The 288,358-nt window shown below is 34.7% G+C and overlaps 2 protein-coding genes and 1 pseudogene across 3 annotated transcripts; 2 read left to right on the forward strand and 1 right to left on the reverse strand.

The window, feature by feature from the left end:
* The first annotated feature begins 3,527 nt into the window (after positions 1 to 3,527).
* COL3A1 (collagen type III alpha 1 chain) lies at positions 3,528 to 43,470 on the forward strand. 2 transcript variants are annotated; one of them, XM_074339113.1, is made up of 51 exons: positions 3,528 to 3,745; positions 13,856 to 14,058; positions 14,315 to 14,365; positions 14,839 to 14,952; positions 16,196 to 16,273; positions 18,032 to 18,085; positions 18,405 to 18,458; positions 19,218 to 19,271; positions 19,914 to 19,967; positions 20,134 to 20,187; positions 20,854 to 20,907; positions 21,328 to 21,372; positions 21,509 to 21,562; positions 22,033 to 22,077; positions 22,669 to 22,722; positions 23,302 to 23,400; positions 23,964 to 24,008; positions 24,158 to 24,256; positions 24,460 to 24,513; positions 24,639 to 24,746; positions 24,948 to 25,001; positions 25,627 to 25,725; positions 26,038 to 26,091; positions 26,250 to 26,348; positions 26,717 to 26,770; positions 26,885 to 26,938; positions 27,265 to 27,318; positions 27,862 to 27,915; positions 28,256 to 28,300; positions 28,871 to 28,969; positions 29,057 to 29,164; positions 29,419 to 29,472; positions 30,997 to 31,050; positions 31,139 to 31,192; positions 31,883 to 31,936; positions 32,542 to 32,649; positions 33,227 to 33,280; positions 33,558 to 33,611; positions 33,811 to 33,972; positions 34,091 to 34,198; positions 35,118 to 35,225; positions 35,913 to 35,966; positions 36,055 to 36,162; positions 36,641 to 36,694; positions 37,122 to 37,229; positions 37,509 to 37,562; positions 37,724 to 37,831; positions 38,698 to 38,983; positions 40,030 to 40,217; positions 40,749 to 40,991; positions 42,363 to 43,470. In XM_074339113.1, exons 1-51 carry the CDS (start codon positions 3,661 to 3,663, stop codon positions 42,507 to 42,509), a joined length of 4,392 nt encoding a protein of 1,463 aa, XP_074195214.1. In that variant the 5' UTR covers positions 3,528 to 3,660; the 3' UTR covers positions 42,510 to 43,470. The 2 variants fall into 2 exon arrangements, with proteins under 2 accessions (XP_074195214.1, XP_074195216.1); XM_074339115.1 differs by lacking the exon at positions 16,196 to 16,273.
* Positions 43,471 to 63,028: 19,558 nt separating this feature from the next.
* On the reverse strand, positions 63,029 to 197,395 carry COL5A2 (collagen type V alpha 2 chain). Its single transcript, XM_019740756.2, has 54 exons — positions 197,098 to 197,395; positions 129,938 to 130,162; positions 127,202 to 127,215; positions 124,189 to 124,221; positions 122,850 to 122,882; positions 121,442 to 121,495; positions 116,234 to 116,344; positions 114,759 to 114,836; positions 113,104 to 113,148; positions 112,294 to 112,347; positions 111,830 to 111,883; positions 110,476 to 110,529; positions 107,491 to 107,544; positions 107,056 to 107,109; positions 106,113 to 106,157; positions 105,579 to 105,632; positions 102,591 to 102,635; positions 101,156 to 101,209; positions 98,822 to 98,920; positions 98,062 to 98,106; positions 97,849 to 97,947; positions 96,532 to 96,585; positions 96,173 to 96,280; positions 95,106 to 95,159; positions 94,461 to 94,559; positions 93,209 to 93,262; positions 92,490 to 92,588; positions 92,328 to 92,381; positions 92,176 to 92,229; positions 91,146 to 91,199; positions 90,354 to 90,407; positions 89,196 to 89,240; positions 88,771 to 88,869; positions 87,644 to 87,751; positions 87,162 to 87,215; positions 84,906 to 84,959; positions 84,485 to 84,538; positions 84,013 to 84,066; positions 83,479 to 83,586; positions 83,305 to 83,358; positions 82,712 to 82,765; positions 81,843 to 82,004; positions 81,076 to 81,183; positions 79,842 to 79,949; positions 77,986 to 78,039; positions 75,919 to 76,026; positions 75,337 to 75,390; positions 73,149 to 73,256; positions 72,202 to 72,255; positions 71,097 to 71,204; positions 68,733 to 69,024; positions 67,114 to 67,301; positions 65,081 to 65,320; positions 63,029 to 64,402 (listed from the first exon to the last, which is right to left on the reverse strand). Exons 1-54 carry the CDS (start codon positions 197,192 to 197,194, stop codon positions 64,256 to 64,258), a joined length of 4,500 nt encoding a protein of 1,499 aa, XP_019596315.1. The 5' UTR covers positions 197,195 to 197,395; the 3' UTR covers positions 63,029 to 64,255.
* Positions 197,396 to 201,640: 4,245 nt separating this feature from the next.
* LOC141567852 (large ribosomal subunit protein uL11 pseudogene) lies at positions 201,641 to 202,150 on the forward strand (annotated as a pseudogene).
* Positions 202,151 to 288,358: the final 86,208 nt, after the last annotated feature.

Below are 288,358 nucleotides of genomic sequence, written 5' to 3' on the forward strand. Positions count from 1 at the left end.
AGTGTGCTATTTAGTTCCAATTCCAATGAGTAATTTTGAAAGTCATGTAACCTCTTTCAACTTTCTGTTCAATCTTAGGGTAATTTTCAGTTGAAAAATACAAGGCTTAATAGCAAAAGGTATAGATAGATAGATATATCTATCTATCTATCTATCATCAGTCTATCTATCTATCTATCTATCTATCTATCTATCTATCTATCTATATTGAGAAAGAGAGATGAATAGAGATATTCATGTTTCCAAAATAATGTTGTTATGTTGTACCACACTTCATTTTACTAAATTTCAAGGAAATGTGAGTCTTGTCCAAAAGTAAAATTTGTAGGCTAAAGAGAAGTGGTTATCAACATACTTCTATAGGAACAAAATTAAGGGGACATTTAATTCTACCTTGGTAATTAAAAGGAAATTAAAGAAAAGGTCTTGAAGAATTGGTCAATGTAATCACTCAAATATTACCCCATCACGTCCCACTACCAATATCATTGCCTCAAATAAATATCTATGGTTAGATATGCCCAAGTCCTTCTTTATCACAGATACATTTTAGAGGAGCTTACAGTGATTTGAAACCATATAAAAAATATCCATAAAAATAGTGCATCTCCTTGGCTTTAAAAAAACAACAACAACCATGAAGCAGTAGGACGAGAGAGAGAGAGAGAGAGAGAGAGAGAGAGAGAGAGAGAGAGAGAGAGAGAAAGGAAGAGAGGAAGAGAGGAAGAGAGGAAGAGAGGAAGAGAGGAAGAGAGGAAGAGAGGAAGAGAGGAAGAGAGGAAGAGAAGAGAAGAGAAGAGAAGAGAAGAGAAGAGAAGAGAAGAGAAGAGAAGAGAAGAGAAGAGAAGAGAAGAGAAGAGGACTTCTCTTCCATGTGTTTTTCATGATGGAGATAATTGATTTTCTTATTGCTATTGTAGAGAGCACTGCTGACATTCACTGGCCTACTGAGTTCATCACAGCTGTGCTTATGCATCTCTTCCCAAGCTCCGTTTTCCACTGAACTGGAAAGGATTTGAATTTTTGGTTGATAATTTGCCACACCCTTGCTTTGCCTCATCTTTCCAGTCACTCTCTTTGTTAAAGGAGAGCCAGATTAATCAGTGCTTTAGCTGGTGTAGATGTTTAGATTTGTTAAAACTCTAAATGCAATCCAGAGAGCAACATGGAATGTCTGTGTGAGCTGGTTAATATCAGTGAAGTCAGGGATATATAGAAGGAAATAAGAAATGTGTGCATAGATTTCTATGAGGACCTCAGCTCTTGGATTGCATAATAGGATTCATCCGCATGTGTATTTCACCCAGTCATGACACCAGCTGAAATCCACCACCATCTGGACACTGGATTAGAAAACACATTGACATGTGGAGGAGGGATAGGATCTGGGACACAGAATGCAAAGGATCCATGTGCAGGACTTCCAGATATGCTCGAGGAGGTGAAGAATGCTAAATCAGAAAATCTGGAGGATGAGATTTCTTATCTCTGAATTCCTCGCAGATACCTTAAGATACAACAATACTTTAATGCACAATTATCAACCAACTTTTCTTAAATGAATGCATGAATCATGAATTTTTCTCCTAAGCATAAAATTTTTATTTGAATAGCTAATCAGATAAGAATTTTAGGGCAAACCAGAAATGCAATAGAAATTGTACATGTAATGCCTAAAATAAAGCATAAAAATCATTATTTTAGAAAAACAATATATCTAATTTTTCACAGTGGAAAATAATTCTAATGAAGAAATTCAATAAATATTGACTTCATCGACCATCTAAAACAATAAGATAATGGATATCGATATATGAATTTTATGCAAGTGTCAAAGACACAGGAGAAAAATCATGTGTCTGAATTGGTTTGAACACAAGGGAATTTTTTTAAACTATAAGATGAAGATGATTGGAAGATAGAACAATATATAACAGTCTTCCCCTCCAATATCTCAACTATCATCCAGAAAAAAAAAGCTTGTTTTCATGACCACTCAATAGTTACTTTTTTTTTCCTTTCAAGTAGTGACTCCTCAATCTAAAATCAGAAGATGCACGAGAGGTTGGGCCAACTAGTTCTCTTTTCCTGTCATCAGATGATGTCATCTACATTGGGACATCTTTGTGTGTGTGTGTGTTTTTTTTAAACTATGCCTGAAGAAAAGTAAGTGTTCCACTGTCCAAGCTTATAGAATATATGTACACCTAGGAATATACATATAACATATGAATTGAGTAAAAGTTAAATAACATGAATGGGGTAAAAGAGAAAGATGAAAACAAGTGTAAAGAAAAAAGTTTTGAACTGGATCTTAAAGAGGTGACTTCCATGAGTTGGTGTGAGGTGGGGAGATTTTTATGTGCACATATATGAATGGATGTGGGCATGGTTAAGTTAGCATGGATAAATTGCAGGAGATCTTGATTAGAATTGAAAAACCAGTATAAAATATAAAGATGAATGAAGAATTATGGACTGATGATTAGGGCATAAAGAAATATTTTGATTACTAGAAATATCTTGACAATGTGGATAAGCATATTTTTCTTGAAAAGATTTATTAAAGACCTATAAATGGTATATGCCCCCTTTGCAAACACGTCCCAGAACTTAATCCTTAGATCCAGAAATACATTGAAAAGCTGTGTTAATGTGGCCTGAAGTTTATACACATGGAAGTCTAAATTTGGAAATATTTATACTAATCTTTATACCAATTCAAATAGAATGAGAACTTTTTCTGGTACTTTTTTGATATTCCGTGTGATAAGCTCTTTCTCTTCCTGTTTCTTAAAAAAATGAAGACACGAAAAAGCTAAATCTTTCTCTAGAAAAATCTGTTCTGGCTTTCATAAGCAGAATAAAAATTTGAAATCTCACAAGAAATCACTTTGGCTGGCTAAAGAAATTTATGAGAAATAGAAACAACTATAGATAAGTATCTAACTTTTAAGATGCCATTCAAACATAGCTCAGATACTTAATCTTTTGACATTTGTCTGAAATTAAACTCCCAGGACCTACAGTGGGTGGATGAGTAGAAGGGACAAACAGGCTTTTCTTTCAGCTAATCTTTTACAGTTCCCTCTTTAAATTGAGTTAGAGTAGAATCTGGCAAAATCCCAATATAAAACACTTCTAGGAAGATAAGGTTTGCAAATTAGCCATGCCCAGGGAAAAGACATCAAGCACTTTCTCAAAATTATGCAGTTGTTAATGTTATAAGGAGAAATAAAAAATACATACATTTAATTCTTTTGTTATAACATAAGGCAGAGCATTTTGATACATATTCTTAAGTTATACAAACATATGTGTGACCAAATATGTAACAAACTGATACATAAACAGATGCTCACAAGCTCCAGATGTGCTATTTTTCTTACTTTGTGGGTTGTGTCTTCTATAAGGGAAAAAGACATATTAATCATTTCTTTTACTGCTAAGGGGATGGGTGCTGCTCTCATATTTCAGAAAGGGGCTGGAAAGTGAGGGAAGCCAAACTTTTTCCTATTTAAGGCCAAAGCAAAAGAATCTCAGTGGCTGAGTTTTATGACGGGCCCGGTGCTGAAGGGCAGGGAACAACTGATGGTGCTACTTTGAATTGCTTTTCTTTTCTCCTTTTTGCACAAAGAGTCTCATGTCTGATATTTAGACATGATGAGCTTTGTGCAAAAGGGGACCTGGTTACTTCTTGCTCTGCTTCATCCCACTGTTATTTTGGCACAACAGCTCCCAGAAGGTGAGTAGGCACTGATTTCAAGAAACTTTATGGGGTTTTTGTCTTTATTTCTCCTTGCAAATAGGTATAAAGGGGAAATCAGTCTCCTAAAAGATCATTTTCTCTGTAAACTCCCAATTGTGAAGTTAGAACTGACCATGATGGTGCTTTTTCGAATTTGCTTAGAAAGAATATTGTCATTTTTGTGTTTAAAAGTTCTCTGGTTGTTTAAGATAAAGATGTTCTTGTACTAACTTGTTTTCATGTTAACGGCACTGGAAACCTTTAAAATGGCTTTAAAAAGTTCCCCTCCTGGATTGTTAACATCTTGGAATGCTTCCCTAGGCAGTCTGGAAGTTATTGGTCTCTTGTAATACCTTTATTCTTTCCTTTGTATGCTGAATTCTTTGTAAGAATAGAATATTGCACATTGTTTTCCCAACAAGATAATTCATTTGAAAAATAGCATGCATTATGAATATGCTAAAGGAAAATACTACACATTATTAGAATTACTGAATAGATTTCTATAAAATGGCAACAAAAATAATATCTTCAACCCTTTAAATGGATTCAAAAATTTCAAAATGTTTCATGGTTCCTGTTTTTATTTTGTTTCAAACACTTACATGGTTAATACATATTTTCTAATAGTTTGTTTTTAAGGGTCTAGTGTTTTACATATGTTCTATATTTTAACTACATTTGCATTAATAAAGAGAATATTTTTAAAAATATCTTCAACAGGAATGTTTGACTTTCTGCAAATAAGGTAAAGACATTAGTACTATTTGACTTCAAAAAAGTTAATTTGTTGGATTTTCTATTAAGTGAAAACAATGGTTTTTATGCTCTAATTCCCCCAAATCAACAATTACCTTATTATTTGATTATGTGAAATTATTTCTTTTAATTTAGATGTTTCCCTTAGTCACAAAAATACTGGACAAATTGGAAAACAAACTTTTATAGAAGTAAATATTTAAATGTTAAATCTGAAGGTGCTAGTAGAAATAATTACACATTAATTTCTATTTGTACATGATCAAAAATGTCTACATTTAAACCGATAGTTTTTGCAAACATGATGTCTGAAATGGATTTCTTTGCTTTTTTAGAAAAAATATCTTTGATGTCCTCATAGGTCATATATATGTAAGTAGGGAGGAAACACCCAAAGACGTTTCTTCAGTTATGTAGTGGCCACAAAAGAAAAGAAACACCCATGTTCCTTGTTTCCTTCATTTCCTCTCCCCCTTATTCCTCTTCTCCCTTCCTTTCCCTTCTTTATCTCTCCACCCCTTTTGGCCCTTTTTCATCTCCTCCCCCTTTTCATTCCTTCATCATTGCCCTACCCCCTCCTAAGCAAGCCCATCTCTCCTCATCTCTCCTCCTCCCTCTTCCCTTCCTCCATCACCCACCCCATCATTATTTGTCCTCCCTATGCCTCCATCTCTTCTCTCTTCTTATCTCCTCCCCCTTTTTCTCCTAATAATCCTCAATCCTCCTTACTCTCTCATTTTTCTCCATATTTCCTCCCCATTCTGTCCCTCCCAGAAGATGCTACAACTCCCAGTCCTTGGCTAGAATACCAAATCACTATTACCTCACTAAGACTTTTCCCTTTCCTCAACCTCTTAAATTCTGCTGATTTCTGAGGGGAAAAGAAAATCACAATTCCCATTTATTGAAATGACTACAAACCTTTGGTGTTTAGTTCAAAGATTGACAAAATATTTGTAATTGTCTGGTGGTTACAATCTTCTAGAAGCACTGTGGCTAATTTTCTTCTAAATCTAACTTTAGAGAAACAAAAATGTTTGATACCTACATTATCTTTACATCACGTGAATTATTTTTACTTTCCTTTTTCTCTTTAGCTATAGAAAATAATAAAGAGCTATGATACATTGTGTACTTTTAAGTTCACAAGAAGTTGAAAGGAATTGTGTTCAGCTTACTGTTTTTGTTTGTCATGATAAAAAAGTTCAGGTATTTTAAGATAGGACATAATATGTTCCCTATAGGATTTACAAGAAAATTCTGCTGGTGGAGTAGCTTAGGGGAGGTTACAGGAGGTGGCTGAATATACAGCACATTGAGAACTATCATATGTAGTTCTGGGGTAGAGGTTTCTTATACATGTCCTGAGAATCCCAGAGAAAAACAGCACAGCTCTTATGAACACCAACTTCCAGTGTACTCACATGAATTTTCTGGAACATAAAACATATCCTCACAAAGAATTTTGATCTTTTTACACATTTGTGAAAGTTCTCTTTAATTCATGTATTCTATTCCACCAATGGAGAAATGTGGTCTGTTTCATATTTCCTGTAGTTTATAAACATGCCAGATTTTAAGCACAAAGACTCACCGCCTAGTGGCTGACAGGCAGAGTTACATAACCAATGCCAACATAAAGGTTACACAGCTGGATTCCGTATTTCATAATGAGATTTTTAAATATTCATGTGTGAATTGTAAATATTAAACACTACTTCCCAAGAAACTAAGTATATTATTGATAAAATATTGCCAAATACACATAGGCCATTTTCAAAATTCCACATATAATAATACTACATACAACATATAACAACTTCTTGGAATATTTTTCAAGTTTCTGATGTAGTTCTTATTCGACATAAATATTTTTAGTATTGCTTATTAGATAGATAGATCAATGGGTAGATAGATATTACTAAATAATACTGCTTCGTTAGGGCAGGGAGATAAACTTTAATTAAAAGTATCTTAACATTTGAACTTATACTTTGCGAATTTGCTAATTGCATTGTGACAATGAACTGTGGGCCTTTAATTATTTTAGAATTACAAAGCTGTAAATGGACTCAGAGAATCAGTTCCTTCCTTATTACAAGTTATAAGAGTCTATTTTCCATTATGCTTTAAAAAAGAGAATTTGTAACAGATCAAGTAGCATTCTAGTTTTCTGGTTTGTGTTGCCCCTAAAATTAAACATACCTAATTAATGGGAAAAAAATCTAGCATAAAATCAGTAGGAACAGTTGTATTTTTAAGATGAGAAAATGCATAATTGCTCACATAGTTCAGTCTCAGACATCTAACACGGATTTATTGCTTTTGTTGAGATTACACAACTAGAAAATGGCCGAGTTAAGGCGAGAACCAAAATTCTATTAAATCCTAGATAAGTAGAGGAAATAAAATATGCATTAAATCAGAGTATATGGATTTTCTTATTTTTGTAACAGTTTGTCATTGAAAGGACATACTAAAAATATATATATTTTCCTAGGAAATAGATGAGCTAATGCATTTATAGAGGTGAAAAAAGGTAGATTATTTTTTTCCGTTAAGCACTCAACTTTGAATTTGTAAATCATTTTTTTTAAACGAGAGGCTCACTTATGACTTAACCAGAAATTATCTTGAGTTTTGTAGTAATACAAATTCAGTAAGTAAAATATTAATACAAAAATGTGTGCTTTTCACTTATGATACCTTGCATTTCCTTACCACCTCCAGAGTATTCAACATCAGATGACCTAAAGGCCTGTAGGTAAATATATACTGTGATTAAATTCTGGAATTAAACATCTTAGTATTGTAAGAGCCAGCAAAGCCATTGGAACATTTCTGGGGAAGAAGGAAAGAGTGCGATTATGTGCCTTTTAACTAATTAAGATTCCTGGATTGATGTCTTATCTATGGGCTTATTTTTAAACACCAAGAGTCATTGGCTGTAAGTTTTCTAGTAGAGGTGAGACTAAAAGATAGCTCCTCAGAAAAGGCCCTGTTCCCCACCCAGAGTCACTTGCCAGACCCTGAGTTGTCATTCAAAGAGAAGAGTGCCATCTACCGAAACTGCATGGTTTTCATTGTGGATGACTCCTTTGGTGCAGAGTTCCAAAGATTTTGTAGCCCAGTTCTTTTATTTTGTAACATCAAATGATATCACCGTCTTGAAGTGATTAAAGTGGATTGCTTGAGTTTAAGTTTTGAACATGCCTTTGCTGGACATGAAAAACATTTGTAAAGTTTCCAGGTCTACAATCACTTTCTGGAAACGTCTCAGTGGACTGTTTCTTTTAGAACAGTTTTCCCTGGAAAAGAAAAAAACCTCAGTCTCATTGTTTTCCATACTCAAAAAGAAAGCTGGGTGGGAGAGGGGAGGGTCATATGGTATGAAAAAAAAAAAAAAAATCCAGAGCTTTCAAAGGGGAAACTTTGCCTGTTTCATGTCAAGATGACAACGGAAAAAATGAGATAGATATTCTTACACAAATCATTTGTTAACTGCAGTTTGGGGAGTTACATTAACCACTGGAACTTCTGTCTGTGCCTAATGAAAACACAGCAGAAAGTGGATTCCTTTCAGATTAACTAACAAAACCCTTGTATTTTCCATAACTGGGGTCAAGAACTGCCATTTAAAATGTAAGCTTAATGAACAAAATGAAAAGTTCAAAGAAGAGGGTAAAATTTAAAACGCCTGAAAAATGTAAGGATCAAAGATAAAGGATTCAGAAACTATTAAAAATTAAATTTGCTTTGAAAATTCACAGTGAGAAATTAGTGTTTCAGTAAAATAGCATTTCTTTTTCTGTAGCTTTGTTTTCTATAGTATTTGGTGTGGATGAGGGCAAACAGGGATTGTGTTTATCCAGTTAATTAAAATCAGAGAAACACTCTATGGAGCTGCATAGTATGTTCATAATGTCCAAACTTAGAAGGGAACTTTCTAATGAAGTTAGAAGTTCGTTAACATGAATTATTTAGTAACTATATTATCTGAAAATCAATGTTTTAATGAGACATCCTAATAATGTTTTTTTGCATTGGATACAGAAGCCTCTTATCTGTTTGTTGCTGTTGCTGTTGGAATCCTACTTCTCTGTATATAGTAAAGGTATGCTAGGTTTTCCAGTCACATGTTAATCCTCTTGGTGGTCTGGATGTCATTAGGGTGGCCTTGGAGATATAATTCTTTTTCATAAGGTCAGGAGAAAATAACAACAGAATTCAACTCCAGATGTTAACTTCTTGGTTTGAGACCAGATAGAAAAGATATTCTGTAGAAAACTGGTATCCCTTTACAAAGTCTACCTTTTTAGAGTCTGGTTTTAAGTTTGTAGGGTTGAGAAACCATAGTGGAACAGAACTTTGAAGCTAGCTTCTTTAATCCTACACTGCCCTTGAAACTGCAGAAAGGGAATAGAATGCTGTAGGTGAGAGTATCAAATTTAGAGACAGCTTTCCTAGGTTCCGATCTTAGCTTTTCTTATCTTATAACCTTGGGGAAATTACTTGTGTCTCTGTGTCTCAGATTCCTCATCTGTAAATTGAGGATTAGGATAGCGTTTATATCCTAGGGCCTTTGGGAGGGTTAAGTAAACTACATATGCAAAGCACTCAGAACAATGCCGACAGCATGAGAGATTCCATACAAACCTAATCAAATTACTGCAAGAAAGAAATTAAAGTACTTAGTGACTTAGTAATAAGGAAGGTAAGATGTAAATTTTTGGTTATCAGATGTAAAATTTAAAGATGTGTGCCAACTAGAATAAAACAAGTAGAATATATATTCTTTACTATTTCTATAATTTGTTACTAATCAGATTATAATGCAATTGCTGATTGCTAGATACATGATACTTTTAATTCTAATTCTTTATTTTATTTTTCAGGACAAAACATTAATCACCTAAAGAAAAATTTTAATTGGAAACATAAAATCATATGTCTATAAAAAATAAAATAAGAAAATATCTAGAAACAATGATTCATATATATATATTTTTTTTTTTATTTTTTTTTTGGACAAGAGTAAGGAGAATCTACCTTGTCCATGCAAAACAACATTTTAAAATTGAAATTGTCCATCTGTATAGGTCTACAAATATTTCCTTCAAAGTCCTTTTTAACTGACATTTCAATATATTCTTATAAATATGTAAACAAGAGAAACATAGTTAATAAAAATGTATGTTATCCAAACATTACCATCATTTAAAAACCAAACATATTTCAGTTTGAAACTATATGAACTCCACATACACTTACAAAATATTCAATTTTCTAAACAGAAAAATGTCATGATAACTTACATATCATATGTATCAGTAAGAAGCGAAGATAAAAATATTAAACTTGTCACTCAAGCTAAATTAACACTTTGGATGTTTTAGGGCATATTATTTTTACTCCCAAAATGGAATTAAGACAAACATAGCTTGCATTAATTTTTTAGTGGTGGCAATAAAATCAACATAAATTAACATTTAAAGAGTGAAAACAAAAGGGAAAGTTTTAAGCACATCTAAAAATATTAGATTATGTTACTTGGTTTTCTTTTTCTCAGAAGTTCCAAAACAGAGAGCTCAGAAATAAAAGAAGCTAGGAGTGGATTATGTCATATACTAGCTTCATTTTATTTTGTAATTTAGATACCAGTAAGGAGATGACTTAGTCTAATGCATTGCTTATGTGACCACAAATAAATTTATTTCAGTACTGTACTTTATAAGAGGTGAAGTTTAAAATTAATTACAAATTGGAACAGGAAGACTCAGTTTAAGCAATAACAATAAAGGAAGTAATTGGAAAATCTATTACTTATCCAGTAGTAAAAATGAGATCATTTGCCCTTTATTTAACATTTTTGCAAAAGTATTTAACTTATTTTTTTTAATCAAGGTAGCTCTGAATTTAGATATCTAAGAAAGAAGGGAATAATATGAGAAGACTATTATTTATGAATCCCATTACTTATTCCATTTCTAAAGGCTGCAAGTGGATAACTGGAACATTTTATTCCTCTTGAAACAAAACATATTTTCCCTTGACTCTGCCATGATTTTCCCATGTGTAATTAGTCTATAGTGCTAAAACTGAGGGCCACGAGACATCTGTGTACATTTTAGCTTCCAGGAGAACATATTGCCAACCATATTTTGTCATGCACAGGACAAGTAATTAGAGGAAACTGCATAAAACTCCCCATTCTTTCAACAAAGCCATAGAGGAAAGTCTGACTTTCAGCCACAAGTTTCTATAGGAACTGACTTCTCAGGAGAGCCAAATTTCTTTCAAATGGATGTGAAATAAATTATGGCAATACACAAAACTGCATTAATTCTTATTTTTCAAGCAGTCCAACTTTGTGGGTTTTTTTTTCACTTAGACCAAGATCACTTTTTAAAAAGTAGAAGTACTCTAAAATGACTCAACCTTTCTATTGAGACCTTAAAAAGCATAATGTACATGGTGTCTAATAAAATTTGGAAATAGAAGGCTGAATAACAATTTTCATTTACATAACATTGGGTTTATCCCAATTCTAATGAATTTATTTACAAATTTAATAAGTAAGTAATGTGTTCATTTATTTAATAGATTGCAGAGCAAATGGAAAATACTTATTTCTACTGATGTGATGACACCTTCAATGGGACATAAACAGGAGGATGAATACACAAGGGGGGATTTTTGTCAATTTTAAGGCACATTTAGAACACAAGAAGTTATTTAAAATATGAGCTGCTTGACCCTAGCTTTAACTGTTATCCTCATTTGTCTGTAATGTGCCATTAATATTCAATACATAATGTTTTATAACATAAGCCCTGTGTTAAATGTAGACATTCCTGATCCAGAGACAGAGCTAAAAGAATCATTAGTTTAAACTAGTAGTATTTTTCCTCAGCTTTACTGAAGTAGCGTGGACAAATAAAATTGTATATAAAGTGTACAATGTGATGATTTGATATACATTGTAAAACGATTACCATAATCAAGTTAATGCATCCATCACCCCATAGTTATCGTGTGTGTGTGTGTGTGTGTGTGTGTGTGTGTGTGTGTGTGTTGAAAACACTTAAGATCTAGTTTTGGCAATTTTCAAGTATACAATATAGTGTTATCAATTATAATCAGTATTCTGTACACTAGTGGTATTTTCAAGGGGGCTGGGAAGCCTGAAATCCACATAATTAACGGGGAAATATTTAGCTAAAACTAATCTGTTAAGATATTTCATATAAAGTTAATTTAAGGAAAGTTTTAAAATGATTCCTTTTAAGAAGAGGAAGCCAATGCAAAGATCGAGAAAAGTATTTCATGCAATTTTATTAAACTGTTTTCCATCTTATTAAAACTTTCAGGCCTTTTGTGAAAAACAGTGAACTTGGTTCTTAAATGAAAATATCAGTTATGTTTACAGAACAATGATTTTATGCCGAGACCCTCCTAGATTATTAATGTTCATAATAATATGAAAACATTGTGCCTCTCTTAAGCATATCTTTCCTAACACTTAAATAGGCCTACTTCATTTGCATTAGTTAAGCATTTGACATTCAGCTTTTATACTCACTAAGTATAAAGGAATGTTCCTTTAAAAGCTTAGACAATCTTTCTTCTCAGTGTTCTCATATATCTGTTTCAAACATGGAGGAGGAACTAGAATAACTTTTTTAAATAAACAGATTCTTTCCTGCCTACTTAAAATTGCAATAAAACAATCATATTTTCTTTTATTAGCTATAGACCACATGAGGTAATTGTAACACAACGAATGAACTTTAAAACTTCTTGAATCAATCAAGGGTTTTGCACAAGATCATGCAAGTTGTATCTGCACACGTAAATGGAAACAAGGAATGGAGGCTATTTCAGTACAGTGTAGAGTGTATAGGTTCTGAAATTCTCCTTTTCTGTGAACTTTTACTAAACCAGTTGAACCTGTTAACCCAAAGTATTTAGCATGAACTTAAATCATTATTACTTGAGATATGGAGAAGATATAAGAAACAGGAACTTGAAAAGGTGATCTTCATGGCTGTATGTGGTTTACATCTGTATCCAAATGTAAAAATCTCAGGACCCACATAAAGGCCTCAAGGCGGCAAAAAGTGTAGTTGTGAACTATTCACTCCTCCAAGAAGGCCTCTTTCAGCAGACATTTAAAATATCTGGGCTCTGAGAAAATAAAAATTCACTTTTCAGAAAAATACAAATACTGAGCAGTACATCATTCGTTGTTTGCTAAAATTTTTGCAGATGATTAGAAACTTCTTATTTATTTACTCAGTTACTGGCAAGCCATCATAGTAATTCTCAAGAACTAAAGTTGTCTTTAACCACAATCCACAGCTAATGCTTTAAGAATTGAGACCAGGTTTTATTTTGGCAACCCCTAAGCTGACTCATTCATAATAGTTGGTGAAATTTCAATACCTTATATATAATTAGGAAAGAGTCTAAAATTTTGGTTGAAGCAAATTTTTGACCACTTTAAGCCACAAATACACATGGTCATGATTCATATTTTTCCTTATATTTTTCCTGATTTCTTGCCAATACTTATTAAATAAACAAATAAAATAAAAAACTTTCATTTATTTTATTTATTTATTTATTTATTTATTTATTTATTTATTTATTGTAAGTTGGAAGCCTCTTTACATCCATATGGAATATCCAATGTATTATGTCATATCATGTTGACCTACTAAAGCCAAACAGAGCTAACAATGATAGTCAATATATACAATAAGCTTTGTTAAAGTTTTCCCAGGACTCCGGAAGAGTGTTATGCTGCCAAGAGTAGCTGAGTTTTCCCCTGGATTTCTCAACTGGGTTAATAAAATCCAGAAAGTCTTCAAAAGTAATGACAAAATTATCTTTATAGTTTAATGCTCCCATCTACTGTTAAAGCAAAGAATAATTGGGTAGAGAGGCTTGTTTTCAACTGCACAGTCAATAAATAAATATTTACATGTTTGTGAGATTCCATTGGTGTTAAATTCTTACCCTAAATGAAATAAAATACTCACTGACCTTAAGGAAAATTTACTATGGTGCACCAATATGAGGTTAATAAACAGATTTGATATTTTAAGCAATCTCTTATTACTTAGCATATTATAAAGGGAAAATATGACATTCTTGGTACTTTGTGGATTTTTTTACCTAAGCATGCTCATAAGAACATAATCACAAATTAGTTTAATGAAAAACTGAAATTATTTGTTTCAGACTATCTCCACTTTGTCTGTTGGAAATAGTCATGACTGCATAACAAAAACCACATTTCAGCAAAACATAAGAAAATATCACACCATCTTACTTATCTTCCAGTTGTTGACGGAAGATGCTCCCATCTCGGTCAGTCCTATGCGGATAGAGACGTCTGGAAGCCAGAACCATGCCAAATATGTGTCTGTGACTCAGGTTCAGTTCTCTGCGATGACATAATATGTGACGACCAAGAATTAGACTGTCCCAACCCAGAAATCCCGTTTGGAGAATGTTGCGCAGTTTGCCCACAGCCTCCAACAGCTGTGAGTTTAAAGAATTTTTATATCTTCAAGATTTATATTTAAATTTATAAATAGTTCCTATATCATAGGAGCCTGAAAGGAAGTGAAAGTAATGTCTGTCAATCATGTTTGTATTACATGTAAAAAGTGAATATTCCAGTTTAGAACCAGGGATTATATATGATTTAGGATAAGAAATAATTATGAAAATTGGGACGTACTTCATGGGAAAGTTGTTCCTGTGTCTTGTTCAATCTGTACCTTTTCCATTTATTAGCCTACTCGCCCTCCTAATGGCCATGGACCTCAAGGCCCCAAGGGAGATCCAGTAAGTAAACATTCTTCAATGGAATGAAATTAGTTCCTTGGGTAGTTTGCTTTTTTTTTTTTCTCGAATAGCCTATCCATATTTGAACTTTCATCGTTCATACATTTCCTTTAGTAACGCATATTTAAATAATGACACAAAGTAACTCCAACTGAGAATCCATAATTATACATGTAAAGATTCAAGTTTCCCAGACTTCATATAATGTCTTCATGCCCATTATCAGTTTGAAAAATAAAGTATAGGTCAATATACAAAGGAATAAATGACATTGAAATTATTCATATGATTTGGTTAAAAATATATATATTCCCAAGAAAATCTATCACTTATACCGATTCCTCACATTATAAAGAAGAGAAGCTCCAATTTGATAATGATTCTTAATCAGTAGGACTTTTCACTGTTTTGTTAATTTTTTTCTATGATTTAAAAAATTTGTTTAATTAATCAATTAATTTATTTATTTTTAGGGCCCTCCTGGTATTCCTGGGAGAAATGGTGACCCTGGCATTCCAGGACAACCAGGTTCCCCTGGTTCTCCCGGCCCCCCTGGAATCTGTGAATCATGCCCTACTGGTAATCAGGTAATAAGTTCCAGGATAAAAAGATCCCTCCCACAACTTCATTTCCTTTTCTTCTCATGTTTGTGGGTTTCTTATATCTTTTCTCTGTTTTATATATTTTACAAATTCGTATTTAGTGCTTATAAGTGCTGGGCATTATTCTAAGTGCTTTATAAAGATTTACTTTTCCTCACAATGCTGATGCTACTGCTACTGTATCTTTGCAAAATTTCCCAAATTCTTAGCAGGCAGGTTGATGAATGAACCATCAACTCCCAAAAGAATTAACATAGAGCGCTTAGGACTTGCTGTAACTGTGCCTTATTCCCCTTATAACGCCAATGGTGAAGCCTTTGAAAGTTTGAACAAAATGTGATTGAAGAGTTGTAACACTATAGACTTCAAGTTGACAGGATGATTCAAGCCTATGCTACTGCTCTTGCCAAGTCTTCAGAGCACAAGCCTCCAGAACCTGCTCCTCTTGAAAAGCATGGCAACTAACTAACTCTGCATGTAAAAAAATAACCAAACACATAAACAAAACACAATTTCTGCTGTGTTGGAGTTAGGAAAAATTAAAAAACAAATATACAAATCACTATGAGTTTAAAATGATGATTTTCAAATGGCCAATCAACAGGAAGCAAAAGATATTATCTGACTTATTCTTATCCTGGTACCAAACAGAACCCATTGCTAAGCCTACAATTCAATACATAATAATCTCCAAAGAAATCCAATAAACACATGAGCCCTTCTGTTGTTCTTGTGCTTATTTTCTATGAGGGTATTTATTTTTTGATGACTCTGTTTGGCATACTAATCAGAAGCCAGGAGATAATACATTTTACTTGTATTATTAACTGTTGGGAAAATAATTTGACTTCATCTTTTTTTGCTCAAAATGAGAATGTCAGGTTATATGCTCTCAAGGCTCTTTCAGTGTCAAACAGTATGTTTCTAAAGCTGTGAACAGTACTTAGAAATAATATTTTGGGTAAGAGTATATAGGAACAGATTGTTTGTGATTAACATTGCATGCAGTTAGTTGAATGATTTGTGCATTGCATAAACAAATGTTTGTATCCAAAGCTACAGAAAGACAAGATAAGCAAGATAATTAAATAATACATACTACATCCTCTGGCATGCAGAAAGTTTCTATCAGTGAATAGTAGATATTGCATGCACTTCTAAATGCTTTTGAAAAGAACTATGATTTATATATCAACATGATCCTATCTACCTGGTCTCTTTGCTACAGAACTATTCTCCCCAGTTTGAGTCATTCGATGTGAAGGCTGGAGGAGGAGGAGGACTCCCAGGCTATCCCGGGCCAGCTGTATGTACAAGTGTTTCTCAGCATTTTAGAACATTACTTAGCCTTCCAGTTTGTTAAATTTTGAATGATCGTTCTTCTAGTATTATTACAGAGTTGTAAAGAATAGCTTATTCTCAATTAAGGCTGGGAAAGAAAAAGGTAGGATTATCAAGGTCCTTCTGTCTTAACTGATTTTTCCTTCACTGCCTCTCATTTCATGCTTATTTTGCCACCCATTTCTACCTTATACAACTACCTGTACCAGGGGCCCACCTGCCTTCATGCTTAGGTCTCACACTCGTATATTCCCTAATTTTAACCAAATGTTATTTTTCACTTCTACTTTTTCTCACTCTCATCTAAGTTATTCAGCATCTTCTTTTAATGTCTTTTCATTAATTAAATGCTACTTTTTAGATGATATTTTGAGAGATGAATGTCCTGTATCACAATGTGTCTCGCCTCAATTCCTGGGCTCAAATAGTTATTTCCAGAATTTATCAAATCTTCAAATTCATCTACTGTAAACAATAGCTTTACACATTGCACCCATAGGGTTTCTCTCTATGTAAATGACCTAGAGTTTGTATAGACACAAATGGCAAAAAGCATTGAAACCAGGGCACAGCATGTGCACATGATGGATGGTGTCCCATGTAATGACCCTTGTAGTCAGCCTCTGAGGAGGAGCAACACTAGAGAAGTTTATAATTTCAATGCCAGTAAAAGGTATATAATTGTAAATGAAACGACGCTGGATTCTTGGGGATTATGGAGGATTGCTACCCAGATCACTGGACCCCATATTTGTCACTTCTAAAACTAAAGAGGACAAAATGTTAACTAATAGAACCAAATAAGGAGTTAAAGAAAGACCCTTAAAATTGTTATAAAGTAAATTGTACAAGGAGAATTTTACAAATCTCTAAAGTTTTAGGGCCTGTGATTTTCTTTTTTTTTTTTTTTTTTTTTTTTGGTATCTTTCAAAGTTAGAAGAAGAACTAAGTAAGCATCTGGTCTTACTCTGCTATATTTACATTATGAATTCTATTTTTCAATCAGGTACACAGTTTTTACTAAAAAAAAACAAAGAAACAAATAAACAACAACAAAAAAACGAAGTTACAAGAGAAAATTTAATTACAAACTGTAGTTTTATAAATTTATTAAGTCTTTAGAACTAATGGTTTACAAAACTGAAAGTTTTCTAGTTTAATCTATAGTTCTGAAAAATGATAAATCAGTTGGTTATAATTGTAATTCATCACTGTTCCACATATTGATTATTCTTATATGCACATCTAAATCTCCATGTTAACATAACTCAGTGATGTAGTTAAGAACTTTTGGGTTGATTTGCACCATTAATTTTAGAAACTGGAAGGTATAGTATGCAGATAAATATTTTTCTACAAAGAGTTGGGCTGCCAGGCAAAACTGCTTCATCATCAATACCAGTATCTTAATATTGAAGGGATTCTCACATAGCATTTTGCATGGATTTTTCCAGAGTTTGAATTCCCTTTTGGGGGATTCAATCCAACATTTTATAAAATTTATCAATAATTTTTATTGATTCAGTGGGAATTTCATTTAGAATGACATTTTAATGATTAATAAAATCAATCATATCCATGAATAGTTATGTAATGAGGTAGGTTGCTCACATTTTTAAAGATGTCAGTATCATTCCTGAAGAGACACATCTCTTTAATGCCTGAATAAAGTGTATTTCAGATGTATTTATTTTTGAATTTGTCCTTAAAATTTACATTCCAGGGTCCCCCAGGCCCTCCCGGTCCCCCTGGTTCATCTGGTCATCCTGGCTCCCCTGTAAGTATGGCCATTAATGGTGCTTTCTTCTTCATGCATATTATATAAATCAAATTAATATAGATACTGCTGTAATTTAGCTATTCCAGGATGCATAATCCTAATTAAGTAGAGAAGTTACAACCAAGAAACTATCAAAGATGTTGGAATTTCATATTTAATTCCATTTTACTCTACCAACAACTATTAGCAATTAAAACTTTGGTAAAATTAAACCACATGTTAAATTTATCTTGATTTCATATTATCTTCAAAGTGTAAAGGAATCATATGAAAATTAAGTTACGTTTAAAAATTTGCATATTTTTCTACCTACTAGGGTTCTCCAGGATACCAAGGTCCCCCTGGTGAACCTGGGCAAGCTGGTCCTGTTGTAAGTAGCAATTATATCTATATTTAATAAATTGACAAATCTTTATAGAGACCACCTTCATTTTCTAAAACATAATCATAGGCCCCTATTAAATAAAGATTAAATTTATGCTCACATTTTAAAATAATAAATGATATTTTTATGATAGATTAACTTGTTTCAATGATCGTTTGGACACTTTTAATGGTTTAAATATCTAAGAGACACTTGCTTTTAATTTAGGAAGTCCCTGGCTAATTAGCCTACTTCACAAGCCTATTCCTACTGTGGATGCAAATCTTCTATCTCTTAAATATAAATTTAATGTTCCTGTAGCCACTCAGTTCACCTTCATATATACTATTCTAGTATATAATTTTTAAAACTTAATTTAGTAGAAATAAACATAATCCAATGGAATTCTCAAAGAAAACATGCTATGTAAATGAGCAAGTAAGGTGAAGTTCTTTTAATATTTCAAAATATTTGTAAATACCTATATACTTAAAACTTTAATATCTCAAAAACGTAGAAGTTTATTTGAGTTTATAAGTACACACATGTGATATAAAACATAGATGCATGATATTTTTAATTTTCATTAAAAATAAGTTTATCAATGAAAACTGGATATAATATAGATATAATATAACTTAATGTTTCATTTTCATGATGAGAAATATTGAGGTTACTTCCAGGAATGCACATAATATATAGTAATAAATTAACTATAACAGAAAGATCTACAGATTTATTTATTTTCTATTTCCTTGTTTTCAGGGCCCTCCAGGACCTCCTGGTGCTATGGGTCCAATTGGTCCTGCCGGAAAAGATGTAAGCTTTTAAGGATTGAATGGGGATATAGTAAAATTCAAGTTGGAATATTCTGAAGAGCACATGCCATATGCAGAATTTCAGAGAGAAAAACCTTACTCAAAATTGTTAATATCTTAATGACATTTTAGCTCCTATGAATCTTTGAATATCTATGTAGTATTTGCATAACTACATATACCATTTATTAAACTCCAAACTAGCAGAACCCCCAAATATTCTGCTTGACTGTCAAGAAGACATATCCAGTGACTATGTCACATAACTGGAAAAGAAATAAATTTCTTCTCTCTGCCTCTTGATACCTGTACTTTATGAATTTCAACACTTATAAATGCCTTTAATATTATGCTATTCTTCTTTTCCCATTTAATTTCCAATCACAAATTCATCTCACTGGATTGAGAGGTTATAATACTTCATTGATGAGAAATGCCTGTATTATTCATAACTTTACATTGATGTGGGAGAAGCTCTTCATTCCTTCTATTAAGAAAGCTGATCTCACAATTACATATTTAGCTCAACCATTTTCATGAGTCCCTGGTGAGAAAAATGGAAATTAACCAGTTCACTAACTGTCTGCATGTATTTTCCCCACCTATATATAAACACCTATGTATTGTTTATGTCTCCGCCTAGGGGGAATCAGGAAGACCCGGACGAACTGGAGAGCGAGGATTGCCTGGACCTCCAGTAAGTCTTCAGCACCCATGAATTAATTGCAGTAATCACAGTGATCTTAGCCTGAAAATTATTACGTAATTAAATTGAACTAAACTTAAAAAGAGAAGGCATTTTACTACTGGATTGTGATTCTATTTGAAGGTTCATTAAAATATTTTCTATTCATTATTGTTAGGGTATGAAAGGTCCTGCTGGCATGCCTGGATTCCCCGGTATGAAAGGACACAGAGTAAGTAGAGTTTCTAAATTGACTATAATCTGTCCCATTAGACAATGTTTACTTGCCTAACCAATATTATTGGACAATTGAGTATGTGGCCAAAATGGTTGATTCTGACAAGTAGTTTATTTGATTGTTTTGTCTGTCAACATTATTTGTTGGCCAAACAAACTAGTTATTTTATACAAAGTAATATATTGATTTTAAGTGTATAAAAAGGCTTGGGAAAGAATAATTTGATTTTCTTATCACCACAAGCAGAAGAAACATAAAAATATGTTATTGAGAACTATGTGTTATTCATAGATTTAGTTAATATGATTTAAAGAGCAAATTGAGCAACTTTATTCTATGCAAAGTATTAGGTGAATTCAACCAACTGAGACCAAAATCTTTCAACTAATAGAGACAGAATCTTTGAAACTGATATTTGCTATTCTAAGTTAAGGCCACTTCCTAATTGGACTAAATTATACTTTCTAATTAGTTCAGATTTTTTTATTATGAAATTAACGTCAAATGTCTCCAATCCATTTAAAGAAGTTTTAAATTAAGTTAATGTTGAAAATACTGCTATGTGGAACAGCTAGTTATAAAAAATTCAATGTAAAATTTTCAACCATTCTATATTATTAACAGATTTTACTATTATTATTATTTTTATGTATTTCATAGGGCTTTGATGGACGAAATGGAGAAAAGGGTGAAACAGGTGCTCCTGGCTTAAAGGTGAATCACAACAAAATCACATTTTCATAAATAAATTTATGTAATTGTTATAGCTATATTTAAGATTTATATTTTGACTTAACTTTCCTTGAAATTTACCTGTATTTTGCATTTCAGGAGCTGAATAATAGTGACTAATTGAGATGTTCCATTAAAGCTTCCATGAAAGCTGATAACTTTTAACTGTCTAGATTAGAAATGATTACGTATCCCTGAATAACTCATTGATTACTTTTGTTTAGTCCTCATGTTTTTAAAATACAGAAATTGAGATTTCTGGTAAATAAAAATATGCTAACAAAAATTTAATATTGTTCAAATTTTTCTTGGTTTCCATAATATTTTTCATAATATGCTGTGTTTAAAGCATAAAAATGTTCTTCCTATTATACAAAATGGTAACATATTTAATGTTTCTAGGGTGAAAATGGTCTTCCAGGTGAAAATGGAGCTCCTGGACCCATGGTAATTATGTTTCATACCATATAATTTTCAGTTTTTTTATTAACCTCCATCTAAGCCCAAACTTGCCTTGCTCTCTCGGCAACTATTCTTACACATGTCAAGTTTAAAGCATAACCATACTTTCAATTTAATTTAGGGTCCAAGAGGGTCTCCTGGTGAGAGAGGACGGCCAGGGCTTCCTGGAGCCGCAGTGAGTATTGTTACTACCATAGCACAATAACAACCCAGAGTGACAGATAAGTGTCTCAGCCAGGTTTTCAGGCTGTGGCAATCTGCAGGAAAACTTCTTTTCTATAAAATTGCAATTGAAGTCACCTCCATAAAATGTTAGCCATAATTACAGGGAAACACATAAGTGATTTATGTCATTATCCTCGCTGAAGATATTTTTTGTGTAAACGTTGCATATGTTATCCAAGCCATTATTCACCTTCAGTTTGTAAAATACAGAATACAGAATCCAATCCTTTTACATTAGATTGTTATTATATATATATATGAATTTTAGTAATTTAACTTTAAAATATATATAATTAGTATGAAGATTTTAATATGCCTAAGGATAAGTCAACTCAACTGAGTCAGAATTTTAGTCAAAATATTACTTGTCACCAGCCTTTCAGAATTAAGAAGATATTTAAGACAAACTTTTATTTTTAGGGGTCTCGAGGTAATGATGGTGCTCGAGGAAGTGATGGACAACCGGTAAGTAACTTCTGATCCAACCCTGATTTGCTTCAGGGTAGTGAGAAATTATGGATTATTGAATATTGGAATGATATGGATTATAGCCCCCAAACTCATTGTTCATAAACATTTGATTCAAATTGATATTGGACTCCTAAATAAAATCTAGAAACAGTTACTCTAGAAACATTAAACCCATAACAAAATTCTGATACTCTTCATTATACTTGGCCAATTGCTAACATCTGTATGGTGCTTACAAAGTTAGCTGATAGCCAGTACTGGATATGACAATTAAGAGACCTACAAAATACATAATAATGTTATTTCTATTTTATAAATGATGGCTCAGGCAAAGTAACCTGAACAAAGTCCACAGAATTTGTCGCAGAAGTTGAGGGCATGGCCAGAACCAAACTTTCTAAATAGGTTTTATTCTCTTTTTATTTTACAACATTGTTTCTCCACATAATATTCAGTCATGAATGATAAATACTATTTTATCTGTATAATTGTCTTCTGTATTGTGTATGTGCTCATATATTATTACTAGTAGTGTTTTTATTGACTTGACTAAGAGCTCTTGAAATGGTATTTAATTTTTTTCAGGGCCCACCTGGTCCTCCTGGAACTGCAGGATTCCCTGGTTCCCCTGGTGCTAAGGTAAACATGTATTTCTATAGAAGAATATAAACAATATTTTGTAGACAATAGAAAATCTTTGGATTGCTTCATGAAAATATTTTTTTAACCTGTCAAGTGAATATCTTATATCTGTAGAGATCTTTAAAGCCCTATTCTTTTTTTAAATTAAATTTATTGTGGTAGCATTGGTTAATAAGATTATATAAGTTTCAGGTGTCCAACTTCATAACACAACATCTGTATACTCTTTTGTGTGCTCACCACCCAAAGCTTAGTCTCATTCCATAACCTTGTATTTGGCCCCATTTACTCTCTTTCGTGATTCCAGAAGCGTGTTATATCTGGCATTCAACTATCCTGATATCTCTTCTTATGCCATTTCTCTTTTCCCAGTCACTTTCTGGGAAACAGATAACACAATCACACACATAGTTACCATTTTTGTCTAACATTATGATTAATGATTCTTTGCTTTAGACAGAGTATATAGTCATCCTACTCCAGCCTTTGAGAGCTGGGTTTACACAGGACTAAAGAGTGAACTGGATAAGAGATGAGATGTGGCAAGGGAAACTGACTACTTGGCTTATTCCTTAGGGTGAAGTTGGACCTGCAGGATCTCCTGGTTCAAATGGTTCCCCTGGACAAAGAGGAGAACCTGGACCTCAGGGACATGCTGGTGCTCAAGGTCCTCCTGTAAGTAGCCGATACGGCCATTGAGAGGGAGAGTGTTGCCACACTTACTTCATGAAAGCATACATATGTTTTAATATTGCTATTAATTAAAATCACTTTTTTGAAAAAAAATCTTGGCTTAGTGCTCTGCAGTGACTCTACTGCAACAAATACTGATTTAATTAGTACTGAAAATGGTAGTGTTTGAGATTTGCACTCTTCTAGAATTTAGGAATTTTATGTTTATATGACACAGAGTGAATTAGAAGATGAATAGTTTTCTGATACTTCAAAGAAGGTGCCCCAAACTAATCACCAATCAGAAAAATTCAAAAAAGAGACAAGGCGAAAACCTCTACCATATATTAATTAGTTAATAATTAGAACAAATGCATATTATCTCTAATTTATTCAAATAATGTTAATTTTTTGCCTACATTTTATGTTGTGCTATAGTTGGAGGAATCACTTAATCTCCATAAAGCACAACATCCACCAATAAATTTATTTTGTAAATATATAAACACCTTCTAACATATACACACTATTTGTATTATTATTAATATGCTCCTTTCCCCCTCTAGGGCCCTCCTGGGATTAATGGTAGTCCTGGTGGTAAAGGTGAAATGGTAAGCTGTCTCAACCCTTCACCCTAATCTCATCCACACACACAAGGACTTCCTTTGCATTTTGCATGACAATATATTGGGTGATGTTTAAATTAGCTATTCAGGAAAATAAGTTAGGCTGATACTAGTGTTCTTGGGTTGCTTTTTAGGGTCCCGCTGGCATTCCTGGTGCTCCTGGACTGTCAGGAGGCCGGGGTCCTCCAGGACCAGCTGGTACCAATGGTGCTCCTGGACAGCGAGGTGCTGCAGTAAGTTGCTTATTTTTCCTTTGTTGCCTGAAAAGTGTGGTTTGATGTTCACAACAAAAATATAAATAGCAAGCTTTTTATTCTTGTCCAGTTGGAATTATGTTGATTTCACTCTCATTTTATAATTTGATGTTACTGGTGATAATTTCAGTAGTCTATGCTCCTTAATCCTTGTTTTTCAACCAAGATTTTGTTTCATTTAGGGTGAACCCGGTAAGAATGGTGCCAAAGGAGAGCCAGGACCACGGGGTGAACGCGTAAGTACTACCCTATTGGATGATTTGGTTATCGTTTAGAAACATACAACATAATTAGGTAGTAAACAGGTAAAATTTTTGCAACTTAATTCAGTCATTATTTCTTTATTGGCATCCTTCTTTAGGGTGAAGCTGGTACTCCAGGTATTCCAGGCTCTAAAGGTGAAGATGGCAAACCTGGTTCACCTGGAGAACCTGGTTCAAATGGACTTCCAGGAGCTGCAGGAGAAAGGGTATGTTTTCCATAGGCATCTTAAAGGAAACGTCACAGTCACCCTCATAGAACTTCACATTCAGGGTGAGGCAAACAGTTTGCCCAGTCCCAAATATTGTTTTAAAGTATTTTACAACATGAGAATATCTCTATTGCCATTCAAGAATTATGAAAAGTTTAAATTTTTTGGACTGAAATATTTGCTTGTCACAATTCCCAGGGTCCACCTGGATTCCGAGGACCTGCTGGAGCTAACGGCCTTCCAGGAGAAAAGGTATAAAATTTTAGTTCCTATTTTCTAGTACTACAAATAAGTATATTCTCCTCTACATTTTTCTTATTAATTGAAATGTAAATATCTGAAAGAACTATATTGGAGTTAAAAACAACAACAACAACAAAACAAAACAAAAAAAACTCCCAGTATAAAACAATGATTCCAGCCCTCGCTCAGCCATTTTTTTAGCTTTGTAATGAAAGCAAGTCACTTAACCTCAATCAGAGTCCTATAACTTATCTATCAATTGAGAATTATTTGTCTTAGCCTCATTGCAATAAGATAAACTAAAATGCCTGAAAGTTCTTTGAAAACTTTAAAGTGCTATACAAATTTGATTTCATACCATCAAAGATATTTGACTTTATAGGCACAGAAATATAGTTAAGCCCAATAAATATTGCTTTTTAAAGCATGTGATGTTCATCAAATTTGCCTCAAACTATTTCCAATATGACAATCCAAGCTAATAGATAACAGTGATTTTATAACGAGTATGTCAGCAACACACCAACTCTCTTTAAGAGAACAAATGAAGTTCTGCAATTACAGCCTACATATTGTCCATATCTAGGTCAAAGAGAGCTCTTTCACAGATTTGTTGACTTATTTTACCTTGTAGGGTCCCGCTGGGGAGCGTGGTGGTCCAGGCCCCGCAGGGCCAAAGGGACCTAGTGGAGAACCTGGCAGAGATGGCAACCCTGGACCTCCAGGAATAAGGGTAAAGGAAAACACTGTCATTTACTAAGAAAAAAGGCAAATGAAGAAAGGTTCCAAGACACCTTAAACCAGACTACACCTTATATAAGCTCACAACAAAATAAAACAAAATTATTTTAAGAAAATTTAAGCTAGCATAGGTTGAATAAGAACAGAAAATAGAACACTTGACTAAGACACTTTAGAGGCAGAAAAAAATGTGCGCAGATCTGAGACCTCATATGTAAGTGGAAATCTCAAAATTTTATAGTAAATGTATGTTTTATTTTTTAATTATTATTTTCAAATCACCTTACTGACTTCTTCGATTTAGGGTGTGCCCGGAAGCCCTGGAGGACCAGGCAATGATGGAAAACCAGGGCCTCCCGTATGTACCTTCTTACCATCTGATTTTACAAGCCCAGTGAATAATGGCATGCATGGTTGGGCCTTGCCTTGATGTACATTTTATAGCCTTGATATGTATGTTGTATATTTTGATCAGATTTTTATCAAACCTCTTTTAATGTCATTTTTTCTCATTAGGGAAGTCAAGGAGAAAGTGGTCGCCCAGGTCCTCCAGGCCCATCTGGTCCCCGGGGTCAGCCTGGTGTCATGGGTTTCCCTGGCCCTAAAGGAAATGATGTGAGTTCCTTCCTTCATTTCTTCAATAAATATTTGACAGAAAGCCTTTGACTTTCCATATGGGAGAGCAGAGATGACCAAAACTTGATCTTGAAAGCCCGGAAAAATATATTACAATCAAAATACCATGTGAGAAGTGAGCTAATATATACTATAGATATTTGGTAGAGTTTTTCTGGGGAAACAGCGGCAACATTCATGGGGACCTAATTACAGAAAGTAGTTTCTGGTTGTGTATGATGTATGTATGTATGTATGTATGTATGTATGTATGTATGTGTATGTGGGGAGACATATCAAAACTCTGAGAGAACAATATGATAAATGATTTCTTTTTGAAAATTAGTAAATACTAGTCATTTCTTTAGGGTGCTCCTGGCAAAAATGGAGAACGAGGTGGTCCTGGAGGTCCTGGCCCTCAAGTATGTAGCTTTCATCAACTTATTTCCAGCCTTATAACACAGACATTTATGTCCACCCCTTTAACTTCTCTCTGCTTCCCTGTTTTTGTTGTTGTTGTTGTTTGGTTTTCTTAGGGTCCTGCTGGAAAGAATGGTGAATCTGGACCTCAAGGTCCCCCAGGATCTGCTGTAAGTTTACTCACGTATACTGGAGATGGAAGTGGGTGGGAGTGGAGTGGGGCAGAGGGAAGAGTTCGAGAATTACATAATCTCTGATGCTATATCATAATAGTTTACTGGAGCAATTACTAAGCTTGCTTATTTAGTTAGCTAAATCTGGATGTTAAGTAAAGTTTATATTGTACATGTCTCCCTTGCATCACTTCCACAGGCCAGACTGCCCTCCTTCACACTATTAATTTTTAAATTAAGCCGACAGCCTGCTGAAATGAAAACTGTGTGAACTAAATGTGATAATCTTATAATGATGGATCTCATTACATTTTTCTACCTAGGGGCCACCTGGTGACAAAGGAGACGGAGGACCCCCTGGTCCACCAGGAGTGCAAGTAAGAATTTATTATTTAAATTGTCATTGAACACCTGCTTTTACCAGACAATTAAGTACTTCCCTTTGATACCTGTATCTGTTAACTGACAGTTCAAATTTTTTGTGATAATAATAGATCACAATTCATCTTAAGCTTAAAATTTGTGGGTCTATCTTCTGCCTTGAAATAAAATGACAGACAGTGTGAATTGACAGGCATAACTTCTATATGTATTCCAGAATGAGTACAGTAATAATATTTTTACAAGTTCACATAATTCTATGTTTACACTTATTTTCATTAGAATTTAAATTTATAGCTAAATCCATCTCACTATGACCTTCAACTCATTTCTATAAACAGCAATGGAAAGAATAGAGGGATTCTCTATTATCACATATGATTATACAACTCTGTCTGGATTTTGAAACCCATAAATTTATTTACCTCTAAAAAGACCACTAAAACTGTTTTTTGAATACTTTGCAGAAACATACATATGAGAACTTTTTTTTTGCAATATTTGAAATGATTACACAATACAAATATGATTCTTTGTAGGGTGTACCTGGAACCGCTGGTCCTCCAGGAGAAAATGGAAAACCTGGTGAAGCAGTAAGTTGCATGTCATGTTTTCAAAACTCAGAAACCAACCAAAAGAATAAATTGTAATCATTTATTAATTATTAAATTTTGCATTCCCTCATGCCATGTTGTCTGAGTTTTAACATTTAGTTTTGAAATATTTATTAACATAACAAAGAAAATTTATTCAATCGTAACTGTTAGATAGAAAGTTTGAATTTTACCATAAAATAAAATGTATTAAAGAAAGAGTACATAGCTCAAGATTTGACGAATGTACAGTATGAAAACAAGTCAAATGTGTGTTTTGCTTGTACTTATATAACATGCATTCTGATATAGGTCTAATTATAGAATGTCAATCTCCTAGGGCCCAAAGGGTGAGGCTGGTGCACCTGGAACTCCAGGAGGCAAGGTGAATATTTCAATTTATTTTCTCATTTCTTCAGCATGTCATAGAGCAATTGATTAGTGACACACTTTTAGTATATTACACCAAGATACTCTTTATAAGAAACACACTATTGTAAATGTTTGGTGAATACACTTAGTGTAACTCAATGCATCTCAGATACATTAAATTTGCTTCATCTGAAAAATAAAGTTTGCAGACACTAATACAAACTACAGAATCAACTATGGGCCTGACATTTTAAAAGAAAAATCTTTCCAGTGCCTTGACACTATATGGGAAAACTATTTTGGAAGAAGAACTTTAAAAATTTGGTCTAAAATAATAACAATAGTTTCAAAGTTCGTTCATCAGGTCAGATGTCAAAGTTTCCTTGTTTAGACTAACTCTTTTTAAGTTTTCAGTTCCAATTCAGTTGATCAAATGTCTTTTATCACTATAAAAATTTCTGAATTGTTCAAAAATACAAGTTAAGTATCTAGTTACCTGCATCAAAGTAATACAATTTAGGGTGTTTTATGTTTACCTCAGCATTGAGTTTTCTAACAGGGACATTACATTTTTCTATTACAGGGTGATGCGGGTGCCCCTGGTGAAAGGGGACCTCCTGGAGGGGCAGGACCACCAGGAGCTAGGGGTGGACCTGGCCCCCCTGGTGCCGATGGAGGAAAGGTAATGCCGTATCATTCAATTCACTTAGACTTTTCAAAATGCTTCTTATTTCCTTCTTTGGACATCGTCTTTCTTCTGTAATTTCAGGGCCCTATTGGTCCCGCTGGCCCACCTGGTGCTGCTGGTACTCCTGGTCTGCAAGGGATGCCTGGAGAAAGGGGAGGTCCTGGAGTTGCCGGCCCAAAGGGTGACAAGGTACTGACTTATCTTTTGTTAATTATATAATAAAATAGGTTTTGTAGGTAAAAGAAAAACACTGCTGGAAAGCAATCTGTTTTCAAAATCAATGTTATCGTTTCACAGTAAGTAAGATTTTTATGTATTCCTTGAGCAACTATGAATCAGAATGTCTCATATACATCACAGCAAACCTTGAAGATTGTTCCTCTTCTTGGCAGATTTTCATTGAGGATACTTCTAACCTGATGACATTGGCTTTTATTTGACAGGGTGAACCAGGCGGTGCAGGTGCTGATGGTACTCCAGGGAAAGATGGTCCAAGGGTGAGTACTCGCTTTGAGAGAAACAGGTTTTATCTGTATGATATCCAGTAGTCCCTCACCTCCACTTCTGTTTGTTCCCAAAACTCCTTATGAAAAGTTAGACCATACTTTGCCACCTCCTAGGCATTAAGAAGACCCAAATGACCTGATAGTTAAAATTTCTGATTTATATCTCTCACTACCTGATAGTTAAACAGTGACCTGAGAATGGAAAGGTACCCACAGTATGATAAAAGTTACAAGCTAAAGTTATAATGAGTCACTAAAACTCACGATAATCAATACTGCTCATGAAGGAATTCTGATTTTAAAATACATTGTAATTCTGTGGTAAAGTCATACCATGGAATACTACTTAGCAATAAAAAGGAATAAACTATTGATACCCAGAACAATTTATACAAACTTCAAGTACATGATGCTGAGTGGTGAAAAGTCAAATCAGAAAGATGCTGCATGATTCCATTCATGTAACATTATAAAATAACATAACACAGAGATACAGAACAGCATTATGTTTGCCAGGAGTTAGGAAGGGGGAGAGGAAGATTGCTGAAGCCATAATGAGGTAACACAAGGGAGTCTTATTGTTAATATACATTTGAGTATCTTAATTTTGGTGGTGGTCATGAAAGTCTGCATGTTATAAAATTACATAGAGCTATGTACACACACAAATGAGTGCATATGTTCCTGATAAAACTTGAATAAACTCTATGGATTATACTAGTGTTAATTTCTTGGTTTTGATATTATACTCCAGTTGTGGAAGATGTACCGTTGAGTGTAGCTGAGAGAAAGATGCACAGGATCTCCCTGCATACTTCTTTGCAACTCTCTGTGAATCTATAACTATTTCAAAATAAATGTTAAAAAAAAACCACATTATAATCAATTCCATTCACATTAGCAAACATCTTCTAGCTGTAGTCATATCTACATAATAAACATGTTAAATAAACATGAAAATTATGCCATCACATAGATAACATATTTACTGTAGTTGCCCCAAAGAAATTCATAAATATTTCACATTTGACAAACTGGACGGGTAAGTCATTATCCAATTAAAAAAAAAAAACCCTAGTGTTTTATTTATGTAATACAAATAAAACTTAATATTTCAAAATCTCAATTTCAAACTTTAACATGTATAATGATACTTTGAGTAGTGAAATGAAACATTTTGAATTATTAAACACTTGAATAAGGCAATGTATTTTAATTTTTAAGTTATTTCTATAAGATACTACATCACATCTTATTTACCTCCTGTAATAGAAAGAAAAGGGAATCAATAAAATTCCACTGAATCTTATAATCTTTTAGAGTCATCCTATAGAATCTTACATTTACTAAGCTCTGGAGTATTTACACAATGGATAAAGAAAATATCATTCAAGCCATAAAATAAATCATATTATTTAGTTTATTAAAGAATAATATCTGTATATGTTCTCTGATTAATGGAAAAATTATGTTCTTTTATCTTCAAAATTAAAAATGTATTTCTATTTTCTTTAGGGTCCTACTGGTCCCATTGGTCCCCCTGGCCCAGCTGGTCAGCCTGGAGATAAGGTAACATTTAATACTGTTTAGAAACAAAAGGAAAATGTCTTTGGCTTTTTGGATGATGCAATATTATTTTTCTTTTCTCTTTTTAAAGGGTGAAGGTGGTGCCCCTGGACTTCCGGGAATAGCTGGTCCTCGTGGTGGCCCTGTAAGTGTTAAAGACATTTTCAATATGCTTTTTAACCCCACACAGGCAGCAGTTTCTTATACTTAGCAATGCTACCTAGTGACCCTCAGTCTCAGTGGTGGGATATTGTCTTCATGAGTCATATGACATGCAAGAAAAGTTTGCAGTTTTTACATCTAAAGCTCACAATAGATGATTTTAAATCATGCCTTATTTCCTAACTAATTTTGGGAAAAAAATATAAAAATGTCACAAGTAATATAGATTGGTAAGATGAGTATTTCCTAAACCTATAGAATCTTTGCCAGAGGCTTCTTCCGATCTAAAATTCTCCACATTTTCAGGGTTTGTGATTCAGGAGAGATACATAGTAAATGTTTTTAATTAATGATTGATTGATTTCTCAACCCTTTTACTGTATTTTAAAATTCTTACATTTTTAGAAGTTATACAATTAAATGCATTAAACACATAATTCTCAAATTAGTTTTCTTATAAAGAGTATCAGAGTCAGGCAGAAGAAATCGATGGTTCTGGTGGTGCTCACTCCTAACTTTGTTCAGAAATTGAAAAGTCTTCAGAGGGAAAACTATGTTAGTTACCTTTGCACACTTCCTTCTTAAAGGAAAAATAAGATGATACAGAGGATGATGTGTGGTCGCTGTAGGAAGATGTCTTCCCTGTGACTAATGAGGCTATTTTTCACTTCAGGGTGAGAGAGGTGAACATGGGCCTCCAGGACCTGCTGGCTTCCCTGGTGCCCCGGTAAGTACAAACATTAAAGCGCACATGTCACACAGCCCAGAATCACTCTCTTGCTGAAAAATGGCAGAAGTAAACATTAAGCCTGGATATATCCTGCCTCAGCCACTCATTCCCTATAGGGTTAATTTAGCCCTCCTCTCCCCCACTCTACTGCTTTTTTACTTTATTTTTCTTCTTACTCTTTAAAAGATGGAGATAAAAACACTTGCCTTTATGCCAGGTTAATGAGGCTAACATAATGCTATATATTTAAAAGCATTCTAAAATTTTTAAAGTTCTTCCATTATAAGGAGATACCATTTAAAATGAGCTCTAAGCCCCATATTTCTCAAATGGTATTACTGGTGTTTATCTTCGAGTGCATAATCCTCAAAGAGACTTTTTCCCTCAGGACAAATACTGTGCATCGTAATGCTTTCTTGATAATATTCTTTGATCAGGGAAATATTTTGCTTGACTTTGTTTTGCCGTGTCTTCTAAGAGCCTCCTTTTCCAATTATATTTCAACATCTCTCCACCTGAAGGACTCTATTTTCTGAATAAAAATGATAAGCCAAGTGTATTATGAAAGATGTTAGCTCACAAGCTGTTGTTTCTGAATATAGGGACAGAATGGTGAGCCTGGTGGTAAAGGAGAAAGAGGCGCTCCTGGTGAGAGAGGCGAAGGAGGCCCTCCGGGGGTCGCAGGACCCCCAGGAGGGGCTGGGCCTGCTGTAAGTATTGTCTTTTTCTCTGAGCCTTCTGATGGGAGGCACTTAGGTTAGTGATTATTTAATAAGTCATACTGAGAGAGATTGTTATGGTAACAAGTGCAGTCTTCACAGGAATAGAGTTCTGAATTTGAAGCTTGGCTCCAACAGTCTAGATATCACGTCAATCAAGTTATTTTAACTTCTTTTAATTTTATTTTTTTTATATTAGTTTCGGGTGTACAAAACAACATAATGATTACACATTTACGCCCCTCCCAAAGTGATAACCCCCCCAGTCTACCACCCCTCTGACATCGTATATAGCTGTTATAATAACATTGACTATATTCCCTATGCTGTACTTTACATCCTGTGACTATACACATATAAACATACAAATATACTTAATTTTAGTTAACATTCAATATTCATAATTGATACAACATTATATAATTTTAAGGTGTACAACAGGATGATTTATGTGCATATTGCAAAATTATCACAATAAGTAGAGTCGTTTCTCAAAGGCTTAGTGCTTCTCCAAAAATTTGATTTTGGCACTATTCTTATAAACCATCTTCACCTCCATTCCATATAGGGTCCCCCTGGTCCCCAAGGTGTCAAAGGTGAACGTGGCAGTCCTGGTGGTCCTGTAAGTATTGATCCTCTTAACTGTTATTGAAAAGCATTAATATTAATCTGTATAAAACCTTCTTTGAAAGCACTAGATCCCTAAAAGAGTATAAAAATTATAAGCACTTATTCATATATGACTTATATGTAAATTCCAAGAGGAAAAAACAAACCATAAGTTACCCAGAGTAGAAGGCAGATCCTAGCACATTTTTTATACTTTATATTTGTTTGTAGTGGTTAATTATTTGTTCTACTTAACTTTTGAAATTCAAAAATGCATTTTCATTTCACAGGGTGCTGCTGGCTTCCCTGGTGGCCGTGGTCTTCCTGGTCCTCCTGGTAGTAATGTAAGTACTTTTTAAAGGATTTTTTTTTCACCACATAGTCCATAAAGAGCATTCATATATGCATAGGAAGAGAAATTTACCCACTGCTACATTTCTTTATATTAAATCCTATATAAAGTTATTTGAACACAGGTAAAAGAGGGAAGAAATTTAAAATTTTTTAATTATAGATACTCAAATTTCAAATATTTCTTTGTAGGGTAACCCAGGCCCCCCAGGCTCCAGCGGTGCTCCAGGCAAGGATGGACCCCCAGGTCCACCTGGTAACAGTGGTGCTCCTGGCAGCCCTGGGGTGTCTGGACCAAAAGGTGATGCTGGCCCGCCAGGTGAGAAGGGATCACCTGGTTCCCCGGGCCCTGCGGTGAGTAGATTTGTTATTCCATTGATTGACAATGCTGTTTTATTTTTTATCACAAATTCAGTAGAGGAAAACATAGTCAGGTAAAGAAGAACTGAGGCTTCATTATCTGTCACAACAGGGATTTCCAGGCCCTCTTGGACTTACAGGGGTTACCGGAGCACGGGGTCTGGCAGGACCACCAGGCGGTCCAGGCCCTAGAGGAAGTCCTGGTCCTCAAGGCATTAAGGTGAGTGTGTCTGTGTTTGAAGCACTGTACTCCTGTTTTCTTTGATTGCCTGGGGGGATCACTTAACCACAGGAAGTACGTGAGGAACAAGTGTTCCTATAATAGATGTAAATTATTGATAGTTCCACATTTTCAGGAAGCATGCATGTTATTTAAAGGCTCTGGAGCACAAAAACAATGCACATCATAGACCAGCCTTGAACTTAAATCAAAATAAATTGATAACACAGACAAATATCTCATCTCAAATGTTTCTGTTAGGAAACTTATGAGCATTTTTCAATTTGACTATGAGTCTTGAAGGGAGAAATAATGTCACCTTAAAGACCTATGAAAGCTTTTAATTGATAACAATTATTTATCAACTCAATTTATTTTGCACGCTTGATTTTCTTTTACTAATATCATCCTAGTTGTTAGCATCTTAACTATCCATTAGCAAATGAGGCAATTCTGTTTTATTAAGGCTCATAGTTTTGACACTTCAAGCACCTCTTTAAACTAAATGTCATATAATATTGTAGTGAAAATAATACAACATTTAAGTGTGTTCAAGTTATATGAACAAATGTTCAATGTAACTTAGTTGTAACAGTTACCATATAGTTTCGTGATGGTTCGTCATTATTTTTTTTCTTACAATAACCACGTCCGTTTATATATCTCATATTAGAATGTATTCTGAAGATGATAATTAGTGTTATTCCTCAGACCTTTAGTATCCAGAGTCACTGGGCAAATTGGAAAACACAAGAAGCTTGCTTCTCCAAAGCTTTCCCCCTACGGCTGGACAGTTTTAGGAATACATTTAGTAGAAATTGAATTAAACAAGATTCTTTCCTGAGAAATAAACACAACTGGTAACATTATATTAATTAATTTCTTAAGTTAAATAAATGTCTTTTACTTTTTTACACAGGGTGAAAGTGGGAAACCAGGAGCTAATGGTCAAAATGGAGAACGTGGTCCTCCTGGACCCCAAGGTCTTCCTGGTCTGGCTGGTACAGCTGGTGAACCTGGAAGAGATGTAAGTACTAGTTCTTAGGAAATAGCCAATCAGCCAGGGAGTACCTGATTATTTGTTTAAGCAAAGGTCAAATTGGGCCTTAATGTCTAAGAATGCAAATATTGCACATGCCAAAGTTCTCCTTCCTTCTTGTAATAAGGTATTATTCCTTCTGTAAGATATTCTTTCTGTAACAACTTAGAATAGCCTTAAATGTTCATGTTCATTATTCACCCAGTGAATGATCATTAATGGAGAAGAATATAATCTCTAGCGAAATAAAGAAACAATTTGGAGAGAACCCCAATTTTCCACATTCCTTCTGGTTGAAAATGTACTGCATATTATCTGTGATTACTCTTTTCTTAAATTGTAGATTTCCATTATCAGCTTAAATTACTGTTTGTCAAGCTTTTATTTAGTATCTCTCCCCTAAGGATCCCTTTAGATATTTTTTTCTTAATCATTTCTCCTTTCTCATCTCATGCAATTTTATTACCACAGATATACCACATTTAAGTATTGTCCCCCTTTGAAGCACTACATACACACATTATAACATCTAAGATTTTGCTCTTCTAAGTACCACCTCTTATCCTCTTTAGAATAATATCGCTCCCATTGAGAAAGCTTGGCATAGATGGAATTTGAATGGTTCCAAAAGAGATTGATTACTTTTCTCTGTCTCTTTTTTCAAAATTTCATCAGGGAAACCCTGGATCGGATGGTCTGCCAGGCCGAGATGGAACTCCTGGTACCAAGGTATAACAAACCCATGTATGATGGACTTGTGTAATGAAAACAGTAACTGCCAATCATATGTATTTTGGATCTGTGAATTTGCCCACAGGGCGATCGTGGTGAAAATGGTTCTCCTGGTGCCCCTGGTTCTCCTGGTCATCCAGGCCCACCTGGTCCTGTTGGTCCAGCCGGAAAGAGTGGTGACAGAGGAGAAACTGTGAGTTCTAATAAACACCATCTTTATTTACTTGTCTGTTTTCCTCAGAAAGGAGATCAGAGATAGAAGGTAGAATGTGTTATCTTCCAACCAAAAGATCTACTATCATTCATTTTAGTTTTTATGCTAGTCATTCCATAGGCAGCTGTGATAATGAAGATATTTAAGAAGTTTCTGGCAGTTGTCCATGAAGAATTCATTGCTAAAATTCAAAACAGAATTAATCAGACCAAGTATATATATTCACTGGGTAAATGTAAGGGTGAATTAATGGGTCTTTCTCAGCTTTTCTGTTTAGACCCCCTGGCAAAGATGTAAACAGGGAAAGGACTATGAAGGAGAAAATGATACAAATTTTCAATAGTAGGCTTTCCATTGTTCCCTTACAATGAAATTATTAGCTTTTAAATCAAATAAAACTATGTCAATAAATGAAAAATTCTCTGTGTCTTTGTTCATTTCTTTATTGTTATCTTAGGGCCCTGCTGGCCCTTCTGGTGCTCCAGGTCCTGCTGGTGTCCGAGGTCCGGCGGTAAGTTTTTTTGTTGTTTTTTGTGTTTTTTGTTTTTTGTTGTTGTTGTTTTCGTTTTTTTTAACTCATTCTACAGTGTAGGAAATATTTTATTTTCTGCTATGTTCAGGAAAAGGAGATAACAAAATACATAACTCTGGAACAGAAATTAAACTTTCCTTCGATTATATAGAAAGCAATTCAGTATTCCAAAATTTTTGGGGACCAAGGATATACACATCAATTATTGGTGTGCCATGCAATTATCAGTCCAAAAACAAAACAACCACAACAACAACCTTTATTATTTCATTATTCAATGTCTGTTAATAGAATTTCTACATAATAGAATGCCAAAAAATTTACTTAATTGGTATAAATTCTATTTTGTTTTTCCAATGTATATGTATGTGTATATATGACCTTAATTTGAAATGTGTTTGTAAAGGGTCCCCAAGGTCCACGTGGTGACAAAGGTGAAACAGGCGAACGTGGTGCTAATGGCATCAAAGGACATCGAGGATTCCCTGGTAACCCAGGTCCCCCAGGTTCTCCAGTAAGTGAATCCATTTCATAAGAAAATCCCCTTCAATGCATTTTAACTGATGAAACAGGAAAATTTTGGAAACCAATTAGATGGTCATCTCTAAAATATATGCTAAAAGAGATGGGAAGTGTATTCAAGGGCTTATTTGATTTAAGAGCATCAGACAAGGAGAGATTAAAGAAAAAGAAATTACATTTTAACACAGTCCTGGTGTTTCTTGATCTGATCTGGAATGTACAGTTTCCTAACCTTTTTAAAGTCTTCACTCATATTCATCCTTCCTGTCAGGGTCCTTCTGGTCACCAAGGTGCAGTCGGTAGTCCAGGACCTGCAGGACCCAGAGTAAGTACCACAAAGATATTGGAAGGTATATATATATATATATATATATATATATATATATATATATATATATATATATATATATATATATATATATATATATTAACTATTTTCACTGAAGGATGGTATTCTAACACTGTAATATCATGATAATATTTTAGGGACCTGTTGGACCTAGCGGTTCCCCTGGCAAAGATGGAATAAGTGGACATCCAGGTCCCATTGGACCACCAGGGCCTCGAGGTAACAGAGGTGAAAGAGGATCTGAGGTAAGACATCATTTATAAATATGCATATTTAATTTGCTATGATATTCATATTTTCAGAAACACTCTGCAATATTCTAAAACTGAAATACTGAGTTAAACATAATATAACCACCCAGTGTGATTTAGAAAATGAACAATGACTTGAAGATATTCTCTACCTTATTAAGACTTTCTCGGTTACATTATAACAACACGGAAAAAAAAAACTTTTTAATGGTTTGATCAGATGAGTTATATCTGAATAAAGACATAAGCACATTTAACCAAATGGACTCTGCCAGTGTTGATCTCACACTAGTCTTCCAAAACTATGATAATCATAATGATTTGCAAGTATGTAGTACATTCTACCTCTCAAACAGCTTCCATGATTTCTCTTTTGCTACTGATACCTTGATTCCTAATACTTTCCTATTCTACATCTTTGCGGTCCATAAAAACTATTACTCCCACAAGTTACAAATGTGGCAATTGAAACACAAATAAGTTAAGTGATCCACCCAAAGACACAAAGTTAAAGACAAATTGGGATCAGAACATATGCTTCCTGATCTCATCACCTCTGTCATGTTAGCATTATAATTGCTTACAAGTGTTATATAAAAGGAAACATGATACAGTAAAATTTGTGCTCTACCACCACTGATTCTTACACAATGGAACAACAAATTTCATGATAATGAATTATAGTTATTATAAACTGGTTATCATTTTATCACAAAGCAATTCAAATAAACTTTTATGAAAATAATTATGATGTCACAAGGATTAATTGTCTTTAATATATTTTCTTGGGCTAGCAACATATTCTTTCTGTGGCCACCAAACAAGTACAGCTCAGTGATGCATATTCTTACATTTCCCAGGGCTCCCCAGGACATCCAGGACAGCCTGGCCCTCCTGGCCCACCTGGTGCTCCAGGTCCATGCTGTGATGGTGGGGCCGTCATCAATGGCAGAGAAAAAGCCGGTGGTTTTGCCCCATTTTATGGAGATGAACCAATGGATTTCAAAATCAACACTGAAGAGATTATGACTTCACTCAAATCAGTCAATGGACAAATAGAAAGTCTCATTAGTCCTGATGGTTCTCGTAAAAACCCTGCTCGGAACTGCCGAGACCTGAAATTCTGCCATCCTGAACTCAAGAGTGGTATGTTGGGGGATCTTTCACGTTCATAGCAACAAGAGTACAGAGAAAGCTGCTTATATCAGAATTTAGGGAAGAGGAAAGTTTTACGTAAATATAAAATATTTCAGAGCAGAAATAGTAATTAAAGAATATTAGTTAAATTGAAACTACGTGACATTCTAAGAAAGAAAACATGAATTTTGCAGGTGTACTTAAAATGTAACATGAATAACTACAAAATATCCAAAATGCAGGGCACTTTAAAGACAACTTTGTAGAACTTTTAATACAAATCATAGTGTGATATGGTTAGCATCACAAAGTATTCAAGTGATAAAGGAACGTATAATCACTGTGTTCTCAGAATTAAATATATGTAATTTGATGCAGACATAATTTCCAAGTTAATTATTGCAATATTTATTTATTGAAATTTAATTTTTGTAACATCAAATTATTAAAAATTTCAAATTAAAAGCAATTAAATGGAAAATATCAGAACATTGTATGGAATTAAATTGAATAATGTGATAGTGGAAGTTTTGAATTAGGTTAATTCTTTCTGAAAGGCAAAATTATTTCAAGCTCCTAAATATCTTAACATGAAACATTGCCTTGGAGTCATTTCTGGAAATACTTAAAATAGAGGACAATCATCAATCATGGAGACTTTAGATTTAGACTTACTGGTATAAATCTAGTTTAGACAAAGAGCTCACATTATTAAGCAAAACCACATTAAATAGGTAGTCATCTTTCAAAAGAGAGAGATTTCAGTAAATACAATACACTAATCAAAAGATCTTAATATATCTTCATTATTCAATATTAAGATGCTAATTTTTGTTTCAGTGTTTTCTGTTATAGCTAAATCTTTTACCTCAATAATTTCAATCTAAAAGTTTCTGTGTTATGCTATACTATAAAATATAAATATGTAAAATACAAATACATCAGCAGTCAATATTATGAATGCTTTACCAGGCAAACAAACAAAATCATTCTGGTCCAAATTCATTACTGGATTTTATAACCAATATTCATTGTCTTTTATTGTGATTATTCAGGAGAATATTGGGTTGATCCTAACCAAGGTTGCAAGATGGATGCTATTAAAGTATTCTGTAATATGGAAACTGGGGAAACATGCATAAATGCCAGTCCTTTGAATGTTCCACGTAAGAACTGGTGGATAGATTCTGGTGCTGAGAAGAAACATGTTTGGTTTGGAGAAACCATGGATGGTGGTTTTCAGGTAAGAAAGGATATACCATTTTTTAAAAACTAAGTCTTCCCTACTTACCTGACTTTCTTGGTTCCTCCCATTTGTTCATCACAAAGCAAAGTTAGTTAATAAAGAAGAATCCAAATGACTTTATACATTCAGGTGTCAACTTTCATAATTTTTATAACTTGTTTCTCAAGAGCTAAGCTAGATTGAATTATTCTTTGCATCTATGCAACCACCTTTGTTTCTATGCTTAAGACTCTAGCATTATATGTTATACATGCAATAAAAACATATTCGTATAGTGACAAATGGTAGTAGACTTAACCATAGTGATCACATCGTAAGGTCTATAAATGTAGAATCACTATGTTGTAAACCTGAAACTAATATAATATTGTATGTCAACTATATTTAATAAAAATATTCATATATAAGATATTCATACATAAAATATATGAACTACCTACATTACAGTGACCAAACTATACTGCATGAATATCTTACATACACTTGCAACTAAAATGTTTGATCAGTTTTTTTTATTCCTTCTTACAGTTTAGCTATGGCAATCCTGAACTTCCTGAAGATGTCCTCGATGTCCAGCTGGCATTCCTCCGACTTCTCTCCAGTCGAGCCTCCCAGAACATCACATATCACTGCAAGAATAGCATTGCATACATGGATCATGCCAGTGGGAATGTAAAGAAAGCCCTGAGGCTGATGGGGTCAAATGAAGGTGAATTCAAGGCTGAAGGAAATAGCAAATTCACATACACAGTCCTGGAGGATGGTTGCACTGTAAGTAACATTCTTATAAGCCTGGATCATAATGAGCTCAGCATTCTAGTTTAATTACACTATTTTAAAAAGAATAAATAAAAATAAGGAGGGTGTACAAAAGGCATTAGGTGTGACTTGTATAGGATCTACTGATTCATTGCAGGGCATGCTAAATATCACACAAAAAGAAATGAATATGTCTTCTCAGTTTCCAGGTAAAAAGCAGTTGAAATGAAAGCAATTGAAATTTAAATCCATAATATAAACTTTATCAGATAATCTGGATGGTTACTATATATTCTGTGTAATAGCCATCATATAGACACAATCTAAAATCTCTGCTTTCTTTTTTAATTGTAAAGGTTAACTTTAAATCAGTTCTTTGTTGTTCTCACTTATGAAGAAAGGCAGAATTCATTTCTAATATTAGCCAATTACACCATGAAATATATTCTTCCACTTCTTAGTAATAAGCTATATACCTGGTAGCAATGACTAGAATCGGGGCTTCTGAGAAGGGACTGGCCTATGGCAATCTCCCTGCTGGGTTTACCCTGAAGCGCTATAAAGCTTTTTGTTCACAAAATGCATTATCAACTGGGAAGATTATAGCGTTGAAGTGGAGCAGGTCTCATATGTATAGAAGATAACATGGTACGTTGGCAACTCTTTTCAAGCAATTTTTTTTTTTTTTTTTTAAATTTGGTCCATCACAGCAAGTGTCTAAGTACAGCCATATACCACATAATGACATTTGGGTTAATGATGGAAGGCATATAAGATGATGGTCCTATAAAATTATAATAGAACCAAAAAATTCCTATCACCTAGTGACATTGTTGGTTGTTCGTGAGTTCATAGCACAACTCATTACTCACATGGTTCTGGCAATGCTGGTGTAAACAAACCTGCACTGCCAGTCATATAAAAATTTAGCACGTACAATTATGTACACTCATTATATAATACTGATAATAAACAACTATGTTACTCGTTTATGTATTTACTATATCAAACTTTTTATTATTATTTTGGAGTGTACTCTTTCCACTTGTAAAAGTTTGCTGTAAAACAGTATGCCATATTACACCAGCAGTAGCCTCATACATCTCGTGTTTACTGCATCACTTGATTGCATCATTTTCTCTTGAGCTTGATTTAATCTTATGTCATTTTGTATAGTAAGATGCTGTACAGGTTTGTAGCCTAGGAACAATAGGTTATACCACACAGCCCAGGTGTGTAGTTGGCTATACCATCTAGGTTTGTGGAAGTGCATGTTATGATGTTTGCACGACAAAATTTCTCAAAGGTATCTCCTTTGTTAAGCAGCACATGAATGTAATTGTAATGTCAGGATCACTTATATATTTTTGCTCTTTTTTACAGAAACACACTGGGGAATGGGGTAAAACAGTCTTCGAATATCGAACGCGCAAGGCTATGAGACTACCTATCATAGATATTGCACCTTATGATGTTGGTGGTCCTGATCAAGAATTCGGTGTGGACATTGGCCCTGTTTGCTTTTTATAAACCAAACTCTATCTGAAACCCCGGCAAAAAATTTCACACTCCATATGTGTTCCTCTTGTTCTAATCTTGTCAGCCAGTACAAGTGACCAACTAAATTCCAGTTATTTATTTCCAAAATTTTTGGAAAAAGTATAATTTGACCAAAAAAAATGATACTTTTTTTTCTGTTACACCAAATACAGTTCAAATGCTTTTTGTTCTATTTTTTTACCAATTTCAATTTCAAAATGTCTCAATGGTGCTATAATAAATAAACTTCAACACTCTTACAATAACACTGTGTTACATTCTTTGAATCCTAGCCCATGTGCAGAGCAATGACTATGCTTACCACTAAAAGATCATCTTTCTTTCTGAAATAGCCAAACATGAAATTTGAAAAGACCTCCCTGTTTCAACTACCTCAACTGGTCAGAAACACAGATGAATTCTCTAAGTCCCAGAAGATGAAAAAAATTGTATAAATCTGTAAAACTTATAAATTTCATTAATTAATTTCCTAAAATATTTGTAAAAAAACTTCTAGTGTAGTGCAAGAATATAGAGAAATAATCCACAATTATTTTAATCTTGGATATCAACTGCTTTTAAAGGTGCTTTTCTCTTGTCATTGCTAAAATTATCAAGGTTACCAATATTTGGGAAGGTTTTAAAGACACATGTTATGGTGCTAATGTATTTTCACTTTTAAAACTCTAGGTCAGAATTGTTGCCTTTCATTCAAAACACAAATATACAGCATCTGTACATGTCTCTTGTCTAAAACATTTATTGTCATGTCACTTCAGAGGACTCCGTTCCTTTATCATGTAAAAGTCAACAACAACAAAGAACAAATTGTGGGGCTGATTTGTCACAATAACACAGAGAATGTGTTGAAATTCAACTTTGTAAGCTTGTATGTGGTTGTTGATCTTTTTTCCTTACAGACACCCATAATAAAATATCATACTGAAACATTCCTTGTTTTTGTCACTTTTCATAATTATAACAAATGCATATTTACACTCAGGAACTCTAGTGATTTTCTTGAAAACGAATATTGAATTATAACTCCCTAGCTTAACAATGCAATGACCTTCAGGAATATGAGATAATCTTACCTATATTCAGAACAGAGATAATGCCCTGGAGAATCTTGCAAATTTTTAGATCATATTTAATGGAACTCCTGAGGCATATTGAAAACTGAAGGCATTCTATTTGAGTCAATCCCAGGAAATAGTAACATAGTAAATCAGGTTATATCTCCAAAGAGGAAGTAATCAAGGAGGAAGATGCTGATAATTTATCAGGACATAAGCAGGGTCAGCAAACAGACATTAAGAATAACTGCAAATTTCAGCTTTTTCTACCACCTCGACACACTGCCTCATTGCCATTTTGGATCGGCCCCTTTTTCCACCATCAAGTTCTTATTCTTCTAGTTACTGTAAAGAAAAATAGTGTGGTCTTGCGCATTTGACTCCAAGTTTGAAATTTGCCCAATGTATATAGTTTACAAAAATAATAATACTTTCAAAAATAAAGATATCCTCAGTCAAATGTCAAAACTCCTAGTCTACTTATACTCCATGTTAGAGGCAACCAAAGTTAGTTTCTCCTGCATCTTTAGAAATATTTTATATATTACATATTAATATTACATAAATATACTATATATTATATATTTAAGAGAGAGACATATATATAGAGATGGAGACAGAGATAGAAAGCCAATTTGCATTATGTGTTAAAAATTAAATTACTTGGAGTTCTAAATTAGATATTTTCAAAGCCAGATATATTAGGTCAAGTCTTTGTCACATTGTATCACACTGACATTGGCTCTCCTGCTTCCCTCTTTCACTTATATGGACATTTATAATTACTTTGGGCTCAACGGGATAATTTAGGATAATCTCCCATCTCCAGGTTAGTTGATTAGCAACTTAATTCAATTGCCACTTTCATTCTTCCTTATCTTGCCATGTAACATAACATATTCATAGGTTCCAGTGGTTAGGATGAGGACATATTTGGGGGCTATCATTCTGCCTACCTCAATAGTGACACGATGCACTGAGAATAGAAAATCCATGTTGGTGGTGGTCAAGCTGCCAAAAATGGCATCCAGTGTGTCCAGTTTTATGATGGTTTCACCAGACTGCCTCTAGGGTATGATTTTGAGCATGGCTCTGAACTTCAGCATTCCCTTCATTTCTATTCATTTTATGAACCTGGGTTCTTTAGCTTTCTCTCAATTTCCCTGAACTTCAGATAAAATCTGCAACTTACATTTCTATTTAAATCTACTGTTTCAGCTTATTTGCAACTAAGAAGCCTGACTAGGCTGGCAATTGGTAACAACAGTGATGGCAGTGAGCAGAAATTCAGGAAAATAGAAAGATTCTGGGATCAAATATTTGTACTGGTTAGGGGTAAAGGTAGGAAAATCCAATTAATATCCAGGGATGAGAATTAGGCAGTCCACGGATATAGGATTCATCATTTGTGATACCTGGAATGGTTTGCACTTTAAAGTCAAGGCTTAAGAAGATGAATGGCTTCTGCTACACAACCAGATATTAAAATTTCATGAGAAATTGCAGGACTGTATGTGGGTGTGGGTGCTTTCCCTGGTAATGCACAGAAAGGGAATGTCAAGTTCAAATCCCTAACTCCTTGGCTCAAGGTGCAGAAGGAAAGCGATGGTCTTTCTCTGGTTGAGCTAAAATAAAAATATAAACATATTTAAATTTTTTCAAACTGATCTCTGTATACAGGTTTAAGATAACTGGAAAGCAAATATAAATTTAATTCTGCAGATCACCAAACTTTAACATAAATCAAAATGAATTTTTAAATTCTCTGCTTGATTGCTATATAATTGAGAAATAACAGGATCCCCAAAATTTGAATGGGTTTATGGAAAATTTCTCTTCAAACATTCCTGTTTCGTATTAAATTTCTCTAGCCATCTAAAATTGGACCCCTTATTTCCTCCCTGGTAATATTTCTGCCTTTCTTGAAATGCAAGATGCTTACAGGAAAAGACCAGTTGTCCTCATGCCTCACTCCCACCACTGTTTATTGTCTCCAGATTTATAACTAGAGTCAGATCCCAGAATGCTTCATGGGAGTAACAATTTACAGGTCAATCTGAGGAGGAGGCTTACTCATAATAAGAATGGAAGGATTTAACTAATTTACATTGTCTAAAATCTGGGCAATATGTGTGGGATTGTGTTCTGTGGTATTAGACAAGTGAGAATTGTGCAATTCAGATTAGAAACATTTATTAACATGTGCATGTAACAGAGTTTTAGGAAGACTATAATTATTATGGTTGCTTGGCTGAACCAGACCTCAGAGGCAACCCAAACTAAATGAAGTTGAGACCTCATGAACTCACTGGCAGGTGAAGAATGTAATTCAACATCTTAAAAAGTCAGAAATGTTATTACGGTTTATCATATGTGACACACCACTCACTTTCTAGCTATATTCTCAGGGCGGACCACTCAAGTCTTGAGAAACACATGATGAGTATGTGCCAGAACCTTTGCAAACTTTAACTGTGTCTTTAGCCTGGAGATGTAAGTAGATCCAGCTGAAATAAGCTTCTTTGTTTAAATGGAGATGATAAGATTTGAGTGAGCAGAGGCCAAAGTCTCCTGACTACCAGAAACAAAGTGAGAATAACTGTAAAAGACAGCAGACTGACAAGGTTAAAAAACAACAACAACAAAAAGAAACCTCACTGTCATGCAGAGGCTCGACTCCCGCTCCCTCCACAAGAACGCAGGACATGGTGAGGCCAAAAAGGAACACCAACGGAGCCATGGATAGGGGGTTCATACCACTATTTTCTCACTGGCAGCTGGGTTGGAGACACAGGAAGCAGGAGCCACAGGATCCGCAATCTGCCGTCCTCTTCTCTGCCAACCAACCCACCCCCTAGCGTAGCCACGGCAGTTATGTTAGTGGCTAATGGCTAACTGGTTACAGCTGGTGGCCAACTAGTCACAGCTGACGGCCATCTACTACCCAAGCCAGCACCTTTCCACATGAGGTTGAGAGCCAGGAAACTGCTCTCTGGGACTCTGTCCCCACACTCCCAAACAACAGTACTTGGAAATACCTTTGGTGGTGGCTAATTGATAATGGTTGTAATGCAGGGACTCTGGTCCTGATCCCCACACAAGAATGCAGGATATGGTGAGGCCAAAAAGGAACATCAACGGAGCCATGGATAGGGGGTTTATACCACTATATACTCGATGGCAGCTGGTCAAGACACAGGAAGCAGGATCCACACGATCTGCAATCTACCATCCATGCTTGCAAACCCCACTTGCTAGTGGCAATCCACCGTCTGCTTCTCTGCCAACCAACCAAACCCCCAACATAGCCACGGCAGTTATATCAGTGGCTAATGGCTAACCAGTAACAGCTGATGGCCAACTAGTTACAGCTGATGGCCATCCACTACCCGAGCCAGCACTTTTCCAAGTGAGGCCAAGAGCCTGGAAACTGCTCTCTGGGAGTCTGTGTACCCACAATGGTCCATCCTAATAAGATGGACTCTATTAGATGGGCTGCCTATGACAGTTGTACTGAGTTTATCTTTTTTATAAATAATGACCACAAATACCAGTACAGGTGAAAAGAGAGCTAGCTGAGCAACAACACTGGCAATAAGACTTTCACCCAATTCTCAAACTATGACATAGTTCGTAGAGCCAGGACCTTGAGGACATTCAGTGCTTTGGAGAAAGTCTCCTGAAATAACAACACAACTAATAATCAGCTAACATGTGCCAAGCATTGCTCTAGTCATTTTAAACATATTAATGTATTACTCACTTAAATCCTACGAGGTTCTATTATATTTATGTAACCAAAAAAAGAACATAATTTATCAGAGGTTAGGTAAATTGTCCAAGGTCACCTAGCTGGTAAGATGGAGGGCTAACGTTTTGGTCCAAACAATCTGACTTTAAAGCTAATACTCTAAGCCATGACAGTAAATAGCCTAAAACATTTCCTAAACTGTTTCTTCAAAAGAAACCTAAGTTACCATGTTAGTGGTGCATTGGGGAGAGGGAAAATGGATGTCTTGCTAGGAATTATTGAAGAATGATTATAAATAGTCACCAAGTCCTAGGAATTCAAAGTGTCACTCTAAACTTGAGTTGGGATTTTGATTACTCACTTCCAGGATGATCATAACTAATTCATGTGCTATAATTCATGTGCGTATGCATTTATTTAGTAAGCCACTTAATCATAAGATACTTAGTGAGCATCTAATATATACTAAGCACTGAGAAAATACCTTGTCCTACATGAATTTCTTCCCATTGGCAGGCCATTTCCTCTCTATGTCTGTTATCTTCTATCTAGTCATTGAAGTGCCATTAGTCACTATAATATCTCTCTTTGACATTCTCATCTATTTCCACAATGTCAGTCATCACTTTAACTAAAGACAACATAAAATTACATCTTCATTTCATGGAACTAAACACTCATATAGTCTATGGCTTAATTGACATCCCTACTAAAGTTTTCAAATACAGTCATGTCATATACCCCATAATAACATTTTGGTCAACAATGGACCACATATATGGTCCCATAATTATAATGGAGGTGAAAAATTCCTATTGCTTACTGTTGTCATAGCCATCATAAGGTCATAACTCAAAGAATCACTCATGTACTTGAGGTCATGCTGGTGTAAACAAACCTACTGCACTGCCAGTTGTATGCAAATATGTGAGGTCTGACAAGTTTGTGAACTTGTCCCTGTGTGCTTACATTGGCAGCACTGTACAAACAGCTCAATAAGGTTTCATAACTTTGCTATATCAGTGTCTCACAGCTGTGTTCCTGTCGACATGTAGTGGTGTCTTGCTGAGTGGCATTCATTATTGTTGTTGTGTGTTTTTGTGTGCCATTGAGAGAATGAGCTTCAATTAGAGCAATGAACAAACATTAAATTTCTTGTTAAACTTGGCAAGAATGTAAATGAAATCATGGACATGTTAGTCTCAGTTTATGGGGATAATGCCATGAAGAAAATGGCACTGTATGCATGGATTAAATGTTTTTCAGAGGGGAGAGAATGTGTCACTGATAAAGACAGGTCAGGGCGGCCAGTAACGAGCAGAACTAATGAAAACAATGCAAAAATTCATCTAATTGAGTGTCAGAATCATCGACTGACTGTGAGAAGCATAGCAGACCAAGTAAACATCAATAGGGAAACAGGAAAATCGTAACTGAAAATTTTGGCATGAGAAAGGTGTGTGCAAAAATGGTCCCAAAAGAGCTCACTGATGAACAAAAGCAAAGGAGAGTCCACGTTTGCCAAGACCTTTTGGAGAGGCAAGATGATGCTTTAGCTGTGTTATCACTGGTGATGAAACATGGGTGTACCAATACGACCCTGCAACAAAGCGTCAAAGTGCACAATGGAAGTCAGCCAATTCTCCACAACCAAAAACTTCCATCAGTTCAAACCAAGAGTCAAAACAATGTTGCTAACCTTTTTTGATATCAGAGGGATTATTCATTATGAATTTGTACCAACTGGGCAAAGAATTAACCAAGTTTACTATTTGGAAGTGCTGAAAAGGTTGCGTGAAAAAGTTAGATACCTGAACTTTTCACCAATTCATGGCTCTTGTATCACAACAATGAACCAGCTCACACAACACTGCCTATGAGGGAATTTTAGCCATTAAACAAATAACTGTATTGGAACACCCTCCCTACTCACCTGAACTGGCCACTGATGACTTCTTTCTTTATCCAAAAGGAAAAGAAATATTGAAAGGAAGATATTTTGATGACATTCAGGACATCAAGGGTAATACGACAACAGCTCTGATAGCCATTCCAAAAAAAGAGTTCCAAAATTGCCTTGAAGGGGGGACTAGGTGCTGGCATAGGCACACAGCTTCCAAAGGTGTATACTTCAAAGGTGGCCATAGTGATATTCAGCAATGAGGTAGGTAGCACTTTTTCTAGGAGGAGTTCACGAACTTAATTGTCAGACGTCATGTAGTACAATTATGTACAGTACATAATACATGATAATAAAATATTATGTAACAGGTATATGTATTTACTATACTATAATTTTTCTTTGCCCAATCCCCACCCCCAACTCTGAGTCAAGCCATTGTTCTCAGTCTAGTTGTGGAGGACGCAGATCCCTGGCCCATGTTGGTTTAATGAGCATTGCGCTCTACCTGGCTGAGACAGTGAATCGCTGGCTGCTGGCCGGCTGCTCATGATGGCTCACGGCAGCTCACGCCGGCTGCCAGATGCTCACACTGGCCACCAGCCGCTCACGGCAGCCCACAGCAGCTGGTGATGGCCCATGGCAGGCCAGCTCCAGGTTGAGCTGTTGTTCACAATCTCAGCTGTAGAGGGCGCAGTTCACTGGCCCATGTTCAGAGAAACCCAGTTGTTCAGAGCTAGCGCTCTAACCAACTGAGCTATCCGGCCTGCCCTATACTATACTTTTTATTGTTAATTTAGACTATGCTCTTTCTGCTTATTAAAAATAAAAGTTTGCTATAAAACAGTATGCCATGTTACACCAGCAGCAGCCTCATACATCTCCCATTTACTGTGTCTCTTGATTGCATCATTTTTCTCTTCTTGATTTAATCTCATGTTGTTTAATAATTTTATTGTAGCCTAAATGTACAGTGTTTATAGAGTCTACAGTAGAGTACAGTAATGTCCTAGGCCTTCATGTTCACTCACCACTCACTTACTGGCTCACCCAGAGCAACTTCCAGTCCTGCAAGCTCCATTCATGATAAGTGCCTTATACAGATACACAATTTTTTTTATTTTTATACCATATCTTTATTATACCTTTTCTATGTTTAGATACACAAATAACACAGGTACCATTGTATTACGATTGCTTACAGTATTCAGTATAGTAACTGCTGCACAGGTTTGTAGTCTGGGAGCATTGCTATACCATATAGCCTATGTGTATATAGTAGGCCATACCGTCTAGGTTGGTGTAAGTGCACTCTATAGGTTCATACAACAATGAAATCGCTTAACAGTGCATTTCTCAGAATGTATCCCCACTGTTAAGAGGCTCGTGACTGAATATTTCATGAAGCAGGCAATATAAAGATCTTGAAGATCATTCCAGGTAGAGGGAAGAGCAATTGCAAAGTTCTTAAGAGTAGGGTGTTCTTGGTGTGTTCAAGCAAGAACAAAGGGAGCATGGTTGAAGCACATGCAAGAGTAGTACAAGAAAAGGGCATAGAAACTGAGGGGAAGACCAATTGGACAGAGTCTTATAGGTAGGGTGACCATAGGTCCAGGTTTGTCTGTGGAAGTACCAGTTTATGAGTACCAACTCTCATAAGTATTCTGATTTAATGATATCATATGGCCACCCTACTTTTATTTGGCCACTATGAAGATTTTGACCTTTGTGCTAAGTGAGAAGCCACTGAGCAAATGAATGGCATTAACTGGCTTACAGTTTTAGAGTGTTGCTGTGGCTGCTCTTTTTAGATAATAGTGTGTTGGAGCAGAATCTATGAGAATGGTTGGTAGTCCATCACAGTAATCTAGGCCATGGATCGAGGTAGCTTCCACCAGGATGGTACCGTAATAGCGGAATTGATGAACAGTGGAAGTAGATATATTTGAATACAGAACCAAAAGGAATTGCTAACACATTGGATTTGAAGTCTAAGAGAAAGGGAGATGTCAGGCACGAATCCAAAGCTTCTGGCCCAAGTAACTGGAAGAAGAGAGTTGCCAATAGCTGAGATGGAGAAGACTATCAAAATAAAAGATTTTAGGTGCTTGAGATTTCAGGCTGGGCATGTTACATATCGAATGACTGTCAATCATCTAAGAGACTTGCTGAGCTAGTTAGTAGATATAAATCCAGAGGTCAGAGGAGAGGTCCAGGTTGGTGAAATACTCACACATTTAGGAGTTTCAGCATATGTATGGCTCTTCCATCCATGGAGATAGATGCAATCATCAAATAATTTAGTGTAGAAAGAAAGAAGAAAATGAATAAAGACTGAATTCTGGGGTATTTCAATATTTACAGGTTGGAAATATGAGGACAAAGAAACAAAGGAAATGGAGAAGGAATGAAAGGAAACCAGGAAAATGCAGTGACCTAGATGCCAAGTGGAAAAAAGTGTTTGTTTAAATTTCAGAATTATAGCATGTTAAGAGGATAAGTAAACTTAGAGTTGATGTATTTCAAGACCACTAATTACATATTTTAAAAAGTGAGGTCAAATGAAGTTGTATGAGTCTTTCTATGTCCCATAGATGCCAAATAGTGATGTAATTCACAGTCATATTATCACTTTATTTTCTCTCTTGATAGAAAATTGAGTACAACCCTTTTTACCTTCAAAATGGCATTTGAACAAAATTTATTTAAATTTTTTGTTTGAAATAAAATTTATCAGTCTTGAGGATGAAACTTATATAGTCATTATAGCATATTTGGAAAATGCAGATAAGAAGAAAATTTGTCCCATATTAGTGGGCATTTCCTTAAAGTTTTTTAAATGTATATTCAGACACAATTTTGACAATATACTACATATACAATTTTGTATGCCTTCATTTAGCACTATACCATTTTATCTATGAAAAAAAATTTCATATATTTTTTTTAATAATTAGGATAAGTATAAAGGAAACTATTTTTTAAAAAAAAATAATGGCTTCAAAGTTAGAAATCCCATCAAAGTTAACTTACTTTTATCTAGTTTATATTAAAAATTTACTTGTCTACATTCTATTGTAATGTGCTTATTTTTAAAAGTGAGTCATAGACTGTGAAAAATATTTTCCTTGCAGACATAACTCTCCACTGAGTCATAACTCACTAAGTGAGCTTGATACAATATTGGTGAAAACATTCTATATGAGAGATCATACATGAAATCTCTCCCCAAATCTCTATGTTCCCCAGTTTGCCTCACCAAAGGGTTTCAGAAATATTAAAAAGAATCACTTGTTGAGTCAATGTCAATGTTATTATATATATATATATATATATATATATATATATATATATACACATTATATACATTATATACATTATATACATTATATTTATATATTTATATATTTATATACATACATACACACAATCATCTATGGTCAATATTTTTAAACAAACTTTTATCTGATGATATTTTTTTGCTCCTCCTTTTTCTTCTCAACTCTTTAAAACTTGTTAAAAAACATATTTCACCTTTAAAACTTCTGAGAATTTTTACTTAAATGCACAGAATTATTTGGCATTTTTAAACCACATCTGACATGATTCCTATCAAAAGAATTCTGGCTCTGTGTTCCATAAAATTTATAAATGGGAATTATTATATTTCACACCAGTTTAGTGATGATGAGTAAACAATGCTATGCTTGTTTCAATCCTACAAATGAGACATTCCATAAATAAATAGGTGGGAATAAAAAAAAGGAAGATTTAAGATCTGTCTTAGATTAGATTCTGTGGAAACAGACTCTAAGATAAAGACTTACATGTAGATTTATTGAGGAGTCATCTCAGGAGATACAGGAAGGCAGATTCGGACAGAGAGAAGCTGACCCACAGGTAATTGACACTGAAGTTTTAGGTAATCCTACAAGAAACTCTGGCCCCTAAGAGTTACTATGTTTCCCGAAAATAAGACCAGGTCTTACATTAAGGTTTGCTCCAAAAGATGCATTAGGGCTTATATTCAGGGGATGCCATCCTGAAAAATCATGCTAGGGCTTATTTTCCAGTTAGGTCTTATTTTCGGGGAAACACAGTACTATAATTCACAGTGGGCCAGAACTGAGATCGCTCCTCACTGTTATTATAATCACCTGTGGGTCAGAACCTGAGAGGAATGAGGGTTACCTTCAGTACGACACTCTTGGTGACAGAGGACAATTCTCAATGAGGGACATGACTGTGAGTCCATAGTAACAGACATTCCCAGGGACTGACAAGTCAGTGGTTTGGCTTTGAAGAGAAAATAGATGTGGACAAACACATTTTCTACTACAAGCTCAACTCCTTGCTCAGCACTCTGCTAAACACTATAGGGAAATACAACACATGATTGCTACTCTTAAGGGATGTATTTTCTAGAATAGATAAGTTTAACCCATATGACATGGTACAAAAGAATTCAGGATGGTGAACAATTAAATGCTAAATTGTGCTGGGCCAACCGTGAGATATAGATAGTAGATGAGAAAAAGAATGGGCTAGTGATGATTATATTGTCTAGACAGTCTTCTTTAAGAAAATAAAACTTGAGTCGTGCAGTGAAGAAGGGGTAAGATTTGGGTAAACAATGGAAAAAAGGAAAGCCATCTCAGACTAAGAAACAAAAGAAGAGGAAAGATAGACGCAGGAATGATTATTTCATGTCCATGAGACAGTGAAGAATTCAGGCTACCTAAATTCATTCATTTCAACTCAGCAAATGATTGAGCGCTTTTTCAATGCAAGTCTCAAAAACAAGTGCTCAAGAAGATTCAAGAAGATTGAGATGCCATGAAATATAGAATATAGCATCACAAGACTAACATTAATAAGATGTAGTAGAGAGATATGAGGTACTAGAAAGGCAGAAGGAAGGAATAGTCATGTCCCTTTGGAGGCTCTCAAGAAAGGCTATATTAGTAGGGTGACATTTGAGGCAGACTTTAAGTAATAGAATGTTTTCAGGGAGAGAGAGAATAGAAAAATCCACCGAAAATACTGTAAGGAAGAAGGTACAGAGTTATGAGGTATATTGGGCAATTTAGATTAGCCCATTTTCAGATGGAGCAAGGGTTTCCTGTGGTGGTGTGAAAGATAAAGCTGGGAGTCTAATCTGGTACAGACAGCTTAGAATAGCAAGATGACAGGGTTTTTGTTTGTTTGTTTGTCAGTTTAAATCTGCTTCTCAGTATGGAGCCATATAAAGGTTTTAAATACTGGAATACTGTTGCTTGAGGAGAGCTCAAGTTCAAGAAAAGTGTGGGGAGACAGGATCAGATTTACAGGCAACAGACATACCTATTGTGGAAGAAAGAAGAATGGATCTACATTTTAGGGAAGAAGCAAATAAGACTAAAGAACCTTGGCAAAGAATCAGAGCACAGAGCATAGACATCCTTGCTAGGGAAAATTATGTTAAGAGGGGAAAATGGGGACAGCAAAAGGAGGACATTAAAAGTCATACATGAGATGTTTCTTTTTAGTAAGAAAGGACTCAGTGGAAAGTTACACAACTCCAGTCTTACTCACAGCTTTCTATGTGGCAGTTCAACATGACAGTGATTTATTTGGAAGGGTGGTTGAACATGATACAATGTGTGACTGATTGGAGAATACTAGGTCAAATCCACTAAAGTAGATTTGGAAATTATTCTTACACAGATGGTTGATGAAATCATCTAGCTCCAGATGAAATCATTAGGGAGCACAGTTTCCAAAGAAAAGGGGAAAAGGACAACATGATGTGTATGTGGTGGGAGGCAGACTGTGAAGGAAGCTTTACCGAGAGTCCGATTTGTCATCCTGTTGCTTTTAGCGGTTTAAGAAAAGGAGGATTTCGTTTTGAGGGCTAGGGTTGTGATTAATTCAAGGGCTATCAGCACAAGAGGAAACTGAACAGAAGGAAGGTATCATTGATAAAAATGATTTGGGTCTGATTTTCAGTTTGTCTTGAATTTAAGCCACCTGGAGATTGTCTTCAGTGGAGTCAGCAAGAGAACAGATTTGAAGGAATGAAGGCAGTCACTGCCCATAAGAACCCACAGAGCACAGTGTTCTGCACAAAAACATGTCAGATGACTCAGGGAGGAACTTGGATGGTGCTTCCTATCTGAATCCTAGGGCTTACATTTTGACTACAGATGTCTTCAATTGCTGTTTCATTTTTCTCATTAAAGTGGTTAATGATTGTGATCATCCCATATTTCCAGCTGCCTTTCATTATAAGATCTACTCCATAAGAGTGTCAACTGCTGGGAAAATTGTTCACATTAACGTTGCCGTTCTATTTTCCTCTATTTATTACCATTTGAATCACATTAAAAAAAAACATATGCACAGACCAATTACTTATAGTATTGTTGGCATTTAATCATAATTGCTTAGATGCATAAGCTTTTGTTATGCACACCTTAAATTTTGTTTAATTTTATAAACACAATTAAAAATAAATGCAATCTTTGGGGTTTTGTTTTGTTTTACTTGTGAAATAGTCTTATGGTAAAGCATGATTGTGAATTAAATTCATTGGAGGTGTTTGTTGATGGCCACAAAATAAAATCCAGCACAGAATTATAAATTATATAGGATTATGCTAAATTAGTACAATTTTACCGTTAGAGTTCTCTATTATAACAGTCTCCCTGGTGTCTTTGCCTAGATTGATTTTCAACTGGAATTTTCATCTTTCTTCTATTGGTCTTCTTCAGTTTAGTCATGAAAGTGTAAAAATTGTATTACAGCACCAGAGGTGGCTTCAAGCTCTCTTTTCCAAAGTTTATCTTTACCTTTAACAACCAAAATCCAAGATTCTATAACTAAGAAATACTATTCCTAGTTATAGGAATAGAATTTTCCTCTGTCTGTATTTCCCCTTAAATACCAGCATTCCCCAGTGATCAGTCCTAACTCACTGCTCCCCTTTTACACCTGTGTTGAGTGATCCCATCCCCCCCGCCCCCAAGCTCTAAATCCTTGATGTGATAGCTTGCATACCTTTAGGTATAGCCCCAACCTATTTTCCAGATGGATGCTCTACTGGTATGTCACATACTTCCTCACCTGTCCCTTTCTCAACTCTTCATCTTAATAAGCGCCATCATCTTCCATCCAGCTACCCAAGCCAGAAACTTTAGAATAATCCAAATTTCTTGCTGCCTCACCCCTCACTCTTATCAGATTCTACTGATTCTATTTCTGAAATATCTCCAAAATCCATCTCTCTTTCTCTGTCATCAGTGGCCTTAACTTATTCCCTGTTTCTTTTTTTCTGACATTGTTCTAAAAATCTCTCTGTGTTTGGTTTCATTCATGTTAAAAAGTCTCTGAGTATTGCTGCCAAACTGATCTTTCTAATATGCAAATCCAGCACATGGCTTACTTGCTTCAAACATAGAATTTTGCAGTAAAAGTTCTATTGATATTTTGGATGGCTCAGGTTTGGTTCAAAGGGATTGAGCTGCACGTAAGACACGAGTGTGACAAATAAGTTCACGAAGTTATCACCATGCGTTTACATTGGCAACACTGTACAAACAGCTTGGTAAGGTTTCATAAGCTTGGATATCAGTGTTTCACAGCTCTGTTCATGTCCATGTGTGGCAGTGTCTTGCTGAGTGGCGTTCATTATTGTTGTTGAGTGTTTTTGTGTGCGAGAATGTCTGCGCTTCAATTTGAACAACGAACAAACCTTCAATTTCTTGTTAAACTTGGCAAGAGTAGAAGTAAAATCATGGACATGTCAATCCCAGTTTACAGGGATAATGCCATGAAGAAAACGGCAGTGTACACATGGATTAAACGTTTTTCTGAGGGGAGAGAATGTGTCACTGATAAAGAGAGGCCAGGACGGCCAGTAACGAGCAGAACTGATGAAAACATTGCAAAAATTTGTTGAATTGTGCGTCAAAATTGTTGGCTGACTGTGAGAAGCATAGCAGACCAAGTAAACATCGATAGAGAAATAGTTAGGAAAATCTTAACTGAGAAACTTGGCATGAGAAAGGTATGTGCAAAAATGATCCCGAAGGAGCTCATCGATGAACAAAAGCAAAGGAGAGTCAAAGTTTGACAAGACCTTTTGGAGGGGCAAGACGATGTTTTGGGCCTTCTTATCACTGGTGATGAAACATGGGCGTACCAATACGACCCTGAAACAAAGCATCAAAGTGCACAATGGAAGTCAGCCAATTCTCCACAACCAAAAAAGTTCTGTCAGTCCAAATCAAGGGTCAAAATGATGTTGCTAACTTTGTTTTGATATCAAAGGAATTATTCATTATGAATTTGTACCAACTGGACAAACAGTTAACCAGGTTTACTGTTTGGAAGTGCTGAAAAGACTGCATGAAAAAGTTAAAGACGAAAACCATCTTAACTTTTTGCCAACATTTCATGGCTCTTGCATCACAGGACACTGAGAGGGAGTTTAGCCAGTAAACAAATAACTGTATTGGAACACCCTCCTTACTCAGTTTTCTGGCCCTAATGACTTCTTTCTTTACCCAAACATAAAGGAAATATTGAAAGGAAGACATTTTGATGACATTAAGGACATCAAGATGATGCAGCTCTGATGGCTATTCCACAAAAACAGTTCCAAAATTGCTTTGAAGGGTGGACTAGATGCTGGCATTGGTGCATAGCTTCCCAAGGGGAGTATTTCGAAGGTGACCATAGTGATAGTCAGCAATTAGGTACGTAGCTCTTTTTCTAGGATGAGTTCGCAAACATAATTGTCAGACCTTATATATTTAGCCTTTGATCCATTTTGAGTTAATTTTGGTGTATGCTAACAGATAGCAGTCTAGTTTCATTCTTTTGCACATGGCTTTCCAATTTTTCCAACCCCAATTTATTGAAAAAGCTTTTTTCCCCCCCCTCCAATGTATGTGTTTGCTCCTTTGTCAAAAATTATTTGCCCATATATATGTGGTTTTATTTCTGGGTTCTCAATTCTGTTCCATTGGTCTGTGTGTCTGTTTTTCTGCCAATGTTGTTTTGATTACTCTAGCTTTGTAGTATAATTTGAAGTCAGGGAGTGTGATACCTTTGGCCATTGTTTTCCTTAGGATTGCTTTGGCTACTCGTTGTCTTGTGATCCCATATGAATTGGATGATTTTTTTTTTTCTATTTCTTCAAAAAATGCCATTGGGATTTTGATGGGGATTGCTTTAAATCTATATATTGCTTTGGGTAACATGGCCATTTTAACTATATTGATTCTTCCAATCCATGAACATGGAATATCTTTCCATTTCTTTGTGTCTTTTAAAATTTCTTTTAATAATATCAATGTTTTCAGTGTATAGGTAATTTATATCCTTTGTTATATTTATTCTTAGGTATTTCACTCTTTTTGTTGCAACTGCAAAAGCAATTTTTTTCATTTATTTTTCTGAAATTTCATTGTTAGTATATAGGAACTCATTAGATGTTTGTACATTGATTTTGTATCCTGCAACTTTACCGTATTTGTTTATTGTTTCTTATAGCTTTTACAAACGATGTTTAAGTTACTTGTCAGACACTAAAATTGATGTTCGTGTGTATCCTGCTCTTTCCCCTATTCCCAGCTCACATCTGGCCACACTACCTTCTCACATTTACAGGAACTCTGAATAAACTAATTTGAGGAAATAACTTTAACTATACTTTTATAACCAGTATGAAAAACAGATGAAAAAGTACATGTGAGTGTGTTCCTGTATTTTATTTTCAACCTAATTCAATCAGACATTTTAATATTTGTCAAATTCTGGTAGAATTTAACATCTTATTGTTTCTGTTGCATTTTTTATTTCTAATGATATCAAATATCTTCCATGTGTTTATTGGTCTTTATATTATGGCTTTTGTGAGTTATAGTTATAGAATTTTGCATTTTTTTTTTTTCTTACTGGTTCCTGAAATATTTTTGCAAATAAAGCATATTAAACATTTTCTGTCATATTTATTACAAACTTGTTCCCAGTTTGAGCATGCTTATAAGCATGCTTATTATGAGTTTCATAATATAAATTTAAAATGCATTTTACAATCTGATCGTCCAACATTTTACTTTATTATTTATATGTTTGTTTTCATTCCAATTCCAAGATTATTAAACTACTCAAAATAATTTATGGTAGTATATTTAGAGTTTTTTAATTGAAATATTCACTCTAGTTGGGAAATTTTTTGGTATAAGGATGAAGAAAAATATGCTTTAAAATGATAAATGTCTATTGGTTTCTGTAACATAATTTACTGAATAAATGAAAATTTAATTATATATTCAATTCTAATATAGATACATGGATCCATTTCTAAATACTCTTCTTTCATCATGGCCAGTAGCTTTTTATTTTTTTATATCTAGTAGGGCTATATCTAGTGATCCATCTTCAAGACTCATCATTTTTTGTTTTGTGGGGGATTAGTTTATCACTTTTCTTGCATATTTTTATTCCAATGAGCTTTAGAGTCATTTTGTCTTGTTCCTTGTTTTTAAGATCCTATATGTATTTTGAGTGGAATTGTATTTGTGTTTTAATTTAGGATAAAGAATTATATTTTTTACATATTGAGCTTCCCTGTGTGAAAATAGGCATATTTATTCCCATTTTTAATCTTATTTTACATATCTCAGTTGTGTTGACAGTGTTTTTTCAGTCAAGTTCTACCAATTTCTTGTCATGTGTAGTCCTCAGTGTTGTATGTTGCTATTGTCATTGTGGATACAATCACCTGCTATGCTTTCTATCCATAATACAAATAGAAAAGTAATAATAATACAATAGTAATAATGATACATGCTTCATACTAGTACATAAATCAAGTATAAATACTCTCTAAACATACTGTTCTAGTTATATAGTATATAATCTCTCATCATTCACCTAATAAATGTATTTTGAACAAACACAAATACCAAGCAGTATGTTGTATCCATAAACAGCCTTTGCCTTTGTAACAAATATAATTGATAAAGAATACTGACACTAATCAAATAATCACACAACTATATAAAGCATCATAATTTATGAGAAATAAAAGTACAGGGTGCCAAAAAGATTGGTAAGAGGGGACATTAACCTCGGTGGTAGTGAAGGGTGAGGAGTCTAGGAAGGATTTTTTGAGATGTAGCATTGAGCAGAGCTTTAACCGATAAGTACAAGTAAACTGGGCAAAAAGAATACATCCACAAATGGCCTTTGACAGGATAGGCAATCTAGCTTTTAGGAAATGGACAGAAGTGTATTGCATGTGGAGCAGAGAATAAGAGTCATAGTGGGAAAATTAAGCATGAAAAGTAAGCAGGGATCAGGTCCTGCCAGAGCTTAAGGATTTTTGTCTATATCCCAGAATATACTACTGAAGCTTTCAAAGGTGTGTGTGAGTGTGTGTGTGTGTGTGTGTGTGTGTGTGTGTGTGTGTGTATGTGTGTGTGTGTCTTGTGTTGGGTAGGGAAGTGAGGTGACATATTCAGATTTATATTTCTAATTGACTGCTCTGGCTCTTGTGGGAAGAATGGATTAGAAGAGAGGAAGAATGGATGTCTGAAAGCCTGTCAGAAGGCTATTGAAGGAGCCCAGGTGAGAAATAATGATAATATGCACTCGGAGAGTGGCGGTGGAGATGGGAAGAAGAGTATGGCTTTAACGAACACTTAGGAGGCAAAACTGAAACTACTTAGCAATGCCAGGACTGGCATGATAAGGGAAAGAGAAGTGATGAGAATGACTCCCAGGTTTCTGGCCTGCCTAACTGGATAGATGATGAGGCTATTGCTTGAGCTAGAGAACACAGAACATGTAACAGCTTTGAGAGAGAAACATCAGAATTTTTTTTTTTTTAACACACTAAGCTACAAGTACCTCGGCAACCCAATGAAAATGTTGAGATAAACATTTATATATGCATTTCTTGAGCTCCAAGGAGAATCTGGGCTGCAGGTATGCTTGGAGCTATTGACATATAGATAGTAATTAAAGCCGTGGGCATGGGTAAGAGGCAAGGATGAGAAACTACTGAGTGTGAAAAGAGTGAGAAGGTAAAGAGAAAAAGACTGATTCCTGGGGAATGCTGACACTTAAATATTGAATAAATGATGCATTGATAAGGAGGCTGAGAAGAAAAGCTGCTCTTGGGTAAGCTAGTCATTTGGATTAAAAAAATAATAATAAAAATCAACTTACCAGCCTGCTCCATGCTCCATAGGCTTTCGGGTTTTATTGAAGCATCATTGTCTTCGTTTGCTGCCATTGGGCCTCAGCCCCAAAAGTTGCTGTTAAGAGATTCTTCTTACTCTCTCTCGAAATCTTCATAATTTCAAAGAAAAAAATAATCATGAGATGCTATTTATTCATGCTGGGATAGGGACTGTCAGTGCGGAGTTCCAATCATTTTTCCCCCGATATTTTTGCACTTGCTTTCTGCCACATAACACCATTCTCTGAGACAGGATATTATCTATAAATTCCTTGACTCTCTTTTCAATTTGGAATAAATTATATTGAATCTGGCTGAAATTTGCCATATTTTGTGTTATGAATTTGGGACTTTTACAGCATTGTTTGTGTTTTCTTTGCCAGTTTTCTTCTTTTCTGTTAATTTGAGGAATTTTCATTTGAATTTTTAAATAAATTAGTAATAAATGCATGTCACCATCCTCCCCAGATGTAGATTATTTCACTTTCGATCATGTGGAGTTTGAGGTGTCTGTTAGACATTGAGGTGACGAAGTCTACTAGTCTAAAGGGACCTATAGATCTAGAACTCAGGCAAGAAATTTAAGGGCTTTTGAAATTTTCCGAGGCAGGCTTTTATTTGTAACATTCTGGAGCTCTAATAAGAACTAATATTTCTACAGTTAGAGATTATTAGTGTTTTTTACTTAAGAGACTCACCACATATTTCTGGCTCACCTACCTGAATTTGTACAACCTATTTAGGTTGGACTTGAAGGAAGTTTTAAAACAAACAAAACTCATAAATGTCTTTAGGTATATAAATATTGAAATTCAAGATGTAGAGCTCAAATAATAACCAATTTGTGTAAAAATAAGGTTGTTAAATAAATACTGAAATAAAACTCTGAAAACATTTAAGCTAAATTCATATGTGATATATTACGAGACAGGTTTTATCATCGCAATTTATTCAACCATGGAAAATCAGTTGTTTATCTCTTTTAATCAGTAATACTACCCTGAGTTTTTTAAGAGCATAGACAGTGATAATTAGTGTCATGTTACCTTCATGAGTGATGTTGCAAGTTGATTTTTGTATATAAACCAGTATATAAACGATAGAAGATAATTGTTGTTTTATCTTTTAAACAAATGGAGAACAAAAAGATACCACAACACCTTGCTTTTCACTATTGGAAATAAAATAGATCTAATATGTTCAAAGGAATTCCACAAAACAAAAGCCATTGACATGACAAAAGCGTGCATTTAATTCGATGCTTTGCAGAGATACATGACTAAAGTTGTATGCATGGCTTGTCCTTTGGGAAGGTCCCAGCTATTTAGTTTTAAAGAAAAAATAAAAATGGAGCCAACAAATGCAATTAAGGCAAAAAACCCAAAAACCTTGACACACAAGGGGCCCTACATGTTCTGATCTAAGAAATGTGCAGCTATTACAAAATATTCCAGATACAGTATGACAGATGAACAGTGAAAAACCCACTGGAACAATGCTCCTTCTTTCAGAAACGGGCAAGTCTAACAGTTATGCTTTCACAAATGGTATTGATGAAATCATCTTTATTTTTAAAGAATTTTAAAGAAGGAATTTTAGCACCATCATTAAAGGAAAAATAATAATACATTTTAGCCCTGCCTATCTCCAGTCTTGGAATAATAACAAAAGCATAGCACCTTTTAGTATCTAAAATATAAACAAGTATAGTAAGTCCATCCCAGCTTCTCGAGATGAGGTAGCTCATGCTAAGAAATGTTGGGTCATGTTTCCTATGAGAGGCCAAATGTCCTATTTCTAATCATCACATTTGATTAGAGTCAGTTCCACAACTCTAAGTTCCTAAATCTTTTTCTTCATTATAGGCTTCAGGATGATGAGATTGTGCATGTGGAAGACTCTCAACTTTGGGTCCTGGACATATGTTTATAAAGTTGTATGTGTAAAATTTTTGCATTTAATGTCTTCTTAAACAAGAAAGTGCAAATGTACTCAATGGTATAATCATGTAACTTCTATCTATATTGATAAACTGAGTCAAGAGGGAAAGATATCTTTAAATTTCAATGAGAAAAATGTCTAAACTTACCACCCTTTATAAAATCTAACATCACTTTGTTTTCAAGAAATTCCATTGAATATATATTATTTAGAATTCCATTTAAGACAGTGAGAAATTATTTTTTTCAAGATTCTCTTTAAAGAGTATCTGTGATAGTTATACAATATCAAGACATGCATGAGGGTTTCAATCACAAAGATAAACATTTTGATTTCATTTTTAATTGATAATCTGGGAACGAGAAGTCACAAAAGGGCACTACTTTCTATATTTCAAATTGCAGCCAAGTGAAATAAACATGTGGTGTGGATTTATATACCCCACTCTTTAAGCTACCTGCCAGGAAGAAAAATTTTCTCATCAATACTCAGCAACTTTGTCATTACATTGAAATAAATTGAAGAAAACGAAAATTCATTTATTCAATCAGTTTACTTTTTTAAAGGTGGTCATTGTCATTGGTCATCATCTTAAACCTAAACTGCTGTACTGAAAAATATTTTAAATCAATTGAAACTTGAGGATTGTAAGTAAAATAAATATTATGAAGGATAAGGAGGCCAGGCACTTAAGACCATATATACAATGCTGATTCAGAATCAGCCATTACTTCAAGAGTCTCAGGATCAGCTTCAAACAGTCAAAGTTCTTGTGAATGGTGGTGGTCATTGATGGTGAGGGTGTTGCTCATTGTCGATGTATCTTGGCTTGCTTTACACAAAACAAACTGGACCAATCTCGATGCCAAATTCTTGGTCTGTGCTGCCAACATCCACAGGGGCAAGATCTATGATGGGCAAGCGTGCCACATTTTGTGTTCTATATTCAAAGATGGTCTTGCCTACATTTCCATTTCGTTTCTGGAATTAAATTGTGCAATGGGTTAATACTATATACAAATTATTCCAAAGATGTTAGACAGCAATGTCCAAGCCAATTTTTATGACGTGAAATCAGTAATTTTTAGAGCACCACATAAGAGCACGGCTAACAAAGTGAGGTCCTGGCAAGACTGGCAGGCATTTCTTTCCAGCTGTAAATTGAAGAAATGCCCTTTGCTCTTTTGCAACTTCCCAGGTGGGCACTCACAACATAAATTATGAAAGCCTTTTTGCTTTTCTCAAATGAAATTATAATTTATCATTAAATATTTTCTTTTTATATCTAGAGATTCACGTGGGAAACATACAAATCAATGAAAAATATAAGGTATCTCAGATTGACTATACATTTTAGAATCAAGGAACTTTAAGCATGAAACTGAGATTAAATAAATTAATTAACTTGCAGGAGAGCCAAAGTGAATTTTCAGAAGAGCTGGATTGTATCCCAAAGATCCAGTCCTTTCTTTATTGATTGTATTAAAACCTCTACCTTGCTTCATATATTAACACACATTCAAGTTTACCCTAAAGAACAACTATGGACAAACTGTAGTGGTTAAATAGGGTAAAATTGCCCCCACCTCTATTGCCATAACAGTATTTTTAACAATTTTTTATTTCTTTAGTCAAATCAATATGATCAAAAGTACTTACAGAGCAAGTGTCTTGAAGAACTATGTATCTGAATCTAACATTTCCCTCTGCTTTGATTTCTAAGTCATTTGATCCTTTGAGAACCACAGCTTTCTTGAGGTTCTTGGCTTGATCATCCATGTATCCTACACTGTTTTTACAGATGTAAGTAATGTTCTGGGAGGCTTCTTTTGATAAAAGGCGCAAGAAGGTCATTTGAGTAATGGCTGCGTTAGGTGACTGGTGGTCTCCATAAGCAAACTAGAAAAACAGAAAGAGTCTTTGTTATAAACAAAACTGAAGGGTTTCAAAGTAGTGTGTGTGTGTGTGTGTGTGTGTGTGTGTGTGTGTGTGTGTGTTGATTTTAGACAAATCAATTTTGGAGAGTATTACTTTTATTCTTTCCTATAACAAGATATTCTACCTATAGATACAAAAATATCTTAACATTTTTTTTTGAATATTCACAAATAAAAACCTCTGTCCTTATTACCCCAAACAAAGGTGAAGAAACCATTGATAATCACAACTCACCAGAGGAATTTTAAGTAATTTTAAATCTGCTTCTTCATTTCTTTAAAAAACTCTTGAATATTACTTTTTAGAAGTTATATACTTGAGCACTTTCTTGGATATTTAATCATATATCAAAAATAGCTCATTGTTTTTATTGCTAATTATAATAAGAATTATAACTTAACTATTTGTATAAAATATTTTTTTAACCCAACTGTTATATACTTGTAGGAAATATGAATTATATGTTTTTCATTAGCTAACAAAAACAATCAAAAATAATTTCCTAGAGGCTCTTTCCTACTCATCTTCTATTATGAGCTTTATTCTCAATTCTCATTTTTTAGCTTTACATAATATTACATTAACTGAATTACATTTCAATTGAGTATATTTAAATTTATAAATTCTCTGTTCATTAAATAATGGTAAATTCTAATATGTCTTGCACACACCAATAATATCCTTACATCATATTTATTATGTACATGAGTTCTGAGGAAAGATCTGGAGCACAGGTGAGAAGAAAATTTCAGTTAGGCTGCCAAAGAGATCCAGAATAAAATACTCAATATTGAAATAGGAAGTCGCAAGGCTGGTTGAGAACCTAAGTAATGGGCTATAAAAGAAACATAGGGCCGCCAGATGGCTCAATTGGTTAGAGCACAAGCTCTCAACAACAAAGTTGTGGTTTCAAGTCCCCATGGGATGGTGGGCGGCATCCCCTGCAACTAAAGATTGGAAAAACGGCAACTGGACTTGCAGCTGAGCTACGCCCTCCACAACTAGACTGAGGGACAATGACTTGGAGCTGATGGGCCCTGGAGAAACACACTGTTCTCAAATATTCCCCAATAAAAATTTTTAAAAAAGAAAAAAAAAAGGAAACATAGAAGAGACTGGATTCAGAAAAGTACTAATAGAATTCACGTAATTATAAAAATGCATTAAGTTTAAATAATACTACAAAGTTTACAAAGTGATTCAATTATACAAGTACTATTTTAGTAATTATCTAATATTTATTTATAACTTATCATGTACTAGATACAACAGTAAGCACTTTATATTCACACGGAGACTGTGAGATAAATATTATCATCTTCACTTTAAAATGAAAAAACAGGCTCCGAAAGGTGAAGTGACTTCCTAAGGTCCCAAAGTCAGTAAGAGATCCAGATACAAGTCACCTAGTTCTCCTGACTCTAAATACAATTTCTGTCTTTCAACTGTGGCGAGATCCCTTCAGGTATCATCCACAGTCAGTGTGACATGCATGAAAGGTACTAATGTTAAAAATAATTACTTTTCCAGATTCCATCAATGGAAAAATTATCATTCAAAATTTATGTTAATTTAATTCATAGTAAAACTTTGTTTACGCAATGACATTGCAACTAATGAGAACATATGACTTTAAAATAAACATGGTAAAATAAAACTGGTCAAAAAATAATAGCATAGTCCTAAATAAATACTAAAACATAATAAATAATGAAAAGCAAAAAATACAATATTAAGTGAGCATATTCAGTTACCTGAGAGCCTCTATTCATATCAAGACCATACCAAACAGGTTTATGGTCGGGAGATTTGCTGGCCCACCAGGTTTTACGTGGTATGCTGGATGGGTTTGCTGAAATACATGTTTCTCCTGTTTCCATGTTGCAGTAAACTTTGATTGCATCTTCAACAGATCCCTGGTTAGGATCAATCCAGTACTCACCTATTTCCCAAAATAAAAACATTTGCTAAATAAGGTGAATTTCAAACCTGATGATGAGTCTCTAAATTAATTAACAGAGGATTTGAAAACATGAACTCATGGTTTAAGGACTCTTTTAAGGGAGAGTATCACAGTTAAGGAATTATTCTGCAGAAAAGGAAAAGTAACTGTTATGAATTTGGGTCCTTTCTACATGCCAAGCACTGTAGTACATGCCACCATGTACTTAAGTCTCAAATCATGCATATTAAGGAAGTGTCATTATCTCCAGTTTACAGTTGAGAAAACTATAACAAAAAGAGATCATCCACAGTGATTAAGTGGTTTTGCCAACATGGATGTGTTCTTTTTAAATTTTTAAAGCCAATATTTTAAAGCAAATTATAATTGGAATGTAATAAATAATGTATTGTCAAAACTATGAATAAAGTAAGTATATGAGTGGAACTACAATTAGAAGGCTATGAATTATCTCACTGGCAAGTTTGTACATGGTGCTGGACATATAGTCAAATAAATATACAAACAAATATATATTTGCACATATATCTATGTATATGTATTTGTGCATATATGTATATTATACATACATGTATATTATACATACATGTGTTTTTCATACATTACATATATATATATATATATATATATATATATATATATATATATGAAACACTGCATTTTAAAAGAAATGAAGGCCCAGTGGTGGGATGCATAGAGTTGAGAATCAAGTTGCCTGGCCTTCAAAGATAATTTTAACTATTTCTGTCAATGTCATTTCAAAGTTAATTGAAGCTGTTAAGCATTTCATAGCTCATTCCTATGGCCTAGAAGCCCTCTTTTCCAGATGTTATTAATCAAAATGATAGAATAATGCAGACGTTAAGCATGATCTAGGACAAAAAGACAATTTAATTCCAAAATACTTTAGAACAGCACTATAACATAATCCTGCCAGCAGAGATTTCTAAAGTGATATTCGTAGAACATTAAATTACATGAAAGGTATTCTATATTCAAATAAATTTGGGAACTATAACAAACTTTATTCCACTTTTGATGATCCAATCATGTATGTTAGCATATTAAATCCAAATTAGTCATGTAGGTAAATAAATGTTAACCTTGCTTAAGCAAGTGTTTTCTACATTATATCACCACAAAATCACCAATATTTCAAGACTTCTGGATGGAAATGAAACTCCCACCATGAAACTGGATCATTATTAGGATATGTCTTCTCTTATAGTACTTATCATCTCACTGTGTAATTTTTCATGCCATTGACTGTCCCCTCCACCAAACCACAAATTCTGTGACACGTTTACCACTTTATCTCTTGTGTGTATCACTAAATATTTTTGGAATGCAGTTGAGAAAAACACAGTCAAAAACAATCGGCGCTGCTTAAATAGGCAGCTGTCTGCTCACCGCTTTCCTTTGAAGAATGGCAAAGCTTTAAGTCATCACAAGTCCGGGCTGGGTGCTTTTTAGAGCCATCAGGGCTGCGCATGGTTTCAATCTGACTACTGAGTGACTTCAGGGTAGCATGGACCCCAGGGTCAGTTTTGTTTTTGTCATCAGGGGCCGCCTGGTCTTCAGTAAACTCTGGAAGTGGATCTGACATGCTCTCATCATAGTGTCCCATGATATCTCCAAGAGCAGCTGTAAGGTGTCCGGGGGGACCCGGAGGGCCAGGGGGGCCAGGCTCACCAGGAGGACCCTAAGTTTTTAAAAATTGGAAACACAGTTAACACATTTTTTTGGTTTTGTTTATCTATTGGACAAAAGATACCAACGGGACTTGGTGTGTAGGGAGTTATAATGCAACACCCCACTTTGATGGCACTGAGAGATCTGTGACTCATGCCCTCTTTTAACTAGATGGTTCTGGCCTGCCAACCTGTAGCATTCCAAGGATGAGAATTGAAGCAGAACTGTTTTTCAGGCAACGTATCTGCAAGTTAGCATCTGAGATACATAAAGATCAAAGCACAAAATATTTGCTCTGATGTTTACCTTGAAGATGCAATATATTTTATGTTAAAAATATGTACATATGTATATTAATTTGCAAACGTTTTTGGGCAAGGCACAGTTAAAATGTTTTAAAAGGATTTATGGACAGAGGCTGAAGGGGGAAACACAGAGGAGTTGTGGGTACTAGTTCTGTAAGACTATACGTCAATACCAAGGAAATACTGTTTCCCCGAAAATAAGACCTAGCCGGACAATCAGCTCTAATGCATCTTTTGGAGCAAAAATTAATATAAGACCTGGTATTATATTATATTATATTATATTATATTATATTATATTATATTATCCTGGTCTTATAGTAAAATAAGACTGGGTCTTATATTAATTTTTGCTGCAAAAGATGCATTAGAGCTAATGGTCCGGCTAGGTCTTATTTTTGGGAAAACATGGTATACACACAAGAAACACCCATAAGACAATGTCCCCCTTTTTCCAAATAAGGAGGAAAGCACAGGAAGTCTTTTGATGTGTATGAATTAGTGTATAGATCAAAATTCTCTGTATTAAACAAAATTGAAGAACATCTCTGTAGTCTTCTAAGTAACAAAAATAAAGAGCTCTCTTACTTTTTTGCCAAACAAGAATTATTAAAGTAAAAGGGAGCTAGCACAGAAAGTGGCAGCAGCTAGCTAGTGGATCCTCATTATCAATTTCCTTCTACGTTTCCAAAGGAAGAGCTCAGCAACTTGAGAGAATCAGCCAACAATGTGAGGATATGTGTGGTCCACTTCGCAGGTGGGGAGTACAGCCCTAGCCATCAGAAGCTGCAGTTCTAACACTGGCTCTGCCACTTGGCTCTGGACAAGTTGCTTCAACGTTGAGAGCCAAAATGTCCTCACCCTCTAGAGACTGTTAAATCTGTTTTATTTTTTAAGGTTATATCATGATTACATGTACTACTTTATACCAATCTCAGGGGAAGAGGATATTTTTTCTATCATGGACCACTGAACCATAAAATAGTCAATCAAGAGCCACATACATCAGAAGAATTATAATTTTGTAGTTGTTGTCATTCACAGAGAAATAAATAAATAGGAAATATTCCTCTTGACCATAGGAAATGTGAAGTTATTTGATCCATATAATAAATATTTGGTGTAAGAGTATTGCCTGTAAGGGTCAGAGACAGAATAAAGAGGGAAAGGTAAATAAGATCAAAGAGGAAGAAACACCAGAGAGAGAAGCATAAATTCGTACACACATGCACACATGTACATGGCAGATATATGAGGATTTTTCCCAAAGACCTGAGAAGCCAGAGTCTAATACAATTTATAGCTTTACATAATCCTCAAATAGATACAATTGGAATTTTTCATGAAAATCTGTAATTGAAATCCTTTCTGAATGTCATTTTCAAAAGAGAAAAACTTTAATTTTATACTCTTTCCAGGATTTTCACGAATGACTACATTTATCACATCTCACCTTTAGTATATTGCCATTTAAAGCAAAGCAATATTTTCATAAGTTGCATTATAAATAAAATCATAAATTGCTATTTGCCCTCATTGGTATCCCATGAAATCAAGGTCAAGGTAGTTTGGACTCTGATTTTATATATTTTGAATAATCTGTATTACAATATAGGAAATAGTTATTTGTACAGACAAGCTCTTGCGTGACTTTCAGGTTTGTTTTCAGAGTTCCTTCAATTTCTTGTCTGTCATGCTACACAGATATTCCTTGGAAAGAATCCAAGTTATGAGAACCAACAGAGTTAATCTGCATGCAAATCCCTGTGATTTTTACCTCAGGTCCTGCTTCTCCAACACTGCCCCGCACACCAGGAGGCCCAATAGGCCCAAGGGGACCAGCGTTTCCTTCTTTACCTGAAGGACCAACTGGGCCTGGAGGACCCTACAAGAAACAAAAACTATATTTTAGATGCTATGAGAAAACTTTTACAATGACTTTCTCTAAGCAACGAACTATTCCTCATGGAACTATCAGTGGTTTCTCAGGTTCAGATTCTTGATGACTAATAAATGGGGTTCTGGCACTTTCTACTGTTTACTATTTCATCACACATAAATTCTCTATCGTTCATGCATGGTAAAAGACCAGTAACAGTTAAAAGCTTTTATGGACTAGTCATCTACTTTTTTCAGTAGGAGCTGTTTCATCAAATCTTATGCATTGCATACTTAATTAAAAATTCAATTAATTGAGATTAAGAAAATCACAGCTGAAGAGTTTTATATAAGTATAAATTAAATTTGTGTGTTTATACCCCGGAATCTATCATATCCAGCAATTTTAATACAACTGCTCTCAAATTTATGATTTGTTTATACTATATTTAGACATAGCAAAATTCTTTCTAATGACTTTCCTAAATAATTATGTCTGCCAATTGTCTTATTACATTAATAACCTATTAGAGGTAGAATTAATAATGCACAATTTCTAAGAGCTTCAAATATTGCTTTCATTTTACGATTTGCTTCCAAAGTAGCCTTAGGCAAACTACTTCTGAGGACGTAAAGGAAAAAATATAACCAGCTTCAGAATATTAGCTGCAGTCTCCACATCATAGTGGGTCCTATTATATCATCTCAAGGAGTGAGAGTTTAATGGAAATTTCAATGAACACAGAGTAAGAAAATGAAGCCACTGATGAGTATATTCACCCTAGGTAAGATATTTTAATGTGGGGCCACAAAGTAAAATGTCATATTTCAGGATATTTCTACTTAAGGTAATTGCTGAATGGTTTGTCTCATACATTTGCTGCCAGCTGTAAAGAACCTGGGCAATTTCAGCTTCAATCCATGAAAATGATACTCAAGCACAGCAGTATATCTCTCAAAACATTATGATTTACATCTGCAACTTGTTAAGTTTTATTACTTACTCTTGGGCCAAATGGTCCAGGGATTCCAGCACTGCCTTGTTCACCATTTGGACCCTAAGGAGAAAAAAAAAAATTTTTTAACATTACCAAAATATTTACATCTTATATTTTGCCAGTCTCAGCTTTTCAAAATGTGCTGTCATTGACATTAGCAACATAAACTACTGTCATAAAATCATCTATCTCTTCATGAGTTGACCAATACTAAAGACAACTGTAAGAATGATGATGCATCTATCCTTTTGTTTCTTTTCTACAACATTACAACTAATATTTGGGCAATTATATTGGGCAACTGGGTAATTAATTATTCATCGATATTCTTTAAAATGAAAATAAGATGCAAAAATCCATCAATTTTAGAGACAAATAAAGAACAAAATAAACAAACAAACAAAAGAGAAACAAACTCATCGATACAGAGAACATTTTGATGGTTGCCAGATGGGAGAGGGGGTTGGGAATGGGTGAAAAAGGGGAAGGGATTAAGAAGTATAAATTGGTTGTTACAAAGTCATGGAGATGTAGGGTATAACATAAGGACTATAGTCAATAATATTGTAATAACTATGTATTGTGTCATATTGGTACTAGATTTGTTGGGGTGATAGATAAAAGGGGGTCGGGGGCAGGGTGTAAAAGGTGAAGGGAGCAAGTAAGTACAAACTAATAGTTACAAAATAGTCATGGGGGTGTAAAGTAAAGCATAGGGAATATGGTAATAACTATATGTAGTGCCAGGTGAGTACTAGCCTAGCTGGGGGATCACTTCTTAAATTATATATATATATATATATATATATATATATATATACATATATATATATATATATATATATATATATATATATATATATATACATATATGTATATATATATATATATATATATATAATTTATTTTCACATGGAGGGCAAATAAAAATAATACTTAAAGAAATTACTTACAGGAGGTCCAGGAAGACCTTGAAGACCAGTGAAGCCTCTGTGACCCTTCTGACCTCGGTCACCTCGGTCTCCATGATCACCTTTGTCACCACGAGGTCCTTGGGGTCCCTAGAAATAGGATCATGGCATGGATATTGCCTGTTGAGACTACAATTTGCTACAATTTTACCTTTTGAATACTACAATTTTGAATACTGTGTTTTATACAAAGTAACATATTTACTTACCTAAATAGAATTAGACCTAGGAATTTTTGTTTATTTTTTCTCAAGGAATGAAGGTGATCACTACAAACATAGGCTATATATATAAAAGCTTTCCTAAAGATTTCATTTTTTAAATGTTTATCCTACATTCATACTAGAATGAGGTATTTTAAAGTTTGATCCAGCCTATCTGAAACATTTTCCAAAGACCATATTTCACATATTTGGCTGATATTGTTATACAAAAATATTGCCACTATATATAGATTTTTTTAAATTAAAATATCAGTTTTTATTTACTTAAGTTACCTTTAAAAATGAAATGATTATTAAATTTTCATACACAGATAAACTAACTGGACATTACAGCTGGGACTATATTAAATAATTGACCATTTTTGAAAGTTGCTAAGAGAGTAGACCTTAAAAGCTATCACAAGAAAATAAAATTTGCAGCTATGTGAGATGATGGATGTTAATTAAACTTATCATGGTAATAATTTCACAATACCTACATATATCTAATTATGCTGTACACCTTTAACTAGCACAGGTTATATGTCAATTATATCTAAATAAAACTAGGGGAAAATAATAATGGGCAAAAATTTGAGCAAATGAAAGAGGAATATCATCATTAAGCCACTCTCCTCTACAAAAATACAAAGGAACTGTTATCTTCACATTTGTAATATCTGTACCCAAACCTATCAATCCTGATTCTGAAAAAACTAAAGAAAAAACAGTAACTAAGAATATTTTTATGGGATAGAAGCTACATCAAGAAAAGAGATGAACATTATCTGATTATTTTGATCAGTCTCAGGCTTCTTTCTTTTTTTATAATTTTAAGTCTTGGGGAATAAAAGAAGTTCCGGGGGCCAGTGCTTTACAGTAAACTGGCAAGCGGCTGTGATCACTTCTACAATCTCTGCTATAACACATAGGCAACTTTTCTCTCCATCTGACTTCGGAGAATATTATCAAATAGATAGTCTGTCTGGTTAATTTTTCCCTTACAATTTTTTTTTCTTCTTGTTTTGTTTGGTTCTCTCTATCTCTCTTTTTTTTTAATTTGAATATCCTAATTGTCAAACAGTATGGGGATCTTTTTATAATTAAAACAAGACGGTATCTCAGTAACTTTTCATATTTTATATAAAAATGTAAATTTAAATACTAAAATCAGCCTGAATGTTTCTATAATGTTAGAGAGGTTCTTTTATTGACCCCAAACTTCATAACTGAAAATAACTGAACCAGAAAGCACCTATTTAAATTATTAAATAAAATTCATTTAATCATGGAAAACAAAGCCACATTGTTTTTGTAACTGGTTAAAAAACCATTCACTTGACATGCTGTGTAACTATGAAATCTTCTTCAGTCAAACTCAGACCAAAACTGAGAATTATTATTTAATAATAGGCCGTGATTTTAAGGCTGTAATTGTTCTTCATGAATCTACTAGATATTGATTTATATAATGGGTGTGAAAGGAACATGACCTATTAGACGGCCTATGAGAGATGATTCGTTCACAGTGAAATGTCTATATAATAACTGTGGAAAACAACAGAACATGAACAGGGTAGTCTAGTTGAAAATAAAACATAATACTGGAATAGCACTTTTCAAGTTTACAAGGAGCTTTTTTTTTCCTCTCACAAAAGCCCATTTTCCTATGTGATTTTTAGAAAATCTCTGAGAGAAGGCTACTATTATTCCCATGATTTGGGGAGAACAGTGTGATTCTAAAAGTCTTCATATTATTTGAAAGCATTCATATTTAAATTCAGAGTAGCAGTATAATAATTATAAAAACAAATATGAACTCCTGGGTATTATTTTAAATTAATATTTTTGTCCAAAGCTCAAGAAATTTGGTAATTTTCATTTATGAATCTTAAATTTTACTTTTTCTGTGGGAGTATATTTTATGTAAGAAGGCATATATTTTTAAAGAAAAACAAAGAACTTACAGGTAAGCCACGTTTCCCGGCTCGACCAGGTGGTCCTATAGGACCCCGTGAACCCTAGAAGAAATTTTCACAAAATTGATATGTAAAAAATATACATGTGCTATATAGATACAGAATTCAAAAAATATGTATTTGTACTTGGAGACTCATATGTATATATATGTGTATCTATATATATTCTTATGATTAATTGATTAATATCAGGCTAATGTCCCTAGGTATAAGAATGTGCTCACTATGACTCCAGTAACACTTCTATAACAAATTTTATTAATTGACTTCACTGAAGATCACCTTAATTGATTATGGTAAGATATCACTTGCTTAAATTTACTATGACTTCCTATAAATCACAACATTTTTAGCTGATGAAAGTCAAAGCATCAGAATTTTTGAATACCTTTTAGAAATCAAACATTTTCCTCTAAGACTAACACAAAATTAACTCATAATTGACTTTATCATTCTTTGTTGAGAGTCCTTATTCAAGTGCACATGGATGATTGCATGCATGCACATATGTAGCTCATAATACAGAATATTGATGCATATGACTGTCAGTGTGAAACTGACTCTCCTTACCGGATCTCCTCTCTGTCCTGCATCTCCTGGAGAACCAACAGGGCCGGGAGTTCCAGGGGCACCCTGAGAGCCAGGCAGACCAGCAGGCCCGGGGTCTCCACGATCACCCTGACAAGAATAACCATGATATTATTTTTTTAATATTTATCCTAAAACAGTGGTATTAAGTCTGCTCATGCTATTCATCATAAAAAGTACCTTTTTAAAAGCTTATTTTTATTTAAATATCACTTAAATATGTTTTCTTTATTTACTTATTAATAAATCAAAAAGAATAAGATTATTTCTGAAAAGAATAAGATTATTTCTCTCCAATTTGACTTTATCCCTCCCCTCACTCTGCTCTATGACTCCATTAGTTAAGATTGCCGGAGTGATCACATCCAGAATTCAGTATGTTTCTTAGACCAGCAGTCTTCACACTGGGGTATCAGTACACTTAGGATAAACAAATACTTGTCAAAGACTGTGAAAACAGAGAAAATTTTAAGAAAAACGTTTTCTAGATTTTCAATTCCTCATGTGTTCTTTTAGAAAACTGATCTGGAGCATCTTTCCCACCTTCTTCTTAAATTATTACCTGTTTCCCATTTTATGAAAGAAAAGCAGACATCATACCATCTGCCATCCATTTTATAATGGTGCAATGCCCCATGGAGTAAACACTTCTGGCACGAAACTAAGAGACTTTTCCAGAATGCAATTCCCTTGAGAATAAACCAAAGAGGCATTTGGAAAAAAAATAGGCTGCCTGTATTTTATCCAGATGATCCAATTATGCTAAGGCTCCAACTCTTGTCTCCTTAAGAAGTCAGAAGTGAGATGATTGTCATATGAACATGGATTAACATAATTAATGGAGTCACATCTTTGTTTCCTAACAGAAATTATCTTATTTGATGAATTAATTTGGTAACCAGGATAAATTTGGTCAATAAGGTTAGCGAATAGACACATAATACATTGAATAAACTAAACTGGCAACTCCAAAATTTTGAAAGAAAAATATTGAAAGCACATGAACATTTAGAAATTACAAAGAATTACTTCCTTTGCAACTATTTAAACATATGATTAAACTAAAATGTGATGACAACCTAAAATGCATATAGGGGTTCAGAGATATTCAAAATTATATCAAGGAGTACATCAGCAAAATCTTTGAAGACTTAAAACACTAAACAATATACTGACCAAGGGAAAAATCCATGGTAGATGGGGAGGAGTTACCCTAAGATTCCTCAAAACTCTTTCTTCCTGTTTCTTTGAATATCTACGAGATACCTTAAACATGCGATTTAAAACACAAATGCTAGATGGTGTAAGTATTAATCATATTTAGAGTATTTGAAAACTGAGTTTCAGAAAATGTGTTCAAGATCACATAGATGGTTACTTAAGGAATCAAGATTCCAATCCAGGTATGTCTGGCTTCAAAGTCTGTTTTGCTACATGATGGGCTCTTAGAGTGGAAAGAGCTGTTACATCATAGTAGACCTTGGAGCAGGGGTTATTTTTGCCTTTCCTAGACTGATATGTAGTCTGAGACAACTGTGTAACTGCTGATGGGGATTGAAGCTTCAGAGAAAGTTGAGGATATTTTCAGTTCTGTACGTGTCTAATTTAAAAATGCATCATGAAATATACAATATTCAGAAAGCCACATGGTTTATTTTCTCAAGGGGCATTCACTTTAGGTGGTGAGTAGAAAAATTTAGATGTCACACAGCTCTATTTCTGCTCCCATACATTTGTGAATGAGTTTGAAATTTATACTTCATATGTATCCTCATTTATAGCCTTCATGTAGCACCTAATATGAAACCAATTTGCTTTCCTGCTCTTAACAAAAAACGCCATCTTACTTTGCTGTGTATTTAAATGTCATTTCATTTACAAAATCTACCAAAATTATGACATTTTTTTTAAAAAGTTTCCTCTGTCACAAAAATCAGGGCTGTATGTATTCAAACCATGAGAAGCAAGGTAGATTTTTTACTCTTTAGTACTACAAAAATTTCAAATTGACATTACTCCCAATTTTTTAATCAATGAAATTGCCCTTACGCGTTCTCCAACAGCACCATCCCGTCCTGGAGTACCATCATTACCAGCCGGACCCTACAGAGAATCATATTTGAAAAACAAATTAACTGAGTAATAAAAAAATCTCATTCCAATTGCCAGAAAAATTATAATATGTTTACACCTCCCTTCTAAAAACTATAATTAGCATTTGTGGAAATATCAGTAAAAGAAAGGCTGATCTGCCATCTTTTCTATTACTTTGAATTGCTTATAAAAATTAATATATTGTTACTTAATATAAAGTTTTTCTATTTTTTATTCTTTTAAATGGAAAACACCCTCAAATCCTTTGAAATAAATATCAGCAATTACATTTGTGATATTTTATGTTTTGTTTGTATTACTTGTGAATGGTTTCTCTCACGTTTCTCTCTTAAGCTTATCCAAATAATATCCTTTAAGTTTTGAAATACAATGACTGTGTTTAGATGATATAAAATTACTTTTTAAAATATGTTGCCTTCCGTCCCTATTTTATTTTGATTTTTTTTTTCAGAACTATGTTTTTACCATTTAATGAAAAAATTGCTTTGAAAGGCGTTGATTGCTTCTTTCAAGAAAATGCGACATTAACTGTTTGGTGATTTATTCATTACAGCACTGAACACTGGAGATTCCAACCTACAATTTCTCAAATCACCTTTCAAATACTGATTTCCTCTCAAAAGAGCCTAAGTAAATGTGACATCTATAATATTACTTTATAGTGATATTTAGGTAAAATTATCTCCACTTTGCCCTTTTCACAAGTTGTAATAGTTCTATTAATCCTATCACCATAAAACTTGGCAATTTTGACAAATATGCCATTAACAGAATGAAATAATAACAAGAGAAAAGACGAATGGATTTGTCTTGTCATGTTCAAAACAATTTGGCAACAACCTAAATCAGCTAAAATACTTGGTTCCAGACTAGATGAAGGTCAGTGCAAAGACACCCATCTTATTACCATTTCTTTTATTTAAAGATTTAAAAAATGTATAGCTAACATACAGTATTATATTATTTTCAGGTGTACATCATAGTGATTCAACATTTATATACCTCAAGAAGAGCTCACCATAAGTCCAGTAACCATATGATAACATACCACGCTATCACTATATTATTGACTATATTCCCCATGCTGTACGTTACATCCCCCATGCTGTATATTACATCCCCATGAATTATTTGTTTTATATCTGGAAATTTGAACCTCTTATTCCCCTTCACCTTTTTTCCCTTTTTAAAATTTTTCAATTATAGTTCACCTTCAATTATATTTTATATTAATTTCAGATATACCAGCATAGTGATTAGACATTTATATAGTTTAAGAAGTGATCCCCTGACTAGCCTACTACCCACTGGGAACTTTACATAGTTATTACAATATTATTGACTATATTCCTTATGCCTTACTTTACATCCCCATGACTATTTTGTAACTACCAATTTGTACTTCTTAAAGCCTTCACCTTTTTCATCCTGCCCGCTGACTCCCCTCCCATCTATCACCCCGATAAATCTACTACCCATCAGACACCATAGATAGTTATTACAACATTATTGCCTATATTCCTTATGCTAGACACTACATTCCCATGACCACTTTGTAACAACAATTTGTTTTTCTTAATCCCTTCCCGTTTTTCCTTATATCATCATTTAGTCAATTCTCTAGGGAAGTAGAATACATCAAATAACATCACTAAGAAACTTCCTCAGGTAAAAGGTACCATCAACTTCTACACTTCTAAATTGATTTCTACATAAAAAAAAAAAAAAAAAAAAATGTCCCCATGACACACAGATAACAAGAGGAGAGTTACTTTCACTGCAGTACTCACTTCAGGTCCAGGTTCCCCTACAGGGCCATTTGAGCCGGGGGGTCCCACGGGTCCAGGTGGCCCTTTATCTCCTGGTGCACCAGTTGCTCCTACTTTTCCTGGCGTGCCCTGGAACAAAGTATAAACGTGTCGACCACTTCTGAAGAAATTTAAGAATGCCAGTTCGCATAAAGACTATGTTTACTCAAATGGCACCTCAGTCCCTCCTTCTATACTAGTAATCATCCATTATTCCACAACATCCAGTTACTGTAGTGCCTTCTGAGAGGCATGCCCATTTCTTATCATGCACATCCAGAGGTATCAAAGGAAATGAAAAGTATCCTTTTCTATCAGCTCAGGCATGCACTTTGGCTTCTAACCTGGCATGGTCAATTCTGGCTGTCTTTCTGGAATGAGCATCACTAGTAAGACATGCCCATCCTTATTTGCTTCTGCCTTGTCTGCTTAATTTATTTCTATATCCTCACACTATCATCTCAGTATTGGGAGATTTTATTTCCAGGTCCTTGGCTCACTTCTGATAAAAATAAAACATCCCCTAATTCCTGGTTTGCTGATTTCAGATCTCTACCTGCCTTTCCCCCAATTCTAAGGTCCCAGCAGTACATTTCTCTGTCATTACTCCATATAAAATCATCATGTACATTTTTTTCTCAAACATGTAAACTTCCAGCAGTAAAATGCAGTTTTTTCAAAGCTAATAGTGAGTCAAACTTTTATCTGTACTCCAGGGAATATAAAATTCTTAGTACCCTCCAGGGAACAGATTACTTTCAGAGTCCTTATTTACAGTTCACCCCACTTTCACCTCCAATATTACTTTAGCTTAACTACTTCTTTCCTTTGATGGTTTATGAAAACTTACTCTCTGAACTGTGAAATTTGGATTTTTTTTTTTTCATTAGGTATGTTTATTTAAAAAGAGGCTACCTACTTATCAGGAAATTATCTCCCTTCTCTAGTTCCTTTAATATTTTTAATCTTTGAAGAAAGATTTAGAATAACAAAACCCAAGGTTAAATAAATACATTTTCCAAAGACTTTGTAAGGTGCTTAACTTAAGAATATGACATTTAAAGTCAATAGGTTTTTAAGATATCCAGAATTTGTGCCTAAAAGAGACTTTAAATCTATTAAGCTAAAAAAAAAAAAAAAAAAAAAGGATACATTCCCCCTTCACGAATTATATTGCACACAATGAAATGAAATATTGACAAATGCAGCTACTCACTGCTGGTCCTGGCAGGCCAGGCATGCCTCGCTCTCCCCGCTGCCCAGGCATGCCAACAATTCCTCTCTGCCCAGTAGTTCCAGCTGGACCAGGGGGACCATCTGGACCCTAATTTTGAGGATAAACTAGAATTAGAAATTCTCCAGGGTAAAAGTGTATGCAAGAGCTTTACAATAGATCATAGCTTTACAGGATGCTTTTTTTTTTTCAGCATAAGAAAAAGTTATCTCTTGCATAAAACCATACTATATATGAGCAATCATAATTTATAATCCACACAGAACATTTCACATTATTTAAAAGTAAAAATACCTCATCAGTTGAAAAAGAACTTGAAGATTAATATGAATATTATGAAATAAAAGAAGTAACTATTCAAGCAAATATTTCTCCTTTTTAAAAAGGCAAATTTTAAAAAATAGAGAAATATGATTGCTCTAAGCACAATGATGTTTAGAGACACTGGGATATTAAATAAAATAATGCTCTTTTTAAAATGTTCTTCATACAGTGCAGATATATAAGAAAGACTGTATTCTCATTTAGATTTTGAACACCATATCCATTATTGTTATATTTTTATATTTATACAGATACTTTTGTTCTAGAGCAGAGAATGGCATATTAAAAGCCTATATAGGGCATTAGGATTTATGAAAGTTCCCAGGGTAATGTATAAACAGTTTCTTTGTGATACTGATTATTACAGGATTCTATTAGTAAATAGCTTAATTAGAGGTGGTCTAGAACAAAGATGCCAAACTTACAGGTTGACCATCTTCTCCTGGGTCCCCTTTGTCTCCTGGGCCACCAGGGGGGCCAGCTGGTCCTCGATCTCCCACTCGCCCATGAGATCCGGGGTCCCCACGAAGACCTGGAGGTCCCTCCTTCCCGGGTTCCCCTAAGGGTCCCGCAGGTCCTGGAGCTCCCTAATAAAACACAGAAAGAAACCCAGGAGGCAAAGTGGAAGCAACATTGGAGGAACTGCTGTAACAGTCTCTGCCTCAGAGGCACTTTTCCAAGTCTCACAGGTCCATTTTTTCTGTTAGATAATCAGTCATTTGGTAGATTTAAACAAAACACAGCTGCAGATTCATTTCCCAGAAGAAAACCTAAATTATTTGCAATTACCTGTGAGTCATTGTTAAAAGTGTGCTGAAATTAACTTGAATTTTCAAACTTCTTAAGGCTCTGCTCCAAAAATGAATACATAACATTTTATTCTGTCTGATCTGATCTTATAATGAAAGAATAAGATTTATTAAACAAAGTTTCAGAGATGTTTCCTAACTGAAGGAAATGATTATTAGCATACAATAGTGCTGGTATTTAGTAATGAAATAGAATAATAGTCAAATATTGGGGCTAACCATGACCTGTAAATCAGCTCCTCTAAAAAACATTGAATGACTAAAGATGAATTTGCTTTGACAACATACCAGTATGAATTATCAGGATTAGAGTTGTTAACATGTGAAAACAAATCATTAATGGATTAAATATAAGAATAAATAATAAGAATTAAACATATGTGTGTATCTATATAATATGTACATAGATGCGTATTTGTGTGCGGGAAGGGCGGGGGGTGGTAATTGCTTCACTACCAATGATCTGAATTACTGTACTGACTTACAATAGGGCCTGGAGGTCCAACTCTGCCAGCGGAACCAGGAAATCCTGTAGCACCCTAGAAATACAATATCATATAAGCAATTTTAAAATAACAACTATATATGCATTCTGGGATTTTTTTTTTTTTACAGGGATACTTAAGCCTTTAGATTCCCTTCATTGTTTGACTGATAATATATTTTTTTCTTGTATCCTATTTTTTTTTAAAATGGGTCTAGATTAATTGGTAGGAAGGATGATATTTTTCTCTTTCCACTTTCCATTTATCTTAAACATATACAAGTATGTTTAAGGCTTGGGCTAAAATCACATTAATATTTTATGCAACAGAATTATGCAAAGTGCTTCCCTATAATTCATTACCTCTTCCACAGGTAATATATTATTTATATTACATATGAGGCAACCGGGTCTCCATGATCATAAAACTAATTTTAACCCAGATCTCCATCTAAGTAGTAAAATGCCCTGTCCACTACAGAACAGTTATACAAATAAAAATTTGTTGCTATAACTTCAGATTAGCTTTAAAATGGCCATGAAACACTAGATATCTTGACTAACTGTAATTCTCAGAGCTTCAAACCAACTTACAGGTGGACCCTGAGTTCCCCGACCACCTTTTAGTCCAGGAACACCAGTAGGACCCTATATAGAAAGAAACAAACAAACAAAATACCACTGTAGTAAAGCAAAGTGGGCTAAACACAAGGTCCAAGCATTGGGCCCTGGGCCTAAACTGTCTTTTTTTTTTTTTTTTTAACTTACATGAGGGCCTGGGGATCCTGCTAGACCTTGGGGTCCAGGAGAGCCGGCATCTCCCTTCTGTCCTGGCTCTCCAGGTTCACCTTTTACTCCAGGCTGCCCATCAGGACCCTATGTCAATTGCATAAATAAGCAATTGATCATAACACTTATTGACAGATTATTTCACAATAATTATTATTAACATATCATTTAATCAACTATTGTAAAATGGTGCTTTATAATCAGTGTTAAAGCGTAGAAGAAAAAAAACGGCCTGATGAAAACTTTAAAGACAGGCTGTCAAAAATAAGTTATCCCACCGCATTTTTATTATAACAAATAAGTATAGAATTGGAAATTGTGCAAACTCATTCATTTTTGGGGCCAATCCATGAAAAAATGTATTGGAAATGAGAATATTGCCTAGAAAACTGAAAACTTTCCAGAATCTTTAATATACATTTAATAATTAACATATGACAATGATAATTAATTAAACACATGCTCTAACAAGAGGTGTGCTCATTGTAAAGAAGAGATATTTGAAAATTATACCTGGGGTCCAGCAAAACCAACAGCACCAGTCGGTCCATTTTCACCACGAGAACCCTAGAAGGCAAAGATTACTGTAGCTTTCACACATTATCTAAACAGAAATGATATTTAAAAATACAATGATATAAATTTATAGTATCTTGAAATTATACATACAGAAATTAGACATATTGCATGAGGAAGACCCTTAAGTGTGATACAGAGATAGGATCATAGAACAAAATTTTAAAGGTTTGAAGTCTCAAAGCAGTCTCTTCATTAATTAGTTAATGAGTTATTTACCTAGACTTGATAGATTGTATAAAAATAATACACTAACAATTTTTAAAATGTAATGAGAGAAGTAAAAGTTGAAACTCAGGCAGTTATAAATAATCCAATAGGCATGATTTTATATAAATATCAAGACAAAATGATGAATTGTTTTACTGCTCACTGTCACACGAAAGATCATCAAAATACTGGCACTTACAGGATTGCCACGGGAGCCAGGAGGGCCAACCAAACCTCGAGGACCAGGTTCACCCTAGAAAGTAGATTTTTAGATGGTTATTGTCCTACCATGTTTCCCCGAAAATAAGAACGGGTCTTATGTTAAGGTTTTCTACAAAAGACACATTAGGGCTTATGTTCAGGGGATGTCATCCTGAAAAAATCATGCTAGGGCTTATTTTCTGGTTAGGTCTTATTTTCGGGGAAACACGGTAAATAGTAGCAAAACATAATACAATTGTAAGGTGTTGGGCACTGTGTATGGGTTAGAAAATGGGGAGAACTCTGAGATGATCTAGCCCAACTACCCTATTTTATGAAAGAGAAAACATGAGAAAAAGCCTGCATCCAGACCTCATGATTCTGAGTCTGCAAAATAATAACTTACGACATGACATTACCTTTTCTCCAGTGGGTCCCGCAGGACCTGGAGGACCCAAAGGACCTGGAAGACCCTGTTAATTAACAGAACATAGACATATTGAGGGAAAGAATGCACAGAAGTTTCCACGTTTAAACAAAGAAAGGACTGTTTTATTATCGTGTGGCTGCTTGCGCAGAATATTACCTATAATAAATGATGTAATCTGTATATTCTCAAGATTTTTCTATATAGACTATAAAGACTAAAACAATTTCCACTGAATTTTCTCCAGAGAATGTTTTACTCTTTCATCCAATTCAGCTTATCCATATATAACACTGTCTTCAAACATTAGTTCTAAGTGAATGCTGTTCTTTACGAGTGTTTCCCTGGTTCTAACCTATTTCATGTTGCTAATATCTATTTTAAATTTGAGTACAGACTGAAAAGAGACTTTTCTTCTTTTGTATAGAATATTATACCCTTAAATTATAATATACTAGCAAAATATCACTTTTTTAAAAAAAATGAAATTGTGCTAAAGCATTCCGTTTTCTATATTCCTCTAAGATGGAAAGAAGTGTCACTACCCAGCTACACTGAGATGATGAGATGCTTCTGCTCAGAGCACAGGGGGTTACCCTATAGAAATACAAACTGGGTCTTCTCTGCATGTGGTCACAATATTTACACTCCTGAACTACACTGGAGTCCTTTCTAAAACACTTTTTCTCTGATATTTTGGTATTGCCTCTTCGTATGCAGCTCAAATATTCTTTCGTCATTTAATTTCTGCACGTATTACTGAAGAAACTTAAGGAACAGAAGTGACTTTTCAATTTTATATTTTTGAAAGAACATGGGAAACTACAGTATTAAATTCTCTGGATTTATAATGGGAACAATATTCTTCCCATAATTTACCTACTATACTTCCTTAAACGATTTGATAAAATATAAAGCTCATTCATTAAATTCACAGACATACTTTTCACATGTGTTATTCATTTCTTTCCTTTACTATAAGATTACTGCAAATGCTTTGTCTCTTCTTTAAAAAAGAAAAAATTCACATTGGCCTCACTAAAAATAAAGCAGTCACTGCTTAAGTTTTTATCTTATTACATTGCATTTTCAAAGTAGTTCATAAGAATAATAAATATGCCCTTCAGATTTCCCTTTAAAATAAACTGTCAGTGCATTTTGCCTTCAAACAGTACTGCACTACTTACTATGTGCTCCATACCATTAATGACATAAAATACAAACAATATACCCACTTTACTTAGATCATTTTTGAAATATTAAATCAAATATTATATTTAAATAAAAGAGAAGACACATTACATATCTATCATTTGCTAAGTGATTAGTTTGTCTGAAAAAATGGACAATTACCACTAAGGATAAAACTTTTCTATATATTTTTTTAATCAATAGCTAAAATAACCAATGCAGTAACAGTGGCTTAATATGTAGAAGCAAATATTAACAGTAGGTTAGTGTGATCTCTTTTTTTTATATACAATTGCTATTGCCAGGGCACAACCTGACAACATAACAACAACCAGTTTATACTGAAACAGAAGTTATTTATCAACTATTAGGAACTATTCCAGGAAATGGTGAATGTCTGAGCAACTGCAACTACCTGCCCTTACATGAATGATTCATGTCTGAAAATACATTTTTAATCTGATTGTCTGATTTCCTTAGAATTTCAAATGCATTCTATTTTTGAGGCTCTAAAGCTTGTTAAATGTCAATTTCTGACATGATAGTAAACAATGCTTTGGCAATCAGCCATCCTTCTTTACATTTCACTTATTCAGCCCCTTTATTTATGAAAGCATTTATGGTGATTCATCATGCAGTACTTTTCTCAGCCCTAATATCCAATATCCTGAGAAAAGTTTATCACCTCTGACTACTCCACAAAACTCTACTTGCTTACTCTGGAATGAGGTCTATCACAGCTCATTGGATCGGCATTTTATTAGAAATAAACATTGCATATGAAATTAAAAAAATGACAGAGAAAGATAAAAAGAAGGCCCCACCACTTAAGATAATGATCTCTCAACAATGACTTTACTTTTTGGCTTGCCCTGATTCAAGGTAAGCAAAAGGAGTATTCATGGTTGGTCAATGTCAAATCTCAAAATTGATCATTCTCCACATTCTGACCACCATGGGAATATGATGAACTTTATTTTGGAAAGTTCAGGCAAATTCATATGATAATGATAATATTGATTCCTAGCCTAGTGGGAAAAGCAATGATTTCACTTACTCTTGCTCCATCATTTCCAGCTGTGCCTTCAGCACCTTTCTCTCCTATGCCACCCTGGGAAAACACAAAAAACACCATTTATTCATTTGGTTGTCTTTTTCCTACACTTGCATGGAAGTTTCATGAGAGCAGGGATTTCTCGCTTATGTTCATAGCTGTATCCCCACAAGCCTAGAACAATGCCAGACACTATGCATTCTCTAGGTAAATATATATTTAAAAAAAATATGGTGATGGAAGGGGAACTGACTGGGTGGTAAACATACAGTGCAATATACAGATGATATATTATAGAATTGTACCCTTGAAACATATAATTTTCCTAACCAATGTCACCCTAATAAATTTAATACATTTTTTTAAATGAATGAATGAATGAATGAATGAATGATTTGTGACTTAGGATGGTAGAAGTAAAAGCCTGCCCAGGAAATCATTATCAGTAGAAAATCTAAATGAATGACTAAAGAAAGCAGACTTACTCGGTCGCCCTTGGGGCCAGGAGTCCCTGCAATTCCTCTTTCTCCTGGCATTCCTTGAAGACCTGGTGGGCCTGAATCTCCAGGGGTCCCAGTTGGCCCTGGACTGCCCTAAAATGAAACAATAATGAGTAAGCTCACCTATATATTAAGATTGAACCAAATGGAATTTCTGTTTTAGTAGGTCAAAAATAGTAGAATCTCAGAAATTTCATATGGTCCAACCTAGTGCTTATATTATTTATTTGAGAAAATTGCCTCTGAGTTCATTTTTTAAAATTAAAACAAAAAATCAGACCTTGCCATTTTGATTGTTGGTTTATGTTTTCAACTTTTCTCTTTGGGGAAATTGAGTACTAATTCAAATAAAAACGATAGTTTCTTTTTTTTTTTTTTTTCAGTGTTTAGTAACATGGGATTCTAACAAAGAAAGAAGACGTTACATTTAGAGAGTATCTTATTCTTTCTGTAATAAACCTATGATGTTAAGCTGATGTTCAGGCTCATTCAGTGACTAAATTGATGCAGATCTTATGCAATCACTGGACCTTGAAGACGGTAAGGACTCTAATGTTGCATAATCATGAAAAATTCTCCTTGAAATGTTTGCACTGAAGTAGGCCACATTGTCTTCTACCAATGTTAAAATGGTACCCAAAAGGAAATGGTACTGATTTTTACTTTTTCATGTATCATATTTTCAGATTTCAAAAACAACATACTTCCATACATTTTGAAGCAGAATTATGGAACTTGAGACAAGAAAAACGGAGCATATGATTAGGAATACCGCTTAATAAATTACGCAATTTTCTATTTCTTATTTTTGCTTATTAACAGAAGTCATTAATAAAATTTATGCAAATAAATATTAGGAATGGGTCTGCATATGAGAATGTATGTCTATGTGTACTAGGCCACATATCCCATCACAAAAATAGACTTCTTTTTAGCTGACTTTTTAGTGCAAAGGAAAAGTCCAGTAGGTGCTCATTAAATATTTGTTGAAGAAAAAATTATACAATCAAATAACATGAAAAAACAAGAGAAATAACATTCTAGTATCATCATGTGTTTATTGACCAGCAATTTTAGAACATTTAAAACACTGAGCTCACTACCATACTTACTTTTGGACCATCAGGACCATGTCCTCCAGCCATTCCCTTCTCACCAGGAAGCCCGGTTATTCCTGGTTCTCCTCTTTCTCCGGGATTTCCTCGTTCTCCCTAGCACAACATTGAAATGTCAAACATTGTCAGCGTTTGATCTAAAAATGGGTTAAAATGTGTTTAGAAATCTGAAGAATGGCTTCTACTGAAGAAAAATTTAGAAATGAGCAACTATTAAGACTCAATTTTCTAATTAAGTGATAAGAAATGAACTTGAAGTAAGGCTCTACTAGTTTACAGCACAAAATATTTCTCATGAGATTGATTTTCATCAAGTAGAAGAATTTTAATGCTTAAAATAAAGCCCACTTTAAGATAAAAGATGCTTTTTTAAAACTGAAGCCAATGGAAACAGAGTTAATTACAAAGGAGAAAATACTTACTCTAGGTCCCAATGGGCCAACTACTCCAGGATCTCCAGGAACTCCCTACAAAACACGTTTTAAAAAATTGGAAGAAAAGCTTTGAGCTAAATTTCATGTATTTATTAGAAATCTTTCCAGATCACACATCTAATTTCTTTTAATGTACTATTAGCAGTATGACTAAGCCCATAATATTGATGAAAGAAAAATGTGTCCACTTTTATAAAAGAGAGGACATCACATACATTAGGTGGAAATATTTTTCCAGAAAAATTTATATTATAACTGAACGCTTGATTTTCAGCAATGAGGTCTAGCAAAATATTATCTCACAAAGACAATGCATTAGTTTGTTTTTTTTTTTTTAAAGACAACAAAATACATGCTAAAGGCCTTTTATTTCCTAATGGAATGTGAAAAAATAGAGGAAAGTGAAATTAAAAGCAATTAAGTGCGGATCTTTTAAACAGAATCAATTCAATTCAATTTAGTAAATATTTATTGAACCTATAATATGGACAACATATTCTATTAGAAATTGCAGGTTCAAACTAATGCAGTCATGACTACATTAAAGGTATGTTCTTAATGAAAGAAGAGTTTGTCATTTAAAACTCCAATTACTATTGTAATTGTCTTCCTACCCTCTCTGTATCTCCTACTAGTATAATATAGTGCCAGAGAAAAGTCCATCTTCCTCAATTGGATAAGGCCAAAGTTAATAGAGCTAAACCCACAGCATTCAGCAAATATTTGTTGAATGGTTAAATGATGAATGAATCATTCAAAGAAAAATAAATAAATTTATGTGCTTGTAAAATGATAGAAATAATATGGTTAGTATTTATTCATAACCATTTATAAAGCCTCCAGTAAAACTCTGTAGTTATGATAAGATATATTTAGGGATTAAGAACATAGTCTTGGGGAGCATAAGATCTAGGCTCAAATCATATCAGCTCTGTGACTTTGAGAAAATTACCTAACGTCTGTATGACTCTTGTTTCTCATCTGTAAAGTGGGTATAATAAAAGTACCTACTACATAGGGCTGTTTTGAGGATTAAAAGAGATAATATACGTAAAGCAAACAAGAACAGAGCCTCACACATAATAAGTGATATTATGAACCAGTGATTTTTTTTTTTAGTATTTCTGTTCTTATTTAAAAACTTACTTGATCACCTGGCTTTCCACCTTCCCCAGGAGGACCTGGAGGACCAGGAAGCCCCTAAAACAAAAGCAAGAAAATAAAACTGTGACTCTATGAAAGCTTAATAGGCAACCAGTGTTAACAGTGCACTTTATACAACTCATGAAGCTTGCATGTTTATATTTTCAAGCGAGAGATATTGTTCAAACACAAGTTAAACAAAACAGAATGAGAAACCCACATATAATATAACATAGCAGCTAGTTTATAGAGTTAGATTTTCATTTGTGCATCATTTAGCAAAAAGGAAAAAAAAAGGAATACCATAACAAGAGGTTCTTCATATTTGTATATATTTAATGGCTCTGTAAATAATATTTTAGGGTGCTAGAATAATATTGAAAGTCAATCCTGAGAGTTTTTTTCCCCAAATTATGATTATCCACGCTAATAAATAATCTACCATACCAATATATTTAGATAAATCATGAAAATTTGTTCAGCAAAACCCTTTAGACACTGTGCCAATAAAATTAGATAAGCCTTAATATAGTCAAGTAAATTTTGTTGAGGTATCAAGGACATTTTATGATTTTTAATTTGTTAATAGTGTGGAGTTTTGATCAGTTTTTCAGGGTATGTCTGTCCCTTCTCTTTGAACAGAAATTTTTTATTTTATTCAAATGTCTAGCTCACTTTCTAAAAGAAGGATGACTTCTTTGAAATTTGTAGAATTTCACATTATTCTACCATATCATTTTATACTTAAAAAAGCATTTGTTAGTAGAAGAAATGGAAAACTGAGTTAGTTCATACCTGAAAGCCAGTGGGGCCGGGAGGGCCCTGTTCTCCTCTCTCCCCAGCCAGGCCCTACGCCATGAGGAAAAGAAAATCAGGAAAATCAAGAGCCAGATTTTACGCCTGCTTCCTGTTTATGTGAACCACGAGAAGTATTACTATTCCTTTGTATTTCTTCCAATCACATGTTTTTTACTTTAGCCAGATAATAAACTAGAATCCAAGCTCATCTATCTAATGGTATTGTTTGAAGTCCCCGCTGGTGAGAAAATATCTTCTAAAGCCAGCAAAGAGACTGATGAGACATGTGTTGATTTATTTGATCCAAACTTAAAATGTCTGGAGCCAACCTTAAAATTATGGGGAAATTGGATAAATTGGACATGGAAAAATTCATTACTTTCATATATCTAATCTAAAAGGGTAATATTCCGATTGTAGTTTATTTCTAAGTGTCATAAAAATTATTATTAATACCTTTAAAACTAGAATGACTAAAGAAAACAAAGCTAACATTTTACAAAGATATTTAACTTGCCACAACCCAAAACAAATAAAATGTCAAAATATTTCTAATAAACACTTCATTTTAAAATCCTAGGATGAAAATATACCTCAAAGGATCAATATTATTGTTTTTCAGTCCCTCAGGGGAAGAAAAAAACCAGCTTAAATGAATGTTTATAAGACACATTATTAGGAGAATGTAGGTATAATTCACTCTATATTTTAAGCAAAATATAGCATTAACTGTTTTCAGATACTGTTTTCCTCGGCTGATATACTTTTCAACTGTGACACATAAAGATGATGAGGTAGCGTGTGCTATCAGCATTTTACAGAAGTTTAAAATGAAGAGAAGAGACCAATCATTCTATTCAAAAGACAGAAGATGCCTGCACAGGAATCCAAAGACAAGATATAACTAAAAATTTTCAATCCTGTACTTTCTTAATTACTTCTCCCAAAACTCATTTATAAGTAAAGTCTTAGACAAACATCATTTAAAAATGCAGTATGAATATATTTTTGTTAAAAGATCACATACCGGAGGGCCCACAGGACCAGAAGGGCCAACTTCACCATCTTTTCCAGGAGCTCCCTAGTGTCACACAGAGATAATTTGTGAGATGAGGCCATGAGAATTTGGATGATCTCATGTTTTTCTTTTCTTTTCTTTAGCAGAAAATGGATAGTTACCCTTTGCCCAGGAACACCAGCATTTCCTGCTTCTCCAGGTTTCCCAGGGTCACCCTAAATAATAAATAGAACTAATTTAAATTCCAATAAATTTGTTAAAAACATGCCTGTTCTAAGTGAGAATGAGGATGAGATGGCAAACATATTATACACTGTACTCACACTGCTACCTTTGGGGCCTGGGAGACCCATGCTCCCAGGCTGCCCTCTGATTCCGATGGAGCCTGGAGGACCCGGCCGGCCGTCCTCCCCAGGAGCACCCTACAAGATTGACAGGAACAATGTAAGTGTTATATATGCTCTCTCTGGATACCACATCACCCACATTGTTAGTCGTCTTGCTTACTCTAAAACTTATATGTTTTAAGTTATCCAACATTTTTATCTTAGTGAATCAGAACAGTTGAGCATCTAAAAAAAAAAACTGTTGAAGTATTTTGACTATTTAGAACAGAAATTTTATTCTTATTCTATACACAAGCCTCATCTTCATGTCTCATTATACTCTCGTGTGAATAGAGGAAATCTCTCTTCTTTCATTTACTCTAGTTTGTGGTAATGAAAACTCAGGACTTCTATTTCACATTTGCAGTATAAGGGAAGGGCCCAGAATATAGAAACTGTCAAAATTCATACCGACTTATCTCTTAAATGTATTAAATTGCAAGGGCATCAAGATATGAATATATATCAATATAATGTAATGAATTGTGGGTCAACTTGAAAATATGCAGATCCTAAGTATTTGTTTCCAGAAGGCAAGGGATTTTTAAATATGTAAACATAATCAGCATCTACATGATCAAAAACATTAACCTCAAATAAGTTGCATGTCTATTGAGAAACATTAATGGCTGTGGACATTGGTTTAAATAACTTACCAAAGGTCCAAGTTTTCCTTCAGGACCTTGGACACCAGGATTTCCTGTCAGACCCTGAAAATTAAAGTAATTGTCACTTTGTAGCTGACCTGCAATGGAAGTAAAGATTCTAAAGAGTAAAAATAGCATTGCTTTAAAAGGATCCCCTTCCAATTTGCAATGCCCACTCTCAGTAACCTTAGGCTCCTTTGGACTGTCACAGGACCATCATGGGCCTCGCCCAGCTGGCTTTGAAGAATTCAGGGCAGACAACACAGCATGCCAGCAGGGCAGCACCAGGTGCAACTCTTCCCTAGATGGAGTCCTCACAGCACAGCCTCCAGGGACAGCCGCCAAGCCTCCCACAAGGGAGGCCAGAAGCCAGGGAATGAGTCTACATGGTGGATGCAGGAGCCACCCTGGCTTGGAAATCCCATGTAACCACTATTTGTAACAGCACCTTGAACATAGTATACTGGTCCCGGCAAGGTAGAACGCTCAGGTACAATTACATCAAACTCAGGAAAGCCAAAGCTCTGCTTCCCACCAGGTTTTTATAATTCATTTATAACACTCCCAGTCCAAATGCAGTCATAAATCAGGGATCATTTTTGCTATAAGCAATGTTGACTGGTCATTCAGCTGGCATTCCACCTTTATCCAGTGTCTAAGGAAGAATATCTAAGCAGAGGTAAACCCAATGCCCCTTTCTCGTATAAAAGGAGAAAGGACTATCATAGAATTTTACTTGTACATTTAGCACTGGGTTCAAGATAAAGAACTTATGTTGAGCCAAATGTATTTTTCCATCCAACAACTTTTTGTATAATCCCTTTCTTTAAGGGGCATTGTTTACCACTGAATGTAAGGGCAATTGCATAGTCCAAATAAATTTTCAAGTGACATTTTGTTAAAATGAAATTTATCAGGAATTCTCTCTGCCAAAAGTCAAACAAGTTGTTTATTAACATTTTTAAAAATTAGCATAAAAATTGACAAATAGGATTTTTTTATTCGTGTCAAGTGGTAAAACTATTAATACATATATGCCTTTGAAAAAGAAAGACTAGAAGTTATTGTGCTGTCTATACATGATAAAAATAACTAACCAGCATTTTAAAAATAATAAATTAGGTCAAAACCATAAAAAGAAAGAAATGTTCCAAGTTGTGAAAGTAAGCTAAATTAAAAATAGCAAAACCAAAAACCCTTCAATGAATTCTCAGGAGCATTTGTCGTGGGCTGATACAGCGAAAAAATACTATATTCTTACCCGAGCACCTGGAAGCCCAGGTTCACCCGGACGTCCTGGGTCCCCCTGACCTCCTTTTGGTCCTGAAGAGCCTACAGGACCCCTCTCTCCTTGAGCTCCCTGTTCCAAAGCAAACCATAACATGTCAGAAAAAGAGCGCAGGGCAACAAAAGTAAGCATATATAAAATCTTGCTTTACAAATCAAAGCATTAATATAACATACAAATAGTTTATCAAACTGGTTACAAAGACTTCTTTGTAAACAATGTCACTTCACATTTTGTTCTAATTTGGATTTCTTGTAGCATAGTGGTTTTTTGTCATTAGCGAATGAAAGTTGTATTTAGAGCCTCACTCCAATAATATAAATATTGAAAAACAAATTACAGAATTTTGAAAGAATCTCTATGTCTAGATAAAGGAAAAATCATATACCAGTGAAAGGATACGTCTGTAACCTTTTCTTCTCAGGAATGTCCCTGAAAAGTCTGAAAACAAACTCCCATATTCCTCAATATACCTCCATTGTCCTCTCCCCCTGACACCCAGACCTCCATAGTACAGAAATTGCACAAGAGGGATTTGGCATGAGGCCTGACACCTGTGTCCAACTCTTTTCTGGATCTGGGCCCACATGAGTGTCAACATTGATAGGATAACCTCACCTTTGGTCCAGGTAAGCCATCAGAGCCCGGAAAACCACGATTGCCAGGAGCACCCTACAAATGACCAAAATTTGATTCTTAATTGTTGATGTTTTTGTAATATACAATGAGTAAGGAATTTTTATTACTATAAGGTTTTTGGAAGATGTGATCAAACGAACATGGCAATAGATATGTATAAGAAAAAACCTGACTATACAGAATAAATTTAAAATTTCGAAGAATATGTAAGTACCGAGTCAAAAAATTATTCAAACCAGAAATATTCTAACAATTCATTGTAAAATTAAACATAAACTGATATCTAGATATGAGAGGCAAAGGAGTGTCAGCATCTACCACAAGCAAAACGCCAATGATGACATGCAGGAGTATTGTCGTGTATATGAAGCCCTTTGAAGTCTCTGAAGCTCTATACAAATGTAAGGTGATATTGTTGTTGTCCTTTTCAAACCTATTTCATTATACTTCAGTCACAGCAACCTCATCTGATCTTTAAAGTCACCAAGCCCTTTCTGGCTTCCTGGCTTTGCACCTGCTGTTTCCTCTGCTGAAAAATGTTCTTTCTCATAAGTTCTCTTGCTGGCTCATCCTCACCTTCAGGTCTCGGCTAAAATGCCATCTTCTCAGAAAATCCTATTTCTAACCATCTAATCTAATGTCACACTAGTGTTATATACTTGACGTTACTCTCCACCACATCACTCTGTTATTTCCTAAGTGTATACTGCATTTACTAGACTTGTTTATTGCTTACCTCCCCACTAAAGTGAACTATTGTTTATTAGTCCCCAGATAAGTTCTGGGACCATAGCCTTCTTATTCACTGATGTATCCCAAGCACCAATATAACAAATTGGCATAGAGTATTTGTTCAGTCAATATTAGCTGAGTGAATGAATGAACAATGATTAGTTGGCTCCTTTAATTCACAGATTACCATATTGAACTGTGCACTGCACCTGCAAGAATTTCTCTTAACTACTGTCGTTTTCCTTACTATCCCAATACTTACTCACTTAATTCCCCCACAACTCTAAGAGTTTATTTTATTATTCAAATTTTACCCTTTCTCCCATCGGGCCTGGAGGACCAACTGCCCCTGGATCACCTCTGGGACCTCTTTTGCCTTCTTCACCTGGTGGGCCTATTGGTCCCTGGATACCATGCGGCCCCTATTAAAAAAAAAAGAGCAGTTATCAGAAAAATCCACTCAACGAGTTATAGTCAAAAGATTCATTTAATGAAGCCAGTCATAAATTTTAAGCTATATTAAACAGTTAAACCATTTATACCCAAAGGGATTATAATTCTCATTGTTATTATTTTAAACATTTAAGCATTTTGAGCTGTATACTTCTAGACAATATTTATGTATTTATGCTCTTCTTATCATTAAAAAAAAAAAAAAAAAACGAAGCCTTACTGGTTCCCCTTTTGGGCCAGCTTCTCCTTTGAAACCTGGAACTCCTGGATCACCCTAAAATAAAAATATCATAAATTTTAAGAACCATGATATTTAGCTAGTCTAACCTGTTTTAAGTAACTACAGTGAATGGGCCTTGAAAAAATGTCCGCAGCTGAGTCTGTATTGAATCAGCAGCATAATGTAATCATTTTAAATTTTGTAAATCTTATAGAATGTGTGTGAATTTTTATAAAATTCAGTATAATTTGGTAGCAGTCTGTTTATTTTACAGTGGTATTCAAAAGATTTACTTTTTAAATATTGTTTTTTATCATGCATACTAGAATAATCACAATTAGTTATTACTCCAGTTTGATAATAAAAATTAGAACTAAACAATGAAACTTCTATAGATAAACCTACTCAGAGTTTATTTTAGGAAATAGACTTGTTCACCTAGAATCAAAATAGTTTTATAATTGTGTTCTATTTATTGAGAGTTTGACAACTTCAAGCAGAGCATTTCATCTGACTCAGAAGGGTTTTAGGGTTTTGTTGTGTTCTAGAGTTTTGTGTAACTGTGTCTTCAAACACCAATTATAGTTTAAGTCATAGGAACCAGATTGCTAAATTGAAAACATGATAAAATGAAATTTAAAATATCAGCAACAGTCATGTTTTAATAAATCTGTCACCAACACTTCAAAAAGATTTATCGGCATAACCAAATCACTTGGAACAGAATCCAAAATATTTGTTTTAAGTAGTACTAGGAAAGAAAGTTTTACTTTTTATATATCAAGGCAAAACACATGTAAGTACAACTTTTCAACGTGTTTATTTCTTATGAGCTCATCATATTTTTTCCTAATAATTTCTACAACATATGGAAACTCATTAAATATGAACAATATGTTGAAATTTCTCTTCATAAATAACTCTCAAGAAATAGTTGGTGAATCCATTTTTAGCCAAATCATCATTATAAATCCCCATTAAACCTCCACATTTACCCATACTGACTTGCAAATGTTTCTATAATGTTTATTATTCAACCACTCATAAAATTCTATGAGGTCGACCATGAAGATATGACCTGATTATTTTAAATGAAAAACACAAAAATTTAATATAATGCAGTAACATTCTACTTTGAATTTAAACATCTAAACTGTATATTAACATTTGCTCTCATTTTACAAAGATTCCTACCTTCATTTGCCTCATTCAGATAAGTCACATTATCTACGTTTCATTGAATTTCATTAATTATATTTCTCTTGGTGTCTTAGTTCAGTTACACTAATGGTTACTAGTTGTTTTAAAGGGCATTACCGGTTGGCCGCGAATTCCTGGAGGTCCAGTGCTACCCTGTGGTCCTGGAGATCCAGGGGGTCCTGCCAAGCCAGGAGGCCCAGAGGTGCCTGGAGAGCCCTATCAGAAAGATACGAGAGTGACATGATGAGCTGAGACCTAGTGAGAAGTCTATGCAATGGCCAAAACTCTGTGTTTATCTGAACCTCGTGTGGCATCAATGCAATTGCTTACCGTTGGGCCTTTGGCACCAGGAGTACCATCTGTTCCCACTGTACCCTAGGAGATATATGAAGAATTTGGGAAACATTAAGCCATATGTAGGTCGGTATTCTCAGATGTCCACCCATCTTCCAAAAGGAGGCAGAAAATATCACAAAAAAAGAAATCAACCACAGGGCCGGCTGGATGGCTCAGTTGGTTAGAGCGCCAGCTCTGAGCAACAGGGTTGCCTGTTTGACTCCCACATGGGCCACTGAGCTGCACCCTCCGCAACTAGATTGAAGACAATGAGCTGCCCCTGAGCTTCCGGAGGGGCAGCCAGATGACTCAGTTTGTTAGCATGCGAGCTCTTAACAACAAGGTTACCAGTTCAATTCCCACATGGGATGGTGGGCTGCACCTCCTGTAACTAAAGATTGAAAATGGCAACTGGACTTGGAGCTGGGCTGAGCCCCCCACAACAACATTGAAGGACAATGACTTGGAGCTGATGGGCCCTGGAGAAGCACACTGTTCCCCAATATTCCCCAATAAAAAATTTTAAAGATTAAAAAAAAAAAAAATCAACTACTATATCATTTAAAAAGTCACTTTCATGACCAGTTCCATAATATAGACAAAATTTGCAGAGTTTATAAGAGAAATGTTGTTTTCTCATGAGTTGTAAATACTCAGAAATTAAACAGAATATATTAAAATAGACTGCTTTGTTCTGATGTTATAAAACATGTCCAGCTTCCTGGGACACTCCTTAAACATACTAGGAACTTACAGGAAGACCCTGAGAGCCAACTGGACCTGGAGGCCCAGTTTCACCTCTTTGCCCCTGAGGACCTTCAGGGCCTCGAGCCCCAGTGGGACCTGCTTCTCCCTAAAGGGTGCAAAGGGAAATGTTAATTTAAGAAAAATATAAATGTGATGCAGTTCAAAGTTGATTGCTTATTTGAAGGTTTACATTTTACCCCCAAACATTTAAAGGGGTCAAGAGTACAAATTGATTTACAGGGGAAACGCGCCTAACCTAGCCTAAAGAGCGGACTCACTTTCCCACTCCTTCAGGTGTGGTGATGCCGGCGGCATGAAGAGCAGAGCAAGGCAACCTGAGAGCCACCCTTGTTTCAACTCAAGATAGGGGTCCACATAGTAAATAAAAGTACAGGATGCACGGTTAAGTTTTAATTCAGATAAACAACAAATAATTTTATTACAAGTTTGTCCCAAGTAATATTTGGGACACATTTATACTAAAATGTATTCTTTATTTAACTGAAATTCAAACTTAAATAGTTTCTGTATTTTATCCAACATATTATACACCTATGTAGACCAATACTACATGGACCTGGAATTTTAGAACTAAAATTCTAAGCTTTAGAGAGCTCATTAGTATCAACACATATAAAATCCCTATTACCCTTCATTGAAATGCAAAGAACTGGATGTGGAAGTTGATTCTTCATCCAGAGAGCAAAGACCATGGTAGAACCTTACAGGTATAGTAGAACCCTGGCCAAAAACAAAAAACCTGGGCATTTTATGCTGGTGTTAGTGGTAGGATAAGGAAATGATTTCGGAGAGTTTTGCTAGGTGGTTTACTTTACTAAGCAGGTCCCAGTAGCCAACAGCCAACACTAGAAATACCGAGGAAGAAAGGGAAATACCCAGTGAGCTGATGTATAAACTGATTATTAGTGAAGTCTTAACTAGATGCCAAGATGGAGCCGAAACCACTTTCTGCTAAGTCACAGTCCTGGGCATTGTGAGTATTCTTTCGTTCTTTCTCTAGCCAAAGCTCAGATTGAGGGTGGAGGGTCTCACATGAAAAGGGAGGGGATTTTGCATATTTTTTTTAGGGTACACAGGAAGGTTGGGTCTTCCAGCCAGAGTCAGTGGCTGCAGGATTAGAACATCAGGGAGCAGAACAGATAGGGGAGAAGAGAAGATTCTACCTGCCTGGGTTCTGAGTGAGTTTTCAGTGAAAGAAGGGACTGGTTAGTAAAAAGACTTAGGGCATCATTTTAAAGCAGCCATATCTCTCTGGCATAGAGTTTAAAGGTGGCATTAGAGTGAACTTCAAGAATAATTTGACTTGAGGACTATCACATTTCAAAGAGTATTTGAAATGTTTGAAATGTCAGCTACAGACTTTTTTTTTTTTTTGTATCAAAGTTCAACTCCAATTTGAGTAGCATTACTAACAAGAAGCATTCACCTATACTGAGGGCATCTCTGATTCAGGCACTGTGCTAAGGGTTTGCATAGATTATCTCACTTGATCGTCAACAAAAGTCCATGAGAAAACAAGATTTAGAGCAGTGAGGTGGCTGCCATGACTGCAGTCATATTTGCACAGCATAATTGTGTGAGTTAATCCCATTTTCAAGATCAAAAAAATTATTGCCAGTGAGAAACTAGGAATGAGGGGTAATCAAATATATTGTGTAGTTTAAAATTTGGAAGTAGTGTTCTGAATTTATTCATTAATTTAGTTAATATAATCTGAATAACCTCCTACTATAATCCTTGAATTTATCACCCAAAGTATTGAGAAAAAGAACAAATTGTGATCCACTACAAATGTAAATCATCCCAGCATAATATTTTAATCCATTCCCACGTGGAGAGCCAAACAGCCTCCCAGACCATTTCTTTAAATGGTTGGAGTGAAAGGCAGAGTGGGGGAGAGGGTAGGAGTGAAAGTCAGCCTGTGTGAGAGAACAGTCTTTGTCCTCCTCTGATTTATTTTAACCTCCTATTATTTAGAACATTCTGCTATTTATTACTGCCAGGCACTATATCCAAGAACAGAATTTCAATTCATATTAAGCTCTTATTCCTTGCAGTTTAGAACTGTCTGCAGTTAGAGACCTAATGCAACAGATTCTTTGATATTACATTTGTATGACTTTAGGTAATTCTCTTTTAGCTACATAGTATATATCTCATTCTTACATTTTTAAATTTTATTTTCCTACCATAATGGATATTGAGAATACTCTAGACTCTTTTCTTAGTTGAGAGCAACTTCCATACTCTTCATTTAATGAAATGATATTCTTCACTTTGGGATTCATATAACCAAGAAATAAATATATTAACATTTTACCTTCATCCCAGGATTTCCTGGAAAGCCAGAGGAGCCAGGTATCCCAAGAGGACCCTATTAAAAGGAACCAGAAATGATCAGACATATATTTTAATTAATATCTAATTAAGTCATCTTTTATTGTTTGACAAAATTCTGTATTTTGACACATAGAATAATCTACTCGGTAGTTTAAAATCACAAAGATAATAACATAATTTTATCATAATACCTTCTGATATTGATATGAAATACTATGCTTCCCTGAAAATAAAACCTACCCCAAAAATAAGCCCCAGTTAAGATCGTCAGCCAGACAGAAACATTTAGTACGTTATGAAGATATTCCAGAAGATGACTTGACTGTATTTGAATAAATGTATCTTGTACATGAAAAAAAAAGACATCCCATGAAGATAAGCCCTAATGTGCCTTTTGGAGCAAAAATTAATATAAGATCCAGTCTTGTTTTGAGGGAAACACAATAGTACTAGAAGATATGTCCAGTGGTATTATACATAGTAAGATTTCCTAGCTGTAGCATATGAGAGTAAGTCAATGAAAACACAAATTATCTGAAACAATTGCTTCTTGCAATTGCTTTCTTTGTGTCAACCAAGTACTAAAGATAGTTTTCAGAAAATTATGCTTTGTACCAAAATCTAGGACTGTGCTTTATAAAAATGATGTTTAAGAATCATCTATATATTTTAGAGTGATTTTTTTTTCAGGCTGATAAGAAGTGGATATTTGTCACTATCCTACATTTCAGAAGGCATGCATAGAGAACCATGGATTTAAAGGCTAGATTTTAAGGAAATGAGTGTAAAAGGAACTCCACTCCAGGTTATTCTGGTCTTCTTTTAAGACTGTATTTTAATTCCATCAGTTTTGCATTAAAAAAAAAAAAAAAAAAAAAGCCCCTTATAACATTTATTTTTTCCTCCTATATTTTGTTTCTATTTTATGAGTAACAAGGGAGACAAGGACTAAGAGCAAATAATTTCAAATCTGATTTACCCTCCTAGTATTCCCCTGAACTCATATTTCTCATCTATCCAGCCTATGGACCATGTTGTATTCTTGTTCATTTTATATACTAATCTTTCAAGACTTAGCTTGAAAGTTGCTACTCTTTAAGTCTTCTTTGACATCTTTCCATCACTACAGTTAGAGGTACTTTCTCTTCTATATTCCCATACCTCAAGTTGTGTTCTATGTTGCATCAGTTAGTAATAGCAGTATTATAATATGAATTATAATTGAATAGCAGCTACAATATGAATTGGTAAACCTCTCATTCTTGATAGACAAGTCAGTTTTCAAAGACAAGTACTTTGTGCTTATCATCTTTTTATTTCAAGTGATTGGGACACAGTAGGTGCCCTGTAAATGTTAATGAATGGAAAAATGAACGAATAAATTAATTAATGAATATGCAAGTAATACAACTCACCATTGGCCCAGGTTTTCCAGGCATACCATGTGCTCCTCGTTGTCCCTAATTAAGAGGAAAAAAGACAAGATAGGATAACATTAGATTTTCTGTTTATTTGCTCATAATTCATTTCCTTTGTAAAAAATTCCTTGTTAAAAATTAAAGAATAATACGTTAACTGACAACAACTTTAACTTGGTTAATAGCAATAAAAACACACATTTTTACAACACTGGTATGGTAGTAATAAACATATCTATCCTTATAGCAATAGGAAAGAAAAATCAAGATTGAAAAATGAAACTGATTAAAATTATTCTTTTCACTTGAATGTATCTATCACTTCCTATAAAATGAGCTCAAAGGCAATGAAATTTTGAACACCTCAGTCTTCTTAATAGCCAGATTAACTCAGACGAGAAATGTGTTCCTTGTAAAACAAACGAAATGAAACAAAACAAAAAACTACAGCACGCATGCACACACATGCACACAAACACACACAAGGAAACTAAGTAGTAATGCATGTTGTGGGTGTTACCCAGATAACCCTTCAGCCCTGAAGGAATCATTCTACCACTGCTGGAAGTGTCATAAGCTGATGGCTTCCAGTTGAGACTCTTCCCGACACGTTGCCTCTGCTAAAAGAAGTTAGCTCTCCCAAAGTTATGCCCTTTCCATGATCAATGCACAGCTACCAAGGATTCACCCACATTTAAGACAAAGCTGAAGAGCCATCACAGTTCCACAGTTCCCATGGAACTGAAGATTTATAGAGACTGAGGTGTCCATTGCAATTGTAACACCACTTAATTTCTCTCTGTGACAAACCTACTTCTTTTATACATTTCTTCACGAGTGTAGTTTCTGAAAGCACTCCCCAATAAATTTCCTGCATGCAAGTCTTTGCTTTGATGCTATTTCCTGGGAAACCTGACCTAAGACTTTAGCACCATTGGTGCCAGGAGTAGTAAAAGAAAGTAGACTCTAAAATGAAATTTTTAAGTTGGATTTCTCACTGATCAGGTAGTGATAAACAGAATATGGATCACTCTTGGCCTGCTGTGGTGATGCGTAGTAAATATTATCTCCAAGGCGAACTGACAGAGGCCACAAGTACAAGGGAATGGGCAATGGGTACAACAGCTCAGGCATTAGAGAAGTTTAAGGGGAAATAGCAACTATAAAGTTGATGGAATTGCATGGGTCTGGTTGAGGGAATCCACTGGGGGAGGACAGTGAAAGGCTGATAGTGACCATCAGTATAAGGCTCCTCGGCAGCATTTAAACATATTGTCATCTTTTACAACCAGAGGGAAGAAACATTGAAGGTAAGGCCCAGGACTTAATGATAAAGGTTTAAAAGCTCTTGAGAAGTTTGAATTCTAAAACATAAAAAGTCTGCTATGCCATGGCCAGGGACCTTGATGGGAAGAAACGGGGGACCTTGACGTTTAGGCCTGGGATATCTTAAGAACTTCAAAATCTCAGATGCCTGAAGTGCATGGGCCTGTATAATGGCCCATTCCCACCATTAACAGTTTATACTTCTTTCTTGCCTAGAGATGAGACAGAAGCCTCTACTTTTTCACAAAACACATGCCACCACAGCTACCACCTGCCCCTCCCCCCAGCCACCAGACCAATAACTAGCATAAAATCCAAAAGTAACTGGGTTGAGGAAGTTCTGTTTCTCATAAAAGAGAGAAGAGGCTATATACCAAAGGAGCTGCAAGTTCTATACACCATGTAGAGGCAGGATCCAAGAGAGAATGTATGGGACGAGGTGCTAAAGGTGCTGGATCGAAAGGGACAAAATATGAAGTTGGAGAACTTTAATGATATGGATGTACTCTTCCATGATACACATTTAACACCCTGATAAAGACCCTGGGAGATGGCGTCAACGTGGGAGATGGTTCTTGCAGAGCTATGGCCCACACTAAGTGAGTCGGAAAAGCCACAAATGCTTTGGCAGATGGTAGAAGAAAACAGAGAAGTAAACATACTAGATTGGATATATTATGTTAGGCCGGATAAGGCGACAGCTGATTATATTCCACAACATTCTCTACACTTCCAGAGGACACTCTGCTTACCAAAGTGATCAGGAATGGCCCAGTGAAAGGGTCTCACTTTTCCCAAACCAGGGCCCTAACTTTGGTGCCATTGAGAAGCCCCAAGGTGGTTATCTTCTGTGGGATAATAGTCGGGGATGCTGTAAACATGAGATTCCTATACTAATGGAGATGATAGGATCTCAAAATAATAGAGACGAGGTAGCAACCCTTAATTGTCAAAAGCAAAGTGACTGCAATATAATGAACTGCAAGTTTGAAATATTAGCACGTGTAGTCTGACCTTTAGAAAGCTATGAAGAGACTTAATAAAATAGGCAACCCTCCGTCTCGCCCCCCTCCCCGCTACACACCACACACACACACACACACACACACACACACACACACACACACACACACCCCTAGGTTCAAGGTACATGGGCAAACAGCAAGGATAGTTCTCAAAATGTCATTTCAAATAGATTGAGGGCAGATGATCAAGAGACTCAAATCTTTAAAAGGGTATATTCATAGTACTTACCTTTTAGGATCGTGATAAATATAAAGACGTTTGGAAGAATGCGGAGTGTATAATAAGTGCTTGATAAATGTTGCCTATTATTCTAATATTATTACTATTCCAAAGTCTATGTTTTTCCATGGATTATATTCCATGCTGCTATATGTTTTCATTATTTTCTTAATTTCTGTAGTAAGATACAGAGGTAACAAATGTAGTCTGGTTATATAAGATGTTAACAGGAAGAGAAGTTAAGGGAAGGGTACATAGGAGCTCTTTATACTATCTTTGCAACTTCTCTGCAAACCTAAGTTTATTTCAAAAGAAAAACAAAAAAAAAATTAAGAAGTAGGCAACAAGTACTGCTACTCTCATTTAAAAGGTATATTCAGCAATGCATTTGAGAGAGTTAAGACACATACTTACAGGAGCACCCTGCGGCCCAAGTCTCCCTCTCTCTCCTGGCATTCCTCTTGGACCCTGGGGATGAGAGACAGAAAATATATCTTGAAACATCTTATTTTACCTCTAGGGTAGTTTGATTATGCTACTCAATCCAACTGAGACTCAACATTATTGGCCACTAAGAGATAGCATTTCCTTGAGGCCATTTTGGGTTTAAAAACCTCTCCACTTGCAGAGATATGTAACCTACCACCTCTTACCTAAACAGATTTCACTTAATCTAGCTTTAATGGGCTGAATCTATAAGAATCCTGATTTGATCACTGAGTACAGAAAAAATAAATAAATAAGGACACTCACAGTTAAGAAATACAATGAAATGCAGGAAGACTTTTCTATTTAAAGGATGTAATTCTTACAGTGTGCTTGCCTGTCAGATGGTAATCAAAATTATTTCACCAGCTAACATGTTTTCTGTGTCTTTTTTTCATTTAAACATTCTCTTAATATCATCTAAAAAGCAAAGAAATAACAAAGAATTAAATTAATACATACCATAGGACCCATGGCGCCCATGGGACCCGTAGGGCCAGCCTCACCCTAAAGCAAAAATGAGATCACATTACAATATGAGAAACCTATAACTGATATGACATCATCTTGTTCCATGTGTGTATCATTCTAAAGGCATATTTTCAAAATGTACATTTGAAAGGCACCCTTTCAATGAAGGACCTCAAAAGTCTATTATATCACCTTTTTTTCAAAATGCAATGAAAATTTTGTTTCTAAAGAAATAATTCTGAAATAAAACTGGGGATTTAAATAACATTGATGGAACTATCACACCTAGACACACTAATGAGTATCAAAAAAGTAATTATTTGTCCATTGCGATAATACATTAGGTCAAGTAAAACTTTACAAAGCTAAAATTGACTGTAATATTCCTTTACGTTCTATTATGCGAAGCATAGAAATAACAATTGTAAAGCCAAATGCTTTTCCACATATGTATCTCATGATACTTCCCACTAAAAAGCACTCTGCGCTTCCTCAATGTTCTTTTTCCCTCTGGAAACATAAATAAATTTTTGGAAGAAACAGTGGCCCGAAAGGACCTGGATTTAAAATGGCACTAAATAATGGGGCTAATGAAGCATTTAAACCTCTGATATTTTTGAAGAAGGAAAAGGAATGAATGTTTTAGAAGGTGAATTCATAGTGCTGTATGTCATAAACACAACATGCATCCTATATTGGCAGAAACCCAGTGGCATGGTGGCTATTCTTGGTGACAAAGTTAGGTCACATCATGTATCCTGGTAAATCTATTACCACTCACCTATGAAAAAATACATTTATGTATTTCACTAATCGTTTTCTTATACTCCTCTTTCCTTCAGAATTATTTAAGGGGGTTCTAAAATAAATTGTAGGCACTTGAAACACAACCAAAATGCTCTAGGAATGTTATACTGAGGTATTATACAATTACCTTAGAACCAGTGGCTCCAACTTCACCTTTAGGGCCTTCAAGACCTTTGTGTCCCTGAGAAGAAAAATATAAATTTGTATGTTACTGCTTTTTGGATTCTCAGACGCATAAAGGAAGAACCAAAACTAAGCTTACTGAAAGTAACTTAAGAAAACAAATCTCACGTTAAAGTTGTTACTCAAACTGTTCCCAAATTCTCAACCTTTTTGAAAGTCTACTCAAAGAAAAGAACTCAAAATATATTTTATAGAATCAAATAAAAATCAAAGGAAATGTAAAACAAGCATTGTGATTTTAGCATCCACAGATGACTACTGCAATCAAAGCCATTAAGTACAACTGACGAATGGATTTGGAGATATTTTGAAGGTGATGCATGCAGACCCTGCTCAGTAAGCCACAGTATCTGAAAGGATTACTAACTATTGAACTTACTCGGTGACCCTTTAGGCCTGGAAGACCAGGAGCCCCAGGAAATCCTCGTGCTCCCTTGGAGAAAGGAAAAAAAAACATGAAAGGCATTTCAGAGTCATTTATAAGAATAGGAAATTACTTAATATACTTTTTTCCCCAGAAAGTATTTGTTACATAATTTTTCACCAACAAAGCACAGGACAAAAAGGAGCAGTACACATTTATCTATGAAAATACATCTAGTTGATCAAAAATTAGCAAGGCAAATACTTGTTAGGAATGGAAGCATGACTTACCCAGATATGGATTAATGCCAGGTATTGATTTGATGACATTTTCAAATTATGTCATTGTATTATAATTAGTAACAAAAAACACTAAAAAAACAGTTTTATTTTCTCTGTGGAAATAATAGGAGTGAATTCAGTGTCTGACTCAACGAGGTCAAGGTATAGAAAAAAATCAGAAGAGGAATTTAAAGAAAACAATGCATTTTTTCCTTTATATTGTACTTAATTTGTGGTAAAGAAATTCATTTGTAGCAAGCCAATGTGTTTTATATTCTCTGAACTTCTAAATATTGGCAGTAGACTATGATGAGAAAGACTATATTAAAATGAATAAATAGATAATTTTTTAAAGTTAAATGTTCAGGAGAAGCTTGTGGATTTGTCATTGTTTAAAAAATTAACTAAGGACATGAAATCTCCAACAGAAGGAAGAGTCAACAAATACAAAGAGAATGGGTTGGTTCCTTGACTCAGTAATTTCTTAATTTCTGTTAATTTTATGCATCATTCATCTAAGCGTATTGAATAATAAAAGGGTGTAGAAATCAAACACAAAGTCAAATGCAAATGGTATAACTGTTTTGAAATGATGCTTAAACCGTTTTCCTCATACCCTCTTAAAATAGATAAGGACCCAGTGACGTAATTAGTCACTTATCCTCATTGCCTACATTAAATCAGGCTTTGAATTGGATGCCATTACTACTGCCACCAGCAGACTGAGCATTTGATAGCATAGATTGATGCTATTAAATATTATCAGTCATTATCATTGATCTGCATATCCCTGGCACTTAGCCTTATGCCTAACTAGTGGGCATACAATGAATAATTATTGAATAAATAATTGAATGAAGAAATGGTTTACTATTTCTTTTAAAACTCATAGAACTTTTCCCAAACCTTTCTTAAGGAACTTCTCTTGTGCTAGCACAACCTTACACAGATGGCAAAACCCGTCTATTCTGCATTACCACAGCCTTCGTTTACTGTTAATGAAATTAATGAATAAGTAACTAAAAAAATGCACTTCATCTGAGAAAAACGAAGCAATAATTCCTCTGGAAGGCTTGCAGGGAAAGTGTTTCTGTAGCATTTTCTGGGTGGGGGTTATCACAGTAAGCGCACAGCAAACTATTGCCCTCTGAACAAATAAAGTTCCACTAATTCTTCTGTTTACACAACAGTGCTTAGGAATTCTTTCACTTCAAAAACTCCCTTTAAGATTTTCCATAGGAATGCTCCGGTTTACTGAGGTTTTTCTCCCCTCCATCCTGAGCAGGAAAGAAACTCAGTACACATCCATCTAAGCCAATAGGGGAATTACTGAGCTATGTTATTTTAAATAATTAGTTAACTTTTGAGTTTTTGTGAACTGCAAGGGAATTCTCATGTGATTACATATCTCTAATAAAACAAGAAAGTGAACCAGATGGACTACTGCTCATAAAACTCTCTCATTCTGCTGAGCAGAGACTGTCATCGCAGCCCAGTCACACGTCATTGCACTGCACTTGCAGAGTGCATCTGTGACATGCTGGCAGGGCACGTTTCCTCCCCGTGGAGGGTCCCATGCTGTGAATGTGCAAGAGTGCAGCAGGACAGGAGGTTCAAGCCTGGACTGGTCAACACGAACATCTGTGCTAATGACAACCGTATGCCTGTGTCTGTACTGCCTTTCCAGGATGGGGGAGGAAAGGAAAGTGAGAGACAGCAGGGAGTGGAGAATTGCTTTTATATTTGAAACTAAATAATCCTTAGAGCACTGTAAATTCCCTTAAAAGATTAGCATCCATTTGTTTAAAAAAATCCTAGCATCGGACCTCATCAATTTTCAGAAAGTAAATGGCGAGGACTCCAGGACTCTTGGATGGATTGAGTGGTAGAAACATTTGGAAATTATAGGTCATATAAACAAGTATGGGGCCAAATCAGTTGAGGGGATGTTGGATAAGGAGAAACTTTAAGAGCAGGAATGTTAGAGGGTTTTTGCTTGTTTATCATTCTCTAATTTTCCTCACGGCCCTTGTCGCACATCCTAGGGGAGGGCCTATCAAAGTAATGTAAGTGAGGACAGAAAGCTGGGTTTGGAAAGTAGCCAAGCGGACGTGGTCCTGAACTCGGGTGGAATGGCTTGCCAGGGACCTTCCCTGTAGTGAGCCCAGGGGGAAGAAAACAGCTGTGGTAGGAACGCTGGCATTCAGTGTATCTTGTCATAAGATTTTTAGGACCCAGAACATCAGTTGAGAATTTCAGCCAACATCAGGGTTTGGGGAGAAGCCAAAAAGGCATCCTGCCCACAATTTAAAAACCAAGTCAGTAACTGCTCTTTCAAGTTGTTGTTTTCGACATGTGAACAATACAAAATAAAAATATTGAAAAGATAAAAATTGATAAATGGGATTGAGATGTAAAACGTAGGTAGGTCAGACTGGTAACTTATCTGAAAAATTGATACTCAGTTTGAAGACAATCCATATTAGGTTATGACATAAGTTTCTGCTTTAGGAGGGTCATTCATTTGTTGTAATGTAAAGCGGAGGATTGGAATGAGCTGTCACCCTGGCAAAATGTCTTGTTCCACAATGACAGAAAGGAATATATCTTGATGATAGAGTCTAACGCACAGGCAGGCAATGTAATTGTAAGCTAATTTTAATGTTCTTTAGTTTTTAAAGCTCGTCTTTATGTCATATTGATAAATATTAATACTTACCGGAGATCCTGAGAATCCCACTTCACCAGGATTTCCATTTCTACCAGGTTCACCCTTTATGGAAAAAAAAAAAAACAAGGAAGCAAAGGAGGATTAAAATGTTCTCTTCTGAGACTAGATGCCAAATCAACTGCAGATAAAAAGTCTTCTTTAGAAAGCTCGTTTCCAATACTCTAAACCAGGGGTGTCAAAACTGCGGCCCGTGGGCCAACTGCGGTCCACAATCCATTGTTAATTGGCCCGCAGCAAATTCCAAAAATATATTTAGTTTACTTAAATAAACCAGGTGAGGCAATACGTACTTCACCTTGAGTGAGTGGCCCAGCTGTTTGTGTATTTTACCGAATATGGCCCATGGTAAAAAACATTGAAAAATGTTTGGACACTCCTGCTCTAAACACTGTAAAAACACTGAGCTCTATTTCTGATGGCAATCCATTCTCGCAAGTCACTTTGTGAAGGTTTCTTTAATTTGTCCAGAAGAAAAAGTGAATATAAATTATACTGGCTTGACTTAGCTCAGCATTTTATGAACATCAAAATTTACATATATATATGCTATGAAATGTTATATTAGCATATGGCACTGAATTAAACAGTGCTTCTTGAAACACTGCTTGCCATTTTTTTTCTTGTCATAAGAAAATATTAAGAACTACCAGAGATATTTTCTTTATAGTCAAATTCAACGTATCTGCTTAAAGAAATCACAGTACACATAAAGAGAAAATATTTACTTGGTTTAGCATCACACAGAAATTGACTGACCTACCCATGGTTTTACCTTCAACTTTGGGACAACTAATAAAAGAATCCAGAAAGGCCAATCTGTTGTTGGACCCTGTTCTTGGATCACATGTTCTTAAGGTTAAAATCTGAAGTTGAGTCTTAACTTTAATTAAAAATCCAATTGAAGACATGACTTTTTCAACATCAGAGAGCAATATTGACACTACCTTACTAACACATGTTGAAAAATCATTTAATGAAGGCCTCATAATGATGTTTTGCTATGAGAGTAATGTATTTTTCCTTAAGATCAGGGGTCAGAGAGTCCACCAGCAAAGGCTGCAGCTATTGTGACAACAATTCTAGTATCTCATGGAGAAATCATAATGGAAAACCTGAGGAAAGCAAGAAAGAGACAGTACCTAATAATATAATACCATCAAAATGAAGAGCACATCTAGATTTTGTAAAATTCCCTTTTGAGTTCTCCAATTTTGATTGACTTTAATGGAAGCCCAAAGTGGGGGAAATGAAATGGGAATTAATGAAAAATATTCATGTTGACACTGTAGCTTCTTCTTAGCCTCTTTAAAATTTCAAAGGAAAATGAAGAAAGGCAGCTTACATCTTCACCAGGTTTTCCAGGAGGGCCCTCTGGTCCACGTGCACCAATTGGACCCTAATAAAACAAAACAAAACAAAATGAAAGAAAAAAAATATTTACCTACATTTATCTATACCTACCCATGGTTTAATCAAAAATACTGTTGAGACAAGTAAAAAAATAAGAGAAAACAGCTTTATTAATATTGTGAATTTTATGTGTATCACCCAGATTATGTGCTGAACCGGAGTTTAATTTCACAAATGTATATATCAGCACTGTCTGCTGACCATATTCAAATTCTCTGAATTTAAATACGCTGCCACCAGAAACACAGCTTAAGCACAGTGCATAATATAGGGCCCCTGAACTGAACTGTAATTTCTTGCTACATTAGTAAGGAGCTGGTCAAATAAATCATTCAGGACACCATTATAATAGTGGACCCATATTTAACTGGGTCTACATGCTTACTTGACATTTACCATTGGTCCAGGTTCACCAGGTTCACCAGGAGGTCCTGCAGGGCCAATTCCACCCTAAATTTGAGAACAAATTATATATATACAAATTATATGTACAAACCACAAGAAAACAGAATAGTAAATCCTAAATTCTCTGAAGTATAGTGCACTTGTCCAAGCTGCTGGCTCCACCCCTCTCCAGCTATGTGATTTCAGATCAGTTATTTACTCTCTATACTTCAGTTTCCCAGGCTGCAAAATGAAAATAATGTACCTCCTTCATTAGGCTTTTATAGCTCTTTAGGTAATGAATGCATATTAAGAACCTAGAATACTGCTGGCACGGAATGTTCAACCAATGGCAGTTATCCCCATAATCATTTTCTCTTCCTCCACCTCCTGCTTCTTCTACAAGAACTATGCTTTCTATTCCTACCATTTAGCATTGTATTCTTTTTAAAGATCCCACGAAGTGATCACCTTGACTATTATATCTAATAATACCACATAGTAATGACCTTCTATGATCTGATTTCATAGCCTCAGAGTTGGCACATAACCAACTATGAGAATTTTCATCATGATATGAGATAAAAATTCTTTGTATTAGAAGTCAGTTACATAAAGAAGCCAGACAATAAAACTTTAGCCCCATGAAGAAATGCTGAAAAACTCACTTTTCTAAGTGAGTGAAAATTAATTGAATAAAACCCATTCTAAGTGAATATTATAATATGCAATTGAAAGACCAGTCAAAAGGAGTTATGTCACAGAGTCGTTTATATTTTTTCTTTTTTGCTACAGTATGTAATTTAATTATAAAAGACTTACTTGCTGCCCTTGTAAACCTTGAGGTCCTCTTGGGCCAACAGGACCCTGAAAAGCAAATGGTTCATGACAATTAGATCAAACATTTTAAAAATCTTGAATCGGCTTTAGAATCTGGAAAAGTGAAGCTCTGACAGTAGGAGACGATGACATTCTCCATCCGTATTCATCTGGAATGCAGCCAAATTCAAGAAGATTAAAGCTAGGACAACATTTGGGATGATCTTATACACATCCTCAATGTCATAAAGAGAAATAAAGAATATGCCTGCACACACCCAATGTCTTTGGGACGAGAACACTTGCATGCTTAAGGGATGGTTCTGTTAAACCAGAACACCTGACGAAAGAAAACTCTTGGTAGGCATAAAGGAGTTATTGAATTGTCTGTTTAATTCTTCAGTTTCAGAGTAGATAATTCTTATAATGAGCAAGTTGAATTAAAGGCTCATGAAACCACCAATAATAATGACTGGATTATTTTAAATGTAAGTACAAAATTATCCAGGGAACTGAATTTCACAGATTATTTCTTTCTTTCATAATATACACTTAAAATATCCACACAGACTTTCCTCATTTAAACATGAAAAGATTACACTGAGACATAACCAAAGGAAGAAAAGGAAAATGCAGTTTAAAAAATTTGTTAATTTATGTCTACACAAGTTTTTAAATGTCACACTTTAAAAAGTGAAAGCAATTAAATCAAAATCAGGTTTGTTCTTAAGGCAAACATTTTAATTTTTGTTTGGAATTGATCTGATTTTTAGAGTAAGAAAATAAAAGATTCAGTAACAAAATAACTACATGTGTAATTTGAACTGCAAATGGATGAAAAATCATATATTTCAGAAAATTATCCCGAGATAATCATCGAATGAGACCATATTGCTAGTGAGTTAAAATATACAAACAATGTTTACGTTACTCATCATACTGGCCTGGAGGATAGGTGGAAGGGGTAGTTATCTAGGCGGTCTGAGTTCATGCTTCTTCTTTCCTGACATTCCATTAATCTGGGATGCTTCTGAATTATGTTATGAGCAAAAATGTATGGGAGAGTTGGTTTGAAAAGTGTTAATACATTCAGTGAGATTGTATTGCTCCAAATACCCTGTTTAAAATACTTCCCCAGAGAAAAATGGGAAACTTTCTGGCTATTGAAAAAATTCAAAAGAGGATGGGAACAGTGAAGAGGCCAGTGAGGAACTTCAAAGTTGTTGGCATCGGCAGTCAGAGAATATGAAGACAAGTAGAAAATGATGAAAACAAAACTGGCAAAACTCGCCATTTCAAAATTTTACCAAATCACTATTTCTAACAACACAATAAACAGTCACTTTATTTATCTAAAAAAAGCACACATTTTGATATGGTGCTGGTGGTTATATGTTTCAAAATTCTCTATTTTCTTTAAATAATAAGTGAAATATACAAATAGCCCTTTATTAACATCAACAAATATTTTGCACAGTTTTGAGTGGAACACCACAGGGTTTGTAACTGGTACATAGAGGGGTTTGAGAAATAAATTGAATGAGGGAATGGATGTCTATGTTGTAAAAGACACATATTGCTTAACTAGCTAACTCAATCTTCTCTTTTTATAATTTTTTTCCACAGGTACTTCAATTATCAGTAAGATTTGCACTTACCACAGAGCCAGGCATCAGTCCTACTTGACTCCCAAGTCCAGATTTTTCATCCAACCCGGCCATTTGAGCTGAAAATGGCTGTAAAAGCAATGTGTTGACATTATTTTCACAGTAAAAGGCATATATCAAAATACTTATTAAATTGAGAAATGTATGCACATTCTCTGGGTTCTTTAGAATGGCTCATCTGAGAATCATTTTTTTTTTTTCTGAGAATCATTTTAAACTTTTGACTTTAAAGCAAGGAAAAAGCTTCAAGTTGTTTTTCATTGTATGTCTTTTTGATTCAACAATCTTCCTCAGAGTATTTTATAACTATGCTGCTTCAGAATAACTATTGCAATGGGCAAAATGTCTGATACTTGATAAAGTATGGATCATTCTGTTAAGTGCTTAGCCAGGCTAATCAATTTCAGGTGTAAATCTCTTTAACTGATTTCTTCCCATGCTTAGAGCATGACAAACATCTGAACATAGCCTAAAAGATGCTTTTAAAACAGCTGTCCTAAAGATCCAGATTCCATTTCAGATTATTTTACTTAGATTCTTCTTTCTTTGTTAATGGCCAATAAGCTTTAAACTGTATTTATGTAAGTTAATAAAAATTTAATAATCCTTTTAATGGATCCCTTCAATGTTCCAAGAATTGGCAACAGTTTTACCTATTCTCTTTCACATCTAAAAACTCTGGAAACCGAAGTGACTAAAATTGTCAATATACATTCCAGAAGTTCTATTAATTTTCAGATTTTTAGTGGGAAAACAATGTGCATATCACTTAAAAAAATAAATTGGCAATTCTTTCTATCATCAGTTGAAAAATGTATGAACTGTGATAAAATAAAAAAAGAGAGAAAATAAGAAAACTCTGTTTGAGGGCTCCATATTTTTCCCTTGCTATGCTATGCAATCTACTCATAAATCCCTATCGTGCCACTGAAAATTCAAAGAGGTGGGTACAGACATTTTGTTTTTACTTCTGATAGGAAACTAAATTTGGGAAATAATGAGATAGCATTTTGAGTATCAACTCAGTGGCCCTTTCACATACACCATCACAGATGTGTCATCATCCCTTGGTGTGGAGGTCATAACAGAGATCTCATCAGCATTCTGAACCTAGAGAACAGCAAAAGGATAGAGACACGTCTCTCTTTTCATTTCATAGTGGTGACAGTGTTAGTGGTCCTTTAGAATCAACAGAAAGAACAAAGTTCACAGAGTCCAGAAATGACATTGAAAAATACACATAATCTGAAGCAGCACTTTAAAAAAAAAAAAAAAAAGCTACTTTGAATTTTCCAACAATTCCCTGTGGATTCCTTAGTTTTACCATTGTTCATAGCAGCACTGCATTCACTTAGCTGCTCTTACAGTCAAGGTTCAACATCTGAACTAACACAATTTAGAATCATAGCAATAAATCAAAAACAACATATTACCTAATATGACACTGAACAAAGCACAGCACTCACCCTGCTCATGCCATCAGGTCCTGGGTGAGACGGATGTCCAGGAGGCCCCGGGGGACCCGGCTGACCAGGAACACCTGGTTCACCATCAATTCCCTGAGGACCACGAGGACCCTGGAAAAACAAGCCAGTGGAAATTAGAACCCGTTGCCAAATACCTACTGAGTAAAAACGCTAAAAGCACAGACATCTTGATGGAAATGGTGTGTTCATTATTTTAAAAATGAATAGCCATACTGTATGATTCCAACTATGACATTTTGGAAAAGGCAAAACTATGGAGACAGTAAAAAAAAAACAAAAAAAAAAACCACCTGTGGTTGCCAAGGTTTGGGGTAGGGGTGGGAAGGAGAATAAGTGGAGTACAAGAGATTTTTAGGGCAGTGAAAATACCCTGCATGATATAATAATGGTGTCATTACACACTGGTATCCAAATCCACAAAATGTACACCACCAAGAGGGAAGCCTAATGTGGACTATGGACTCTGATGGCAGATGTTGATAATGGGGAAGGCTATGTATGTATGGGAGCAGAGGATAAATGGCAACTCTCTGTACCTTCCTCTCAATTTTGATATGAACCTAAAACCTCTCTTAAAAAATACAGTCTTAAAAACAAATAACAATCTAGCACCTATAGTAATTCAGCACTGGTACCAGCCTCCACCACTGGGACATGGCAATTCTGGGTAAGAATTTTACTCTTGATGTGTTAAATCCCCAGGAAATCACAATTATTCCGGGAATAATTATAAAAGTGTACTCAGTTCATCAGTATTCTAGAATAAGCTTCCTTATTTGGTTGAGTTTTGCTGTTAAAGATAATTAATCAACAATTTCTAAAATCACTGCCTTAGATTATAGTTAACATGTATGTACCTCCTTAAACCCCCCCACTCCCAACAACAACAAAAATATGAAGGACCCTTGATTGTAGTTTGTGGTGTTTTTAAAGGTTTCTAATTTTTTAATGCTTCGCATACTTCCTGGCACATACACTCCATATATGTTCATTACATTTTCACATTCCAATTCTCTTTACTCTAGTACTTGAAGTCTAGCACACTTTATTTTCCTTACCACCCCCAGAGGTAGACCAGACCAATGGAAATATAGGAAAAGGCACAGTGACCCAGCCAAGTCCACTTCTCAGAGAAGTGAGCAATGATTTCTAGCTGCCAAATTCCATCCTCCTGACCTACATTCTGAAGACAGCTTGGGGAACAGCCACGTCCTCAGCTCTGGAACTGCTTCATTCCCTAACCTCATCATTTCCACAAGTCTTGTTCAGTATTTTCGGGCTTTTTAACCCTGAAGAATCTTAACAGACTTTAAGAAGAAAGAAAGGATCAAAGAACTCAAAAGTCAATATAATTTTTATAATCAGAAGCAGGGACAAAGAAAAATATGGTAAATGAATTGGAGTTTAACAGTAAAAGAAACTTCTCATACCTAAACATGAGAATATCTACTGGCCCACGATAAACAATTGACATATGAGCTATTATTAATAATAAAGCAGAAATAGTAAATATAGGAGAAGCTGAAGTAGGAGAGGGCAGTTTGCATATGGTGGTTTTGAAGAAAGTGACATAATAGCTCTTCATTTAATTAATTATATTTTAATATACTCAAACATTCATACAGAATGTTTACTTCATAGAAGAATGGGATAAATAAGCAAATGTATCTATTCAAATACAAGTATATAACTTAGCCTAAAAAACTCACAGTTTGAAAAATAATATCTCAGAAAATTATTTTCATCCTTTAGAAATCAAACCTTTTCTGACTTCTTTTCTGACCACTGACAATTCACCGAACTCTGTTTATTATATATAATGGAGGCTGATTTTAATTACTATCTAGGATTCCTGGATCAGATGCGTGTGGGCAACATGAACTGGAAATGTATATTGTCAATGGCTGAATAGACAAAATAGTAGCCTGACCTACTCAGAGAGCCTGGTGTGGAAAACTTCTACTCCATTTTTGAAATGTGAAATTGCTAACTGAACCAGATGTTGTTATTTACAAAAAGTTAACCAAAACATTATTTCTTCTCCCAAAGGGATTTCCAAAGACAAAACAAAAATCTACACTTAGCGTCAATGGGAATTTAGAGACATTTGGGTAATATTAATCCTCAAAAAATTGTGTCCTTCCTCTAGCCCTCTGTGGTTAATAATTATGTTTCAAAGTCTGCTCTGAAGACAGCCCACATTCTCATTGACTTCATGATGCATTTGTTGTCTCTATGACATCTCCTTTAAATAGTCTACATGATGTACTCTTATGCAGATTGAGTTTAAAATTAATAAAATCTTATGAAAATTATCTGGAATTAGGTGAATATAAAAAGCAATGTTGTAAATGAAAAGAAGAATATTATAATACACGAGCACTTTTACTAATAAATATTGAAAACAAAAATTGTAATCTGGGAATCCACTAAAAACATATGTTTTCATATTTACAAGTGAGCTGAACACATGAATTTTATATTAAGCTTAATGTTCTATTTACAATCATTCCTTCCCATCCCCCAGGATACTCTAGTATCTCAGGAAGCAATCTACAATAAAAAGTATTCGCAGATTGCCACTAGGTGGCAACCTATAAACGTCCACAAGTAGAAAGGAATAATAATGACCCAGAATCAAGAACTTTATTCACTGCTGGTTGGTAGAATCACACACACACAAATTATGAAATGTTAGAGTTGGTAAGAATAGGTATATTGACCATTTTACAGATGAGAAAACAGACCTATAGAGGTTAAGTGGCATGTGCAATTAGAACTCTGCATACCATTGACTGTCCGTCTTCTGACAGGTTGCTTGTTTGTCATCACTGTGAAGTTACCAGGACAACACACACAGTTAAGGATATGTGATGAGAGATAGTCATGATGATCATTGGCTAGTAAAGAAAGCTTCTTTAGAATATCTCTATATCAGTAGTTCTCAATCCTGTGCAATTTTGCACCCCATCCCCTTGGGACATTTGACAACATCAAGAGACATTCTAGTTATCACAATCATATGAGGGGAGGGGAACAAGTGTTGCTACTTGTATCTAGTGGATAGAAATTAGGAATGCTGTCAAACATCCTTAAATGCATAAGGAACTATCTGGCCTCAAATATCAACAGTATTGAGATTGAGAAACTGTTCTACATTGTGCGTCTTCTGTAGTGTTTGATGGTAATGGAAGTAGGGGAGAAAATGGTGTTTTTGATTGCAGTGCCACCTGATATTGTGCCAGCCATAGCTTTAGTCCAGTTAAGCCGCTTCTGGAAGTCTTGGGACCTGAGGCAAAATGTTCTACTTATGGGTATTTTGTGACATTATGCCAGAATCTTGAAATCAGCCATGGTGGGAATATTTACACCAAGGAAACCAGCAAAAGCCATGGGTGTGTTATTTTGTTTAATGAGTCAGTTGTTAAACACTTACCATCACACCACTGCTTGCAAGTATTAAGAGAGGAGCAGATTTCCTACTTGGGTATCTGCTAGGATTGCCTTGCTTAATTCCAAATAAATACCTACTACACACACACACACACACACACACACACACACACACACACTCATACACAACTCTCATTGAATGTTTTAGGTTTAATCAAGATAGGAAATGGAGCACATCACATACTAAGTCAGAGGAGAAGAATGGAGAGGAGCCAGAGGGGAGAGGAGAGGAGGGGAGGGGAGGAGGGAGGAAAGGAGGAGAGAGGGGAGGGGAGAGGAGAAGAGGTAAGAGAAGAAAAGAGAAGTAAGGAGTAGATTCACTGAATCCTAACAAGAAATTCTGGACAGCCAACCACTATTTCCATAGCAACTTCCACCTATTAATAGATTAGGGACTCAGTATCACTAATTTTTCTGGGCACAAGCACATGGATACACAATGTCTTCTGCATGACCACCTCCCCTCCTCCCCTCCTCCACCTGTCTCTCTGTCATTCTAGACCCTGGGCAGACATCTGTAGAGCTACCGACAACTTTAAGCTACCAACACTGGTGAAACAGCTCAGCAGAACAGCAATGAAGACTGGGGCACAGAGCATCAGAACACAACCTTGCTACCAACCTACATGGCTATGCCCCGCTTCCTTGGGGCACTGTCATTGACCTGTATGCCTGCAAATACCATCCACAACCCCAGTTCCAGTCTGGAAAAAGTACTGGCATCACACTAACTTTGGTGAAATCCATAGAAGCATAAAATAGTATCAGAGATGAAACAAATGGCAAGAATTACTAGTGACATGATCTAAAATGTTTTTCCCTCATTTATATATTCTGGGTTGTTTGTTGCTTCCTTGCTCATCTATTGATACCATTTAGATATGGATAGGTACATATTTAGAAGGTTAAAAATCCATAGAGAGTTAAAATTTAATAGCTATCACAAGAAAGAAAATTAAACAGCATCAAATTTTCTGATTAAAACATAAGATAATAATAACAAAAAAAAAATTAATCCAGTTATTTAATACATGAAAGATTCGTTTTTCAGGGTGAGATATAAAAAAGGAAAACAATTGCTATCCTAGGATGTGGTAATAAGAGAAAACGTTTGGCATATATTGTATAATATTCTCATGTTTTATCTCAAGAGACGATTATTTAAATTTAAAGTTGCTCCCTTTGTTCTGGTAATCGATTTGTTGGTTTTTAAAGTTATTCCTTTGACAGCTCTGTAGAAGCTGTTCGATGAACAAAGTAGAGTGTTACTTGGGAAATTAATGTATTATACAACCCCTTGAATGAAAATTTTGTACTCTAATAATTTATTTTCCCTTTATCCAATTTGGTTATTCTTGGAGCAACCACAGATCACAGAATTTGGGTGTTTTATCTCAACAGTACATTCTTGGCATTGTTTACTCATGAGTTACAACTTCTGAAAACAACATGAGGTATTCATTATGCTTCCCTAGATTCTACTTAATTTTAAGTTGAGCTCATAAACGACAAAGAAATATAATTTGTGTTCTCTAAAAAGATAGGTAATTATTAGCATGTGACAATTTCCTCTGAATCAGGAGGGATACACAGTCACTTTGTGACCTGAATTCTGGGTCACATTTAATAGAGGTGAAAGAGGAACAGAGTCATTGCCTCTTTGCTACATCCTGTAGATGGGCTTTCTCAGTACACAGCACAATTCACAAAAAGAGAACTCCATTTTCAACTTACAGATTTTCCTTTCGGGCCTCTCTCTCCTCTTGGTCCTTGTGATCCTGGAGGTCCCTAAAACAGAAAATGATGGTTATGCCTGCAAAACGTGTGTACTTCAGATGTTTTTGTTTTCAAGGTTTACTTGATATGAAAAAACTGGGAAATAGAAATATCACCCTTCTTTTTGAATTCAGTTCAGTTTAAGACTATAGAATAAAAAGCCATGTACACACAAAAGCTCTATGTACACAGAAAGGCTGTTGATTTCAGCAATGAAGCTTAAAGGCCTGTAAAAAATTCAATGCTACATTACAGTATTGTGGAGCCCAAGGAGCTGAATATATTAGTTTGAACAGTAAATGCAAATTTATAAAGATCATTTTTGCTATCTTTTCCTAGACAAGATTTTGCCACTAGACTATGGGCACAAAAACTTATAGTTTAGATTTTGAGAGTTACATAGTTGTACAACCCCCAAATTATCAATTATCTGAGGGAATGCATGAGTTCATATTGGTACAGGATACCCCAAATGATTCATCACAGTTCAAGCTGCTAATGAAAGCAATGGAAAGAAAAGCCTCTCATTCTATTACTGCTTCATGTACCTTCAAGAATCTTTTTTTTCCCCCCACTTGTTTTTGAATTTTGCATCATGTCCATTGTATTAGGTTGGTGCAAAAGTAATTGCGGTTTAAAAGGGTAAAAATAATTGCAAAAACTGCAATCACTTTTGCACCAGCCTAATATATTTAAAACCCACTTAGAATTTTCCAAGTTGTAATTGCTGCTATTCCTCCCTTACAATAACAAATGATTATCATATTTCAAAAGTGGCACTATTGTACTAATATCTTGAATTAGTTGTGTTTTTTCCTGGAAAATTATAATAACCAGGAAAATAAATTTTATTTCTTTTCAAAAGGGAATTTCAGTAGAGTTATGAAAATAAGATTGTTCATTTACTCAATCCAACATCAAGCATTGTTTAAAAGCAAAAACTTCAGAGGACTGAAGCATGTCTATTAAAGTATATTTGTATTTTACTTAGCTTGGTTTAATGTTTTAAAATCTACAGGAATTGTGTGTGTGTGTGTGTGTGTGTGTGTGTGTGTGTGTGTGATCTATCTAGTTAACTATGAATGCCACTGGTAATCCAAATATGAAAACAGTAGTCTTGTATGATAACATCAACACCTAAGGAATAATAGGGTTCATCAATTTCAGAATGAAATGATCCCCCAGTGTCATTTATTGCTGCAAAAGAATGCCTAAACTTGAAGATGTATCAAGACAAAATGCTCCAAGAAACCAAGCATCATTGTTTTATGTTATATGGTCTTTTCATGGCTATATGGTATCTGTAAAGATTTTCAGTACCTCAAAGAACTTAAGAGTACCGTGAATGGTGGAGGAAACTACTTACTGCTGGGCCTGGACGACCACGTATGCCTGTTACCTAAACAATAAACAAAATAGTCTGTGAAGATAAAGTTTCTCAAGAGTTTTAGAAAAGTCAATAGTCAAACAAATATGAATAAAAACAAAAGCCCCAGTGAATTTTTTTTTAAAGAAACCAACGGATGTTGCAAATTGATGCCCTTTTGCTCCTTGCCTTATGAGTTAAGACATTTCTAATTTAAACTCTAATATAGGGAGGCAATATTGGTATAGTATTATAATTAAGAGAACCAATGCTAGAACCAGGAGGCCTGAGTTCAGGTCCTGGCTCTATTCCTTAACAGTTGTATGAATTTGGACTGATTACTTATTGCCTCTGTGTTTAGGTTCCACTTCTGGAAAATGGTGATGATGACTGTGAGATTACCTCCCTCACAGAGCTGTTGTGAAGACAAACAAATAAATCTTAGGAAAGCACTTAAGACAGAATCTAAGACATAGCAAGTACACATAAGTGTTTTTTAAATAAATTTAAAAAAAAAAAATATATATATATATATATATATATATATATATATATATGAATGATTTTCTTTTTAGATAACCTTTGATAAAAATAAGCCAATTTAAAGGCAAAGTAAAAATGCAAACACTGCCAAATAAATCAACATGCATACACTTTTTGACAGAGTGATAACTCCTTTAAAATCTATCAGAGTAGTGATTAAATAACTTAATCCTATTTAATATATACTTTTTGATCATCTACAAATCTAAAATAACTCTTAAGAACTCTTATACAATATGGAATCTCAGTCAGGATCATGGCATGACATATTTCCAGAAGTGTGAAACATTAAATCATGCCTTTTTATTTGGATTACATGGCTATTTTTACTATAAAAAAATATACACCTTAACTATTATTTTATATTCATATGTAATATATCTAATTTTGGGAAAGTCCAATTTTCACCTATAGTAATGAGACTATACCAGTCAGGAATATTGTATTAAATAGACATTAAATTTAATATTAGATAAATAATATATTTTTGTTAATATTTAAAATTGTATTAAACAAACATTAAATATTATACTAACATACATACTGTATTTTTTAAAAATCTATTTTGATTTGCTTATTTTATACTAAAAATTGGTTATAAAAAAAGTATTTCCCTTTTTTTGAGAGTATATATATATATATATATATAATAAACTTAGTTGTAGTATAGTTATATATTATTGCATATATATGGTGTAGTTATATATTATTGCATATATATACAATAATATATAGCTATACTATAGCTAAGTTTATTAAAGATACATGAAAACAATACATGTATATGTATACTTACAACAGGCACTAATCCTGGTTCTCCTTTTTGTCCCTATGAAATAAAAAAAAGTTCAATTAGTAAAATATAATGGCTTGTTGGACATAAGCATGTCATACTAAAATATTCTATATAAACACTGTGAATTTCTATGTGAGAAACACACAAAATTGAGGAAAAAAGTTAATCAATTTTGGGATATTTAGTCAGATATTATTCATGAAAGAAAATACTACTCATCTGAAAGACACAAAAAGAAAATAAATTCAATGTGTGGAATGTGTAAAGTTGTTTTGCTTCAGTTTTTATAGCAATTAAACTCAAAGAGTACACTAGACCAAGAAATGTTTGTGATGAAAAAATGTAAAGTCAAAGCACCATATGAAAAACTACCAAAGACTAAAAACAAAAAGAAAATCCAGAAATGTGGATATATTTGAATTTTCACACTCATATTACATGCCACCTAGTTTTTAGTAACTTTTCATATGGCATAACACTAGTCAGATAATTCTCAATATCTGAGGAATTTCTAGAAAAAATTATTACTTGAATAGGAAAATAAAAATAATAACAGATGAAGCAAATACAACAAATGTAGATGGAATTTCTTTTGATTCTTAGAACTTTAGATTCTCAAAAATTATATTCTCATAGCATGATGTCAAGTACTTAGGCTAAATAATATTGAGCGAATTGTACCTTTATATATTTCTTTTTTATGACATATTTACTTGTATTATTTATTTCAGAATTTGTCTTCCATCCAACAGATTTTGGTCCCCCCAAGGTCATGATCACGTCTACTTTACATCCTCAATTTGACAAACAGAAGTTCTCAATTAGTTCTTCTTGAATATATTAATTTTCATTAATATATTTTGAAATAATGCTTTTCGTTAGGCAATTACAGAGGATAAATATATTAATGGTAATATCCAAAATGTAGAAAAAGCAATAGTAATTCATTTTATTTTATTTTATTTCTCCTTTAAAAATAACATTACAATGAATATCCTTGTTTATAAATGTTTGTGTGGCATCTCTAATTAATACCTTATGATATATCTCCAGAAGTTAAAGTTGTGGATTAAAGATCATACATATTTTTAAGATTTTTGATCACCAAATTATAATCCCCAAAGGCACAATCTGATTATATCCTCCCAATAGTACCTCACACCTGAAAATATTTTGTAAAGTGAAATGTTAAAATTATATTACAATCTTGATCATCTTAATGATGGACTCAGTGGCAGAGCAATACCCTGATCATACATGCTGATTCTAATGTTAAGGTAGCTAGTACTCCAAAGTCAGGAATAAATTGAGAATTCAGAAATGGAAATGGTTCCACAGAAACAGGAAGCAGCTCTATATGAGTAAGTTCAAGGTAGAACACAAGAGACTCTAAGACAACCTAAAAAAGGACTAAGGGAAGAGGGAATCAGTACATGTGGGCAGCAACACAGAACCACACCTGCTAACTTCTAGACTGGGTCTTTCCATTACTTCTTATAATGTGAAAGTAATAAAAATTAACCTTTTAAGAGCTATAAGACCTTTCTTTGAAATACTGAAAGAATTTGAATTGTTTAGAAATATGTATCCAATAAATAAAGGACTTTAGGAGAACGATAGTGAAAAAATGTTCCTTTTTGGAACAAGTCTAGAAAAACATGTAAAAAGGGAGGAGAAATTATTTCAGCCAAAATGAGAAAAACAGAATACCCTGATAGGAATGGTTGTGAAATTGCCATCCTAAGAGACCAACAACAACAACAAAATCCATGCTTTACTCTTTGTATTTAGGAGAATAGAACCTGCCAGTGACTTTCTTAGCTAAATTGTAGGCTGTGCGATATCTTATTATGAGCTATCTTTCCATAATATTTGATATGGGATTAAGTATTCCATTATCAGTTTCTGTAATAAATTTGTCTAATGATTCTATGATACTTCTTATTTTGGAACTAAGTCACAGATGTAAATATTTGTTTAATTTGTTAATATGGGATTTGAATACATTAATATATGTGGAAAGATGAGTAATCTAAAGTTTAAATTTGATTTTCATATCCATTTAGGCACTCAGATTCATATGAGAATTATCATTTAATTTTACGTCTTGTCTGTTACTCATCATTTAATGCTATGTGGACACATCTCATCACTTTTATAGCATGCCATTACTATAGAGAGAGTCCTTGTGTTTTTCCCACCATCATGTCATCTGTATCATTTGCCTCATATGGGTTATAACAAAGGCTCAGTAATTATTTGGGGCTTAACATGAAGGAATTAATAAATTATAAATAAAAGTTAATATTGATATAAGCCAAGCACAAATGTATTTTTATAGTAATACTCTGCTCTCACATTTCTGATGACACCTGATAATAAATGATAGAGTCATGAAGTTAGTGGAACATAACTAGAGTGTGTGAAATTGGCAACTGCTTTGAGTGTGTCCTCCTCCCAGCTGTCCCACACTGCCTGAAAAAAAAGGCAGTCAACTGAACAACATAGCCTAACAGTTGTTTTTCAGTGGGTTGGGTGATTACTAAATGAATTAAACTGATTATTTCAGGGCAGTTATCACTCTCAGTTCTTTTTTAATTTCACAGGTCATCTATCCTCCCTTCCCCTTCCTCCCTTCCTCCCTTCCTTCCTTCTTTCCTTTGATTAAACATTTATTGCACTTCTAATACATGTAAGATTTATACTAAGCACTGTGATAAATCCAAGTAATTCAAAGGTTACTATGACACAGTCTCAATCCCTAAGGGATTCACAACCTTCTGGAAGAAATATCTATAAACAAAAATTAACAAAGTGAATAAAATAGAGGCATCTGTAATCTATAAGCAAAATAGCTGAATTGTCCTCCTATAATTATATTTGCAGGGTACTTTGTAGTTCACAAAAGGTTTTCAAACACTTCAAAGTACAGTCCTATGTAGACAGTACTAGAATGAAAATGACATTTACAAAAATGAAACTTTTACTTACTAAAAGGTTAAGTAAAACTTACCTTTCTTCCTCTACCTACAAAAGGAAAAGAATAAATATGTTATTTTATGCAGAAACAATTTTTGAGAATCTTCTAAATACTTATTTTAATAATATAATTTTTTATGGAGTTAGAATATAACAAACAGATTTCCCAATCACCAGTAAACAGAACTCAAAAGTTGTTTTGGATCTATATTTTCATAAGAGGCAAAATAATACACCAAGTAATTGACATTACTTGAATATTTTCCACATCATTTATATAGCATTTAAAGTTCATTAAATCATAAAAATAACAATTAAAATTATAATGAATTATTTTCTATCGACACTATTTTTGTTTTTTTATACTTTTTTGAGTAGCCTATTCATTCATATGGTTAATAAGCCAAAATATATTAAAGGTATATAATTATGCAGTAAAAAAAAAAAATATCTTTCTATCTTGTCCCCTTTTCCTTATTTCCCACATTTTACCCCCCATAGGAGGCCACTATTATTGATTTTCCTATGATTAGTCTTCCTAACCAAGAACATAAGAGAACATTCCACTTACTAAAGTCATCATTAGAGCTAGTAGTGTTTTAAAGTTTTCTTCAGATAGATCTTGAACATTTCACATTAAGTTTATCCTTAGCCACTTTATCCTACCTGTTGCTATTATAAATGAGGCGTTTTTTATTCCCATTATTTATTCTGAGGTAATTGCATACAGTAAATCTATTAATTTGTTTATTTTTACACCACACTCTTACTAAAATCTTTAATTTTTGTAGCTTTTGTTCACTCTATTCCCTTAAGCTTTGTAAGTGCATGATTATATTTTCTGCAAATTGATCATTTGACCTCCTCTTTCCTTATTTCTGAACTTCTAACTTATTTTTCTAATTGTTCAGGTACATTCAATAACGTTAAATTTTTGTTGTGTTAATGAATATCCATGTTCCATCTCTGAGCGTAGAGAGAATGCTTCTACTTTTAAACATTCTTTTGCTCTGATTTTCAAAAGACTCATTTTCCCTAAAGTTTAATAATTTTACTAAGGTGAGTCTATATTGAGTCTTGTGAGTCAACTTTTTCAGACATTTGCTTCTCCTTTTTAATACTGAAATTAAAGTTTAATGTTATTTCAGAAAAGTTCTCTTATATTATTATATGTATGATATATCATTATTTGTTCTACTCTACATTTATTTCTTCATTGAGGATTCTTTTTCAGGGCCATCCTTTACCTGTCTTCTATATGTATTATTTCCTTTCAAATCCTTTTTAATTTTTTTTCTCATTACTATTTTTTATGTCCCTCACTGTATCAATTCTCCTTGTGCTCCTTCCTATTTCATCTTAATTTCCCTATGATGATTTTGTTTTTCCTTCTACTTTTCTCCTTATCATTACCTTTTGTGTGTGTTTATGTGTATTTCTAATTTAATGTCTTCTTTCTCAGAGGCAATTACTTTATTAAGTTTTATTTAGTTTATGGTGAAATGTTTAGTCAGAATTTTTATCTGTTCTGTGGTAATATATTTATCGATGCATACTTCATCATGTAAATTTAGCTAAACTCTCCTACCTTTTTGTACTATCTTACAGTATCAATGCTGTTGTCAACTCTTTTTTTATTATTTGTCTGGGAGTGAATTGGGCTTTCCTAAACCAGTTATTTGCAGGAGGTTGTGATTTTGCTGTGTTGTTTTCATTTTTGTTTCTGTTTTTCCACCATTGCCTCTCAATGTAGTATTTACTTATTCCTACAGGTTTAATTTGATTTCATTCCTTGGGGCTTCTTTGCAGATTGTATCTGCTTCAGGTAGCCTTTAGGTGTCTTGTTTTTCATTCTTTCCATTATGTCTTCCTTATTACATTGCTAAAAATTGAATTTAGGTACCTCCTCAAAACACGTTGTTATTACTGAATGATATATACCAGGAGAATTGTTAGATTACTGTCTAAAGTTTCCATGAATATACTGTTGAATACTTCATTATATTTATTATTATTTGCAATGGCATTTGGGAGACAAATAAAGCCTTGACACTGTCTTGATAATGATGCATACAAGCCTCTATTCGTGACTGCTAATAACCTGAAAGTTTAATATTAATCTTACCTTGTTCATTAAAACACATAAGTTTGTTTCTCATATATGCAACTCTCTTTAACATATGTACTCAAACACATAGTTTGTATTAAACACAAACACTTTTATCCAAAAAAAGTTTTAAAAACTAGTAATTTATATCATTGTTTTCTCCAGGAAATCCATTCCATTCTCTTTCTTAACCAACATTAATAGCATTCTGTATTTATGAGCTAATGGGATAGAGGGTGCTATAACATTAAATTACATTGTAAATAACTATTCCATTCCCAAAGGCAAAGTTGGCCCCAGGGAAGATATATGGGTTTTCTAGCTCTTCTCTTAGAACATTAATGAATTTCACAGAAAACCAGCAAATATCTTGGAGGCAACCAGCATGGATAGGGTAACAAATAACCATCTTAAGTGGTACAAGAAATTCTCAAATTAGACTTCACCACTCAAAACTCAACCAAAAATTTCCGTTTTTTAAAAAGACAGGAAATCTTTGTCAGTAATGTTAGATAAAGTGAGTGAGCAAAATCATTAACCCCAAGAACCATTGAATAGTGGCCTAATTATTCTCTTCAGTTGCTAAATTCTGAGAGCAAAAACCACTGCAACTGTAAAGATGAGTCACTGGATCAATTCTGAGTTGGCTCTAAGCATTCTTACCAAAATTGGGATTGCCACCTCCAGTTGTGTGTGGACAAACGGGACAGCATTCCCCAGGGGGAGTAATAGGGTCGGCACATTCGAGCACATCCTGGCACTGGATCTTGTCACAAAGAATGGCTCCATTGTCACAGACACAGATCTGGCAAGGGGCAGGTTTCCAAATGTCCCTGTTTAAGTACATCTGACCATTCTGAGTGCAGGCTATTTCTTCACCATATCCTTCTAGAATAAAAAGGAAAAAAGAGAAAGAATGGAAGGTTAGAATATCTTTTGAGATTTCGCAATCTGGGAAATATTTAAGGTGAATCAACATGTGGGTTCTAAAAATTTCTGGGCTAAGCAGTAACCTCTCAAGGATGAAAAACACAGATGAACTTACTGAATTTAGTATTTACATACAAAGCAATGTGTAATTCATGATAAAATGATTATAAAGTTTCCCCTAGTATTATAAGGGAAGGAAAGTGATCCAAAGTAGGTGTACTTAATCAGAGACACTTTCCCCAAAATATTTCATTTTGGAAGGTATAAATAACCAAACATGAAAAAAATCAGTAAAGAGGGATAAAAATAAACCATGTGAAAATGGAGAGAAAAATAATAGTTCTAAAAAGAATATATAATTTCAGTGTTTGGTGAATGCTTTGTTACTTTCAACTCACTAGAAACTTTAGATTAGTAAATCCCATAACAGAAGACATTATGTATTCATGAACCATGAAGAAAAACTAAAAAAAAAAAGTGTATGGGTTTATTAAAATTAGTTTTAAAATAAGGTTAAAAAAAAGAATAATTATGTCCTATTTCATGGAATGGATTTACATTAGACATCCTAAACTAAAGGTGCTTACTAAACTGCAAAGAAAATGCAAAGCTAAACAGACACTGCATTAATTATTTTGGCATCAAAATTAATTAAGGAAAGCCATGACCAAAACAAATGGTAAGCTATAATGTAATATCTGCCAAATACTTTTCTATATTAAGATAAATAATGCCAATTTAGAAGATATATACATATATAGTAACAGCAATTCTATTATACATTTACTATAAAATAAACACATATATTACATTTATATGTTTTAAAATAAAACTATACTATTTTAAAACATAATGTAAATCACCTCATCCTTGCTTAATTCCTTTAGGAGTTCCCCAACTACTGAAATTCCAAACTCCTCTTCAAAGCACAAAGGCTCTCCCTCCTAGTCCTTGCACAACTTGATCCCTTTGCCTGTTGTTACCTCTTTCTCTGATCTGGGGTTCCCACAGCTCACTATTTTGATTTAATTGTCACTTGCCCCCACAACTCTGTGAGTACCCCATAAAAGTAAGCTTCCTTAACCCAATTGATACACTTCCCAAAATTTTTAAAGAACTCATTTATTCATCTATCTAATCATTTATTTTTTATTATATGCAAGGTACTTAAACAGTTACTAAAATGTTAACAGACAGGGAAAAATCACTGTCCTCATAAAATTTATCACAATTAGTATCAATTTATTTATTTTTATTTGTGTATTTTCTTATCTCCTCCACCAGACAGTAAACTCCATGAAGGTAAGGACTAGGGTGTCTTGTTCAAGGTGGTATTTCTAAAGCTTGACTCCATACTTTGCATAGTACCAACATTCAACAGATACTTGTTCAATGGATAGATATGAATCAATGAATAAATGAACCTAAATTACGGTTCACTAACTTAATTGCACTGACATTACTTTGTACTTTACAAAAGTAGAGCTAAAAATTAGAAGATGTACTTGAAATTAGTTTATGAAAAATATTATCATCTGTCAATAATATACTCAAATCATAATACCGAACTACAAATGAAAATTATTTCAGTTTAGAATAAAGACATTAACCCAAATATCCATCTTCCTAGCTTCAGAAAGTTTTTTTTTGGATAAACTGCTCTATGGAATACTTTGTTGCATATATTTAGTCTTTCATCACAGATATTTGGCAAATGGGAAATTGTTTTCAGAGCATGATGACACATCCTTGTTTCTGTGCTATTCATAAGAAGAGCACAACATTTCTAATCTGTTTCATTTTCATTAAAATATGTTTATCGTAATACATAGATAATAAAACAAAGCTGGCTGTGTATACTATATACAGATCTTTATAGTGTTATTATGCTATAGGCATTTTAAACCAACAAGAAAACTGAATCGCCTGCTCTAATATGCTTTTTTTTCAGGACTATTTTGAAAAGAAAAAAATAGAAATTTGTATGTCAAATAAGCAGTGTGACTTTTAAATGAAAAATCACTTTGAAACAATATAGTTCCATGAAGAACATTTCCACTAAACACAACCTATATAGAAATGGGTTTTACATCCATAGTCCATTGAACAATTCCATTAAGTAAATAAGTTAAAAATAACTTTGTTCATTAAGTTTTATGATTGGGAAAAAATATCCAATCACAAGCACTAAATACCGGTATCACTGGCTGAAAATGAGATGCGTCCCAAGTTCAATTAGTTTGCTTCTCCCTTCCCACACCCTGGAAGGCAACAGTGTTCACACATATTTAGTAAGTGTTAAGTGAGTACGTGCCTACCACTGCATGTGCAAAATAATGAAAGTTTATGTGTTCTGTTCTCAAAAATATATATTATCATTGTGAAGTAGATTTCAAATGCACCAATAAAGCAATTAGATCTGTGGAAATAGAGACTATGAATAACAAACAAATAATAAATAAGATGACATGCAATAGTTATCAATGAAATATCATTAAAATGTGTATCATTAAAATGAGAGACTCTTCAAGGGTGAGTTATCCTGTTCTCTGCAGCTCCTTCAGGACTGGACACATTCTCGCAGTCCTGTGTTAACTCACAGGTCAGTTTCTCCCTGAAAGTTTAAGGAAGCATGACCTCAATCCAAGGGTCAAAGAAGAGGGCCACTGTATTACTTTCTTTAAATGACAATGTTAAAAGTTAGTTTTATGCTCTGAGTCATCACGGGTCCTTTTTCCATGCGAATTTATAATTAAATTTAAGATGACGTGGCAAGTTAGTTGGAATGCTTTTAAATGGCAAGGAGATGAAAAACCACATTCGCTGCTAACCTCTGCCTTTTCTTCCCCAGCAGAAGAATCCATGCACATCACAGAGGGCTCAAAAACCCAGTGAACTCTTATTGTTCGTTTCTGAATGAAAAACACGCACAAAGAAACACTGGGTAGAAAATATAGGGTGTCCTGCGGCTCTCAGGTTTGTACATGGTAGTTGTGCACCTTATGATTAGGTTGTTCCTACTGTTTTCTTCCTAGATGTTTATTTCAATGAAAAGAAAAGTAAAATAGAAAGCAAAATTGCAGCCAATTTGCAGCAAAGTTGTCATGACATAATTATTTTATGAAGGACATGTTATAAAAAATAACTAAACAGGAATTTTCATATGACATTCTGAGAGATTCAATACCGTCCTTCTGATTCCTTTACTCAAACCATAAAACTAACCCAAGCTGACGTTAACCTTTATCTAAGGTCTAGAACTTAAAAAAAAAAAAAAATACTGGTCTTATAGTGTGTGGGTAAACAAATATTTTGATAAAATCTGAAAAAGAATTGTAAAACTGCAGCATTGTGAGACCTGTATTTTTGCTATTTATGTTTCTTTAACTTTCCCAAAATTGAGGAGGACTGGTAGATATCTGATAGTATTGCCATTATTTTGTAATCTTCCATGGCGTAATAGCTTCCAAAATTTTATCTTTCAAGCTACAGGATTCTTTTAGCCTTACCAAATGTTCTAGCAAATTGAACCAATCCATTGTGAAGTCACTACAAATATCTTGGCACTGATATCTTAGAGAGAAGAGATGTATTTTTATTTGACCACATTTTATTTGACAGTGACTCAATTGTCCTGCATTTCTCAAATATCCTCATAGATTTCTCTTTTCATAAAGCTTATGTGCTTTTAAATTTGGTTCTGAGAATTCAATTCATAATCACTAGATGGCAGAACAAATCCATCATCTTAGTATAATAGACAATGAGAAACCCAGCCAGAACAGCTGCTTGACAATAATGGGCCTTTAGGTCTACATTTCTTTATGTAATTATACTTGTGCAAAAAAAAAGCCTGCATAGAAATGACCATATTGAAAACTTTGTCAAGACAAATGTGATCCTATTTGTATATTACATCATGGGGGTCTACCTAAAGAAGTTGAAAAATATATTAAATAAAAGTTCCTAAGCTTAGGTTAGACATTCCCTAAACATTAACTGAAGTTCTTCCTTGCAGAAATAAAATAGCATGCTCATTGTCACAACAATTTTAAGTCTCCTATTCAGACCAGTGTTTTTTCAGATCATTTTTCCCCACTGGACTATAGACACCTTGGAAGCCAGACATGTGTTCATCTCAGTAACCTTTACACTCAATGTCATATAATCAACCTTTAATACATATATTTGCTGAAGGGATGAATATGTGAGTAATGAGGGAAGGAAGAAACTAGTTCACTGATGCACTTATTTAAAAAATAGCACATGAAGCTCTCTTTCCTCCTTCCCTAAACTTCCCAGAGAAGATGTGCATTTAGGACACCTGTTTTAAATGAAAAGGAAATGGATCACTTGCTGGTTCTTGCCAAGTATGTCCCTGACATCTAGACTTCTGTGTGGCCAGAAAGGAAGATGTGTCAGTCACAGCAGCTCCTATCTTGGAACAATTTCAGCAAGTTAAGGCAGCCCTTCAGCCTTCTTGACCCGCTGGCCTCTGTCCTTTTGGGACTGTGAAGGTCTGGGCTAATGGTATTTAAAATGTCTCTAACTAAAAGTTAAGGGCTAGACTTATGGCAACCTCCTAAAGGGAGCAGAGAATGCCTATGGGACAAGGGAGGAAGCAGCAAAGCAGCCCCACATGTTCCTCTGGACCAAACCACAGATGCTGCCTTTACCAATGCACAGCATAACCCAGGTGCTGGATTCAGATCCAGAGAGTCTTCCAAGGAAATCCCTCCCTTCCTTCTGTTATCACCATAAGGGAGAGACAAGGAGGTTAGAGTATTCACGTCTTCCTTTAGAGCCTTCTGAGTAAGTGAAAACGATTCCACATTCATCATTTCTCTTTCCTTATCTAACCCCCAACACTGAAAAAATGAGATACATATGAAGCCACCTGGATGGCTGAGTGGGATCCGTTACATACTTTGACAATATTTCTCCATCTCAGCCTCAAGGTCTGTGAGTGGGTGGGTGAGAAGGTGAGGATGGAGCAGGCCTGTGGAATTTTACATCTTTTATTCCTCAACTCAACTATGGACTTTCGCTTTCCAGAGAGCCCTCCAAATCCCTTTTGAGGATAGTTATCCAAATTATTACTTTTTTGGTGCCCTACTACTCTCTTGTATTGCACCAACTGAACAAGAGTAGGCATTCAATGATTATTTGAGCTGAGTTAAATTTCTATTCTACTATGGACAATCACAGTTTACATTCTAAAGCAATATAATAATTACATTTGAAAACATATCTTGAAATCTGAGAAAGTAAAAAGAAGACAACTCATACACAGTATTTCAGTGAAGCATACACATAAAATGAGATTAGATAAACTGTCTAGAAAGGTTTCTTCAATGCAACCATTAAACATTTCTCAATCCACGCACAAAGGCTTTTCAGTTAACTAGTAGAACTGCTGTTTTTGCTTTATTTAAAATGGAAAAGTTAGAAAGGAAAATTTCTCATATTAGGTACTACTTAAATTTCTTTCCATGTATCATTGGGAAACCTAAATGATTGCAGCCAAAATGTGAAACTAAAATGACACATAATGCACATGCAATGCTCATCTACAGTTTTGTCTGGAAAACCCACTTTCAGTCTGCTAATGCATTTGACATAGATTTTCTTTTCTCCAAACACATGGTTCAAACTATTGAATAGCTGTAAAAGCACTACAAAGGGGATCATGACTACCTTATATTGAATATTGCAAATCCTAGTCCTATTCTCAAATGTTAATCCTCAATGAGTAAATAAAGTAGAACGTGTGCTATGGAACATGTGTCTGCCTACCTAAATGCACAGTTTTGAACTGTTTTTGGATGAAGTTGGTCTATTTAATCTCTCCCCAGCATGCTACTGCCTGAAATAAAGAGGAGAACAAAAAATCTACCCAGCTATTTCTCTTTCAAATGAGTGACACCATGGCTTTTACGTAGTCTGGAGATAGATTAAGTAAGTAACATACTCTGAGCAATTTATAGAACCCAAATTCCAGATTTTCTTCATCTACCGTGTTTCCCTGAAAATAAGTCCGGGTCTTATATTAATTTTTGCTCCAAAAGACACATTAGGGCTTATGTTCAGGGATGTCATACTGAAAAATCATGCTAGGGCTTATTTTCCGGTTAGGTCTTATTTTCGGGGAGACACGGTACTTTAAGTCTTAGCTCAAATATCACCTTCTCCATGAAGCCTACTCTGACCACCTCAAAAAACTGAAAATTACCAAATACACGTACTTGTACACACATCCCCACACCCTTTTCACTCTCAATCAACCAATATATGCAATTTTTTCTTTTAATGTAGTACTTACCACTTAAAAACTTAATATATTATTGTATTTATTATGTTTATTGTCTCCCCATGATAAAATTATAGCATTATAAGGACAGATATAATTTATTCTGGGTTGTTCATTGATCTATCCTGATATCTTTGAGTAGTGTCAGGATCACAGTAGATGCTCAATAAATATTTGTTGAATTAATTTGTTCAATATTAGTTGTTTGTTTTAGCAGCTTTAGATGGTGGAGTTGTTTTATAATACTCTATAGTATATAAAAACGGAACCAATTGTAACAGTACTAAAGAAGAGTTCTAGACTATATATGGAAAATTATTTGCTTTGATCCTGTGGTTATTATATAATTTTTAGAAAAGGCCTATGTTTTGCTGTTCTTTAAATATGGGCCATAACTATATAGATTTAAAATACCTGGCATTATGTTGCCACAATGTATTAATGTTATTTATTCCAGATAGTATATCCTAAAAAGAATATATATTTTTATTCATTTTAAATGAGTTATTTTTATATTATAAAACAACATTCAGTATGGTATACTCAGATGGGTATAAAATTAAATATTTACTATGATAAGACAGTTTTTAAAATCAATTCAACTTCATATCTTATGATTTCTTTGCAGCATCATTTTGCTTTCTTTTTCTATCTTCCCCAATGCGGAAGAATATTTAGGCCTCTAGGGAAAATACCAGCCTTGTAGTCAGTTTGAGCCTACTAATTCATTCTTTATTGACTTATTCTTTATTCACTGCCCTTGCCCTGACCAAGTTGAAATTTCTTTTACAATAAACTAAACACCTCGTGGTTCTTAATGGCTCTTTGATCTCATTCATTAACTACCAAAGATTCTAAAATATTTTGTGGTGTCTAAAGGGGACCTGAAGGGATTGAACTATGAGTTTTACCTGTGGAGTTCACTTCTGGAGGCTGGTGGGCATTACATACTGAAGGCATAATTTCTAAGTTTATCCACCTGGATATATTTAGAGACTTGAACTCATATCCATGACAACTGATTTTGTCCTGATCTACCTCGATTTAATTTATGTCTATTTTATAGCTATTATAAATTAGAAAGTGATTTCACTGAAGAAGAAATGAAAGTGGATTTTACCCTTCTTTCTGGCATTCCACAACAAATCACTTCCAGAGCATGTAATAGACTGAAAAACATTATTTCAGAATTGAAATCCATTTCTTTATCTTCATGTTCAGCTTAGCTTCTATAATACACATTCGTGATTGTATAGAAGTTATCTTATTCATTGTTGTTTTAAGATCAAGCTTCAATATGCACAGAATCTCAACATCAGACAAATGCCACAATAATATTCAGGGGGAAAAAGAAGCTGCTGCCTTTACTGGGAAGTTATATTAATAACTTTCTAGATGCATAGCAAAGCTGTTCACCGGGAAATTTCTGTGCTTGTAGGGAGAACAATAGACAAGAAAAGCAAAGATAGAAGCAGGAGGAAGATAAGGGGAAGGGGGAGGAAAAAGAAAAGGGAAGGGGAAGAAAGCTGAGAAGGCCAACAACCAAGACCATCATTTTCATCTCCCACACACCTTTACTGACTCAAGAAGGAAGATTTGCTAATTTCTTTAGCAAAATACAGAACTAAACTAGGGATATTTCATTATCATTTGGATGGGCAAGAAAAATACAAAAAACTAAACCTAAGATTTTTGACCTGTAAATTCTTGTGCTTCTGAGAAATTTTCCTTAATAAGTATATGAATGGAGGTCAAAAGAAAAAAAAAAAAACTCTACATAGAGGAAATGTGAATATAGATAAGCATTACTAGAATTTCAAAATCTTTCAATTATTAATAATTATTCAATATTATTCCTTTCGGTTTTGCTTAAATTCTGAATTTTATCCTTACTGTTTAATTAATATTTTAATTTCTTAAAACATGACGATAATGAAGAAAATATCTATAAAGAAAAAGAACACTCGTTATGTCCTTAAAATATCTGTGGGAAGGTTAAGCGTTTTCAAAAATTTCAAATTATTTGTTCAATCCCAAGTAGGTATGGAACTCTCATTTTGTGCTAAACACAACAGTTAGCAGGTGTTGAGATCAGAGGAGACAAATGTAGAACATTCTTTGTTAAACTGTGGAGTGTAAAATTTAGGTTGAACAAAAAACAGATTAACTGGGTTGTTTGCTTTAGAAAAGGAAAAGTGTGCCTCAGTTTCTCTACTTATGTTAATAAGTGGGCCTTTGCTTTTAGGCAAAATGAAATATTCTAGGATACCACAAATAAATTTTCCTTAAATTGCTGCTGAAAGTTAATCCAAATAAATTAGCCAATCTGGCAAGAGGAATGGAGGCATTATTTAATCCGTTTAGTCAATATTTATTTATCCAGCAAATTTTATTGAATACTTGTCTAGTACAAGAGCATATTTTGGATCACGGAATGAGACATTTGGAGTCCAGCTTCCTTGCCAAAAACAATCAAAATATACAGAAGCTGCAGCAGGTAATGAAACTTTCTTGTAGGAGAAAAAACAAGTTTGCACATATATGTAGTTCATTCTGGAAAATTTGCATAGACTGAAATTTTATAAACTCAATTGTATTTTCTCATTAACCTATAGAGTCCTGGGCCCTTTTGAATTATTGGTACTTATCCTGGAAATCTTCTTCTGTTTTGAGAGGTCTTTGCCTAGGACTATTTATTTTAATGAACATGAATGAATTCTCAGGAAAATCAATTTGAGGGTTTTCTAGAATCCCACACAAAAACAACCTTCAATCATTGGGGGGGGGGGACAGGAGGGAGTTATGTTTATAAAGACAACTTCAAATAAGCTAGACATGAAAGAAATACAGAATTTTGATGGTATTAAGTCAAAAGTAGACTGATCACCTATTTGACTGCCCTTCAGCAACCTATTTGGTAATAAAACGTATTTCAAACACTAGGGCAGCATGACCACTTATCAGTGGGAGAGTAGAAAGCCACAAACACACACCATCCAGTGAGCCCCCACAGTACAGCAGCCATACAGCTAATGAATGCCTTAGTTTCAAGATCCCTGTGTGGGTTTCAGGATTCCTTGGATGTTTTCTTGTTCTAATATCTTTGTCATTAAGAATGGTTTCAAATTATAAAGTAAATGTACAAATTATAAAGTAAATATAAAGCAAACATCAAAATAACATAATGTATGCTTTTTTATAATATAATTTGTTTATTAATGTCCATTTATTTTCTGCTACTTTGCCAAGCATTGGGAATACAGAGAAGGTAATGAATTCCTCCCTGATCTTAAGAAACTCACAGACTCGTGAAAGAACCAATCCATCAATAGACTAATAGAGCACAGTTTTTTAAGTATAAAACTAGAGGCAGGGGTGGCTGGTTAGCTCAGTTGGTTAGAGTATGGTTTTAATAACATCAAGATTGCCGGTTCTATCCCTGCATGGGCCACTGTGAGCTGCGTCCTCCTTAAAAAAAAGAAAACCTAGATGCAAACCAGGTTGTTGTGGGAATACTTAAGAAGCACACTTCGCCTAGGCTGGAGAAGTTTATGTAAAAGTCAAAAGAGTTCTGTGATTCAAGTTCTGTAATTTCCTTATTTCCTTTTCTTTAATTTAATACTTTTTTAGTTTCTTTTACGTGAAAAAGCTAAGATCCAAAGTGGTTTCTTCCAAAAATTCTTCTCCAAGTTGTATAATATTGTCACTCCTGGCTCATTGCTGGTAACTGGCAATGGACTCCTTCTCTCTGCCAACTGGCCAGAATGGATCTGAAGGAGCATGGGTACTTCCTCTCACTCATTACTTCCTATTTTCCTTTCTTTGCCATCTTTTCTCTTGCCTGAGAGTGAAACAACAACACTCCTGTTTCTACACCTCCTGGTGCTTCCATAGGTAGGTGCCTTAGAGGGGAGGAGGGGTGCCAAGCAACAGTGCAGAAGCCAGGACTCTGGCACACACCAACATGGGAGGAATCAGTTGCCTCCCATGACTAAGTCTGGCAACATTGTGAAGAGTTATAAGTGAGTTTTTCCAGGTCCAATTCCACAACCATTTGGAAATTCAGCAAAGTCAAATTTAAATACCATTTTTCAAATTTAGATACACAATTCCAGATCATACTGCCTTGACATTTTAGGAAGTCAAAAATAGTTGTATTGTATAATGTCTAGTTTGAAAGACAATGAGTGTTGTCCATGGATGCTACTTTATCATTTAGAACACAGTGTGAAAGAAGGTATCAAGTATTCATGCTAGAAGTTCACTTATTTTATATTTAGCAAATCAATTCATTTCCACTTTCATAAATTACTGAAATATTTATCAAGAGTCTGCTCTATGTTTGACTACATCCCGTGCCAGAGAGATACAAAAGTAAAAAACAAACAAGCTACTCCAGAAGAGCTTTTAATTGAGGAAATAAGAACATAAGTTTACAAAATCATGCTTTTAACAAATATTCACTAAGGACTATCTAAATATAAAGTATCTTCTATCCAGTTCATTCTCCAATGACCACAATTAGTCAAGGTAGCAAATGGCTTAAGTAAGTTGCTATGTTTGAGGAATTATGCATAAAAAATCAGAACAGATGGGATCACTGTGAGCTGAACTTATCTGAGGACGGGTGAATAGAAGTGAGTTCTAAAGTAGGCCTTGAAAAATGCAAGATATTTGAGACAGTGGAGGCATGGAAGACAGCCTGGGAAGGGAGTAGGAACCACCTACCTAACAGAGGCATGCAGAGAAAGGCAAACATATCTTATCAGGAGAGAACGGTTCAATTTATTACAGAAAAGCATGTGATGTGAATTCTTGGTAAGAGTGATGCTTCTTCCTCTAGCAGGTTTTCCTGACTTGCCCCTTTCCCATATATAATTTGGTCACCTTTGCTATGCTCTGTTCTCACCTTGTCCATTCACCTAGCAAAGTACCTGCAATAGTTTATAAAACTAACTTGTTTGTTTACATGTAAACTATACCAGGCTATACATTTCTTGAGGGTGAAAAACATTTAATTTCTCTCTGTATTGTGATTGGAAAATAGTGCCTGACACGTAGAAGCTGTCCAATAAATGTTTGTTCAATAAATGAATAAATAAGAGAATGTATAAGTAGCTTTAAGGAATATTAATCTAACAACAGAACTGAAAATGAATTGGAAGCAGATGAGACTTAAGGCCACTGGTTAAAAATGTTATACTGTGGTTAGGAGAAATAGTTGTTCTAAGAATGAAGAAAGCGGAGTAAATCCATGAGACAACAGATAGAAAATATGCATGGTTTGATTAACTATGGATGGGATAAGGTATTAGAACAATTAAAAAATAACTTCCAAGGTTCAGGAATGAATGGAGAAAGTAACATTTATTGATATGGTTCGGGGTTGGATTGTTTCCCCCAAAAAGATATGTTGACCTTATTTGGAATTAAGTCCTTTGAAGATGTAATTACCTAAGATGAGGTCATACTAGAGTAGGGTGGGCCTTAATCCAATATGACTGGTGTCCTTGCAAAGAGAAGAGAAGACATGAAGAGACAGAGACACATGTGATGGAGGCCGAGACTGAAGTGCTGCAGCTGCAAACTAAGGAAAGTCTAGGACCGCTGGCGACCACAGAAGCTAGGAAAAGGCCAGAAAGGATTCTCCCTACAGGTTTCAGAGAGCATGGCCCTGCCAATAAGTTGAGTTTGGACTGCTAGTGTCCAGAATTGGGAGACAATACATTTCTGTTTGAAGCCACTCAGTTTGTAATACTTTGTGACACAGCAGCCCTAGATAACTAATACAGATATTTACAGTATAGGAGATGGGTCTAGACGCTGAATGAAACAGAAGTCTGTAAAGATAAATAAATTTGATTGAAAAAAATTCTAAATCCTATTTAAGGCATATTGGGATTAATATTAAGTATAAATATTAATAGCTACTGTTTATTGTGTTGTAAGAGCTGTGTTAAGTGCCTTATGAAAATTTTATACTTAATCCTTACAAGCACCCTGGTAGAGGCTTACAGTTGATGGAGACCACAAAGTTAATGAGTGGCAAAGTCAATATTTGAACAACCACACACACATTCTTAACTACTACATTCTAAGTTAGACAACTGGATTGCTACTTTAGAGAGAGAATACAGGGAAGACAATTTGTATAAATAAAATTTAAAATTCACACTCTAAACGTAAATTTTGAATAGAGAGTAATAAACAGACAGCCCCTAGGAAGGATGAAAAGCAACAGGAGTCTAGATTAACTTAAAAGGAAAAAAAAAGAGTAAAGCATGTTGTACCTTAGAGATAAGAAACAGGGAGATTACAATGGGATTTTGAAAAAATGGATTTGTTATCAAAGGGAGGCAAGCAAAAAATACGAAGAATGTGAACTCCGTTCTTGCTTTCTATTCAGCTCCAAACTCTACATGGTCAGTATTTCATTTCCTGATGGTATGCCTGTGTTTCCACCAAACGTTGCCATCCTAATATCCTGTGAAATTTCCCCTAGCTTTCCTGAGGTTTCACAGGATATTGATGGAGAAAAAGTATCTCCATGACACCAATAAGCCTTCAGGAATTTTGATGAGTAAAGATAGTAAATGATTGCATACCAACTATCATTCAGTTCTCTTTTGGATTGGTTTATAGAGCACAGGAAATGAAATTTTCCCACAGAAAGTTCTGCTTACATTATATAAATGTGCAAACAATATACTGTATTCTATCTACTTTATTTAAACTAAAGAGGTGATCCTGGAAAAGCCATTAGAGAAAAAGCCAATAAAATTCAGCATTGAAAAATACTATTTAAAGATAACCATCAACCACCTTCTTTTTAAGTTACATCTTATTCAGGTCTTCATTTCCTTTCATTTTTCTGAAGTCTGAACTAGTCTTTACAAAAGTTCTTAACTGTGTTTTTTTTCTATTCTTTTTTCTAATCTTCTGTTAAGAGTTCTGAAAATAAAAATTTCCTCCAAGGACCAAGCTACAGCTTCAATTTTTTTCCTGTTTGGTAACCATCAGTTCAGCGGCAATCAATTTGACTAGCAATAACCATTAGAAATAAAAAGAAATAATAGAATAAGTATGATTGCTCATTTTGTTTCATACTAAAAGAGGGCATATGATCTAATAAAAAAATTTATATTTATAAATTTAATTATTTTAAATTTGCATATTTATTTAATGAAAAATAATTGTGTGAATTTGCATATTCTTATGATGTTAATGGAAAACAATGGTTAAGAGTTATTTAATGGAACATTATTGGCTAAATATTAAGTATAAAGGCTGATGGGATTTACCATGAGCTCAGCCAAACTTTTCATGACTGAAACATATTAGCAAGTGAGATGATCATGTTGGTTGGATCCAAAAAAGAAACTTAAAGTACATATGTCTCCACCAGTAGAAATTTCCCTGGAGTTGTAGAGATTCAACCATAGAGAGACAGGCCATGCATAGCATCTGAATTGCTAAATAGAACAGTAGATTTAGAGGTATTATTTCATGCCCATCTTCATTTACCAATGACTTCTCTGGGAGTTAGGAATTCTAAAGCATATACAAAATCATTCTCCATATCTACATTAAATGGCATGTATAGAATTCATATATTCAATATTATTCTACTTCATCTAATACAATTAGGGGAAGTGTTTTTTTTGTTTTGTTTTGTTTTTTATTCCTTACAGACCACCAGGCTTTGGATTCCTTTAATTGTCTATAGAGTGAGTAAAGAGTTTACCCAGAACTTACAGGACTATGACATACACTGAAAACCTTCTCCCAGCCATGACTGTGCTATTGTATGTCAGCCCACGTATGATAAATTACAAACTCCACTATTTAGAATGTTCTAAAGATGTCAGAAACTTGAAAAAGTGATTCTTAAATAGGAACTAGATTGTATTTAACATTATTTGGGATTAATTTAGCTTTATAATTATTCAGTTTGTCGATCTTAAGAGTAAAATAATTTAAAATATTAGTAAAGGGGGGGAAAAGGCAAACAAGACACTAAGGTAGCAACAAGTGTATGATAATTAGATTAACAGTCGGTATGTGTGGATTCTTTACAATGGGAATATTTTGTGTGGTGGAGAGACAATGGCAAATTTCCCTCAGTTATGATTACTAATACTAAATTGATAATTCCTATTTTTAAAGTATGCTAATACTTAAGTGTTTTATTATCAAAAGAAAGTCTTTCTCTTCCCTAATATTTAAAAAAATTTAAAAAATTTTATTTCTTTTCATGTTGTTAAACAAGGGTGGATTTTAAGAAAAGTGATATGGCACTTAGGGTACATCAAGTGGAACATTCCGCAGAATTTCTTAGGAAGAAAAGGAAATCAGCTCTTTGGCAATTATACTAAAATGTCAAAAAGTCCTAAGACTCAGGAAGAATAAGCTATGTTTCCTAGTAATACATGCAAATAAAATACAGATGCTTCTCGACTTACCGTGGGTGATGTCCCCAGAAACACATCATAAGTTGGAATTACCTTAAGTCGAAAAATGCATTTAATACGCTTAACCAACCGAACTCATAGCTTAGTGTAGGGTACCTTAAATATGTTCAGGACACAATAATCATGTCCAAAAAGTGCTGGCAAGACAGCCAGTACAGTGGAGAGTGTTATTTCCCCTCAGGATTGCAGGGTTGACTGGAAGCTGGGGCTCGCACCCAGTATCATGAGAGAATATCATACTGCATATCACTAGCACGGGAAAAGAACAATGCATATCCCTTTTGTAACATGGTCAAGTTGAAGAATCATAAGTCGAACCAGGTAAGTCAGGGACTGTCTGTAATGTAAATCAAATCTAAATTCCCCTACAGAGGTAGCATTGTAATCACAATTTTTAAAAATGCATTCCAAACCAAAGGTCTAACAATAGCAATAACAAAAATGACCATATTCAATAAAATGAAACATATATAACCCAGTGTGCCATGTAGGGCCTTGAAAAGGTCTTGGCAGGGTGAAGGAACAATTTGAGGTCTCTAAAGAAATATCCACAGAAATAATCCAAGAAATGCTAAGGTCATGAGCAAAGAAATATGCTCTTTATCATCCAACAAATACGGAGTTGAGTGCCTACTACATTCCATTTCTCCACTAGGTGTTAGAGCTAAGTAAAAAAAAAGATACCATTCTAATTTCAAGTAGTTGTAGCCCAATGAGGAAGATTATCATGCAATTGAAGTACATAATGATTAGTTCCCGGAGAATAGATACAGGCTGCTAAGGGAGGACACACAACCATTGTTGAAGGCATTGTGTAGGAGGAATATGTTAGTCTGTCTGGTGGAAGAGGTATGTCATCTTGGAATTAAGAACGAAGCAGAATTTATCCAGGAGCTACATGTAATTTACTATGGTTAGGAGAGAGGGAAAGAAAAGAGAAAGAAGAGGAAAGAGAAATTGAGTGGTGCAGTAAAGGGACAAGGCTGGAAGAAATGACAGCATCAGGGGTTGGGATGCACTCCAGGCCTCTTTCACGCACTCCACCTTCAGGGTTAGGTAGGGCTCCCCCAACTCCAATCAAGAGAATGAGGAATGGGAAATGAGAGGGAAAAGTTTTAGATAATGCCTTTTAGATGTATTTTGACTCTTAATCTATTCATTTGTAACCCCTACAAGGCAAAGTGATGCAAGGCAAATGGAAATAAAGGGGTGGTAGCACCCTAGCTCTTTGTTTTATTTTGCTTTTTTTAACTCTGGCCCTGAAAATTACTTGCTATAAAACCTTTGGCAAATAACAACTTTTTTGATCTTCAAATTTTTCATCTGAAAAATAGGGGAAATATGCTGCCCCCAGACAAGGCTGTTTTCAGAATCAAATAGATGTGAAAGTGCTTTGAAACAACATGTGTCATTCAAACAAAATATTTGATTATTATTTAGCACAAATGTTCCCAGACTTCGCTTGTGTGCCTCAACCCCATTTACATGTCTATCAAACACAAATTCATGCTCAAGAACTCTCTCCCCCTTATGGTGTCCTATGAGAATCTAGAGTAAGGTGAGGGAGGAGAGAGAAATCATGCATTAAATTATATTGGCAAAAACCATTTGTATAGGGCTATGATCACAGTGGAAGGATCCTGTTTCTCCCACAAAACACTCTGAGGTCAAGTATTTAACAATCAGCTTCTGATCTGTGCACTCAGATTTCAAGAACAACACTGATAAGACATTGGGAAAAAGGGAAAGGTGATTTTTGTAGGGCAAGAGGAATTTTTCCAAGTTAGCATACAATACTGGACAAGCCATTGTAGCAATTAGTTGGGCCTGTCAATGTCATAATACCTGAGCTACCTGCCCACAGCGATACACCTGTGTTTAATATAATCACAGTTCACAGTCGGAAGTTTTTAAGGATAATTATATGGGACCTTGACAAGAGGTTTCTTAAGCCCTGGCATGACATGACCATATTCTATAATCTTTCAGTTCTTCCTTCATTCAAAGATTTCACCCCAAATCAGTCCCATATAAATTATATGTGTTTTGTGACTTTAATTGCTGTGCATCTCTCAAATGGAAGGGTTTCTTTTTATTTATTTATTTATTTATTTTAATTTTAGCTTTAATTTTGTTTTAAGTTGGTTCTTCTCAAATTTGGCTTTCCATCATCACCACTCAAAGAATTTTTCTTTTTAAATATCAATTCATAGACCCTACCTTTTGTCATTCTTATTTTATTTTGCAACTGGAAATCTGTATTTTTTAAAAGCTTCATTAGTATGATGACACCAGATTCGGGAATAACTACTGTAGTCATCAGAATAGCACTTCTAATGATACACGACTTTCTTTAAATGGAAGAAACAAAAACTATTGTTCCTTAGTGTGATCATGCCCATATGTAGCTTTTCCTTCCTTATGTCCAGTTGTTAAAGAAGAACATATTTTTTGTTCCTTCCTTATAACAACAGAGATAAAAGCTAAATGGTAATCTTCCCTCCATTGGAAAATTTACCACTAACTACCACTCAAACCTGAAATCTCACTAGATAGTCATCTTTTTAACGGTGTAAACATCCTTAAATTAAAATCACTTTAATTATTGACCCAAAGGTATTTTAGTAATAAATCTCCCTGAGAAACTGTCAAATTTAAATCAGTACAGTGAGATTCTGGTATGAATATAAGAAGTTGCAAAGCTCCCCCAGAATCCATTTGTGACTTTATGGTCCACTAATGAGTTGTATCACTGAGTAGAATTCACAGACCAAAACAAGAAATCTCAAGAAAAATATTTCACAGGGAGAATTTAACAAGAAAAAACAACAACTACCTTATAGAAAACAGATGGCTAGCATTACTAAAGCTGGGCGGCTGTCAGCTGTGTCCTCAGCTTGTTATTTGTGCTTTTATAAATTGGCAGGAAAAATCCCTTACATTTTACCTACGGTGCCAAGCCCATAGATAATTTGCTTTAAAAATCTGAAAATTCATATTTTAAATGTGACACATATAAAATGATTATAGAATGACTTTTTAGTCCCTTTTGTTTTGAGAGATGATTCTGAAACCTTCCTTAAATATGCAAGGATAAAGAGAAAATGGTGTGAATAAAAAAACAGTTTATGTGTCAAACATTATTTTTGTTTTCGTCTTTTAAAAACTTCCTTCTCTCTTTTACATGAAAAAACTACTAGGTGATGTTAATTTTTCATAAATTACCTATTTAATCTCAAAATGGACAAATTATGGTACGTGACCTAAGTAATTATTTTCAAGTTAGGAATCAAAGCATGATTTAACTGTATCATGTGCATTTATTCAAAGTTCATTTATGCTAAGACTTAAGGGAAGAGGTTGAACTATAATTTAGCCATTTATTACATAAATATATTATGTAGCTACATTATAGAAGATAGTATACTGGGAGGCTTATAATCAAGTTCATGCCCCATGAATGAGTTAGCTGTTTTAAATTGTGCTTGCTAGTGATTCTGTCTATAGCAGTTACGAATTTTATGACCATAACTGACCTTGAAGCAAAGGAAAATGAAATGACCAGTTAACTAAAGTATGATGTCTGTACTGTGATGTTCTAGAGATCATTCTGGCCACAGAATTAAAAAATACTTTTCCCACCTTCTATTCCTTCAGTCCAACTTGACAAAAATGCATTTTCTGTCTTCTCTGTGCCAGACACTTCTCTGGACATTGGTGACAGAATGATAGACAACACATTCCTGAATACTTTTACTTATGAAAAAGAATTCTCACCTGGTTTTGCATAAGAATTTTCCTGAAACTCAATGAAAGATGGCAGTATCTTGTAGAATCTATGTGTGTGCTTTTGAATAATTTACACCAAATACTGTTAATCACAGAAATATTGTAAGAAGAGATTTTCAGAAAAAATGTTTGACTTTTTCACTTATAAAAATAAATTTAAAAGATTAAACTTTGATTTAGAATTACTTTAAAAATCTATTTACTCACTTATCTATTAACTATTTATTGAGCATCTAATGTGTGCTCAATTTTGAAAGGGTGCTTATTTTTATAAAAAGTTGATCATATCCATCCCTAATTTTTGCCTTACTACATCCTAGACTATAATCTCCACTGAGGCCGGGAATCTCTGTCGTGTTCATAGCTGTACCCTTGACATCTAGCAGGAGACCTGAGACATAGTGAGGGTTCACTGTAGCTGCACGGACTAAATGGGAAGGTAGGAAATAAATTCAAAGGATTTCTACCACATTTAAACAGCCACTTTGGCTCTGAAAAGATTTCACACATTTCCATCACCTCTTCTACAGAGGTAAGTGTTCATTTTATTTTATAGTTGAAGAAATATTCAGAAGATAAACCAATCTACAATCCTATCTTTTGCACAAGTAACTGAACTATGAGTCCAGTTTTAAAATCCCAAGTCACATCAAAAATCTCAATATATTTCTTTTTCATCCATTCAACATGTATATATGTTGAATACCTACTATATATTAGGCAACATACAAGTGTTAGGGATATAAGTGTGAACAGAGCAAAAAAGCTTATTCCTCAAGGAGCTTATGCACTAGTGAAGAGAAACAGAAAATAACAAAATAAATGCATAATCATATAATATGTCTAATAGTGACAAGTGTTAGGAAGAAAACTGCAGCAAGGTAAAGACCGAGCACTAGCAGGGAAGTGAATTGAGTGGAGAGGGAAGACGGAGATTACTTTGAATAATCAGGGATGATCTCACAGAATATGAGCAGAGATCTGAGAAATTACAGTATTTTAAAATGACCGTTCTTATTAGAAGAAACGTCGTCTTTAGTACTGTCACCATTAACAGCAATTTCAAGTTCTTTCTTGGGTAATAGGAAATGTTTTTGGCAGTTAAGATCACTGCAAAGTTCGTATTATGGGAGACTTCGCCAATGTGACTGAACAGCAAATAAAACACAAAGCATCAAAAATTATTCCTTTCTGTTCTTCAACTGTCTGTGCTATTTCAAAAATTTCATGGAAATATGACACTCATTCAATGAGAAAATTTAACTTTTGCTTAAAGAGCTTTCGGCTGAAAAAAATATTTAATGAATTAGATTGTCTTAAGACACCAACATACATAGTCTTAAGGCATTTTATTGGGCAGAGTTTTACTTGCAGAATCAAAGGTTGGCTTTGAGCAGCTGATGGATATTGAGTACAGCTGTAAGCACGCTGCTTAATTCATACAGTAAGGTGTGTATCACAAGAAGGTGGATTTCTGTTGAGCAGAAACAATAAGCAACTAGGCTTAGAGCTCACTAATCAGACACTCAGCCTGTCTAGAACTGGGGGAAGAAAAACGCTTGATGATTCTTCATGCAATATGGCTTCAAGAGAACACACTGACTGATGATACCCTCTTTTATCTGCAAAGGTAAAAATCTAGAAACTAATGAAATGTGAATTTAAGAACTAAATTGTTGACAAGAATACTCAACTATGATTTGTTACACAGTCCCGCCAAAAGAATTTCATCATGTAACTTTTAACTAAATTTACCTCTTATACTTGGTGAAAACAAATTAAAGGAGAAAGGGAGAGATTCTATATGTTAATCAGTAATTAAATATTTCTCATATTTGAATATTTTGAACAAAATAATTCTATTTAATGTAATTGATAAAATATAAATACTGAATTTGTGCTTAACTCAGAGGATAATATATTTTGATTATTAGGTATCTACTAATTCATCCATTGAGGTTCATATTTTAATTGTCTATATTGAAATATGTTATTTGAAAAACTAAGTCATTGAGATGTATGGATGGACATGTGATTAAACATGCTCATGGCATGGTATCTGACCTTAAGTGGACAGAATAGCCACGTTTTACATCTATTTTTATGATATGTAATCATGGCCTACTTTTTAGAGACATAAGTAGAAGTTTCCTACCACATCAACATTCCAGAATAACAGTATCATTTTGGTACAGACAGCTACAGAAAATCAAAGAAAAAAGAGAACTTATTTTAGGAAAGGCTACAAACCTGAATGTATATTAAAAAAATTTTTTTTTAACCTTCTGTTAATCAGATAAAATAAATTTTATGTGCTTAAGGGAATTGTATAAATAACTTTATTGGCCCTGTTTCAAATATTAAGTAAAAACTGTCTTAGTTTTCTAATGATTTACTTAAACCAAATACCATAAATCATTTTTAGAAAAGCATAAGAGAACTGAAAAATAATGAATGAGATTCAAATAATAAAATCACAATATACAGGAATAAAAGATGTATAATTTTAACAGTCTGCCTAATTTGTTATCAAAAATCAATAAAGCAATATTAACTATTCACTGCCTGTGAATGCCTGGCTAGGAGCTTCGGAAATAACTGGGGAGATACTTAAGCAACAACTCAGAGATAAAAAGTTGAAGATAGGATGTGCTTGGGGAGCATTCTAGAATTTGGTTTGCCTGATATTGAGTATTCTATCTATCTACAGAATAAGTGGAAGAAATGTAAGTGTCAGTTGCCTCCAGTCATAGAAATACTGAACACTAACTAACAGTGTTGTATTTAACTGGGTTGTTGGGTGATATGATAGCACTGAAGTCTTTTCCTTCCTTGAGCAGCAAAAGGAAAGGAGAAAGATTGAATCTCCTGAGATTGTAAAGTGGGAGAATCACAGAAGAGAGAAAAGAGCCCATGCAGCAAACCAGGAAGGTGGTCATTACTATGGTCCAGTATGAACCGAGAAGGGTTCAGCCTAAGGACAGAGGGTGGGGGGAAAGAGAGAGACGCTACAGAGGCCATGGAAAGCCAAATGTTGGTGACAGAGTCAGAGGATTTCAGAAGTTATGTTTCTCACAAGAGAAAGATTTTTTTGGAGCAGTTTGTCCTGCCTTGTAGAGTGAAAGCCTAATTCTTTTGGTTTTCTTTCAGGTGTTTATTTCTCAACAAGGGACTGGGGAGATATACAGGAAATCACTGCCTTTCCCTCACAGACCTTACAGTCCTCTTTAGGATACAGCCCTAAAGAGTTGGTTCACCATTCCTGAAAGCTCTTCTCTCACACACACACACACAAAAAAAGGAAACAATTACAGAAAATGAAATGCTAATCAATGTTCTTCAGTATCAAGACAGATTGCTAGATCCAACATCTTTTTCATGCCACTCAGAGTTATTAGTACCTCTCGCCCTCTGTTCTTTTCCATAGTTAGTTGCTCAACAACTTACATCCTCTCACCAGTCAGGAAGCCTTTACAGATTTGATAGTAATTATAACCTGATCTTGGAAATTATTCTATATAGGTAGTTGACAACATAAACTTAACAATCACTTGGCAATTTCTAGACAGTGTTGGAGTGAACCATTTTCAACAGTTTTGCATAAAGCAAATTCAAATTTAATAAACTATAGAGTGAAAAACAAAACCTGTACGAAAACAACTTTTGGACATTTGGGAGTTAGCAAACACCAAGAAATAAAGAGCAAAATACAGAAAAATTAGGCAAATTATATCATAAATGGCAATGCAAAAAGTTCCCTTCAGATCTCTTAAACCTGGCTAAAAAGAGGGAGATACGTAGAGTGGATAATCAGCTTTAGGACTTACAAAATGAAATCTCCCCTAGTCCCAATTAATCCACCATTAATGAAAATACTAGGTCCTAATGCCTTATTAATCACATGAAATTAGTACAATCTGAAAAGCTATAAGAGGCATTAGTTTCAAAGATTTGGAAAGTCATCTTGCCCTTAAGAACAGTATCTATATCTCCAGCTCCATAACCTAGGATTAGCTGGAATATACATAATGCATATAATAAATTTTCAATTTAAATCATAATTTTTCTTCTTGTTACATTTCTAATTTCCATTTCAGTTTATACTTATGGCTAAAGTCAAATGATAAAGTACTAGCTTAATTTAAAAACATATAGCCTCTTATTCAACCAAACAGCAAAAACAAGCAACCACAGATGATCATTTTCTAGCCTATTACTCCTTTAGCAACTTTTATATTTCCTAACCTGGATAATAACATGTAATATATAACTTATGATGGAAATATTTTATGACAAAATGTTGCCACACAAGCAATTGGTGGTATTACTAGTAACATAAATGTTTTCAATAATCCGTGAAACTGTGAGGTACCTACCTGGCAAGAGAAACACTACCTACTCATAAGCTTGCAAATGAGGTACTGTGATGATTTCTAACAAATCCTACTCTTTTGTGTCACAAACACTGTTTACAAACAGTGAACTGGAAAACAAAAGGTAATGCAGTCAGTCCTCATTATCCACCAGTTGCATCTGTGGATTCAACTAACCATGGATCAAAAATATTCGGGGGAAAAAAATGTTACCTTGTTTCTGGCGTGTATTATATATTCAGGTCTAAGATGGTTGCATGGGTACTAAATATGCACAGACTTTTTTCTTGTTATTATTAAATAATACAGTTTAACAACTATTTACATAGCATTTGCATTGTGTTCGGTATTATAAGTATCCAGAGATGATTTAAAGTATACAGGAGGACATGTGTAGGTTTTATGCAAATACTACACCATTTTATATAAGGGACCTGAGTATCTGCAGGGGTTCCCGGAACCAATCCCCCTCACAGACACCTAGGGACAACTATATTCCACTTGGCAGTTTCTTGTTAATAATTTTGAAGCTAACATGTTTCATTTGATTCAGCTTCAACCACTTACACACACTATGGCCATATCGACATACTTTAAAAATCTGCAGATTAATGACAATGAACTGGTGACTCCGCATTTGAATATTGGTCTCATTTGGTTTTATGAGTTATTAAAATAAAAGACAATTCAGTTTAACAGGACTTTGTTTACATTAATAGTAGTCATAGTAACGGTAGCAAAAGTAGCAACAGAAACTTATATCTACTGAATACATAATATGTGTTAGTAGTGTACAAACTGTGTTATATCCTTGATCTCATTTAATCCTCAATCTAGTATCATCCCATCGAGGTAACAAACAGTAGCTCACAGTAACTAAACAACTTTGCCCAGGGACAAGATTCCCACACCTTAGAAATGAATAGTTCCTGGATTTGAAACCAAACTGTATTACTGTGAGTGTAAGATTTTCATCAAGAATGAAGATTAGCAGAGAAATAAATTTTTACTAATCACACATTCTTCATCAATCAAATTCATCCCCTGGATGGGCAGTGGTCAGGTGGGTGAGAGAATATAATGATTGACAGCATGGGAGGCAGGGTCTTGACTCAAACCTGATTTGTCAGTACTGAAAGTCCAGAATCTTAATGGTTACTCAAACTTTATTCATCAGACTTATTTTTGTAAATGCTAATTTATGTGGCATATATTCATAAGAAATTAACTTGTACACAAAAACAACATATTGTTCTGCAGACCAGAAGTTTCCATTGAGTTCATCATGATCTAATAGAAATATTAGTGTCACGTATGTAAAAATATTTTGTAAAAAAACCCTACAACATATATATATACATACATATACATATATACATATATATGAAATATAGTTTCATAGAGGTATACTGTGCTTGTAGATATTTTCTTTGATATAAATGGTTACACACACTCATATTGGGCAGCTGCAGATTTTTTTATTTTATAAATACATACATACATAAAATACTATACATGTATAACCATGGTGAGATCATGTGTTTATATATTTATATATACATACTACTAGACATGCATAAACATGGTAAAATCTTATAATGCTGACATTTATGGAATGATATTTGGAAGGGGTGGGTGGTGGTAAAATAGCTAAACCTGAATTATTTTTTATATTTTAAATGTTATTTTATATTATATTTATTTTTATACTTAAAAGTTGATTTAAACTCACCTTTATTCTGATAATTATAATCCTTTTTCCTTCTTGTCTTAAGTACATTGTTTTGCCAAATATTTTTAATTTGGTTGAGTTAGAAAAAAAAAAAAAATGGCAAGCTGCAAGCTTGCTTTACTTCCAGTTACTTATAACCGGAACTTTGTTTTCATTTTAACTGCTGATGGCTCAAACCTTTTATTTTCACATAATGTTCATTATTTTCAAAATAGAAATGTCAAATAAAATGAATCTGTATTCTATTATATATCTTTAGCACACTGAAAATCTGTATTGTACAATTAATAAATTTTTTCTTCATTCATGCCCCTTCTGAATAAAAATAACTGAACTGATCTCTTCAGGCTAAAATACAAATATAGTGCTTTAGATTTAACAGTAAAATACAGTTTATAGATCTTGAGTAAATTATTTATCTATGGCCTTTTACACAAAATAATGTAGTCCAAGATTTATAAAAATTGTCATAGAAAATGAAATAAAAGACATAGAAATGTCTTCTAAAGATTTAATACTAGGCCATATAGTAATGTTATATACATCAAGGCCACACAAAAATCCAAGCTTTGCATTGGATCATATTACTTGATGAAGTCATTTTGTAGAAGTGGCAGGAACGAAGACTTACCTTCTGATCCCCACTGGAGAACCAAGGATTAGGGCAGAAGTTCAAATTTAGTGGGCAGCGTTCATCTTGCATTGCAATTTTAAGTAGTATTATTTTGATGCAGTCTGACTTTGCATATTAAGCAAATTAAGCATATTTCTCACTTGCACAGAGAAATATGCTATCTCTCATTGCACTTAAAAAAACATGAATGTTGTAGACTATCTTTCATTTTCCCAATGTGTTACTCATGGGTTCAAGAAATATTTTCCTCTTCTCCTCACTCTGGGAAAAACAGTGTTTGTGGGATGGAAACTGGCCTGGCTCCTAGGGTCCAGGAGACCATGACGTGTGGGTGTGGGTGTGGGTGTGGATGAGTAAATGGGCTGAGAGTAGACAGGAGCTTGTGTAGTCTTTACCAAGATTTGAACCACCTTTCAATGCAAGGTTATTAATACATAATAATGTGGGTCCAGTGTTTCAGACTTGATAAAATATAAAAAGTATTAAGAAATCGATATTTGTATTTGACATCTCTAGATATTTTAATGTTAGTTATGTAATCAAATAGTTTTAAAAAGCACTGTGTGGGCCAAATGAAACATATGTGCAGGCCGATTCATCTTGTGAACTCCAGGTAGGGATCTCTGGCTTAGGGTATATTTATAGATGTTGTTTCCAGCCTTTGCCTAGCTCCCTCTACTCTTACGGTATTCAGTAGTATGTCCTAATTTGCCCGTTTCATCCCACGCATGAAAGTTTGGAAAGAAATGCTATAAAAGACAAGGTTATCCTACTTCAATGCTGTCCTTGAATCCCAAATATTCATAAAAACATAATTCATTAAAATACATATAGGCATTTGTACATACACCTGTTTATATACACATATATATTTCCTTGCTCTGTCAATTGAAAGGGTGTAAAAAGAATGACTCCCCAGTAGAAATGAACACACCTACATCCCAGATTGTGGTTTCTATTACCATACTTCAATAAAATGAAGCTCTTTGGAGAAATGACTGATTCTACCATTGGGACAGGAGATACACAAGATAAGCCTGGAGCATTGTAGAATGTTAGAAAGTAAGAAAGCACAAAAAAATAAATAAATAAATAAAGATAGTATATCAAAGGGACACCATTAGGGCCAACATAAAGAACTCCCAATGGCCAAAGCTGGAACAAATAACCAACAAAATAAGCAAAGTAACATTGAATTGTTATCCAAACTTTAAAACAAATATCTGAGTCCATACTGACATAAATGCAGGTAAATAAATGATAGGTAATTAATTAATTAATTAATTAATGGAATAAACAAATCTCTAAGTAGAATTCCAAATAATTTATGTATATACAGACACTCAAGGAGATTGAACATAACTCCCACTCACTCACATGTGGGCTGTACATAGTGACTTTCTTCCAAAGAGTACCATATGGAAAGGGAGAAAAATAGTAAATTTACAGTGGAGACCCCTGACAAACACTACCCCAGCCAGGGGATAAAGTTTAACATCAATAGTGATATCATATTGGTAGTTGAGAATAGCAATTTACCTCTGAGGTCATCCTCCCCAAAATCCACAACCCTAGTCTAATCATTAAAAAAAAAAAAATCAGACATCCCAATTGAGGGACATTCTGTAAAACATGACCAGTACTCCTCAAAACTGTCAAGGTCATGAAAATCAAGACAAGTCTGGAAAATTCTCACAGCCAAGAGAAGAATAAGGAGACATGACAACTAAATGCATTATGGTATTCTGGATGAAATGCTGGAACAGAAAGAGGTCATTAGGTCAAACCCTACAAAATATGAATGAACTATAGACTTTACTTAATAATAAAGTGTCAATATTGGTTCATTAGCTGTTAATGTAAAATACTGAGAAGGGAGAAAAGTATACATTTCCAATTTTTCTGTAAACCTAAAACTTCTAAAATAAAATAATTTTAGAAGATGACCAGAAGTTAAAGCATGTCAAAGTACTATTGTTTGCATTTTTATAGTTATCTAGTTCTAAAAAGCAAGAATAAAAATATGCAAAGTTAAAAAAGTAATTCATTTACATGAACATAGTGCACTCACTTTAACATATATACACACTCTGTACAATACAATATAGAGCAAAGAACCAAACAAAAATTTCCCACTACATTAAAACAAAAAAACAGATCCATGGCCTCAAGATGAACAGAGCCCGGTAACTCCCACTCCAGAGCTCTTTCGTGGGGGCCAAATGCCTACTTTCCTTTATTCTGTTTTAAACAGATTCGAGAACTGTTCATATCAATACATTTTAAGCCTGGAGGCACATTTAGCACTTTATGGTGAAACAACGAATGTTTATAGAAAAGAAAGCTAAACACAGAGATACCATTGTGCTTCAACAAACTAATGATAAGGGTACAGAAAATGTATGTATATGTGAGTATATGTACATTTATACGGAAAGGAAGAGAGAGAATGGGGAAGTTTATCTTTGCTCAAAATGTATAGTGTTATGTAGTCAAAGCTTTAAATCTCCATATTCCTTTCCTTTTAGGGTATTATCCTTACCTTTTCCCCTTGCTTTTAGTGACTCATATTTCTCATTATAGAAGTTTAATGTATACTAGGAAAAACAGTTTCTGGCATGAGAAGACCAGGCTCTAGTAATTATTAGCAGGATCATCTTGAGTAAGTTATTTTTATAAGATCAATTCTTTTAATTCCAAAAAATAGGTTTAATAATTCTCACCTCAAATTAAATGAGATGATTTACATGAACAAAGCATTGCAAACTATTAAGCACTATACAAATATTCCTTGTAAGTTTCTATAGATTCAAATATTCTATTCTAAAATGTACTTTAAAAAATCATATCTTCCCCATCTGAGATTTAAAAATATTTTTAATAAATCATCATTCTTTTATTGAAAGAATACTATAAAATAGCCAGCCAGATATATTCCTTTTGGTAGAGACATGCTGAAAGTGAGGTACTCTGGGAATTAAAGCAAGATTGACAGGCCAGAGATAGGAGATAAATAACGTGAGCTAAGGATTCCAGATGGTTTAGCGTGGAGGCTAAGTTGGAAACTGGCTGGAAAAATAGCATGCAACCGACCTCTGAAGACATTGGTTAATTAATATGCTTAAGGTTAAAAATAAGAGCCGTTTATTAAGTATTTACTTTACACAAGGCATTTTTCAGATGTTACCTGATAAATACTCGTGACTATTTGAGGTAGGAATTATTTTCCTATTTCCCCATTTTACAGATAAAGGGACTGGGGCTTACAGAGACAGATGATTGCCCCAAAGTAGTGAAGAGAACGTTTTCAAAGCCTCATTTATTTAGTGACTACAGAGGTGCGTTCTTTCTATTACTTTATCCAACAACTATGTTGTTGATATATAGTGAGTGTCCATCTGACTAGGATGACTTATTTTTGGCTCTGGTGAAAGATCTTCTTTCACCCAATATGTAAGTTTACATAGTCACATGGATCCCATGGTTAAAGCAACCTTTAAAGTTAACACACTCTCATATCCCAACTTCCCTTTGAATTCTTGAAATTTACTAGTGCTGCAATGCAAGAGCAAAATGCACTGCTAAATTTCCTCTGGATTCTTAAGGTGTATTCTGAAATAAATAAAGTTAACTGACCAGTGAATTGCATCAAAGAGATTATTGAGTTCAGTTGTAAAGCTATCTCTTTTAAAATTGAAGAAATCCAGTTGTACAATGTATTTCACTTGCTTAATTTCATAACAAAGTTTATGTCAAGGATCAAAGAAAAAAAGTTAAGTTAATTTTATTTTTTTATTGAGAAAAAAATTTTGAAATGTTTTATGGATGGTCATTTTATAGATACTGTCAAACTATTTTCTGTAATTTCTAATTTCTTATGCTAAGAGATAATGTAAATTTGATATAATTAAGAGCTAAAATTTCCCCTGATCTATGTAAATATCAAAAACTTTACAGAGACTTAACAAGCCATAATTGAAATAGATGTAGAGTATTCTAAGATTTACATTAAAACCATTTTGATATTACGATTGAAAATAATACTTAAATCAAAAATTATTTAATGTACCACTACAGACTAATGTCCTATTCTTAGGAAAATATCCCCATAAATCATGGAATTTTAGATGGAAAAATTTTTTAAAGGTAGCTTATGTCATAAAAATCATAAGCAGATTATAAACTAAGGAAAACAAATGATCTATAATAAAAAAATACTTTAAACCTATACTGTGGAGATCATACTTTCGAATGCCACCTCAACACTATATACTTGCTTTATTTTTAATGAGAATGCACTGTACAAAGGCTTAATAATTAAGAGCATTTAGAAACTCAATAAAGTGTATCCTCAAAGTAATAATAATAATTATTTTTATGAATATCCATTAAAGAACAATAATTTAAATCATTATTATCCATTATACCTCCTCAATTTTCAGAGTACACATCCTGAGATTTTACACCCACATAGAATCAACTGGAAATTTCTCTCCATGCTTCACCTTAATCAGTCCCCTTTCTTTCATCTCTCAATACCACAGACATCCTGTGGATTTCTTTCAACTTCGCTACCCTGCAATCTATTTTAAACGTAGGGACTAAAATTATCTTCTTAAATGGCCTTTCAACCATGTCACCTTTCTCAAACTTCAGACATTGCCTTCAGGTGCACTCTGCCCCAATAACAAATGTGTCCACGCCTTTGAAATTGTGTCATTTTCTTCACTCTGACCATTGCTCACACCTTACAAACCGTATCTAGTGCTTCCTTACCTGCCTGCCCATTCTCGGGCCTATTCATTCTCTTAAATATTATTTTTGTATGCTAATTAGAAACCTAGATTCTTAAACAAATTTTGTTCACATTAGTCATGATTACTCACATCTCTCTCCCAATGTATAATACATATGTAAAACTCCCTAGTTTCTTAGCTTCTAGCTTCACACCGTACAGAGTATGCCGTACAGAATAGGTACTTCCTAAACTACCAAGCTTCCTTTACTCACATGTATCAATTGTCCCACTCTTTGAAGGGCTGCTATATATACTTCGCAAAGGCTTCGATGAAGGTGACCAGTGGAAGATGACATTCATTCCCAGCTCCCCTGGTCATGTTATGAGCCCTAGCTTGAGGCTGCACTTGCTGGAGGAAGGGAGGTCTTTTTGTTTGCACAAAGGTACTGTCCACTTCCCTAAGGTCACCCAGAGGTGATGCCTTCTCTAATCTACATAAAAGCTATGTAAAGGCTAGACCTGGCCCTGTAATTGAGGTTAATATTTCACTTACAGAATTTTTTCCTAACTCAATTCTATCCTAATATAGTGTCTCCCACAATCTATTAGAATGAGGTTTCTTCAGAGGCATTAATGTAGTACTCATTCCACAACTAGGTCCTGAATATCCATTGTGTCCCTTATACTGTCCCTTATACTTGACAAACTAAAACAAAAAGAATCTTCCTATCAAACAACTAACACTCTGATTGGGGAACCAAAGCACACCCATGAAACATTTAAACTAACATCTTCCTTGATTTGGTGTGAAGACAAATGCTCCAGATAATGAAAGAGAGGTGCATGAAGTTTCCATTAATTAGGAAAGACTTTACAGAGGAAGTACTCGTAGGTCTTAAACTAGCCTTTGAAAAAAGAAGATGGGGCTAGGCTGTAGGAAAGAATGAAGGCATTACAGCACAATAGAAAACGTCTTACAAGTGGAATGGCACAGGTATTATGTGTTCAGTCTTTAAAAAATACATGCAGAAAATTGAATTCTTGAAGAATTTGACATGGTAATGAAGATTAATATGTTAGGGATCACCAGGGTAAAATTTTAGGTCAATCTGTTTCCCAGAACTTCAGGGGGGAAAAAAAAACAACACAGTGCTTCTCTTTATCATCTGCAAACCAGATGGTTATGGAAAGGGGTGTGGGCTCTCAAAGACATTCTTCCCCTGTAAGAAACATGTTGCTATGATGCAAGACTCTTGAGCCTCTAAAAACAGTGAACTCAAAAGTACTTGAAGGTTTTCTGAACAATTCAAGAAATCAAAAGATAGATAAATAAAAGAAACATGCAGAACAGGAATCTCAGTTTCAATAAGTAGTCCATGGTTGGGAATATGCTTCGTTTTACCTCGTTAGAAGAGTCAAAGTTTTATTTTTGAGCAAGAGTTTTCTCAAGGGAGAGGGAGGAAAAACAAATAATCAGTGCTTGTTTATTGTAAATGTTGCATTAGAAAACTGGATTGTGCTTTTATACATATATCTTTTGTTTTGTAAGAACCCAGTAGGCTGCAATAGTCTAATTGTTCTAACCACACAATGCTGAAACATTTATGTATATGTACAAACAAACATATATGTACTTAATAGATGATATGTGATACTTTTTCAAATAATCTGACTGAATGAATTCCATGAGCCAGCTGCTTAAAATTTTAAAATATATACATTTTATCAGAAGATTTTTTTTAAATCCTCATGAATTTGGGAAATGGTAGGTGTTTATAATTCCAACAAATAATGTGTACTAACTAGTCTGTATGAGTACAGTATCCTGAGCAGTAAGTATAGTTAATACTGAGCAGCCCTGATTTACTGATGTGGATGAAAAATTCTCCATTTGGTTCTGAGTGGGAACAGATGTTTCATTTTCTTTTAGAAAGGAACTTACGTTTTACATAAGAGGAACTCAGTACTGCCAAATTAATAAGATAAGCAATTTCATCATCTCCTGGAATACATTAGCACACAATTTTCCTCCTATTACAGTGATTCTTGCTGAACTAGCCCTTCTTTGAGTTTGGAACTTCATGGCAAGCCAAGCTAACCTAGTCCACAACCAGCACTGCCTTCAGAGCAGTGCAGAATTCTTTCTAAATCCCTGCGTTATGGAACAATGGAAACCACAAGTGTTTCCATGTTCTCATAAAAGTTTTCTTACACCAGACGCTGAAATAAGTGGGATAGAAAAGGATATAAGGACTCTAGCATCTAGAAAGGCTTAGAAATACTATCTTGGAACTATAAATCCAATAGAAATCTCACTTAAATGAGCACGATAATCTGATAAATCACTTATGTCAAGAATTCAGAATAATTTAATCCTCGAGTATCTTTTTCTTGGGTAACATTTTTACATAGGTTCAAAGTAGTGTTCATTGAATTCCCTATTTAACAGTAAAAATACAGTAATGCAAATATAATATAGTTCACTAAAATAATGCAACTAAGCTTAAAATAAAAAGATTCATTCACACAACCAAATATTTATTGAATACCTACTAGAGTAGAGCATACTATGTGTAGGTGCTATACTTAACTCTAAGAACACAAAGAAAAATAAGACATCATCCCTCCTTTGAGGGTTTGCAAACTAACAGAATAGACTAACCCACACACAAAAAAAATCAGTTGTAATAATACATGGTTACATCTAGGAATAGAAATATGTCCTGGATGCTATGGCAGCCATAGGAATAGTATCCAAATCAAACTTGGGATCCAAATCAAATAATTCTGTAATTGTACATTGTTGTTTGGATCACATACTAAATGAGAAACTCTGTGGTGACAAAAACCTTATCTGCACTTTCACCACTACATAATCAGTGTTTACTAGGTTGACTAGATCATTGTGGGCATTTTAAAAACGACTGCCCAGTCATAAGCTAAAAAAGATTTTATTTAGTAGGATTTCCATTGAGAAGTTACAATATTTTAATGGAAAGTATATATTTGCTAAACTTCTTAGAGTATAGGAGAAAACCTGTATGAAAGGTGAGGTCAAGCTACAAAAATGTATGAGATAAGGAACGATTATGTTTTCTTTGATAAGGAAGGTAAGGGAGAAAAAAAAGATAGGGATAGAAAGAAAGAGATAGAGGTAAATAGAAATAGAGATAGAAATAGGGCTAGAGACAGAGATAGATGGAGAGAAGGAGGAAGGGAAGAAGGGATAAAGAGAAGAAAAGAGAAAAATGTGAGGACGAAGGATGAACACAGAAAGTAACTGAGATTTTGGTCTTTAATAATGTGACTTCCTTAGAACCTTAAATCTTTAATTAAATGATTAAATTCTCAATAAACTTGGCATGAATGGCCTACACTGTGTATATGAGCGAGGTGCTGACTTTCACATCTGGACTCATACCAGGCATGGCATTAGAATTACATTGATGGCAAAGGATCATGGATTTAGAGGAAGTTACATGTAATTTAACTGGAAAGTGGCTGACAGTTAACATTTTGACCACAGTGAAGACATCTTGATTACATTTCAATAAATGGACAATGAAGAAAATAAAGAAAGGTATTCTAAGAAGATCTAGGAGAAAGTACAGTTGTGAAATGATGCAGTTTAGGAAGAACTGCACTAGGAAAGAAAAGAAAAAAGCTCATGTGGGAAGTAAAAGAAGATAGGTTAATTAAGGACCAAATTATTAAAGGCCTTGGTTGTCAAACTAAAGAACGTGAAAGTTATTCTGCATGCTATGGGGAACCATGTTAAGCAAAATAATCAGAATAGTATACAATTAAGAAAGTTAAAAATCTTTGATAATGTAAAAATAATGCGGATTTATATTGTCATTCTCTCACAGGCAGATAGAATGAACATTGGAATGAATGGACACAGGCGATTATAGACATCTGCTTGCTAAAACTGAATTTTTAGTGTCTAGACAGATTTGAGTAGGAATTGATGCAGGCTGTATCATGGGTACCCATTTCTGTCTACTTGTTATTTACAACAATTAGTTTCAGCATTTCAGCAAAAGAAGGAATGCCATATAAAATAATTTAATTTTAGGAAAAGGAGCTTAGGAAAATATGGCCATTATAAAAAACAAGAAAAAATAAAAAGGAATAGTTTAAAATAAAATAAACCACAGAAAGTCTGGAGACTATTTTAAAACACACCATTAGAAGCCCAAGATGAATTTTTTGTCATGAATCATAAAAACAAGCCAGATGCAAAAAAAAATATTTTTAAATAAAAGCTGTCAAAGCAAACTGTAACAGTAAAACTGACTCCACAGACAGTAATAGGCATAAAATGTAAAGATGTATAAGTGAAGAGAAAAAACAGAAGCCTCCAAAATGACACAGATCAGATATAATTAGAAATTAGGCAGATCAGAAAAATATTTGTGAAACTGTCTTACAAGGAACTTCAAAGCCAATAATGAAAAGTATCATTATAAATGTCAAGGAGAAGGAATCCAACTGCAGAGTCCAAAAGAATCCTAAATATAAAATGGTATGTTGGGGAACAATCAAAGAATGGTTCATTATTTTTCTGTTTTGGTATATTCCCTTGAAGATTTCAACACTTAAACTCTATACTGAGGTAGGCACGTAAGAGGTACTAGGTTCAAATTGCCAAAAATACATTCAGTATTTTATTCATTAGCAAATCTGTCGCAGATAAATATCCATGACACTACAGCATCTACAGAAAACTTATGAAAGAATTTAAGAGTAAAATATTGAAAAGTGAGCCAAGACAGGTGACCTGTCAAAAATAAATCACACCAAGCCAAAAAAGGTAAATTGTCAGTATGACCCCAATTCATAAATTAAGAATCCAGTGAAGACTCTGGAAATCGAAGGCTTATTTCCACTCAGGCAATCTAATGGAATCTTCTATAAAGTGGGGAATAACTATGTACTTACTACAAGAGATCTCACAGAGGAACCATGGTCCTGGAGGGGGATGTGGTGCTGGACTAACCTATTAGAGTTGTCCAACTAAGTACGTATTTGGACAGGAGAGAACTAATGGATGTAGTTTATTTATAGTTTCAAAAGGTTTCTGACAATATTCATACCAAGACTACTTGCATATTGAGTCACCGTGGGATTTAGGAAGATGTTTTGACATGCATAAGGTGCTGGCTTACAGTCAGGAAACATTAAGTCGGGCCAAATAAGTATTTATTCAGGTAGAGAAGTTCAAACACTGGAGCCTTCCAAGGACTGGAGTGCCATAATTTCTCTAGACAAAGCAGTGCCTAGAGAATCCTCTAGGCTTATAGATAGCATCAGTGATTATTACCTTCAATTCTGTTTACAAGCATTCCCCTATATTCCAGCACCCGCAGCACAGTCCCATGGGTAAGGAGATGAGAGGAGTGGGGAGTAGAAAAAGAGGAGGAGGAAAAAGGAGAAGAAGAGAAAAAGAAGTTTCATCTCTTCTCTGAAGCTCCCTCTGGGCCTTTACCAAATGAGCTGGTGGGAAATTTCTTGAGCATTTTATCACAAATCCTTAGAATTGGTACTGGATGATCCTAAACCCTTCTGGGGATTAAAGAATCAAATTGTGAGTGATGATCACTAGAACATTCTGTGATGCTCTTAGTAGATAGATAAAGGGCTGATGAACTCTTCTTTGTGGAAAATACATTTACATTCACAGAAAAATTAGTTTCTATTCATTGTTGGAAGGGGGAGCCAAATTTCCCTTAGATGACAAGCTACATTACGATGGAAATACTCAGAAAAATAATCTGAATTTCTGCAGTTCTTCCTGAAGATAATCCAGCAAGATGACAGTTTAAAACGCCAAGATATTTGTGAAGAGAAAAAAGCATACAAATAAAGCAGTAGCTGACATTTAAACAAAACCATAATATAGCTAGGCCTAGAATATGTCATGTGGCTTATGTTGCCACATCTAAGGAAAGATACATAGAGGTAGAGAGACTCAATCAGAGCAAACACAGACCCAGGGGAAGTAAAGACTTTGGATAAATCCATACAGAAGACAAGGAGTTTCCAGGCTGAGAAGATGAAGCCAAGAAGAGTGTGATGGGCCATGAAGTCTACTAAGACATGAGGGTGTAAACTGAGACTTGAAAGATGCAAATAAAGGATTAAAAAGAAAAGAACATTGTAAAGTTGGTAATAAACATAAAATCCATATTGCCCTCCAATATGGAGTTTGAAAATTATGCAATCCTGCAACAATCAAAATTTAGCTAAACCTAGGAAGGCTAGACAAGTTATCAAGGTATTAGGAGTAGCTTTAAAAGTCTTTTAGCCCACGTATTTTAGAATCATAGATTTAGCTGAATCTTCATTTTTCTGCAAAGAATCTTCATTGCACAAACTTGATCCCACATACAGATTACTAATTTACATATGACAAGGTCTTAACTAAAAATAGCATTTCTAAAATATTTGAGTAGTTATTAAGCTCATTTTCATTCTAATATGGTGTTTTACAAGAAATACTGATTGTACACCAATAAAAGTTTGAAAAATAAAAAATTGTATTCCTTCATCAAGGCCATTTCACTTTCTTCTTATCAAAAAGAAAACTTGATTTGCAAATTTTAGGTGAAGATTTTCTCACCATTATATCTCATATATTTCAGAAACTAGTGGTCAAGACAACTAGAAATAAATTTCTACAAACTTCAAACAAGATTGTTTCAGAAAGTGAAATAAATACAGTAACACTTGCTGATTAATAACTTGGAATGTTAATACTTGATTACTAACATTTTTCGTTTTCCACATCTAAACTAATTTATAAATAAATTTAATATTGGGTCTAAATTACATTGAATTCTGAAAGTCTATGGTTCTTTTAATAATCACATGGAATGCAATTTCATTTGCAGAGGTCTAACAGAATAAAAACTAATATGATACTTTACATTTAAAAAATAATTTACCACACTATTAACCAAAAAAAAAAGAAAAACACATAATAGGTTAATTATAAAATCAAATTGGACCTAGCTAAATATCAACATATTCTAATAATGCAGAAAATGAAGAAACTGTAAGTGCATTAAAAATGGCTGATTTTTCCAGTAGGTTCCAGTAGGTTAAGATCTAAATTCTACATTTTCCTTTTCCTTTGTCAGTACTTAGTGGTTTCAAGACAGTTGGGAAGGCTAGCATTAGAAATTTCTATCAAGTCATGAACCTCCAAAATAAAAATGTAGCCTTCTATACTGACATTCCTCTTTTATAGCCAAGGTTTTCTAGAGAAAAACTTCATGATAACACTTATTAAAATAGAACCTTTTACTTAGTGTTCATTGTAAAGTCTTAGTAGAAACTTAAACATACACTTTTCAAAAATGATATATGTAGTATATGGCTATGTAATTTCAAGTTTCGTGCAATGCACGGGCTTTAAAATCCTTCTGGAAGTGTATTTTATAGGTACCCTCCGTTGTTATGGTTTGCTTTAATTTATGTAATTATGTATGAGGTCAATATGGAAAACTAGCCCTCACTCATTACTGGCAAACATTCCTGAACAATGTGTGTGCCTTCAGGAACAAAACTAACAGGCTCACAGTCCATAACCAGGTCAAATGAAAGCTACCAATTGTTTGGCCATTAAACAGTTGCGACTGTTTCCTACATTACAACTGCACTTTGGAGATGGCTTAATAGGCAATGAATTATATCCAAAATGCTTATCAAATGGCAAGCAAGAGCACAGGAAGTGAATAAGGGTAATTTTAATTGTCACATATCAGGGCAATAACACAAATCTCATTCTGTTATGTCAATATAAAAATCCTGGAGACACAGTGTATATAGTAGAAGGGATTTCTATTTGAAATTTCGTCAGCTAGAATTCTTTGCCAGGCTTGGATTTCATGACCTCAATTTAAAAAAAATATCCTTGAAAGAGTTTTGTGTATATGATAAATGTTCCCTAATATTCATTGCAACCTCTATTCTCAGATCTTTGTTCTGGAATGAACTTATGGAGCTTGTCTTTGGTTCCTCAAACTCTAAATTCATTTACACAGAGCATCAGAAGAGAACAAGAGCTAGTTAGTCCAATTTCTTAGGAATTCCTTCAACAGTATCCCTAAGTGACTATTAAGCCTCTGTTAGGTTACTTCCAGTGATGGAGAATTCACCTCAGTAGGAGCCCATTCTAGTTTCCATTAGGTAAAATCGTTAAAAAGATCTTCCATAGGGAATCCCACATGACATTTTAGGGTGTGTCTATGTATAAACATGGAGCAGAGCAGTCTTTTATTCAATTCAATGAACATATTGTGGATTACCTGGCAGCCAAAATTGACTTACCTATTCTTTACACCATATAGAGCTACCTTGGCCTGTTACAATAATAAAAAATAAATCTAAGTCATTTCCACACAAATGAGCCCTTCAAATATTTAAGACTCGCTAACAAGGCCACCTCTACCTTGTTATGCTCCCTTATCTCCTCTGATAAGAAAATCATTTCACCTTTTGCATTATAACAAATTTATCATATTTCCCCTGACATACTTCCAAAATGTACTTTCTTTAAAGTAAAACAATCTCTGGCAAATGATATTATAGTTGACCCCAAAATGGGCTTATGGTTTATATTTAATAAAACATAAGAACAAATGAAGCAATTTTCTGGGTGAAAACACTCATAATCTAGATAACAGATCCCCTCAAGAAAAGCAATAGTGAAAATAATTAGGCTTCGACTGTCTTATTTTCTATGTATCCATGACTGAAGACATGAAAACACAGGCAAATGTTTAAAGAGAAGTGATGGTCTACATAATTTGCGAATTAAATAAACACCTGACATTTAGCTATTGCTTTTATTATTCCATTTCAGTTAGCTTATCTTCCTTCCACCAGGAGTTGCAAAAGTGTATTTAAATTAAAATCTACACAAGACCATAAAAACACATATTCTTCTGTAACTCTTTTCTTAGCTTCTTAACTTCAAAAAACCACTAGAATACCTTCTCTAATTTTACTCTGTATAATTATTTTCAAAGCTCTGCTGTGATTGAGCTTCTTTAACTAATTGCACACACTTCACATAGTTCTCAACAGCTTTGGTAAAACTATACCCTAGTAATAAATGATAAAAAAGCCATTTTCATTTCAAAAGCCACTGTGCTTTCAAAAAAAAAAATCACATAACTACAAAGTTCACCTGAAAATTGTATTGTTGGGTCTATGATCCTAGTATTTATATGACAAAGAGAACTGTGCTATTTCTTTGTTTACATACTCATAAGAGGCTTAAAAGATAAAGCCTTATAATTCAAGGCATAAAATTGTCTTCAAACTTTTAGGAGAAAAAAGCACAATCACCTAATATAGAAGAAAATTTGTATTAGGTAAAGAAAAACTCATTGAAGACATTTAAAAAAAATTATTGAGTATCTATAATAAAAATAAAAGTTAAGGAATTTTGTTTAATCAATACTACATATTGTATTAAATGCTGTAGGTGTGTTCTCTTGTTCAATAAATAAATTAGGCAATTAATGACTTTCAGCCCATTTTACAGATGAAGTAACCGAGGCTTAGTGAGGTTAATCATCCTGCTCAAAGCCACATAGATAGATTTGTTGCAGCATGACTTCAGAGGCCGCAATCTTAAGAATGTTCTGTATACCTCTCCTGCACCAAGCAAATGCTAGGTACTAGGGCCGAGACAAATACACAGAAATAAAAATGATCTCTATCCTTTAGTCACTAAGGAGAGAGAGCCAAAGAATTACCATGCAGAGTGAACAGAATTATTCAGTCTCAGAGGAGAACTGAGAATGGAGTAATCCACTCTGATTTAAGTACTTCGACACACATTCAATCCTCACACAATGCAAGGTAGTCAGAGCAAGTATTCTTTTTATCTTCTACATTTTATAGATGTGGAACCTTAGGCTTATGTGTATGATTTGCAGTAGAAGATCATGCAGCTAGTACATGGAGAAGCATCAGAATTATGCTGAAGGTTTCTAACTCCAAGTATGATAATAGGTAAGGTCAGCACCCTATGACTTCCAGGCCACACAAAATCATGATACCAAAAAATTCTGAATTGTGTCCCTGTGATGTTTCATCAGAGAAAGTAGGATGGCCAGGGGCATGGGCGGTAATGTGTTGAGTTGAAGCGGCAGGAAGAATAACACACTGTAGCTCAGGTCAATATCCAGATTTCAAAGCTTCCTCAGCAAATTCACAGGGGAACACAGTGTCCAGGTGGGGCATGAGCTTGTTCCCCAGGGATCTCGTTTTGTTATCCTGTCTCCCATTACTCCACCCCCTGGGAAAATAGCTGGAGTATGAATTAGGTTTTTAGGTCCAAATCCTTCAGAGGCTGGCCTTTTGGAAGAGGCTGGGTTTTTCTGGCCAGAACCAGACTTACCACAGACATTGGGGGGGGGGGGGGGAAATCTCTATTTCAGAGAAGACTTGGGACAGAGTATTGTAGAGATGGGGGGAGGGGGAATCAAAATGATGTAGGCATGAAAGTCTAAGATCTCACCAAGATGTGGAACAGGTGGGGAATTTTATTTATCTTAAACTGCTTAACACTGGTTGACTAGTTTAGGATGGCAACCAAGAGTCTACATTTTAAAATCAACACATAGGTTAAAAAAAATGTTGGAGTAAAAGAAGTACCATGGACACCCAGTGTATAAAAGGACATATTCCATCGAGGATGGATTTTAATTTTCACATTTTCTTCACCTTCTAGGAAACAATCTCAAGAGGGTATCTAATATGTGGACAGAAGTTGCCTATGTAATTCTATTACAAGAGCTCAGAAAAAGTCAACCTGGCTAAATATCTCCAATCTGTAAGTCTGTCAACATTACATTCAATTCTAAGATGTCTTCTGAGAATATGTTTTTCCTAACAGGACAAAAACATAATTTAATTCTGGAAGTTGGTTGGAGGGAGCAGACGGGAAGAGAAATTCACTCATGTTTGCATTTCACACATATCGTTTTATTTGATTCTCATTAACAGGGCTTTGGCAATGATATTATAACCTCTATTCTACACATGAAGAATCTGGACTGTTTAGAGGTTAAGAACTTAGTCAAGGCCAGTCTGATAGTAAATAATCAACCCAGAATTTGAAGACAAATTTGTTTGACTCCAGACGTGCATGTTTTACTAACCCCATAATATCTAACAAACATATTAGTCAGGAAGAGTTTCCCTGATTAACATACTGACATGAATAGTTACAGGAAAGATAATGAAGGTGCAGGAAGGGGAAAGTAGGGTGCACAGCAGTGATAAGCTTGTGTGTGCATCCCAGTACAGAGGCAGACATGCTTTCACTACAGGCAATACTGAGAGCTCAAAATTTTGCTCTCTTGGCTCAACTCTCTTCCCTGTATCTATGCTCTCTGAGTTCTGCTTGCCTGGCTTGCCATGTGCCTGATCCCTCTTACATCAGTGCTTCACATCCCTTCTGGTTGTTCTGGCAAGACATGTTTCAGTTCTCTGTAGCAGTTGCCAAAACAAGCATTCCAACATCTGGAAATCATCCTCCATCACTTTCACCGGTAAGATGCATTTGCCTTATAAGGTAGTTCCCATATAGACCCCCTGAGATTCCACATTACCTTTGAGTAACAGCTTTCCAATACTCCCTAGCTATGGAAAATTGCAACCCACTTACTGCAAACTCTGGCACTTTCTATCATGTTAATAATGATATATTTTATGAGTCAATGTTATAGCATCTGAAGTAAATTAGTTTAAAGGAAAAGAATTAAAACAAATGATCAAGCAACCAAAAAGCTCTCTCTCTCTCTCTCCCTCTTAAGGAGACAACCATACCAGAAACTCTTATTTTTTATTCTATAAGACATGATAGTTGAAAGTCAATATCACTGATATAAACAGCAAGAAAACAATGTAGTGAATATATAGCAAAAACAGCAGATTTAATAGAAGGACTTAACAAAGTTTACTAAAGATGAGCCTCGTTTGCTAGGGGAGCCACAATTCATGACTCCTACTTCTCCTTCTTCCCTGATATGATTTGTGTTTCTGCCATGGGGGAATCATTTCCACAAAATGACCAGGCCAGTGTTTTCAATACTGGACAGGTGGTGGGCAGTACCCAGTGTAGCAGAATCCTGACAGTTCCCCTCTTCCTTTGCCCTCCCTAGAACAATGCAGAACTACAGTTTAACTTTCCACTACTGCATCAGTGGCCTTCCAAAGCTATCAAAACGAACCATAATTTTTAAAAGGAAAATTCTACCAGAATGTGAGTTCCATGAGTTCAGCATCTCTGTCATGTTCACTATTGTTTATATTTTACCTTGCATAAAACCTGACACAAAATTAGGCTATCAGTAAATGTTTACTGAATGAATGAATGATTCTTTATGGGTACTTTAAAATGAAATGGTATCATACCTCTAAAGCATATTTGGAGGTTTTTAAATGTTCTATATCACATCCCTCTTTTATTTAAAGCATTCATTGCTCTGTATTTTGTTCCTGCCTGGAATGCCTTTCCCAAGGCCTTTCACATACCCGATTCTATCTTCTCATTCAGCTCTTCATATCATGAAAATATGACCTACCCCGAAAATAAGCCCCAGTTAACATCGTCAGCCAGACGGACGCATTTAGTACATTATGACGATGTTCCAAAAGAAGGTGACATGACTGTATTTGAATAAATGTAGATTGTTGTACATGAAAAAAAAAAAAAAAAAAGACAGCCCCTGAAAATATGCCCTAATGCGTCCTTTGGAGCAAAAATTAATATAAGACCCAGTCTTATTTTCAGGGAAACATGTTACAAACTGAACCCATTTTATGTAAAATACTGCCACTCTCCAGAGCAGCACTGTCCAAGAGAACTTACTGTGATGGTGGAAATATCCTATTATCGCCTCTGTCCAATACAATAGTCACTAGCCACACTAGTAGCTCTTAGATTTTAATTATTTAATTTAACAATTAAATTTAAAATTAAATAACTATAAGAGGTTGGTAGATATTACACTGAACCACACAGCTCTAGAATCCTACTCGGTTTTAATTCCTTTATGCCACTTATTATCAGAAATTATCTATTTTTTGCAAAAAATACTTTGTTCATATATTGTCTTATCCCAGTGTATTAATTTTCAATATCTGCTATCGGAAACCACCACAGACCTGGTGGTTTTACAACAATACCAGTTTGTTACCTTATAGTTCTGGAGGTCAGGAGACCCAAATGAGTCTCACTGGCTAAAATCAAGGTGTTGGCATTCTCTCTGGAGGCTCTAGAGGAGAATTCATCCCATTGCCTTTTCAAGCTTCCAGAGGCTGCCTGTATTCCTTGGCTCGTGGTTCCATTGAATCTCCCAAGCCAGCAATATCTGGGCAGTCTACTTCACACTGCCATCTCTGATTTTTTTCTTCCAATTCCCTCTTCCACCTTTATATTGTTGTATTAAGTTTCTTACCGCTACTATACTAAATTACTACCAATTTACTGGCTTAATAACACATCTATTATCTTACTGTTATGGAAGTCAGAAGTCTGAAATGGCATGCACTGGGCTAAAATCAAGGTGTCGACAGGGCCACACCCCCTCTAGAGGCCCTAGAAGAGAATCCATTTCTATGTCGTTTCCAGCTTCTAGAGGCCACTCCCTTGATGCATGGAACCTTCCTCAATTTTCATAACCAGCAAAGCATCTTCAGATCTCTTGCTCTGACTCTAAGTCTGCTCTGTTGTCATATCTTCTGCCTTGACTGTATCTCTTCTGCCCCTTATAAAGACCCTTGTGATTACATTGGACCCACCCAGTTAATCCAAGTTAGTCTCCCTCTTTTAAATTCAGCTGATTAGCATTCACAGTGCCATCTATAAACTTAATTCTCCTTTGCCCTGTGAGGTAACTTATACACAAGTTACAAGGACTGAAGCACATGTGTTTTGGAAGGGCCACTATTTGCCAGCCACACCCTGCATGAGAATTCTAGTTCCACATGATCAGAGACCTGCTCATTGCTGTATTCTTAGACCAACGGATTGTGGCGGCCACATTGCACTCAATAAATATTTGTTAAATAAATGCATTTTAAATTTCCATTTTTAGGGAAATGGTTTTGACTATGTGTGTTGAACATTGTAGAATCGAAAAATAAAGGAATAGAAGACACCATAAAATTACAATTTATATCACATTTGAAAACAAACCAATGTGTTATTTCTTCTTTTTGATATATTGTCCTTTAATAAGGACTACTCAAGACTTGGAAGTTTTAAATATGTTACATTTTCTGATATATACTGACAGTCTTTCCCTCAACTGTTAATTTTAAAAAGATTTTGATTATCCTGCTTTGTTGGGCAGATTGTCCCAATGAGACATATGCATTAAATAAGCAGAATATTATGACATGTTGACGCATTAATAAAAAAATTAATGTTGTTTTTGTATATCCTAAAATATATAGCTGTGTCTCAACCATATTTTGTGCCAAATATTTGAATCTTTTATCTAAGAATAAATCCCATTAAACTGACAGTGTAAAATCACATTATCTTCTGAAACATCCAAAAAAGCTAGTACAAAATCAGTATTAATCCACACTGCAAAATATAATAATCGTATGGTCTCCTAAGTTACTCTAAAAATTTGCAATAAAATAGTGGAAATATGATTGAGGATTAGTTGTCATGGTAGCTGAAAAATAACATCTCATCAACAAAATGGAAAATTTGACCTCGGCAACTATGAATATGACAATGTAATAGCTTTATCTTCTATATTTTTCACCCATCTCCCCAATAGACAGCACTAAGCACTCAGACTGCAATGAAGCAGCTAGGCATTCTGTACAGTGTAATAAAAATTATCTAGACAATAGATAGACAGATAGATAGATAGATAGATAGATAGATAGATAGATAGAGATAGATAGATAGAACACAGCACAACATAATGTCCTAAATGAGCTTTGTAAGATATATGAAAATCTGAGTACAAATAATGCTAATACCATTAGATCACATTAAAAGTGGCAGTTGTACAAATTTGCTTTCTTTTTAATGTGTTTCTTCCATGTTTGTTAAATCATATTCAAATAATAACACATCTGGAAGTTTAATCCTAAAATAAGGAAAAACAAAACAGTAGTACAGAAGAATTTAAAAGATTCATTGAGTTAACAGGGCATGCTAAAGAAATTTTAATAAAAAGTCCAAAAAGAACAGGAATATAATCTCATTATTTATTTTGAACAATAATCACAAACACAGGATTCTGTTATCTTCTTATGTTAGATGAAGTGATATTTGCATCGCTTTACCAACCTGACTAGACAGAGTGGACAACATGGAATTCCAACCCAGACTATTCTCTATTTCAAAGTATATTTCACACAAACCAGTAACAGGAAGCTTGAAATGTAATGTGCTTTGAATGACAAAAATAAAATGTGGGCTAATTTTTCAGTGGAACTAAATGTTTTGTGGTATTCTTGTTTGAAATAAAATTTTGCCAAGAGTTTGGTCAAAATGCCCTACTCTCCTTGGTATGTGCTGGTTTGGAGAAACAACATTGTTACCATCAATGAAATCACCGAAATAATAAACTATTTTTATCTGATATTAGATATATGACTATTTCTTGACTTAAATAGGAAAAATAATTTATGTGTGACAACTAAATTTTTATAACATTCCCATTCTATACACTTGTTTTTTCCCTGTCTTTCTAGATGGACTGTGAGTTCGATGAGGGCAGGCACTGTGGTATTCCTACAGCTTTGCACAATACCTGGAACATAGTACATATCAATAAACATTCCCTGAATTTTAATTAGAAAGTGAAAGGTTTTTTAGTAATCATACCAGTAATTAATAGAAGAGTCTCTGAGAATCAGCACAGTAATAGCTGAAGATATGTGCAATGACTAACTCCATAGTAATGACTTTATTGAGTAATTTATGGAAATTTGTGTTATTTTTTTATGGTAACATGTATTCTTATCACATGTAAATTAAATATCATCAAGCCAAGGCAGATTTTATGTGATTCTCTTTTATTTCTATAATGTGTTTTTTTCACATTTGTTTTATGCACTATAAGTAATTATCACAATATCCTTGATTTTATTACCATTCAATACTTAGTGCCAGAGGCTAATTTGAATTCAGATACAATGGTCTACTCATGTGACAAAAAAGCTCTCCACCTTTGGTGATGTGGATGAAAGTGTTGGTTCTGCTTTGGAAAAAAAAGGCACTTGGGAAAGCTTCATAGGTTGGAATGTGTCATTCTTCGCAGCATCAAAGAATCTCAACTAGGATAATGAGTGCCTACTGTTCATGTTATATGTATAGAGTATATTTACAGGAATAGAGTATATTTCTGACAACTGGTGTAGAAACATTTGAAGTTACTTGCAACAGAAATGGAAAATTTAAAATTAAGCCTAGCCTTGGTGGTGGTTACATGGGTATTTTCAATTTGTGATAACTCATTGAGCAGTACATTTATGATTTTTGCATTTTTCTATATGTATGTGATACTTTAATTTTCCAAAAATATTTTTTAAAGACTAATTAAAAAGTTATTGTAGGGCAAACAGGATAAGTCTTCATAAGCTAAGCAAGCCACACAACCATATCCTGATTCTTTCTTCTTTATCTTTTAATCTAGCAATCTCACTTGTAGGAATTCTCCTGGAAGATGCACAACCATGTATCTGGAGCCATTAAGGAGTCAAAAAGAGACTCACAATTCTCTTATCTAATCCACTGACCAGAGTCCTCTACTTTTGTACAATACCTTACCAGCACTAAAAATATTTTCTAGCACTAAAAATATTAACACAGAGGAAAGCCCAACAGATTGTAGTTATTATTTCATTAATAATATCCAACAGGTTCTTAGAATTAGAAAGCAATATGGAACTAAAATTAGCTGAGTAGAATTTTAGTTAAATATATGGCCTCAATGGCTACTATATGAAATTATCTCAGAAATCAATATACAGTTATGCACCACATAATGATATTTCAATCAACAACAGACTACATATATGAGAGTGATCCCATAAGATTATAATGGGGCTGAAAAATTCCTATTACCTAGCGATGTCATAACCATTATATCATAGCACGATGTTTGTGGTGATGCTGGTATAAACAAACCTACTGTGCTAAAAGTATACCATGGACAATTATGTCCAGTACATTATACTTGATGATGATAATAAACGACTATGTTAGTGGTTTATGTATTTACTATACTATATTTTTACCATTATTTTAGAGAGTACTCTTTCTACTTATAAAAAAAATGTTTGCTGCAAAACAGGAGGTCATGTAACTCTGGCAGCAGTCTCATACATCAAGTGTTTCCCTGTCTCTTGATTGCATCATTTTCTCTTGTGCTTGATTTAATTTTGTGTTGTCTTGTACAGTGACATGTTATACAGGTTTGTAGCCTAGGAGCAACAGGCTATACCATATAGCCTAGGTGTGTAGTAGGCTATATCACCTAGGTTTGTATAAGTGCAGCTCTATGATGTTTGCAAAATGACGAAATTCATAACAACGCATTTCTTAGAACATATCCCCATCATTAAGTGAGCAGTGCACGGCTGTATTAACATGTATAAGAAGTCTAACATCCAGAAATTTTGCTTTGGTTCTTAACTGCGAGGACAACTTCTCTCTCATAGATCATGAGAAACCTCCACACTGCCAGATCCAGCAGCCTTCCTTTGGATTTCTGGGATACAATTACAGAGATACAATTGATCTCTTCTAAGAACCCTTCTGATGGCTCCCACAATACTATATTCTCCTGTCTGCTTCCTTTCTGAAACCTTCACTCATTTTCTTACAACTCCAGCAGATTTTGCCCTTTCCTGAACTTACTCCAGGCTTATTCTCAAAAGTTCAATGTATTTTTTGTTCAGTGCTTATATATCCTATTTTTTAGCCTAATTATTTCAAGTGTCTACTTTGCAACTATATTGGAAACTTCCAAAGGTTAAGAACCAAGGATTCTACTAAATTTATTAATAAATATATAGCTCGATTGCACCATAGCACTTGGCTTGGGACACAGAAGTCAGGCAAATATTTGTTATTGGCAAATTGATTATCAATGGGCAGCATTCACACAAATTAGTAAAAACATTTCTGTAGGTGATTAAATTTTTAACTCATTTGTAACCTTCATGGAAACTCAAACAAATGTTTTGATAAAATAATGTCACTACAGCAGGAAGTATTTTCTTAGCAAATAAACATTTGCATTGTTGATCGTCATACTGAATATGTTTGGTTCAGATGTCTGGTCTTTATAGCTTTTAATTAATTTATAGGCCAGCTTATGCTCATCTACACACATGCTGTTACTTACATATCCAAATATCTATCGCTAGTTGTATTTCTCATATTGGGACTCTTTTAGTTGAATATATTTTTTATTTGTATTTCTACTTTCAGTGTTTAACATGGCACTTAGAATCCAGCAATCGAGGAAACACTCAGTAATATTTGGTCAATAACTGTCTCATTAATTTTATAATCAGTGGAGGTATATAAAGTCAGGACAGAAAGCTTAATAATTAGAGGTGTTTCACTAATTGCTAAACCAGCATTTTTTTTTTTTCTTCGTACAAGTCATTTTTGGCTCTTGTCCTGTGATTAATAACTTTTGTTTTCATCTTTATGTAGATTCTCACTTCCAAGTTTCCCTATTTCATCTCAAGTAAAAGTTTTAGTTGGGTAAATTAAAAACTCACTACAGCTTGTCATGATAATCCTCAAATTCCAGGTCTGGGGGAAAAAAATCTTTAAAAAAAACAAAAAAACAAAAAAAAGTTTCTACAAGATTGCTTTATACTTTCCTTAATTATTGCCTGCCACGGGTTTAGTCTCACTGAGGTCTCTAAGAATGCGGCACTGAACAAAAATGATTTTCATATAGTGTGCAGTGCTTTTCTTGGTGACAAAAACTACCTTCCTCCTTTCCTTTTCTCCTCTCTATCAGATACAATTAAAAGAGCTATGGATTGGGAGCCAGAAAACCTATTCTTTATCTCTGTTCAACTTCCACTAAATCATTTATCTCTTGCAAGTCTGTTTCCCCATCTGTAAAACAAGGTTCTTAGGCTTTATGTGTGCATCAAATGAGTGACTGTACTTTGTGAACTGTACACTCCTTCTTAGATATAGCGTGTTATTATTACTTATAGAGACAGAAAACTACAAATAAATGTCAACTGAATATAGACCACTGGCCAGCACAGAAAACCTTAGCCTTGCCTCTGAGAAACTGAATCTCTTTTTATTTAGTGATTTGGTAACACCTGGAGGGGGGTTGGAGGATGAATGAGCAGGCCATTAGAAACTGATGGAAGGTTGAAGCTGACTATCTAAAAGACCAGCACATTGCACAGTTGGAAAAAGAAACGTTATGTATCATGATGCAAGAGCATTTTGAGCAACTGTTTGATATTTAACCATCATTCTCAATAAAAACAAATGATTTACTGATAACTTCATCTTCACATCATGTTAGCACCAACAGAGCAATAGGTGAAACAGTTGTTCTCAAATGTCATTCCAGTATATGTAACTTAATTGATTAAAAGAAATTGATTAAATTTTGCATTTAATTAAAAAATTGATGCATTAAAATAATGGAGGCATTAAAATACTGAGGCAATAATAATAGTTGATGTATTGAGGCATGAACTATCACAACCACCGTCACCCCTTGTATCCTAAACATATCACTTTAACCTGAAGCTACAGCTGCAGCTTTGCCTCCTTGTATCTAGTGTCAAAGATACAACATCCAGTTTCCTCTTTCAAGCTAACTCCTCTATTTTTACACACCACGTTGTGACTTTTTATATCCTGGTCAATTTTTATTGCCCATTCTTTATTTTTAATGTTGGCTTCTCCATGGGACACTTTCTCTCAGCTTATGGACATCCCATCCTGTCACCGGAAAACAAGCTAAAACGAAATTCCTCACTTGACTCTCCCTCTTATCTCAGTTATGGTCCTACATCTCTTCTTCCCCGCACAACTCAGCTTTTTAATGGATAGGAAAAGGAAAAAATAGTCTATGTCTGCTATCTCTACTAATGTTAAATACTGAATTTATAAATAATCAATCAATTATTCCAAAAAATCAAGTTTCTAATAATAAATAAGATCATTCTGCCTTCCATCCTATGCTCAAAGACATTAAAGTACAGATAACCCCGTATAACATGGTTCTTCTATAACACAGTTTCGCTCTAACATGGTTTGAGAATTAGAGAAATCCCCGAACAAGACGGAGCGTAATAAGAGCTTTTAAGGGCAAAAGACATCTCATTTGAAATTTTTAATTTGAGCGTGGATGTCATATCAGATTTGACTGCAGAATTTTAAAATCTGTTAGAATCTTAAATCCATTTTGTTCCTTGTATTAAGTTGAGAGGATGAAGATATCTTGTCAAAAAGAAAATGCCCTTGGTTAATGGTGCTTAGTAGTGATGACAAAGAAAACATTATTTAATACATATTAATTAATATGTTATACTTTTGGTGAAAGCTGCTTTAATAAAGATATTTCTCTTAATTATAAAAATATAATAGTATGTTGTTGTTGTTGTTTTAATTTTTGGAACCTACCCCCTTTTTTGTACTAGTTCTTTGTTTCGTATAATACGGATTCGCATAACATGGCATTTTTTAGGAACCTAACAACTGTGTTATACGGGGGTTACCTGTAGTTGTAATTTTCTCCAAAACACTGCTGATCAATATTTCTGATAATTTCTTCGCATATTTTTTTCCTATCAGATACTATCCTCTTGCTCCTCTCTTGTCTATCTGTTGTTTACAACACATCCATCATTTATATTTTTAGTCTGTCTCGTCTTAGAAACCAACACTTTCTCTCACGAGTGAATTGGATACTCCTATACCATTATTTTCCATCACATTTATTATATTGTGTTTCAGTTATTTGTTCATAGTCCCCTCATTACGGATGCCCCTTAAATACAGGATTATGTGTTAATCCTCTTCGTGTCCCTATAGCCTAACTAAAATCACTATAAATAAAATAGGTAAATTATAAAATTAACTTTTGTTTCTATTAAAGTTTTCTGCTATGTATATAAAAACATAGGCAAGATTGAGTAATGTAATTAGGCAACAATCTGATAATTAACATAGAGAAAGCACTCGATTTTGAACCATCAAGAGAAATAGATTTTGCTTGAATTATTAATCACATTTAGTTAGTACCTACTACATGCATTGCGTTGGATCTGTATCTGACTTTCTTGGTTTTAAGAGGGTCTTTACCCTTAAGGTGCATATAACTAAGAGATCAATTACATGTATTAATAAGTAAAACTAAAACAATAAACAATGCAAAAAAGATTCTATTAAGTGCTAAATGTGTCATAGAAGAGGGAAATGTAGGTTAGACAAAAAGAGCAGAGAGAGATGTCAGGGATAATTAAAAAGGTTTCAAAGAGGATGCACATCAGACTTGATTATGATGTGAAAGAATTGGATATGGGAAGGAGAGGATGGAACATAGATAAAGGAAATAATGGAGTGAATGCAAGGGAATGACTGCTCAGGAGCTCCCTTCTCTCAGACCTTCCCTCCCCGCTCATCGCAGCCCTCCACCTCTCAGGCAGTATATGGCAGGGATGTCTTCTAGTGCTCCCCTCAGATCCCCTAGTGCCTCCATCACAGCACAGACCACACGGTATTATCCTTGATTTTCTTTTTCACCATTAAACAAGCTCTTTGGGGGCCATGATTAAATATTTATTTCTGTATCATGCAGTAAAGTGCCGGGTAAACATTAGATATTTAGTAAATGTGTACTGAATTAATGAATAACAAAGAAGTGAAAGTAAAGGTCCCAGAGGTTGCATGGCGGGGAATACCCTCTGTAGAGAAGAAAGCAAGTTGAAATCACAATCACTTGAGATCAGAGTATTATTTCTTTTAATAAAAAGTCAAATTTTCAGGATCATCTAAAGCAAATTCTAATGTCACTAACACACTTTTATCATGGCTTTTGAGGATAGAATGAGATATTCCCCAAAGAAGTAAATTATTGTCAAGTGCTTTAAAATGGCCAAGTATATCTTATTTATTGAAGAGTACATTAATCTAGAACCTGACAGTTTTCTTGCACTGGCATCTCTGAATTGAATGTGGATGTTAGTAGTTTTTTGGGGTTTTTTTCTCTTGTCAGGTTTTATATCTGAATTTTGTATGCACTGGGTTAGACACACACACTTGTAAAGACTTTTTTTTTTTTTAAAAAAAGGCTGTTTTCTGCCTAGAATGCCTGGGAATTAAATTCTAATAGGATTTGGGGGCATAAATGTTCAGAGGATTCAGTCAGTACTAGAAATATCAATGGAACAAATCAAACCTTCTAAAATTCAGATAAACACATACACATTTCCCAACAAACATTAATGTAAACAATAATAATAATGACTCAAGAACAAGTGTAAAGTAAAAAAATCAAGAACAAGTATGACAATCCCATGATCTACTTCTCAGGTAAAAGCCCATAACCTTTCAATTCTTCTTTCTTTTTCTTTTCTTTCTTTCTTTCTTTTTTTTTTTTTTTTTGAAGGCTGGATAGAATAGCATTTTAGTGGATTCAGTAGGATGTCAGGAAAAGTAAGCAGTGTCTCCACTGCAAAGACAAATCTATTAGCTATAATAAGGACAACAGTCTAGGATACTGCTAACTTCTGATTATTCAAAAGAATAGCAAAAAGTATTTAGAGAATACTGAGTCTTATGGTTGTAATAGGGTAACACAACAAATGATACATTTACATATTTTCTCTCTAATTGAAAAGTTCAAAATTAATCTGAACTCTACAAAATCTGCTGCCAAATTGCTGTGAATTCTTTTTTCACAATCTCCTTTCACAACAGTGTCTGGAAACATTGTTATAAAGCCATTGGCTGAAAAGCAGATCATTTTACAAAGTTATAAATTGGGAGTGGTGTTCCTTAAATAAATCATAGGTACATAACTAGAAACCTGGATCAGAGCTTCAAATCCTAATTTTAAAAAGTACAGATACATATTACCTACAGTGATGCATGATGCCTCAATCTACCGAAACATGTACATGAGATTCATCACAGTCTTATAGCACAAATCTGACCTATGTGAATTGAGTTAATGTAAACCCGCTATACTCATAGATTTTCAGAGCAAAAAGTGGTCCTGGATAATATATCACAGGTTCGGTAAAGGCGGAAACTGAGGCCAGAGACTTTACATCACTTCTACAAAATCACCAACTTAGTTCATGACAGAGCTGCAATTAGAATGCAGATTTCCTGTGTCTTGGTCCAGTTTTAATTTAGAAGCTTTTCTTTAAAATTATTTCAACAATTCATTCATGAAAGAAAGTAACAGTCTATTTAGTTGAGGTCCTAATCTCTTTAAATGCATGTTTCTCTCTGTACAAGTAGAGAGTCTTAAAATATACCAGAAAGTAGACAGGCCTGAGGGATGATGGAACCTTCGTCTAAACACTTGGCTCAGATTGCTGTGGATATTTGTCACCAGTTTAAATTTCTAGCTCAAAGTCACCTTCTGACCCAGGGAAATGGGATACCATGCTACAAACAGGCGCTTAGAGCTTTAACTTTGATTTTAAGACAGGCTTCCTGATGAGAGATGAATAGGGAAAAAGTAATAATAATAGTGTGTTCAGTCTTCTGCCAGGAAGCTACATTTTTGCTTGTAGAGAGACTATAGTCCAATTATAGTAGAAAAATCATGTTTTGCTTTTCCATCTGTTCTCTCTATCCTCAAGTCAAAGCCTCTATTCTTATTTTTTTTCTATTTAATTCCTATTTGGGGGCTTTGGGAGGTTTCTAAACAGCTACATAGCAGGGTATTTTACTTTCCTCAATTCAAGGTTAAAAAACAACAAGCAACTTTACTTCCCTTCACTGTTATGAAGAGTTTTATAGTTCTTTGGATTATTAAACATTTAATTTGGATCCAGCTAAGTATTCATCACAGTAAAGGCATGCCAAATGAATAACACCAACTTTATAGAAACCTTTAGAGCTGATACAGAATTTCCACAGATATTATAAACTCCTTATTTTGAAACTGTGAGATAGCAAAATAAAAAATAATCCATTTTATAAATGAGAACATTAAGGATGCAACATATTATATTTATAAGAAATGCATAAGAAAAGAGTCAGGACTTTATTCCTGTCATCTGACTCAGGGTCAGTGCTCTCTGGTCCCTGCCGCCATGTTGAGTTAGTGGAAGCTGAGTAACCTCACAGCTACTTCCTGTTCCTCATTGCCTATCTAGGTGGAGTTCATGCCATCCCTCACAGAAACAATGACCAGGGTTCAAATAAATCTGTCTTGACACCAGTAAAATATCAGGAAAGTAAACAAATGTTTTATGTACTGAACACAGTTTTACTTTTCTTGAACAACTGTACCTGAACCCAATGTGCAACCAACTGTCAAAATCGTTATGTTACCAAAAAAAAGAATAAAATTAAATGAATATATGTACTGCCAAGTTTGCAAAATGCATCCTAAGACCAAAGTATAACTTTCAGGGTTTTTGCTGGTTTGCTTTTACGGACTTACTTGGTGAATAATCAAGAGTTGAGCACAGGCTTGGCCCAAGGGAACAACATAAGTCAAAAAAAAAAAATGTGTTATTGCCATCTCAAACCTCCAATCATACCTCTCCCCCTCACCCCATTGTTCCCCAGGTGCTCAGGACTCACTGCTCCCCTTCCTTCCTCCGATCAAACCTAGGCACTGCACATGACCTGTTGAAAATTATTTGTTATGGAGAAAACAATCTATAATGGCCCAATCAGGGAATCCATCCTAAAAATACTAATAATATCCACTTTTCTTCAGTGCCTATAAAGTGTCAAGAATTTTAATTTAATTCTTCAATATCCAGATGAGAAAACTGAATCTCAAAGATCAGTATCTTGTAGATGGCAAAATCAGGACTCAAATTTGGATTCCAAAGACCCACACTCTATTAACTGCTTATTGAAAGGAAAAGGAAAAGAGAAGTTCTAAATATAGAAATTGCTAAGTGCTAACGGCTCTAAGTATAGAAAAAGGGTAATAGTTGGGAACTGAGGGAATTTTCCAGAATCAAAAAAAATCTCATTGCGAGACCATACCCTGTTCCTACTGCCTGTAGGCCTATAGAATACTATCTATATCTATATCTATATACATATATCTATATATTGCCAAAAAATGTATACACATTTTAAGAAAGGAAAAAACTATTAAAATTGTAATAATATATACCAATAACAAAAGATGAATACAAGTCACATTTGACTTCTGCAATTACAAGAGTTGCTCAAAGTGGTTACCATCAGCATTCAGACACGTCTGATTACGGCGAACTACTGCTTGAGCAACGTTAACCAAAGTGTCCACTTGTATACATTTTTTTGGAACCCCCTGTGTGTGTATGTGTGTATACACACACACACACTGTTAGCTCAAAAGAATAGAGCTATAGTACTGTGGTAGGGCTAATTTATTTATTCTAAAATGACTATGTTTTAGGAATATAGGGCTAAAAAAGATTAGAGGAATCAAAGAACAAAAATCAAGAGATATTACAAACTTCCCCAGCCCCTTTAGAATTCTTTAAATAAATCCCACACCATGATAGAGGTCATGCGCCTTAGCTTGGAGCCTTACATTTTAGTGTATTTCAATGCGGTTATCTGAGCCACCTGTTAACGGGAATCCTTGCATACCAACAGAGAACGCATGTACCCATGCTCTTAAGCCTTCCATACAATGCACAATCGTAGGGTTCTAGCCTGAAGAGATTCAAAAGTCCTCTTCAAAAACAGTGGGAATTTAGTAGGCAAATTTCCCTTTTGATTATACTTAGGGAACTTTCAGTTTCTATTAGAATGGATTCGAAGTAATTCTAAGATTTTCTTGATTGTCCCACCGTGGACAAGGACAGAATGTCCACAACTGTTTCGTCTGCCTACTCACAGAATCCATATGGTACTGGGGTTTCCACCCAGAGCAATGATGTCAGCTGATTCTGATGGCAAGGGAATATTGAAGAAAAGATCGTAAAAGGCAAATTACCATATAATGAGCTCGAATTACAAGGGAGTAATATTATTAAAACTGTACATTAGAATACTAACTAGAAGGGCATGTGTTTGGTATAAGTTCCCTATGGAATAGGAAAGAAGAGGACACCAACAAGTAAGTTTTGATAGGAAATTGAGCAAGAAGAAAAAGCCTGTAATTTAAAGCAAAATTTAGGAAGGCGACATCCAAATGGAGCTGCAGTGTGAGACCTGATTCTCATGCAGAATACTGAATGCCTGTCCTTGAAATAGAAAAGAGGTTGAAAGCATACTTTAAAATAAAAAATATTTTATTTCAAAAATAAAGTTCTATGTTTCAAAGCTGTTTTCCTAGAACTGGGTCTGTTCATCCACCTAGGACTTTAGTACCATTGCATCCATGGTACAGACGTAGAAAGGACACAAGTTTGTTCAGGTGAGTGTATCTTTGGCAAGTTTATGAAACGTATTTATATGCTGAATATACCAAAATATCATGAAAAGAGTAATTTAATTATAATTTAAAAATACAAACTTAATTTTATTACATCATCCCCCATGTACTTAAACACTACTAATGTAACTTTGTATTCCCTGATTTATAGCTATGGAACTAATTCTGTTTCAGTTTTGTCTCATTCTCTACATAAAGACATCACCTCTCTTATAAAACATTAAAACAAATCGATTCTAAGTACACTGAAATCTTCCCAGGCTAATGAGAATGTCATTGGTTCAGGAAATTATTAATTGTTTCTCAGCAAAATCCAGTTCAGTTTTACTATGCATAAGAGAGAAAAAAATAAAAGCACAAACACATGCCTAATCTAACCAGTAGAGATGAAGACTTAAGTGGAAAAAGGGAAAGATTGGAGAAAGAAGTGAGATTTTTTTATGAATGCTCAGAAAGACATAACACTTGGAGCAACTTAAGCCTTGAACACAAGCTCCCTAAGAGAATGTTCAGTTGTTCCTCTTCATTGGCCCCAAGTCTCTTCTTTTTTTTCCAGTACAAACTCATGTAAAAGGAAATTCTTGTATTAGAATCACTTATTTGCCCTGGAATAGCCAGTGCCCTTCTGCCCTCTCAAAAGAAAGTACAAGCCTTCTTTATGAAACTTCAGAGGTTTTGTGTTTGTAGTCAAAGACCAGAAAATTGCAAACTTATTTTTTTACATTTTATCTTCCTATGACAACCAGTTCAATTCACTGTCCACCAATCCATCCTATCAGAAATTCTAGCTAATCTTTTAGCACTAAGATGAGAAATATGATGTCCTGAATTAAACTGTAACTTAACCATTTCTTTAATATAAAGCTCTGGGAAAAATGATTAAGGAAAGATTTGAAAATACTTCCAAACTAGCATAAATGAATCTAATAGGTTCTTCTACCTCAGGAGCAAATAATAAGCATATAACTGCTATCTAAGGTCAATGAAAATATTTAATCTCTACAAATACATTGTATTTGCTATGGAAACCATCCATATTTTTAGACTTTCATAATAAAATCTAAAGCTGATGGCCACAGAACCACCATATTAAGTAGCAAAGATTTAATTCAAGGAATTCATAGCTACAAATTATCTGGTAAAATTCCATGTGCATACCTCCTTCCAAGTCAAACCTATCATTTTGCTGAAGTTTGAAAAACTGAGAAGAAAAGTGCAGTAAAGTAAGGAAAGTCTGAGTATGAATCATATGCCTACATCCTACATCAGTTTCTGCTTTCTGGGGTCAATTTCACAAGACTCTCCTGTGAGTAAGTAAAGGGAGTGAAGAAACCGGCAGCTTTTGAAAAAATGAAGAGACTTGCTGCAAAGTCTGGGAAAAGATGGTCACCCCTCCTACTGTATCCAAATAGTCCTGAGAGCTGCCTCGTAAATCCCTGAGCAGCGAAGCAATTCCTCTCATTCCAAATGCAACCCAGAGCAATGCAGTGTGGAAAGTAAGCTTCCAATTTTTATTGGAGACTTTTATGACTATCATATTTTCAGAAAGTAAACTCTGAGACAGAGCTGTTAGACAGGCATGTGGTAGCACTGGGGCATGGAATGGATCCTGCTTGGCTTGCTCACATACTGGGAACAATTGCAGAGAAGGAAATGTGTGTGGTGGTGTGAAACAGGAGAGGGGGGAGTGATGTTTCAAATCACATGGCCATTAGAAAGTCTCCAATGGAAAGAGGTTTTAGTTTCTTCTGTTTTTTCCAGTAGTAAATCTACACAAAGAGACAATACAATAAAACTCTTCTATTTGAATAATAAACTCTTTTAATAGGCTTAAAATATAGCCCATTTAGTATTTGATAAAAATATTGATGTATTGTCAAAATGACCAGAATGTAGATAAAATTTGCATTTTAAGTTTCACACTAAACTTTAATCTCTTTGAGAGCAAAAATTGTTCATTTTTTTTCATAACATCTAAGGTTTTGGTTTTCAGAATCACCTTAAAAGCATTTATTATTATTACCATATTATTAAACAGTAATGGAGTAATAATATCAACGATAGTTTGATGAGGTCCTACTAGTGGTTAAGAGCCATACTACTATGCAGGTGATTTGTATACAAGATAGTCTTCATGATAATTATTTAAGGTAGATATTATTATTTCAATGTTATAGATAAAGAAGCAAAGAAAAAAACAAGAAAATTGCCCAAGAATATGCAAATATAATTTGCAAAACCTGAATTTAAAATCAACTCATACTTGAATGAATAAATGGTGGATTTCTTTAGATTTTTTAATATTTTAAAAATAAAATTCTCTTAGCATAAAGGCATGGAATCACTATTACATACCTAATACATAAAATAAATTCATGACATGGAGGGGAACCTGGAAAGTAGAGATAAAAAAAAAAGGAAAAGTGTGTGTGTGTGTGTGTGTGTGTATAGTGGGAGTATAGTGTGTGTGTACTGTGTGTGTGTAGTAAGGAATAACTCCTTATTTTGAGGTAAAGAATGACAGCTGATGTGACAGAAATTCTAGAAATGGGCCAGAGCATGGAAGGTCTTGTATGCCATGCTCAGGAGCTTGCACATCATTTTTTCTTCAAGTTCTGGGAGTCAATCAAGGTTTTAAGGAAGGTAATGACATGATTGGAATTTAGTTATATATCAAAATGGCAACAGAGGGAATCTATATGAGTATACGTCAGGTGGGAAGTGGCCAGCTAGGAGGCAAGGAGATGAATTTATATGTTATTGCAACAATCCAGGGATTAGTGCAATAATGATAATGAGAGCCAGAACTTAAGTATTTGTAGTAGAGAGGGAAAAGTATATTTGAAAAATATTTAATAGGTTAAATGATAGAATTTCATAACTGACTGGAATTTTGCTTGAATAATCAGGTATGGTGATGTTGCCATTAACTGATATAAGGACTACATAAGATGATCCTGTCTTGGAGGGAAAATGAGTTGAGTTTTGGATACACTGAATTTGAAGTGGTATGGCCCATCCAGTGGGAAGTTGGGCATTCCGAGGTTCATATGGAAGGTTGGGGTTGGAGAGAGAGATTTGAAAATTATCAGTATTTAGGTGTAGGGCAAAGCCTGGGGAGTGAATATGATTCCTAGATGATCTAGGAAGAGAATATACAGAGAGGACCCTTGAACTAAATCCTGTGAGAAAATAAAGTGCTAAAGGATATAGGAGGAAGAAGAGCCCATGAAGCTGACAGAGAAAGATCAGGTAGGTAGAGGGAGAACCTTCAGAGAGTAGCCTTTCAAAAAAGCTGAATTGATCAGTGATATTAAATAAAGGAGAAAGGCCTAATACCCTGTTTCCCCGAAAATAAGACCTAGCCAGACAATCAGCTCTAATGCATCTTTTGGAGCAAAAATTAATATAAGACCCAGTATTACATTATATTGTATTGTATTGTATTATACGACCCGGTCTTACAGTAAAATAAGATCGGGTCTTATATTAATTCTTGCTCCAAAAGATGCACGAGAGCTGATTGTCCGGCTAGGTCTTATTTTCGGGGAAACACAGTAAGAGGTGAAAGGAGCCCACTGGAACATCACACATGTCAGTCCTTCTCTTACTAGACTGCCTTAAATAGAACGGAGGGGCAAAAATCAGAGTGCAGTGGGATGAGTGAGGGCATGGAGGCAGAAAGAAAACGATGCTGCTCCTTTAAAGCAAATGGGCTAAGAAGAAAGAGAGGGTGGGAGCCAGACAGGCCCTGAGAGAGAGCTGAGCTTGTTTGCGGGCTAAGGGGAAAGAGCTCACAGAAAGGAAGTAGTTGAAGTTATGGAAAAGAGAGCATGTCTGATGTAGCAGTTCCCCTAGGAAATGGAGAATGAACGAAATACAGAAGAACCAATCCGGAAGGTCCTTCAAAACAAATTCAATGATTTGGTGAAAGTCAAACATAGACCACTAAGGTTTGTATCTGTGATGACTGAAATTGGATTGTAATATCACTTTCTGTGTCTCATTTAAGTGCTCTAAAAGTACCTTCGGGTAACGTTTCCAAATGATCCTCCTCAGAGTCTCATTGGATTGACAGGCGTGTGTACAATTTCCCCAATTTCAGAGGAGGACTCAAAAGTTCAGTGAAGTTAAAGGACTCTCTTCAGGTTGCAAAACTGCTAAATAGCAGAGATGGACTAAGACCCAGGTGTTCTTCCAGTGATGGCTGGACTTGAGCTTACTTCACTTATTCAAGTTTGTATACTACAACAAGGCTATGATGCTTGTAGTGAGCAATGTTTCCACCAAGAATACAGTCTGTTGTCATATTGAAACTGAATTTATAATTCTGATTGAGCAGACACCGAAAAAAAAAGGAAAAGAAAAAAAAGAACAGGACTATCTTTATTCCTTCCTAGATTTAAACTTTAAAAAAGAACATACAAACATTTTTTAGTTTGAACATTACACAAGAAAGCTGTAGAGACAAACTTCCATTTATATATTAATATTAATTTATTAATAGTGTTAACATTACTATCTTCTCTGTAGAAATCAACATGCGAGTAAAGAAAATCTTGTGCTATTATAATTTCCATAATACATTGTTCTGTAGCAAATATATTCAGTACAAAATGAAACAACCTTGATTTCTTTCAAAGGGTTAACTTTTAAACATAATAAAATAAAAACACTAAGGCCACCAATATGGTCACAATTTTAAGGCAAAATTTTCCATAGGGTACACTTACCTCCCCCATGCAAATGCCAAGAGTAGATACTCTTTTAAATACTGAACACAACAGCTCAACAGTGTTACATGAAATTGAGATGAAATATACATGAAATTTACGTGGAAAGAAAATTAGAGGAAAACTCACTTGTCAATATCTTCCTAACAATTCCATTTTCTTATATAAAAACTTGTGCTTGCCCAAATTTATATAATAAATCAATTAATAACAATTTTTATTTTTACCCTAACATTATTATATCTATCATATGTAAATCTAAACTTTTCAATGTTGTGATCCAAGAGCAAATAACACTAAGTCACTGATCCATTTTTAAATATTTTATGAATTCCATATAAGGCCAAGTGATGATGCATAAATTACCCTTGAGGTAGGAGCAAACTGTTTGATTAAAAAAAGATTTCATTCTGTGGCCACAGATTAACATGACTCCAATCTTCTAAGTCCCAGATCCTCAAAACAAAGTTTTCTCTTTCTGTTTTTACCTCATAACCTGAATTATGTGCATTTCTAGAATGATCAGCACAATGAATTTCAGGGCTGCAGTGATAGTGCTAAGGGTGTGAGCAGCAGGAAGTAAAAGCAAGAAGAGAAAATGAAAACTACATATTCACCTAGAAATAGGATTTTATAACTTGTGTCCTTTGTATGGAATGATTCACCCACCCCACCAAGAGGAGGAATTGCACCTTGATTTTTCCAGAAATGATAGTGAATTTGTAACTGTTTATGGAAAACTTTAATTAGGTAGCCTTACAAGTGAAAGGAATAACTAGAAAAGCAAATTATTATCAAAGTCACAGTATATAGCCTTGGAACAAGAGGCCAACTGGTCTACATCAAGATCAAAAGCATGTTAGGCAGAGATTTAATACAGTGGTTCACCAATATAAGTCAGTATCACCTACAAAGTTTCCCAAATCCCATTCAAACCGACTAAATTGGGATATTTGGAAAAGAAGGAACCTAGAATCTATATTAGTAACCAGCTCTTCAAGTGGTTCATTATACAGCCTGCTTAATACTTATTTGTCGATTGCTTACCAACTAACCTAAAGAATCAGGGTCAAAACACAATATACATTGTGTTTGTCAATATAAAGCATTCACTATACCTATCGGTCTACCAATCTATATACATGCATATACATATATATATATATATATATATATATATATATATATATATCACACACATATATGTATGTATATGTGTGTGTGTATATATATACACATACATATATATGTACACAATGTATATATATGTGTGTACTCTTCAAAATAATATATGCATACATATGTATGCATATATATGTGTATATATATCTTCACTTTAGTTTGGATAAAAATTATAAGTACTTCTAAATTTATCTGAAGAGAATAAGGAAACAAAGAATTGCTAACTAACATTTAAGAGCCATCCAGTGTTCTTGGCTTCGTAGTCTACTCAGAAGTGAATAATAACCAGGGTAGATCTGCTCACTCAACTATATTTTTTTGTCCACTGAAACCAGAAGATCTATTCCATTGAAAGTGGCCGACACTTATGCTTAGTGTGGTCGGGACTATAGTTGCCCCCTGATAGCTATTCTCCCTTTTACATTCTTCATAACAAAGGTAACCCTGCTTAGTAAAGAACATTGCTTGGGCCACCCAGCTGAAAGACCACATTTCCTAGTTGCCCCTGTAGCTTTGTGTGTCCATATAACTAAATTATGGCCAACTATAAGTAAGTTGAAATGGTATAAAGATTTAAAAATCTCCATTAACCACAGCCTTTGTCTCCAGTCCTCTATACAGATGCCTAGAAAGTAAATGCAATGGCTGGAGCTTCAGCAGTCATCTAGTACCATAATATCAGGATTTTACCCCGGGATATGAGAGTAGAGAGCTATAAGAGACTAAATCCCTGATGACTTTGGGGAGCCAATATACCAGTCTTTCGCCACCTAACTAAAAGCTTCTTTCATATAAAAAAAAAAAACACCTTCTCTTTGTTTGTTTAAACTACTGCATTCTGCTATGCGCAGCTGAACCTAGATTAAAAGTTTGCATGTACTACATGATCGAAAGTACCTTATCATTTGTCAATATTAAGAGTTTAAAATAATTTATGAGTGAACAAATATCTTAAGCTATGTGTTCCTATTCTCTACCTCTTTTAAAACGATCCCATCCAAGTACTGCTGAGTGTTAAGCATCCACTTCTTCATATTTGTATTTTAATGATGAAATAAATGGCAGACATAGTATATAATAAAAATGCAGGAGACCATGATATAGAAAGGATTATGAGCCTCTCATCTCCTAGTAATGAGAAGTTGGCTTGGGTCCAGGATATCAGTGTAGGGTTGCAATAGGAGGGTTGCAAATTTACGGTCCATGAGCCAGACTTGGCACTCAGATATATTGTATTTGGCTTATGCAATGCTTTCTGAAAATGTTAGTTTCAAATGCCTTAAAGTGGGTATGCATCTTCGGTTCTCCACAGGTCCATCAACACTTGTTGGGGCATTAAGACTCTCTTGCTTTTCTTGCTTATGTTGTCTGCCTGGCCTCTGAAAAGCATTGACATTTATAGTCTCTGGAAATAAAATGGTACATTTCTGCACCTTCCCTTCCCTCCACTGCTCCTCTGTTGAAATCAATGATTGATAACAAAGATTATTTTCTAAGAGTAAGTATATCCACTTCTAACAACAAGAACATATAGGTGCTATATAGGTGTTAGACCTTTATTTAGGAATATAAAAATTACTATAAATGGACTAGTGCTTTCTCCTACAAAAACAGAAATGGAGCCTTTCAAAGCATCCCCTACCACACACACACACACACACACACACACACACCACACACAAAACTCATGAAAAGCAATTTTGTCACCTTAACGCTGATTTCTGGTACTTAGTTTCATCTAAGGTTAGCCCAACTCCCAAACTTTCTCCTTTCAGTTCCCACAAAATTAAACAATCAATTCAATTCTTAAAATGTTGTGAGAAGTAGTAATGATTTTGGCCTAAAAGGCCTAAAACTTTATTTACTTCCTTTAATCTCATTACTCATAAGCATTTCTATCAGGGAAGCACTATACTTATGTTTTATATTTCCAGTAAATAACCACAGTCAAATAAAGAAAAAATATATACCTTGAAGTCTTAAAAAGAAAAAAAAACTTTGTAAATATGTACTTAGATGTGATAACAGGCCTCTACATTTCCAAGGGGTCATATTTGTACACAAAGTCAGTATCATATTATATGACTTAGTTATAGCTAAAGTTGGGGAAAAAGTACTTGTTTTGCAAGTATGCCAAAGCATCTACCTAAGTTTACTCTTCCTCAAAGCTAAAATCACATGGAGTTTCAAAATTCTGACACTGTTATTAAACTTCTGACAAGCCTGAACAGGGAAATAAAGTATTGACAAATATCCATACAATATAAATTAAACCAAAATATGTACAATAAGTAAATGCAATACAAGTTAGGTAGCTCTGAATTCTGAAATTCTTTCCTGTATTACCTTTAATTAGGGCCATAACTACTTTCTTTTGCTATTGAAATTTATCACATATATTCTCTTAGTTTGAGTTATAAAATAGAGGAATTTATTTTTTGCAATATGTATGCAAGTGATTGCTTTTTCTGTAAAATCTGATATTTGGAATTCCAGTTTCTGTACTAGTTGGTTTTATTGGGGGGAGAGAAGTTGGTATGGAGTAGGGGACATGTTTGCACCAAGCATCACATTCCTAACATTTATGTAAATTAGTATTGAGAAAAAATAAACTCTGACCATTTTTCAGAAACAAACTACAGAATAATTACAACTATTTGAGAAAACCTTTTAACATATAGCCTATTCCATAACTATGAAACATACCTTCAGTTTATTCACATGTTCAAGTATTTTCATACATTATAAAATTATTTATTTTAAAATATATTAACAAGGAAAATTGTAGTAATTAAGTTTTAAATTAAAGTTGGTTATTTGGGGAGGGAGGGAAGTCAACTGTTCCTTTTATAATCAGAGTTTCTATTTGTATTGTAATTTTCTGTATTTCCCCCCCTTTCCTGACTTCTACTTCCTATTCAATTATCTTCCCACCCTTCCAAACAATGAATGTTTTTCTCACCATTATAAAGCAACTCCATAGTTTTAACTGTTATAAATTACTTGATTTTTACAACAAAAAGTAACATAAAGAGTTCCAAGGTTTTAGAAAGTGCCCCCTCTATGGGACTCTGGACAGACTGTTGGGTATTCATCCAAATTTTTATTTTCACTCTTTACATAATTTTTAGAACTTGTAGTCTCTATATTAATTTTATAAACATCATCAGAGCAAAACCACAGAGAAGCAGGTATTAAAATACACATACACACACACACAAATATATATGTAAAATCAGTAACAAAAGTTTAATACATGTGCTTAGTTTTAAAAGCTCAAGTTTGATGTTAAATAGTTATGAAAATCTATAAGGACCTATTATAAAAGAGTACGTGTCTGTATTTGAAATTTCAGCCCTGGAGAGTAAGAATTTAATAATCAGTGGAACAAATTTAAATATTTTCTTATATTCTATAGCAGCCATGCATTTTTGCTTAACCACACTGTATCACCCAACCCTAACATATGCAAATTGCAAAGGGAAAAAAAAATTAGTAACCAGGCAAGATTTGTCTTAAATAAAAAGAAACTTGCATCTAAAGGATAATGTCCATACATATACTCAGTGATACATAAATTATATATAAGGCATGCCGATTTCCTGCCTTCCACCATCCAACAGGGAACCATCACTGTCCTGATAATCAAGTCAGTAGGGTGGGAAAATACCACTGTTTAAGAAATCTGGCTCCAATCAGCCCCTGTCCATGGAGAAATAAAGGAGACTGTCTCTCAGGAAGCAAAAGCGATTTTAAGATCACAAATGCAAATGGAAAGAAGTGAAAAGTCTGTAAAGAGAAAAGAATAAGGAGCCAAAGACAAAGAAAAATCAGTTATCAGACTGGCTACAGAGGTTTTTCTAAACAAAGAATTTTATGAAGCAGCTGAAGTTCCGTACAAAAAAAGACTCCACCCTACCCAGCTTCTGCTGCGACTTTTCCTCGCTCTGAAAAACCAGCCCACAGAACAGAACTCCTCTAACTGAAAGCGCCTTTAGTGCTCCGTTTTAAGCATTCTTCTTTTCTTTTAAACTTCCAACTCTCTAGATTCAGGCAAAAGGACTTATCCTAGGTTTCCCCAGAAATATTCAGTAGTGTACTCTGCCCAGGGCAGATGGAGAAGCTGCGAACTTACAAACATCCCTATTGTCTTCTAAGCCGTTCCCAGGTGCTGTCAGCCCCCTGCTCAACTTCAAACCAGAAGCTCCTCTTCACGCTCTTCCTGCGGCTTAACATTCCACCTATTTCCCAAACCTAGTAATAAACACCACAAGCAAAGCAAAAGGCCAACTCACCATCCTCGTCTTCTTCCTGGGCTTTTATTGAGACAAATTGCACTAATAAAACAGTAAGAATGAGGAGAGGTCTTGCTTCCACCCAGTTTGCCATCATGTCTAAATATTAGACATGTGGGTCCTCTTGGGAGTGAAAAGTAGATTCTAAGGTTATTGTAGCACCATGAAGTCAACTGCGGGCTCTTCTTTCAGCACCAGCCCCAGGGCAGCCTCTGCAAACCCCCTTTTTCAGCACCAGCTCCGGCACAGACTGCGAAAACTTTTTTCAAGCGATGCAGCTTTAAATAGGAAGAATGCTGCCTCCACTTCTTTTCCTGCCCCTTTTCAGCTTGTTCAGGCTCATAACCATCCAGTGTCTGCCAAGCAACGGTCTGATTGATGGTAAACAACCAAATCAGAACACACGCCTCTGTGCCTTAAACTGTCCCTATTTCATTTATGTTTTAAACATAAATGGAGCTTAATCACAGAAACAAACATTTATTTCTCCTCTTTTATTTCATTTAAAAAGCCTGTTAGAAGGAATGAGTCTTTATCCTCCCCTCCCTAACCTTTCCCCCAGACACACACCCCTTAACTTTTTCCCTATAAGCTGAAAAAGACATTAGGGAAGAAATACAGCCTTTTAGCCTAGTTTTTGGCATCTAGAAAATTCAGGACTCTTGTCCACCTTAAACTCTCAAAGGATCAAATTTTAACCCATTCTTTTGACTAAAGAGGAACTATTCATGTCCCCCTGACAGATTCTGTTTCTTTCCCCCGATTCTGGAAGGAGACTATTAAAACTGTGCTCAGGTAAAACCCAGGTGAAGAAATTGTTTTACACAAATAAATGTGTAGTGTGTCATACTTCGAATTAAGACCCTCTCCTTGTGTCTCCATCTCTCTTGTAAGGAGGACACATCTTCAGATCCCAGAGAGTTTTATTATGTAGAAAGCAGTCTTCTCTACTAGTGTAAAGGAACAGGAAGTACACTGCCTTTGGGTGCAGAAAGCTTTGCTTCAAACACCAGCTCTGCCACTCAGCAATTTTGTAAACACAAAGTCCTTTATCTCTGTGCACTCCAATTTTCTCATCTGAGTAAAGGGCTTTGCCCTGACCAGTGTACAGGTTTCAGGGACACTAAAATGAGTAATATATTATTAACTAAGTTCCAAATTGCAAAGAGCTACATAAAAGTAGATAGTGGTGTTATTATCCCTAAACCAGCTTTTCGGGGAATATGGTAGTCCCAGTTGCACATGCCATTTAAGAGCAATATCCATGAACTTTTGTCCCACATTCACACTTGCCAAGATTTTAATGACCTCAGAGCATTCTACATAATCTAATACATTTGCTACCTTGAGTCCACCTAAAATCAGAATTGCTGTTCTATACAATACAGGGGAGTCAAGTGTTGATAGTTACCTGCAAGGAGCAGGTACTCTGCACTGTGCTAAGCACTGAGAGGGCGAGGATGACACCAAAGTGAAAGGCATGCCCACTGCTTTCAAGGAACACATGTAGACGCTAAGAAAATAAGCATGAAACAGAGAAATCAAAGCCCCCGCATATATTGTGAGATGTATTGAGCTCAGTGGAAATTCAGAGAAAGGAAAAGAATATAGGGTGAGATTAGGTTAAGTAATGCATTATTACCACTTTCCTTAATAGAAGAAATCCAAGAGGCTTTGAATTCTAGCTTTGAAATTAGTATCTCTGGAGAAGTATTCCAGAAGAGATCAGCTTTCCAAGTAAGCAGCTCTAACCCCATACCTCTCATTTTCACTTAGACACGTCTCATTTCAATTCCTTCTGTCACCACCACACTGTTCCCCAGGGGTGGTGGCCTGCTCCCATTAAAATGAATGGGCTAAGTAAGGATCAAAAATTACCCTTCTACTAATTTTTTCTAGAATACCTAAAAGAACAGCACTTGAAAACACCTTGCTAAATATTCAAAAAGAACATCAGGAAAATAAACACAGAGAAAGAAATTATTCTCTAGCATGCCAGACATAAACACCCCAATACCAAAGGTATAACACAATTTTCAGGTACCTTGTGTGGAATCTCACTGAAGTGCACAGACAAAGGGCATTTATGGAGAATCTACATCTCTCAGAAAATGTTCTAGATGCTGAGGATACAAACATAAGATCACAGGATTTGTAGCAGAATCAGTGTACATAAATGCTCAATGCTTGCTCGACCAGTATCTCATGTAGTATCTGTTACTAAAACAGTTATTATCAGCTTATCAATACAGTTATTTTAAATTTAATTGTGAACACAGTCTTTATAAGAAAGATTAAAAACACAAGGCAACCTCTCACAGTTCCCTCCAGTTTCAGGGTCCTCTTTCCAGCTACCAAAAGCTCCTGGTATGACTGGGGAATAGCAAACATTTGCAGGAGAGCTGAGATAAATTATTCTCTCTTGTCCTTGCGAGCTTTGCTACTTGGGCTTTTCCTCTATGTTTTGCTGTAGGATCCGACATTCAATTTGGAAAACAGGTAAATGATGAGGTGTGTCTATCTAATATATGTGGCTGAATTCAGAATAGAGAACTGGACCATTTCTTCATCCTTGAATAACTAATTCCAGGCCTCAGTGCTTGAGTGTGGAGCTCAGAAATCTGTAGCAATTCCAACGAAGCCCATCCCAAGTGTACATATAATAATATGTGCTTAGTGGGAAATTTTTACCAGTCCTATTTTTCACAGCAACCTGGAAAGGTATTTATTATTTTTCTCAAGTCATATATAAGGAATTACAGTTCAAAGCAGTTTACTTGCTCAAGTTTGCTCAGCCAATAAGTGGTAGATTTATGATCCTATTTCAGAGATATCTAACTCCAAACACCTGGTCTCATTGCTTCCAAAGCTCTTAGATTTACCCATAACACCAATACTTCCAACCTCAGAGGAAAAGGTGTCCTCGTGCCCCTTAGGGTTGATCCTTCCCTCTGCACAACACTTTTTTTAAATTATAGTTGACATACAATATTATATCTCTCTGCACTCTTTATCACTTCCCTCTACATTTCCTTCAGGACATTACTCTTTCAGTCTTTTCTCTTTCCTCAAAACATAAATGAACAAAAACGGTTTTCCTTAACTCTATATTTTCTAGTCTTTTCTTCCTTCTACTCCTTCACCTCCCGGTTATACTTCATCTGAATATCAGGATATCACCACCAGACATCAATACCCCTTTGTTGATAAACCCAAAGATCTTTCTTTTTCTCTCTATAGTGTCTGATACTTTTGACTACTCCCTTTTTGCTGAAACTTTCCTCCATGGCTTCCTGGTCCCACATACTCCTCTTACACCCCTTGCTTTTCTGGTCAAATTTCCTTTGCTAATTCCTCTCAGAAAGTTATTGTGCTCACCACTGTTGTATTATCAGCTTTTGTCCCTCCTTGCCCATGTCTTGGGCTATATTCACTATAGATCCCCTGACAGTATTTCTATTTATATGTTAATGACTTCCTCTCAGGGCTTCCCTCCCGAGTTACACTCCTCTATTTCTATGTGCCTGCATTGAAATGAAACTCAGAATCCAAAATGAAATCATTATCTTCCATTGTTCTTTATACTAATTGACACTACCACCATCATCCTCGTCCCAAAGATCAGAAACAGAGAACATTTCTCCTTCTGTCTCAACCCACCTCCACTTGCTCACATAGTCTTGCTGATTTTGTTGTGTATGTGTCACTCAATTACTTCTTTTTTTAAAAAAACTAACTCCAAGTACTTACAAGATATAGTAACATATTTTAAAATAGTATAATAATAATAATAATAATAATGAAAAGGAGGAGAAGAAGGAGAAGAAAAAGAGGATAATTCCTACTTCTTGGTTCTCATCTCCTTTTGCTTTCTTCTTTTGTCTTCAGCCATTGGAAACACAGATTCTCCCAGGCACATAAGTAGTTTCACACCTCAGACTTTTGCTCAGGCTCTGACCTTTGCCTGATATAACTATCTCCCTGGTTTAATTCAGTCCCTCATTCAACAAATCTTTGTTAAGTAAGTACTATTTCTACTCAAGACACTAAGGATATAGCTATGAACAATGCGGACAAGATCCCTGATGCTATGGCACTTACCACCTTGAGTGGACAAACAGCAATAAGCAAGTGAGCAAACAAGGTAATTCCAGACAGTGAAAGGTGATGAAGGAAATAGAGTGTGCTGTTTTAGAGTTGCTCATAAGTCGGTGGTGGGAAGCATGCTACAGATAGGGCCATCAGGATAGACCCATTTAAGGAAGTAATAGTGAACTTGATACCTAAAATTTGAAAAGGATCTATCCCTGGAGACCTGGGGGGAGGGATTTGGGGTGGGGGCGAATAGCATTCCAAGCAGAAGGAACAAACATCTGGTATGAGTGGCCTGGAATGGAGTATTAATTTTCTATGGTTGCCATACAAATTACCACAAATTTGATATTTGGCATAGTCAAAGGGTCTTTTGGTCTTTCAGCTTTCTGCTGAGAGGAGACCAAGGCACAATTTTCTTTGGTTGCCCAGAATCCGGGTTCATGAGACACCAGCCGCCAGCACCATGCAGCAGAAGTTTGATGCCGAGATCAAAGTCGTATACCTGAGATGCACTGGTGGGGAAGTTGGCTTGCCCTTGCCCCTATGATCAGTCCCCTGGGTCTATTTCCAAAATGGTTGGTGATGACATTGCCAAAGCAACTGGTGATTGGAAAGGTCTGAGGATTACAGTGAAACTGACCATTCAGAACAGATAGGCCCAGGTTGAGGTAGTACCTTCTGCCTCTGCCCTGATCATCAAAGCCTTCAAAGAACCACCAAGAGACAGAAAGAAGCAAACAAACAAACAAAACAAACAAACAACATTAAGCATAATTGAAATATCACTTTTGATGAGATTATCAACATTGCCCAACAGAAGCGTAACTGATCTTTAATTAGAGAACTCTCTGGAACCATTCAAGAAATCCTGGGGACTACCGTGTCTGTGAGCTGCAATGTTGCTGGCCGCTACCCTCATGACATCAACAGTGGTGCAAGGGAAGGCCCAGCTAGTTAACAACTACAAAAGAAAATGTTTCAATTAAAGATCATTTGATAACCAAAAGAAAAGAAAAAATACCATAACCTTAATGTATTATTAACTTACAGTTCTGCAGGTCAAAGTCTAAGTTTCACCTGGGCTAAAATCAAGATGTCACAGGGCATCATTCCTTTTTAGAAGTTCTAGGAGAAAATCCATTTCCTGCTTCCTTAAGCTTCTAGAGGTCAGCTAGAGCCACTTCCTCCATCTTGAAAGCCAACAACATAGCATTACTGTGAAACTACTTTTGTAGTCATATTTCTTTCTCTGATCACAGCCAGAAAGGATTTCCCACTCTTAAAGACAAATGTGACTGCATTGGGTCTACCTGAATAATCCAGGATAATTTCCCCCATCTCAAGATCCTTATTCACTTCTGCAAAGTCCTTTTTGACATGTAAGGGTACATGTTCACAGCTTTGGAAGATAAGGGCATAGATATCTTTACAAGGCCATTCTTCCTCCTACCAAAGATAGGAGTAAACTTTAAGTGTGCAAGAGTAGAAAGAAAACCATTATGGCTGCCCTTCCATGATATAAAGTTGGAGACAAGGTCTGTAATTAAAGTCTAATAGGTCATGGGAAGAAGTTTGGATTTTATTTATTTATTTATTTATTTAGTAAATGCAATGAGAATCCAATGAAGAGCTTTAAAACAGAAAAATGACATGCCCTGATTTACTCATTTTTGAAAAATCTGAATGGCTTGTGAGAAATATAGCAAGTCAAGGATGGAAGTGAGGACACCAATAAAGAAGCATTTTTAGTCTGAATGAGAGATGATGGTGGCTTGGACTAGGGAAGTGTGGTGGCAATAGAAAGAAGCAGAGAGATTCAGGTTATATGAGGTCTGACAATAAAGTTCACGAACTCATCCTAGAAAAAGTGCTACATACCTTATTGCTGACTATCACTATGGTCACCTTCGAAGTCCTCCCCTTGGGAAGCTATGCACCCGTGCCAGCACCTAATCTACCCTTCAAAGCGATTTTGGAACTCTTTTTCTGGAATGGCCTTCAGAGTTGTTGTCATATTACTCTGATGCCCTGAATGTCATCAAAATAACCATATTGGAAGACCCTTCCTACTCACCTGATCTGGCCCCCAATGACTACTTTCTTTACCCCAAAATAAAGGAAATATTAAAAGGAAGATATTTTGATGACATTCAGACAGTGCTGTGTGAGCTGGTGCATTGTCCTGATGCAAGAGCTCCTTCGGAACCATTTTTGCACACACCTTTCTCATGCCAAGAGTTTCTGTTAATATTTTCCTAACTGTTTCTCTATCGATGTTTACTTGGTTTGCTATGCTTCTCTCAGTCAGCAGATGATTTTGATGCACAATTCGATGAATTTTTGAAATGTTTTCGTTAGTTCTGCTACTTACTGGCCACCCTGATCTCTCTTCATCAGTGATGCATTCTCTCCCCTCAGAAAAACATTTAATCCATTTGTACACTGCTGTTTTCTTCATGGCTTTTTTCCCATAAACTGGGACTAACATGTCCCTGATTTCATTTCCACTCTTGCAAAGTTTAACAAGAAATTTAATGTTTGTTCATTGCTCTAATTCAAGCTCAGACATTCTCGCGAAGGCACACAAAAACACGCAACAACAATAATGAACGCCCCTCAGCAAGACACCGCCACATGTCAACAGGAACACAGCTGTGAGACACTGATATACCAAGGTTATGAAACCTTACCGAGCTGTTTGTACAGTGCTGCCAATGTAAGCACACGGTGGCAAGTTCGCGACCTTAATTGTCAAACCTTGTGTCAAGTAATGACTAGATCCAGCTTTGGATCTCTAGCTGCACAGTTTTTTCTCTTAGCATGGAGTTGAGGCTCAAAGAAATTATATGATGTTTATTTCCTTAAGTTAAACTCCTTCACTAATTTTTTTTTTACAATAAATGACAATACTGGGAGAATCCTTCAAAACATCTTTAGCGTAATATCTTTTCAAGCAAACAAATATATGAAACAATGAATTTAATTATAAATGCTATCTATATGTAAACTTTAGAAATATAGGTTACCGTTACATAAATATTTATACTAAAATATATATCTTTTGTATATTTAGGCATAATTAGAAATATTTCCTGTCGTGTCCTCCACACGACAATGGTTGTGGGGAGTGAGGAGGACGGTGCAAGTTTAAGAAAAGACAGTAGCCGTGAATAGAGTTTAAGCGGAGCCAAGGGACCTTCAGCCTCAACGACAGGATGCCCCCGAATCGGGCCTACACATTAGCTTTTATTAGTTAGGTGGGGAAGTAAAGGAGATAAAGCTTGTCAATCTCAAAATCTGTGTATCCCATACATCATAATAAGAAACTGATTCAAGCCAATCATACTTGCCTGCAGGCAGCTGAACTATAAGTCTCAGGATGTCTGTACTTCTCTAAGGGACAAAACCTTTATGCATATGAATAGACGGAGAGCACATCATTGAATCACTTCCCTTGCAGGTTGTGGGAAGGAATGCAGCCACAGAGGCAGAGGCTCTTCTTAGCCAGGGGAAGGTGTGGGGGGCTGTGCCCACCTCTATGAACCCCGTGGATTCTCCTGTTGGTCCCTCTTGACTGCGCCTGGCTTGAGTTGTCCCCCCGCCCTGCACCAGGGAATCTTATTCATCATTGGCTAACAAGCCATCTTTCTGTGGCCAAACAGGGAGACATAAGGCGCAAGCACAAAGGTGAAGCAAAGTCCCTGAAAGGACCTGTCGCACAGACTCTCCTTTCTTTAGGGGCAGGTACAAGGAGACAGACGGGTAGGCTGCTGTGTGGCAACAATTTCCTTTTTTGTATTAGAAATTCTTCTTAAAATATAAACTTTCATTTTAATCTGGATATTTATATTTTAGCATAAGTCATATTTTAAGAAAAGTTTGCAATTTTACATTTTTAAAATATTGTCTTCTCTGCAATCAGCAATCACATATAGAAGTTATGAAGAGTCCTGTGAGCCAAAATCATAAATGATCTGATAAATAATGTTGAATCGTGTAGCACACTAGGCACCTTATTCTTTACATACTGTTTGAACGCACACATGCTCTTTGAGATTCACAATAACCGAGTAAAATAATATGGGCAGGATGATCATTCCCATTTAATACTGGGATTCAGAAAGATTAAATGACTTTTCAGAAGTCACACAATGCAAACAACAGTTTCAAGTATAGGTTTCCAAGTCCTAGCACTCTATCCACTATACCTCATAATAATTAAACTATAATTTAATTTTTTATAACTAGGAAGGTAACATCAAAAGAGTCTGCAGACTGGGGATCTAATGTACAGCACAGTGATGACAGTTAATAACAATGTATTGTATACTTAAAATATGCCAGGAATGCAAGTCTTAAGTGTTCTCACCACAGAAAATAAACGGTAACTATGTAAGGTGATGGATGTGTTAATTAAGTGGATTGTACTTATTTCACAATGTATACATATATCAAATCATCACATTGTACACCTTAAATATATACAATTTTGTTTAACAAATATAGTTCAAGAAAGCTAGAAAAAGGCAATAATAATAATAAAGTCTGCAGAACTGTAGTGGTTATAAACACAAGCTCTGAAGCCAGACTAACAGAGTTCAAATCCTGGTCCCACCCACCACTTACCAGCTGGGTGACCATGGAAAAATTGCAAGTCTTCTCTGCAGCTCACTTATCTCATCTGCAAAATAAGAATAAAAATATTACCTATTACCCAGTGGGTTGCTATGAGTATTATATGTGTAAAGCTCTTAAGACAATGTCTAGCATAAAGATAATATTACATAAATTCTGACTAAATAAAAATAAGTAACTGTGTTAAGGCTTCTTTAAAAAAAAAAAAAATATATATATATATATATATATATATATATAATTAGTCATCAATTTAAAACTTGATTATTAAAATTTACTTAAAGACCAAAAACAAAGAAACTACAAGGAAGTTTACTTATCTACCACTGTACGTTCCACTCATTCCCTCATTTGTTTTTTTTTCTTTTATGTTGTATTTATTAAGGCATGCTTTGAATAGAGCAAAATCCAGCTATTTAGGGCATGCAGCTCCTCTGAGTTTTGACAAATGTACACAATTATGTGACCATCATCACAATCTAGAGAATATTTTCTTCACCCCAAAAGTTCCTCCATTTGGAGTCACTCTTTTCCCATCTCTACCCCTGGTACCATTGATCTAATTTCCGTCCCTATAGCTTTGCCTTTCCAGAATGTTATATAAATGGAATCACACAATATATAGTCTTTTGTGTCTGCTTCTGAGATTCATCCATCCTGTTGCATGCATGAGCAGTTACCCCTTTTTAAAATTCTATGTTTACGTGGACATAGAATTTAGTTTTATTTCCTAATTTTTAGCCATTATTCCATTATTTATTTATTTATTAAGCCTAATAAGTCCTGAAACAAGGATGATTGTTTGTATTGGAATAGACAATTCTCTATAGCTAAAATGAGAGTCCATGAGCCAGGGCTTTCCCCGAGGGAAACTTTTTAGATGGCAGGACTAGGTACAAGCTACAAAGGGGAAATTGTCCAACAACTCAGTGACACCAAAGGCCATTTATATCAAATGAGCTTCCTGTACTCCATACACTGCTTTTTTAAAAAAAAAAATTAAAGGTCTAAGACTCTCAAACTGTTTCTCAACAAAATAAGAAGTCATTCAGCCCATCAGACTCTGAGTCCTTACATGGTTCAATTGACAATTATGTGGCGGCCAGATGTCTGGAAAATGTGGCCTTGGTATGGAGAGGCCAGTACAGGGCAAGGAAATCAATAGGATGTATATTATCACATTTCACAAGCCCATCAGTATTTTGTTTAATATTTTAAATTTTCCTGTGCATTGGGGCAAACTACCCCCTCAGCTCCTTAGTAACTTTAGTTCTGTTTTGCAGAGCTCTGGAATTCTCTGCTTTTGAAAGGAAATGCAAGAAGTTTTTGTAAACTGGCTCTTAAAAGAGGATGTAATTTTATATAAACCTGTCCCTTTAAGTGTCATTTACGTTGCAGTTTTGTTTTACATTTCATATTTGTGTCCAGTGTTTGAATAAAAATAATTATACCAGTTATCAATATGTCAGAAGCATTTGATACCAATTTTATAATACGTTTTTAGTTAATGAGTAATAAAAAGATTCATCCCTATTTCTCTCTCCCAAATGTAGAGACATCAAATGGGAAATGGCCAGCTGTGGTGAATTCTTAATGCTGAAAAGCAGATACTTCTGCTCATAAGCCCTATTAGCACAATTCTTTATCAGTACTTTAATAATCATTAAGAAGCTAACAACACATTACTGACTGAAAAATATGACGCATTTGGATTATAATTTTTATTTAAATACCTTCAAATAATCAATGAGTTCATTTTGGTATAAATATACAAATATGAAAAAAGATAAGCTCTGACCACAGTAATTGAAGTCTTAATTAAGTATTAAAATTAGTCACTATGTAGCCAAGTTTTTCAATGTTCAAAACACCACAAGGACACAGTGGTTCATTGATTATATTACTTAGAAATCAGGAGCATTCTGTATATTTAGCTCATACTGCCCTAATAACTACTTAATTACAATAAAACATATAAATATCTATCCACACAAACATCCATACATACAAAAAGAGTTGGTGAACAAGTTCATAAACTTGATTTTGAGTATGTTCTTAAGTTACTGCATCCACATAAATCCGAGTCCGGTCTGACACCAAACCATAAGAAAATAAAATTCTCCACGATCACTTATTATAAAAAAAAAAAAGGGTCATTATTCCTACTACATATAAAATACTAATGCAGGTTTCCTCGGTTGAAAAATGTATTATTTTAATTTTAATTTTTTTTTTTTAAGTATGTGAGTGATACCTCATGAGATTTAGAAGAACACATGGATTTCATTTTCTTGTTTTACAGAGACTTACTTTTGTTTTCTCTGGAATTATTGCAATCATAAGATATTATTGGATGAGATGTTATAAATGTGCCTTGTCTTCCCTTTCACCATCATGTCCACTTCTATGATTTTGGAATGAGAGGAACCTGGAAAATTGTTCCTGGAACATCTGAAATCTCTTTTCTATGACTATAATATATAGTTAAAACAATCAAGGGACATTTAGGATATTTGGGAATTTTCCTCCCTGTTAACCTAACTAAAATTAAATTTATACACATGTATTTATAATTCGTGTCTTGCAGTCAATCTCTAAGGCTCATCAGTGTGCTTCAGAAGTCACAATGTACTTCATTTACTAAATTTTTTCTGGATTCTGCTCAATTGTTATCAATCTGTTAAAAACTCTCTAAACTACTTCAATTATTTGGGACATGGAAATCACCAGTAACAGGAAGTATTATAAGTTACTGGGGTCCTAAGGGTTGAGCATCAGCCACCACACCCTCATTTCAAATGTGCCTTGCTCATCCTAATTTGTCATTCCTACTACTTAAGGAAGAGGGGGTTCTGGTTTCAAGAGTTACACTTGTTGAGAGAGAACTTTGAGGGTGTACATATATATAGGACACAGTCCTGGCCTTCCAAGGGCTTTCCTAGCCTGGTGGTAATTGGCACAAGCACTGATATCTATAACCCACATAATACTGAAATGAATTCTATTACACAAATACTCAGAACAATGGAGGGATGGGGTAGGGTAAAAAGACTTTGAATCACAAGGAATCTGAAAAGTGTATGGATGTGGTGGAATTTAGTCAGAGCTTCAAAGAATGGATAATATTCCAAAAAAGAGTGGCTGAAGGGAGATTAGGGAAGACACAAAGGGAATATTCAAGTGATTTCAACAAATCATTAGTAGCCAAGCAGAGTTCAATTGTAGGATACTCAATACTACAAAGTGTGTGTGTGTGGGGGGGGGGCAATATTTTTAAAAGCATGAAGTAGTTATAATAAAGGAGATGGGAAGAAGGGCTAGGAAATATTTCAAAGCCAGCTGCAATAAAGCCCAACCTTAACAACACCTTCATCTTTTAATAGTCTAGTATTTCAAGATGTTACCTATGTTAATTACTATATTTCCGGGTACTATTATTTTTCTTTTTTATGATTTCATGAAACTAATACACTGTTTAACTGGATTCTTCAGAATGCTGTTATCAGATTCTTCAGAATGCTGTTATCAGAGAGGCACAAAAAGACATTAATAATATCTCCGTATCTTTACTCTTGTAGCAAAAAAAATAAATCATTTTTATTACTCTGCATGGGTTTTTGTTTCTTGGAGAACCACACCCACATCTTTGCTTCCAAAAGAAGACATAGCTTAAGAAAAAATGTGCATGAATCAGTAACCATACATAGATTTGAATTCTGTTTTTCACACAGCAACCTCATCTCATTTCCTAAGATGACTGACTCCAAAGGGGTATAACAGCAACCTGAGTCAACATAGCAGAGAGTAGAAAACACACATTTGTAGGTCCCTCTTTTATCTAAGTCTGTGAGTGTTACTAGCCCTATAAAGTATTTAGACAGTAGTATGCAGACAGTTCCAAATTCCAAGCCCTGAAGAAAGGGAATAGCTAGTATAACCAAAGTAATTTTAGGTTAAAAAAAAGGAAATTACTAAAAACTCATCTTGTGTCATTAAGAACTTGAAGGGTGATGTTTCTGAAAGGACTCTTATACAGAATATCTCCAGCAGTAGTGGGCTATGGGAAATAGCCTGACTAATCAATCACTTGACCTGAGGAGGGCCCCATTAATCATCAGAGCCCAATTATTGGTTTGCACAATGGGATAGTGAAAGTCCCTTTAGATTTCCAAGTATTGTTACATGGAACAATTCATGAATGAGTTTTATACATTCTAAAAATTAATAAAATACAAGCTATCATTTGTATTATTATCATTACATTTATGGAGTGGTTAAACAGAGACTGAATAAAACCCGATCTAATTCTTCGCTTAAGAATGAACAGTGTGGGATCCTGAAGTTATTTTTAGCTATTAAAAGTGTATTTTCAATGAGTAAAAGGACAAGTGAGCAATACAATATTCCTTGTTTTGGCAGGGTTCCTTTCAGACTGCCTACACTCAGAAAGAACTTCCAACTAGAGCATTGATCTAACAGGATGAGCTAAGAGGAGAGCAAGAGTTTGGAGAGAAAGGATAGGAAAGAATAACAAGGAGATAATCTGATATTATCATCTTGGGAAAAAAATAGGCTTTTCATTTGCTTAAAAGTATAAAATGTACAGAATCAAGGTATTATTCCTTTACCATTCCTGACTATGAGAGCTTCATACATAATTACTATAAAAGATCTTATTTGATCAAATAGAGAAAAAACAAAAATGACATGTGTTATGCCCAACTCTCTGTTTTGATACTGCAAAGGATTTTCACAATAACATCCTATTGAATTTTTCAACTGCACAGTAGGATACGGGTCGCGTCCTATGCGACGAGAGTTGTGGGGAGCGAGGAGGGCAGCCCAGGGTTAAGAAAAGACAGTAGCCATGAATAGAGTTTAAGCAGACCAAGGGACCCCCAATCTCAAGGACTGGAAGCCCCGAATCGGGCCTCGCATCAGCTTTTATTAGTTAGGTGGGGAAGCAAAGGAGATAAAGCTTGTCAATCTCAAGATCTGTGAATCCTGTACATCATAATAGGAAACCGATTTGAGTCAATCACCCTTGCCTGCAGACAGCTGGACCCTAAGTCTCAACTTCCCCAAGGGACAAAACCTGTATGCATATGAATAGATGGAGAGCACCTCATTGAATCACTTCCCTTGCAGGTTTTGAGAAGGAATGCAGACACAGATGCTGAGGCTTTCCTTAGCCTGAGGAAGGTGGGGGGCTGTGCCCACCTCTGTGAACCCCGTGGGTTCTCCTGTTGGTCCCCAGGCCACTGCTCCTGGCTTGAGTTGTTCCTTTTGTGAGGAATCTTACTCGTCATTGACTGTCTAGTCATCTTTCTGGGACCAAACAGGGAGGCATAAGGTGCAAACACAAAGGTTTAGCAAAGTCCCTGAAAGGATCCCTCTTACAGACTCTCCTTTCTTTGGGGGCAGGTAGAAGGAAACAAACGGTTAAGCTGCTGCGTGGCGACAGATACGAACCTCATTTTATAGAAAATTATATTTAGTTCAGTGGGGTGAATTGACATGCAAAAATTACACAACTAGTAAGTAAATCGCTCAGGACTCAAATCCAGATCTGAGTTGCAGTTCTTCCTCTACTTCAAAGAGAGATGTAAGCACACCTCCAGGCTCCCAAAAATCTTATTTTGCATGGAGCTGGGGAGTGTCGAGTGTGGAGGGTGAAAGTGAGTCTGTGAGGATTTCCGTTTTCCAACTATGTATCTATATGAGGCCAGATTTTTTCCGTATACTTTCACCATAACAACTATGGCAACAGAATGAAATCAGATACAAATATGAGATTCCTGCTGTGTTCTATTCAACCAGACATTAAAGAGATATGTAAAAATGTAAAATACCACATTTCTCGTTAATTTTTTGTTTCGGTAAATATATTATAGTTATTTTCATAAAAACACATTATGTTAACACAAAATAGGTATAATACAGTTATTTTAAATGAATTAATAACTTAATTTTTTTCTCAGTTTTAATTTCTAAAATGGCAAGCCTCAATAGGTATAATCTACCAAATGTTATCTGGAGTCCTCAATAATTATAAAAGTGCAGAGGGCTCCTGATGTTTGAGAACTAGACCAGATGTTTGAGAAACACTGTTCTACACCATCATCCAAGCAAGTCCATTTCTCTTCTACATTTTAATTATAGTATTTAATTTTCTAGTTTACAAAAGTAGCACCTGCTTTTCCTCTCTCCTAGGAAAGGAAAAATGGAGAAAATACAAAGAAAATAATTTCAGTAATAAACACTGATATAATAATTGTTAACATTTACAACATTTACTTGTCTTCAAAAATGTTTTTCATTTGAGAATGCGTTTTACATTCAATCTCTGCTTGATGCACTGTTTTTTTCCCCAATTAAATAACACTGTAAGTATCTAAGGCATGCTACCAAAAATTCTATAAACAGCTCTTTTAATGACTATATCATATACTATCATGTACAATCTATAAGTTATTTAGTCATTCCCCTATTGTTATATACTTAAGCTATTGCCCAGTTTACAATATTAAAAATAAGGAAGGGTAGAATGAGTTTCTGGAAAGATTCTCTAAATTTCTGGGTAGTAGATAAAGGCACCTAGAGGCATGCATGCATATGCTTTGTAATGATTATGGAAGGATATGTTAAAGCTGTTGAATTGCCTTTAAAAGAATGTTTATTTAGGTTTATTTATTTAGTATACTAATGAGGTTTAAACTGAGATCCAAATGACAAAAGGTAGCCAGCCAGGAGAACTTCCAGGGGAACAAAATTCCAGCTAAAGATCATATGAATGCATTAAGACAGGATCTGTTTGATATATTTAAGAAAAGAGATTACCAGCAATGGCCAGATGCTTTAGACTGAGGCAGGATATGTAGCTTAGGAAATAGACAACCCCCTCCAGGGTACAACGGGAGGTGCCTCACTGGTTACACAAGTAACAAGTGACTGTATCCAGTATCTGCAGCTGGAGAAAAACAAGAACCAGTTTCATCCAGCTAGGCTGAGGCTGATTCCTATGACTAGGACCTGACCTTTATCTAATTTTAATGTTATTACAATGTCATTTGCATTGCCGTTACTACGACTCCCATCATGCACCTGATGTTGTGACAGTTCCTGAGGAACCAAATAAGGAAGACAATGCAGGAAACAGAGGGTCCCGCCAGAGGGAGGAGTTGAATGAACGATGCCAATGTGACCTCACGAATTCCCGCCCTGGGAGGGATAAATACCCTTGTCATGACTTCCTCAGTGAAACTCCTTCTCTGAGTTCCCCTGCACTTTCCTCTCAAGTGTGTACTTTCATTTTCAATAAATCACTTGTGTCTTTCTGCCTCTGTCTCGATCTTGAATTCTTTCTTGGGTGGAGACAAGAACCCAGTCACTGCTGCTCTGGGATGAGTCTTCTCTTGGATATCTCTGTGAGCATCTGGAGACAAGATTACTGTTTTTCTCTTATGTGGCAGAAATTTCTCTTATTGTTTTTTCATTCAGCTATTTTAACTTTTAAGATATATATTTATAACAATAATATACATACAGAGGGTGCCAAAAAAATGTGTACACATTTTAAGAAAGGAAAAAACTATTAAAATTGTAATACTCAATATATACTGATAACAAAAGATGAATACAAGTCATGTTTGACTTCTGCAATTACAAGAGGTGCTCAAAGTGGTTACCAGCAGCATCCAGACACTTCTGACTACGGCAAACTACTGCTTGAGCAATGTTGATCAAAGTGTCCACTTGTATACATCTTTTTGGCACCCCCAGTATTCATATCTTGGACTACATCATGCCTACCTGGAAGAAGTGTATATTACTCTTCATCCTCAATTTCCACATGGAGGCTGGGAGGATGAATATATAAAGATGTATCCTTGTATAATAAAGATATTGAATGGGTTTACAATTATACAATCTAGTCTGGCAATCATTCCTCTGCTGCAGTACTGCTAGAGTAAAGATCTTTTACTGCCACTCTGTTATTATTTGATTATGAACAAAAGACGTTACGAATATGAAACAGTATGATGTTTATGTTAAACAGGATGAGATGTGGATAGCAAAAGGGAAAACATGTGGCAGAAGGTACCACTTTTTGGAGAAATCCAGTGGTAAAGGAAAGACAGGGTTAAAAGTTTGCTATAAAGATGGGAGGGACTAATTTGTTGGTTTGTTGGCAAATGGGAAGCACATACTGACCAGAGCCATTTATCAGACACTTTTGTTAAAGTCAATTTAATCATCCAGAAGTTGCTTTCATAAGAGTAGATGGAAAATTAATTAAAAGTCTGAAAATCAACCCCTTGCTTGCCATTGTAGAACATATTTAAGTCGCCCTTTGGAGAGATATACCTAATAATAAACAATAATAATAACTAATAATTAGAAATGATGGTCAACATCAAGCCACCCATCTTTCAACTTGAGAGACAAACTACAAATTTTTTTTAGCAATAGTCAGTTTTTAAATCCCAATTTGGAAAGTCAAGAGAAAGTTGTTGATTTTTAGTTTCAGAATAATTGTACTCTAATTTATTATTTATTCATTAATTATATATTCACTCATTCAACCATGTTAATAATTTTCCTTCTCTAAATTCCTACACACATTAATCTGAATTGTTAATTCCCTACACATCATGTACTGATGTGTATTATTATTTATGTTTTCACACAATGTTCTATGATTAATGCTAGCAAAGGGGATGAACCATGGGATAACACCATAAGTAACTACAGAGTAAGATTTAGTGAGGTAGCATTTAATCAAGTTTTTTCTCTTTTCTTTAAAATCTAGAACAGCCCAAGAAGTTCTATTTGTTTTGAGTTTATCAAATTATAAAGCTTTACAGTGGCTAATAAAAAGTAGAACTCTAAAAATTTTGTTAATAAAGTCTATTCAGTTAAAGTCCAAATTATCTACAGAATTTTCTACAGTTAGAATATTTATCCTGATATAATAAATTCCCAAAGGAAGCAAGAGATGTACTTGTTTTCTCCTTTTGCCCCATCAGATTTAGTCTCCCTTCTTCTTGGTACATCTCTTTGCCTCAAGAGGCTGACATTTACAGGTTGCATCAACAGACACCCTTGTCCTCCAGCTACTTGCCATGGTCTGGACATTGGGAAGCACTGTAGGAGGTTGGAAATCAGGAAGAGAATGAGGTCAGAGTATTTATTCCCCTGGTCCCTTCCTGCCAGGCTGTGGTTAGAGACACTGCATTCCTGTGGGGGTAGCTTTTTCCTACAGCAACATCGCCCCAGGTTCCCAGGACTGCTCTCTTCTTTTACTTCAGGCTTAAGGATGATAAATGCAGGTCCTGAGAGCTTCACCATTTGTTGTTGGTCTTACTCTGCTTCTCACACCTTTATAAGAATGTTTTCATTCATTATCCTCCATTACCCTCTTTGAGGATCTCATCTGTTTCTTACCAGGATCCTGATAGATACATCTATCAAAAATAGAATGTTTCCAAGTGTTGGATACAGATGAATATTTGTGAGAGACACAGAAAAAGAGGACGAAGAAAAAATGATCCAGATGAGATCAAGGCAGATGTTTGCTTTAGCAACTTGTAGGTAAAGATTTCACTAATTTATCAGTAAGACAGAATTAGTAGTTAAAAGCAAAACATATAATAAAAACAAAAATAATAATAATAACATTTATTGAACACTTTGTGACAGGCATTGTACTAAGGCTGTCTGGGCATTATATCGTTTAACGCCAACACCATCCATGAAATAGGCTTAGAGTTAAGAACACTTAATATGGTTGAATATAATCAAGCAAAGGTAGTAGTTGGAATTGGGTATCAAACTCTGGCATCCTTTACTCTAGAGTCCATTTCCCCAGCTACAGTACAACATCACTAAATGATAGTTATTGAGCCATGTAATTTCTACCCTTTTCAATTTTTATACACACACACACACACACACACACACACACACAAACACACGTGCTTGGGCATTTACGTGATAAGGTAGATAGAACCTAATGAAATGATCTGTAATATTTATATGATCAGAGCTCAGTACAGGATCAGTGGGGAAAGTACAGGCAAGGAGAGCTTCACTATTAAATGTCACTGTCAGCCATGCCAACCTCATTGAAGACAAAAACTGAGTGAAAATGGACCTTGTAGGAAAGATCAAGAAAATAAATCCAAATAAAAGCCACAGACCCTTCTAGCTTGTTTTTTTGCTACTTTCCTTTTTCCATTTTATTTATCAGCATATTTTTGGCCCCATGGAGTTCCAGCATGGAAACTAAAAAGAGAAACTAAAAAATAAAAGGAATGCAAGCAAAAGGCAGAGGAAGAACAGGAAAACACAGAGGCATAGTTTAAATAAAAAGTCCTTCAGAATCTCAATAAAATTAGTGTATGATATTTATATTAACAAACCACATAAATAATGAATTATGAGTCAAAAACTTTATTTGTTAATAGGAAATGGAAAACTAGTTAATCAGTGCTCAAAAAGGAATTGGAATATAAATATGAAAATATTTACAATAAAAAGCTATAGTTGGAAGTAAAAGTAATGGAATAAATATTATTGAAAACAGAGGAATAGTGAACAGGTTAAAGGTACTCACAAAAATGAAATGGAGGGTAATACAATTATTAAAATATATAAAGGCAATGATAGATACTGGAAGAATAAAGAAATCACAGATTCAATATATACATCATTAGTGATCCTGATTTTAAAAATAGAACAAGTGGAACAGGAAACATATAGAAGGATATAAGAGAATAAAAAACATTTTGAATAAAGAGAACATCTTGAATATACATATAGAAAGGGCCCATATATCATAACAGAAGTTGTTACTAAACAATCAATACATAGGCCTACTGAATTTCAGAGATAAATAAAAAAAATGATAAAAATATTGAGGCAGTTGCAAGGAAAACTCCAATACAAAGGACAAAAATCAAGTTGGCCTAGAAATTTCCCATGGTAATAGCACCAGAACAAAATGCAATGATGACTACAAAATAGAGAAAGGAAAAGTGGCAAAATAATTAATACTTTTCAAAAGAAAAATCTGCAATGATGAAATTCAGCCAATCAAAAGATGGCTTTAGGTACGGTGAAGTGGAGTCACAATTTGAAAAGATCATGCTAAAAACTGGACTTTAAAAAAGTGGCTAAAGAAAAAACAAATGTGTTAAATTTGATGGCATAAATTAACAAAGTATTCAAATAAAGGCGTGGAAGAGGGAAGGTAGGAGGAAGATGAAAGGTATGATTTTACATCTTCCATTGCTCAAAGTCATTAGATACTATCTCAAAATGAAATATATGTACTAGAAGGCATCTAGCTTCTAACTAGGTAGTAGAAAACTGACAAATGTATTCCTTCCATCTTAATAACAAGTAAAAGCCAGATAATCTTCATAATAATAATTTTTCTTTAATCCAATAGGGAGCTGAGATTACAGGGCAGCCAAGCAGTATGGATTTCAATACTATAAGAAGAAGATTGGGTTACAAAACAAGTTAAGTAGAGAGAGGATGGGATAGAAGAAATATGTGAAGTGATAATAACTGTTTCTCTAAAATAGTGAAATATATAAAATGCACTGATTCAAGAACCTCAGAGAACACCAAGCAGGATAAATACCAAAGAGGAAAAACAAAACACCTAGGTACACCATATTTAAACTTCTGAAAACCAAATATAAAAATGAAAATCTTTGACAGCAACACTAAAAAGACATAATACATAAAGAGAAACAAAGAATGGAACCAGATTTCTCATTAGAAACACTGTAAGACAGAAGACAATGACATACATATATTTTATATATAAAAATAAAAATATATATTTATAAAATATTTTATATGATATAAATATATATAATATATAATACGTACACATATTCTATTATACTATATAATATATATTCTATGAATTATACAACATATTCATTATATGTTATATTGTAATCTATGTGATGTAATATATGATATAAAATATATAATATGTAATATATCCACACACAGGGTTTTGAGTGTAAAACATTTTAAGCTCGTTTTAGTTGGTAAGAGTTTAGAATATTAACTTTAGACTATTAATTTTAATAGCTGTATAAAATATCTAGGATAATAATTAGAAGAATAGAAATTAAATGCATAAGATACAATCTAGTTGGGAGAGAGGGGAATAGAATGTGAACAAAAAAGAAAATCCACTAACCCTCTCCCAGAAAAACTATGAAGAAAAAAGAAAAAGTAGAATAAATAAAAAGAATGAGATGCAATGTTAAAAATTAAGACATAGTAAATGTATAAAACTGACTTATACAGTTCAAAGCCATAGATTGTTAGACTGGATCTTGAGGAAAAAGTAGGATTTGGAATGAATGGAAGAGAGAGGTGAAGAGCATAAGTACAGGGAAAGGGTGGAGGATAGAAAAACCTTTACTTACTCAAGAGACAGTAAGTGAACTGGCCAGACTGGGCAGAGGTTTCATATTCAAAAACAGTAGAAATGAATTTCTCCAGCTTTAGAATTCATGTGGTAGAAAAGTGAGAGCTCCTGAGCAAAAGAAAGAAATGATAACAGCAGGATAGTGTTATAAGCATGTAGAATAAATTAAAGGAGATAGTTTAGAATATGAGATTCCAACACTCACTTGGAGGAAGATGATATGTTCACTGTGGGTATGATGAATTTGAGCATCATCATTAAAATCCTTACCTTTGTTGGAAGATTCAGCCAGAAAGTAGGGATGAAGCTGAGAGAAAGGGAAAGTGTGATCAGAAACATAAAGATACATTTATTAACCTTTTCTTTAGATCAATTTCAAACATTCATATTTTGCTGTTTGTTACACTTTTAAATCCACCAATGTTTCAATGAAATTATTTATTTTTCAAGAGTTTTGCTTAACAGCTCAATGTTCCCAGAACAATATTATTACTGATACATTCCAAGCTTCTCGCTAAATTGTTTTTTTTTTCCTCTAGGAGCATGAAAATCCATTTAAATGCTGTGAATAAAATTCAAGTTCAGTAACTTCCCACTGGTACAGATAAAGTATAAATTTGAAATGGAGTCTCTTCAAGTATATTTCGGAAACAAGAGAAAGGATGAGTCCTTCAAACATATGTACAAGTCAAGGAAATATAATGAGGATATATCATGACCATAATATAATTGTCCTGCGTTATTTCTTTGCACCCTCCCATATCTAAAAGTGGCATTGCTTTCAAGTTCTAACCAAAAAAAACATAGAATGAACTTTAAGTACAATGTAGTCAAGAACCAAACACCAGAACTCTAACGTACAATCAACACACCCATCCCATAAATACAGGAGAAATTCTGGTGGCGTGGTAGAATTACAGGGAGCAGACCAGTATTTGCCTTGGCAGATGAGGAGTCTGTGCAAATAGGAACACAGCTGTATGCTGAGTATTTTAGTGTTTCTGAAACTGCTGAATCAGACATAAAAGAATATCCAAAGTTGCAATGTATCAGCAAGTTTAGAGAACAGAGTGTCATTCTGAGTATTTTACATTTTTATAGAATAAATGACCTGTATTAAGCATTTCTTTCACCATGTCAGTTGTAACACAATACTTCCATCTTCTATATTGAGGGCCACATCTTACTTACATGGCCACAGTTCTTGTTCTAATTTAGATATTTTACCATTTTCCACAAATGTAACACAGGCAAACTCCAGAGGTGCTAATGACCTTCTAGCCTAAAGGAGATTTAATGGAAACTATAATTAGCTACGTATGTGTGGGAATTTCAATAAAAGTGAAATATTTTATATTGAAATTCTGAAAAGCATTGCTGGAAAACTGTCGAGAATAAAATTGGAGAACTTGGTCTTTGACTATCCCTGTCTGAAAAGGAGGCATTTTCACATAAAGAACCTTAATTCTCCAGTTTAGTAAATTACGTTATTTCATGAAGTTTGGGTCTCTTCAGCACTTGAAAAATAAAAATGAAGCACCTCTTCATTTACCAAACAGGGCTTTACCCGAAAACATTTGCTGAATGAATAATGACTGAATGCCCCCTTAGTGCCTTACTTGTCCCACTCTTAGAAATTTTTAGTACTTCTTTCTGGACTAGTTAATCACAACGTATTACAGCATATCTTGTTTCTAAATTATGTGTTTGTGTATGTCTAACTTCCCTACTGCTTCAGAGTTTTGGACCTACCATGTTTCCCTGAAAATAAGACCTAACGGGAAAATAAGCCCTAGCATGATTTTTCAGGATGACATCCCCTGAATTTAAGCCTTAATGCGTCTTTTGGAGCAAAAATTAATATAAGACCCAGTCTTATTTTCGGGGAAACACGGTATCTGTGTTTCTGTAATTGCTGTTGAATTAACTTAGACCTCCTTTTAATTTACTATATTAAATCCATTTCATCTTTAAATTTTAATCTCAGCACATTAGGATATTTGCCTACTTTAATTCATTTTCCCTTTAGATTTCTTGTCCTAATACTATATTTAAAAAAAGACCGTTCTACCAAGACTACAAATAGGTTTCATCCTGTGCACTGACTTCTGATTGACTCATTGTGACGGAACATTTTGCTAGGAAGAGCTTGAGAACAAATCTTTGCATTGAACAAGAAAGAATGTTGCATTGGATTAATTATGCCTGCTATGGGCTTAAAATGGTGGGGTAAAATGTGGTAGAAAACTTGCCATTTATTTGCGACCAATCCCAGGTCTCAGTATCTACTAGATCTTAAAATCTTACCTCATGGGACTCTAAGCTATTTAAAGCCACCACACATCTTTCTGCAGAATTCTCCAGGAGTCTCTGCAGTTTGTCATACCTTGAAAAGGGGAAATGGAATCCTAACACTGCTGTCCTAACAACAGTGACAGTTCATCTTTGCTTCATTTAAGAATTCTACCAATAGTCATCTCTACCTCCTATCTTCATATTGAGGCATCTATAAAAAAGTAAAGAAGCACAATCCCTTCTCACAGAAATATGCAGATCCCTGCCTTAAATACATAGCTTTTCTCTTTCTTATTTTGTTATTCAAAAGAGAAGAAAACTACTTTTTAAAAAAGGCAAAATGTCTGAATTAAGGAAAGAACTATTATTTTGTGTTTACTTTAATACCAGTCACCATGCTAACTATTTCACATGGATTATCTCATTTGACACAGACAATCCTGAAAGAAAGGAACTATTATCATCTTCACCATCATCACCCCTAATTCAGAGATGACAAAATTGAGTCTTGGGGATGTTAAGTGATGTGATTAGAACCTCAGTGCTGGTGAGTAGCAGAAAAGGAATATGAACCCAGGAAATCTAATTTTGAATCCCATGCTCTTAACTACAATGCTCTTAAATACAATGGGAGGCTACTTCTCTAAATGAGGTCATGGGACACCTTTAGTTCCCAGTAACATAACTGAACTGAATGCTAATATTCAGAAACAACACAGTTTGTACATGGCCTTGGGTGAGATTTTTATGTCCATGACATACTTGTTACCTGTGTTTCTCTCTGTGAGACAGTCTTCCTTTGTGTGCAAAATGGAGATAATGCTCACTAAATGGTGAAATATTATGAAGATTAGTAAAATAATTACATGTGACCAACAGTAGATGTCAATAATTATTGGTTGTCTACACTCATATTTTAATTTCTTATAATTCCTACAAGTAAGATCTTACTGCTTAAAAAACAGATCTATGATACATTAGAGAAGCAAAAGTAATGCACAATTTTTCATTAATTACAAGTTTGTGTAACATACTTGAGAATCAGGCTCTCACATTTATTAGAAAAATTGGTGGAGATTTTAAGTAATTATAATACCAATTTCATACTATCCCACCAAAATCTTTATCCCTAAAATGAACCGTTTAAGGTAGAAAAGCAAGTACTCTATCAATTACTCTGAGTAGGGAGTGGGGAGGGGATAAACGGAGGTGTGTGGAGATAAAGGGTCTCTGACATGGCTGACCAGGAATAGGCAGCTACAGCAAAAAAGTTGGTTCAAATGAGAACAGGTTCATTGTCGGATTCCATAAGAAGGGCAAGTGGTTGTAAACATGCCAACATCAAGGGGGTAATTAGAACCACACAAATATATGACAAAGCAAGAGTATCCAACCTTGAACCAAATGCTGAAAAGTGATTCAGGGGAGTGAATTCAACAGAGTACAAGTACAGAAGCTCAGACCCAATCTGTTGTCCTTATCTGTTACAGCACTCAGAATCCTAAGGGCATTGCATCCAGCTTGGACAGAGAGCACATGTAGTTTCGCATTGGACATGTATGCCCTTCAGGCCAGTTGCATGCACAGGCGGAAATAGTAGCTGCCTATATGTTGTGATTTGAGAGGCAATAAGAAGTTCCTTCTCCAAAATACATCCCATGATGAATAAAAGTTCTTCAAGTTAAGGGGTGGTTCTCTTTTAAACACATGAAGGGTTAGAACCAAGACTGAAAAACCATGGAGAGGGGAAGGAAAACCCACCAATCTTTATTTCTCATTACAATTTAGCTGAAAAGTATTTGTCCAACCAATTCACAATGACACCAGTTTTGTTTGAGATCAGTAAAATATGGGTAGCAGAGAAGGGAAGAAGAGGCACAAAGGGACTATAAGGCTGTGAAAGGTGACATTGAAAGGCTTTAATAACAATATCACATACTTCACTATTTTGTGTAGAATTGGGCCCAAGATTCTCCAATAATTTGTTTTCAACTGTATTATGATCAGCAATTCAATAAGAATATCTAGGTAATATTACATTTGGAAGCCTAAATTAAAATCCCTTGACTTGTAATATTGCAGATATTTTTTACACATAACTTAAATTTATACTTTTAAAAATAGCAAAAGTGATTTTGTAAACATAACCTTGAATTTTATACAAATTAAAGACAAAAATTGAGGTGCTTGCTCCTACAATACTAGAGAATATATGTTGAAAGAAACTAGCAATACCATTGCAGACCAAACAAAAGCTTAATTTTCTTCTTGTATGTGTTAAATCAGAATTAAAGTAGGTTACACATATGACTTTTCAAACTTAAACAAGAGAAATGTGGTTTAGAGTTGTGAAATTTGTTGTATGCGCTATTTTTAAAAATTGGCTGCATTTTCTAATCAGTTCCTCTAACCTCTATTTTTAATACACAAAATATTTTCGAAACATTGAAACACATTTTCAAAATTAGTTCAAAAATAACTCAGAAAACAATTAACAAACATTTCAGCTTCCATTCTATTAAATCTAAGCCAAAAGAGCTTGTTCTGTACTACGAGCTGAATATTTGCATCCCCCCAAAATTTATATATTGAAATCTCTTTTTTTATTGAAGTTTATTGGGGTGAAAATTGTTAGCAAAGTTACACAGATCAAGGTATACAATTCTGTAATATATCATCTATATATCACATTGTGTGCTCACCACCCAGAGTCAGTTCTCCTTCCATCACCATATATTTGATCCCGTTTACCCTCATCTACCACCCCTGCCCCCCTTACCCTCTGGTAATCACTAAACTATTCTCTGCGTCTATGAGTTTTGTTTCTTCATTTGTTTTTCTTATTCTTTTGTTGTTTTCAGTTTTATATACCACATATCAGTGAAATCATATGGTTCTTGACTTTTTCTGTCTGACTTATGTCGCTTATCATTATAATCTCAAGATCCATCCATGTTGTCACAGATGGTACTGTTCCATCTTTTCTATAGCAAAATAGTATTCCATTGCGTATATATACCACACGTTCTTTATCCAATCATCTATTGAAGGACACTTTGATTGTTTCCATATCTTGGCCACTGTATATAAAGTTGCAATGAACATTGGAGCACATATATCTTTACAGATAAATGTTTTCAGATTTTGGTGATAGATACCCAGGAGAGGGATTGCTGGGTCATATGGTAATTCTATTCTTAAGCTTTTGAGGAACCTCCACATTGCCTTCCACAGCAGCTGCACCAATCTTCATTCCCAACAGTGTATGAGGGTTCCTTTTTCTCCACAGCCTCTCCAACACTTGTTACTATTTGTCTTGTTGATGATAGCCATTTTATCTGGTGTGAGGTGATATCTCATTGTGGTTTGTATTTGCATTTCTCTGATGATTAGTGATGTTGAGCATTTTTTCATATGTCTATTGGACATTTGTATGTCCTCTTTGGAGAATGTCTATTCAGGACCTCTGCCCATTTTTTAATTGGATTTTTTGTTGTTGAGTTGTATGAGTTCCTTACATATTTTGGATATTAGCCCCTTATCAGAGGTGTTGTTTGCAAAAATCTTCTCCCATTCATTTGGTTGGTTGCCTCTATATTGAAATCTTAAACTACAAAGGTGATGGTATTTGTAGGCAATGCTTTTGGGAGCTGCTTAAATCATGAGGGAGGAAGCCTTATGAATGAGATTAGTGCCTTACAAAAGAAGATCCAGAGGGATCTCTAGCCCTTTTCCCCATGTGAACATACAGTGAGAAGTCAGTGACTCTAAGGAGGCATTCCCCACAGTGTGCCCATTTTGGCATCCTGACCTCAGATTTCCGGTCTCCAAAACTGTGACAAATTAATTTCCATTGTTCATAAGCTAACCAGTCTGTGGTATTTTGTAACAGCAGCCCAAACAGACTAGGACAATCTATTGTTTTACAGTTTCAATTAATCCTCTCTAATATCATCAGTCATACAACTCCTTTTTCAAGCATCAAGTAGTTGCCAGTTTATGGTGTCAGTGCTAAGGTTATAAGGTTAATAAATAAGCTGCCCACAGGAAGTGCACACTATAGCTGCTTAGAAAAGCTAGTAAATAACTGTAATACAAAGAAATGAGTGTCCTGGTTCACTTCTCATTCCAACCAAATTTTCCAAACAAGTTCTCTACATTAGCTGTCTTCCTTGTTCTTCAATCTACCCTAAGTGGCAGGGCCATCACCACCCAAAAGGCTCCCCCTGTGGTCACTGATGAGGTGATTGAGTCCGGTGCACAAGTCTGCATGCTTAGTTTACTAAACCTCAGCAGCACACAGCACTGTTGCTCCGCCGTCTTTTTGAAATGTTTTTCTCACTGTTCCTGTTTTTAATCCTGCCTCAAAGATCATTCCTTCTCTCCTTTTGGGATCAGCATCTTGGCCTTAGCCTTCAATTGTTTCGGTTATGAAAAACTTAGCCATCGTCTTTTCTTTTCTCTCCCCTCTCCCCAGGACCTTGATTACAGTGTGTATGCCAGAGAGTGTCAGTGTATTTTTCCAGTTAGTCCATACTTTTGAGCTATACGTTCATTAAAACAACAGTCCTCTCAATTCTCCTGGATGTCTCAAAGGAATATCAAACTCAACCCGTCTGAAACCAAATTCATTACCATTTGCCTACATCCCCCCTTCTTTGCCAGTTACTGCCTAGTTCCCTCCAACCCCAGCCCAAAAGTCACTTGCTCAGGAAACTCCATATAGGGCATTTGGTTCATCTCTGTACATACAATCCTTTGCATAATATCTATAACATAATATGTGTATGTGGTCAATACACATTCGATTTAAATGAATGAACACTCTATAGAAGTACAGAGGAATATGTCATTAATTTTGTCTGGAACTTCCAGTTTAATGGAAGAATTGACTCTTTAAGGATGAACAGGCTTTTGTCAAAATTCAAAAGGAGTCAAAAGAGGAAGGAGAAGCAAGACAATGGAAGTATTAAATATTTCAGGAGACTGAATCAAGGCCTGCAGAGAAAGGGCATGGTGAATGGAGACAGGAAATTAGGAGGTCAGGTGGGGATAGTGATGAGGGAGAAAAAGAGGAGTGGGGAAAGAGATGAAAAAGCAGATTTCGACCAGACTATGAGGAGTCTAAATTTCATCCCAAAGGCAACGAGGAACTACTAAATGTTTCTAAATTAATAAGGAGAGATGATTTGTATTTTAGAAAGCATACTGTATTGGTTATTAAGCTGTTTTATAAAATTATTTATTTTTTTCAGTTATAGTTGATATTCACTATTATTTGATATTAGTTTCAGGTGTACAGCATATAATTTATATAATTCATGCAGTGATCATGAATTAGTCTAGTGCCCACGTGGCACTATATATAATTGTTACAAAGGTTATTAAGTTATTGATGCTCATCCCATTCTCTATACACAGTTCTGAGAAGAAAGTGCTGGGACTCTATAAATCACTCTTTTGCGATCTGGTTCTGTGTTAGGGTCTGTCAATAGGGGATGGTGAAGGGACACTGGAAGACTGGTGAACGGGAAAAGGGACTCTCGGTTTGCTTTGTGTATTTGTCAGTCACCTGGTCACAGCACTCAGGTATCTTTTGTCCCTCCCACAACCAGGGTCACCAGGTTCCCGGAGGTACCAGCAACTTCCAGGCAGTGCCCCTTCCTCCAAGTCTCAGTCGCCTTCACAGGGCCTTTCCATTAACACTAGTTTCTGAAAAACCCCACCTCATGCCGTTTCCTCAACCCTAGGAGTGGTAGCAGCTTCTGCATTTATTCCTCTGGCTGCTTTCTCTGGTTTTGGTGGTGGGTTCTTTGTTTGTTTGTTTATTTGTTTGTTTTAGTCCTCTAATCACTATTATTCAATACCTCCTCAATTCTTCGTTTTAAAATACCTAGTGTGGTTTGTGTTTTTCTAAATGGACCCTGACTGATATAAACATTTCACACTGGCTTAGAAAAAGGAATGGTAAGAACTGCAGTTAGACCAGTTAAAAAGACCATTTCAATATTCTAAATAAGAGATAAAGTCAGTGAAGCTGTGAAAAGTGATGATAATGATAAAAGCTAACACTTATGGGCATTTATAATATACCAAGAGCGGTTCTAAATCCAAAATTCCTATGAAACCAGTACTATATTTATTTCCATTTTATAGACAAAAAACTGAGGCCCAGTTTTAACTAACAGGCCACTCAGACAGTGATGGTAGAAATAGGATTGAAAACCCATTCTTCTGGTTCCAAAGTCCTTCCTTTAACAACTAAAAAGGGATTGAATTCCGAGTAATTTCTGAGAAAGAAGCAATAGGATTTGAACACTCATTCAACAGAAAGGATCATGGAGAGGGAAGAGTCAAAACAAATCTCTGAGACTTAGTTTTGGTGACTGGTTAGATGATGAAGCTATTGACTACAATGGAAAATTCTGTGTAAAAAATCGGGTTTCGGTATCTGGTAGGAAAAACTAATCCAGTTTTGAATATTTTGAATTAAAGGTGCTTGTGGGGCATCAGAGGGGTGATGTCAGTTCAAAGCTGAATTTGAGCCTGGTGCTTTGTAATGATTGATATAAAGATTTCAGAGCTCTCAGAATAAAGATGCTTAATAAAGTCATGAAAGCAGATAGAATGTCTGCCCTGAAAGGGAGGCTTTGGAAAGACAGTGAGCAGAGTTTTCAGGCTAAGTATAAATCTTATGGCTCTTTTTTCTATATAAATGATAACAAACAGTTTTCAGAATACATATATGTTAAGCAGTGGAATGGAAACATGGGGATGAAAGGAAATGTATATGTTATGATCCACAAGAAAAGTATGAAACTATTCAGGAAGTTGTTTTTAATGAAAGGAAATATAAAGAAGAGGGAAAAGGGAGATAAAGAGTTGAGAATAAAATGCTTTAGTTCCTACCATGAGATGCAGGATCCCCTAGATTAATTATACGCCTTAGAATGATTTGGCCGCAGAAAATGGAATGACATCAGCAAACCAATGCTAGCCCAGTAGAATGAGTCACATTTTCGTCTGTTTTCACTTGATTAAAATATTTTACATTTGTTGAGCTTGAAAAAAAAAAAGGACACAGGAAGCCATTGAAAGTGGAAAATTGAAAGTCCAAATATGGTTTGTTTCTGACTCACCAGAACTGCAGCAGCACAGGAACTAATAACTTTGATTTAAAGAAACATTTTTTTTAAAAAAAACTTCTATTCAAGGAATAATTCCCCAAATTGCACAGAAGTGCTTTATGATTTCCTTGAACTTTTAACTTAATACCAAACAGAGACAAACCCTAAAAAAGGGTGATCTTCTATAATACTTTGAAAAATCTAAAAATCTTGTCAGCTGTAAACAAAATGGGTAATATTTTAATATCAGCTGGTCCTAACTTATTTATTCAGATTAGTATGAACTGCTAGTTTTGATGGTTCAATTGTGTTTAAACATTTGCTTCTTTGGAACAGAGCAGGCAAGAAAAGCAGAGAAAGGGGGTGGGACAGAAGATTTGCTTCTTTACAGGGATCTATGCCGAGTAATCTGCAAACAATCCATTTCCTGGCAAACATCTGATAACTGGTTTGTCCGTGATTTTTTTAAAATTGTAGTTGCTAATACTCACCTTCAGATCCCTTAACAACAAGAGAGAATTATAGTTAGGCAGAATTTACTTGGAAAAGAAATCCATTACTGCTGACTCTAGGCAGTTATTTTTCCAAGTATGTAAATTATTATGAGGCTCAAATTATATGTGAATAGTCTTTAGATTATAAGGCACCTACATAAACCTTAGTTATAATTTGTTTAATAGATCAGGGCATGTAGAGATCATCTATGAATGGGAATAAAACTGTCTCATGTAATTTCATAATAAGAAAATGTACTACTTTCCAAGATTTCATTGTTCTTTATCCCACAGCGACATTAACTAAATATTGTTCATTAGTAAAACTTACCAAACTCTTCAACAACTAGTGTCTGGGTCTCTCTAAATATAACCAAAATCCATATACAAAAAAAATTAAGAAATTGATTCACTTAAAGTTTAAAACTATCTTATGTCAAAATAAATTTAGATGGCAAATCCCACACTGTTAAAATTTTTATTATTATTATTATATTATTACATGTGATAGACAAAGAATTAAGATATTTTATCTAATTAAGATTTATATCTTAAGAAGAGTTCTTACATATCATTAAGAAAAAAGACAAAGACTCCAATAGAAAAACGGGCAAAACTATGTAAAGGCAATATACCAAAGAAAAAATACATATGAACAATAATAAATAAATGCATAAGAAAATGATTATCAGGCTTACTAAAAATGAAGTAATGAAGAGTTAGAAACAATGAGGTACCATTCTCATGTTTCACATGGACAAAAATTAAAAATAAATATGCCAGGAGGATCCTAGGAAGATGACAGAAGGAGGAGTGTTATAGTTTTTGGATCTTCCAAAACATACATAAAAATGAACAGAGGAGCTAGAGAGTAAATCAAATACCCATTTACAACAAAACTAGATGGCAATGTACAAGTGTGTGGAAACAAATCGCCACTAGCCTCAAGCCTGCATGAGATGGGAAGCTGTGCAGGACAAAGTCAGGGAAAACAAAGAGGCATCTGATGACCTTGAGGAACAAGAAAATCACAAAATAGAGCCAAAAGCCCAATTTCAGATAAATTGCTTGGAGGGTGAAGGGGTAGAGTGAGATCGACCCAAGAGGAAATGATTAGTATTTTGTCACTGACATTGTTTAGAATTGCCAGTGGAGGCTGATAATATAAAGCAGACCAACATTCAGTAAGTCATGTTTTTTTTCAATTCTCTATAGACAATGTGACTGGTTTAGGTCAAGTCACTAATCTCTACTGGCTGCTGTTAAATTCATTTAACAATCCATTCATTCGTTCGTTCATTCATTCAGTATTCTTTTCATTCGGAGCTATGGGATGAGAATTGGAAGATATAAAAACTAAATACCTGCTGCGTTAGGATCTCAAGAGCTAGTATATAAACAACAAAAACTATAATGTGACAGTGCTACAGTAAAGGTTATACATGTCACTAGGATGTGTGGCCACACATCAGCCTATCCGTTTGTCTCCTTGTACCTGCCCCCAAAGAAAGGAGAATCTGTGAGAGGATCCTTTCAGGGACTTTGCTACAGCTTTGTGTTTGCACCTTAAGTCTCCCTGTTTGGCCCCAAAAAGATGGCTGGTCAGCCAATGACAAGTAAGATTCCCCACGTGGGGGACAACTCAAGCCAGGCGCAGTCGAGTGGGGACCAATAGGGAAACCCACGGGGTTTGTAGAGGTGGGCACAGTCCCCCACCTTCCCCAGGCTAAGAAAAGCCTCTGCCTCTGTGGCTGCATTCCTTCCCAAAACCTGCAGGGGAAGAGATTCAATGATGTGCTCTCCATCTATTCATATGCATGTAGGTTTTGTCCCTTGGGGAAGTAGGAACATCCTGAGACTTATGGTTCTGCTGCCTGCAGGCAAGGGTGATTGGCTTGAATCAGTTTCCTATTATGGTGTATGGAATTAACAGATCTTGAGATCGATAAGCTTTATCTCCTTAACTTCCCCACCTAACTAATAAAAGCTAATGCATAGGCCCGATTAGGCGCCCTAACCTGGACCTTGAGGCAGCGGGTCTCTTGGCCCTGCATTTAAACTCTATTCAGGGCTACTATTTTTTCTTAACCCTGCACCAGCCCTACTAGTTCCTCACAACCCTTGTTGTGCTGGACGCGACAAGGATTAATTATCAGATTAAACAGCAGTCGCATTGGAGAAAAGATCATAGGATTCTAAAGAAAAAATAATATAATGGTTAAGGTCACAAACTCTGGATTCAAACAACTCTCTATTTTTTTTTTTCTTTTTGATATGGTAGTTCTATTTTTAATTATTTGAAGAACAACTGCACTGTTTTCTGTAGTAGTTATACCGTTTTACAAACCCACTAAGGGTGCACAAGAGTTCCAATTTCTCCACATCCTTGCCAACACTTGTTATTTTCTGGGATTTTTTTTTAAGGATTTTGTTTTTTAAATTAATTTCAGGTGTATAAAACAACATAATGATTAGACATTTATACCCTCTCACAAACTGGTAATCCCCCTCCCATTCCAATCTACTACCTCTCTGACATCGTATATAGCTGTTACTATACCATTGACTATATCCCCGATGCTGTACTTTACATCCCATGATCTGCTGCGTTAGGATCTCAACATTATGTGTGTATATGTGTGTATATATATACATATATTATATTTAATGATAGCTGTTATATATATATAACATATATGTATATATATATATTTTTTTTTATTTTATTTTTTTTAATGATAGCTGACATTCAATGTTATTCTACATCAGCTTCAGGGGTACAGTACAGTGGCCAGGCATCTACACAATCTATGAAGTGATCCCCCTGATAAGTCCAGTACCCATCTGGCACCTTACATAATCTATACAACATTATTGATTATATTCCCCAAACTGTATTTCACATCCCCATGATTATTTTGTGACTACCAATTTGTACTTTTTAATCCCTTGATCTTCTCCCCCATCGCTCAACCCCCCTTCCATCTAGCAGCCATCAGTTTTTTGTGTCTCTGAGTCTATTTCTGCAAACAACTCTATGTTCTAATTCTGAACTTTGCACACTTACTAGCTGTGTGAACTTGGGTAAATTATCTAGGCTTTCTCAGTGTCCATTTTTCAAATAGGAAAAAATAGTAAAAATACCTCAGAGTGTTATTAAGAATTAAATAAGCTCAATAATACTCTGAGTCTTTAACATTGTCTCTGGCACATTGTGCATGCTCAAAATGTACATTTTTATTATCACTGAATGGATCTAACAAAACCTAAATTCAATGGAGGGAAAGGCATGGGCAGACCCATGGATATTTCACTGATCGATGAGGACCAATATGAAGAAACTACAAAATTTGGTGACATTTACCTTGAAAGAGTGTAAAACAGAAGAGAGGAGGAAAGTGATAGCAAGTATCCATGTGACACTATTGCATTGGGCCTGCCTGATTTAATAAAATAATTCTTTAAAAAAAATTAACACTCTGGTTCATTATTAAGAACAAAGATTCACATTGTACAGCTCTGTACAGTATTTGCATTTATTTACTTCCTGAAATAAGAATGGCATCAACATTATGTTGTCATAAAAAGACACCAATACTGGAGGCCAGATACTCTTTATAGAAGACCATATCTATAATCAGTGTAAAAGTCGAATAGATTTACCCTTCTGAACTCTGGGATGTGCCCTAGCAATGTGTGTACGTAATATTGCTTGAAAAACCTGCAAAAATAAGATATTGAACTGTAATCAATTAAGGCCACTTTCCAATCTGACTTTCTCTTTGTCACACTTTCCCTCATGGTTCAGTAGTGTTCGAGTGGCCAAAGGCATTTTGGGGATCCAACTAAGATCTTGAGTTGGGAACACACATTTATTCTCAACTTAGTGGGAGATTGTTATGTGGTTTACAGTCTATTCCACATATAGTTAAGAGACTGCTAGTGGGCCCAATGTAGGAGTGACTTCCAGAAATACTCCTACCCATTGTGCTGCCTGACCCAGCATCGTAATGCAAAGGTCCAGGGTGAGAATTCATATAGTATTAACATGAACACGTCATATGGTGCCTTGAAATGAAAATAGGTAGATAATGGAGGAAATACAAGATTTAAAATGTATCAAACCAGAAACTAGTCTGCGGAAAATTCTAATCATCAGCTGTGTACAATTGAGTTGGAGCATTAGATCCTCACTGATGCCGAGTCAAAATGGAAGTTCTCTCCTGTCAGCAGTATATTTGATAATTCAGTGCACACAACTGTAAATGCATCACATTCTTTTTTTTTTTTTTTTTTTTTTTTTTGGTGGGAAGCACATGAAATAGAATTATCAATGAGAACTGAAACATCAAATAGAATAGAATTTCCTCTACTTATAGGGTGCAACTGTAGCAGTAGTAAAACACGAAGTACTTCCCGGTGTAAAAATTCTTGTATTATGCATTTCAATTGGATTGGATTGGATTTTAGTATATCTGTTTTATCTTATTCTAACAGTCTGGTGCTTTCAGAACAAACAAAATGCAAAATTCTGCCAATGCAGCACAATTGCTTAAAAAAGTAACAAAACTGCACACATATACATCAGTCAGTGTATATGATACAACTGCATAGCACAATACAAAAGAGCAGTTACTTAAAAATACACTTAAATTACCCCTCTTTATGCCTTAATTTTAGACTAGTTTTTTTGTAGTTTTTGCAATAATTGATTACACCAAAATTCAAATATAACAGGAAGGAAGTATTCTAGTAGAAGCCAAAAACATTAACTTAAAAAAAGATTAGTCAAAACTCAGTAAAAAATACAATTCCTATATTTACAATATGTATCAGGTTATTATATTCAAATTTATTATTTCTTTTCTCATTCTAAGTAAATATTAACTCTCATACCAAATTCGTATTTGTAATTTCATAGTCTTTTTCTCATAGAAGGCCTCTCAAATAAGTTTCAGGCCCCACAGAAACTGGAAGTACCTCTGTGCAAGGGCAAAATTGAAATGGATGAATAAACTCATCACATTCATGATGACTCAGGGGGTGGGGGGTGGGGGGCGGGGGGCAGGGGGGGATAGAAATTATACTGTAACACATTTGGATATAAGTTAGATAAAGCAGAATGGAAGCTATCAGAGTTGCTCATGTCATGGTACTTAGAGCTGAAATGTATGGTTAAACTTTAAATATAAAGTATTTGAGATTTTTTTTTAAGTAAGCAATTTCCTTGGTTACAAAACTAGTAGGCATAGAATGGACTTGGAATCTAGGTTGAACTGCAATGAAAGCCAGACAACACCCTGGACAAGTCCACAGGGCACCAGGTAGCCAGTGCTGGCCTCAGCGGTATGTGACCTGTGTAGGCGCACGTGGCCATACTCTTAGAAGTGCAATACTTGGCTTATGACTCTGCTGTCATCTTCTTGAAATTCTTAGTAAGTTTTAAAAAGGGGGGGTCCACGTTTTCATTTTGCACTGAGCACTGCCAATTATGTAGCCAGTTCTTGTGACCCGTTACAATGGCTCATGTGGGGCTGAAAAGGGAAACCCCCACATCTGCCTGACTGTCACTAGTTTGGGGCTGCACAAGAAGGATGTGACCTCAGGTGAAGAGATGCTCTGCAGCTGAGGCCCAACCTCAGTGCTGAGAGCTGCGAAACAAAGCTTCTCCTGGAGAGGGTACTGGGCAGCCTATCTCTGTGTCCACCACTGACACAATGCCCACTTACTCCATTTGTGTTAAGACCTCATCACAAGATTTTAAAGATAACTTTAGTTGCCCAATTTTTCCTTCCTCATTATAAGTATATACAGATTCCCAGAGAGTCTAAGTCATTTTCCAAAGTCACTTAATTTCTTAGTGAGAAAAATCGTTAGTGACAGAACTCAAATTTGTATGAAAATTATTTGTTCAGAATTATTTCAATTGTATTTTAAGTTTACAGCTTTAACATAAATTTCAGTGCATTAAATAAAAAAAGACATGCACTAATTTTCTTCTAGGTTTTACCACAATAGCCAATACAAAGAGACACTTTTCAGTCTTTGTCTTTTAAATCAAATTTTACTTAGATGTACCTTCCAAATAGGCTATTTTGGATGAGTCCATATTTTAGGAAGATCTTGAACTTAGGGGATTCTAGAGTCACATCCATAATCATGGTTATAAATTAGAAAATAAACCACTAGCTGCTGTAGCACAGAAGCTAAAAGACCCAATGCAGACAATATTTTAGCATCCCAGTGTCATTTCTGAAGCTGTCTGGTAGGCAAGCAAGATAATAGCATGAGGATCACCACCCAGCTCTCCCACCACTCTTACACTGCTCATTTTTTTCCATATCACTTCTTTGCTTCTAACTTACTGTTCACATTGGTTATTTTTATTGCTTCTCTCCTCCCTCTACAGCGCATGCTCTATGAGGTCGGGACTTTTTGTCAGTATTGTTTGATGTTGTAATCCCAGTACGAAGAGTGGCTGACCCACAACAGGTGCTCTAAAGCAAGTTGTTGAATGAATGGAGACTGAGTCTGTACAATTCATTTAAAAAACCTTTCTAGAACTGTGACTAAAAATATAGTCTGTAAGTTCACATTTGCATAATTAGCCAAGGCCCAGTGCTGTTAACCTATAGCTTGACAGAATTCAAAACGGAGATGATAATGTGATATTCACACACTTAAACACTCCAAATTATGAAAAATGATGACAGCATAAAGCAGTTTGAAGTTCAGCCTGCTTGTGGGTGTTGAAATCTACTTATGATCCTGTTTTTCTTGTGGTCTAAAAGTTATCTCAAATAGTGGAGAAAAGTATAGAGAAGTTATCCTGATTCTTTTTTAAAATAGAGAAAGATCCAGAGAATAGTATCATGTGATAGTAATAAAACTTGGTTTTTATTTTGCTTATCGGGATATGATTAAGACTCAACCCTTCACTGAGTCAAGGGAACTTGAATCCTCAGAGTAGGAGGCTGGGAGTGAGAAAAGAAATGTTAACAGAAAGAAAAAAAGTAATAGCCATGCTAATATTAACACTGAAAGCACATGTTTGGTGTGGAGCCTATATCCACATATTACAAGTTCTTCACCAAAAGTTATCTATTCAAGAAATGTAACTGGATATGGTTACATTTAGGTAAAGAAAAGAAAAAGCACATGGCATTTAAACAGGAGCATCTCTTGACTCTTGCAAACAAACGGGAATTTCCCATTCTAATAGATCATGCTCTTAAGAAAATTACATTTTCACTTTTTTCACTCTCTTCTCTCCATCTGATTCTCTATGGCAGCAAGGATGAAAAATAGTGCATGGCGATGTTATAAATGTTGGAATAAAATTTGAGAAATGTGAAATGCTAGAACCCTACTATAACCTCATTGTCAACAGAACAGAATTTCCTATAGTGTGGATCTATTCAAGACTGAAATTAAAGGGCATATATCTTCTAAAATATGAAATGTTCATGAGACAGTTACACTATACTCTGAGTTCATTCTGAGTTGTAGCCTTAAGGACTTGGGGAAAAAATGTTCTATGGTATTACTATAATTAAGCATTTAAAATAATGCCTAACTACTTCAACTTATAGGTACATCACTATCATTTTATTGCCATTTAAATTTCCTCTTATTCTCAAATGGATTCTAAATAGTAAATTCAGCTGAGTGTGCTTTATAGTTTAAGCCAGATGTCCACAATATTAGTGTATATAAGAATCATCTGAGATGACTGATAAAAATGGAAATTCTTAGGCCCCTTTCCCAGAGTTTCAGAATTAATAGGACTTGGGGTGTGGTCCACATATTAAGGAACATTGGATCAGGTACCCATTAATTTCAAGCTTTTGTTGGCGTTAGAAATAGTGTTAGAAACACTGTTATGTAGCACAGAGATAAGGAACATTTAATGGATAAAAATATTTTCAAGTATGGCTTTTCATAACACATTCTCTAATACTTCTACGTCAATGAAAAATATTTTGTATCTCCTACCAGTTGTATCCTCCTATCCAGGAAAAGTGCTGGTTCAAGTTTGTTCTACAGAATCAAAAGAAACATCTGTGTACTAGTAAATGCCAGAACAGAAACGATTGGGTAATTTCCTTCTTAGGCTACCAAGCAGACTAATTCTCAGAGAACCTAGACTGGGCACTTGAAAAGGTACTTAAGGATTTGACTCTGGGCCATTGGACTTTGGCCAAGGCAAGCCTGTCTGCTTTCCTCCTCAGAAGGGGCAGTTGAGTTTGTAGTTTAGGAAAGGAAATCACTGATGCCCAGCAGAAAGCCTCCCAGAATTCCAACGGTACAGCTCTGCCATAGACCAAATGCAGAACATCACTGAGCATATGAAAAACAGATCTCAGAACCTGAGTAAGTCAGCATTGGTTCTGAGAGCTACTTCACATGAGGTTGCTCTAGTCTCCTGTGCTGAGAAAAACTCATTTACCCAGCACAAGTATTCCCAGGACGTATGTCAGAAAAATTCATGGATAACATTCAAGGACCATAAATAAATAAATTCTAAATTTCAGTCAAAAAGGACAAATATCTGAGTTTTCTCTAAGTCAGCCCAGCTAAAAATGTACTCCTATATGAATTAGTTTTATACTAACATATCTTACTGTCTTGTGTTTATTAGAAAATATGTTTGCCCAGCTGACTTGGCACAAAAGAAACCTCCACCAAAAGAACTACTAAACGAAGCCATCTTGGAAAAGCCATTTTTCTCATCCAAGTGTAAAGGGTTGTTTTTGTTGTTTGTTTTTTTGTTTCTCACCCAGACTATTTCATGCACATGCGTTAGCACAACAAAACTTTATGTTCAAACAGTATTTTATTCATATTCCCAGTCTGGCCTACACTTGTCTAATCCATAGTCCCTTCCTGTTATTTCAAATTCAGATTATTCTCTTTAATCAATGAGTCTCTGAGAATACTAGCCCAAGCTAGGGCTGTCAGAATGTCATAAATAAGCCAAGAAATCTAGAAAAAGCTAACCAGGTGTAAGGAATGTGTGTGTGTGTGTGTTCATCAAAAGACAGGTACAAGAATATACATAGCAGAACTATTCCTAATAGTCAAAACCCAGTAACTACACAAATGTATATCAGTGACAGAATGGGTTAATAAATATAAAACTAAAATTATATAAATATTATATGTAATAGCATATATATGTTATATTGTAGCTATAAGCACTCAACTCCAGAAAGAAACTGCAACTTCTCCTCATGCATTACAGCAATATCTTGAGTGGGCATGAATGACAACCTTCCCTGTTGGGAAGACAGGAAACATTACCACAACGAAGTTAAAGTAGGAGAGAAAAGAATAGCTGGTATTTTGCAGTTGACGGTAATATTTGTGCCTGAAGTAGAGGAAAAAATACCTGCTGAGCAAAGGAGTACATAGTAGTAGAGGGCTGGCATTCTTAAAGAACGGATGGGATCACACCTGGAAAAAAATGCTTTCCATTGTATGACTATTACTGGGACTTAGTTTATGCTTCAAGGATGCACGGCTATGCCTGGGACACTGATATATCAATAAAATTTAAGAGAATAAGCAACTAGATTTCTGGGACACCGACTCTGCTATTTCAGAATTTACTCAAAACAAAGCAAAAAAAATTCACTCAAAAACAAACATTAGTAACAATGGTCTCCACATCAGGGATACATGTGGTTATTATACCTAGTGTACAAATTACTGTTTTCCTGTTGGTATCTGTACCTTTACTCTGACTATATTCATTTTGTTCCAGGTAATTGGAGGCTGAGATCTAGGAAAGATAAACAGTGTTTTAAATGCTTCCCTTTAAGAACAAAGTTATTATTGTATTCTAAAGCAAAACTACCTGTAGCCAAGTTAAAATAAACAGGGATAATTAAAAATGAGACATTAACATTTCTAATTCATACTGCTGCTTGTCAATGGATATATACATAATAAATAGTCAACAGGATTTGAGACCCTTAGAACTCTAAAAAGTATGAGAAAAGGATATGGAATTAGATACCTTGGGGTCATTAAATATAGTTTTGCTACTAGTTTTACTTTGGTATTCAGAAAACAACCTAACAGTAAATGTGTGTTTTGCCTATTTCTGCTCTTAATCTTTTTCTTTCAACTAATCCTTTTAAATTTATTCCATTTTCTTTTATTGTTAAATGGTTGTGTTTGATCTTTCAGTCATTTTATTTTAAAGATTGTTCTATTTCCTCTTCTTTGCTATATTCTCTTTTCTTTTACTTTATTTTCTATGTTATCCATGATATTGCTCTCAGTAAATTGTAAGTTTTGCATTGTTTTTAGTTCCACTGTGTTGACTTTTATGTCTTTTAATGACATTGCTCAAGTGTATTGTTAGCTTATCAAGTTCAGGAATGAAATATCATTTATTAAACTCCTCCTGGGAAATATGAAGAAATTATTGAACTACACACTTCCTCAAGCTTATCCCACTTCCTACACCTACCCTAGTTTTTGCTTTTATGCTCTGGGATTTTGAAATTGCTACTATAGTTACATTTTTAAATTTTTTTTAAATTAAAGAACCATATTTTATTTAAAAATATATCATATATTTCTATTTTATAATTTCTACTTTATAATTCTACTTATGACAATTAACTCACTCTATCTTTAAACAGACACAAAACCCACAATCAATTTTTTCATACTATGAATTCCCCAAAGTTTCTTTATTTTCATTTTTTTCCCTAAATTGGCTGAATAGAGTATTTAAATGGAGATTTTGGTAAAGCAGATATGTAAGTAATGTATTTCCTGAGTCTTTGGATACATAAGAAATTTTACCTCTCTAATGACTTGCTATGTGACCTTTATAAATAACGTTTTATTCTTATCCTAAAGCTCATTGTTCTCATCTATAAAATGGGACTACTACTTAACTCTCAGGTTGGATGTAAGAGATTAATGACATGATCTATATTAGTGCTATCCAACAGAAATATTATGTGAGCCACATATTAGCTGCACATTTTCTAGCAATCACATTTAAAAGGTAAAATAAAATAAAATAAAACACATAATATCAATTTAAACAATATATTTTACTTTACCCAATATATTTAATAATACATTGTCATTTCAACAGGAAAACAACATAAAAATATTAATTAGGTATTGCATTCTTTTTATATTATGTCTTCAAGATCTGGTGTATATTTTACACTTATAGTGTATACATATAACATATATAAATTTGAAATTATAATATTTCAAGTGCTCAGTAGGCATTGTGTCTAGTGGCTGCCATATTGGACAATGCAGAGCAATATAATATAGCTCAATAGAGTAGTTGACATAAATATTCACTAAATTGAACATATTTTTGTTTTATTTTAATATACTCTCAGAAAACTCTTTTATTTACTTTCTAAATGTTATGTTTTTTCTGCCAAAATATATGCAGGAGTCTTTATTCTTTTTTTTTTTTTTTTTCAGGTTGAAAAGTTTATCAATAAAATTTTTATTGAAATATAATCTAATACTGAAAAGAGCACAAATTGAAGGTGGTTGACATAAAGGATATTTACTGGCTACGTGTGAACAGCACTCAGATCAGTAAAGGAAACAGTACCAGTATCCCAGAATCTCCCCTTGTATCCATCCCAGTTATAACCTCCCCAGGTGACTTCAAACATTGCGGTGTTTAATTTTACCTATTTCTGAACTACAAATAGAAACATATAATTTATATTCTTTTATGTCTCGGTTCTTTTTCTCAGCTCATCCATATTGTTGTATAAGAGTTTGGATTATAATTCTCATTGTTGTATAATATTCCAATGTGTGAAATACAATTTATTTATCCATTCTTCAACTCTACCATCGACAGACTTTTGAGTAAATTCCATTTTGGAGTTGTGCAGAAAAAAGTTAACAGAGCAGACCTGACGGCTATCTTTAAACCGGCCTGCATAAACTATTGGCCCTTGATTGGCATCTGGGAACTTGGATTTTGGAAGGCTTCCCTCCCAAAGATGCCCATGTCTTATCCTAATCCTGGGAGCCTATGAATATGTAACCTTACCTGGCAAACAAACAAACACAACTTTGCAGATGTGATTCAGTTAAAGATCTTGAGATGGTGAGATTAACCTAGATTATCTTAATGGTCCCAATTTAATGACAAAGGTCCTTAAGGGAAAAAAGGAGACAAGGTGGGATATGTGATGACAGAAGCAAGGGTAAGAGTCAGAGAGACAGATTTGAAGACACAACATTTCTGGTTTGAAGATGGAAGAGGGGGCCACAAGATAAGAAACACAGGCCCCTAAAGCTGGAAAAGATATAGAAGCCTAGATATAGTACCCTAGAGCCTCCAAAAGGAATGCAGGCAGCTCACGCTGGTTTTTTCTTTTCTTTTCTTCTTTTTTTTTTTTTTTAGCCAAATAAGACCCATTTCCGACTTCTGACCGCCACAAATGTAAAATAATAAATTTGTGCTGCTTTAAGTTACTAAATTTGTGATTTATTGTTACAGCAGTGTTATGAAACTAATTCAATAAAAAAATTTAGTAACGTACAATGGAGGATTACTGAATGTTATCTGAGTGGCAAGCTTTTTTATTTTAATGATAAAACAATATGAGACTTGAAGTCCAGTTTGAGGGAACAAATGGATAGAAGAGGCAAAATGTTTTGAATATGGTTCTGTTCTTGATGGGTAATTAGCAAGCCAAAATAGTCATATCTGTGAGCCAAGTTCCAGCCTTTAGATCTTAAAAATAAATGCCTTTGAGAAGATTGGGCAGTCTGACCAACAGGATAGTAATGTTTAAAGCATTAGCTAACTTAAGATGAGCTCTTGCCTGTACAGCAGGGATGTAAACTGTCAGTGTTTTATGGCTTAACTCTCCGTTTTTCTTTCTGAGCTTCTCTGGCCAATTAGTGCCTCCTGAGATTGGCTTATCTGGGTTTTACTCCAGCCCTGTTTGCTCAGTAGTCCTTTAGTGTGTTTAAGATAGCTTTGTAGATCTCTTCTCTGAACCATTAAGTGTTGGTTTCATAATGAAACTCTCAAAAGCTATCTTATTTTATTTCCAGGTTCTCAGAGGAAGTTTCCTGGTAGCTCTCAAGTACACTTAATATATGATATTACACATTAATATTAGTAACATACAATGGGGGATTAATGGATCAATTAATCAGTCAATAAATCTGTGGGGGTAAAATCTAAGACATAAAACTATGCTCAGAGATACAGTTTTCTATTTGTTAAGATCAATACTTTTCTATTTGGTAAGAAGAATGAAGGGCAGAAGATTACCAGAACTTTAGAGGAATGAGAGGAAAGTGAGGTGGACATATCAGAGAATTAACATAGCCTTCTCTGATGGGCCAGATTTATCTTCATTGGTTTAGAAGGGGGAAAAAAGAAAGTGGGGGAAGAAGGCAGGAAGGACAATAAAAGAAGACAACTGAAAGGAGGGAGGGAGAGAGGGAGGAAAAAAAAGAGGGAGGGAGGAAAGGAGAAAAGAAGGAAGGAAGAGAGGAGTCTTTTGCAATTATTCTTATGTTTAATCTAGCAAAAATCTAACATTGATCTGTAGGATTCATGACAACACTGTTTCTCACAATTTATAAGAATTTCAGTTTACTTGAAAGCAGTGTTCATGCCTCCTTTTTTCCAATCAAATAATTCAACAGACCACAATAGAGCCACAACCAAGCAATATTTTGTAAAGGGTGCTACTTCCTTGGTATTACTCACTCCAGATGCAGCAATTTAATTGCAACAGATAAAAATCTACACCTGAAGAGATACTTTAAATCAAAACTTAGATGTATTATTTAAGATGATGAAGTTCAAACTGTGGTATGCATACTACATGTGTTTTACTCTAAAGTTAATTTAAACATAGGTAAATTTAAATAAACAAACAAACAAACAAATAAAATATAGTTGGGAACCAACATGAACTTTCACCTTCCTCCTCACCAATCAAGACTGTTTAACTCTTAGCCAAATTAGAGTTTTCTCTTAGGAGAATGCCTCTTCCTGGATTTCCCAAACACTCCCTTGGTGTGCATCAGTCTGTTCAGTGCAATATGGGCCTTGTGGGATGTTACTTGTGCCACTGCACTAGAATTTTAATCCTAGACATTACTTAAGACATTTCTCAAACTTACATCTGTATCAACTGATCTCTTTCAATATTAGCTTTCTCCAAAAGTATAATGTCCCAAAGACCTGTGCCTTTTTCTTAATTTCCCAACAGATGTAATCTTTCTCTCTGATTATTCTTTCCTCCCTCCCACTGGCTATGTTTTGATCTTTCATGGACTTAACTGTAATATTATAAAGGTATATTTTTAAAGTCAATTTGCTAGGAAGAGTAGTTCATGATTTGGGTAGAATTGGAGTTAAAACGGTATCTTCCCTATTGATGCCAATTATAACTTATGTTTAGTATGATTCCTCTGGCTGGAGAAGCTCATTGTATGTGCTGTTGAAATCTTTCATAGCTAATATTGTGGAATCCACAAAATCATTTAGCTTAATGATAAAAAAAATTAGACTTTGATAAACAGAGGTTCATTAATATTGTCAATTTTACTCATGTATCATTGCAAATACTTATGATAATATATTGGTTATTTTAAACAGAAATATGCCATTTTATTTCTGAAAAAAAATTCAATCTTTCTAGAAAAAATAGTACATCATATGAAATTGTCCAATCATTCACAAATACCAGAAAAATCCAGTTCTAACTCAGAAATATAATCCAAATCATGACAAGCCACACATTAGTTTTTTCTCATTAGTTCCAGTCTGGTACCTTTGTTTCACAGAATAATTAATTGAAAGAACTGTCCCAGCTATGTCAGAGCTGGGGCTGGGAATTGTAGAAAACGGAAGTAGGTGATATCCCCAATAAGCACTTAACTACATGCCTTGGCTGCATGAAGCTGGGGAACCACACAGAAAGGAAATAGAACCTGTCTGCATTTGGGCTTTCATTATATACAGACATGTGATAGACTGCAGTGTGGGGAAGTGGTAAAATGCAACCAAAGCTAAATAACAGGATGATAGAAAGCAAGTCTTCCCTAAGACAAATATCAGCATAAATGAGGAATAATTTTGGTACAACGGGCCAGATTTAGCAAAACATCTCCTTAGTGAGAGAGACTGGTCAGTGAAGATAAAGCCTGATAAGATGTTTGAAGCCTTCTGGACTGGGAAGGCTGCCTGTGGTCCCTGAGAAAGAGAAGACTGTGAGGCAAACCTGAAACAACTCGATTGTATCCTGCCCGAAGCATTTCATCAAATCAATTCTTTGAGAAGGAACAATTGCTCCTCCACTTCCAAACAAAACAAAAAAAGTAAGACTGAGATGGAGGAAATGTTTCTCAGATCAGATCAAAGAGATCATCCTCGATCCAAAACAGGTAGAAGCATGAGAAGGTCTAAGCACAAGTAGCAGAGAAGTTGCTTGTCTTCGCTCCCTAATGAGGGACCTGGACAAGTTGTGGCTTCTGTGCAGATGGGCCAAGAGCATGCTGACAACACCACAGATGGTGCAAGAAGCATCAAAGTGAAGAGCAGAATGATGGATGACGGTCCAGAGAGATGGCAGGTATAAAAGTAAAGGTGCAGGGGTATGGAGTGAATTAAAAAAGAGATAAAAAAGGAAACTTATTTTGGGAAATCAAAATGAAAGAAAGAACCATTGGATAGCTCAGGACTCTTTTTCTAACAGTCTTATTTAGTGTTCACAAACCATGAGGATTACATGACATACCAGCTTAGGAAGCCTAATTCTAAAATTTTCAGTTTTTAAGCTAACACAACATAGTAAGTAACCCAATGCATTGAACAATGGCATGTCCTCAAGACATATTCAATGAATATTCAAAACCTTTAAAATCAAAACATATTCTAATTTTTCTAGGAGTAAAATTGATTGTTACAATTCACTTGGAAATATTGTACTCCCCCAGACTACCTAAGATGGACTTTAAAAAAACGTTAGTTTTACTTAGTTCTATTAGCTCCAAATATTAGAAAAAAGAATATATATATTCAATCTACAAATGTCAGTTTCTATCCTAATAGCATGTGCTTTTATCAATGTCACAAATTAGTAGTTTTCATCCTCAAGATATAACTGTGTATGTCATAAATTATGTTTGTACAACAAAGTCTGACATTTCTAAGACATTTCCCTTATCTACAACTATTTCCATGTTTTAAAAAACTGGAGAAGAAACAGATGTTGAATGGTGAAGCATATTTTAAACTATTTCAAAAATATTTGGCAGCAAGTACTGAAGCATTAGTGGAAGAACAACTCTGTATAAATGGAAGTTTATTTTGCATGTACTTTTCCTGAAAGAAAAATAATTTAAAATGAGACAAAGGAGAATTATTGATGTGTATTATATAAACATTTATTAAACAGAAAATGACTTTTAGTGAATATATTTCAAGATTTTTAGTGTCTATAAAACTCTATATAGCTACTCATGCATGTAATAAATTGAAATAATTTCAAGTTCTTTCTGCTTATTATAATCTGTGATTTTTTAAAATTAACCTTAATGATTTACCCTTTCTTCCTACTGTTTAATTTCTACTATTGCTTTTAAACTAACCCTTCCTTAAGAAAATAGACTAATTCGTGATCCAATATTGTTCCACAATAATTTCTGAAGGATTCTTGTGGTTCAGAATAATAATTTAAGTTTCTGGGAATATTTGTTTTTTTGCATAATATATTCATTTTATTCTTGGCCAAGCAATGTTTCTACATCATTAAAATAGCTTTAAAGTATCTTCAAGGCTATTTTGGTGCATAGATTAAAAAGTGAATTCACTAAAAAGAAGGTTGTTATAGTATTTCAAAGTATGGGGGGGGGGAAGCATTAGTTGACCCAACTCAAAATTTTGCAATGAATACCTTTTTTAACCATTTGTCACAGGCATAGCCAATTCTGTGGTTTTCTTTGGCATACCAAAAAAGATTTCATTAAAATATACTTTCAGGGAATGAAGTTAGCTATATAGAAGATAGGCAAATATAAGATTATTTTTCCCTTTGCTAAAAGTCTTTAAGATGGCTGCTGAAATTTGATACTGTATCACTAATTACAATTCTATACAAAAATAGCCCAAATTCATACATTGTCTATGTGTTGTATTAAAAGAAGTTAGCAGTTTTTAAGCAATGAAACTGTAATTAATGCAAAGCTTAAATTCTTTCTCCAGTTGGCCTTGAAATTTAAAATTTACTGTGTATGCTATGGCCAAACTCCAGCAACTGACTAATTTATGAATAAGGAGTTGATTGGTTACAGTTTCCTATGGTAATTCAGGATCCAAAGTTTCTTTATTCAAAAATAATCCAGAACTCAGTAGGTGATTTTAGCATACATGAAGTATAATAAATTGTCATTGTCATTTTATTCTAGAGTTTCAAATTAAAGTTTTAAAGAAGTCCCCACATCTAGATCTCCCTTGGTTGAATACTCCTGTGTAATTATTTAATTAAAAAGATAACAATTCAAATAACAAAGATACCACTCAATCACAAACTGTCAGCTGGATTAAGGCCAGTGTAATCACCTGTGTATCATTCCGCGTACGCGGGTAGGGTTGTAAAAATGGAGGAAAGAATAGCATGTTTCACTTCCGGTTTGCAGCTAAGCCACAAATTCCAATGAAAATATATTATTTTCATATAAAGAATGAAAAATATTCAAGATACTTAACGTGCTAGGAAACTAGAACACATAGCAGCAGCAACTCACACTTATTTTAATGCTTGCTGTATACAGAGTACAGTGCCTACGGCTTTGGATACACAACTAACTCAGGTAATTCACACAGCAAACCCATGAGGATGGTACTAAATTATCCAATCTTACAGATGAGGACTAATGCACAAAGCGGTTAAGTAATTTGCCAAGAACCTGAAGTTGGCAAATGGAGGAGCTATGATTAAAACTCAGACCATTTGACTTCATGATCCATGCTCTTAACCAAGTAATGAAGTTTAACCAGGCTCTTTTGCATTTCTAAGACTAATAATTTAGCCAATTAACCCCAGTTTTCTGTGTCCAACCAATTTGTAGTCACTTTAGCTAGAGTCTTTAATAGAGTGTCTAAACTTACTGATATTATTTCATATAACCGACCCCCTTTCCTCCCCTACCTGAAATTTTAGAGCACTATTTTCTCTAGTTCGCTCCTTTACTGAAAAAAATAAGTATTCCTCTTCCTAAGACTAATTAACTGTTCCCCTTTAGCACTTAATTCCATCCCATACCGTACCGTTTAAATGATCTTGATGCCTAACTGTCTTCATACTACAGCACAATATACCTCCTTCACCCAAGACCATAACATATTTGTATCTCTACTTCTTTGAAGAAAATAAATCTTCCCTCAACCCTTCTCCCTTCTAGAGCTATCATCCCATCACCACTCCTTTACCTCTTGAACTTTTTATTTTAATTAATGTAAGGTGGCTAATTCAGTCACCATGATTTAGTCAGAGATCAAAAAGAAATCACAATATGAATTGTTCAATTGTTTTAGTGTAAAGTAATCAAGATTTGGAGCCATTAACACTCTGCTTAATGATTGAATTCTGGGCCTCAATCATTCACAAAATGTGAGCAATGATACCTATCCCACTGGGTTCTTGTGAAAATTATATATAATCAAGTGTGAGAAAACCCCTCAAATTCATCTTGGAATACAATAAATAATTAGGAAATGATTGTTAAGTATGAATTATAATGATTATAGTAATAATTAAGCTAGAAAATCATCCTATGTTAACAAATGACAAAAAAGGTAAGAATGGATGAAAAGGAGAGAACACAAGTGAGAGGGAAAGAGACAGAGAAAAAAATGAAGAGAGAACATGACTGTGTAGGCACTAACACCCAAGGTGCTCTGAAATTCATTCATTCAGCAAATATTTGTAGAGCACCTACTATATTCAAGGCAATGTCCTTGACACCTGGGTTTCATCAGTGAACTCAGCAGAGGGAATTTCTCTACTGTCTGATTTTGCCCACGCCAACAAATTAATCATTTTAAAGAACCACCATGATAAGTTATTTCTTGTTGAAAAGTCTTCAGCATGCTTCATTCTAAATTCGAGACCCCTTAGCCTGTCATTCAGTGTCTTATTTTTTTTTTGAACTCCAGTCTATGTTTTACTCCATTTCTTATTTTTTCAAATTTCCCCCTCCATGACTTCTCAGGAGGCTTAAAAATTAACATTTTAAAGGGACTCTAGAGCTTGTCTAGAGTCAAAGCATATTTGAGCATGTCTAGGACTTTTGAGAGGCTTAAGGAGAAGGTGTAGTTGCAGATGATGGGGCTGTGAAGAAAAATGTTTCACAAACAGCAGTTTCGAGGGATGTAAATATTGGTTGGCTTATATACTTAGTTTAGAAACTCAAGGCTGCTATGGCCAATGATCTAAACGAGCACTACTGTTTCACTAAAAGATTTTGGGCAGGGCTTTAAAATGTCTCGAGAGGGCTTCCAGCCAAACATATGTGCCATCCCGATTTCCACATCTGAGGTGAGAAAGGAGGAAACCTGCCTAAACATGCTCATGGCAGGCGGTATCTCCACAGCCACTTCTGTCTTCCAGTGTTGTGTTCCTGCCTGGACCCCAGCAGCACTCCTGCACTGACTACTGCCACTCCAGGCTTTGTGGTACAGAACATTCCCCCTGATATCATACCAGAATCAGGCTGCCTCTGCTTATCACCAGAAACCAAAAGATTGTATTCCACAGCATTAGAAGAAAATGCTGCTGAGGGATGCCAGCAAAAATGTAAAGCTGGGGCCAATCTGGGAAGTAAACCACCTCACAGATTCTTGCTCAACCTAGCAACAAAAATCCTATCACTTGAATGCATCAAAGCACACCTCTTTCATTCCCAAGACACCATAATCATTCTGTATCTTATAGATTCTATCCTGCTACCTGCAAACAGTTGTTATGTTTATTCACCAAATATACAAAGAAAGTACCTGCACACTTCCTTCCTAAGGGGTTGCCCTAAAGTTATAGAGGACAAAATCAGTATATCACTCCCCCTTCCGCCAATCAGAAAACAGTTTAGCCAGGTTTTTTCCCCCCCGCATATGAGAAGCATGTGCCTCTGATCCAAAGACTTTGATATGAGTCTAAGAATCCAAGCATAAATTCCAAATGTTGATTAAGACAATATGGGATGAAGTTAATTTAAAAATAAACAGTTAAAATCCAAACATATTAAAAGTCTAATTCAAATATAAATTCCATTCAAGTCAAAATTTTGAACTCCCCAATTAATTATAAAAACAGTCAAATTTGTGTAGTCATTCAACATTCTTTCCAATGTGCAATAAAATTTGTAGGGCAATTTTAATGCCATCTGTACTGTTACTTTTTCTCCAGCCAAATGGCCACCTTCTTTTCCCCAGCCGCAACTCCCAAAATTTCTTTGATGTTGGAATTCTATTCTGAAATCCCTATTATTTGGATAAATGTATGGAAAATGCCAATATTCTCACAAAACAATCAAAATACATTGCTCACTATATAATTTCTTGTGCATCAAAAGAGTCACTGCTATATAAATATTTTATTTTTTTTTAATTTGGACATGATTGAATTTGACAAATATTTATTCTTATTATAGGTTGGTTCTAACGCTAGGCACTATGTAAAATAAAATAAAATAAAATAAAATAAAATAAAATAAGCTCCCTCACAGAGGGAGGTAAAATAAACATGAAGATATCTAATTATAATAAATACTGGAATGATGTAAGAACTAAAGTGAATTGTAAACATGTTGTCAAGAGCAGAATGGGAGGAACTTGATGAGGGAAATCAGGTAATATTTCATAGAAGAAGTGGTACTCAGGCACCTTGAAATAAGAGTAAAATTGTGATAGGAAAAAGATAGAAGAATATTCTACTCTCTGAAATATCATGCCTTAAAGTACAAAAATGATGAAAGGACTGACAGGCAGAATGGAATGTCCAGAGTGTATGGAGGGTTGGAGTAGGAGGTGGGGTTTTAAAGGTAATTAGAGAATGATTATGACCCTTAGCATTAAATAATCCAAAAAAAAATTATATAAACATCAAGGTAGGTGAATTTCCTCAACTATTTGATTTTAATGTTGTGTTATAAGATGTCATCTGTCTCACAGCATATAGAAAACACGATCATAGTATATAGAAAACATGAACCTCAATATAATCAAATTTAGTTCTACTATATAGATGTAAAACAGATATTATCTTTCTGGATTGGAATTTGAAATGAAAATATCTATATCATACTTATATTTAATGTTTATTACTATTGGGTACTAGGTACCTAATGTTTATTATGTACTAGGTACAGTAATAAATGTCATCATTGTCAATTAAACATGATACATATAGAAATGAACCAGATTTTGGGAATAAAAAGAAAAATAACACAGTGATTGCCCCCGCCCTCAAAGCAATTACCATCCATTAATAGCTATCATAGAATATACTTTAAAAACAAATCTTCAAATATAAAAGAACCCCAAATGGAGATGTGTGTATTTTACCTTATCCAATTAAAAGCCTTTTTATCTATAACACGCTATTTCTTATTAAAATAAACCTAATCTCTTTAGTTGTGAAATAATTATACCTGAGTTTATTGTGAAAGCAAAGTTCTGTTGGGTTAATTTCTGTTACTTCTGTTGCAAAGTTAATTTCTGTCAATGCAAGAGTATAGTTTCAGATGAATAAAAAGATAACACCATAAGCTTTGGCAGTGTGATCATCTGCCTCATATTTTCTTCCACTGGTCCATAAAAATTAAACTATCTGGGGTGATAATTAAATTTTGCATCCAAAATAATTCATTTATATTGCTGCTTTCTCTATAATTTTAAATTACCATTATTTTCTAAACAGACATACTGTTTAGACACCTGATTATCTTATTGGAAACAGGAAATGGTAACTAATTCAATAAAAAATGAAAGTGTCCTATCTTTGCCTAACATAATAATTGTGGTCCCAGGACTACTGAAAGAGCAATATGGAGTTTCTTATTTAAATCCTGCCCTCAAAATGAAAGATTTTAAGGAAGGTGATATTTGTTTGGGTGTCTGTGTAAAAAGGGAGACATGTAATGTCGGAAGGCTTCCCTATCTTTCATATTGGGATTTTATTCTTTTCATCTGAAAGAGAAAGGACAAGGAGCTATAGCCACCCAGAAATCAGCCAAGTGGACAGGGAGCAACATGGTGGCACAGGAAGAACCTGCATCCAGGAGCCAGGAGAACAGGTGCTGACCTCCGTTCTGATAGGCGGATGAGACAGGCAAATCACCTGGCACACACTGATCTGTTTCCTCAGCTGAAAAGTTTAACCAGATGCTCTCCAAGTTCCCTTCCTAGTCCAATATCCTAGTCTATGTTCTGATAATGCCAACCTTATTCAACCCCTAACACTCATCATCCCAAACAAGTGAGAGCTCTTGGGAGCAATGGTCAAAAAATAAGGTGTCTAGTGAGGTTGAGAAAAGGAAAGAATCTGTTGCCTAAGCACCATGCCGAAACACACAGACAAAAGTAATCTGTAATGAACCCTCGGTCCATTTTAGCTCAGAAATGCCTTTAGTGGCAGAATAGTCACTATTCGAAGGAAAAAGTTCACTAGAAGATAATTATGCAATCAAGAAATGTGTGTTCATTTCCTTGTAAAATGTGAGAAAAGTATGTAACAATGTTATAAGACATTCTAAGATTTTCTATATAGAGAGTCTGATAGTAATATTCATCCAAGTCCTATTTTCCAAAGTTATTTTTAACCTCACACAATAACAACATCATTGGTCTACTTTACTATGGCAACCGTATGTCACCATTTTTCCGAATCAGCCTCAATTCTAATTGTTTTGTCCCAAATTTGACCAAGTTTTAGACTGTCTCTTTTTTCAGGTTTAGGGAATATTATTACCTATATACTTAATTATTGGTTTTCTGTGCCTTTCTTCCCTGATTACAAAAACAAACTTGACATGAGACAAATAGACTAAGGAGAAACCCAAATTTTCATATTTGATATCTTTGACTTAACTAATGGTTCCGAAAGCTGATGTGATAACAGAAGAAGTTAGACCTTGATATAAGATTTACCTATTAAGTAGACACAGATACTGGGAGATATTTGGCTATGGTAACCGACCACACAGAGTTTAGAAGGCCTGGGAAACAAAGTCAGGATTGCTCTATTGTTAATGGAATTTCTAAGGGAAGATATTAGAGTCCCTATCAGAAAAAAGAAGATAAATTTAGTAAGCTGGACAGGCTAGCAGTTGTCTTCTGGGCATAATATACAATGGCCACAGGAGTTTGGTAACCAGGCTGAGATCCCAGTTACTACCAATAATCTACACAGGAAGGAGACAGAAAAGGACAAGGTGGCTCATCAGGTACCAAAGGAAACATCTACTGCTGGGCTAAAGGACGTGTGGAAGCAAGGAAAATGTTTATTTCTTTAATTTTACTGTATGTTGGCTATGGATATCATGATCTTCCACTCTTAAATCCTTTGTTATATCTCTAAAATATGAGTTGTTTTTAAACTCTGTCATATTATAGTTCTCTTTGAGAAACTGTTTAAAGTTACAGAGTCAGAAAAAGTAAATACATATACAATGTCATAAGGGCAATTTCAGGGGATTCACAAATTCCTACAAACTTACCCACAGACTTCAATTCAAAACCTTTAGCAAAGAGAGATGTGACTTTATAGGGAGATCTAGGAGTGAGTGGCAAGCGAATGCCAAGTCTAACTGGCAGCTAAGACTATTTGGATAGCCCACTGACCAATGTGGAGGCCACAGTTTCTAAAATTAGGAGGATAATTAATAGAGTCAGCCTCCATGGAAAGCTGAGGCTGTTCATATCCACCTTCTGAGTGTCCTGTTTGATCTAGAAAGTGGGCAGGATTGACTTGTGGTATAAATAGCAGTGGACCCAGCTCTTGGGAGCAATTGTCACAAAATAAGGTGTCCAATGAAGCAAAGGCAATCAAAGAACCCACTGCTTATACACAATGCCCAAACACTACAGACAAAAATAAAGTAGGATTTTAAGGGTCAGACTTGAATAGTAAAGGTCAGAGCAAAGGATTCTGCTAATGGCTTTGGCAAAAGGTAAAAGAAAGAAAGAAAAAGGATGGTGACCAGATGTTCTCCATTTAGAACCTGTAGAAAGGAAATTACATTACAGTAGTAGAAATTCAGGTTATATAAAAGGAAAATCTTCCATCCAGTGAACTTTGTAAAGCATGAGACCTACTTACTAACACACACTGTTATTCTCTTTCCATGAAATATATAAAAATAGAACAGATATTTGTACATTTTCAGTGATTTGAATATAACATTGTCAGAAACAAGAGATCAGGTCAGGACATACGGACGTATTCAAATTCCTTGCAAGATTGGCATACCTATATTTGACATTTATTTAATTACAACAATTTTCCCAATTACTTTTGAAATCCATTGAATTCCTCTAACCTTACACTTCACCCAAACTTTTCTATGCAAAATTATTGAGAATAAAAACATGCATAATGTAATTCATAATCAACAGAATCCATTCATCATCTTCTGTATTCCTATTAATTCAAATTGATATTTATTAATAAGAATTAGTGAAAACATCAAGGTGTAGCAATCCAGTTATATATCTGTATTTGAAATTACATTTTTAAGCAAAATGACTCATATCTTCATACACATGTTGAAAACAATATCTTAAGTAAAATACACTCTGAAAAACTATGCAGAAAATAATGGAAAAGTAAATACAAAAAATAAGCTCTGGAAAGACTGTTAGAAAAGTAATGAGATTTACAGATTGACTAAAAACACCAGAAAAATCTCCAAAGGATGTCTGACATTTGGTCAGTCAGTCAGAAAAGAGAGCTGGCAGTTGGTCAGAAGAAAATGTGAATCATAAAACTCTATTTCCTCCATCATACAATGCATATGAATCAGATGTCTGCTAGCAAGTTCTTGGCCTCAATTCCAAAAGTCAATAACTACTTTACATATTTGGCTTCATTACCAAGCTTAGATTTCCTGTTCTTTCAACTTGTAATAAACATAGGTCACCCTCACATAGAATTTGGGGTAGAGTGTCACGATCCTCCCATCCATTCATACCATCCTTTATTTTGGCCAACTGCTGAAGCAAAAGTGCCATGTCTATCACCTACAGCGGAAGTATGACTTTCTAGCCAAACATTAGGAAGCACAGTAGTAACTGCTATAGCAACAGACTAAACAGACTATCTGAAAGCAGAGCTAGAGAAAGAGGTAAGCATTTCCAAATACAGGGAGGTGTGAAAGTAGTTAAAGAATTTTCTAACATAAACCCAAGACATAGAAACTTAGAGAATCCACATCACAGTTAACGGTATTCTTCATAAAAATACAATTATTTTCTATATTTGTTTTACCATCTAAGAGTTTGTTGAATAGCTTAACTTCAATTCCTAATGATCTACAAATTCAAAGAAGTTTCAAAATAAGAATTCTAACCCAAAGTTTCCAAATGCTTACCCTTTACATAACATTACATAAAAATAATTTGAAATTATTCCATTCCTTTAGAGCTGTTCCCAGCTAGCCTCCCAATTGAAAAGGAAAATATTAGTAGCACCAAATATAAGCCACAAAGGGAAAAAAAGAAACCACCTGTCCAAACTTTACCTCCTTCAGTTTTTTTTTTCCCTCTGTAAGCCTTCAGTTCCCTTAATCCTTCCATTGTAAACTCACTCACACATATGCACACACATGTACAAATACACGCACACACAAAATCTTAACCATCATCTTATCAGGACAAAATCAATTTTTTTTAATGCTTTTGTATAATAGGATACAATTATTGCCATTCTTAAATTTCTGTATTTATGGAGTTGGGTGAAACTTTAAAACTCTTTATGAAGAGAATTGCCATTTATATATTTCAACAACTGATTCCCTATTTAGATCACTGATTCTAAACACTGTGAGTCAGAGCCTTCTTTTAAAACAGAAGCTTGTAACACTTTTGTACTATTATGGAATGAAGTTCTCACAATATATAACTTCTAAACATACCAAATTTTAGCAAATCAATATAATGTCATAATTATAATGCAAACAAAAAGAGATTTAAAAAAACTAATATATATCTCAGTATATAAGGGGTCAGCCATGACTATACCAGGTGACATAAGAAACAAGATCCTCATACATACTCTTAATCAACCAATATGGACATAAGTAGGACAATATTCATCTGATTATTGCAGAACATTTTTATGTTCAACATCTAGGTATAAAGGCTAAATAATTATAGTCAAACTGAATGTACTTGGCAGTTGCATTCCAGAGAAATTCATTATAATTAAAATTTTACACAAAATACTTTGTGTCTGCATATATAATGAAGCTGTTTCTGGGCTCAAATAATTAAAAATGGATTTTTCATTTATATGAATGATGCAAAACTTTCAAGTCCTATAAAATGTGAGACAATTGTTCTCTGCATTTCAGGAACTATAGCATCTGCAGCTTCCACCCCCCAAAAATGCTCTTACAAATATTCTAAATTTTACTAGAGCAGCACCCCACCCCCACCACCAACCTTGAGAACCACAGGGCTAGGTGGAGAAACATAGTCCCCTTAGAATCAATCTTCGATTTATGGAGAGATATGGACTAGCTCCTCTGGGAAGATTGTAAGAAAACTTATATGTGCTGTTACAAATATTTTCAAGTTCAGAGAACTGGAATTACATAAACTATAATCTCTGTCTACAAAGAAAATAACTTAAAAATCAAAACAGAAAGACAAATTTTAAATTATACTCAAAAATCAATTGCATGCCTACATTTAGCTACAAGTATCTAAAAAATGATATCATTTATAACAGTAAAAAGAACCACAAAGAACCAAAGGAAAACATACAAAATATACTGAAAGAGTGTCATGAAGCATATTATAAAATTTTATTGAAACTCATTAAAGGAAATCTAAATAATTGAGAGATTTACTATGCTTACTGAGAATAAAACTTGGTAATATTACCATGTCTGTTTTCCTCAAGAGATATATTTAACATTATTCCAACAAAAGCTCACAAGAACTTCCAGTTTCTGGCCAGGCTACTCCATCTTAACAAGTAAAAAGCTGAACAAACTGAAAAGTCAACAATTTATCATGGATCTGTCAGAGAGGTTGTATCATAGGGCAAACCACTGTCCACCAAATTGGAGAGACCAACAGACAAATACAGAGAATCACAACCTATTTGAGCAGAAACCTCTATAGAAACTAGTGCCAACATAGAAACTCCTGAACTATAATTGATAAATTGCTAGAGACTCAATGTGGGCAAGTCTGAGAAATAAAAATTCAAAGGGGACCCAGTCATCTGGGGGACCTCCATCATTTTGTGGATTTTACCTCCTGAAGTTCTATGATGTTCTCACAGTGAATATTAGAGAAAAATCCTCTCATGCTTCTCATAGGGAGAGGGGTAATAAGAATTCAATAGTTGAATCCACTTTCAGAATGGACAGATCTAGCAGACAATAAGTGAATGAGGACATAGTTGAACTCAACAACACCATCAATCAACTCGATACAATGGACATCTAGAGACTATTTCATCCAACAACAACACAACACATATTATTTTCAAGCTCATATGAATGTTCACCAAGATAGACCACATTCTGGGCCATAGAACAAACCTTAATAAATTTAAAAGAACAGAAATCACACAATGTTTGCTTTTCAGACCACAACGGAATTAAACTAAAAATCAATAACAGAAAGGCAGCTGGAAAAATCCCAAAATATTTGGAGATTAAAAAACACACTTTTAAATAACACATGGACCAAAGAAGAAATCTCAAAAGAAATTTAAAAATATTTTCCACTAAATGAATATGAAAACACAAGTTATCAAGATTTGTGGGATGCAGACAAGCAATGCTTGAAGGCAAAATGTATAGTGCTGAATGCACATGTTAGAAAAGAAGATCTAAAATGAATCATCTAAGCTTCCACTTCAGGAAATGAGAAAAAAAAGGAGAAAATTAAATCCAAATAAGGAGAAGAAAAGAAATAATAAAAATTAGGGCAGGAATCAATGAAATTGAAAATAGGAAATCAATAGAAAAAAAAATCAATGAAACCGAAAGCTGGTCCATTGAAAAGATCCCTAAAATTAACAAGTCTCTAGCTAGGATAACTAAGAAAAAAAAGTGAGAAGACACAAATTACTCATATCAGAAATGAAAGGGCACATCGCTACAGATCCCACGGACATTAAAAGGATAATAAAGGAATATTAACTCTATGCAGGCCAATATCGCTCAATAAACATAGATATAAATAACCTCAACAAAAGGTTAGTAAATCTAAGCCAACAATTTATAAAAAGAATTATAGATACTGATCAAGTGGGATTTATCCAGGTATGCAAGCCTCGTTCAACATTCAAAAATTAACTAATGCAATCCATCACATCAATAGGCTAAAGAAAAATATGATCATTTCAATAGATGCAAAAGAAGAATTTCACAAAATCCAACACCCATTCATGATTAAAAAAAGAAAGAAAGAAAGAAAGAAAGAAAGAAAGAAAGAAAGAAAGAAAGAAAGAAAGAAAGAAACTTGGTAGACTATATAGAGAAGACCCTCCCTCAACTTAGTAAAGAATATCTACAAAAAATCTACAGCTAACATCAAACTGAATAGTAAGAAACTTGAAACTTTCACACTAAGATCAGGAACAAGGCAAGAATGTCCTCTCTCACCATGGCCTTTCAACATTATACTGGAAGCCATTGCTAACATAATAAGAAAAATGAAAGGAAATAAAAGATATGTGTGTGTGTGTGTGTGTGTGTGTGTGTGTGTGTGTGTGTGTATTAGGAAAAAAGAAATAAAAGTGCTTTTGTTTGCGGATGACATGATCATGTTTGTAGAGAATCCAAAAGAATCAAAGAAAAACTCCTGGAAATAATAATCAATGAGAGCAGGATTGAAGGATACAAAGTTAGTATACAAAACTTAATTGCTTTCCTATGTACCAGCAATAATCGAGTGGATAAAATTAAAAACACAATACTATTAATTAGCACAACCAGAAACAAAATACTTACGTAGAAATGTAACAAAACATGTACAAGATCTATATGAGCAAAACTGAAAACTGAGGAATGAAATCAAATAACTAAATAAATGGAGGTAATAATCCTCTGGTCATGGAGAGGAAGACTGAATATTATCAATATATCAATTCCTCTCACCTTGATTTATAGATTCAATGAAATCCCAATCAAAAGTCTAGCAAATTCCAATCAATAACCCCAGTTATTTTATGGATAGTGAGAAACTGCTTCTAAAGTTTATATGAAGAGGCAAAAGACTCACAATAGCCAACACAATATTGAAGGACAAGAACAAAGTTGGAGTACTGATACTACCTGACTTCAAGATTTACTATAAGGCTACAGTAATTAAGATAGTGTGGTACTGGCGAAAGAACAGATAAACAGATTAATGGAACAGAGTAGAAAGCCCAGAAATAGACCAGCATAAATACAGTCAACTGATCTTTGACAAAGGAGCAAAGGAAACACAATAGGGAAAAGATGAGACTTTTCAACAAATGGTGTTAGGACAATTGGACATCTACATACACACACAAAAAAAGAATCTTGATACAGACTTTACTTCGCTCACAACAATTAACACAGTATGAATCACAGACCTAAATGTAAAACTCAAAATTATAAAATTCCAAGAAGATAATATAGTAGAAAGTCTAGATGAACTTGGGTTTGGCGATGACTTTTTAGATACAATACCAAAGGCATGATCCATGAAAGAAATAATTGATTAGCTAGACTTAATCAAAATAAAATAAAAGATTTCTGTGTGAAATACACTGTCAAGAGAATAAAACAACATGCCATACTGGGAGAAAATATGCAAAAGATATAGCAGATAAATGAGATACCACTACACAGTTATTAGATTGGAGATTATATAATATTTTATATTGTAAATTATGTTATGTTATATATTTTATATTATATTATATTATATTATAATCTTCACTGGACAATATATCATGGTATTATTGTCTGTATAAATTAACAAGTGTATTCTAAAATTCAACTAAATAATAACTAAGATGTGATATTTGTTCAACAAAAGACAAATGATGCAATGGAACAGAATGGAGAACTCAGTAACAAATTCATGCATACATTTTGTATATAAATTATAGAGCATTGAAAAGCAATGAGGAAAAGATGAACTATTTAATGTAAATTGAAAATTCAAGGGAGTTCCAGTCAAGATGGTGGAGTAGGTAAATGCAGTGCTTACCTTCTCTCATAACCACATCAAAATTACAACTAAACTACAAAACAGCCATTACTGAGAATTGCCTGAAATCTGGCTAAACTGAAGCTCTTCAACTAAGGGCACACAGAAGAAACCACCTCAAGACTGGTAGAAGGGGCAGAGATGTGGAAAGGCCTGGTCCCACACCTACATGTGATCATTAAAAATCAGTAGGGATATCTCTGCTGCAGAAGTACCCCCCAAAAAAAGCAAGTGGTCCCAGTGCAATACCAGGCTCACCAGCCCAGGGTTCCAGTGCCAGAAAGAGACGTCCCATAATTTCTGGTTGTGAAAACCAGTGGAGATTGTGGCTGAGCAAGACAGAGGGCAGCTGGAGTCCCACACACTCCTCTTAAATGGACCACACACACACTTCTTCACTGATGGAATCAGTGGCTCAGAGCTCCAGAGCTCAGGCAGCAGCTGGAGAAGTGACAGGGACATATGGGGGGTTGGAGGGGAGAAGTGAGTTGTCTGCCCCAGGGCAAGGGCTGGAGGGGCAACTTTCTCCTGGACAGAAGAGCTGGGAGAAGCCATTGTTTCTTTGTTGAGACCTCCTCCTTCCTGGCATGCAGATGCAAGCAGCCACCATATCTGATTCTCCATTATGACAGCTGACACCACTCATTTAGCACACCATGGTGATTCTGAGACTCCACTCCTCCCGACTTTCAGGCACACCCAAGCTGCTTTCAGTGGCTTTTTGTACAAACTGCCTGCCTTGACTCATGCTTCAGCCTTTCCTAGGATCTCTCAAAAGTTTGTGGGACCCAGACAAGCAACATCTGCCTTGAGCATGTCCAGTACCTCTGGCTGAGCAGCCCTAAAGCAGGCACTAGTAGCAGCTGGCCTTGGTTCATAGCCTGGCCTCTCAAGGCATTTCCAAGCATGGCCCAGGTGACAGCCATCTGCGGATTGCTTTGTTGCTCTTGCTGGGTGGCCCTGGGCAGGGCACAGGCTGTGGCTGAACTTGACCTGTAGGGAGTCCCCTCCCAGGTGGTCCTAGGGCAGGCACACTTAATGGCCAGCTTCAAAACAAGCTGGAGTATCACCCAGCCACCTCCAAAACAGTACACCCAAGGGGCAGATTGGGAAGGCACTGGAGCTCTGCTGAGGCAGATCCTGGTCTGTGAGATAAGCCCCTGTACCACAACTCCTCTACTGTAGCCATGGCCAGTCTTTACAACCAATGATCCCAAAGGTCAATCCCTCCTATTGACATGCAAACAGCAACCAAGCCTCAATTACAAAAGGAGGGCACACGCAACCCACACAAGGGACACACTTGGAGTGGCTCAGGTGAGCAGGAAGACTGCATCACTGGGCTCCATAGCACATCTATTACATAAGCCCAATCTACTAAGACCGGGAGACATAGCAGCCCTATGTAATACATAAAGACAAACATAAGGAGGCAACCAAAATTGGGAGACAGAGTAATATCTCCCAAATAAAAGAACAGAACAAAGCTCCAGAAAAAGAACTAAACAAAATGAAGACAAGCAATCTACCAGACTCAGAGTTTTGAACACTGGTTATAAGGATGCTCAATGATCTCAGGGAGGACTTCAACAAAGACATAGGAAACATAAAAATGGGGATAGAAAAAATTAAAAAGAACCAGTCAGAAATAAAGAATAACAGAAATGAAAAATACATTAGAGAGAATCAACAGATTAGATGAAGCACAGGATTGAATCAGCAATTTAGAAGATAAGGTAGCAGAAAACACCCAATCAGGACAGCAAAAAGAAAAAAGAATCCAAAAAAATGAGGATAGTTTAAGGGACCTCAGAGACAATATCAAGCATTCCAACATTCTCATCATAGGGAAGGAGAAGAGCGAGAGCAAGGGATTGAAAACCTGTTTGAAGAAATAACGACTGAAAACTTCCCTATCCTGGTGAGGGAAACATATATTCAAGCCCAGGAAGCACAGAGAGTCCAAAACAAGATGAACACAAACAGGCCACACCAAGACACATCATAATTGAAACACCAAGTTTAAAGACAAAGAAAGAATCTTAAAAGCAGCAAGAGAAAAGCAGTTACCTACAAGGGAGCTCCCATAATACTGTCAGCCAATTTCTCAACAGCAGTAATGAAATGCAAGGACCTACAACCAAGATAACTCTACCCAGAGAAGCTATCATTTTGATTTGCAGGACAGATAAAGAGCTTCCCAGACAACAAAAAGCGAAAGGAGTTAATCACCACCAAACCAGTATTACAAGAAATCTTAGAGGGACTTCTTTAAGATGAAAAAATAAATAAATAAAATAAAAAATATGAATAATAAAATGGCAATAACTACACACCCATCAACAATTACTTTCCACGTAAATGGATTAAATGTTCCAAGCAAAAGATAGGGGGACTGAATGAATATGAATATGCTGCCTACAAGAGACTCACTGCAGATTGAAAGACGCATACAGACTGAAAGTAAAAGGATGGGAAAGAGATATTTCATGAAAATGGAACAACAACAACAACAACAAAAGGTGGGGTAGCAATGCTTAGGCAAAATAGACTTTACAACAAAGACTATAACAAGAGACAAAGAAGGACCTAGTAATCCCACTTCTGGGTATTTATCCAAAGAATCCCAAAACACTACTTTGAGGGGACATGTGTATCCATATGTTCATTGAGGCATTACTTACAATAGCCAAGATATGAAGGCAACCTGGGTGTACCTGAATGGATGAACAAATAAAGAAGAGGTGGCACATATAGACAATGGAATATTGTTCAATCATAAAAAACAATGAAATCCTGCCATCTGCGACAACATGGATGGACCTAGAAAGTACTGTTCTGAGTGTAGTAAGTCAGATAGCCAAAGACAAATGTCATATGATTTCACTTATAGGTGGAATCTAAATAACAAAATAAACAAACAAATGAAAGAGAAACAAACTCATAGATAGAGAGAACATTTTGATGGTTGCCAGATGGGAGGGGTGTTAGGGGTGGGTGAAAAAGGGGAAGGGATTAAGAAGTACAAATTGGTTGTTACACAGTAGTCATGGGGATGTAGGGTATACCATAAGAAATATAATCAACAATATTGCAATAACTATATATGGTGTCAGATGGTTATTAGATCTATTGGTGTGATAGATGGGAAGGGGGTTAGGGACAGGGTGAAAAAGGTGAAGGGATTAACAAATACAAATTGGTAGTTACAAAATAGTCATGAGGATGTAAAGGAAAGTATAGGGAATAGGTATAATCAATAATGTGGTAATAACTATGTATAGTGCCAGGTGGGTACTAGTCAGTAGGATCACTTTATAAATTAGATAAATGTCTAGCCACTTGGCTGTCCACCTGAAATCAATATAAAATAATATCAAATGTCACACACAAAAAAAAAAAGAGAGAGAGAGAGAAAGAAGTAAAGGAACCAAAATAAGAACTTGAAAGAAAAAACAATAATAATAATGAGAAAAGCATTATTTTATTCTAGAAAAAATATAAAATATTTTTCTGACTTTTCTGAAACACAAAAATGTAAATCATAAAATTAATTATAATTAAAATGACCAAAAAATTAAAATACAAGCCACACTAGGAGAATATATTTGAAAAACATGTAACTGACTATGGTTTTGTATACTGTACTCTATAATATACACACCAGGATTCACGTACAAGAATGTTCCAAAGCAGCAAAATTTTAATAATGCCAATTCAGAAACAATGCAAATGCCCATCAAGAGTAAAAATGAGTAAATAGCGTGTATCAACTACTTGCACCAGCACATATAAATCTTACAAACATAATGTTACTAGAAAGAAGGCAGACTAAAAAGCATATTTACTGTATGATTATATTTATACCAAGTTCAAAAACAGGAAAAACTAATTCAATATGAATAATAAACCTAAGTGATTAAGAACAAAACTATAAAACTCTTAAAAGAAAATGTTGATGTAAATCTTAGTGATCTTGGATAAGACACTGGTTTCTTGTATGATACCAAAAGAACAATCAACAAAAGAACAAAATAGACCCTATTTCCAAATGAAGTCATTACATTCCAAAGTACCAGGAAGTTAGATACAACAAATCTTTTTAGGAGGTGCTATTCAACCCACAGCAGATCTGAATAGACATTTCTCAAAAGAAGATATACAAATGGCTCATAAGCATATGAAAAGATGCTCAACATCATTAGCCACCAGGGAAATGCAAATCAACATCACCATGAAATACAACTTCACATCCACTAGCATGGCTAGACTCACAATACAAACCATAACAAGTGTTGACGAGGAAGTAGAGAGACTGGAACCTTTATACACTCACTAATAGAAATGTAAAATGGTGCTGCCTCTTTTAGAGATAGTCAGCAAGTGCCTGACCCAACAATTCCACTCCTAGGTATATACCCAGGAAAACTGAAAACATGTACACCAATATTCATACCCCAATTTTATTAGTCAATAATAGTCAAAAGGTGAAAACAACCCAAATGTCCATCACTGATAATAGGTAAGTATTCACATGGTAAATACATACAATGGAATATTATTCAGCCACTAACAGAAATAAAGTACTGATATATGCTATCACATGGCATAATGAAAACATTATGCTAAGTAAAAGAAACCAGACACAAAAGTCCATTCCATATAAATGAAATGTCCAGAATAGGCAAATACATACAAACAGAAAGTAGATTAGTTGCTGCTGGGGGAGGAGACAGTAGGGTGGAGAGTGACTGGGTACAGGTTTTCTTTTAGGGGTGATGAAACTGTTCTAAAATTCAATAGTGGTGCGGCTTAAACTCTGTGAATAGACTATAAGACACTGAATTGTACACTTTAAAAGGGTGAATTTATGCCATATGACTTATACCTCAATAAAATTGCTGTAAAAAGATACTTTTTCAAAAAGTTTCAGGTGTACAAAACAATGTAATAGACATTTACACCCCTCACAATGTGATATCCTCCCCAATCTACTAACCCCTAACAGAGCACATAACTGTTACAATTCCATTGACTATGTTCCCTAAGTTGTATTCCACATCCCGTGAATATATATATGTATATGTATATATATGTGTGTGAATATATATACATATATGTGTGTATATATGTATAGATGTGTGTGTGTGTATATATATATATGTATATGTATATGTCGCGTCCCACACAAGGGTTGTGGGGAGGGAGAAGTGCAGCGCAGGGTCAAAAAAAGACAGTAGCAAGATTAGAGTGCAAAGCTCGGGGCGAGGGGATCAGCCTCAGGGACTGAACTCCAAATTGGGCCAACGCGTAATTTTTATTGGTAAACTTCTAAAGAGATAAAAGATGGTTAATCTCAAGATCTGTGTGTTAGTAGCCTGCTGGCTGTCTTTCTGAAAGTTCCCATTGTGTTCCAGCTTGTACTTTGCCTTCACACACGCACATCTCCAAGGAATCCATTGAAGGGGAAGGACTGATGTAATTCCATCGGGCCTCAGTTTGCTGAAGCACTCCCTTGTGAAACCCTGGGAAGAGTGCGGGTGAACAAACGGTTTGGCAGCTGTAAGGCAACATGTATATATACATATACATATATATAATTTATATTTAAGTATAATTGAATTATTATTCAACTTCAACTTCAGGTGTATAGCACAATGGTCAGGCATCTACACAGTCTATGAAGTGTTCTCCCTAACAAGTCCAGTGCCCATTTGGCACCCTACATTTCCTTTACATTATTGATTGTATTCCCCAAATTGTATTTCATATCCCCATGGCTATATTATGACTACTAATTTGTACTTTCTAATCACTTTACCTTCTCCCCTATCTCCACCTTCCTCCCATCTAGCAACCATCAGTTGTTTTTTTTCCCTATACCTCTGAGTCTATTTCTGTTTTGTTTGTTCATTAATTTGTTCTTTAGATTCCATATATAAGTGAGATCATATGGTATGTCTTTCTCTGTCTGACTTATTTCACTTAACATAATATTTTCTAAGTCCATCCATGTCGTTGCAAGTGGTAAGAGTTCATTTTTCTTTATGGTTGAGTAATACTCCATTGTATAAATGTAACACAGTTTCTTTATCCAATCGTCTATGGATGGGCATTTCGGTTGTTTCCATATCTCGGCTATTGTGAATAGCACTGTAATAAACATAGGGGCACAATTTTTTTTTTATTTTTTTTTGCATTAGTGTTTTGGAGCTCTTTGGAGAGATACCCAGAAGTGGAATTGCTGGATCATAAGGTAGTTCCATTTTCAATTCTTTGAGATACCTCCATACTGTTTTCCATAGTAGGGGCACCAATCTGCAGTCCCACCAACAGTGCATCAGGGTTTTCTTTTCTCCACATCCTTGCCAGCACTTGCTCTTTGTTGATTTACTGATGATAACCATTCTGACAAGGGTGAAGTGGTGGTTTTTATTTGCATTTCTCTAATGATTAGTGACTTTGAGTATTTTTTCATATGTCTGCTGGCCATCTGTATATCCTCTTTAGAGAAATGTCTCTTCATGCGCTATGCCCATTTTTTAATCAGGTTGGTTGGTGGGGTTTTTTTGTTTTTGTTTATTTGTTTTTGGTGTTGAGTTGTATGAGTTTTTTTCAATAAATTTTGGATATTAACCCCTTATCAGCTATATCATTGGTAAATATCTTCTCCCATTCAGTAGGATGCCTTTTTATTTTATTATTGGTTTTCTTTGCTATGAAAAAACTTTTAGTCCGATGTAATCCCACCTGTTTATTTTTTCTTTTGCTTCCCTTGCCCAAGGGGATATATCAGTAAAAATATTACTAAGGGTAATGTCTGCAAATCTACTCCCTATATTTTCTTCTAGGAGTTTTGTGGTTTCAGGGCTTATGTTTAAGTATTTAATTCATTTTGAATTTATTCTTGTATATGGTGTAAGAAAGTGGTCCAGCTTCATTTTTTTGCATGTGGCTGACCGGTTTTCCCAGCACCATTTATTAAATAGACTGTCTTCACCCAGTGTAAATTCTTGCTTCCACTCTCAGATTAAATGGCCATATAGGCATAGATTTATTTCTGGACTCTCCCTTTTTTCCCATGATTTATGTGTCTGTTTTTATGCCAATACCATGCTATTTTGATTACTATGGTCTTGTAGTATGATTTGATATTAGGTAGCGTGATGCCTCCCACTTTGTTCTTATTTTTCAAGATTGTCGTGGCTATTTGGGGTCTTTTATGGTTCCATATAAATTTTAGGATTACATGTTTTAGTTCTGTGAAAAATGTCATTGTAATTTGAGAAAGATTGCACTGAACCTATATATTGCCTTAGGTAGTATGGACATTTTAACTATATTAATTCTTCCTATCCATGATCATGGTATATGTTTCCATTTATTTGTATCTTCTTTAATTTTTCTCTTTAATGTCTTATAATTTTCTTAGTACAGGTCTTTTACTAACTTGGTTAAATTTATTCCTAAGTATTTTATTGTTTTTGAAGCAAGTATAAATGGGATAGTTTTCTTAATTTCTCCTTCTGATAGTTTGTTTTTGGTGTATACAAATGCAACAGATTTCTGAATATTAATTTTGCATCCTGCTACTTTACTAAATTCATTTATCAGTTCTAATAGTTTTTTGGTGGAGTCTTTGGGATTCTGTCTATATAGTATCATGTCATCTACATATAATGACAATTTTACTTCCTCCTTTCCAATTTGGATGCCTTTTATTTCTTTTTCTTATCCAATTGCTATAGTTAGAACTTCCAGAACTATGTTGAATAAAAGGGGTGAAAAGTGGGCAACCTTGTATTGTTCCTAATCTTAGGGGGAATGTTTTTAGCTTTTCCCCATTGAGTATGATGCTAGCTATGGGTTTATTATATATGGCCTTTATTATGTTGAGATATGATCCCTCTATTCCCTGAGAGTTTTTATCATAAATGGATGCTGGATTTTGTCAAATGCCTTTTCTGCATCTATTGATATGCAGAAAAAATGACCATATGATTTTTATTTTTCATTTTGTAATGTGGTATATCACGTTAATTGATTTACGGATATTGAACCAACCTTCCATACCAGAAATGAATCCCACTTGGTTGTGTTGTGTGATCTTTTTAATGTATTGCAGAACTAGGTTTACTAATATTTTGTTGAGAATTTTTGCATCTATGTTCATTAGGGATATTGGCCTATAGTTTTCTTTTTTTGTAATGTCTTTGTCTGTTTTGGGAATCAGGGTGATAGTGGCCTCATAAAATGAGGTTGGAAGCCTTACCTCCTTCTGGAAATTTTGGACTAGTTTAAGAAGAGGTGGTAATTCTTATTTTATTTTATTTTTTTTAAGATTTTATTGGGGAAGGAGAAGAGGACTTTATTGGGGAACAGTGTGTACTTCCAGGCCTTTTTTTCCAAGTCAAGTTGTTGTCCTTTCAATCTTAGTTGTGGAGGGTGCCGTTTAGCTTCAAGTTGTTGTACTTTCAGTCTTAGTAGTGGAGGGCGCAGCTCAGCTCCAGGTCCAGTTGCCGTTGCTAGTTGCAGGGGGCGCAGCCCACCATCCCTTGCGGGAGTCGAACCAGCAACCTTGTGGTTGAGAGGACACACTCCAACCAACTGAGCCATCCAGGAGGCAGCTCAGCTCAAGGTGCCATGTTCAATCTTAGTTGCAGGGGGCGGAGCCCACCATCCCTTGCGGGACTCGAGGAATTGAACTGGCAACCTTGTGGTTGAGAGCCCACTGGCCCATGTGGGAATTGAACCGCAGCCTTCAGAGTTAGGAGCATGGAGCTCCAACCACCTGAACCACCAGGCTGGCCCCAGATAATTCTTTTTTGATTATTTGGTAAAATTCCCCTGTGAAGCCACCTTGTTCAAGGCTTTTGTTTGTTGATTACTGATTCAATTTTGTTTTTAGTAATCGGTCTATTCAGATTTTCTGTTTCTTCTTTATTAAGCCTTGGAAGATTGTATGTTTCTAGAAATTTATCCATTTCTTCCAGATAGTCTAATTTGTTGGCATATAGTTGCTCATAGTATTTTCTTAAAATTTTTGGCATTTCTGTGGTATCTGCTGTCACCTCTCCTCTTTCATTTTTGATTTTATTAATTTGGTCCTCGCTCTCTTTTTCTTGATGAGTCTAGCTGAAGGTTTGTCAATTTTGTTTATCTTTTCAAAAAACCAGCTCTTAGTTTCATTGATTTTTTTTTGGTCACTATTTCATTTATTTTCACTCTAATCTTTATTATTTCCTTCCTTGTACTCCCTTTGGGCTTATTTTGCTGTTATTTTTCCAGTTCCCATAGGTGTAAAGATAGACTGTTGATTTGAGATTTTTCTTGTTTCTTGAGGTAGGCCTGCATTGCTATGAATTGTCTGCATTGCCTGCATTGCTCAGGACTGCTTTCACTATGTCCCACATATTTTGGTCATTGTGTTTTCATTTCTCTCAAGGTATCTTTTGATTTCTTCCTGACCTCACTGGTGACCTATTCATTATTTAGTAACATGTTATGTGTTTGTGTTTTCCAGTTTTCTTCTCGTAATTGATTTCTAGTTTCAGAGCATTGTGGTCAGAGAAGACACTTGATATGATTTCAGTCTTCTTAAATTTATTGAGACTTGTTTTGTGGCCTAGTATGTGGTTTATCTTGGAAAACGTTTCATGTTCCCCTGAGAAGAATGTATAGTCTGCTCCTTTGAGGTGAAATGCTCTAAAAATATTGATTAAATCCAACTGGTCTAATGTGTCATTTAAGGCCACTGTATCCAGATTGATTTTCTGTCTGGAGACCAGACAGACAGAAACTCCTCAAGAAACATACTTTAAATTATTGCTTCAAAAGAGCATTCTCTCGCTAGTCAAATGAAGTATACAGATCATCTATGAGCCAGCCATTCTACATATATACATATGTGTATACATGCACATACACACACACCTACATATATCCAACATTCTTGGATATTTATATAATAACAACTCTGAAAATACTTATTATAGTTTAATATGAGGTGCTGGGAAGTTGGAGGCAAATTGCATATCCATTACTAGAAAAGTGGACAGGTAAAATATGGTGGATGCACACTGTGAAGTATTAGGCAACCATTTCAAAAAATAAATTGGATGCACATATTTCAATGTTTCTATGTGGATGAATCTCAACAATATGACACTTTGCAAAACTAAAATATGTAGATATTCATTTGTTAAAAATCTATGCACAAAAATACACATTTTGCAAAAACACACACAAATGAAAAGATACACATTAAATACATTTAAATTGTTGCCTAAGGGGTGAGGAAGAAAATAGGAGCAATGAAAATAGGAATAAAAGGGAATTAATTCTCATGTCATGTACCTATCATTTTTAAATAATAAGAATGCCAGGGAATTGAGGCTCCAGAATACCAAATGCAGAGTCGAATGGAGGTTGACGCCTAAGTCTGGGATTCTATATTCTCTTAGAGACATGGCTCATGAGAGCAAGCTGACTCCACTTAACAAACCAGCACTAAAGTAAATATAGCTGATAGGTCTTACGTTCTATTTATGTTTACAAAAATGATTTTACAGTCAAGAATAAGTAGTTTACTAAAAGTCATTTGGCCAAATGTGAAAATGACTCTAGCAAACTAAGTTGGCCAACCAAACTCATCACCACAAGAGTCTTGCCATTATGTTATATATTGTAGTTGATTTCACAACTCAGGGCTTTTAACCAATCCATTTTTTCTTTTTTCCTTTTTTTATAAATTATGATTCCTTCTATGTTGTCTTATTGACTATTTAGCACAAAGATATATCTCCATACTGTTTTCCATAGTATTTGTACCAATTTACATTCCCAACTGCAGTGTATGAAGGTTCCTTTTTCTCCACAACCTCTCTAACATTTGTTATTACTTGTATTGTTGATAATAGCTATTCTAACAGGTATGATGTGGTATCTCATTGTGGTTTTGATTTGCATTTCCCCAATAGCTAATGAAGTTGATGGGTAGTGAACACACAATGCAATATATAGGTGATGTAATACAGAACTATACATTTGAAACCTATATAATTTTATTAATCAATATTATCCCAATATATTAAATTAAAAAATTAATTTTAAAAAGATGTATCTCCACATAGTTAGGCTTCATATGTCTCTCTACCCCCAAACTGGCATTAAAAATTATATTATCCATTCTTTTTTTTTCCACATTCAGTAAATGTTTTTCAGATAGAGTTCTGGTTTGTTTTTTCTGATACCCGTTGGGTCACAGAATTTTTTATTTTTAAAAGAGAAGCTCTTCATAAGTATGGGTCACTTCTTACAATCGCCTTTTTTTTTTTCATTCACCATTTAAAAAAATTTTAAAGAAAATTGGCATTATTTCCACAAGAAACAAAGCTATCATTTCATTTCTAAGATATAACATTCTCTTCTCTTTGAATAAAATTTCATTTCGTTGCCTAAAATTGTCAGTAGTTCCAGCACCATTTCTCTGGCTTACTGAATATGTGGCAGAAGCTTAAATTGTTTCCAGACCTCATGCTATTTTTATATTAGTCATCTGAGTAAATTCTATTCAGCATACTCCTCACTTAGAAAAAAATTTTCAGACAAACATCCTACTCCAAGAAGTAAGAAGCAATGAGAATTAATGTATCTGAGGTTTAGAAAAAAAATCCATATGTTTCACAAGTGTAGATTTGCTGGTGATGAATTGTTTAAAACAAAATAAATTTCTCAACTGTAAGTGAAAATATAGAAAACTATGCTTTTTTTCTGGGAATAAACTTTAAAGAATACACAAGGAACATTTTACCAGTTGACCAAAAGATGAATCATCTCTTTTTAAAAAAATTTAGAGAAAAAAATACCACTACTACTAGCTATTTGGTATACACTTAATTCTCTATTAAAACAATATCCCTTTTACATGAGTTACACATTAGACAAGACAAAATCTGTGTAGCTTTTGGTCAAAAAGACAATTTTAGATGAATCAAATTTGAGTGTTAACTATCAGTTGCTTAACCGCTCAAAGCCTTTGTAAAGAAAAGATACTAAGTATGATGATCAGTTCTGTCCTTAAAACTCTGTAATTCTCTGAAACCAAAGTCTAGCCTTGTCTTAATGGAATGAAAGGAGAGATTCCAAATATTTGGCCAGTTACCAATTCTAATACTTAACCATTTTCATGATCAGGAAATTCTTCTTGGCTAACCTAAATCTTAAGCCCTTCCAATAATTCTTTCTATAATGTGGTGAGAAAACAGATGATTAATTTCCCTTGTATGGAAAAAATTAATTCCATACTTGAAAAGAACTAATAAATAACAGCTCACGCTTTCCTCTCTAGCCTGAACAATCTCAAACTTTCCTTAAAAATCTCAATTTCCAACTATTTAAGCATGTCGTGAGTGGCTTTCCTGTGATTTTACTTCAAATTTCCTAGATTTTTTCCAGTGGATCCAAACCCAGACAACAAAATTCATGGAGGATCTGAAGAGAGCTGGGTGTAATTCTCTACCAGTTTGTGAACATGGACAAGTAGCATAGATATTTCAGGAACTAGGTAAACCTTTATTCCTTGTATATCATGACCACCAATTTTGTGAAATGATTATAACTTTTCTCTTTGCCAAGAATGCCAGTGTAAATGACTGGGTGGTTCTCCTCTACCATCTACAAACCAGAAGGCACAAATAGCTTTTCTTTACAGTATTCTAAGGAAAGATAGATTTCAAATTAGGTGGATCAAAACACTGGTTATTTTCTGATCTCTTACAACAGCACAGTGTACATAGGTTGTGGTTTTGCACATAAAGTATCAGATAAAATTAAATTGCTATGATGGAAGACATTATGATGGCAGAAAGCATAGAAAATTTTGAACCTGAGATCTGATACAAAATTGTATGACTTACTACCACTTTACATCCTATGTCCTTTCATAGGCTATTACTTAATTTCTCTGGGCCTTAGTTTCTTCAGATGCAATTGAGAACATGTATCTGCTAGGATTGTTGTGAAATTTTAATAAGATAATTAAGGCAAACATATTATAATTAGATAATTATAACATAGATGATTATAGCAAACATATTATGATTTGGGTATTTTTACTGAAGATTTACAAGTTCTCAGGGAGTCGTACATAGATTTCACTCATAGTTCTATGCAACCTTTCCCTAGATTTCGGCCACAAGGTCTCTCTTCCACTAACCATGAATTCAGCTTTGCAGGTGGCTTGACTCTTTCCTTCTTGCATCATCCTCATGAACTTCATTGTCCCACTCTTTGTTACATGAACAATTCGGTTCAGCTCCAGGTTCTGCTCTAAAAACACAGACCTTCCGCTAAGTGCTCAGCCAATTACTGAATGCACTGCAGAATGACAGGTTCCTGTCTTTCCTATTACAAAGGCCAAGAGCTTTTGCTTGATAAACTTTACCTTCCTTCACTCATCCCTGAGGGAAACTACATGAAAGGGAGTTATTATGCTGTGCCAAAAGCTAAAAATAATAAATAATGAATCATGGTAACTATTTTAATCTTAAAAATACTTCTGTTTTGTGCTCTACAACTTATAATTTTAAATATTTCTAGTGTCCATGGCTATCCATTGTAGCAATAAAAATCAAACCCAAATGCATCTTCAAAGCAAGATCTGTTGGGCAGTGTTTGAATAGGCACTATTATTTTTGTGTATAATTATTTTTTATCTTTAACTCATGTCTTTTCTCTACTTAGGGTATTCCAATTTTTGCTCTGCTAAGTGAATAAATAATTTCTGGAAGAATGGCAGTTCTATGATTTTAATTCTTTAATTCTACAGTAAATCAAACATTGACCACACAACTGTAGGTCTTACTAAGGCTCTGAGATGATTAACAGGAAAGTAATCTTTTCAAATTGCTTATTTTTCTATTACAAGCCTTGTGTAGAAGTTATTAATTAAATTGTGTGACATTTGGTTCCTAAACCTCATAATTTTAAATGTTAGCAAAGTGTTTTCTTACGTTTAAGGTGTATAGCATGATGGTTTGGTTTACATATATTATGTAATAACTACCACAATCGGTTTGATTAACACCCATCATTTCACATAGATACAATAAAAAGAAAAAAAATGTTTCTCCTTGTGATGAAAATTCTCATGATCTACTCTCTTAACAACTTTCCTATATGTTGTACCTTACATATCTAGTACTTATTTATGTTATATCTGGAAATTTGTACCTTTTGGCCATTTTCCTCCAATTTCCCCTCACCTTAATCCCCACCTCTGCTAACCATAAATCTGATCCCTTTTTCTATGAGCTTAGTATTTTGTTTTGTTTTTTAAGATTCAATACATAAGTGAGATCATACAGTGTTTTTCTTTCTCTGACTTAGCATAATGCCTTCGAGGTCTGTCTATGTTGTCACAAATGGCAGGGTTTACTCATTTTTATGGCTAAATAATATTCCATTGTATATAAAACAGCTTCCTCTATCCAGTCATCTATCAGTGGATACTTAGGTTGTTTCCATGTCTTAGCTATTGCAAATAATGCTGCTATGAACATGGGGGTGCAAGTACATTTTGAAGTTAGCATTTTGGTTTCTTTTGGATGTATTTCCAGAAGTGGAACTGCTGGATCATATGGTTGTTCTATTAGCAAAGTATTTTTATTAGCATTAAATTACTCCCATTAAAGAAAAAGTATTGCTTTCTAAACATCTGCAGCACATTTTTCTAATTTTCCATTTCAACATCTGTTTTCAAAATATTATACAGTATATTAATGCATATATAATAGTTGAAACATGGAATATCTTTCTAATTATATTATTTTTCAAATAGAAGAGAATGCATACTCCTAAAATTTCAATCTCTTTGAATAAGTGATACTGCTCATATTTTGGAGGCAAATCTTATGCATCACCAGTAATTTATTTGTTTTACATTTTAAGCTCATTCCTCTATACACCAATTCATTAACTGCAAATGTGTAAAAATATAGAAAGCTTCTTCATTTCTAAATAACAATACTCTTTTTGAGTGTTTGTAAAAAGCCAACTATTGACCAAATGATTTACAATGAACCTTATAAAATAGCTACTTTTTAGGTAAAACATGACCAAATATCAGCAATTTCAGATGGCTCAAACTAATAATTATGTTTCTGTCCCAGAATTAAAATATTGACATATATTCGTCCCTATAACTCATACATAGAGCCAATAGGAAATTATGATAGTCTGTCATACCACACAGACTGCTTATGATTTCAAATTTTTATTTCAGCCAAAACCAACTTCGATATTTCTCTCTCCAAATTAGGTAGTCTGTACTTTGAGGGCAAGTTGGAGTAGTTGAGCATTATGACTTTTACTCACTATGTGTAATGACCACCACACACTATTTAATGCCATATATTTACTGAATTACATGTCTGGTGAAATACTTTACCCCCTGTTGCTTACTTATGGTAAATTGTCTCCTTTGAGGTTAAGGATGTAGAAAACCTGAAGATATTTTTCTGGTTTTACCAATGACATCAGATTTCCCAATGACTACTAAATATGTACTAGAGTTTTAAAGTGCATGCTTACCATATTCATACAATTATTGTCATATTGCCACATTTAAATTCTCCTTAGGAATTGCTCAGTTATGACTCATACTATTCAAGTTTGACTCACTTAGGCTGTAGCATTTCAGAAAATTACTTCAAAAAGATATTTAAACAGAAGTTGGCATATTTTGATAGTATTTCTGGAAAACAGCATCATAACTTAGATTTAATATATTAAAATAATACAAAATTTTACTTTATTCTACACAAGAATATATTGGCTTATTTTATATATTCTGATAGTTTTCTAAACTTCTTAATTCTCATCTCATTTCTATTACATCTGTTACTTTGAACTTCCTGTTTGACTGCCCTAAGTCTAAAAATTAAATTCTTGACATTAGCATTTTAATTTTCTTATTTGTCTAAAGTAGAAAAGATATATTCCATGAATGTTTGTCATTATAGCTTAAGTTGACTTTTGGAGTAAAGTAGATCTGCATTTGAATCTCTACTCTGCTATTCTTTTAGCAGCTCTGAAACTTTGGGGACATTATTTTACCTCTGGAACTCTGTTTTCTCATTTGTAAGATAATGATAAAAATCATTGTAGAAATTAAATTAGATAACAAGTAGCATACATAATTTAATGATCAGCCTACATTAAGTAATGAATAAAAGTACTAATTATTACTAATATTAATTTTATTTAACCAATAAACTAAAACAAGAAGCCCTCTAGCCCTACATATTTTAATTATCACACATGTAAATGAGTCAATCAAAATAGTCTTAACATGACCTCAAGATTCACTGAAGCACATCACAGAATTAAGGTAAATCAAGTAAGCAAGAACAAGTATGACTTATTTAGCTAAATAACAGGTTGAAAACACAAGGACTGAGTTAATTATTACCTTTGAGTTTAGGTCAATCGTCATAAATCCTTGCCCCCTCAACACCCTTTAGTAGCATAACATCACAGACATTACAGAGGCCTACCTAGCCATTTCTCTGAGACTTAAGAATCTGAAGGGGAGGTCCTTTACAGGCCATAGTTTGGGAAGACATTAGATTTCAGAAACAAGCAGAGCCTTACTAGCTACTAGGTACACACAAATTCTATGGAAACAATATATTTGAAAATAAAACCAAAGTAGATTGCTCCATATTTTCACTACATACAGTTACTAATAGATCCAGTATCTTCATCATAGACTCATTTAAAATATTCTAAAAGGTTAGCCATTTGTCAGTGTCTCTACCTATGTTATTATCTAAGCAAACACATTGGATAAAACAATAGTGTTCTGTCAGTCCCATTGGCAGTATTTAAATTGGGTTTGGCAGTCGGAAACCTTCTCCCTTTTAGGGAAAATTGGAACCTGTTTAGGTTACAAAGTGGGTGGTGGGTCCCAACAGGTCAAAGAACATCCTCCAAAACATTACTTTTACTACTGAAAATAGGGAGCTTCCTCCAAAAAAGAAACAAAAACCCTCCATTCACAGAATGCTAGCAGCAGAAAAAAATATTTAACTTTTCCCAGAGAATCAAAATTTTGTTTTTAATTTCTGGAAAATTAATAATGAAGTCATTTTTCAGAGACAGTAGAGTTTTCCATCTTCTTGGTTTTGTTCAGGAAATTTTGCTGGAAGACAGTGGATGGTGTTACTTTCTGGCTTGGTTAATTAAGCAGAACATTTAGGACGTAAGAAAATTTATTGTATATCAAGAATCTGTAAAGCATGCTTCTGGGAAGAAATAGAAAATAAAACATTAGAAGCCATGAGACCTACTTTCAAATAGCTTTTAGAATTTTTTCTTTGCCTTCACTCTTCAGATTCGTTATTAAGGGTCTGATACTAGATTTTAAAAAATATATTCTATTGGGCACACTCTGAGATCTTTCAACCTGATATCTCCGTTTTTCTTTATCCTTCAAAAATTCAATGTAATTACTTATTAAAATATCTTTATCTTCAATTATTTTTCAATTTTTCCTGTGGCTGTTATTAGATACTGATACTTCTCCGTATCTCAACTATTTTCTCAATCTTTCTGTCACTTTATCCCATTTCAATGCCTTCTAGGAGAGTTCACTGACCTAATATTTCAAATCATTAATTAGTTCTTAAGCTGTATCTTTTCTATTTAGTTGAATTTAGTTCATTATTTTAAGAATCAGATTCAACTGATTCCTTTTTCATAAGAGTTTGTTTGTGCCTCGTATTTCTATTATACTCCCTTAGCTCTCTGAAAATATTATTGCACTTATTTTAAATTCTTTTCTGTTTAATTTGTTCTTTCTCCGAAAGGTATTATTTCAAATAAGTACAACATTAAGGACATGGGGGTACCCTTAAGTTCAATGCATTATCTTTGTTTTCAAACTCTATTTTAATTTTATATTAAAAATCCTAGTCCATAAAGAAAAAGAATGGAAGGAAGATAAAAAGGGGGAACAAAAACAAAGGAAGAAAACAAACAGAAATACTCCACTATGGCAAGAACTTGATAAAGAAAAAGGAACATGAAGAAGAATAGCTTTCAAGATAAAAGGAAAGGCAATTATTAAATTAATAATATATGCATAAAAAACATAGATTACTAGATGACAACAAAGGCAAATCTCTAGGAATTTAAATAAGAACTTTTTAGAAAACAAAGATATGTCAGAATGTATAAGAAATTTATTTATTATACAGCATTTATTTTTATATACTATGTACCCTGTCAAGTTAATTATTGTAGGTATAGGTTCTGCTGCTTTCCTTGAAACTACTGTGAAAACGCTCTATTCTTCTTATAATTATTGTAAAATCCACTTTGTGTCTTATTTGTTTTGTCAAAAATCCAGAAATAGCAAAATTATAAAAATAGCAAATCTATAAAATTAGTAGTTGGTAAGAGTCTATTGTTCATTTAAGAACAGTTCGCGAACTAGGAGCTTTCAAATTTAAAACTGATATGAAGCTCAGGGGACTGAGTTTACAGGATGGCTTTTAAAGTGAAAATGAGGATGTTGTTCAAACTTTACAATGATTGGTTATTACAATAGGGGTTTCAGATGGCAGAGGATTGGTTAAAAGTGATTATCTTATACCATTTTTAGGAAGATGACTTACGTTTCTTGATTACGAGTCATGCACATGCAAACATCAAAGTTAAGTTTGGCTTATGTTTATAAAATAAGCTTGATTTAGTTTTGTTTCATGGCTTAAATAGTTTTGTCTGCTCAAGGCATTTTCAAGTTCACTCTCCATTTTATATTTAATTTTAACAATTTCTTACACTTGTTGCACAATATCAGGGAGTATAATGTGTTCAGTAATAAACCATAAAAGAACAAAGCAAGAGACCTGGAATGCAGCTTTGTTTCAGAGAATTTTTCTAATAAATTATAGTCCCAAAATGAACATCTCCAAATAATGTTGTTTCAATCACTTCTGTATTTTCCAGCAAAATATATACATTTTATATTTGGGTAATACTGTAAAATGTTTCTTATATTGAACAAGTCAAATAGATCAGTTGAGGTTCACAGCCTTGGGGACTTCTACGTATCTGTTGAAATAAAATCCAAGCGAACAATTTCCCAGCAAGAATCCAATTCTCAGTCGAAAAGAAGCAAATAACTATTTGAATCAATCTGTAGCCTCACACTTAAGTACAGGATTATAATTTATAACTTACCAATAATTCTAATACTATTTAATAAGTATACTATTTTTCTTATTGGAATGCATAACAGTGAGTTCAAAACAATTTATATTTTTGCATTTTATAATAAATTTGTATACTTTACAATTACATTTTTAATATATATCACTAAATCTTTAAATAAAAATTCTATGAGATTGCCAGGATGGGTATTTTTATTATTATTATTTCCATTTTATACATAAAAACCTGAATTCTCACTAAATCAAGTAAAATGTCCACGGTCATATAACATATAGTAGAACTGGATAATATATGTAAGGATATTGGATTGAAAGCCTAAACATTTCATGATAAGCAGTAAGAATGAAAAGAGCTTGGAACTCTATGCATCAAACCACTGATCCAAAAATGCTACGTGGCTATGAATAATTAGGAAAGAACTACAACTGGGTGGCCTGCCTAGTATAAAATTACAATGAATGAAGTTGCTTATATGACTAAAAGACTGAGTTTACTGGATATTTAACAGACAGTGTCTCAAATCAGACTCTCCAAATAGTGACTAAAGAAGGATAAAAAGGCAATTGTTACCAATTCATCTTTACGTTTGCTTAGTTAGGCAAAGAATCTCAGACCCATATTAATCTTTTTATTAACTATACCCTATGATCAGAATCATTGCCAGTAATAACATCTCTAAGACCAATAAGTCCAACTGCCTGTGAAAAATCCATTCATTCAACAAATATTTACTGAGTATGTACTATGTACAAAACAAAGTCCCTGGTCTTTCGGGAATCATATTCCTCTGAAAGGATCAAACAACAAACTAGTAAGTAGATGTGCCATTAAGAAGCATGAAAAAGGTGAAGGGGTGATCAGGGAACACCTCTCTGTTGAGGTAATTTAAGCAGAGACATGAAGGAAGTGAGGGAATCAGGTATATGGATACATGCAAAAAGAACATTCTAAGCAGAGGATCAGCAACTAACTGCAAAGGCTCTGAGTGTGCTTGGCATAAAAAAAATGGAAATCCTTCTCTCAAGCCAGATGAGGCAATAGGACAAGGCTGGCTGAGTGGAGGTTGTCCTCCACTCAGGGTAAGGGAGGTTTCCAGTGCATCCTTGGCCCTCTAAATATGCTCATGAGAGATACTTGACTAAGGCATCTAGAAGGAAATCTGTGTGTAAAATTTCTTAAGTTGCCAAAGGATCAAATGGAGCAAGGTCTGAAATGCAGAGTATTACAGCAGGGAGCAGAAAATCTCAGTGTCAAAACTTGGTGATATATAATTTTCAGCCTCTATACTAGCTGGTAGTCAGGCACAAAATGTTGAAAGTGGTAGGGGAGGTTTCCAGTGCATCCTTGGCCCTCTAAATATGCTCATCTCATCTCCAGCCAAACCTCAGGAAGCTCCAGAGTGTGGGCCACTCCCTGCCACCACTACCATAACCAAGAGGAAGTATATACGTTGAGAATTGCATTCAGATACACATATCAGAAATCCAATTGCAGCATCTCATTAAAAAAATAAAAAAAAACAATAAAAAAACAAACGTGTTTCTCTCACTTTCAAATTTACAAGTTAGCTGTCTTGTGCTAGTGGAGCAACAACACAGCATCATCAGCATCTTCCCTAACTTCAGGGTTATGAGATGGCTATTCCACATCCAGTCCCCCATCCCAAAGAAGCTAAACTTCCCCCAAAATCTCCAGTTAAACCTACACAAAATATCCATTCAGCTTCCATTTCCCCCTCATTGGCCAGATCTGTGTTAGTTACGAGAGCATCTGGAAGTTAGTTTTATGGCTAGACTTAATGCTACCTCCAACAAAATTGGAGTTGAAATCATTTAGGGATTATGGTACAAACAACCATTGTTTAGAAGTCAAGTCAAGGGAAGATCCAGATTCTAGTTAACCAGCAAGTAGACCAGTAGTTCCAGTGATAGATCAGGCGTTCTTTGACCTGAAAATCCTTTACACATCTGAAGCAGGAAGTGACACCCCACACGGTGAAAAACATTACCATTATCATAATTAATAATCAAAAAGTAAAATTATAATAAAGATTAAATAAAACTTGATGACTTACATTCTCTGCCTCTATGCTAGCTGTTTATTCAGCTATAGCACATGATATTATAAAACAAATGTAAATTTTGGAAATAAAAAGTATTAATTCCACTCCTATATCTGCTCCCAGTTTCCTGTCCGATTCAGTCACTTACTGCTAAGTTATTATACATGGAATATGGAAATAATAAAATTATGATTAGAGTAAAGAAAATTATTAAGTAGAGAGGCTAATGGAAGCATACATTAACTCTAAGAAATTTAATGTAACAGTATATAAAGTGATGAATTTGTTTTCATCTATAGTATATGGAAATAACATGGATTAATTTCTAGCACAAAATTTGTATGCGTATTGCCTTCCATTCTTGATTTATACATCTGACTATGTGGAGGCCTGGATTCATCCTTTCTAGGTCTGAGATTTTGCTCTCTGAGAGGGATATTGAGACAAAAAGAGGTTAGTACATGTGGGTGGAATCAAAGTAAATTGCTTGACTCAACAGAGTTTTGTCTCTGATAATCTTTGCGTACTCCAAAAAGATCTAAATCCTATCATAAATGCAAAATACTTATAGATACTATAAACGATATCCTTCATATATTCTCTTAAAATCAATCTCAATGGCAACAATGGCAAAGTTTATTATAGTTATCATGCTAATTAGGAAGATATAGTTTCTTATACCCTGAAATATAAAATCTGAGCAACATTATTTAAAGCACTGCCTATTCAATTTTAAAAAATGTATATATTTGCCTCCTGTGTCAACAAAATTTTTGGTTAAATATGAGGGAATGAAGAACTATGGAATTTTCAGGAAATACATTACTTGTATTTAAATGCTAGTGTTATTGACTTGCTTGGAGATGAAGAGGATGGAGAAAAAAATAGGGAGGAGAGAGATGAAAAGAGGAAGGGAACCAGGAAAGGAAAAGAAGATAAGGGAACACAGAGCAAAGCAGGGAAAATTTAAAGGAAAAAATTCGCCTATGAAATTTTGGAAAGAGCAAAATGTGGGCTGAACCTAATCTCTGTAGTCTTCCTCCAAAAGACCCACAACCCCAGACTAATCATGAGACAAATGTTATACAATTATCAATTGAACTACTCTATAAAAAAACTGATTAGTTCTCCTCAAAACTGTCAAGATCATCAGAAACAAGGAGAATCTGAGTTAACTGTCATGGCCCAGAGGAACCTTAGGAGACAATAACTATACATAATGTGGTGTCCTAACTGATATCTTGGAACAGAAAAAGGGCTGTAAAGTAAAAACTAAGGAAATCTGAATAAAGTATGCATTACATTTAATAATAATGTATCATCACTGGTTCGTGAATTATGACAAATGTGCCATATTAATGTAAAATATTAACAATATGGGAAATTAGGTGTGGGGTGTATGGAAACTCTGTACTAGCTTCACAATTTTTCTGTGAATAAAATAGAATTATTCTAAAGTTAAAAGCTTTTTTTTTAAAAAAAAAAATGGGCCAAAAAAAAAAAATCACTCTAACAATATCAACAACTACCACGTGAATCCAGTCAGTCTCAAATCTGAACCATAGTCATCATTAATCTGGAAGAATGTACTAAAATTCCATGTTACAAAGAATAATGCTGCTTAGCCTACGTAGACAGAACCAGAAACCTTAGGCTAGAAGGCATCCTTCCATTTCCCTCAGGATGCACATCTTTAGCCAACAGGCTGGCCTGTCTTCATCAGGCTCCTCTTTTTAGGAATGAAAGAGAGAAAATCTATCATGGGTAACACAGGACATACATAGCTCTCCATCTTGATGTCCATCACATTAAATCTGAACATTGACAATTGTAGATGTTTGTTAAGAGTGAAGAATGACAACAGTTGCTACCATGTTTCCCCAAAAATAAGACCACGCCAGACCATCAGCTCTAATGTGTCTTTTGGAGCAAAAATTAATATAAGACCGGGTCTTATATTTCAGGTCCTAAACCATGGAGATTTGATAATCATAACCGAGCCTGTCCTGCCTAATGCACTTCAGTTACCAACATTAATAACAAGTCTTTTGTAGCCTGTAAATCAAATTAATATGCCATGTTATAACAAACTTTTATACAGACCTGGTTCTGTTAACAGAATAGCTAAAAATGCTAAGAATGCATAGTTCAAATGCAAGAGATAATGAAGTATGATGTATGTTATATAAAAATAGCAGAATTGTGTAAAAGAAGGAAAAGAAATGCTTACTATATCAGATTTACCATGCTACTCCACATTCTTCTCTGTCCCAAGGATTTTATCAAATCTAATTGGATGTTCATAGCTTTTTGTTTATTTCAAAGTATAATTAGTGATCGCTTATTTGGAATATGTCTTAATTTTATTTTTTTATTATTTGAATGTCCCTTTTTATTATTTGAAGGACCACTTTTTGCTTAATACGGCAGCCAGATATAGCTGGTTCTTGCAACACAAGGATTGACCAGAATATAAGGCATGACTGGGTAACAATAACTTTGCTGCAGTGTTTTATAGGGTTGTTCTTGTTTATTTTATGAATTCCATTCCTCTATGATATTCATATCGATACCTCTGAGTTAGTCTACAGTGTACTACTGTGTGAGCATGTGTGTGTGTGTGAGAGAGAGAGTAAGACAGACAGACAGACAGACAGACAGACAGAGAGACTAGGAAAGAGCTCTCTTGAGGCTATATCCTTTAAGGAGGGAAAAAAATTAAAATATAGCAAGGCAGAGTGGACCCTTCTGCTGGCTGTTATCCTTGAATGAGTATCTGTCTTCTAAGATTGGCACTGTTCAAAACTCCCCCAAGTCTGGAAAAATCACAACTCTATTTCACTTACTAGGATCCTGGACCCATCAACACCTAATCACTGCTTGTAAGTCTGGGTCCTGTGCCTGTAGAGAAAGTTAAGACAATTTTAAGAGGTCCCTTGAGTTCTAACTAATAACCTACATTCAAAGTAATTAATTTATCATCTGTATCATTTCATTTGGTATGCACAAAAATCCTAGAAGACAGGTAATGCAAGATACATTATCTTCACTTTCTAGAAAGAAAAACTAAAATTCAGATAAAATAACTGATTTCCAGAAGGTCACATACCAGAACTATCAACGCAGGACTACAATGATACTGGGTCATCTAACTGGACATCTCCCTACTAGCAACACCACTTCTGATCAGACACAGTGTCAAACACATAATTTCAGAATTACTGGTAAAAGGGGCCCTTTAAAGTAAAAGGGAAAACTGTTTAGAGGTATGTAACCCTGGGGAAATTCCTTTGATAAAACAGAATGTCCTTTAGAGATTACTTTCTCTCATTACTATAATAATTTTGCATATTTTTTCTCTTGTGAACTATAACCAGCAAATCTTTCCATGAAAAAATGAGTGGCCAGCTGAGGCATAAACATTTCTGGTTGAATAAATCATTTAATTAGGCTGTTGCCCACATCCTCAGGTGTTCCAAATGAACATATTTTATATCAGTGTCATAATATCCTATGTGGCATATGTTTCTGACACCACCTAATTATTCCACTGGGCAGCCATTTACTTAACTGTCTTTGAAATTCAGGGCCTAGATTCTTTGGGTGGCCTAAGGGTGACTCCCCAGAAGCTCACACGTGGTAAAACAAATGACTGAAGGCAGAAGAGAACACTAAATGGCACAGGCAGGTCAGATTTCACAGTTTGGCACTGCATTTAGTAAATTATAGTCAAACAGCTTTGAGTTGTGTCCTAACTGTCCATTTTCAGATAGTACTTCTGCCAAATGCCAGATCACTGCAACTGCGTTAAAAAGCGCAAACAGCACATTCAAATTTGAAACTATAGGTCTTATGTATTTCTATTTTTCAGCTGGAAGACATGAAAAGCACTTTTGAGCAGCAAAAGAAGATGAAGAAATAACTTACAGTGAATGGAAAATGTTAGGAAAGCGAGGGCTAGACAATTCTATGAGTCACTACTGAGATATCTAAAGGGATGGGGATTCCAGTCCACTCACTAAAGTGTGGGTTGAAACGTTGCTTTATTTTTCAAGAATTTCCATGGGAGGCACTTGGAGGGAAAAACAGGAGGTGGTCATACTTGACTTCAGCCAGAAAAGGCCTATCTTGAGAGTCGTGAGCTCCTCGCACAATTTGAAGATACCCCACAACACACACAAGATTTCCAGTCTAAAATGATTTTAAGAGACTTTATGGCACTATTTCAAAAGTGAACCATACCGTGAAAAAAATAAATTGTATTAAATGAACAAATGTAGTTTCTAAAATTATTTTTAATTACTTCTGTGTTAACAAATACAACATAGAGTTAGATTTGTCTAAGATTTAAACTCTTAAAATGTCTATTTCTAACAAAGGAGATAAATATTCCAAATTATGGCTTAATTTTAGATTCACAATTTTCTTTATAGGAAAAAGTTGCCATCTATTATTTTTCAAACAACAGGAGTAAAATGTAGAATGAACCTAAGAAGAAATATTTACCTTGTGGATATTAATTTAGAATTAATACCATAATAATATCTGTTACTTATTTCCTGAAAAAAACAGCATTTATGCTTTTGATCTGCTTAAATTTGAGAAGTGTCAACTGCCATGGGAATTTTAGGAATACAGTGCAAACCTGGCTCTGTCACTTAGGAAAGTTTCAGTGTGCTCTATAAAAAATAAGACAATAATAGTACTTAATTCATAGTTACCGTGAATTTAAGTAATAACATCTGTAAAGTATTTACCACGTAATAAATGGTAGTTGTTATTATCATTAAGTTTTGAAAAATTTTCCACGACAAGCTACAAAACAGCTGAATAAATAATGTTATTTGCCTTTCCAGTTTTGTTACTGGCCACTGAGATTTGGCATAGGTGTGGCACAAGCACACTGATCACAGGACCAGTGACTTGGAGAGGGATTAGGGGGACACAGAGGAGAAGTAAGCCTGTATATGTGGAAAAGCCCCACTTTCAACCCCTCCTCCACTCAGCTTGACAAATATTTGATGCACTCCCACTACAGCCCCAGTCCTCTAAAAGGTAACCTACCCCTGCCTTCAAGAGCTACTCATGATGATAAGACAAAACTTGCACATATGGAACAAGGAAAAATGATTAGATACTAAAATATGTGGTATCATAAGGGTTATACAATGGGTACTTATTAACAAACCATGTTAAATTACAAGATTTGTAGCTATACACATACAAAGCCAGCTGCAAAAAGAAATCACTACAATTAATCTTCTTAATGTATCTCAAAATGCCATACTCTATAAATCTGAGAACAAGGAAAAAAAAAGGAAAATTCCAACCACTTTTGGTAACTTTGCTTTAGACATCTAGTTTACTTATGCTTTCTAAATTAAACTGGAAATCCACTAACTTGGATTTCATCTATCTCAAATTTCAAATGTAATATTTACCTAATAATTTCTCAGACTTTTCAAAGATATAAAATCATGACTGTATGTCACCTTTATGAGCCCAAACCATTAAAGAATTTCCAAAATTGTGTATTATACATGTGCAAGAGGCAAAGAACAACAACAGCGGAGAGAGTTCAACAGATGTCAGCAGCTTCAGTGGAAAAAAAGATCAGAAAAGAAAGTATGCCCCCTGCTGTTTATGGAATGAACAAAGGTCCAACAGTTTCTGAACACATGAGTCATAACTGAAAAAAAGAGGTTTGAGTTGCTTTCTAATTTCTTAGATCTTGATTCTAGCGTGTTGTAACAAGTTCATGAGCACGCATATATAACTAAAGTTATTGCAAACAAATGTAGTCCTTCTGTCTCTCCTCTGTACAATACAGAGGTGTTAGGTTGTTTATCTATCTACTTTTACTGATCTCCTATTTGAATTTTTAAGGCCCCAAAGGTACAGGACGATATGTATTCCTAAGTATGATTATGCCATTATTAAAGAGTCCTACATGCAATATCAGACATTTAATAATATAACTTCCTGGTGGTGAAAGAAAAGCAATCATATTTATTGTTAACATTCCTTCTGCCTTGAACTCCAACCAAAAATCCAGGTAAATTGTAACTCAGAACCTCAATGGGTTGACAAGAACGCAGCACTTAGAAACTGCCTATCAGCCTACTTGTCTCATACAATTCTACAAACTAACAATTTTTTTGACATTAATCATTCACAGCCATTTTCGGGATATGGTTATAATTAAGGAGCAGTACAATATAGTGGTTAAGACCCTGGCCACAGACTGCCTGATTTCAAATCCCAGCTGCACTGCTAACTAGTTGCATAAGCAGGGATACTTGCTGCATATCTGTGCCCCCTATCACCCATAAAGCTGGAATCATATTTGTAGCTACTTCATGGGATTATATACTACAACATATAAAAAGAACTGTGTCTGGAACACAGTAATTGGTACACAAGAAATTACCAGCATCAAAGTTATTTGTTATTATTACTATTTTTTCTTCACTTTAATTTAGTCTGTTATGTATTACTACAATGTTTTATGCAAAACAAGGTTTTTTGATTGGAATAATTTAAAATGTACTAGAGCACCCAGGAATAATCAAGAAATGTGCATCTAGGGGAAGAAAATAAAACAACTTTAATGACACATATAAAAGAAGTCTTAAGGAAACTGAGACTCATATCATGTTTATGAATATTAAAAAGAATATTATAATGATATAGTATCAATATAAATGCTTTTATTTGAAAGTAACAATAAATCTAACTCAAGCTGCCGTTAAAACCTAAAGAGAATTTGTTGGATCTTTTTAACAAAAAAATCCATATAGTTAAAGTGAAGTCTAATCCAGTAGTCCCAAAATGACACAAAATACCTGAATTCTTTCTATCTCAATTCTCTCCCTATAGCTTCATTCTAAAGTCACAAGCACAGGGTTCTTTTCCCAGCATCCCCACAGAGTAATGAGATACCCTGTAATTAGGTCAACTTAGTCACTGGCCCACCATTTCTGTGGCAAGGGAGATGTAATGTACTGACAGGCTCAGCTTCCCTAAAATCATATGGATCTCTAAATGAAGAGAAAGATCAAATGGGAATGGGAGAGGAAAAAACACATGTTTTAAGAAGACACAAAACAAATATTGATCCGTCTAAAATTAATTTGTAGGTAAATGAAATTCAATCAAAATTCCTATGGGGTTTTTGTAGGGTCATTTAAGAATAGGAATCATTAAGAACTTTAGAAAAATAAACATGCAAAAAAAAAGGTTATTTGAGGGGAAATAAAACAAAATATCAGGGATAGCGATTTGATCTACCATTAAAGCTATGATAATTAAAACAGTGTAATATAGGTATAAAAGCAGGCAGATAAATCATTCAATAAATAATAGTATAAGTGAATAAACACTTAGAAAAATTAAATTTTAGATCTTCCATTCAGAATGCATAGCAGATTAATTATAAATGGGTAAAGAGTTTAGCCCAAGAAATTAAGCCATCAAAAATATTTATGAGTGAATATAATTTCCCTCAATTAAGAAGGGCTTCATTAATGTAAAAATACTAGAAAAAATAAAAATGAAAGGACTCCTTAAAAGAACCCAATAAAAAAATACGGTTTTACCTAAGCCAAATTTTATAACAAAATCAAAAGGCAAACAACATTCCAAGGAAAATATTTGTCTTAAATATGAAAAGCAGTTGAAATAATTCTAAGAAGTCAATTAATTAAAATAATTTAAAATGTATAAAATATTGCTAAATGACATAAACTCATAAAAGAAGAAATGAATTAATAACTTGAGAAAGTTGTTAATTTCACTAGAAGGAAAATAAACATTAAAACAATGAAGTATAACTTTTAAGCCATAAAAAGAGCAAAATTTTAAAAATATAATGTTAATGTTTTAGTTTGGGCTGCTATAAGTGCCATTGATTGGGTAGCTTATAAACAACAGAAATTTATTTCTCACAGTTCCAGACTCTGGAAGTCTGCTATCTGGGTACCAGCATGGTCAGGTTCTGGTGAGAGCTCTCTTCCAGGTTGCTGACTGCTAACTTCTTGTAGCCTCACATAGTTGAAACAGAGTGAGCTAGCTCTCTGGCCTCTTACAAGGGCACTAATCCCATTCATTAGGGTTCCATCCTCATGATCTAATTGCCTCCCAAAGTACCCACTTCCTAATACCATCACACTGGGTATTAGATTTCAACAAATGAATTGGGGAGGACATAAACATTCAGTCCATAATTATTGGTATACAATAAGGAAGTACTCTCATACATACACAGGATTATATATTGATTAGATTTCCTACAGAAAAATTGGTAACAACCTCTGTCAATAATCTTAAATATATTATAATCTTTTGACACAATTACACTTTTAAGAATCTATCCTGAAGATT

This window comes from Rhinolophus sinicus, linkage group LG01 (genome assembly GCF_036562045.2).
Source record: "Rhinolophus sinicus isolate RSC01 linkage group LG01, ASM3656204v1, whole genome shotgun sequence".
Classification (NCBI taxonomy): domain Eukaryota; kingdom Metazoa; phylum Chordata; class Mammalia; order Chiroptera; family Rhinolophidae; genus Rhinolophus; species Rhinolophus sinicus.

Excerpts from the sequence above, each read along its gene's own strand:
- COL3A1 (XM_074339113.1), top strand. The coding sequence starts at position 3,661 with ATGATGAGCTTTGTGCAAAAGGGGACCTGGTTACTTCTTGCTCTGCTT. Across the intron at positions 16,274-18,031 it reads CAGGCTATCCCGGGCCAGCT|GGTCCCCCAGGCCCTCCCGG; the intron begins GTATGTACAAGT and ends TTTACATTCCAG. Across the intron at positions 21,563-22,032 it reads CAGGGCTTCCTGGAGCCGCA|GGGTCTCGAGGTAATGATGG; the intron begins GTGAGTATTGTT and ends TTTTATTTTTAG.
- COL5A2 (XM_019740756.2), bottom strand. The coding sequence starts at position 197,194 with ATGATGGCAAACTGGGTGGAAGCAAGACCTCTCCTCATTCTTACTGTT. Across the intron at positions 83,587-84,012 it reads TTGGTTTTGCTGGACCCCAG|GGTCCTGATGGGCAGCCTGG; the intron begins GTATAATTTTCA and ends CAATTGACATAG. Across the intron at positions 69,025-71,096 it reads TTGGAGAAGCAGGACCTGAG|GGTCCTCCTGGTGAGCCTGG; the intron begins GTAAAAATCACA and ends TTAAAAACTTAG.